A 232,308-nucleotide genomic window follows, 5' to 3' on the forward strand; every position below is an offset into this window, starting at 1 on the left:
TCAGGACAATTCCTGAGCATTACCTTAAGAAACACATTTGTACTTCTGAGGAATGTTCAAGCTCCCTTTATACAGATCCAGCTGTTGGGAAATACAGTTTAAGCGTTCAGACAGAATCCTTGTGGTTTTTTAACCCGTGTGAATGGAGGTGTTGAAGACTGAAGTAAAAAAATGGACATGGCCTGGGCAACCCGCTCTAGGTGGCCCTGCTTGAGCAGGGGGATCGGACTAGATGACCTCCCGAGGTCCCTTCCAACCTCAACCCTTCTGTGATCCTGTGATCTGTGATCCACTTGTCTACCTATGCTGTGAATTCCTTGATTGGAGGCTGCATCTTACTACTACTTTTGTTAATATTATGTAGTCTCAGTCCCGACTGAGGCTTCTCACTCTTAAGATAATAAGGATACTAGCCTAATGTACTGTTTTGCATACCAAAGAATAAAGCTTACTGTGAGTTTTTTATAGGATGTAAAACTTTTATATATTGGAAGTGTCATTAGAACGTACTGAATCAAAATTATTTTTTAAAACAAGTTAAATGAGAAGTGGTTCAGAGGGGAGGGTGCTACTTCTAACCTCTATATTCTGTTGATTACATCAACTTCAGTTTTATCACTGTTCCCTGTTTTGTTTCTTTTGCACGTTAAAGCATTGTTCATACCCAGCCCTTTATGAAATGAACACCCTGATGCTGCATCAGGCTTTTCTTGCAAACAAAGTGACTTTCATACAAGCTCTCTTTCAACTTCAAAAGTAAAACATTTTTGTAGTTATTAATGGTCTATTCTTGTGACTATCCATGGGTGAAGGGCATTTGCCTCACTCACATCTTTAATAGCAAATAATTAATGAGGTGTTCGAAATTAACAACAATTAACAATGCCTGGGAACAACAGCAGAAGGTGTTTGATCCTCTCTAGATGAAGTTGAGAGAATTTGTTTCTCAGGCAAGGGCTTGTGCCTGCAAGGAGGGAGACATGGAGGGGGATTTCTAATGCGATCCTCCTTCTTCTGCATTACCTTGTTGAAAGTCATTGAAGTGACTTGTCAAGTTGAAAAGAGAACAAAAAGGCCTTTGTCTCTGTAATACAGGTACATCAATTCTAACTTCCACAGGGACTTTGAACCTTAAGTTCAGAGCCTTCAAGAAAAATCAGAACTTTGTAAGTGGGATCATAATTCAGAACGGTGTGGCTTTGAAAGCCCAGATTTTCTGCAGTAACTAAGTCATTTCTGTAGTAAACACAACATTCTGGTCTTTCATATGCAATTATTCCTGGTGACATCATGGTTGTAGAATGTTTGCACATGTTCATAAAGGATAGATATGCTCATGGAAGATGTTGAGCCACAGCTCAGGGAATACAGCAAGAATATTCTGGGACTATTCACTGCATGCTTGATTCGTCCTTTTGGTCTTTCCCAGGCAGAGACAAAATACTGGGCAAAACAGACCTTTGATCTAATGTAGTACAGACAGTCCTTTTCCTCTTACGTTATATGCAAATAAATCACACTAATAAACGTGCAAAATAGTCATAAAAATGTGCAAGATAGTCATAAGCACACATAGGAAGAAGAACAGGACTGTTCCCCTCTAAGTGATATATTTTCCATGTTCCACAGAAACGAAAAGCTGATGAAGAAATTAAGTTCTGCTTTTCCCTAGCTGCCCATGCTCCACTCAGTGCAGCATACAGGAGAAAAGGAACTTTAAGATAAGCAGTCAAGTCCCCTCTCCAACTCCTCAGCATGATCTTGCAGAAAGATCTACGATAATTGACCTGAAGAACATAGCTGTGTCTGTTTACTCTCTCTTAATTTGAACAAGCAGGTGTGGAAACAGGTAGAGCTGACCTTGTCCCATATTGGAGAGCAATGGAAGTATGGAAATTTTTTTCAGGAACCTGCCCAAAACAAGCAAAGTTTCTTCAGCCTTCTACCTTGGAATCCTTTACTTTTAGCTTGTGGGATGTAGTTTAAAGTGTTGCCCAATGCCCAAGAAAGATTTACAGCACACAGCAAGAAAACAGGTTGAGGAAAAATACTTTCTCCTGAATAAATGTAAGAAAGGCAATAACATTCTAATCTCGATTTAAATATGAAATTGGGAGTGTCTAATTTTTAAGAATGAAATTATACAGTAGAACTGAATGACAATGGTACATCACACTCCTCCCCTCTCCTTGGCCCAGGTGAACAGAAAATATTTGGATAAATAATGTTCTAGATGTAAAACATCAATTTTCTCCTAGCATGAGTTCAGTTAATGATCCCAGTTTACAAAAGAATTTTCTGTGTATTGTCCCTGAATTTCCACATCCTCAGAACACGATCTTACAATTGGCATTTCTATACATAGGGAGTTTTAGAAAATAAAAGAGAAATAATATCTCTTTTTGCAAATGTTTAAGGTTAGAGGTTTAAGACACTGACTCCAGAAGTAATTTTTCTGTTATCCTTCTGTTCAGTATCATGCAAAGACTAGAGTTGAAAATCTGCTAATTCTATATGCAAGAAATTTAATAGAATGCCCCTCTGTGTGGATCTCATGATCAGTAGAAGACAACGTGTGTCCATATCACTTCTAAGTATTATTCTCACAACTTTGTATTTCAATCAGGCACTACCAGGTAATACAATTTGTTACCTATATTACTCAGATTTGTGATGGGAAAAGCTTAAAGAACTGTAACAATGCAAATACTGTGGCATGATAAAAAAAAAATGCATAGAATGCATATCCTGAAATACATTAAATGATATTTTAAAAAAATGAGTTAGTTTGACTTAAGAAAAGAGTAGCACAAAACAAGCAAAGTGCAGTGGATGTTACTCCATCCTTTTTCTCCAGAGCCACATAATGGGAAAAACACAAAATCAAGAAGACTGTAACAATATAAAATTCAGAGAACAGGTCTGCAACCATAGAGTCCCAGGAGCCTTGTCTGTAATGAATAAGATGGGGAAAGATTGGAGAATGTTTACAGAGATAAACCAGATGCAAGAAACTTCAGAGGCTTCCATGTAAGGTTAAGCCTCCACTTTTCAGGTCAACTGCTGTGGACAAATTTGTCATTCAGTGCGTTGTGACTAAGTGATGGGAGCTCTATTTCATTTATATCTACAAGCAAGGATCAAACACCGTACGCCCAAACTGATAGCAGACAGTTTCATCTGAGCGAACCAGGTAGAGAAGGAATGCACTTCAACTGTTTTTAACATCCCATTGGCTTTATCTGTACTTTTAGGCATGACAGCATGCATGGTATTTATGGCTTAAAAGAATTTCCGTCTGTAAGTTTATCGCCTTGTAAAAATCAGTGAGAAAATGACTTAAATATACCAAACCCAGCTTACAACAGGGCAGATAGATTTCATTCTCACTTTGTACACCAGAAAACCTATTAGCACGTTGCTATTTAAAGGTTTAATTATTAGAGCTCCACTGTGTTTCAGAACAGCCATACTGCTTCAGCTCAGCAGGTCCAACTAGTGTTTTAGTCTGCCTCCAAGGTCATAAGCAGATGACCGAGGAAGAATAAGAAGAGGGCAAACATACTTCCTGCTCATATGTTCTAGCCTCCTCCTATTTGCAGCTTGGGGACATTCTGAAGCAGAGGTGGTTCTTACACATTTACTAACCATCAATGAATGTCTCTCCCATGAACCTCTTCACCCCCTTTTTTAGCCACTGTAAACTGTAAGTATCTACAGGATGCTCTGGCAACAATTTCAAAAGATCTGATATCCACGCTATAAGGGACCCCCCCATTCTTCGGTTTCTACTACAGCATACTATTAGTAATCTATTATCCTACTAATCTTGTCATAGTTTTCTTAGTTGTTTCATACAAAGCCCAAGTGTGCAGTCCTCCTTCAAGCAGCATTTTCACTGACTCCAAGTACTGCAGGTTTGGGAGCTCAGTTTTAACCCTGAATATGTCACTAAACCAGCGTACTTCTCAGAGCTTTTTTGTGCATAAGACCAAGTATATGAAGCTGTTAGTGAAAGCTATATATTATTGGGCTGAACGGTCAGAAACAGCTGGTACTATAGGCTTAGCTTTGTCATCAACTGATGACCCTTTACTCAAAGCTAGGTGCATTGCTAGGTTTTAAATAGAACACCAAAAAACATGTGATAGATCTAGATATACAGCAGAAAAGACCATCTATAAGGAGAGTACATTTATTTAGACATACAAATACTGTGATACTCTGGAAGTAAATGCAAAGATTATGAATATAGACCTTAAATTTACAGAATCTCTTCCTCCTGTCCACGGGCATCCAAAGCATCTATTTCCAGAGCAACCATCCACAGCAACCTCTGCCAGAACCACTAGAGAGAATTATACTTCAGTATACCATATGGCCTTAAAACCTTAGTGATGGGCAGACCTCGGGCATAGATTCTTCACAGGAAACGTTCCAGCACTACTTGCACAGTGAGATCATACAGGTAGCAGGGTGTTCTCTAAGTGTCAAAATTACCCATAAATTACAAGATAAGTTAAAAATTATTTGGACATTAAACTTGCAAAAGAATAGAAAACAAAATACCTTCCCATCCTAGATGTCCTAGTTGTAAAGAGTGGAAATGAGGGAAATCAGCAAGTCATTGCAAAAATACAAATGATAGCACAGTATTAGGCACAGTCACAATGATGAATTTATAAACCATTATTAATTACTTCATAAAGTCACTAACAGAAGGACACGTCAAATAATAATAAAATAATAGGTCTAGGAGTCTGCTTTTTAAGATTATTAAAGTTAGTATCCTAAGCCTACATTAAGTGCCTAAGTGGTCTTATTTTCAGATCCCCATTTTGGATACTAAAAAAGACACAGCTTGCCATAAGCTTTTATTTTAAGAACAATCACATTCTCAGATATGTATTTGGCAAGTGGAGTAGATGATGACTATACATCTTCTACCTTCTTCAAAAGGTTCAGCAACCTTTTAACCCTCCAGTTGGATATTAATCAGGTCTAGCTAAGGAAGAAGGACACTAACACAGCTTGGGTCTCCATCCTGTAGGTTGCATGACTTACTGCAGGTCTAAACATCTGGCAGGGAAAACAAAATTTAAACCAAGCAAAAAAGAAAACCTGCTAGGAACTAGATTGAAACATGACCAAAAAATCAAAAGCACTAGGGGTGCTACTTAGGATTCTGATGCATATGACATCAATCTGCTCTTCTCCGTACAGCTCCTCAGGGCTGGCATTCCAGCTTCTTTGGCTTCTATTAAAGACGTTTTTTTTTTTTTTTCCTGAGCTAATCAACATGTATTTCTCTCAAACAATTTAATTAAATTTTACAAGGGGAATGCAGTCATCTGAGTACTGAAAAAATCTTGCTCTGTTAACTCCAGATATTTTCTTACTTAGGAGGAGTGTATGCCATTAAATCCAGCAACATGTCAATAAGTTCTCGTGAATATATTGGTTTAGTTTTTGCATTATGTCAGCATTTCATTCACTGGAACATCTAGAGTTGGTAGTAAAGAAAATAATGCAGTATTCTTAATTTGAGTTCACAATTTGTAATTTAGGGATTCTGTACATTTTCCACAACTCAATGGATACCTAAATTTCCCTTTAAACATTCTACATTCAATTCTGAATCTGGGGTTCTGCCTACTTTATGTCCACTGCTCCCAGATGATGCACTCTGACCTTGTTTCCAGCATCCCACGTATTACAAAGAATTCCTCGGCCAAGAGGACAGTATAGTACTATCAAGTTCAATGTACAAGTGTCCCATTTACAGCAATAACTCGCAGATCCTTGTTAACTAGGCTGATGAATTTGTACCTAGGCTGTTTGTATTTATACAGCCTTCATTCATTCACCAATTCAGATGACAAGAGGACTCTCCATAATTGTACTTTAAACACAAGAGCTTCACCATCCTATTTCAGCTCCACCAATACCTTGGCAAAGCTGCATGCCCTGAAATCACATCACCTTAGCTGCTTCACCATTAGTGGCCTGGGCAGATTTACAAGGGAGAAAGAAAGCACTTAGAAGGGCTTTAGCTCACTCTTTAGCACACCATGCAGTGGTATCGTCTTCCTTTTTCCCATTTTAATTGGAACTGCATTCCAATCAAGAGACATCCTTTCCTTTCTAGGAAATTGAACAAGTAAATGAAAAGTAAATGAACAAGTAAATTCAAAATGTGTTAATTCACTTTCTTCATTAACTAGTTAGCAAAATGTTATCCAAGTTTTGGTTATTGCCTTATGGCCCACTGATAGCTACATAGGATCCCCAGTTAAGTGTACTCTTACACAAGTTCCTCCAGGTAAAATACGCTATAGAAAGCAGGTAAATATAATGTGATATACTGGGTACCATACTGGAAATGGTACATAGCCATCTGTTAGTGAACTGTTCTTCCATCTGATAGTATTGATGATGTCATTCACAATGAAAAAGAAATGAGAGGATTGTTAACAAAGTCATAAAATGAAATGATAGTCCCCTAATGTGAAGCAGAATCTAATTGCACCCATTCCCTGATTGTCCCCGCCCTGCAGCTGTTTGCTTACCTTGACTTGCAGATGTTTCAGATGGTCTTGTCTCCTCCAAGGCCTCTCCTATTCCTCCCCACTCTGCATCACCCCTTTTCATTCCAGCCTCTTATTTTAAGGATACTGAAACTGTTGCACACTCTTTGCAGAAGAGAATGTGTTGTCAAAGCTCAAAGCTGATACACAGCACAAAAACTAGTTTGCATGAGCCAAACTTTGGGATAGAAGTACTACCTCACACTGAAGTCTTACACCTACTTGACAAGAGGGATCGTGTAACACCAGGGCTTGAGGACCGAGGCATCCTCATTGCTACCTTCTTTCTCCTCATCAAGCCCAGTGCTGTCACAGATCAGAAAATTTATTCAGGGATGCACAGGACAGAAGCCCCAAATATATACACTTGTGTAAACATGGACAGAGTCAGTCAACGTTTCATGCGTAACTCCACATGAATGTCAGAAAGTTCAATCAGAAGGGTAGAACAGGACTCTTCTGCTTTTTCCCCACAGAGATATATTATCTGATGAAAGGTTTAAATTAAATCTCATCTTTGGCATAATATTTAAACCACCAATGATATGTCTCTGGGTTTCCTACTATAAATGTTTTTCTTTTTACTGTTAGTTGGAAGATTCTGAACGAAAAAGAGGAGTGACAAGGGGGAAAAGGGAGGGATTTTTTATATTTATGAGGAAAACGTACAGTAGCTTGCAAATTACAATTACTATTCCCCAAAGGCACATTGGTCAAAAAGGAAGGCAAACCACCACCTTGCATTGATTTAAGCCCTTTGGTATATCATCTTCCCAGCTGTTCCATTCAACAGGAAAGTTCTCAGTAATAGCTCGCTTTCTGAATGTAATCTTGTATTATAAATATTGTCTGAACCCTTCCAAAAGGAACACGTTTTACTTTCATATCAGAATGGAACTGGACAGATTTGTAAAATGTACAGTTTCTGCATAGTAACTTCAAGTTCTATTAAGCAAAGATGAAAACAATCACCAGCTCAATGGGTCTGACAGTTTTATCCACAAATTTAAGTTCAAAAAGCATGTAAATCCAAAGTCAAAATTGCTATTGAAATTTTGTTACTGAAAAGGTCAACCCAAAATGATCAAACCAAAAATCAATAGTAATATGAACCAGATACATAAAATTAGATTGATGGCCAAATTTTGAGCTAGACTTGGTCTCCAATTCATATTGATATCATCATAGTTTATCCAAATTTACACTGGAATCTGTTGAAAAAATAGAGCTGTAATGTGGTAAGGCACTTAAATACCATGTACTTTTTTATAGTCCTCTGCTTCTTGATCAGGAAATACTGTATCCATTATTAAAGATTTGAGTAAACACTAGACTTAAGATATCCTAGCAGTGCAATCAGACGCACACCATGTTCTCACGCTAAGGCCGTTCTTACCATTACTACTGATTTCTTTCTGTGTTAAGCAAGAGATTGTAACAGCAAAATATACCTGTGCTCTAAAATATATTGTGGACACACCACAAGATTAATACTTAAACTCCTAGTCATGATTCCTATACCGGATCTCAAAAGATTTTCACAAGTTAGTAGCATCCTATTTACAGTGGACTAAACACTAGACAGGGGCTTGCATTCTGAGCAAGTCTGAGCAGAGTTAATTGACTTAACTCTTTAAAAAGGGTTGAAAAAAAGGGATCTGCATGCCATGACCCTCATAGCATCTATGTTGGTGGTGCTAAAGAATTCTGACTTATCTTGAATATTCTAAACAACACAGAGGATGTTCTCAAGGGAGGGAGAATGAAGTACATTCATTCTCCATGACTAAGAAACTGATTAGACAACAAACAGAAATGAGACAGCATCCTTGCACCTATCAGTAAGAAATCAACAACTCAATGTTACCTACCTGCCTCCCATTACCTACAAGTAAAGCCACATACTGCAACTGCAATGTAGTCTTCCTTCCAAATTACTTCCATTGCATCCTGCATTATGCAATGTGATTTGGTATATATCACAGAAAAGCAGGTGAGTAGAGGATCAGTCTACACTGGAAAAGATAGCTGGAAGAAATGGCATTTTCCAATCCTCTCTTTTTTAAAGGGAAAAAGGAGGGAAAGAGACAAGTTAGGTGTCTCTCTTCAGTGTAATTTAAAATACTTTCTTATCACTAATATCAATTATAAATGTTTATTCTAATTTATGACCACCTGCTTGACATCAACAGAACTGACACACCCCTCCAATTACTTTTCTTATATGATGGCATATTTATTTCACTCTGATGAGATGAGGCTTTTCTAATTTCCTGTATAACCACCCCCAGCTCTCTGTATATCTCCCATTAAATTGTGAACAGGCTTCACACATATTTTTAGATGTTTGAAAACGGCAGGAAGAGCTTTTTGATGTTTCAGAACATGTTCAGTCCCAGTGTCTCAATATTGTTTGCTTGCTAACTCCTCAAGCTTATGTCATCCATATGAATGGACTTCAGGCTTTTGAGAAAGTTTACCATATCATTAACATCTGCCTAAACTGCTGCAGTCAGAGGTCTTTCCTTCTAATGTCAATGCCACTTTGAAAATAAAGTTGCAGGATTCCTCCATGTCTTAGAACATATTTAGAAGTCAATGTCTTATTTTCTATGATTAGTCTGTAACAATGTCACGTGTGAAATTTAAATTAATGAGCGCTTCACTTATTGAAATGACTTCAGCACTTTCGCTACTTTCATTGATTTCTATTTACTTTGGCAACCACAAATATGAAGAACATATTTCTAGGTGTGACTAAACAGACTAATAATATGCTAGTATAGATGCACATAGTGATCAAACGTTACACTTAACTCTAAGCTTATTTTGAAAATTAACATAATAGGAGAAATATATTATTTATAAAGCACTGTTCGTTTCCTGCATTTCAGACAGTGTCACCTTTAAGTTATTTTCTTCCCACTTTTTCCACACTAATGATTGGCGTACACTACTGAAACACAGCAGTAAATATGGTATCAACATTACCCCTCCGTAGAATCAATGTAAATTTGAACTAATATATTTGTCATCCAGTAAATACCATCTCAGCAGCAGATAGTGCTGTATCTAACCTTCAGGGTATTTTAGCCTCCTGATAGAGGCCAACTTGAAGGAAGAAGCCGTATTTGATTCATAAGAGGTAGAGACACATGTGAAAATCTTTCCTTCCCCTCTGCCCTTCCTCACACATCACACAGTCATTTATTTGTTAAAAAGCTTAAAACACTTGCATTTCTTGCTAGTATCTAACAGAGTGCTAATTAGTGGAAAAAGCTAAAGGGATACATGCTCAGAAGAGAAAGCCAAGGCCATGATTCTCTGCCTATAGGTTGGTTTGGATTTTTTGTAATGAAAAAAAATAGAGAAGAAAAGATAAGTGGAAAAGAGAAAACAAGTCTCCCCAAAGGCTACTCAGTGTGGCTCAGAGACAGTGTTGTGCCTGCTGGAACTCTGCACACCCTCTACGACACAGGGTTACCCTTGCCCTTCTCAAAAACATGTGTTTTTGTATAGCACAGCCAAATCCACAGCTATTAAAGCTACATTCTCATGTCAAACAAACAAAAAAAAGTAACAAAGGATGGAATCTAGCCTTCAAACAACAGAATAATCACCAAAGCAAATCCCCACTCTGTGAAATGGATGTTATATGCAAACATAGATTAAAAAAAAAAGGAAGGAAAGTTTAACACAGTAAAAGAATATGGAGGGGTTGAACTTTTTTACTTTTTTTTTTTTTTTAAAAAGCCAGATTCTGCAAGCCCTTAAATTTCCCCAAGCAGCTGTAGCTACACAGATCCTTGCAAAATCAGTTATTCAGTCTCTCAAAACATTTGCCTACCAATACAGAAACTCAGATAATGACTGGTGTGGCTGTGACCATAAACTTGAAGCCGCTTGCTCCTGTAGAATTGCGTGTGCAAATCCTGCAGCCATCACTGGAAGATGAAGAGTGCAGCATCACGTATAGTCTAGAAACTTCAACATGGCAGTCTGTTGATGCAGGAGATTTATGAATTCTTTTATATATGGAAGATTGGGCTAGCATGTTGCTACTTGCTCCATTTTAAGTTTGAAGATTAATGGATCTCTCTTCTTTCATTTCCATTTTGCAGCAAAACCTGTTGCCCCTGGACAAATGCCCCTGGGGACGCTTGACCACTAAATGTGATAATTGTGGAAATAGAAAGGTCTCAACCTTCATAATTTCTGTATCTCAGCTTCTCTTTTGTACTTCATTAATTTCTATCAATTTAGTAGACCAAGGCCTTCATTTTTGTAAAGGACCAAATCTGAAATATTTTCTATTTGAATTCCCAAGTGACATTCCTTCCCTCAGACCCTACCTGTGATCCAAATCCCTCGGTTATTCTTAGGTAGAGTGCTGCAGCATGTTACCAGTGTATGAGGGGCTTTAACACAGTTAGTAAGTTACTTTTTAAAATGGTATATTTAAGAGCAAAAAGGCCATTTATTACTTCAGAAAAGATTGTCCATATAGCTATGACTGCACAGGAAGAATGATGTGTTCTTATCAGAATAGGTGACAGTACTTTTTTTGTGTAGAAAAGGCTTCTTAGAGCCTGTGACAGAGACAAAATTAGAATTTTTCTAGCAAGTATCCTATACATGCACATCTGCAAGTGTTCCTGCTTCCTTCTCTGCAACCTCTACTATACGTGACTGTTTCTGCTGAAATTAGAAAAGCATGTGAATCAATTTTGGCTTCATGGTTGCACCTTAGTCTGACTAAGCAATTACAGATGAACAGCAGAAGACTCACAGAGCCTTTTATTTATTCAAAGATCCCCAAAGACCCAAGTAAAATGTGAAACCTTTCTTGACGTTTGGATCCAGATTGGAATTTATTTCTTGGTTTTCACTCATTTATGAAAACATTCTGAGGCTCTACAGAAATTCTCAATTAATATGCCTACACAGTAGCCTTTTTAATTTAGGGGAGAGAAGAATATGTCTGAGCCTATTAAGAGGGGCAAGAGGCTTGTGCACTGAAGCCGGTCATTAAAGCTGAGATTTCAGAAGGGTATAGAAAAAGACAGTTTTGTGAAGGATGACACAAGCTCTTTAATGAGCTTGTAAAGAATTCTGGAATCACTATTTGTGGACAGTGTGACCAAAACAAAGGTTGGATTCAGGTCTGATTTTTAATTAATTTCAACTATAAAGGTAACACTATTTTTCTGTCATTGATCTTCTAGGTCAATATTAGAAAAACAGTTAAAAGAACTTGAAAAAAAACAAGTAAAATCAACCGTGTGGTTTAATGGAAGAATGCTTTCACTCCGAGTGATACACTCTCACGTGAACAGGCCACGTCATCAGAAATATGTGGCACGACAAGACTAGAGGCAGTTTCTGCAAATAGCAGAATGCTCAATGGTGTAACTACCAGCATAGCTTTGGGGCAAGCACTCATTTTCAAGCAATGAGAAAGTGATTTCTTTGGTTGTTTCATATGTGGGGATGTGGAGAACAGAATTGCTGTACAGAAAACAGGCAAACTGGCTGTAATGTCATTTTACAGGCATACAAGGCCAAAATCAGTCCTCAGTTACAGAAGTCTGAAGTAACTAAAACTATAAAAGACACTATTGCTTTCTGGGTCTTGCACTGCTTTACAAAAGTCTGACAAAAGCTGCCAGAAGAGCTGTACACTTTAATGAGAAGAGTGAGACAGAACTTCCCGAATTTGATTCTCCTGTTATGTTTGATAATGAAGCCAAGTATGTTGTCCAATATACAATGCTGTCACCTTCATCCCTACTGCTCTCTCCAGTGCTCAACGTTGAGTTTTATGACAAGATTACAGTGAGACTATTGCATATTGAGAAGAATATCTAGGAGCACAAGGGCTTTTCTGATGAATTACGGAGAAACTCGTCTAACTCACGCTGAAAGAAAAGAAATAAAGCAAGAACTGATGCAGGGGCAAAATTAAGCCTATAACTGTTGTGCAGGAGTGCTCTACAGGCAGTGCTACAGCTGTACTGGTAGGAACCAGTAGTTCTTGGAAAAGAGCTCTGTTGTGAGGAGTTGTGTGAGCTAACCTGGCACAGTGAAAACACGGCTAAAAAAGAAGCCAAGGCTCTTTAGGGTCTGAGAACATCTTACTGCTGGTTTTAATGAGCTGTCCTGTGAATTCAATCCATCAGCATCTCAGTGACCCAAGAACAGTCTTCACTAGGTCCTTTCTGTGCTTTCTGACCCTGTCATAGTCATAACACTAAACACATAAGAGTTTTGAGAGCACTAAGACAGAGAGCATTGAAGTATAGACACTTGGCATTTTCCACCTTACGCCATCAAACATAAGAAGCTGCAATTCATAGAGAGTAGATACTGCAACTGCTCAAAGTTTAAAGGACAGTTTGGTACTAAAATGGTATTACTCCACCATTATTTTTACCTCTTTCACTGTGCTATTTACTTGAAAATATATACATTGATTGCTGTCATTAAATAATTGTTTTGCCCCACACAATGCAGTGTTTTGCATATTTGCTGATGTTTCCCCAAAAGCACTGGGGGAATGAATCATTACTGAAACAATTTACTTTCAGTTAGTGCATGAATGCCTTCCCATGATGCTTTGATGCTTTGTTTGTCCTCCTATAAAAATTATTTATGACCCAAGTGTGATCTTTTAAATCAGAATACTTATTCAGAAATCAAAGCTCCAGCACGTTAATGCAAGTAGAAGCCCTGACTAATTTTTCAAAGCCATGTTGAATATTCAAAAGCTAGAACTGAAGGAAAGGAGTTAACATTAATTAATATTTGAAGCAGTAAAATAAAAGCAACAGTGAAGCTAATTTTGCAGGACAATTAATCATGAGTCTTGCTAATTACACATGGGATTTTGCAAATGATTTTTTTCTCAGGTAGCAGAGTAAAAATGATAATCCACTACCCATCAAAATCATTGGCTCCTCACCAATGTCCCCAGCAAGAGCAATTAGTGGGAACAGCAGAGCCCTAGTAATTGCATGTCAAGAGAGGAGAATGTTAGCATTTTAATTGCTCCAAATAAAGACCACTTGCTCATACATACACCTGACTGTCCAAAACTAGTCTGCAAGCTGGAGCAAGTATGTAACCATGTCCAGGTGTCCATACAAAAATAACTCTGTGGGAGAAACACTCTCTAAGCAACACATGCAGTTTCTGGAAGAAAATATCAATATGCACTTATATTCTGAACTGCAGTGTCATCTCTTGACTATAAGAACTGGGGAAAAAATATATCACCCACTTGGGAAAAATGTGCATATTCTTTATATTTGCCAAATATTTATTGCTGACATTTTTTGAAGAACTTTAACTATCTTCAGGGTGCCAAGGGCTTCAAATTTACTGAATTTTAGGATCACCAATAAAATGTTTTTAACAAGACATCTCAAGAGGGCATAAAATAAAAAATTACCATATTCATGAGAGCAAGCCTGTAAGATTGGAATGCTATAAACTGGATGTCTATAATTTGCTTGTGGCTTTCTTAATTAAAAAAAGAAAACACAAACAACTAGTAATTAGAGACTCCAGTTCCATTTTTGCACTTTATCCCAATCACTGACATGCTACCATTACCTTTTTGTTTAATATACCTACACATGGATGCACACAATTGCAAATAATCAATAATATTTAAGTATGTGTCCAAGATCTAAATGATGATGGATATATTTAAGTATTGCTTTCCGGGAAATTATTACTTTACTGGTCATGTAGTAACTTTAAAAATGTATAGGTTAAAATAAATTCCTGCTTTTTCCCTATTTCTCTTTAAGGTGTTTGCCATTTACTCTCATTTTTAAACCAAATGACTGAATTGCCTTCCAAGTACCACTAGCTCCTATTGTCTTTTGCTCTCTCCTTCCTATTTCTACATATACCATATTGAGGTGCTAAACCGTTTACTTTCTGCTGTTAGCTTTGTTAAGCATTAAACCAAGAGTAGTAGCCTTAACTTGTCTAAATATATTCTTTGCATGTTCAAAATCACTGTACACTGTTTATTACACCATGACTGCTTGAAAGAAAAAAAGCAGGTCATGCAGAGTGCTGCTTCCTTTCCTGAATTACCAGCAGATCACAGGTGTTTATCAGACTCCCGGAGGTGATTCAGGTAATAAACACCAGGATGGCAGTTTAAATGGTTAGAAGCTTTTCCATCAAATACAGTCCTTGCAGTCCTATCATTTTGCATATATTGCTCACAAATGGCAAATTATTTATGCAGCCTCCTTAAGTGGTTCCTTATGGTTTTTACTTTATTTTTCCAAAGCAGGAACCTTTTGAAGATGTGTGTTCTCATGACAAGGCAAACTATCATTCCATCTGTAAGTCTGACTCATTTCTTAAAGCTCACTAGATATATAATGACAGTGACCTTGTTTTGCCCTTCTGTTTAGCTCAAATGTCTTTTCTAAGAAAGCATAGTGTCATAGCAGAAGTTAACCATTCTGTGCTTGTACAAGGAGACGAAGAATAAACTGTATGCAGTAGAAACTGGCTTTTAAATAGGAAAAGCATTTTCAAATATTTTCTTGTGAAAATAAAATGACAATAGGCATTGACTAATGATTGCTATTTCTAACGCAGGTTTTAGAAGGATTTGCTGTAAATTATAATAGGGTGAGTTTTTGGAAACAAAATGTTTAAATGGAGTTTATTTTTGTCTAAGCTGAGCAACTTCAGATATGAACTTATGTAAGTTTATGCTACTACAGATAGTTACTGACTGAGACATACCTCTAGCAATTGCCCATTACCTGTTAATAACTGGAATTTGTTTCATGGTGCTGAATCACCAAGAGCATATTTAATGTCAGGGTTGTCACATGAACCAAACTGCAGATCACCTGCTTCTTCCTTTCTTGACAAACAGCTCTGCAATAATCACTTAGAAATTCCTTATATGCAAAGTAGATTTCAGGAAAGGATTTATAGTTGTTCAACCTAATTTAGCACTAGGCAAGAAAGAGAAAAAGCCTGAACAATATGAAATTTCTAAGAATCATCAGATCATAATTACGGCACCAGTGGTATAATTTCTGTGGATCTCTTAAAATTTTATCAGTTATGTCCTCATCTTGTGAGATAACACTGATTTCCACAAAAGTGATACGGAATTGAAGGTCTTAGGAAACACTCAGAATCTCCAAGACTAGTTTCTGGTATTTGACAGATAACCTCAAGCCATAGGCTAGAGATTATGGCTGCATCATACGTACAGGGTAAGTAACAGAGTATCACCAGTTTGATCATGGTGGGTAAGAGTAAAGAGAAAACAAGTATTACCTTTTCTACTTTTTTACAGTATGAAAATTAGCCACACAGAAAATAAGCAACTTGTCCAAGAACACACAGTAAATCCATAGCAGAACCAAAACCTGAATCGAAGTCTACCAAGTACTAAAATCCTACTAACCTCACAACTCACCCTTCCTTTGTGATTGAATCTCACAAACAAATGTACGATTTTATAATCAGTACTTTTTACAGGTTAATGAAAACTTATTCAGAAGATAATATTAGATATAATGAGGAATGTCAAGTATTGTGCTATCCAGTATGAAACTCAGATTGAACTCCACTCCTTTCCTGTTGTCTACTAGAGGCCTAGGATGTAAGTTCTCTAGCACTGTCTATATTTTCGTGCCATTTCAGACTGTCACTGCAGTAAATCTGATCTTACCTGACAGGCTGTGAAAAACTTTATAGGACCCTCACTAATGTATGTGAACAAAACGGAGGATGGCAGAAAATGCCACCTGGCAGACAAGAAAGATTTTCTGTGACTTCAGTTTCAGAATTCCAGACACTTCAGAGGACAATAATTTTCAGAAAAAGGGAGAGTGATTTTACACGCCAGCTCTGTTTTAAAGGAAGAGAAACAATTTCAAAATGAACTCATATCACAGGCATGTCCCATGTGCATTAAATGAAGAGGATTCCAAAAGACTGGCCTGCCCAGGGAACTTGTCTTTTTCTAATTATTTTGAAAGAAAACCAAGAATTCATTTCACTTCAATAAGTCATGACCTAATCAAAGCCAATGAAGGAATAAGCTAAGAGGTGAAATATTTTTTTAGACCAAAAAAGTGGGTTGGATTGTTGAAATGAAAAATAAAGAAATAAAAACTCCGCAAGTCAAAAATTCAACCCTCATGTAATCTCATGACTTCAAGATACTGATATCACAAAATCTTACTACAAGTTTCGCTCTATTGCATCGACCTTTCATGTTTGATAAAAACATAATATCCCAAAATACCTTAAGCAAAGCAACTTAATCAACTGGTACTGCATATAGGATGCAAATTGCAGATGGGTTAAGTAATATACATACAGTGCAGCTGCTTTTTATCTGGCAAACAGGTGCTAGATTTTGAATTTGCTGGCTAGCCACAACTTTAATGACTTTTCAATGAAAGGTGAAATGGGGACCTGGGGAGCCTTCTATTCATGCTTGTCTAGCTATTTTGGTTTTGTTTGCTAGAAAGTTTCAAAAGAACATAATATATGAGTATATCACGATACCCTTCCTCAGAATATCTCACTCCGAGTAGAAAACTGGCAGCTAATAAGCGAGAAACTAAAGTGCTTAGATACTGGAGAAAAACAGCAGGTGATGTGGCAGAAGAAGTTTTAAACACTTCAGACTGAAGCATCGACATATAAAGTGCTGCACATCAGAGAAGGTACTTTAAATTTCTAGCTAAGAGTCTGGCCCCACGTATTCAAATACGTAAGAAGATAGCTAAGCATCAAAGACATGAGGTTCTCTCTCTCGGGTTTGGAGGAATAACAATGTAGTGTAGTTCCTGCATCTGCCCACAGGTTTCTCTGGTTCTTCTAATAGCCCTACCCCATAAACTCTCCAGCATGTGATGGAGCCATATTTTTTAAACACTTCAGGGTGGGAGGTTTTGACGGCTTTTTGCCTGCAGAACAGAATGGTTACACAGACCCATAGTGATTACTGCATGGAGCACTAACACTTCCTCCCTCCCTACAAGCAAGATAACTGGATACGCTGTTATGCTACAAACTGTGGGTTTTTTTAATATTTTGACCCACAAAACATACATGTGAAATCTGGGGCACAGTTAAAGATAAATTAATATAAACTAGAGATTAATATTTGGTTTGAATGCCCAAAACTGAGGCACAATCTAAAACAAGACACTCAGTAAATTCAGAGCTTAACTATGACCTTCCTTTTCAGGGGACGCAGGGTGTAGAAGTGAGTCCTATCAAAACCAATGGCCAGAAAGGACTATCAGAGTAGTAATCTAAACTGAATTAAACACCTGAACAGATATTACAGAGCAGGATCATTAGCTAAATGATTAGACAAAGCTCTTGGGCATCCCACTTATCCTCTCAGTTATAAAGAATGGTAAAAATATTGCTCTACTGAGCACAAAGCAGGGAGACAACATTGTGTTTTGGAACAGGAGAAAAGCTCTGACTGGAAAAGAAACTTGCCTAAGGTTAATTGTCCAGTTTCAGGTACTTTACAGTCCCTCTCCAATATATCACTGCACACTTGCACAAAATGCCATCACATAAGCACAGTAATCCTGCCTACTCATTAATTATGCCATCAGTCACCTATCCTAAACACGCTGTATCTGAAAAGAAACTGCAAGACGCATTTTCTTTTCCTCTTTACCTTGGCCCTGTGTCTGTTTTAAGCTTCCATCCACATTCCTCCTCTCCTACAGTCTTTGACCTATTTAGTCTGTTATTTGGCATTCTTGCAAAAACAGAAATCTAAAAAATGTACAGTGAGGGAGAGAGAAGGGAGACAGGGAAATAACCCCAACTCCCGGAATCAACAGGATGTTGATATAAGAGATCCAGAAGTTCCTTCCCACCAGACAGATCAATGAACAATTATCTATAAACCATAGGGCTAGGCAGCAGGGTTCAACACTGCTCAGAATTATTTACTTCTCCTGCAATTTTAAAAACTATTCTCCTTGCCCTTCAGTGTGAAATATATGTACGGAGGGGCTCTGGAAGCTGAAAATTCATTAGATGAACTAGGAACGAGCTAATAAAGCAAGCTCCCTGTAACACTAATAAGTTGGGGGGAAAAAAATGTTCTCCTATAGACAGAGCACCTGCATATGACTGTCATCAATCTGCTATTCATCGCAGCAAATATTGGTAGAGAAAGGATCAGCCAGAAGTCCCTTTTCATTAGGGGATAAATACCGCTTGTCTTTTGCAGGAATACAGGGCAACTGTGTGAAGAGTTCTCAAAGTCTGTATCCCTACTGCAAGACGCCCACTCACGCAGTCTGGATGATGCTGATTTCAACCCCAGCACCTATCCCAGAAAATTTTGAGGCCTAATGGTTCCACTGTGTCCTCATGCTCTGCGAAGCACTAACTCCAGTCTCCAGTGCTATTTCAAAGGCACTACAGCTGAGATAACACAGATGGCCATATTAAGATAGAGGCTACTATAAGTTGCTTGCATTGTACCAGCAGCAGCTATCTTCTGAGTTGCCATCTGGGCCAGGGATGAGGCAATGACCTTCTTCCTATTTAGCCACCAACACATGGGTTCATGCTTTCAATAATCTGCCCCACAGCCATGATTGCTAAGATCCCCTATACCCCAGATGTCCTGGCAGAGATACAGGCAGAGCTAGGATTGGCACCAGATGATAGTTAAATAGGAAAAGGAGGCCTACAACAGTGAAGCCAAAGACTGGGGGTAGGGAGGATGATAGCTGTAAGCTGCTGCAGGGAAGGAAGATGGCATACGACCCTCTTGAGCAATGAATTCAAGGATATGGAGCCCATCTGAGAGAAGCCTGCTTCCTTTGCCCCCAGCTGCCCCCTGCACACACAAGAGCAAGTACAAGTCAAGAATGAGGGAGGGTGTTTCTGGACATCTCTGCCTAAGCAAAGAGAAGGGAGATGGACTCATCCCTAGAGGAGACTACACCATGTAGTCTTTGGGCACCATTCATGCAAAGAGGGAAAAAGAAAGAATTGATGTTTGCTCTTACAGAGACAACTTGACATGAGTACCCTCATGCTTGCTGTATAGGCATGAAGCTCTCTTCCCTGAATGGCCTACAAACACTGAACTCCTAATGCAAGCAATGAAGCAGCACAGGCAAATGCCATCTGCCAGACATGCACCTCCTGGCAGGCCCTGCACCCTTCCAGTGCTGAACTTGGAAAACAATGAGAGTCTTACATGGTGTTTTCTCAATGGAATTACATCAAGTGAAGGTTGAGACTAGCACAGACCTGGAAATTTCCCACTATCCATTTAGTAGAGAATGAGGGTGCAAAAGACAGGCTTGTGACTGCTCTGGAGAGGACTCAGAAGGACTTGCAGCAAGCACTGAACACAGCTTCTCTAGAGATTGGACACCGGGGCAGATTGCTACATCAGCAAGTGTCTGTGTCCCCTAAGAACACTTGTCCATGATGTCCACATAAACAGCAGGATAATGAGCAGCTCCAGGTACTCCCATGGATCTGACTTGTGGTCCTAGTCACCAGCTACAAAGGAAGGCTCCCAGCATGGCTGCATTTGTTCCTGCACCTCCTCCTGGCATTGGAAGGCAAAACATGCCCAGAGGTGCTGTGCAATCTAGCCAGCTGGGAGGCTGGAGGGGGTAGGCACACCCCAGCTGAAGTAATTGGCTTGGCATTGGTGGGATAAGGGTGAGACAGGATCAAGTTAGCAGGAAGGCTGGCAAGTACAGCCTGCGGGAAGCTAAAATATATGTTTTCAAAAAGTGTATTTTGGGCACAGCTTATCCAATTCATGGGCAGACAGCCCGTAGTCTGGACCCAAGGTCTGAACTTCAAGAGCTGAGAGTCTCAGGCTCCTTTATTTTTGTTTATATCATATTTAAAGACACAGTTAGTTGGTTCTACAGGGGCACTGTCAACTTCCTACTTAGTCGTCTGTACCCAGCTAGAATATGGCCTCTTTTTGTGCTCCTCATCTTTGTCAGGGTGAAGTAGCCAAGGCTTTTTTGACGAGACTCGGAGGAATTCCAGATGGCCTCAGCAAGAGACCTCTCTTCTGGCTTCTTGTAAAAAAGCTCTGACTCATCTTTTTGATTAATCATAAATAGCTTGTATGGAAATACTTGGTGGAAGTTGACCTAACTGGATCTAACTAATCACACAGAAAGGCTGGGCCCCATGTATGAATTCTTTCTGGTATTTTTTCTTCTGTTCGTCAGGCAGTCCCTGGGTGTTGTCTAAACTGTGTACTAATTTTCAGAGTGTTCCCTTTGCCAACAGCCTCTTTCTCAGCAAGAGATTTTCTGATATTTGACAAGTTTTTACACTTGAAAATATTTTTTAAAGAATTGTATCAATAGCAAGTGTCTTCTTTCTTGACTCTATTCTCATTGTAAAATTCTTAGCTTTGCAGTCTTCTCTTGCTCTTTTCCCACACTGAACTGCTGTGTTGCAACCTGGGAGGTGTTCAGTATAGTTACCTTCCCAAGAATGACACTTGTTTCTGCTCTGGAGCTACTGTCAATTCATCATACAAAAACGTGAAACTAGCCTCCACATCTGGAAATTAGCAGCCCCCTTCTCACCTAGAGAACAAAATAATCCCTCTAACAGGCTGCAGTGATGCAAGGCAGATTGGAGTGACACAACAGAGTTCAAAGGCATCAACCTCCAACACCTGTGCCATCCACACAGTGTGTTGGAAAGCATTCAGCCTGAGCCTGGTGCCAGTGCCAGTTGCCGAAGTATGGCACCTGCTCTGAATGTCTCTGCCAGGATGCTTGACCAGGAGCCAATACCTCTTTCCAAAAGAGGTGTTAACTCATGGGTTCACAGCCTAAACACCTCCCAGAAACAGAGACTAGATGGAGAAGAACATGATTTATAAAGTAGATCTACCAAGTGGACCATCTCTCTTAAATCCTGTTTTGCTTGTCTACGTAAAGTAGAAAGTCTCTGCCAAACTGCTATGGTCTGTGTGCAAAACTCTGTTAGAAAGAGAGAGAATTTAGTCTTCATCTGTGTAAAGGTGACTGGAGATAATGGAGCAGGTTGTAATAAATTTCTTTCTTTAATTAATGCCTCTGAATCTCAGAAAGGGGAAGTCTACTCTGTAATTAGATATGTGTTAAGCTTTACATCAGTCAGGCTCTCCAATGTAAAGCAGCGTATCTCATCCTAGTCTCAGAAAGAACAGGGTTTGTTTTGTATGAATATACCTGCATCTAATGAACATCATTTATTACTGAGCCTGTGATGCAGTCCCAACCATACTCCCTAACACATAACTTTTCTCAAAGCATCAAAAGCTAAACTAGTGTTGTGGCTGTTCTAAAGCCATTCATAGCACCAAAACAGATCGACAGTGCAATATTTTAACCCTGTGAATGCATGGCTGTCCAGTTTGCCTCAGAATGATTAAACAGGAGATTTGTCCGAGTTGCATCTTGAATTAGTGGAAGGGATGAAGATGGAAGTACATGTACTCAAGAAAAAAGGCCATCATGTTCTCTGTAGACACTGATCAACAGGAACATAGCCCAGCTGAGCAAATGCTTCAACACGTCCACAGAGCTTCCTCCATCTTGCTAGAACATTTCTTCTACTGCTTCTTCACTAGTGTCCTTACAACAGGTTTGCTCTTTCCACCACTAACATAAGACCATCATTCTCCTAACTGAAGTCAGTCCCTTTTGAGAGAGTTCATATTCAATCCCCTAAGCTCAAAACATCTCTGTAATAAACCACGGACAAGGAAACCTGAATTTAACCCAGACCAACTCTGCCTTCTAACACAGACCTTCACATGTCTACTCTCAGAATTTCTTTTCTAACAGTGCAGTAGCACAGTGCATTTTTTCCCCGTAACATCCATGGTGCCACTAAGGACATCATCAGATTAGATGACAAGCACGGAACCTATTCTAGCCCCCTTGTTTTGGGCTTTTGAAGGTAATTTTTAAACTGCAGTAATAGGCCAGTCTGATTCTTAACAAAAATCATTAAATGCTGAGAATATGGCCTACTGCACTGAGCAAATAAGGCCTAACTCCACCTTTTGGTAATAAATTGCATATGTAAGTGCTAAGTATAATTTGTATTAATAATTTATTATTATTATTTATGTTATTTAATAACAGCATAAGCATGGCCAGGAAAGGAGGCAGCATGTCCCACCACTTTCTTAAGTGAACAAGTTCCTTCCTCTGCATAAGTATTCCGGCCCAGAGGTGTTTTATGTCAGATGAACTGTCCAGCCCACCTCTACTTTTTGCAAGGGAAGGAAGCTTCCAGCTAAAGGAAAGGACAGTCTTAAATATGAGATACACAATGGTGGAGACCATAATGGCATCTAAAAGCATTTCCAGTAACATCGAAAAATCTTTATTGCTTTCTGTATGCTTGTTAATTACATTAATCATGATGAACTTTAATATTATTATCTACTAATAATCTTATATTGATACCAAGGTAGATGCAATATATACTACTATAGGAACTCCACGCTCGTCTGCATGAAGGACAAATGGAGTGCAATTTTTCATTATAGTTTCTGTTGTATTTTCTTCCTGCACCCTGGGTAAAGTCAATCATGTATTGCCATGAAAAGAAATCCATAACTCATACTGTTTTGAGGTCAGCATTTCCTATTTTGGGAATGGAAAGGTTCACTTAAGTATAGACATAGAGGTTGTTATATAGCCCTGGTAAACGGATAGCATTGTCAGAGATCTACATACTTAAACCAAAAAAGCATTATGAATGTTAATATTAAATGCATAGAAGGAATTTGAATATGAAGATTAATTTATCATCCATTGCCAAACAACAGTTTATATTGGAGTGTTGGAGAAGAAAGTTAACTCATGAAATGGCCAGTGCCAATAAAAATGCTTAATACTGCTTTATATAAAAAGTACTTGTATTTGTCATCACCAGAGAAGATTGACTGAAAGCTACCCAAAACTAGAATGTCAAGGAAATCTTTTGGGGAAAAAAGCACTGCAGAAGAGAAATGGCATTGACAGGGATGGAAAAAAGGACTCCTATAATGCCTTAATAAAGAGATAAGGCAAATGCTGTGATAAGGAACTTTAAAAAAACAAACAACAAAAAAACTGGCTGCATTGGGTTTTTTTGCCACTGGATATCTGTCTGAGTTTGATATAGGACATACCTAAACTAAAGACCAAAGAAATTACTTCTGTATTAGAAAGCCAATGTGCAGGTAGATGCCAAACAACCAATTTCGCTCCATAACTAATATGTTGTGCTGTGGACAGCTATGACCCAGCTCTGAAAACATGTCCCCCTTTCACATTGTCCTAGACAGCTAGGCAGCCCCAGGCCTGCAAGAGAGTTTGAAGCTATTCCCATCATTGCCTCCTCACCTCCCCACCTGATTCTTGCTTCTTCACAACTTCTTACTCATACATCATAGCTGTCACAACTTCCTTCTGTAAAAGACCTTGAATAAACATCCACACTCTCTGCCTCTGCTCAGACAGCATGACACAAAGGCTCAGGAAACAGTACTGAGGGGATGCACTAGGACGTAGATGCTGAGCTATGCCCAGCAGGCAGTGATGGGAACCAGAGTGGACCAGAATGCCTGGCTGAGGCTGTGAGGCCCAAGACATCACCTCCGCCCTGCTTGCCCCCATCCTTCTGGTCTCAGCACAGCAGGAATAGATGAGATACTCATTACTTCCCTCACAAAAATGGGTGAGAGCACCTAGAGGAGTCAGTGCTCAGCATCCTAGACACAGAGGACACACGTGGCTTCCCTACTCTTTAAGGCACAGCCCAGGCAAATGGCACAGACCCAAGAATCCCAAGAGAACATTTCTCAGCAATATCCAGACCACAAAAGGTTTCTCTTCCTCCAGTGTGCAGTGTATGGTCAGGGGCAGAAAAACACAGCTCTTTTCCAGAAGACTGCAGCCCTGAAACAGTTGATATGATAAACAGGGGTGCAGGGGAAGACATGCAGCTGCTTTGACTATCAGGGTCACAGTAATGAAAGATTCAATCATGGAAAAGCATGTGGGCATCTTAGCACACACTAAGAGGTCTTCAGACAGTATTAAAACAGATTGTTGTGCTGACAGAGCTTTCTCAGACAGAACAGCACCCTCTTGCGGTTTCCCTTCCTTCATTCCCTCACTCTTCCCACACATAGACATTCTCAAGCCACTGATGGCTGTGGACACCTATCCACCAGTGATAGCCAGCTGGATGGCAGTCTTGCATACCACTGCAGATCTGCCCTTCTAAACATGCCTCTATGATACTTGCTAATTCCAAATCTTTATCAATGGAAAATTAATTCTTAAGAAAGACTGGAGAAAGAGCAAGACTTCTTTCTGATTCTGCAGAAATTTCTGATTTTTTTTTCTCATCCCAAAAAGGCAACTATCTGATTTATCAAGAGATTTCTATTAGTAAACCATACAAAGAGCTGTCGCACAGCCCTGCCTATAATTGGCAGCACTACTTCTCTTGTGAAAAAATCTTTTGCACTCTCTTATCCCTTTCTTTTCTCTTAAGTTTGGGGTACTGTCATATGGAAAAGCCTTTCATTTTTTTCAGTCCCATTATATCTCAAATGAAGCCCCAGGGAAGGGCATTTAGCAGTCTTACACCTGACTAAAGAGTGGAGAAAGGAAGTAAAAGCCAGTTGCCGGAACATGGAGGAGACATCTCAGCCAAGCCCCAGAGACTCATACTGAGGAGGAAGAAGCTAGAAGTTCAAATGGAACTCAGCCACATAAAATCCCTGACATAGAGAAAGCATCTATTGGAAATACCAGAATTAAAGGGTGGGAGAGATCTCTGAAACACTCATGTGAGTTCAGGCAATACCACACCCAGTCTGCCACGGCAGGCAACTGATCAACAGCAAGTTGGTAAAAGTGTCCCCTCCCATCAGAGATACTGGATCCCCAGAAGAACTAGTAAATCACAGAATAAATCATGACACAAGAATTCCTAACCTCAAATCTCCTAGATGGGAGGGTAGATGAAGCCCTCACAGGAGGGTTTTACCACCATAGGAATACCAGGAAACTGTCACTGTGGGTGCTGGAAGTGTGATTGCAAGTTATACTGACAAAACTCTACTTGTTATTGGTAAAAAAACCTACCCCATATAAGAAAAATAAACCATGCCAGTCAATAGTTTTGTAGATACACTAAAGATTTCTGCTACCACAGTTACATGATTTAGAGATCAAACCTATTCATACTGCTGAAGCCATTCAAAGAGAAGTCGCTTGCATAAAACACAACACCATAGCTAATGACAGGTTGGATATAATTAGTCATCTTTAGCCCTCCTGGGGGTAACTAATAGATTTAGCAGACATCCAACATGTAATGTAGAATTTCTTCCAGATTTCTCAAAACCAATTATTTTTTGGGCCAGCTTTTGCTAGGTTAGGAAAAACTTTCTGAAAAATAAGAAAAAAAAAAAATCATGGCAATTAAAAAATCTGCATACTTTTGACCAGCATTAGAAAAGAAATTTAATGCTGGTTATTTCTCCAGGGTAAGGATATTTATACGAGATCCTTAACAGGAGGAGTTGATCTCTCTAACTGGTCTTTTTTTCCTCCCTGAGACAAAGTGTTTAGTACTTTGTGTTGTAACCAAGAGCATAAATGTAGCAATACCAGAGCTCTGACTGGCTGCATTTCTGACAAACAAATCAAAATTAAAATGTAACAGCAGTACCAGGAAGGACAAGGTGCCAAAACTGGAAAGGAAAATTCCACTGAAGACAATGGAGCTGATTCTGACTTGACTTAATAGCAATGTCGATCAAGAGTAATTGACGCTGAATTCAGAAAAGTTACTCAAGGGGAGGGAAAGGGATGGAGAAGGAGAGGGAACAGCAGCTTTCAGAATTCCAGGCCATAAAAGATATCCAGAGCCAAAAAAGAATTCCTTACTGACTTTCTATTGCATTCACATTTGGGAAACAATTTCATTTCTTTCCATAAGACCTTTGCATTTCTGAAGCTTCTTAAAGACAAAATATTTGGTCGAGTGTGTTACATTTGCAGTAGTTAACAGAGCAGTCAGTAAGAAACAGTTGTTGCAATGAAGCATATCCACTGCAAAAAGGGCCACAATAAGGAGAGGAACAAAACTGATCTGCCATGTTCCTGTTCCAAAATGGAGGACACAGTGCTGAACAAAGTTCGGTTTGGGTTAATTTTAATTGACCTGTGGGAATTCATTATACAGACTGTAAGATCCAGCTCTGAGAATTTTGCTCTCCTTCTCTAGGCCTCCATCTCCTGAGAATCCTACCCTCAGTTTCAACCTCTTCGGCATTCTCACTGAGCATAGCTGTCTCTGTGGGTCATGGAAAGTTTATATACGATGCTGGCCAAAGACTACTGGCAACCTAAGACTTTCTGCTGAGTATTTCACACACACATTTGTAGAGCTCATCAAGCTTCAAGAGCTGTCCCTTGGCTATACTGCGCTCACGGCTCACAGTCCTGGCCTGCATTAGCACATCTAATGTATAAAATACTTCTTCCTGTCCCAAACCCTGCACTTCGGCAGAGAGGCTATCCATACTGTGTCTGCATTTCTCTGCCAGTGAATCATGAAGGGTACAGAAGGATATCTGTAATGACAGAATCTCAACCCTTTTGTAGTTGTGCTGCTGCTGCTTCTGTATGTCCGGTGCTCTGCCTACCTCTCAGCACCCCATATTTTTAACTTGTCCTCACTGCTATGCTGCTCTGACTACACAAAGGACTGGCAGCTTTTCACAGTTACCAAAATAGTGCCATTCTCATTAAGTATGCCTGTTACATAAATAGTTCTCTGATCTCCTTTGTGTCTGATGCTGCTGCCACAGTGTTTATAGTTCACACTTTGATGATGTTTTTCAGAATTCAAGCATTTCCACAGTATTAGAATGTCCAAACACAAACACCATCTCAATCTCATCTCTCATTTTTATTCAAGTTTTACTCAAAACTATTCAAAACCAATCATAAGCACTTCAGAAAGGACTGTCTCATCTAAGTGAGCAGCAGGTCATCTGCACGCTACCAGCAACTACCACAGGGGAAGTGAACCAAAATCACAGAACGCTCTGCTCAGCCCAAAATGTGAACTAGACCAGAACCAAATAACAGCTGACACGGCCAGCCAGAAATAAAATGAGAACAGAGTCACCGCCAGACCTTCATCTGTACAGTCTCTGAATACTAAAAAAATGTATGCATTTGGGTTCTAGTGAAGGATTTTTTAAATGTATCAACAGGGCTATGTTCTTTTTCAGTCATCTGTGTGACAGGATCACAAAAATGATGTAACATCAGAGATCGTTCTCTTTACTCCAGAAAAGTTATATAGCCTTCCTTAGAAAAAAAGGTGGGTGGCTAGCGAAGGAAGCTTGTGTTTGAAACTGAAGAAAGGAAAGAATGCAGCATTCTCAGTTCTTCCCTGTAAATTAATTTTATTGTACCTAAATCAAAATGTCAGCACGTAGTTTATTTTCAGTTACTTTTATATACTCTATATTATACAGCTGTGATTTCATGTTGCATTTCAAAAATACATTCCCAGAAAGTGTATTTCTCAATAGCAGAAAATGTCACAGTACTTCCACCTGAAGACACAGGCAACACCTATGGCCTAGTATCTTTCTGAACCATTCTAGTATACAAATTGCTGTACCAATGGTATAATTCTCCTGGATTTTGTCCATAACAGCAAGCAGCAATAGAAATTTCAGGAAAAGATCCAAAAAAGACTGAAATGCTTTTGGGGCAGACTAAGGAGAGTTCCTCCCTTCTCATCAGATAGATATGTCCTAGAATATGAAAATAAACTATTTATATAAGTGTTACTTTTTAAAACACCTCTTGCTTGTTGCATTGTTGCTGCTGTTCTTTTAGAAAGGTCTTGGAGGCCTTGATCTCTTGCGGCTATGAATTTCCACGAGTCAGCCATACATTATCATAAACAGGACCTCACACGTGCACATAGCATTTTGTGAAAGAAGTGATAGGTGTGAGATGCTATGAGATTTCATTGGCATTGTATTTTAAAAACCCGCATAACTTAATCTATTTCCTCAATAGTTACAAGTATATGAGGTCATTAAGCCTATATATCATACCATTAGAATAAGCAATCATATTAATTTTACATTTTTGCAGTATAAAACATGAAAACTGTATATACATGCAATTATAGGCATATGGAGGTAAGCTATTTACGTCTGAAATTTGGTAGCTTGTAGATGCACAGTATTTTTAGTATTGATCTACCAGAGAATGTCAGTCTATGTGACTGACTGACAGGTCACTAAATTTATATTTATACTACAGAATGTGGCAGGTTTGGGTAATTATGGTATCACATCAGATACCACTCTTTTTAAAAGTGCTATAACATATATTTTCATGGCAAGGTCATCAATTTGCATTTAGAGAGCTTCTAAGTTAGGCATTACTGAGGTTTTCCTTTTAACTGCCTGGGTGCTCTGGGACACTGCAGGTGCTTTACAACCCGATCTCACCCTTCCATGGAACTACCAAGCATTGCAGGGCACGATGATGTTCCACTGGCTCCAGAGGAATCAGTCAGAGAACAAAGGCAGATGCAATGGGGGAAGCACTAAAGGAGCTTACACAGTGCCTACTTTAAAACCTCCATTGAGGTAAAAGATTGTGACGTGAGGGCACAAAGGTATTGTGACATGAGGGCACATTGAAGTAAAAAATGGTGACATGAGGGCACAAAGGTATTTAAGCACTTGGCTGACTTTGTGTTTAAAGAATACATGTAAATAATACCTAGCTAACTGAGAAAATGGACCTTAACGATTCAGACAAATTCTGAAACAAGCACTGCCTGCAGATCAACATGCACCATTATATCTGAAAGCAGAAAAAAGCTCTCCATCCTAAACTCATTCCCTAATCCTGTAAAAATGTTTTTCTGTAACATCTCAGTACAAAATGGGCAGCATTTAAGTTCTGCAGCCAATTTCAAAGATTCTTGTTTTTACCTATGCCAAAGGTAACATTTCTAGAAGTCAAAAGTTGTGACGGAGATATAGCTAATGTAATGTTTATATTATGCAATGGCTAGATAAAGTTTATTAAAACTACCTTTCATGCTCCAAAAGAATGCCACTGCATTATGTAGCTACCTTAATGTTCATCCTGTTATATCTCTTGTTGCCATGGCAATATCCTCCTAGGTATTTGTAAGGTCACAAAAAGAGGAGCTAACCCTCTTACTCCCAGAATAACTAATGCAGCTCTGTTACTGGCTTGATGTAAATAGTCTCAGGTGACAGCAAACTGTACATATAGTCAATTACAACTGCTCAAAGGAAATGATTTGTTGTAAGAGCCACTGTTCAACCTCGGTGACATCAATGTTTCTATGGCAACAGTTGCCTCTTGCACTGCTTAGAATTGAGTATTGATCAAACTAGGGCTAGCACTATTTCAGAGACTTGCTACTTTTCTGTGTGGCAGTTTACAATAGGAACTCATAACATCACTGTATATTTCAAGCCCCAAGGAACCAATTTAGCAGACAGTTACAGTAGAATATTAGCAGAGGTCAATAATGGAAGTCTGATTATAGTCCTAGGACAATTATTCAATGCTTTTGTTGTCTGCCCTTTCAGCATTCCACCAGCTATTAAAATTTTCAAATAATAATATTCATCCCTGAAGAAACTGCTGAATTCATTCATCTTCTATTTTAAACTTTATTTTTCATTGTTATGTTATCTATCAATAAAATTATTCAGCTATATTAGCCAAGCTCTGACCTCTCAGAAGTAAATAACTATTGATCAAGAAGTGGAGCTCTGATGGCATACTACAGGGCTTCCATTAATGGTCTCATTGGTCCGGCAGATAAGGTGATTCTTGCAGGAGAGCAGACAGTGTAGAAGTAGCAAACAGCAGGAGCCATTCCTGGCAGTGAGCAGTAAGGCACACCACTGTTCTGCGTAGCGGCACGATGGGCTCCTCTCCCAGTTCTGTCAGCAGTGAAACAGAAAAGCCTCTGTAAAATGCGTGTGTTCTAGAAATGGCACCAAGAGCTGTTTTACACCTCTCGCACAATTCCTGCATCAGGGCATTCTCTCATTTCAGAGAGGTTGAGGAAAGTTTTCAGGTCAGCCTGCTTTCCTTTATGAAAACAGATAAGGCATGATTTTTTTGTGTGTTAATTGGCAAAAATGGCCAATCTCAGGATTAATTAAGAATTTGTGATTAAAATAGTGCTGAGAATGTCAAGGGAATGATGTTACTTTTAGAATGTTTCTTCTTCATTTCTTCTGAAGGGTTGCAGACTAAAGAGATTACTTGCTTGTTAATTTTAAAAACATCACATACAATAGCCTATGATTTGTCACTACTTTTGCTCCTACAGTAATTTTCCTTTATGCTTGAAATAAGGAAATGAAAGAAAACTCTTTGTGATGCTTACAGTAATAAAGAATTTACTGTATTTGATTTGTCTAACTGTATCAATTCATGGGTATTCGCAAAATTAGCCTGTTAACATGATGCACTTTAAAAAATATTTTCCTGTACTTCCCAGCTATTTGCAAAACGAGATATTTATGGGAAGCAAAGTTTGTCTCCTGTTCTACCTAATTTAGTAGGTCAACCCAGAGATTTTAGTTCAGGCCCTTCTCCATGTAAATTGCGCCTCAGATGCACATACATTTTCATTCAAATCAATAGGAGTCAGACATATCAAAGGAGGAAATTATCCCCTTATTGAGTCGTGTTCTCCCAAGTAGATTTATGTAACTCCTACACAGAGATAATGCAGTTAATTACATTCCTCTTCTAGTACATCAGTGGGAAAATAGGATCCAACCATCAGGGATATTAAGTATACAAATTCACCAGGAACTGAGAAAATCCCTTGCCTCACCTTCAAAAAGAGAGGGAGAAACTTCCAAGCTCAGCAAGACCTAAATGAAAAAGCTAGAGGGAATTAAGTGAAAATGAACAGATCATTTAGGAGAATAGTAAGATTCTCTGTCACCATTCTCATTTAACTTGTTTGTCATTGTTTCCCCAAAGAGGGTCAAAAAGATCAGGCTGTGATGTCACCAGGATACCTTGGCAGCTTCCTCATCTTTTTTTCATTAGGTTCCGGCTGTGCTGTTTTCCTGTCTATCTCAATGTCTAGCCAAGATTGGGGCCTGGATGAAACTGGTTGGCTGATATGCAATCCAGAGCAGGCAGATGTTATACTGGAACCGGCAAACTGAAAGGAGGTGGAACACATGTAACTACCTTGTCAGTGGAAGACCAGTTGTAGCAACCTAAAAGCTTTTAGGGAATCCTCTCTTTTTGCTTATCAAAGAGAAGAAAAAAGAAGTCATAAGTGCCTCTGAAGTCTAGTATTGATCAAGGATGATGGGAACTTTCCATTGCAGCTGCAGAAGTCATTCGGGTTCCTGTTTGATGGAAAACAGTCATATGAGTTGTATGAAAGTGTCTAAGGACACTCTAGAAAAAATGTGGTTAATAAAATGCAGAAATGGTTTGTTACTGAACATATTGCAGAAAGCGTAGTGCAATGACTGCCCCACTGTTTTCTAAAAAAGCAGTGTAAATCAAAACTTTGTGTTTGACTTGTAAAACAGGTAGCCCTCCTATAGTTTGGGATTTTTTTTTCTGTGTGTGAATGGGCTATGGCAGCTAAAAACTGCCTCAGTATTCAAGTACGTTGACCATTACATGGTGGAAACAAAGTGCACTAAGCAGAACCCAGCACAGTTTCCGTTATTTTCGTGGGCATTTGTGGGGTTTCGCTTTACACACCATTTTCTCCTGCAAATTTGAAGTGTGCAAGTTGTACCATTCACTACATGGTGTTGAAGTGGCCAAAATTACAATGACTCCATACTTTAAATAGAAAATGGGATAGGGTGGAAGAATCAAGGAAAAAAAATCACAAATTCTAACACTATTTTAGGGTTATTGCCAGCTGTTTCCTACTGGAACTAATGACTACATCTAGGCTAAGTTTTTAGGTTATTGTTCCATTTAGGCATAGTCCTTTTTGGCATCCTGAATTGGACCTTGAAATGATCAAGGAAGAAATTTACTTCAGTGAATGCAGGGACAGATTTTTAAAGCAGTTCTGTGTGGTTCTGATCAATAAGTACATGGTTTATGTTCTTGACTACAGCATCTTGATTTAGAGAGCTCTCTTGTAGCCTAAGACATAGTATTCCTGTATTGGGATGAGCTACAGTGAAACAACATGGAGACCATGAGCTCACCTATCTATCATTTCTCACCACAGTCTGCAGGTAAAAATATAACACCTCATACTTCTCATCTTTCTGTATATCACTGTGCAATCAGCAGTACTTTCTTCTCACCAAAAACTACTTGACAAAAATTGTAAAATGTGAAAAAGCAGTAAGTCTTTCATGTTGCAGAAATACAGTCCACATCAAGCCAGGCTTTAAGTGAGCCAATCATCCAACTGGAAGACACAAGCTGTCAGAAGTACTTTAGACAGACTGCTTTTCAATGTTTTTGAATTTCATTGTGAGCTGATATTACACAATAGCCATCAGTATTAGCATCAGAAACTAGCACCAGAGGTGCACCAAGAGATACCACTTCTGGAAAAATTAAACTACCCACATGCTAGCAGTTTTATATTCACTGTATTCAGTCCTGTTCACCAACTAGAAAGAAATGGTTATACACTGAGAATGAACTCTGAGTTCATATTAGAAAGAGAGAAACCCTAACAACGCACAGTAGTTACAGTTGAGGAAGAATACACTTTCCACTTGAACAGCCATGCAAGAACAGTCAATCCTCGACTGTTTTACTCTGCATTTCAAACCAGTGTAACAGAGATGGACTTTTACCCTTTCAGCCTGCGCAATACCAGTGCTATTCTTCTCACCTCTGAGTAGTTTAGAGAAACAGCAGTTAAAAGCCTGAGAAAGAAACAAGGATGTGAACGGCTCTTACACCTTTGCTTGATGAGATATCAGAAAGGCAACATCCTCAAAACCAATAAATCAGAACAGCCAACAGAATCAGAAGTTACCTTTGAAACACATTCCTAAACTTCAGCTTAACAAGGGAGCTTACATATGCAACTATCAAGAAATACGAAATGGGATCTTACATGCATAGTTGCCAATATCAAACTTGATATATAGCTATATCTTGACTGTCTACTGGAAGCTCAGCAGATGTTAATTCCCTTGCTATTAAATGCTTATCACAATAAAAGGGAGCAAAAGAAACTGTTGTACCAGACATTTATTTTTAAGCATTGTGCTTTAAAATGCTTGTGTATGAAAAATAAAAATTAGAAAACACATTTTGCCATTGCACATCAGGAAAAAGGAGAGAATCTTGTTGAAGCCTGCCCAGTAAGCACTCCAGAATAAGCCTTCTCATGGCAAAAGCAATATAAAATTTCTCCTTTGAAATAACACTACTACAGAATTATTTTAATGGGAAAAAAAAGCTCAGTTTCTCCACCTATAACAAGAAACAGTAATAAATTAAAGATGGAAAATCCTAGGGATATTCCATGTGTTTGATTTCAAACATATTGTGTTTGTTACAACAAGCCCCTCAGAAGTAAATGCTACAGCTAAGACCATGCAGGTTCAGTAACATTAGGAGCCCCTAAAGGATTGGCAATATGAAGACTTTGAGAAAATCTCAGAAAGGCAGTTAGAAAAATTCCCCTGATTAACTGATTTTTTTTTTTTCCTTAATATTGAACTGGGCAAGTGATTAAGTACTGTCAACTAGTTTTTTAGGGCTTCCACACAACTTGTTTCTTTTGATTAGGGGATTTGCTAGAAGTAAAATTAAAAACTGAACAAGCTTTCATGTGCTAAAACCCCACATTCCTGTGTTCCTCACTCTGGCTTTGCTAACATAGATTAACACCCAATCCACATATTTTAAGGTCAGAAGGGACCACTGTGATCATCTAGTCTGAAGTGCTGCAAAACACAGACCATAGAATTTCACCCAGCAATTCCAGTGTCTAGCCAAGTAATTTGTGGCTGAACTAGAGCATATCTTTCAAAAAGTTAGCCAGCAAGCTCTTAAGCATTTGTAGAACTTCATTCGCTTGAGTATGTTCATTTAGCTCACTTGAGTAGATGTAATTGTTTAGGCTTAAGAGTGTTCAGGGTCAAAACGCCAAGCAAACAAAACTCAGCTGCCAAAACCCCAAAGTTTTCCATTATTAGTGAGGGAAGGCATTGTTTTGATTCACAAAGCTCTGGGTCATTCTTGCAAGATATAAGTTTTCTTGAATTTGATAGGATCTGGAATATTTAGAGCTTAAAAAAATCTGTCTCAGCAATGGCAAAATCCTTTGGCTGACCTCACTGGCGAAGGCATACACACAGATCATAATTTCCACAGATTTTGGAAAGAGCAAACACTTGCCAGCTTCTAAAAAGTAATCCTGAAAGTGAAAAAAAAAAGGGGGGGGAAAAAATAATACTCAACACATCTTTTATCTTTCGATATACACATACAGCTTCCCCACAAACGAAGGGAAATCTCATCTACCTGTTTAAATGATCATCCAACCCATTTGCACAGGCTGAAACAACTTTATTTTATTCTGATTATTTAACTGTGTTCTCAAACTCCTATTGAAGAGGAAGGATCAAGCTACAAAATAGGTTACATTTCAGACAAACACTTCATAATTTGAGTACAGTCCCAAGTAGGTCTTTGGTATAGGCTCAGCTCTGAGTAATGGAGCTTAATTTCAATAAGTCAAGCCCTTGCTTTTGTAGAAGAGGTTTCATGATAAACATGTCATCTTTTCCTGAAAGGCAAATTAAGGCCAGCTTTTTATGGAAAGAATAGAAGCAAAAGAAGCACCAGTAGAATGACGAAGTACTGTAATAAGTCAAAACATATAGATAGGTTCTACCAGTGTGGAAAATCGCCTCCTTTTCTCCATTTCCAATGTTTGTTCTGGAAATCTAATTAAAATTGCAAGCCTGATTAAAGCTGTAAGCTTTCCAGATCAAAGCCTGTACTTGCTGTGATTGTGCTTGCATGACGTACTAGTAAATACTAGCACAAGTATTTTAATGTTGCTTGCTGTTATGTTATAGAACCAAGTCAGACAACAGCAAAAGTGAGGAGGGAGGTGATAAAACCCTCTGAAATAAGGTAATTTGAAATACCTGAGGGAGTAGAAAGCTAAGATGCTAAGAACAATAGAAAAGTGGGAAGGAGAAAAAGATGGGAAAAATGGGAATGGTGTTGAAGTAGATCAGACAAATGCTCAGTGGAGATTTTTAAAAAATCAAAAAAAATCCAAGCTTGAAGTCAAATACCAGAATGGTATTTCCTGACAGGGGTAATTTGCAATGTGTTGCATCACTGTGCCACAGTAGTAAGATGGATATTACATAGCTAAAGCTTTGAAGACAGTGCTTGGCTTGCCAATATAGAGCCTGCCTTCACCTTTCTTACTGAAGGAGGATGTTCTTATTTGCCTAGTGCAATGCATTATACCCATAAATTCCATCCACTCAGCAAGTCAAATTAATGCTAACCTACAAGATGCATTAGTTATGGGTTTAAATCAGTCACTTTTTAAGATATACTGCAACCTAGTTTCTATCCAGGTTTGCAATATATTCACCATTCAAAATACCCTGCAAACATTCTTCAAAATGCATTGTTTGTTGAGGTGTCTCACCTTTGCCAGCAATGTAAAGATGTAAAGAATACAAGGTCTAATTTGTGTTGCTCCACGATCACTACCAATGAAACTGCAGGCTGCCAAAGCATTCCAGCGCCATGGGAAAATGCACCCAGCTGAAACGCATTAGTTAGTCACATAATAGTAAAACCTACTACTTTCCATCATGAGTAGTTTGCACTGGGATTATGTGACAAAGTGAAATCTTTTCAGGTGACAGCAGAAAGAGAAAAGGTGATGAATTATGTGTGAATCTTTAATGGTGTATGGCAAAATTAAGGTCTACATGATGGTGATGTGCAAATTTTCTCCACTTATCAAACTGTCTTATTTTACATAATATTAAGCATTTGTGTGCATAATCAATTATGCTCTATAATGTGTATTTATCAGTTATCAAAAATAATTTCAAAGTTAACAAACTGAGTCCTGTAGTTGCAGAGCTACACCTACTACAATCATTTTAGACGACAAAGGGGTAGGAAAGACAAAAGGAAAAAAAAATAGTAGGGAAAATGCAGAATACAGAAGTTTCCCTAGAGGGAATGCAGGATGTAGATACATTTCTACAGCATGTGCCACTCCTTTGTCAATATTTACCCAGCAAGTGGAATGATAATGTGCAGTTATTGTTAAACTCAGTCTTCTAAAAGAATAGTTTCTGGCTCTTGATACAGTTGCTCTGTGTAAATTATGCCAGGGATTATGCTTGGATTGTGCCACTGGCACAGTTATTTCAGATCTACGTCTTGTTTCCAGATGGTTCATCTGTTTGTTTCTTTAATATATTCAAGATTCATTGTGTTTGCCACAAATTTACACATTTTTAATGTTGGTTAGTCAGATAAATCTGATCTTAGACAAAGGATAAAGAGCTAACATCTGTAGGTTTTCATGCTAATGCTAACTTAAAAATTTCCCTAAACAGTGAAAGCACAATAAAGTTTTTGAAATATTAGCCAAACATTAGAGGTTTTCTTGCTCATCAAATATTGTAGGAAGCAAAACAGATTGCTCAGTTTTACGAAATGATTTCTTTTAGTGCAGGAAGCCAAGACATGCATGAAGCTAGCCATAGCCCGTATTTTTCCTGCCAGGTTTCAGACTTTTGTTTCTACTCTTGAAACAAACAGTATTCATACAACAAGACAGATTCATATAGTCATCCCGTCTAAGCACTTCATGGCATTTATTACTGCTTTTCTGCAAAAACAGCTACTGTTTTCATGTACAGGGTAAAAGGTAATCAACAATAGGTCTCAATTCCAAGCTGTGTTTTCAAGCTTTCATACTGGAACTCCATAGTGTCACCGTATTTTCCCCTTGTATCTTGCATACATTTCTTATGAAACTGTTCACAAAGTACAGAAAGGGATCCATCATTTCCACAAGAAATGCATTTTTGCATTTTTGTTACATATTTTTAGGTACAGGAGATGTTAAAAGTGTCTACTAAAATAAGGATACCATTATACTGGCTACTGTCTACATACAGCTTGGATTCCCAAGGCTTATGGTCTAGTTAGGCAATTGAGGCAAATAATTACTATCCCCAACATATAGGTAAGAAGTGGGCATAGGAGGGTGCCTTGCCCAGGGCGAAAAAGACTGTGGGAGACATTCAAATGGAGTTTAAGTCTCCTGAGTTCCAGTACAATGCATCTTACTTTTTGCTAGATTATACTAGCAAAGGAATGGGAAAAGTGTGAAATGTTAAGAGCTTTCTCTCATAGACAGGAATATACTCAGTAAAAATGTAGAGCAAACAACATACTCTGAATGCCAAGTTTTGTGTTTCACAAAAAAATCCTGTTGTATTGCAGGAACTCAAGAAACAGATCTGCATGGCATAGCTGTTTGTAGAAAATACTGAGCCATAACCTCTGATTATCAAGTCCCCCAAGTTTTGTTAGCAGTGTGACATGATATTTATCCCCAAGTTGTAGCATTCCCACTCCTATTTCATTATTAACTAGCACTAAATGCTGATGAAGAAGCAAAACCAAGCTCAATGTCCTGGTCCACATGTCAGAGAAAGGATTATATTGCAGCACAAACCACAGGTTAATAGAGGTAATTTCAGAGACAACTCCTCACGCACTGCTGCATTTTCATATTCAGCTCCAATACGGCCTTGCATATCAAGGCAGTGTCTCCAAATTTTAGCAATCTTCATGTCTTCATGCAATATATATTACTTTATGGAACATATACTAGCTGTGGATTTCTACTCCTCAGCTGCCTTGTAGTTTTGACTTCCAACTACCAGCTCTCATAACATATTTCCCTCTCCAAGCCCTGTCACCTTCATAGGCCTCACATCTACTTGACTACCTCATTCTCCCTAGAGAAATGCTACTCAGCAAGCTATTCTGCCAGACATGTATTATCTCATAACTTTCCTAAACTCATTACTAACTAGTTAGTTGGTATCCAACAACCCAACCTCCTGTTTAAAAGCAACTGCCACTCCTCATCACCAGCTATGTACCTCAGCAGCAACCCCCAATGGGGAAAATGTAGACTTCTCCTTATTGCTTTTAGCAGAGTTTGAATGTACTTCCATGATTGGCAAGTCTGGTCAGGTGTGGGAGCAGTCAAAGAGGCTGGACGGTTGCTCAGCCATTATCCAAGAGTTTATATGCAAGTTGTAAAATTATTATAGTAAAAATTAGAAAACCTACTAGGAAAGGTTTCCTGTAGTAAACATTTTATGGAAGATAAGTCTTGCTCTTCTGGTTAGAAGCCACTAGTTTTAGAGGTATATTTTAATTGTTTGGGGAGGGGCTTGCTGGTTTTTGTGCTTATACGCAGAATAAGAGGATTTTGAAGTGGAGCTTCAGAATGACATAATTCTGAACTATTCTTTTCAGGTCAAGTGTTAAAGCCTACCCCTGACTGAAGAACAACTAGAAATCCATGCATAGTTCAAGATCTGCTATTAATCCAAAAGTATAAACAACTTCCTCCAGCTGGTTAAGTAGCGTATAAAGCCAGCTAGCTTTTCCTGCAATTCCTGTATTTTTCCAAGTTATTAAATTTCAACTCTTTTGTTGGAAACACTTTAGAAAATAAGAAGTAACTTAGCTTCTTGGAATCTCCATCTCTCAAGTCATACAAATAGTAGCAAATATTGGACAGGGTTGTCAAAATTTCTTTCATGCTCCTGTAAAACTCTTAGGTTTAATTTGCAGAACCATGTCTTTGATTTTTTAATGTGGAGTGGTTCTGGAATTTCATAATCCTGACAGGTTTGTCAGATACAATGAAGTCAACAGCCACAGCCCAGCTGCAGAGGAGTGAACAACTCTACAAACAAGCTCAATCAATGCTGTTCCTCAGTACTTTAGTACTAGAAACACTGTATTAAGCAAGGAGGCCATACACTTGGGGTTCTGTCATCTAAAAAGCTTCAATCACTCATACGAAAATAAAACGCCACACATTTGCAGAATATTTGTGGAATCTGTGCAAACATCAGTGAACATACCTTTTTTGCCCAACAGTATTTTCAGGTCTATTTCTGAGATAAAGAAATGAGGCAGAAAAATATCTTCAGCCATTTAAAACTGCTAAAAGTTCCTAGAGCTTATTTGTACATGCATATTATTAATCAGTGGCATCATTACGGGTTGCATGTAAAGTTACACTTGCAATTATATTGATAAAGTTTTGGGTCAGCGAATGGGAGGTTAAATCAAGTGCTTAGTAAAATAATTCAAGTCACAAAGAAAGTTTTGGACCCGAAACTCTGAACTTTGGACCCTGAAAATGAAGCTCTCCCATTCCTCTGTCCTAGGCCTCAACCCCAGGAATCTTTGCTCTGTACTTGACAGTCTTTTTTTCAAAGCTTAAAAAAAGAACAAGAACAATTTTTGCAGCCACAGAAGCATGTTCACTCTTCTCCAAACAGTACATTTGCAATTCATCAGTTAACATTCTGCATTAGATAATGAACCATTAACACCATTCACCTGCACTGTGATGAAAATGATACCTCCACTTGCCATTTGAATAAGGCAACAAAAGAAACAGAGCCCACGTATGGTTTTAAATATCTATCTATCAGCTCACAGTGGCATGTCACAGCAAGAAGGCTGAACAAATATGCAAAAAATTGTTGTTTAATGGGGAGAAATACAGTAAAATTGTTTATAGTGGGGCAGTAAGTTCTTACAGGCAAAGTAAATTACAAACAGATTTTTCAATGACAATTTAAGACTTCGTATTAGATTCTTATATACTATTCAAAAATCAATTTTGCATGGAATTTCTGTGAGCGTTCCATTATTAATAAAGCAGCAGTAGGCAGCCCTGGCTGGACTCTCACAAAAGCAACACCTGACGGGGAAGAATGCTGCCACACATAATCATTGCTTTAAAGGACTCAGCCCTGCATTCCCTGCACAGAGAATCTCTACCTGGGACTGGGCCCTTATGCCATCTGTAATCAAAAGAACGTCAAAGGCTGGGGAGGAGGTGAATTATTGGTACATCTCTGCAGGTCTTCACTTTACCTGACTCAAAGTAATTTAACTTCCATGGGCATTAAATTCATCCACAACCTTGTACAATTAAATTCAAATTTAAAATCTCAGAGAAGCCAATTAGAAAAATGTACAAGAATTTTTAAAAAAATGTTTACATAGATACAGAATGGGTCTAAACTATTTCCTATTGTTCATATCATGCAAAGACTGTCACTTTTTTTTACTGAACAAGTCACCTTTTTATCTAATTCACTCTGGCTGCTGCATCTTTCCATATCATTTATGTAGATGGCATGGTTTTGTTTTCATGAGTAACGATCAGAATTGGGATATCTTTATCCTAGTAATGTCATGTAATCCACATCTATCTTGAATTACAATTCCCACTATGCATCTCATCTTCAATTTCTAAATGCCTGAAAGTATTGCAGATCTCACTTTAATTTAGGACACACTGAAGCATATGTTTGACTTTAAGCACATGTTTAAGTGCTTGCACAAGCAGACCTGGAATGATGTTTTCACAATGAGGAGATGAAATGCAGAGCTAGATCCAAAATATCGAAGATTAAAGTGCTTTAGGAAAGTTAGCAGACAGGTGAGACTGCTGTTGCCTTCAAAACCAACACTGCTTAATTGCCCAAGGTTTATGTGACCTGAGGTTTTCTTACGTTTTAAATGAAGAGTTAAATGCTATTTCCTACATTCACTGACCCTTACGTTTACAATTTAGGAATGAAAATTTTCTGATAAAGTCCATCTGAATAAGAAATTCCACATACTAAAGAAAAATCTCATAGCCCAACATTATTATATAGTATATTAAATAAAAGAGAAGTCTGTGTACCTTGATTGGCTAACAGATGAAATCTGAATAGTGCCTAATACAACATAATTCATTGTTCAGAATTTATGAGACTCATCATCATTTAATTAACAATATAAATATTAAAAAACATTTTCTAATAAAATTTTATAATTGTAATAAGACATTCCACTATATGAATTATGGAGTATTAATTCACACCCAGTTGTGTTGAAACTGGGTATGAATGAATAGATCATAATTCACAACTTGTCATGTCCTAGTGCTGAAAATAAAAATGCAGGCAAAATAAAGTGGAATAATACCTTGCAGAGAAAAATTAGCTAAAATTCAAGTTATTAATATAATTTATTGTTCCAGCTCTTTATTAACCAGCTTCTCACATATTACATGATGCTTAATCTTGTAGTCCTTACACATGGAAAACGTTTGCTTCAGCAGACAGTGATGTGATGGTGATGACTTCAGAGATCTTGCCAGGAACACTAGTAGAGATGCTCAGATTTGCACCAGCCAAGAACTTGGCTGATTAGCTTAATGAGCAATTTTTTCGAGTGAAAGGACTCCAAAACAATGGATCTTAACAAGTAATTAGGCTGAGTGACATGTTTTCATAAATTCAAATCATAAATTGATTTGTCAAAACTACAATTTAACCAGAATGCTTCAAGGATCTTAGTTGAACAGACTAATATTTATGGTCAAAAAGGGAGCAAAAAGAACAGAAAACTCAAAACACCTTTACAGTTTCTAACTGGAAATTTTTGATTTTTCGTTTCAAACTGATGTTTATTTTTGATCTGTGAACACTTTTTAAAGTGTGCACATGTTAAATAAAATACTTTCATTTGTTCTGTGAGCCAGAATGTCAGTTATTTCCTAGCTCTGGTAAGAAAATGGAGGTTTTGGTCATACATATTTAAAACACTCAATATACAAGAAGTTTCCAGAGGTTCAACGTGTGTGAATTTTAGGGATGCTTGAATTTGAATCAAGGTCAATCTTGGAAATCAGCCATCCACTTCTGGAATGGCTGATATTAAGCTCCATCCAACTCAAGATAAAATACAGTGATCCAGCCGGTTTCACTAAAGTTCCTCTCAATGTGCATCCTTTGTCTATGTACAAGAAGGAATGTTGGACTACTGTAAATCCAACACAGAAATTAAGAGGAATTTGAGCTTTATTCTGGTGCTCGCTGAGTGCAACCAAAGTACAAAGATTCTATCTCTGTTCCACGTGGGCCACAAGAGATATCTTCTTTCAAATAACAGGGACAGTTTGCACAATGCTCATCATGTGACCCAAGCATTTGCACTGATGACAAATGACTGGTGGACTGCATTTTAGCCACATGAGGAGGGCATTTCCTGTCGCATTATAGAGAACTGTGTTAGGGCCCCTGGGAAAGAAATCAGATTGCAAGACTAATCCACTTTCTACACATCTGAAGAGTTCCAAGAAGGGCCACATAGAACGAGCAATGGGTCAAACATCATTTTCTGTTGGACCAGATCCAATCATGACCCATAGACTGTGACAAAAGATGCCACGAACCCAGTTTCCTTACGACATGCTTCTTACCACTGGAAAGCTTCATAGTGCCCTTCCTTTCCAGTGCACGCTAGTTCTTATGTCATTTCCCATTTCCCATTTCCCTCCTCCACTTCCCTCTGCAAAGTCTCTGAAATAACTGGCACTGCTAACATTTACAGACAACTGTGTGGCTACTATAACTGTAAATCTGTATCCCTCTCAACCCAAGAAAAGAACTTGATGCAAGCTAGAAAACTCAGAGGAATTGATTACATTAAATCAGCGATAACTCAGTTCTTGCTCAAACTTATCTGAGGTATGAGAAGAGAGAACAAGAGGACAGGATGCTATTTCTCAACATTGGCTTTTTGTATTATTGTATTATTATATCAGGGTGGCTGAACATCAAGGGTGAACTCTTGGCCCTTGCAAAATTAGTGGGAAATTTGCCATTGACTTCAATGGAGCCAGGATTTTACCCTGGGTGAGCACAGTTCCCATATGTGCTTCCATAATGAAAATTAGGAATCATTTGTCTGGTAGCATATGGAATCCATTTATGCATTATGAATAAGATTATTATTTTAAATGGAAGATAAATGTAAATTAACTACTATATTCATGCATGCCTTGCACATATCAACTATAGAACATGGGAATGAGCACCCATTACATTCTCTTCTTTTTATCTGTATTAGGTAAGAGTCTAAAAAGTTTGTTGGGAAAGAGACTTACAGGATGGGGAAAGGTAACCAGCAACTACCAAATTCTTTGCTAAGTTTTATAAAGATACAAGCCAAGTTGCCTGGGCTCTGGATTTCCTGCTGCCTGTCAGTTTAAATGGATCTTTAACATTGCTTAATGGCAGGTTTTCTGTTTGTGAATTACTTTTACTATTAAAAGAAATATATTTGAAGGAATAAGAATGGAGAAAAAGCCGAAAAAGGGAATCTCATCCCTCATGGCTCTGTACTGCCTGACCTTTCCCACCAGAAAAATTATTCTGCCTCTTTGGAAACATGGCTCAGTGCCATCCCCACTGCAGACATGGTTTCAAACTGCCTTGGAGTTGTGCCACGAGGAACCTCTGGCTTATTATACAGGACGGATGCCAGACAAACTGGCTGAGGTGTGGTTGGGTTTTATGGACTTCCAATTTGAAAGTTATGCTATACATAATGTGATTAGATCTGACTGGAATGTTATTCCTTATTTTCTTTTATTGAAGTTTAATTGTTTCCTTATTCCTCTGTCATCTCTGCATTTGACTAACACTTGTGTATCACTGGTAGGATGTAATACTCAGCCTGGCTTTATCTTTATACACCACTGCTCTGTGGACCCTTTTATGTTCGCTCAAAGAAAGAAAGAGATTTTTCAAAAAGCAAATTCCTTTTTAAGGCTCAGTCCTAAAGTTTTTGCAGAAATCCTGCCTGCAGCAAATGTTTTACCTGAAGGAGGATAACAAACATAAGCCATCAATCATACAAACAGACCTCATTCTCACTGAAAGGCATATGTAGTTTAGATGGCCATTCATTTTTTAGCCCCTAGTTGTGCATTCTGATCTGTACAAGCAGACTGCTGCACACATCCCACAGAGCTCCCTTTCCTCTGAATAGGTACAGCAACCACACAGATTGATCAAAATAAAAGATAAGGACCTTCATTCACGTGGTTTTTATGTTGGGATCAAAATTACTACCATTTAAAGATTTTATATTTGCCGTATTCCAATCTAGCAAATTAGTTTGGCTAAACAAGCCAGGAACATATTGTGAAAACAAAACATATAAGATTTACAGATATTCACAATTTCTAAGGTCAGGATGAGTGACTAATTATAATGTCTTTGCCTAACTCAACTGCCAATTTACCTCATGTGCTCTTCCTACTCGTAGTGATCAGTTGGACATGCCATCATATGGCATGGTTTGTCATAAGGTGCACCACATCCCTCTGCCTCTTGTAAGCTCACCTGCCATTAATATTTTATCTTCATATATGTTCTGTTCCATTCCACCTTAAGTTAATAGCTTGCAAGGATTATTGACAGGTGATGGCCAATGGAAAACGTTATGGTCTAGTACATACTGTCCACACTTCCAAAACCCTCAAATAATGAGAGAAGCCCACAGGCTTTGTGGTTACACAAGTAATCCTCAACTCTAAAGTTTATTCAAGTACATCTAAACTTGGAAGCTTTTTTCCCAAGGAAACTAGAGAATCTCGTAACGAGGATGTACATTTTTATGTAAGATTTTATGTAAAGATTTTATATTTGCCATATTCCAATCTAACAAATTAGTTTGGCTAAACAAGCTTCTGAGGTGAACGAATTACTTCTGTGCGGTTTGGTGCCATGAACATATTATGAAAACAAAATATATAAGATTTACAGATATTCACAATTTCTAAGGTTAGGATGAGTGACTAATTATAATGTCTTTCCCTAACTCAAGTGCCAATTTACCTGATGTGCTCTTCCCACTAGTAGTGATCAGTTGGACATGCCATCACATCTCCTAGTCCATTGCGTCTCATAGGCGTACATGTACTTCTTGATTATTTTTTGGTAGCGGTGGGAGCTAACCGGCTCAATAGCTGTAAATAAGGCAGACTTTCCCTAAATGGAGAAAAAGAAAGTTGATCAGATGCTATAGCACTAGTGGTTAGCGTTAATAAAAAAATCTCAAAGATGCAATTTTCTTTTATAAGAAGACAGTAACTTGAAAAAGCCAATATATGACTAAACAGCTTCATACAAATGCCACATTTACAGTGCCACTGGAACAGAAGTCATAGAATTAAATTGGGCTGTCCTTGACTGTGTTTCCTCAGGAGGCTAGTGCTGAGTTGGGGGCAGGGGGAGAGATGACACAATTTTAGTTGTATTCTTTCTTTTTTTTTTTTCAATTCAAAGATTTTTCTCTTCTATAGCACTATAGAGGCAAAAATATAGTTATTTTAAAGTCAAGTTGTATGCTTATGTCATAATTTAACCTACTTAGTTACATATCATATGGAAAAATCACTTTATTAGAGGTGTTTATATAAAAGATTGCAAAGCCTTGTTTCGAACACCCAGTGTCAGCACTAGCAAAACATGGGCTAATATGCAGTCCTTGCCATTGTTCAGTTCAATTCCTAATAATATTGTTCCTTGCCTATAATGTCCATGATTCTCATATCACTGCTTTTCTCTTTTCCCTGGTGCTCTGTGACCTTGCTTTACTATCCAACAAAGTAGGAGAGCCAGCAGGATGCCTTTATCAGCAACAGTCATTTCAAATGAATGTTAACATACCTATTTCCTGTCTGTCCTGCCCTCTTCCCCGCCTCCCTTTAGCTATGATTTATTAAAATGATTTTGATTGAGTGCACGTGGACCCTTGCCTTCTACTGGAGAGTATTGGATGGGTCCAGCTGTGTGTCGTGAACCTCATTCCTTCAGCAAATAAGAGAAATACTTTAGTCTTTCTTGAGGAACCAGTCATGGTTGGGAAGTAGAAACGTCTTTGCTGGGGCTATGAAGTTCCAAGTAGGCCTGGTATGCAGCACAGCGCCAACAGAAAAATTGCTACGAGGTCATGGATTTGTTAAAATAAATGTTGTTTTCTATCCAAACCTCAAGTGACATTATAACAAGGTTTTACTGTTCTTGCTGTCACTTTGCATTAAAAGTCTTAGACCAGTGAAGAAAGGCAGAGCTGAGGAGTAAAGGACAAGCAGGGAAGTGCAAAGACACTGTGTAAGTTCATTTTTGGTGGCAGAGAAAAAAGAATTTCAATGGCTGGACAAAGCAGGAGAAATGCAGATTGAACTGTAAACTATAAAGTTCTGTCTCAGCCTTGAATGCACTAATAGACCTTAATTGCCCTACCTGGGGCCTCCACACACCCCTGCCCATGGGCTCAGGAGCCTCATTTAAACTCAGGTCTGGGCACCCGCTCCTTGCCTGAGGTGCACTGTAGGTGTACTTTTTCCCAGGCCTACACCTGAATTGTCGTTTGACTTTCCCAGACTTTCAATTTGACTTGTTACTTTGCTTTTGCCGTGGTCTTCACTGGTCTATCAATAGGACCTGTTACCGTCACCACCCCGCTGCGCTTTCCCGGCTCAGGTGGTGTATGACTTTGCCCTGTCAGTGAAGTCATTGCCTGGCCTCTGTTCTGACCACCCGTGGCTTTCTCCTCCCTGAGGGAGCAGCTGGCCCTCGTTGCCATAGAGAAGGGGGAGTTCTCCTTGGGGAATGCATCCTGGAGGAGAACCAATAAAGGAGTGCTACACGTCCGCGAAGAGGAAGGAAAAGAACTGTTCTTCCCACTCCGTTTCACCTCCTCCAATCCCTGTTTAGAGACAGAAGGATCTTCCCTACAAGGATGTGAAATGTGTTCCATGAATTTCTGAAAGGAAGGCAAAGACAATTGTAGACTCTTGCAGTCTCCATATTGCTGGCAGTCATGCAAAAAAGTTGCTGGCAAACTGCATGGGAAAGCAAGCAGTAAATACATGCCAAGAAGTAAAAATAAAAATAATGATGGTTCAGACTTATTCAGTTTCCATAGTATCAGAAATTTTAGCCAACAAGACATCATTACTTATCTGATGTAGGATCTCCAGGAGCATATCAGCCTTTTTACCAAGCCTCTGTCAGATATTACCATAAAATAGTTACCTACATCAAAAAAAGAAGAAAAAAAAAAAACCCCAAAACACCACAAAAACCCCACACTGTCCTGGTTTTTGTTACTGCTGAGCAGTGCTCACACAGAGTCAAGGCCTTTTCTGCTTCTCACCCCACCCCACCAGCGAGCAGGCTGGGGGTGCACAAGAAGTTGGGAGGGGACACAGCTGGGACAGCTGACCCCAACTGACCAAAGGGATATTCCATACCATATGACATCACGCTCAGCATATAAAGTTGGGGGAAGAAGAAGGAAGGCAGGGATGTTCGGAGTGATGGCGTTTGTCTTCCCAAGTAATCGTTACGCATGACGGAGCCCTGCTTTCCTGGAGATGGCTGAACACCTGTCTGCTGATGGGAAGTAGCGAATGAATTCCTTGTTTTGCTTTGCTTGCGTGCACGGCTTTTGCTTTCCCTGTTAAACTGTCTTTGTCTCAACCCACATGTTTTCTCACTTTCACCCTTCTAATTCTCTCCCCCATCCTGCTGCGGGGTGGAGTGAGCGAGCGGCTGTGTGTGGTGCTTAGTTGCTGGCTGGGTCCTTTTTGGCGCCCAATGTGGGGCTTGAAGGGTTTGAGATAACGACAGATTTGATTGGAATGTGCTAGATTGAATTTATAGCTGTTATTGCTGTTTAGCTATTAATCGGCAGGCTTCTGTGCTTGCCATGGGGCTTGCTTGCCTTGCTGTGTATTACAGTCTAGAGCTCGTTAGAGGCTGCTTTTTGCTTTCGCTGCGTGCTGTGCTGCTGCACTGCTGATCGTCTTACCCTGCTGTGCCTGGGCGCATTTCGATCACAGCAGTGGCCACGCGCCTGGGCTGGCAGGTGGCCAGGGCACCGCTGCTGTTTCTGTGCTGCCGTACTGGACAGACTGGAGCTCTGGTGTGAACTCGAGTCGAAGGGACTGTGACCTGTGGATAAGTCCACACGGGAGCAGGACACCCCAAAGAGTCTATGGCTGTGGATAAGCCCATGCCAGAGCAGATACATCTCAAAGCGTCTGTGGCTGCGGTTATGTCTGTGCCGCAGCAGGTATACCTCTGAAGGAATTGTGGCCCAAGGATAAATCCACGCTGGAGAAGGTACACCTCGAAGCATCTGTGGCTGTGGATACGTCCGTGCTGCAGCAGGTACACCTTGAAGCATCAGTGGCTGTGCATGAGGTCATGCTGGAGCACCTCAAAGCATGTGGCCACGGATAAGCCCACCACAGAGCAGGTACACCCCTGGAGGGACGGCAGCCATGGGTATGGCCATGTTGGAGCAGGTGTACCTCTGAAGGGACTGTGGCTGTGGGTAAGGCCACGCTTCAGCAGGTGTATCTCTGAAGGCATTGTGGCCCATGGAGAAGGCCACGCTGGAACAGGTGCACCTCAAAGCGACTGTGGCTGTGGATAAGTCGGTGCCGCAGCAGGTATACCCCTGGAGAGACTGTGGCTCCACTTGGAGCAGGTACACCCCTAAGGGTCTGCAGTCTGTGGATAAGTCCAAGGCGGAGCAGGGGCAAGATGGGGAGTTCATTGCAATGTTAAAACCTATGGTCTGGTCCAAAGCGACCAGGGGTGGAGATTGTAATGGATATACCTTTAAATTGTTGTAACCCATGATTTGACTTGCATGTTATAGGAATTACTATAGCAGGAACCACCTGAACAAGTCTTACAAGAAGCAGTGCAAGTGCAGCAGTGACCCGACCTGAGCTGGCTTTGGTGCCCAATAACTCCACGCAACACACCACCTCTCCTGTCCTGAGTGACCACCATAACAAATGGAGCCCACAGTCGTGGACTAAATGAACTCAATGGACATTTTGTGGACATTTGTGGACATTTTACAGACATTTCACAGGGGTGGTCCATAGACTAAGGGAATGATATCTGCGTATTATATCAGAGGATGGTAAGGGGGGTGGTGGGTAAGGAGGATCTATTGGATACTGTGGTACTTGAGCATGAAGTAAGTTGTATGGAACAAGGGGGTGGAGAATGTGCTGGTTTTGGCTGGGATAGAGCTCATTTTCATCATGGTAGCTAGTATGGGGCTATGTTTTTGATTTGTGCGGAAAACAGTGTTGATAACACAGGGATGTTTTTGTTACTGCTGAGCAGTGCTCACACAGAGTCAAGGCCTTTTCTGCTTCTCACCCCACCCCACCAGCGAGCAGGCTGGGGGTGCACAAGAAGTTGGGAGGGGACACAGCTGGGACAGCTGACCCCAACTGACCAAAGGGATATTCCATACCATACGACGTCATGTTCAGCATATATAAAGCTGGGGGAAGAAGAAGGAAGGCGGGGATGTTCGGAGTGATGGCGTTTGTCTTCCCAAGTAACTGTTATGCGTGATGGAGCCCTGCTTTCCTGGAGATGGCTGAACACCTGTCTGCTGATGGGAAGTAGTGAATGAATTCCTTTTTTTGCTTTGCTTGCGTGCACAGCTTTTGCTTTACTTATTAAACTGTCTTTGCCTCAATTCACAAGTTTTCTCACTTTTCCAATTCTCTCCCCCATCCCACGAGGGGGGAGTGAGTGAGCATCTGTGTGGTGCTTAGTTGCTGGCTGGGGTTAAACCATGACACACACACACACCATGATTTGAGGTTCATTGCTCTCATAAAGGGAAGTGAATAGTCAGGAAGATGTTGGAAACTGAAGCTGTCATATTTTTAACTAAAATCTAAAGGACACCACATATAAACTGGGAAGGAGTCTTGAACCTGACGGTACTGATAGTTCTGCAGAACAGGCTGACCATAAGTGAGCATAGGGAGATCCTCATAGCTTATTATAGATGAGTAAAAATAAGGCCCAAAAGATGGAAGTGTTGAGAGAGTTCCACTTCTTTCAGCTCAAGCAAAGAGGCTTTACTTTTCTGGTAGAATAGAAACGGAAAAATATTCAGATCACCTCTTAAGACCAAAAAAAAAAAAAAAAAAAGGATATTGCTTGTGTCTTTTGGCACAGGTCAGGTCAGTAGAATTCCCTTCCCATAAGAATGGGAATGCACAACTGGAATGGCTGCACAACTACTCTGAAATAGTTTTTATAGCATCTGGGAGCTGTTCGGAGGCTTACTCGCCTGAGGGTTGATGCTTGGTCTGTGGATATCCACTGGCATGGAAATACTGGTCATGTCTCTCCTGGCCTGTCCTCATTCCAAACATCCTTCTATACATTCAAGTGACACTTTGTTCCATTCAATTTATTTTGTAAAAGCCAAAATCTTTGACCAGGATGTGGGAGGACTCTGTATTTTTATCCTTCTCAGATCTGAGCACACAACCCACAGGAAAGAGCAAGCTGAAATTATTTGTTTACTTCTTTTATTAAAAATAAAAAAGTTCACAGCTGTTGATCTGTCAGTCATTTTCCCTCTTAAATGTCAACATACATCTGAAGTTACTAAAAATGCAATATCCAAGTAAAATTCAAAATTTAAAAAAAAAAAAAAAGTGCATGGTTAACAGACAGTACTGATTTATTTCCAGCCTCCTTAAAGTAGCCTTTTTCCTCTCTCACCAGATTCTTTTCCTCTGTTGTTGTTCTCACTATCACCTGTCATTACAAACACAAACCCCGTTTTCTTTTTCACAGAAGCTACAGAAGCTTGGTTAAAAAGATATAGCTTCTAAAACCAGTACTTCCAAGATGTACACAGTCCCTGTATTAAGAGTCCATGTATCCAAAGCAAGGACTAATGTAAATGGCAGTGACAGGGAGACCCTTCTGCTCCTGGCTAGGGCCCGCTTTTCCTTCAAAGATAAATAATCCAAAATTTATTTGTCTCTTTGTGATTATTCTCATTGATATTTATTGCAAGAGAATGTTGTACTGAGTGCACACTGTTAGTTTAGCAATACAGCTTAGACTGTAAAATAGAAAACAAACAATTAAATAGCCAAGATGCTCATCTTTCAAACAAGTGCACTGGAAAGATGTTCTAGTACATTTTGTCCTTTGCAGCCAAATTAATTGGTGTTTTGAGATAATGAAGGTTCCTGGTAATTCCTGTGTAAATTCTTAGCATATTCTACAAAACATCTAAAATGTGTATCAACTATAAAGGTGTTGCACTGAGGTCTCCATTCATGTTCACACGCTGGGAATACAAACAGCTCTGCATACTTTTTTCTTAAAGACACTCACAGTAGATTTGTCACTCTGTTCAGTTTGTCTCAAACCAAGAAACCTTGTCCAAGCAGTTTCTCACAAGCTGAGGTCACTGTGAGCTTTAGGACTTACCACATAATATGTTGTGCTTTCAATTTACTGTATAGTGATTTTAGTGCTTAAATATCAGACTGTCTCAATACAGTTGTATGCATTCCCACTCTAATAATTAAAATCAATCAGCCATATATTGTTTTTTATATTTCTCCTAAAATGATTACAATTACATGCTACCAGTTCATTAACAGAACTCACAATAGCAAGAGATTAGGGGGAGAAATTGATACAACTAATGAAATAATGAAAATGAAATCATTCCCTCAAAGCACTGCATTTTTAGCAAAGTTTTGTTCTGTGGTGAAACAAAAATTACAGCTGTCAAAAATATGGCATCCTAACCCCTTAACAAATTTTTAAAATACCATCTGCAGGCAATGCAGTGCAGATAAACAGATGTCGCAGAAGTACAAAGCCCAAAGAAGAGAAAATGGTTTGACAGTTCTAAGGTTAATATGTCTGAAAAAAAGATAACATATGTTTCTCTGATGAAGAGAAAGAGAGACTGTGAAATGTAACAATTGCTAATGTTTATAAATAGCTATTGAATGACTAACACACAGTTAATACCTGCATTCATTATTGTTTTGAGTTTCCTTAAGAACAGTAAGTAGATCAATTAGAGAGGACTACAAGTTCAGCATCTTTCTGTGTAGCATTAGTTGTTTAGTTTAACTGGAGAAGGTCCCTACACTATCTTTAATCTGCTTGTGGGGTTTTTCTTCCTGTGTCCAAGAACTCCTCTCATTAAAGCAAACTCTTTTGAAATATGCAACACTGGCTAGCTTAGTCCCACTTACTAATGGTCCTGAATTGATTCTTAATTAGTTACAGTTTTGGTCAGAATCCCATTAAAATAGCTGAGTGCTCCAACAGGAGAGAAGGAACTGGCTGGTGTTCTGCTGTGAGCTGCTGAGACTGGGGGTGAGCTTGCACTCACAATGGCAGCTATGCAAAATGCAGTGAGATTCAAATCATGCTCTGTGTCCTGGTTTGAACACAAACCTTCGTATGGTAATTTATCCTCCATCTATAAAATATGATGAAGAAAGGCATCCAGATGCTGTTAGAAAAACTGCTTTCTTCCAAAACTCTTCTAGTCTCTTCTTAAGGAAAAGAAAGGATACTAATTCAGAAGAGTATGAAACCTTTTTAATAGATCACTGATTTTTTTTCTGTATAATTTTATTTACTATATATTTTCTAACCTTCTAGAAAGCCTCTGGGAAGTTAAAGATTACATTTTCATGTTTTTCTTCCAAATGACTGAGTATTTGCTATAAACTGAAGCATATTTTTGTTTATGAAGGGAGTCAGTGGTCATTGTACAGCTATTACTTTATGATTTCAGTTTAATTATAGAAAAGTGGGGTATCAAGAAAACAAGCTCTTCTAAAGCACTATCTGGAGCAAGTGTTCCTGTTGTTAGGGGACAGTGATGTCACATGAGCAGCTTTTGTATTCAGCAGTAATAATTCACTGCCTGCATGGGAGGATTGATCCCAGCTATGGTATCCCCAAAGGAGCCTCCACTAGGAATGGGCTCACATACTTTGATCTGCAGATTAACATGAGCAGGATCGCAAGCCTTTGTCTTTTGTAAACATCGTATGTCCCTAAATTTGTATCCAGCAAAAGGCTGAGTCTTGTGTTTATTTGGGTAATGAATTGCAGTAATTAATGCATGCATTGATTCCTCTACTGATTCTCCCCTAAAGGCCATTTCCATTTTTAATTTATAGAAAATGCATACAATTCCTTTAATCAGAGCGCAGTCTGGAATCTAAAATAAACACTCGCACAAAAAATATAGTAAATAGAGGTGAGACTACTGAGCAGAATTAAGGTAGGAATTTATGTAAACAGAAGTTGTATTCAACATTGTATTAAAAGACAGCTACATAGCAATCAGTATAAATATATGCATTTGGAATTTTCCGGGCAGATCCAACCCTATAATCACAGAAGCACAAATCCTACTATTTCATTGAACAGATTTCCACTTACTTCAGGGCTCAATTTGGTCCCTAACATATGAATGTATATTTATGTCACATATTTCTATTACAAGGATGTTTTGATGCTGTCTTTCTTTCAGTCTTTTATGGCTTTTGCATTAAAAAAAGACCCTACCATTCACTAAATATTTTTGAGGGGGGAAGATTCAAAGGAGCAACATGCTCTTCCTTTAAGAATTGTGAATATTTCTTATTTGCTAAGTGCCAAAACTGTACTCAGTGTTGTAAAAGATGCAAAATGCAAACAGCCTTTCCCTCACAGTCCTTCAGCCCAAAAACAGTTTCTAGCATTCCAAACATTACCCTGATCTTAAACTGGACCATTCACAAACAACATGGCTTCAGAACAAAGCAAAAATCGAGTGCAAACAAAATAATACAGTTTAGAAATAAAAACCCCAAAAAACCAAAACAAATTATATCAGAAATTTTTTTAATTCCTGCAGTACTTTCAGACACTAAGATTATCTTTTTCCTTACTTGGGAAACGCCTGCCTTGTATCATACAGTTCTTTGTATATATAAAATTTCCATATACATATTGAAATATGTGTAAAATATGCCTGGGGAAGTATGAAAATGCAGCATTATAAATACACAGCAAGGCAGATGATGTTATGCTGAGGAAGGCAATCTAATATTTTTCTGAAATGTACAGGTAATATAAATTAGAAAATACCCCACAATATATATGCAGCATAAAGGACGCAAAAAGAAAGACTGATTTGGAAGCACACACAAACTAAAGGAATACCTGATTAACCTTTCACTGACTCCTGGGCCACGTGATGCAAAGCTTGCCTTCCTCTTAGAGTGATGGCTTTAGAAGAAGATGTTAAATTTAACCTCTGGCGCAATGATAAATTGACAATAAAAAATTCAATGGCTTGGTAATTACCAATCACTTTGGACATCGGCAACATTTTTCAGTTCTGTCAGTGCTCATTGGCACAAAAGCTTCAGCTGAAATTCTCTCGATCTCCCTCTTTTTAACTTTGTTTTCATGATGCAGATTAAATCTGCCACCCTATTACTGATTCATTTTCCTAATTTTTCATGTCTGCACCATGCCCCAGCTGCACTAGGCTGATAATTGTGGAGCCCAGCCCTGATGATTAACATCAGAAGAATTAATTATGCCTGCCATTAAAATTCCAGGTTGCACATGGTGATCAAGAAAAATTAAGTTTCTCTAGGCCTCTAAATCATTTCACCTTTGAGGAGAATGATAGTGCCTCGACAGCTAAACTGCAGCCTGCGTTCCAGAAAAAGTCTAAACCACTCACCCTTTGTGTAATTCACTAAATGCCTTCCTAGTTATTCTCACAGGTTTATTCCACTTGCTAAAAGGATTTACTGCTCCCCAAATAAAGACAACTAAAGTATCTAGCTGATTGCTTGATTCCAGTATAAAACACCTTTTTTTCTTCCTTTCTGAAACTCTTTCTTTGAGGAGAATCTGTTATATTAATTTCCAGATTAAAGCATCATACAGAGAATGAAAGATCCAGGCACAGAAGTAGTTTCACAGAATTGGTAGATAATTTACTTTTGTCCCAGTTACAAACTGAAGGGAAATTATGATTTTAGTACTAGGTAAAGACAGTGATATTTCTCAGAAATAAATTGATAATGAAATACAAACAGATTCCTAAGATCTTTAGGCTAAGTAGTAATGAGTAAGGAAAAGCCTGTTGACTGACTTGTTTTGAAAATGATTTTTGCATGGGAAACTCAAAATGTATTCGGTCTAGCCTAAGGTATGACATTTACTAGAGCCATAAAGAGTAAGATGATATGCATTTATCATGTTCTTTTTCTACACTATGTTTCGTTTTTAAATTACCATAATCATGTATATTACTGGCTTAGCTTTAGAAGACTGTGATGAGGAGTTATATTTTGATGAACAGATGTAAATATCTTTATGTTAAATGGTAAATATCACTCACTACACTACAAAGAGTATGCATAAACTATGCATCGTATCTGCTTCCCTTGTTATGTTTAGGCAGTACCACCATAGCAAAACTATTTAAATGTGGATATTCTTGTTAGCTTTTATAGATGACAGATTTCTAGAATAAACTTAACAGAATCAGACCAAAGAGCAGCACAAGAGCAATTATCTTCCCCTATAAAATATGCTATAAAATGGGAGGACTCAGTGCATTTAGAGATTAACTTCTACGGGAAGTCATGTGCATGGCAAATAAGAGAAAGACCCTTCAATTTAAAACTTAAATCCTTGAGTTTAACGTGAACATCACTGCTATAGCTCAAGGATATTGTATTCTATATAAAATAGGCCATTTAGAACTTGTGAGGACTTTATTGCAGTCTCACGAATGACAACTAGCATAGTATTCGTGATTAAATGAACATTTATTGTATTTGTAACAGTATTCCAGGAATGCCATAAAATGAAGCATGAAGTCATCCATTTAAACATTTTTAAAACATGTCTTAACTGAAAGCATTGCAAGTATCTCCTTGCAAGACTTTCAGCTAAATCCAAAACCTTTTTCTTTCTCCCCTAGGACATAAGGAATAACTCAAAGGTACCAAGATTTTTGCCAAATCACAGATGTCTCCACAGAGAGTCAAGAAAACAGTCAAACACATTGTCAAAAGCCTATGAAATAAGGTGAGAGAAGCCTAAATATACTTACTGGTCTTGTCCATTTCCAACATCCGTGAAGAGAGAGCAAATGAAGTCCTAAAAGGGGAACATGGCAAGCAACACAATGAAATGGGATTAAAAAACTGGTATAAGATTATGTCAAACATTTTCTGAATTTGACCAGTATTCAAAACCATAAATTCCGTTTTTAGCAAGCATGGTTATCAGTCAATATAAATAGGTGATAAAAGGTGATAAAAGGTTAATCACAGATTTAATTTTAAAACTTAAAAAAACCCAAATCTAACAGTAACAGGATGAAAATTAACTGTACTGATTTTTTGAGACATTTAGAAATTACTGCAAATAGATTTACTATGTAAATACATAAATGCGGTATCAGAATCACAATCAGCACAGTATGAGCTCTGGGAGAAGATTATCTTCACTGACTCCAGTCTTGAGAATGCCTAAAAATAAAATAATTCATCTTGAAAGTAGCTTGAAAGGTTATTCTGGGATTAAGCTTTAGGTCAGGGAAGACAGGGATTAATATGTTCTAGTTCCCATAAAATAACCAACAGCTTTTGTCCAGTTTATTCTTACTACTGCACATATGACTCTTGCTCCTACATATGTGCACATAGCACTTTATCTACCACTCAGCTGAAATACAACAGATGTTAAAGAGTGTAAGAGTACAACAGCACTAGCATCATCTCAAGTCACAGAGTTAATAACCAGTCCAAATCCAGGCTTCCTCATTTATGGGAACTGGAATATAATATTTGACTAATTATTGTAGTGAACAGACAGGATGAACTTCAGTGAACTTCAATCAGGGTCTTACATAAACTATTTTGGTTGTAAGAGATTTCAGTTCTGAATCTCTAAAGTTTGGCTAATGCTAATTTCTACTCAAAACTTGACACATTAGCACAGGGAAAAGAAAAATACTGTATGCTGGGAAGGGAAAGGAAGGGAATACCAGTAAATCTGCTTGCAGAAAGAGTTTTACATAAATGCAGAAACATTTATGTTGTCATCTGAAATCAGAGAAAATTCTGTCAGAGCACTGTCAGGATGTGAATTCTTTCAGTCTACTGGAGAGCAGCTACAAGAAGTGACACTGCTTCTTGTCAAAAGCGAGATCCACAACCTGGCTTGCAAAACCTCTGTAATACTTTGATGGTTAGGATGATCAGCTCTAAATAACAGAAATAAGCCATACCCCATTTCCAGATAACTTAAGGCAAATTTAAATTGAGATTTAGTTTTCAAAGGTCAGTGGCTCTGTATGAAATGTATTAGATAAAGAGGTCTCTGCCATTTTAAGAGAGACAATTCCAATTTTTAGCTGCTCAGCCTTTTTTTTTCCCTAAAAAAAAAAATTATCCCATCCCTCTTAGGTACACGCCATCTACCATCAAAAAAAAACATTCTGCATTGTCATTGATGGTCATCTTCTGCCATCTTTTATCCTGATTTACTTTGCCTGTTCATTCCAATTGCATGATTGGTGAAATAAGTTACTACTGGACATCAGTAGAATTTGGCCTTTAATCTTTTGTTGGTAATTCCCAGCACCACAGCTGATTGAAAGCCTCCGTGTCTGCCACCCAAATTTTTGCTGATGTGGTTTTCTACAATATCACATTACAAACTTGTATTAGATATACAATATGTTCACCTTTGGCATGAAAATAATTCCAACAGCTATCATGTGTACAACATCTGCCTGAAGGACAATGAGGCCTTCAGCCTAATCTCTTGTGCACTTCCTTTTTGTGATCTTTTTGTCATGACTGCTATTCATTGGTTTGAGTATCCACTTGAATATTGTCTATTAACAGATTTTAATTTTATTTATTATATATTTGCATTAACACGACCATGAACTTGAACTCACTGTGACAGGTACTGTAAAGCACAGAGGGTCTTTACTCAAAGAGTTCACTTTGAGGAATACAAGTAAGCAATGAGATTGAATTTGTCAGCATGTTGTTATAAAGTTTTTGTAGCCATCACAAAAAAAAAAAAAGAAAGTTTTGAGGAGAATAATGTAAAAGCATTCCTTTCAAGCAGAATGATTCTCATTTTTTGTTATACACACATTGATAGAGCAAGAGATGCTTTTAGCGGTGATATTTCTTCTGTGATATATTCCTCCCTTCCATTTTATTTAGGTATTTCTTCATCTCCCAAATCTGTATCTATTTTACCCATGCTGTCAATGTGAGACTCATGTCATCTCCTAATCTTCAAAAACAGTTCTAACAATACATGAAGGTGTGAGAACACGTACAGCACAGTTAATTTTGAGTTTCTGCCTGGTGCATGAATTCCTGAATATTAGCCAAAGAGTTCCAGAGGAAAGCACACCTCCTGGTCCTCAACTTTGCCCGACAGCTTCACCTGTCAAACAGGCTGGAAGCAAACTGGTAATGCTAGACACTTCTGAATCAGTCATATATCCCAAGGCAGTTATTGTCCCTCTATCCCCACATACAAATCAGGTGTACTTCTCGTGCACTAAAATGAAGTAGATCGGCAGGTCTGATTTCAGCATTTTTCCTGTCAATTTGCCATACTTTCAGAGCTGTATCAACTCGCTAAAGATCAGAGACAACATTCCAGTGTTGTGTGAGAATCATGGAGGGAAAAAAAAGAGAAATAATACACTTTGAAGTGTAACAGGCTTACAATTATATAGAGATGTTGCACTGATGCAGCTAGACATGTCTGTCTTCTATATGAAATAAAAATCGCTTCATAAATACAGGCAAATAAGAGGAAAGTCCTTTTTCCTTAATTGTTGTTGAATGAGATATCAGTTCAAGAACCCTAGTCTTGCTCACATGAGTAACTACTGACTCCAAGAAGATAACTTGTGTTTCTAAGGACAAGTTGTATGAGCAAGATTTGTAGAATCAGCTTCCAAATTTGCAGAGTAACACAGTAAAAGCAATTACTAGTGAGGAATGTGAGAATCCAGGGAGCATTATACATTTTAAAGTCATAAGTGATAAAATGTTCCTGTACTGTAACACTGTTTTCTGTGTTGCTGGGCTGGGACACTGCAACAGGCTGTTTTGGTTCCTTCTCTCTGTACCCACTACCAGCAAAGGAACCACTGGCAAGCCCTCATGCTGTGATCTGCATGTTGCTTCGTCACAGACTGTAGCATCTCTGTCTTCAAGCCGATATGGGTGGTACTATGTCTGCTGTCTTCTCCACACGCCATTTCTTTCTGAGCAGCCATGCACTGGAATACTGCTCTGTAATGTACATATAATGCAGTGTATGCAGTTGTGTTTATTCTACTTAACACTATTGCATATTGTTTCTTTTTCTAATGAATTAAGTCATGACTTTTGAACAACACTCCATTGTTATTAAAGTTAGCAATATTGCTGTGGAGACACATTTACTATTAGAAAGTTAAAAAGAATAACTAATCTTTTATGCACACAAATTCTTGACTTATTTACCCTACTGATTTCAATGAAATGTACCAGTTTAAATAATTCCAGTCTTGTTTCCAGTTAACTCTTAAACAAAGAAAATAGGATGATTTATGCATACATCTTCAGTTCTGTGCTAATCAGATCTGGGTTTAATCTCCCTTGCTCTCTGTCACTGTAATTTGACTTGCACCATATCTGCCTAAAATATAATACAATGCATTCAGCATATATTTATCTATATGTAAATCCAGAAGCACATATACACTCAAATACATATCAACAAAGTTTTGCCACATGTTTATGGGGCATTTCCTATTAAAAACTCCCTGAGGATACTCAGGTTTCAGGTCCTTTCCCAATTATGCTGCCGCAGGCCAGGGAGTTTGCCTGTCTAATGTAAGTCACCAGAAGACACTTCTTCCACACCAGTCTTGTGGTGTGGAAACTGGCCCACGCAGTTTATGGTGCAGCAGCCTGTTACCATTTGACTACCATGGGCTGGTCACTACAGGAATGTTCTAGCTCTACGGCTCTCATCCTACACGTTCCAGCTGTTAAACTACCAGATATATGTAGGCTTTCATATTACATGTCTCTTCCCAACTCTGTGTTCATAGAAGAGGATCTAAATTTGGAACACACATTTTCTTTCATCACTCAAATCCATATTTATAACCTATTCAAATTCAACCCTTTCTCAAGGATTTCTCTGTCCTGAAACAAAAAGAAGTTTAAGCCTTCCTGCTGACAGGTCATTGTCTGTTTCCACCATCTTTCACCTGGCACGTCCAGGAGAACTCCTAATTGACTCAGATGTTAACCAGGGCTAGCTAATACCGCTCCAATGTTTGCTAAAGTCCAAGCAGACGGTTAATTCCTTGGAAGGCAGATGCCCATTTCTGCAAGGCAGGGCAATGTTCACATCCCAGAATAAAGGTTTTACCACACAGAGTTAATCTTATGTTCCAGATACACATATAACTTGCTAATCACATTTTGTACAATAATATTCAGGTTCATGAAATTGCATATAATTGGTCAGAGGCTGGGTCTTGGTGCTCTAGGTTTAACAGCTATAAATTATATTTAAGAATATGATTTTTCTTCCAGTAATAAGTTTTACTAATTTACTGTCACCACCTTCATAGGGGGCTCATTCAAGGTATAAAAAGTAAAATGGTGTTTATTTAGGTCAGCCCATTTTGTTGGCAAGATCTGGTGGGATGATTCACACAAAGATTTGGCAAAATATTCCCATGACAGTTTCAGTTTCAGCTCTTCAGGAAAGACTTTGGAAATAGCAAAATATAATGAATTAATTTTTTTTAGAAATAATCAGAATAAGGATAACTGAATTGGCAAAAAATTCACAATCATTTTTACAGAACTATACTTACAATATTACATTTTGCAATTAATGATATTGCTTAGGCAAAAAAAAACCCCAAAGCACACATGAGAAATAGTGATTAATAACGTTCTAGTTTGCTACACTTTCATTTGAGGAGGGCCTGCTAGCTTGGTCAATATTTCATCCCTGGTGATTTCCCTTTTCACATGCTACTAATCCATGCTCCAGGTTTGGAGAACAGGCCACTGGTTTTAAACAGTCTCTAATTCCTTCCATTTTACAGTGCCAGCTATGTTTCATTTTAAAATATCTTAATATTGAAAAATTAGTAACCATCCTCCGTATGCTGTAAAATAACAAAGCTAGCAAACTGATGGAAATTTAATATTTTCTGTTTTAAAACAGTAATTTACAAAAATCTGACATTCACTGTCAATGCATTTTTCTGCTGTAAAGAAATCTGCATGACTTCTGTACTAATATACCCTTATCTGACCTTCCAGAAAATACAAGGACAATAATTTTTTCCTAAATGATACTTTTTCATATTCTTTGCAGTGACAGTAATTGTTAAAAACATCATTTGGAATGAAAATAAATCTAGAAACTTACAAAATATCCTCACATTTTCTGCCGTGACTAGGCTCAATTTCTCAAGGGATTGATGGAGAAAAAAGACACCTTTCTCATGGCAGTTTACCCTCCTTATCCTACACTCAACCAGTAGCAGTCAAAGGTCAGGGGACAAATGAGAGCTACTCAGCTAAGTGAGTCTCTGCAAGAGACAAAGATAAATTGATATGGATGTGGGAAACTGGAATGAATGAAGAATTAAAAAGATGTTCCCACTGGTCTGGCACCTGTAACAGAAGACAGAAAACCACATACCCTACTATCTATGTCAAAACTGTTTACATTTCATCTAAGACTGGCTGGGAAAAATAGTGTGACATCTTTTCAAAATCACAGTCAAGCATTTAGGTGTTTACACAGGTTTTACTAAGACACGTAAATTCCAGATTGTAGGATATATTGAAAGATAGGTCATATAATTGAAGTATCACTCTCACACCAGGTTCTCTGTTGAAGAACTAGATCTTTATATGCAGACATGCTTTAGCAACCTTTCTGCATGCAAACTCACCTGAGGACCAAAGTTGGAAATCTCAGATAGTCAATCTTTTTATGAAATTCGCAGCACGTCATGATTTTAATAAGGTCAAAAATTCTACAACTTCTTTGAAACTCAAAAAAGTTTGCCTGAGAGACAAAACCTTGCAGATTCAACAGTGTTCGAGTTTTGATTCTGCTTTGATTTAATTCAGATAGCTTTGCTCTTCATCAGCTGATATCTTACTGGAGCAAATCTTTATACTCCTTTTTAAGAATTGCCTCTTTCTGTGAGGGGATTTGGCTTCAGTAATATGGGGAAGACTCCAAATGATAAATAACTTGAATATTGAACAAATGGCAACATTTCATTCATGCAGAGCAGGAAAATTTAGCCCCCGTGGGTTATGTTACTGGGAACTCCTTAAATCAAAATGTGGAAACTCAATATTAAGGTACATAAACTATAGGCTTTATTGATCATGTCCTTGTGACTGGGCATTCCTACCACGCTAGAGGCATAATTCTGCATGGGGCTGATTTCCTTCAACTCTGACTTAAGGGTGCTCAGCTTCTAAAAAATCGTAAAATCCTGTTTCTGCACACACGTATCTCAGAATAGAACGTGGAGGAATTTTGAAGGGTATTCTTTTTCTTCAGCTTTTCTGAAATCTTGGTCACGCATCTAAGAATCCTAAAGGAAATTAATGGATATGCTTTCCAGTGAAGGAGGTTGCCTATTTGGCATAAACTACAGTAACAGTATGAAATGCCTTCTGATAAGAGGCCAATGTAATTTTGTTTTCTGATCTAGTGCAACGCTAGTAATCCATTCTTACATATTTGCATAAGTTTGCTTTATATCAATTTGAGTGAGTATTTACCTGTCATATATGGTGTGATACTGAGCAGATGCAGAAAAGGACAGCCAGCAGAGGGTGAAGGAAGATGCCAAGTGCTCATATTTACAATTGAGCTTTATTTTCATGAGAAGCTTCCCCAGCACAGACATAGTGCAAGGTGCAAGTGGAGAACATCAGAGCTCTCTATCGGGCAACACCCTCCCTGGCCCATTCCTGTAAATTCTCCTCAGTGGCATGTTTTATTGCCCCGGAGACACCACATGATGGCTATTTATTTAATTGCTTGGAAAGCCCAACCAAAGAAGGGTGTCTCAAGTTTGGCATGTTAGTTTCCTGCTTGTGGATTTACAATTTAGCACTGTTTGGGTTTTCAGAGTCTCCTTGTTAAAAGTGCAAGGGGCCCATTTCACCAGATGAAGTACAACTGCTTTGTCTGCCTCCAAACAGCTGAAATCCCCCAAAAGGCACAGAGCAGAAGTGCAGTCTGCTTGAAAACTGGTGTGTGCTGCCCCTCCAACCACTGATTAATATTCGACATATTCTCCAAACAGAACTCTATATCAAGCTCAGTGTTTTCTCTGTCCTGTCCTTTCCTTCCCTCCTCCCGCCTAATTTTGTAGACAGACAGCCATAATACGCAATAGAAGCATAACTCTTTAAACTGAAAATGTCATCACTTAAGAATACAAGAGAGTGGTATGTGTCATGTATGTCTGCAAAATGCAGTTGCTGTCTGTTACAGTCTGTAGCAACTTTTAAATCTGTCATCGCGGCATGAATTTCATATTAAGCTCCTTCCCAGTGCTTTAGCCAGGAAGTAAAGGGGGGAACATACTGTATCATTTATGGGCATGCTGGTGCTGGGTCAACCATGACATCACTCTCCACTCCGCTGAGCTGTAATGAGGTGAAAAGGCAGCTTTAGAACAACATAGCACTTTATTTATTAGGAAAATTTAAGTGTGCGTGTATTTCAATTTATGATAAAACTGAAAACAAAGGTTATGGACTATAGCTCTCCTACAGCACAAAGTAAAGGGGGGAGGGAAGGCATTTTGTAGATGGTGAAAGATTTAATGCACATAAAGCACGGAAGATTGAAAGTTCTGGGCATGCTAAAATCCTGTACTGACAGCCCAACCAATTAGAGATGGTACACAGTGCATTTTGCTGCAGTCAAATTGTACTATATACTTTGATCAGAGGGTGTCACTGAAGCAAGAGTCTAGTTGAGACTAGCTAAAATCTTCAAATTAGAAAGGACATAGGCTTATAAATTGAGCACAGAAGAAAAAAATTTGGTGGGATTTGGAGGCTATAAGAGCCCTTGATTGCAGAAGGTTCCCTAGAAACCTGCAATGCTTTTTTAATAACATTGAGAAGCTGGGCAGTTCATAGCATCTGTCCAAATTAACGCTTAAATAGAAGACGGACGTTTGTACTTTACAGTAAGGTTGTTTTTTGCTCCTGGTTGGCGATGGGACAAAAGAGGTACAAAACCAGTAGAAAACCACAATACAGAACAGGTCTGATCAGACTTGCAATTAACTGCTCTAGTTCCTTTTTTCTCAACTACTTGTTCTAGTGTTCTGTTTTATTTTTAAGGTTGGCATAATTATTTTTCATGCTTAAGTGAAAAAGTAAGGAACACATTATTTTTACTGCAGGCATGGTACCAGCAGTTGGCTTTTTCTGGAAAACACTGCAAAAGCATCACTGATGCTTACTTCCCTATTTTGAATCTTGCCTTGCTTCTAAAAAGGGCGTCCCACTGCCAGCTGATCACTAGCCTGGTAATCCTGTCTTCCTTGGCACGCACAGGAAACCCCACACCCACAGTGTTCAAAAAATACTTTTAAAACACTACATGCAAGCTGGAGCTTTTCCGTTTGTAAGATCTGAACACAGTAAGTACCAGGTCTATGACATAAATTTCTAGGCACTACTGTTGTACAAATAATAAATAATAATCTACATAAATACACTGCTACATATAATTAAATAAAGAATTATATCTAGGTTTAACTAAGAAATGTAAAGAGCGATATTGAGATTTTTTTCCTATTACAAGATGTTACTTTAACAGCTCTGGTCCCAAGAAACAGATAGCCTGAAATTGGTCTGTAGCCAGAATATCTAGGGTTCTAACCTTCCTAAATCTCACAAACCTCTAATACCTAGCAAATGTCTGAACAGTATTTGGCAGAAAATACTCCATGAAAAACCCATCTGGAAGGGTCAGTGTCAACCCCTGAAAAGGGGGTATTCTTTTTTTCAAATTAGTGGTAAGCCAATGTCTCAGCATGGTGCTAACATATAACGTACTGCTGGAGTTGTAATTTTTCAGATGAAATGTAAAACTACATTCCTCGGTGTTTACAGAGGTTTAAGAAGCCATTATATGTTTCTCAAAGCAACTGTATTGTTACTGGCTAAACTCTCACATGGGGGAATTAATTCTGTGTAGTATATTTATCCCAATAAGGGAAAATGTTTTCTTTTTTTTTTTTTTTATTTCATACATGTATCAGGCAAATATCTTAGACATTTTTAAGATCATGTTTCAAAAGCTAATATCAACCTTCCAGGAAAAAAGGGACAAAGTAGAACAGATGATTTTGTATATGTTCTTATTTCTGCCAAAAATATCCACTAGACAGCACCAAATATTTCATAAGTTGCAAGGGCTACATTTCCAATTACGCTCTGCAATGTATATATAAAAGAAAGAGCTGAGTAAATGGGGCAACTCATGCAGTAGGCAACTCCTCAGTCCAAATGCAAGCAAAACCTAGACATCTTTCACTCTTTCTTTGTTCTTTTCTTGATTTTTTGGGGTAAGTTTACCCTCCTATATTGTCTTTTTCTGTTTTCTCCCCATTCTAATCAGGTTTGATCTATGTACGGATTTCCTTGCTTAGGAAGAAAGGTCTTAAGAAATGCCATGAATATAACGTCTCTTATTCCACCACTCATTCTTAAAATATCTTTGTCTGCCTTCTCAGTGCACATTTGAAAAACAGTTCTGGAAAACTATCCAAGGAACCTATCAGTTAAAATATTTGTATTTAAATTTGACTTGTAAAACATTCTCTCTACTTCCCCTCACATGTGTTACTTGTTTCAAGTACAGCATGAACCAACAGTAAACATTATTTTCCATCTCTAGTTGTGATGGAAAGCACCTGGAAGACAAAAGATGACGAAGAGAATTAAAACCAAGATTATACAGCATGAACCAAATTCATTCTTCATATGTTTCCTCAAATGCTGTCCTAAATTGAATTACACTGTGAGTGAGTCTGGCTCTCTATCTGCATTTCTTATTAAATTGCTCACTGCTAGCATCTGCCTTTTCATTATACCTTGTGGCCTTTTCTTTCCCATTAATAACCTCACCATATGCCCCAAGTTCAGTACTTCCTCCACTGAATTTATTTTGTCATCTACAGATTCTTTAAACTGTTTCCTTTTCCAGTATGTGAAACATCTTAGTAGAAGACAAGAAGCATAGCCTCTAAATTATCCACTACTCTTTTCAACAGGTAGCCCTCTGTACTTTTCTATATTTAGTAGTCCTCTTTCTGTCACCCCCAGTCACACTGAATAGCATGGTACTCCCTATGAATCTACAGTCTTCAGAAAGAAATAGAGAAAAAAGCAAAAAACATCATCATGTCACTGTATGAATCCAGAATGAGATACTCTTGAGTACTGAATACAGCTTTGGTTTCTCTAGCTCAAAAAGTTGTAGCAGAATTTGAAAATAGAAAGAAAAGGGCAGCAAAGACAATTGGGACTTGGACTGACTTCTACACAGAAATGATTAAACAGAGCAGGACTCTTTAGCCTAAAGCCCTGCCTCTGAGAAGACATGATCCTAACTATAAAAATCAGAATTTGCATGAAGAAGCTGAAAGGTCTTTTTTAATACAGGAATTAGTATCAAATGAAAATAGTTCAATCAATGCACAGTTATACTAACAAAATTAGACACAAGATGCTGGGAATGCTGAAGATTCAACATGAATTTTAAAAGCTGCTAGATATTTTCATGAAAGAAAAATCCACCCAGGACTATTAAACACAAAGCTATCACCTTTGCTTCATGAAATCCTAGAGCCATACATCAATGAAGACTAGAAGAACAGAGAGGGGATTATCACTATATGTTTGACCTAATCTCACGCCCTTCCATAGGCAGCTATTAGTGGCCACTGTTGGAGGAAGAAATCTAGCTAGCCTAAGGCTAGCTAGGCTGATAGAGGAAATCCAGTAACGTTAGCAGCAAAATTTTAAAATCTCGTCATCTGACACAGCTTACTGCCTGTGCAACGAGAGTTAGTAAGAAAGAATGTGTACTCCTTCCCCAGCTGCTCCAGTTCATGGTTTCAGTTAAAACACTAAACTGAGCTCTGGAACACAATACAGATCTTGGTCAACTTTCTCCTGTGACAGCAGTGACATTCAATTAGTGCAGAAGCAGCAGACAGCTACTCAGCAGTGCCTTACACTGCTGTAGTAAGATTCACAAATGCTCTTCTGCTAATGTCTGTATCATCTGCACGTTATACTGCACAGCAGTTTGGCTCTAAAGTATGATGTTTGTCTCACTTTCAGCCTGCTCGCTAGCTGACACCACAGATCTTCTATAAATACTTCACCTACATTTTTCTGCATTCAGAAATCAGAGGGTTCTTTTCCATTTCAATTCTCTAATATTTCTCACAGTGCCTTATAACCTGTACAGAAAAAGCTGAATGGGAAGAAACAATGAAACACAATGCAGGAAGATGCCAAATCAGTCAGAAACCCCCACCCTGTCCACACACAATCAGCGCCAGCTGTAGTCCAATTAAACTTAATCTAGTCACATGCTCATGTGTTCCTCAGAAATTAGAGGAAATCAATTCAAATGTTAATGAGAAAACCCATAATTTATTATCTGCTGAGGAATGCATGTTACATTAATTTTAACTGTAAACAATTATTTTTATTGCAAGATTAATTACATCACCTTACACAACTTCCTTTTTTCATATTTTTTGAAGGAATTAGTTTTCTGCTACTGGTTTGTTGATCTGTCACAGTATTTCAAGCCTGGAAAAGTATAATTAATTTAGGAATACTACAAATGTGGTTTTCTATTCTTTCAAAGGAAAGTGGGACAAATGCCTGGGGCAAAATACAGAAAGATCTGGCTGAAGCTCTTGGCCTAAACAAAAGTACAAGAGCTGGAAAATAGTGCATTCCTTATTGGGAGTCTGGAGCTAAAAAAGTAAAGGTAGGAAAAGAGAGAAAGTCCAGGTAAAAGCAAAAGTAAATTTTCATGGGTATTGGCCAAAAAAGAATGAAAAATAGAATTCTGAGGTAACCCAAAATGTCATTCAGCTAGCCCAGTAGTTTGCTTTAGTTTCAGTTGATCCCTTTTTATGTGATGCTTTCTCTTCCTCTGTACATCAAATTTAAAAAAAAAAAACAAAACAACTTCATTACACAGTCAGGAAGTTGCAAAGTATTTTATCAATAAAACACAAGGAAGCAGTGGAAAAGGAGAAGCATTTCAGGAAAGCCTATCTTGTTTGCTGACCAGAAGTCTTACTGTTTTTCTATAAAGTACATGTACAGAATGAAACATCTGCATTATAGCTGAAGTTTATTGCAGTGATACAGAGGCAGAAAACAACAAAAATAATCCAAACAGCATTTATTTTTTCAGTTCCCAGACTTTTTTTTTTGTTTGAAAAGTCTGTTCTAATCTTAGAAAATGTCAGTGATAAAATGCTTTATCTTAAGCAGCCTATTATTCTTTTTGTGTGTTTGATTTTTAACACCAGTAAGAATTCAGACACCCTTACCAAAACAAAAATTAAAACCAGAAATGCATTTAAAGAGTTAATTTAATGGCTGGACAAGCAAGAAAGACCATCCAATGTAGTAGATTAATTTCACATTAATTGCTAGGAGTTTCCTCAATACAACTAAATCTGGGCCTCAGGTTTTTGGGATGACTGTGGGGCTCAGGTTTTGGGGCTACAGCTCAATAGGAAATTTTTCTTGACAGGTATTTTAGCGCTACCATTGGTCATGTTACTTTATGGGAAACACAACAAATGTGGCTCTTTTCCTCCTTGCAAATCCTTTGCAAAATTGATTTGCACTTTCACTAATTTATTAACTACTCATAATGTATTCAAAGAAGACTGTAAACATATCTGACTTTATGTATCATGTAAAAAAATTTTATACCTCTTTTTATTCTTGTCTAGTAAATGCAATCATGTTTCTATTTATAATAAATGGTTAGCACACTTTTTAGCTGAGAAAAAAGGTGTAACATTGCAAATAACAAAACTCAAAGAATAACAGCTAACACTGTTCTGCACAAATAGCCTTGTTCACATGCATATAGTGAGGAAGATAAGACCATATTCAACCTACAAAATTCAGTGCAAACAGAATACAGTACAGTAAATATTCACCAAAAGCATCTGAAGACGAGTTTCAGGAGGTTGGGCAGAATGAACTGTTTGTCCTCAAACTGTGTTTTTGGTATTAAATCAGATCAGTACATTATAGAGAAACAGGGGACCAGTTTACATCTGCTGGCCCATTTCATACCTGAGGATAATAGCTTAGCGAAAAATGCCTGAATTTCTTAGTCTTTCCTTCACTGTCTTTACCTTTCTAATAAACACGGAAACTGTACTGCACACAACGCTCACTCTTCTCCTCCATCTTTAAAAAAAAGCATCCTTTAAAAAATCTGTCACAGAGGATTACCATTAGCTATCGTGAAGTCTTGTTCATAACGCAAAGTTAAAAGGAAATGAAGGGCCAGGGAACTTCAAACATTATCTGTGTTTGAATGTTGCTGGACCCCATACTTCAGCAGACCGAATGGTTCAGCAGTCACCAGAATTACGCTTTGCCTGCTCTAATACACCTTTGGTTTTCTGAGCTAAGCTGAATGTGACAATGTCATTTGTTGCATTTGTTAAAGGAACTCAGTGCATTGTAGTTCCAGGTTCATCACTAATACTGGTTAAATTGTAAACCTCTCTACAAAGTAATAAAGTAAATGGAGCATAGTAGCATATATCACACGTATGTTAGGAACTAGTGCTGCCATGAAGCTCTGATCAAGCAATACAATCTTCATTCAGTCTTCATGCTTCAAACCCATACATTTTGAACTCCTTCGCAATAAAACTAGAGAATGTGATGAAGCTACTCTGGACGCCTTTGTACTTCACATACTGATGACATAAAATGACCAAAGGAATTTTTCCTTGGCACAGGGTATTATGTTGCCATAGTGCGTGTGTACCAACACCCCTTCTTCTCGGTTTGCTTGAGCACAATCTGCAGTTCATTCTCACTGGCAGAAGCTTTGACATCTGTCTTTACCAACACTTCTCACCAAGTAAAAACAGTGCTGACAGTTTCCAGGAGAAAAATGCAGGATTTTCCAGAGAGATATTTAGTGGGACAATAATAATCACTAGAGTTGTAAGAGTGTCTTTAAAGACAACCTAAGGAGAAGATGGAACCACAGCTCTAATCCTGTTAAGCAAAGAGCCCTAATTTAAAGTCATTAAATTGTATATTTCAAAATTTTATAGTTCAAAGTCAGAAAGAATTATTAGATGCTTCCAGCTAGCCATCTGTTAATCAGAAAACATTAAGTTTCATTCAGATGGCCCACATCGATTCCCAAAATTTCTAGTTAAACCAAAATACTTGGCCCCATTGGGGTATTAAATTACTTGCTGAGGCTGAAGGTAGAGGAGCACAAATAAGAGTCCAATAGGCAAAACTTCAACACAGGCAGGAAACTGATGAGGTGAGATATGCCCAAGTGATCTCAGCAAATGAACTCTAGCCTCCATGATTGAGGGCCTTCTCCATCTGGGTTGCAGGTGTATTCCCTCCCAGACAGCAGTCAGTCTAACACAAGCACATGAGCAAGACAAGTCAGCCGCATCTAAGAGGTTTCTCTGTACAACTGAGAACACTGACTCACATTATCTCGTGTCCCGTGTCTAGTTATGGTCAGCCTCTCCTCCTTTAGAGGAAGCTGCAAACAAACAAAACCCTTGGATCTATATACTTAATTGGATGTCTGGGGAAATTTCTTCTTGACTGGCTGAAACTCTGAAGCTTGATTACTCTTTATAACAATTGTCTTAAGGCAGAGCTGGCTGTGTCACAAAACAATGCAAAAGCATTTCAGAGAGAGCAATGCAAGCATTTCAGTTCTTGCTACAACCCACAAAAGAAAGGAGGAACTCAGATTTACAAACTCCAAGGACAGAAAAGATAACTGGAAACGTCCAGCAATCCACTTTCACTGCCATCCCCATATTCCTGTCCCTATAAACACACAGGTATTAGAATTTCTCATTGAAGCTGGATTACAGCTCTTTTTTAAAAAAGAAAAAAAAAGATCTAATCTTCCTTCCTTAAAAATCTAAGTAATGGTGAGTCCTCCACCTCACCTGGCAAGCCGTTCCTGCATCTAATTACTCTCACAGCTTCCAGACATTTGATCTTGTTATGCTTTGTCAGCAGGACAGAAAAGCCCTGTTACCACATTTTTTTTTCCATGGAAGGGTATCTGTGTGCTTTTTGACCTTATCTTTAAGAAGTTGTGTAAGTAGAACTCCTTGCTTCTTTCTTGGAAGAATAAGGCTTGTTTTCTAGCACCTGCATAATTTTCATGGCTTGCATTTGAACTCTCTTACTTCTACATCTACCTCTTGAAGGGTATTCTCCAGAAAACAACACAATCTTATTAGTGATCTTGCCAATATTTTGTACTTTACTTCTATAGATACTTTTCTTCTCATACAGCCAAGGAACCCTTTGCCTCTTTTAGCTACAGCATTGGCAGCTCATATTGAACTGAATATTCATAAGGTACTACATTCTTCTAAGACAGAATTACTGCTTACATTCTTAACTTCTACATATAGCATATCTTGCTATATTATAGCAAGTATCTATAGTATAGTATCTATAGTGATACTAACATGCATTTGGAAATAACATGATAATTGGTCTGTGACCGTGTCGCTAGGTCACTGTGATCCATTTAACAATTGTGCTTTTTCTTTATTGTTACTAACTCACTAATGTTTGTCTCATCTACAGACTTTAGCAACTAATGCTTTTCAGCACTGTCTAGTTTTTTTGATAAAAATATTAGTATCAAAACAAGCCTAGATCCCTGGGGAGCTCCACTGGAAATAAATTTACCAAATTAATCTCTCCCTATACACAAATACATTTTGATATCTATCATTAGCTTATTTTTAATCCTTTTAATAAGTGTTCTGTTAACACAAGTTTTTTTTTAATCAAAATGGTGAAAGATGAAAGATATGTGCAGACAACTGCAAATAATAGTCAGCTTAGCACTTATAAACTGGACATAGATATATGCTACTTGCCTGTTCCATTTGAGAAGCAAACTAGGTTAGCTAAAGCAAAAGTGGATTAACTAGGACATTCAAAGCACAATTGCAATGGGCCATACTTGTGCAGAATCACTTAACGCAACACACTTGATGTGTATTTCAACTCAGATTGCTGCTGCACTTTACCAACTGCATACAGCTGTACTGAAGACATTCCACATAAGTGCAAGATTCTGCATGGCTTAGATGGCACCGATGATGGAAACATCATGTAGAACTACATGGGATGCTTGTACAAGCTACCAAAGAACCTCCCTGCTAATGATCTGCAGCCTCCAACTTTTCAGAATCTTGTTCTTCAGCCAAAGTTCAGTGAACTGGCATGACTTTTTGTGTACAATGCTGTGCTTTCTAAATATTGCACACACCAATTTTCACAGTAAACTGATAGATGCCTAATAAAAATGTGTTCTTTTTGGAAGCTTTATTAATTGCACAGGATGTGTCTGGTAGATTTAGTCTTGTTCCTGGTCTACATATATCTCAATTGCAAAACTTCTGTCAAAAGCTCAACTGCCGAATTTTTATATACTTATTGGATGGCATTCAAATACAAAAGTTGCCTGTAAACCTAAAAACTAGTAGCTGATTATACCCAGAGACTTAATTGCTGTCTTTCCCTTGAAAGACTTCCTAGTTTGGAATCTCACCTTTTGGGTAATCACGTGAACAGAAAGCCTGAATCTTTGAGGGTCATTCACTGCTTATCAGAAGCCATGATGAATATTTGAGTAGCTGTACAGCCTTAGATGTGACAGTTACCTGTGTACTGCCGTAGTTTCATCACAGATAATGTTGTAAGCATTCCCAATACAAACTCAAACATTATCCTATGAGCAGGGTGATATCAGACTGTCTGTGAGTATAAACCTTTGTGCAGATTAATTCCTGCTGCATATCAGCTGATGAACATATAGATGAGTTTCCTCTGTGTAAAACAAACTCTTTCTGACTAATCAACCTTTGCATCTTGACACTTCAGTGGTATGGTATATACATCCTTTCAGCTCTGCCATCAGAATGTAATAAATCTTCCTGCTAGTGTCATAATACTCTTCTCAATATTTATAGTTACAAAAATTTAACTCTTGACTGCATGTTAAAAAATGTAGAAAGGATTGATTGTTAAAGTAAAAATCAATCTGAGGGTTTTGATGATTTAACAAGCCACAAAAGCATATAAATGTATCACAAAAACTTTGATTGATTTATAACTTTGTAATCTATCCCTCCTCATCTATTATCCTGTAAGTACTATTTTAGCAATCATTAATAGCAAGACGAGATAGAACACTGACATCTTCCTGACACAATATGACCATAACTGGAATCTTCTAATATACAAATGCTTTTACTTGACTATTAATGGTGCCCTTCACTAAAGATGGACTGGTATTGCCAGCCGTATTGAACGACTGAAGTTTGCTATCAATCCTGGAAGTGTCTGCTCCGGATGCTTGTACCTACCGGAACAATAGTGGAGTGCCAGCCAGACTACTGTATTACTGTCCTCACCGGTACTTTCATTTATCTCTGTAGAAAGACAATCATTTAAAATTAAATCCATAGTAGTAAGGGAGAGGTGGGTATTTTTCAAGATCTTAGAATCAGAATCTGAGTCTGATGTCCATGAAAAAATGTTTTCATTTTCCCACAAGCTTACAATTCTCCCATGTGCATGAGACTTCAAGATTATGGGCACAACCTAGGACCAGCAGTGATGTCAAATAAAGATCAAGAGCTTACTACAACTCTTTGTACTGTCACTATGATAGCACATTTTCTAAGGTTTTAAATTGTCTCTAAAGAATTTCATACAGGATGAAAGAGCACAAAGTCTCCACCGAAAATGAATACCAAGCAAGATTGCCATTAACTTAATTTTAAACAAATTATAAGAAAAAAGAACTCTTTGTCCCTTGTACACTAAAAAGGCAGTATAGTTCTATAGATTATATACACCATGGATGTCAGTAGTTTAAGCACAATAGTAAACAGCTTGGGCCACTATACATTTAGTTTCTTCCTCCCCTTGGCAAATTTTTGGTAGGTGACACCTGTTTTCGAGCTTTTAAAATTCTTTATAGAAACAGGTGTTGTGAAAGCCAGTCTAGACAGCAGGCTCTCCCAGGGTGATTCGTGGCCCTGCCAGACAGAATCCCCCTTAGTTTTCTCACATCTCTTACTGCTGTACATTTTCACCCTATAAATGGATGCATTTTATTGCTGAAGTGCCTACCCTGGGCCAGTTTCTTATCTTCTTTATACTACTGTAAATCTAGCACAATTCCTTTAATGATAGCGGGGTCATTTTGCATTTATGCTTGTGTAAATCAAATCAAACTCTGTAATTTCTGTCTGCATTTTTAACACTAAATATTCCCATTAACTTCAGTCTTGTTTTTAGCTGTGTAAGAAATCCATAACAATGGCAATAGCCTGTAACATGTTTAAGATATTTAGAAATACATGGCATTATATAATGTGGTCTATTTCATACGCATTTATTGTTTTTATATAAGTAATTCCTAAAGAAATTCCTGCTGTACCCTGTTGAGATCCCAGCTGTGGATAATTCTATGTCAAATGACAAGCTCCAAAATTTCTCCAACAGGGTTTTGCCTACAGGAGCAGGATTGTGAATTGGATCTTCATGCAGGTAGGTGTCTAGGCCAACTCTTTGGTGACAATGAGCCATTCCAGGTTCTAATCTTTTGTTAAACTGTTGTCTTACATGTTCATATATGGACTTAGGGCACACCTGGCACACTGCAACACATTTAAAACATAATATTTAAATACTAGTAAGTGTTTATATTAATCCCAATCATGAGACAGTCTTTCTGCATCAGTGATTCACCTTAAACCCTGCATGCAGTCACTTTCCATGTGCATATCATATCCTTCACTCACAGAAGAAAAAAAAAGATTGCTGGGAACTCTAAAATACTTGTTTTTCCCCTTGGTTCCAGTGGGCCAAGGAATTCTTATAGGGAAATGAATACTAGAAATGGCTGATGGGAACAAACAGTAGCCCCGTTGCATGTATACTCATTTTCTAGCTTCAGGCTAGATTATAATTTTTAAGATCCTCCTTCATGTCCCTAATAATATGAGAGAAGTTGGAAATGTCACTGCAGAAAACTAGTATGCAGCTCATCGGTGCATTGAAACAGGCAGTAGAGCTTCCATAGATCCCAGGGGTTAATGGAAAGAGTGTCAGAAAATAAATCAAATGGGAATTTGGGACCAGAAAGAACAAATAGATGCATGAGACCTCCTTGAATATTTGCAAGAAGCTCATACACCTTCCAGTGTGAATACATGACAGCAAAGGATTGGTCGAGAAAACAGCAAATACATATAAAATTACATAAGTACTTTGCCCTGCAAAGGAAGAGGGCATGGTCAACATGCCTCAAAGGTTGCCTTCTTTAAATCCAGCATCTCCATATACCTCTTGTTCTCAGGTCCTCTTTATTCAGGCCCAGTCAAGGAATATTTCTGGATTTGGCCCAATCTTACTATTTATTTTTTTATTTCAGAGAAATAAAAATCAGACAAGCAAAATAGCATAAGGCACATAGTCATGCTGAGCACCGATTTCAAATAAAGTGTCATGTTCATACTCACATGTTAGCATATATTGTCCACTGGGTGAATCTGTAGTACAATATAAAGAATCTGTAAGAAAACTCTGGGTCTGTAACGTTTTCACCAATGAGCACTTCACAGATTTCACTTTAGCCCTTTAGCAATCATACCAGCAGCTGAAAATTGCACACTTGAATATTTATGTAAGATCTTACTAAGCTGTTTCTATAGATGTGTTTTCCTTCTGTCATGGTTTAACCCAGCAGGCAGCTAAACACCACACAGATGTTCACTCACTCCCTGCCCCCAGTGGGGGATAGGGGAGAGAATTGGGGAGTGTGGGGGAAAGTAAGATTTGTGGGTTGAAATAAAGGCAGTTTAATAGGACAGAAAAGGAAGGGAAAATAATAATAATAATGATAAAAGAATATACAAAATAAGTGATGCACAATGCAATTGCTCACCACCCGCTGACCAATGCCCAGCCAGTTCCCGAGCAGTGGCCCCCTGGCCAGCTTTCCCCTAGTTTATAGACTCAGCTTGACGTCATATAGCATGGAATATCCCTTTGGCCAGTTTGGGTCAGCTGTCCTGGCTGTGCCCCCTCCCAGCTTCTTATCAGTCGGTAGAACATGAGAAGCTAAAAAGTCCTTGACTTAGTGTAAGTACTACTTAGCAACAACTAAAACATTAGTGTGTTATCAACTCTCATACTAAATCCAAAACACAGCACTATACCAGCTACCAGGAAGAAAATTAACTCTATCCCAGCCGAAACCAGGACACCTTCCATTGTGCTTTCTCCCAGAGAGCACAACGAAATAGACACTTTTAAGAGTACTTTTTAAACATTGATTTGTTTAAACATTAAACTGTCACAAGCCTAAAATAAAATTTTATTAAATTACCACTATATTGAAGACTGTGGCCCATATCTGAAGACAACTAAGTATATTAGTAGCATTACTGCATGATTAGTCTTAGCAAATTTACAAGACTGTCTTAAGCATCTGCAGGAGCATTTCACCATTCACAAGTGCACATTAATTAGTTAATAGCTCATATTATATATTAATATCTAGGCAAGGATTCCTTAAAAATTTTTCAAACACTTCTCTTACTCATGTGAGTAGCCTCATTAACATCTATAAAGCTACTCCTATGAGCAAAATACAGTTCACGTTTCCAGGATCAAAGGTTTGGGCATCCTTGGAAACTTTTGAACGAAATTGGCCTTAGAAAGAATCAGTAAGCTGCTAGTATGTTCACAGTTCTTTACTCCTGCAAGTGCTCGCAGAATCAGGGGCCTTTATTCATAACAGTAGGACACACTTCCATTTCATTCTTAGTCCAGGTGTTCTTTGGATTTTGAAATTTCTTAGAAAATATTACTTTGGTGAATATTATCATATTATATATATCATATTATATATAGTGGGTGAACTGTACTAATATTTTAGTACTCCATTGCCACTCCACAATAAATGATTTTGGTTAAAATCCCATTTGCCTAATGTTATAAAGTTGGAGATATATACATACAGATAGATACATAGTCCATTCTTGACAGATTTTTCTGTTTTTCTTTCTCTCTTTTGGATGGCTATTAAGTGGCCACCAAGAATCATTTTGGAGGGAAAGAGTTCACTGTTTCCAAACGGGCTATTTTATGTGCAGCAGATTCTGCCATCCTTAAACAAGCAGTATATAAACATTCTTATTTAGCTGACGGAGACACTGTATAGATTGGAGAATCTTTAATTAGCGCAAGGACAGCACATTCCACTCCTTTGTTTATGATACTCACAAGGAAATATTTGTAAAATTTAAATTTACTAAAAATATTTTACACATAGTTAAAATAAATAAAAGCAGTGCTCTCTTACTGTAGTCATTACAGACCTGATCTTGTAATCATGCAAGTGCCAGAAATTCTTTCCTTCTGACTTCAAATCTTTCCAGAAACTGCCTCTATGTGAGCACGCTTTCTGGATCTTCCACTAATTATGGACCTGATCTGCAAATACCAACTCACCAAAGACTTGTTATAACAACTTATCACCACTTATGAGTCATCCTACAATAATTTACAAGGTTGGATTGCGATTTTATAGACATAATTACAGCAATGAGTACAGTAATGTACTCTTCAATGTTATTTCCCATCACGCTGCAAAACTCTTTATTCTTTAACACCACACTACAACAGACAGGACTAGTAAGAATAGTATCAACAGACAACTACAAGTACTTAGAAATACAAGCCAAAATATTTTGTGTATTTACATATAAAATTCTCCCCTCTTCTGGCCACGAAAATTGCCCCTTTTGTGTGAATGTTGGGCCAGGAGCTATGCAGGAGTGAAGCACTGCATTCTAAGCGTCATACTGTCAGGGTTTGTGCGTGCGTATAGCTATCTGCAGGCCCAGATACCACATAGCCAAAGGTCACAAAGGAAGTCTGTAATAGAATTCCCTCGGCTTACTATAAATACAAGCATACCAAAGATATTTTCTCTTTTCAGCTGAATTTCAAATCATGTTCAGGAGTTCTTTTTGTTCCAAAGACTCTAAGGTAACTCATTCAGAGCCATCTCAAGTATGGCCACACTGCATTTTATTACGTACTCATTTCCTCAACAGTCTGGACCCAGAAAATATAAGAAAAACACCTCAAGCTCTAAGTGGAAGGCTGTTAACCGTTACACTCCTCTAAAACAGTGGAACTCTCAACGACAAATGATTGTTTGCCTACAGAACATGGATCTTTCTCAGCTCATCCAAATGCATGGAGCGAACTCCCACAAAGAATAAGGATGACTGCAAAGCTCATACCATTCCATTCCCAGTGCAAGGCACATTTCTTTGACATTGCTGTCCCTAAAATAAGCCTATACCAACTTGTGAATTTTAAAATAAAAACTTGAGTCTCTAGCAAACCAAGACATTCCATTGCACATGCTTCTTCCCTGGGGAGAGGATGAGAGAATGACCAACATGTGACTGATATTAATCGCATTCCTTCATGAGCTGCTGAGCCCAGAACTACGAAGACAAACATCATTTAAGAGCCTAAATATAATGGAATCTTGGAACTAAACCTATGTCTCCTGAGAAACCCAAACGGAGAGCTTTAATAACAAGACAGAGTCTTAATATGAAAATGTATAAAGGCAGAAAACACTCACCTGTGTGATGTAATTGCAATTCACCAAACAAAATACATTTTAGATATTTTTATACATGGAAAACAGCAGTCTGCATTTCCTCCTAATATTAGCAGAATGTAAATGGGCATTTCCTGGCTTCATATTAAGAACCATCTCTCCAGAACCATTTGTTCTGATCACAAGAACTTGTTTAGACCTGTACACAGGAAGATTTATGCCTAACAACAGTAAAGACGTAGATCTAACTTATTAGTCTGGAGCAATTTATTTTTCCTTGATCTGCACATTCTTTATGCACAGTCATGTTTAAGGAATCCACCCAGTGAATCCTTCCTTGAATATAATACCCAGAAGAGAACAGGCCACTCCAGAAATAAGAAAAGGTACTTTACTCTATTCAGAATCACTCTCAAACTGACAAAACCTAGCAAGCAGTCAAAATATCAATTCTTCCTTAAACTAACGACTACCCATACTCTCTCTGTTTTGTTATGAAAGTCTGACATACTGAGGTCTCTTAAATCTAACAATTGCTGTCCCTGGATTTATGCTACATCCAAGTAAAATTAAATCTCGTATTTAAAATAAAATATATTGAAGTATTACAGTATGATTTTTATTAGTAGCAGTGCTACTGGCCTCCAGAAAACACTTTCTCCCTTTTATTTCCATGTCGTTGCACATTTTTCCAATGTTCTCCATTTAATCGCCCTATCTTTTAGCATAGTCTCCCTATGAAGACACACCACACTTTGTGGTATGTGTACCTGACAAGACATATGCTTATAATAATATTCACTGCAAGGGTGATATATGTTAAAATGCATTACAAGAATTCTTCTTTTTTAAAACGCAAATATATAGAAGAGAAATATCACCTAAAAAAGTCAATTGTATGGCATCTAAGCAGAGGGTGTAATTCTTTGACCAACTCCAAACAAACTGAATTTGTGGATCTGGGTGAAGTTGCCGCCTATTGCCATTAAAATTAATCTTACAATTGAAATGATAAGTGATACTTGCTTCAGGCCATTCTTGCCATACTAAGAAGTTAAGAGTAAGGTTAATGGTATCAGGGACAACAGGAATCATGGCATCAGAAACACGTTTGTTACAGTGGCAATAATAAACAAAGTAAAATTAAGAATAGCAGTGGACCAGATTCAAACTTCTAGTTCCAAATGTCACTGAACTTTAAACACCAGTGAAGTCCACATTTAAATTCTGTGGATAAGCCTCCTCTCTGGCCAAGCCAAAATCCCAAGGATAAACACCAGTGAATCTTAACTGAATGTGACTCCAGATACAGTGGAGAGCAAGAAATGTGTGGCTTGCTACCATGCAACATATTTAAATACAAATTAAAACAAGCAATAGACCAACAAATGCCAACAATAATTCTAAGAATAATACTAAGGACATGCTTATGGTAAGGTACCCATCCAGTTTATAAATGAAAAAGGGTGCTTTAATTGTATGTCTCAGTTTTTCTGGGGAAAAAAAAAGAAAAAAAGAAAAAAAAAGGCAAACAAAGCTGAAACTAACTTTATTAAGTGGAATTTCTAGGCTAAGAAAGAATCACAAGCAGCTGGGAAAAATAAACACAAGAACCAGCAAAAGGCAGCCTTAATATATGTTTAGGAGAAGGGAGGAAAGAAGGAGTTCTACCATTTTGTCATTTTCTGTTTTGAATTATTTAACAAATGCCAGGATAACTGCAAAGAAATCAGCTGGATGCAATTATATAATGACACCATGCCAACCTCAGTAATGCTAGAGCTCTAAAATAAGCTGAGAGTTCCCTCTCAGCCTAAACAGTGTTATTACACGCTGTTAAAAGATTATTTTCAAGCAAACTTGATTACTTAGCATTGATGTTACCTGACCATTGAAAGGTCCAAAAGGTATTTCTATCTATTCATATCTTCTGATCATTATAGTAAGGCTTTTAGACTTCTTTCATTTTGTTGTTTCTACATACTTTGAATTTTTGTCAAGTTGCTATTTCACTATTGTCAGGTCTTCATTTCAATGTCTTTGGAGCAATATCTGGATTTTTATATGAACAGAGCAGATTTTTATCTGTGGCCTATTCAGAATATATTAATGAGATTTTATGTCACTTATGAGACATAATTCAGATTATGGAAGTTGACATAAAGCTGCCACTATTAACTCAGCATGTATGTGTGCCATTACAGCGTGCAAGAACAGCTAACAGAACAACTGTTCCAGATAAACGGTTAAAATAACTTATTGACATTCAGAAAATTCCCTTTATCCCATATTTCTTATGCAACTAATAAAATATGTAAATATACAGGTATATTTGTACAACATCTGCTATCTAAGAAGACACACTTAAGCAAAGATTCTAATAGATTTTAGCAGAAGTACTCATGTTCGTAGTGCATAGAAGATGAGGCTATGTTTAGGTATATGAAAGACACAATGAAAGAGAAAGACAACTTAGGATAGAGGAGGTCCCGGACGACTAGAGGCTTGCCAATGTGATGCCCATCTACAAGAAGGGCCGGAAGGAGGATCTGGGGAACTACAGGCCTGTCAGTCTGACCTTGGTACCGGGGAAGATCATGGAGCGGTTCATCTTGAGGGCGCTCACAAGGCATGTCCAGGACAACCAGGGGATCAGGCCCAGCCAGCACGGGTTCATGAAAGGCAGGTCCTGCTTGACCAACCCGGTCTCCTTCTATGACCAGGTGACCCCCCTAGTGGATGAGGGAAAGGCTGTGGATGTGGTCTACCTGGACTTCAGTAAAGCCTTTGACACTGTCTCCCACAGCATTCTCCTAGAGAAGCTGGCGGCTCACGGCCTAGACAGGAGCACTCTTCGCTGGGTAAAAAACTGGCTGGACGGCCGAGCCCAGAGAGTTGTGGTGAACGGAGTTAAATCCAGTTGGCAGCCGGTCACGAGCGGTGTTCCCCAGGGCTCAGTTTTGGGGCCAATCTTGTTCAATATCTTTATCAATATCTGGATGAGGTGATTGAGTGCAGATCAGTAAGTTTGCAGATGACACCAAGCTGGGTGGGAGTGTTGATCTGCTTGAGGGTAGGAATGCTCTGCAGAGGGACCTGGACAGGCTGGATCGATGGGCCAAGGCCAACTGTATGAGGTTCAACAAGGCCAAGTGCCAGGTCCTGCACTTCTGTTACAACAACCCCATGCAATGCTACAGGCTTGGGGAAGAGTGGTTTAGTCTGGAGAAGAGGAGGCTCAGGGGAGACCTTATCGCGCTCTACAACTACCTGGAAGGAGGTTGTAGTGAGGTGGGTGTTGGTCTCTTCTCCCAAGTAACTAGCGATAGGATGAGAGGAAATGGCCTCAAGTTGCGCCATGGGAGGTTTAGATTGAATATTAGGAAAAATTTCTTTACTGAAAGAGTGGTGAAGCATTAGAACAGGCTGCCCACGGAAGTGGTTGAGTCACCATCCCCAGAAGTATTTAAAAGACGTGTAGATGTGGCGCTGAGGGACATGGTTTAGTGGGCATGGTGGTGTTGGGTTGACGGTTGGACTGGATGATCTTAGAGGTCTTTTCCAACCTTAATGATTCTATGACTCTATGACATTATGCATATAGTCAATAGTACTATAATTGTTCTTTAATGGAGATTTTCCAAATATTGTATTGCTTTTAACAGAATAAAACTAAAATATATCACATATGGAAATTTGCTTTTGACTTCAGTGGAAGCAGAAATGGGGCTGATACATGAGATACAGACAACGTTTCTGAAGATTGTTCATTCCCAAGAGGAGTTTTTTTGCTTGCAAGAATGCTGTGTATTACCGCCACCTCAGCTAATGAAAGAAAGACTACAATTTTTTCAACTTTGACAGAGAAACAAGCATATTAATGGATAAGCTTATAATTGCCTTGTTTCAGACTGGTTTTGATACTACATAGAATGTGCATTCAGTGAAGAACTGATTACAGAAAATGCCCAAAATTCTCAAGGAATAATCAGCTACCAGCTATAAAACAAAGAAAAGAAAGTACTTTTTTTATGGAGTTAAACTGTAGAACTCAAAAGTATACATGAATCCAACATTAATTTGATAAATTAATGGCAGATAGTTGCACTGATGGCTAATAAACAGTGCTGTACAACATTACTAAAGGGGTTCAGGTTTATTAGTTTGGACTTCACATCAGCACACTAAGGAGAAGGCAGACAGCAAAAAGAAGGACTCAGCAGAAGGCCAGAAGATAGATAAGGGAGATGCTAGGATACAGAAAGAGAACTCAAGTGAGTTGGCAATAAGGAATCAGCAAAAGTCTTGTGGCAGAAGGTGTTAAAACAATGACTCACACTCATGAGAATGCAGAATTTTTTAAAAGCTGCCCCTTCACTTAATTTTTTACACAAAGATAGCAGTTGAAGCATGGAACAATGAGAAGACAGAAAGTAAGGCTCTTTGAGAGCAGATATTGAATGTCAAGCTCAATGAAAGTTAGATTGACTTTTGTGCGGTATGTTAATTCTTTTATTGCCCCTTTACTTCGTATTTGCACTCACCCCTTACCCTGTTTCATTATAAAAGCAGTTGAGAGTGAGGGACAATTGTGGATTAATGTACCTTTAACATATAAAGAAACACGGTCAAAACATAGTAAACTCTAAATTACAGAGCACATATTTATTAATATGTCTCTCATTCATTCTAAAAATCAAAAAGAGTTTCTCTGGAGATCTTTTAATCTAGTCAGTCATTACTTCATTTAGTGGTGTGACTTATCTGAGCGTGTTCAGGGCCAAATAACCCAATTAAATCTGTAGCTCTCTAAATTGCCACTAGACAAAGACCTTTAAGGAAGTGACTGGCTCTTTTGCAGTGTTCTGGGAAGCAGCTGATGGATGATACTGTATCATGGTGCCAATGTTCAAATTACAATTTGCCTCTGTGGAAGTGAAAAATTTTGTAAAAGTTCCCTCTCATTATGTCAGGTTATGCTATCTAAATATATAATTCCTGTGAAATAGTACAAAAATAATGTATCATAATTTCATCATAATTTTGCTTGTTGTTAACATAAATAATAAATAGGCAGTCAGGGTTTTTTTTCTTCTGAAGAGATAAGCACACTGTAACTCAGAATGCAGAGGAATAAGTCACTTAACATTTCTCAAAGAAATTATTGAAAGCACATACCCAAGCCTATGGAAATGTGAGAAAACCAACTATTTAAGGTCTTCACCTTCATTCCTTCAGATATGTGTGAAGGGAGGCATGAGCCTGACCTGTGAAATAAGTAATGAGATGAAATCTGCACATCTCAAAACCAACCAAACAAAACCCCAACCATATGGTGAGAAAATGTATCTCCTCATGCACCTACAGTTATCAATTATTCTTCACTGTCCAGCTTTCTCTATCCCTTACTGTGGGCTCAAGAGTCCATTCTTCCTCTAGGGAATATTTGCTGGCTTGGGGTGAAGTCCTGCTGGACTTCCACTCAGAAATCGGGATGTGAAACAATAGAAGGGACTCTAGTGTCCAGAACTGGGAGCTGAGCCAGTATGAGGAGCTCTTGCAACCAGCAGCTACAGCTCATATTCACAACTTATCCTTGGTTTTTAATTACTATTAAAAATATCATCCTATTTCTTTCCCTCCTTGCAAAGGTGTAAAATAATTGCTACACTTGAAAACCCATGAGCTTCCTTTTTCATACCTTTCCCTAGGTATCTGAGGGACAAACGGAGTTGCAGACAACACACTCCCTGGCATGCCCAGTGGTTAGGCCTGGGCCAACTGATATAATAAAATGAATGTAAGTGTGCACATTTCTTCTGCTGCTATTGGTATCAATCAAGGAGGGTGGGGGGAGGCAAGAGGCAAATGCTGGAGAGTTCATCACACAGCCATGCTGCAGACCACAACCTTCAGCCATCTTGTTTCACAGAGATAAGGCAGTTAGGATCCCTCTGTTAGGCTGGCTAGCACCTCTTTCTCCCACCAGCTGACACCTGCCTGGAGTCTGGGTTTATAAAAAGGCGTTGGACATGCAAAACCTACTGTGGACCTTATAATACAACACGCTTTGTGGGTAACAAAGCATTGCTACTACCTCTTTTGTAGCAGCCCAACCTTTCTACTCAAAAATGTAAAGAAAAAAATATAGAAAGAATGACCTCACTTTAAATGCACGGTCTAATTAGCTGGTACCTGAGCATAAGATTTAGACATTAACACAAAACTCTGACTCAGTGGATCCTTACAGCTGTGTGAAGGACTGACATTTTCAGGTGTGAAAAGCACCAGGGAAATTTGATTACAATTTTAATTAATACTAGCAACTAATATCATGATAAAACCACATCTATTTATACAACAAAACATCCATTCAGACAAAGAAATTCCCACTGGTAACCTTTTCCCAACTATGTGTCAGCCGTTCATTTTCATTTTGCTGATGTTTCTCTTCTCTCTTTGGTTAACACATTCCTGGTTATGCACTTTATCTCATTTTCCAAGAAGGCCTCTATTTATGAAGAGTCACAGCCATTTTCTTCTGGATGGAAATGCTGCCCTCAAGCTGCCATTGTAACCTGAAACAAGGATGCTTCATTGCTTCAGAAAAGACCCCAGGGACTCTTATTCATACACGTATTTATCTTCTTCATGATGTACACACAGATTTCCATTGTAAAGAAAAGCTGTGTGATTCCAAAAGGCTGTGCCTTTCATGAAATGAAGGTTTGTTCAGGATTAAGATTAAACTGCAGCATTTTGGGGAAGACAGAAGGAATCTTACCAGAAAAGCACTTCAGCTACCATAAGGAACTGGACAGAGTCAGATCACGGTTTTTGCTGTATTCCTTCCTCCTCATTTCATTTCCTTTCAGGTGTCTGTTCCCTTCCAGTCCCCCACCTCTGTCCTCTAAAATCTGTTGGTTTTCAGCTTCATTCTTGACCCTCAGCTATAATCCTATTATTTTCCTGCACACTACCCAGAACGTTCATCTACATCCACATTTTTAATAGCATTGTTAATGATTTGAGGGGAGTAAATCACAGTCAAGATAATGGCTGCAAAAAATTAATAGACATGATTTTTATGATATAATATACTAGTATACTAATCGTCCGAACAGTTAATTGAAAAGCACTAAATATTTTATTATTCATTTGGTATTCCTTCTCCTTTTACTATTCATGCTTCTGTTTATTTTTCTTTCTTTAGAACTTTTTAACCTACAGTTCCATCCTAATTTATATTAAAAAATTGCACCCTACTGGCATCTAGTTATAGCACTTTAAAAAAACATTTAAGAAACTGAGAAATTTTTTGGACACTGCTGCAGATGAGATGGGGAACACAGATTCCATTTCAGTATCTAGAAAGCTTGCTGTGGAAGCAAATCCTATTTTTTCAATAATTTTTTAAAAATCAGACTTAAACTATTGTCACTCTGAGGCATGCAGACTCATCATGACAATCAAGCTTAGACTCTTAAAGGGACAGAACACTTGCCAGTCCAGCAACATCTCGAGGTCTCTATTTGTCTCCAACACTGTCCCACAGCTCAGAGGACAATTAAAAAAAAAAACACAATGGGATCTATCATAAGTCAAGGTTTTTTTCCAAAAAGCTCATCATAATTAAAGGTTGCGTTCTGTGTAAATTTATGAAAATGAGCTTTTTTTTTTTTTCTGGCAGAGGGTTTTGGGGTTTGTTAGAGATTTTGCCTTTAATGTTAGCACTTCTCTTACAGTATTCGAAAAATGCAGAGCATATCCTTTACACAGCCAATGGCTAGCAGCATAATACACCAGAAATGATTAATTGTGTTGTTTGGTATTTGTAAACGCACCCAAGGGCTTCCTTAAATAACAGACTTGCTTCTTTCATAAATAAATGCATTGACTGAAACAAAATCAGTGTTAATTCTGTTTAGGTTTTGCAGGGGGAGGGGTTGTTTTTAAATTCTGAGTGAGCTTAGCACTTACGAAAATATTGCATATACAATTTAGAAGACAATATTAAGCAACATTGTCTATAATACCACAACCCTGTGATATCCATGCTGTTACAGTCTTCCTGCAAGGGCAGTCCCACTAAGCTCCGTGATGATCCTGTGATGGTTCATATAGTTACACACTTACATAGCTACATAAAACTGATTCTAACTTAGCAAACCAGACACTCAAAGTTTAGTAGAAAGCTCCAGATAGTTTGTGATGAAGCTTTTAATGAGATGACTGCATGCAGTATTTTTCCACAGATCCCCGCCTCATTCGGCAAATGAATACTTATGCAGTCTTTTCTCTATATGCTCCGCAGAACATGTGGCCCCAAATACAGAATTTGTCAGTTCTATGTGGGCCTCTCTCTAGAGTTCCTCAACAGAATATAAATGCTTTTTTCTTAAAAAGCAAGAACAAAGCCAAAATCTATGAAATGAGGCAGTATTATTATTTTGTGTGGTACTATTTTCTCATTTTCCTGAAAGGAGAATAAAGAAGTAGGAAATAGCTAGCAGTTACCAAAAACATCATTGGTAATTTTGGATGCTTGTAAAATGCTGCTAACACCTGACTCTCGGATCACCATCCACTTTATAACTTTTCACACTCAAAACACAATTCCCTTTGACATTCTTTGCAAGTGCTGAAATCTCAGACCTATATGTCTCTATTGTCTCTATAAATGTCACTCCTTCAAGGAGGACTATGTCAACCAGTGCCTGAGCACATAATGAGGCTCTCCATATTGCGAGGATCTGTCCCGAGGACATGAGCTGCAGGTTTACATGGGCTAGCCTTCTGTAAACCTGCAGACTTATTCTGATATATGTTCAATATATTGCAAGTAACTGCAAATAATACGAAGGATTTTATTTTCACTCTGACATTCTAAAAGATTTATCTCAAGTGTACATATGAAAACAATAAAAACATTATTGTTCTTCATTTGCACGTGGGTGCGTGCTTTGGCATTTTTAATACCTTTCCCCAAGTACACATACAGCCACACTTAAGACAGATCTCTGGTAAAAAACTGAGCCCTGAATTTTCAGATGTGCAGAGCACCTGCAATTCCTGTTGACATCAGCCGGAGCTGCGAGGCTCTCGGCACTTCTGAAACTCTGGTCTTACTTTATAGGTCACCACAGGCATACTCATTCTTTAATGAGCAGCTAGCATTTTGATACACTTTAATGTGATAAAGGCGCAGATGAGGGAAGCAGAAAAAAGGTGGAGAGAGTTAAACTATTCAGAAAACCTATTAATTCTGCTGTTGCCATATGCCTAATCAACCCTGTGTTTGACATTGCTCAGCTTAGCTGACACATTTCAAGGGTAGGTATACACTGCACATAAAGTGTATCCATAACCACCTCTTCCTCTCACATAAAACACCTTGTTTACCTGTGTGGAAGCGCAGCTTCTTATAGAACAAGTCCATATGTGCGACTCTTGTGCTCAGTGTAAGGATAACAAAGGCTAGAAGCCACTGAAAAAGCAGCTCTCCTGGGTAGCTGTGGGAACTATACATGACCTGCAGCTACAGAGACAACTGCACACCTGGAAACAGATAACTAGCTGGTTCCAACACCGTAGGCCTGGCTCTCTACACTGGAAGAAGCTGATGACCAGTAGATTACAAAGGAAGAGGATTCCTACCCTCTCTGGGAAGATTTCTCCGTGCTCAGCTGTATTACTGTGCTCATTTTCCAACCCATCAGTTAAATCCTTCTTTTTTGATATGCATCTTGGGATATTTTATGACCTTGTGACCCTACAAAATGACCTTCCATTTGCCCAAAGCTATTGTGTATATTCAACACTACCTTAGCCAGCCAATCCTCACCTTTCATTGTCAATACCTTCATTTGTATTCAATTGTATTCACTTGAGTCTCACATAACAAAAAATGTTAAATTACATTGTCTTATAATATTATTTTACTAATATTTAGTAATGAAAGGCAATCAGTTCCATTTCAGACTGTATTGTATATTCTATGTGAAAAGGACGGTCTTCTGCTTTTCTGAGGAAAAGAGCCTGTCTCATTATTATTATAGCACAGGTCATGCACTTCTCTGAGGCTGTTGTAGTAGTGTTTCACAAACAAGGCAAGAAATAAAAATCTCAGAAGTTCCTCCAGAAATAGTATCAAAAGTGTCACACAAGACTACTTCGAAGGTGAAATTCACTCTAGTTCTAAAGACAAAACAATTTTATGGTATTCTTGAATATTTTGGCATTTTAGGAAAGACTTAAAAAGACTGGGTGCTACATTTATTATCTTATGGAAGAGCAGGCCAAGAGATGACTTAACAATTCCATTGTGGTGAAACAGAACAAAGCAAATATTAACAGAAGGGGCAGAATATTTGCTTTTGTGCACTGAGTTTTGAAAGCACTTGTATAGTGAACCTATTTTTGTTGATTTGTATCTGGATAATGCAAAATTATATTTGATAGGTTCAATTTTGAACCTACATTATAACTTAAGAAAATCATGTCAAGTTGTGCTGATGATGTCAGCTAATTGGTTTTATTAGTTACAACTGCTGAATGGAATTCTTCAAGGGGAAGAGCTTCCATTCCTTCTCAAGAATGAACCTCCTAGACACAGTCCTTTCTTCCAAGTCCACACAGACAGCAATCTGATAGACATAATGCAAGCCTTGGACCTAACTAGTCGATGTTATGATTTGAATGTCATTTTCCAATGACTATATTCTCACCATGTTCTTCTGGTATTAAGACTAAGCTCTTACCCATTTACCCTGGGTAGAAGGGCTGCTTTGCATCCTTTGAAGCCACAGAGCTCTCATGACAACAACTCCACCAGCCCAAGAACTGAAAGCCCGTAGGGTAAGACTAATAGGTCTCACAGGGCTATCATACAGGTGTGTCTCCTGTCTCTAGATCTGGAATGGGCCAGAGTGCGATACTGGCACTTTAAGCTTTCCTACCTATAGGTCTGCAAGCTGGAATAATTTCAGAATCACAGCTCAGATTTCTCTTTCAAACAGCGATCCATTTAGATTTTTTTCTGGCTTCTGTGTATCTAACAATGTTTTTATTTTTGTCGTGTTCTGAGGATGAGTATGTGTTCCAGCATATACAAAAAGACAGCAGACTTGCTTGGTTTAGGAAAATTACCATTGCTACAGATAAAGTCTTACGTATGATAACTATTTAAAAGAACAGAAGGCTCCCATTCAACTATGTTCTGAAAAGATACCATGCATGCACAATTAGGCTGCTCAAACTGCTTCACCAAGGAGTTCAAAACAAAGACTGCCTGAAATAAAAGGGCTGTGAGGGTTGCCACCGCCTTTCAGAGCTTCTAATGCAACACCACCCCTCTCTTGTCAGATATCCACAGGTGACTCTCGAGAAGAATCCAAAATACAAGAAACTTCATATTTTGATTCATGATTGCCCTGAAGAAGAACAGTATCATATGCTGAGATGACTAAAAGTCATGGAGATTTGATAAATAATTTATGTATCACTGTCTTGATTCTATATGATTAAGGGCATGTCAACGTAATGTTATAATGCATAATGATAGTTAGGTTAATGCTATACAACAGTTTTTGCTTGGCTTTTCAGATGCGAATTATACTTTCCTCAGATTTACAGCTTATAAATGAAGTTTTCTTTCCAAACATGCCTTTTTTCCCTCCAAATAGATGTTTTGCTGATATGTATCACTCTCCGTCATCATTGTTTTTGCACAACACTTACACTTTGTGAAATAAATGCAAATATGACAATGAAAATTAAGGAGCACAATGGTAAATAAAAATCATTAAGTAGAGCCTTTTCAGTATAAAATGACTCTTATTTTAACCTCACCAAGAATCTTAACACTCAGCTAATGAAAACTCAAAAATAGTTTCTTAAGTTAGGTAAACAGGCACACAAGCTAAAGAATTCCCTCAAGTCACATAAGGAGGCAATAACAGAAATAAGAGTAATGCCCATAGATACTGACTATTGTGATTCTTAGCTTTAACTATGAAGACTGATGTCCTTGATATTAGTGCAAATATCAAAAAGACTAACAACTGTAAGAAGAATTACTCTATGACAAAGGACTAGTGCTGTCAAAGTAATGATATTACAGCAGTGTATCAACAGAAGAACAGCCATACCAAAATCTATCTAATCCCCTATCTTATCTTCTGTTATGGCCAATAAGGATGCTTTGGAAGGATTATATATCATATATTGGTATTTCTCCAGAATAGTCTTTCACCTCCTAGCAATCTGTACTTTGGGGACTTTCTGAGTCAAAGCAGTACATTTGTATTTACTATTTTTCTCTCAGAAATTTGTTTAATAGTTTTTTGAATCATAATGAATTTTTGCATGTTCAATACTAAACCTAAACATTGAGGTCAGGAATTCCACTGCTTACTTTCTTTTGTGTGAAAAAGGATCCCTTCTGTTTGTTTCAAATTGAACACCCACTAGTTTCCTTTAGATTCCTGTTCATATTAGAATAATACTATTTTCATTCTAATTAGTATATAAGTTCCTGGTACTTTGGAACATATTAGCACAAGGGTAGGTGGTATGTTTGTTTGTAGTGAAGAATCTATTTTGGCTTTTACAAAAATTTAATGCTTCAAATAGATTTGGTGGGTAGAGCTGAACGGGCTCAGGACACTGTTTTTTCATAGTTTTAGCCATGAATTCTTACCCTGAAATCAAAACCTTTTTTATTCTAGGAAATCTCTGCATTTACCAGAGCTGAGAGCTTTTTGCCAAACTTAAAGCTTAACACTGAACACTTAAAGCTCTTTTCAGTGGCTTCAGAGTGAATGTCCCATGATAACTTTCTACCTCAGACTGACTTAGGAGGAAAAAAAAAAAGAAAACACAACAAAAATAATTCAAAGTTCTTTCAAAACATGAAGTTGTTTACATTCTTCTTCCAGTATTGAAAGCTGTTACACTGGAGTAATGGTTTCAGATTTGAGAATTGAGTCATCTAAATCACAAAGGCTTTATAGAAGTGGGACCAGAAGGATCCTACATCTCCAGAACAGAGAATAAAACATTGCATTCCTTTGCTGTAATACACAATTCATTAACAAAATGCTTTTCTCCCCCCAAGTTATGGCAGGGTCTCTGAGAAAATAGTAACCTCTAATGGTTACTTCTAGTTTCTCAATTAACTTAAGCTTCAGAGGTCTGTGCTGCAGAGTCACCATCCTACCAGCAATATTTCTGGAGACAGTCTATGCAATGGAATTTCCATTTTTATCACTGTGCTTTTTAAAAGCTTTCTGGCTAATTAAGTACCTGCAAAGCATGTGTGTCATTGTAGAATTAAATATTTTTCCAGTATCCATTTACACAATCAGATAGTGGTTTTTTCATAGACTCTCCACCTTAACACAATTGTACATGGTATTTTAGAAATAAATCAGAGTGCATGTCTATATTACAGTTTAAAAGTAGGTCTGCAACTCACATAGGTATAGCTGAGCTTGCTTTGAACTATCTAATAAGACTACTTATAGCCCCACAGCAACACAGCAGCCACAGCAACACGGGAGCTCCTACAGGCAAGCTACCACATATTTACTTATGGCCTAGGAAGGTTTTGTAACCCAGATTGAACTTTTTTCCCATGTAACTACACAAAGATTGTCTTCCAAGGAATGCTACAGGGATTAAAACTGAATCAACCCTATGGTACTACAGATAATCAGATTAGGAAATAAATGAAATATCTTCAGGCATTTTGGGAAAATGACAATAGACCCCGTCGCTGAGAACGTAACAATCTCTAGAAGCTATCAGTTTGTTTTTAAATAAAATATTTAATAAAAAGTAATGTTTGAGGGAAAAAGAAGCTGTTTGCTAGAGACAAGTAATGGTTTTAGATTAGGTTTTCCTTTTCAATCTTCACTTTTAACAGTGTGGCATTTGCCCCAAAGACAGTACTCTAGTTTGTGTTATTATCCCTGGGAACTACATGTCCCAGACAGCAGTTGTTTAATGAAAAAGTTTTTATAATATATTCATGATAGTTAATGTGAACAAATATTATGTCCCAATAAAATATATCCTTATCATTGCCACACAAGTCATTCATCACTCCACTATAAGGGAGTTTCTCAGTAAGTCACTCCAACAACATCAGTAGAAAATAAATATGTATATATATACATACACAAACAAGAAGTTTGGATTTTTTTAAAGCCTTATCACTGAATGTGGTTTATAATGTAACTTGCTGCTAAATTAAAGTCTACTCCCTCAAGGACTCTTATGTCTCTCTCAAAATGTTTTTAAAGCATTTTATTCTCCAGTAGATCACTACAACGCCATGTAAATAAAACTGATTAATAAGAATTCAGTGAGGAGAGAGAGACATTTACCATAAAACCAGGAATGCTTTGAGCTCTGTAGAGATTCCTTTCTGCCACACACAGCTCTGCTGGAAACATTCCACCAGTCCCACAATGCACATGTTTTCAATTACAAACTACAGATTTTATCAGGGTTTAAGTTAATTATTTTATACCTCTGAGATGAAAGCAATTCATGTTTTAAAACAAATGTACATATCTTCCTATTTTAAAGCAAAAATATTTGTACTTCCCAAGAATGGGCTGTGAACACTTTGGAATGATTTTTTACTTTTAACATCATTGCGATAGGGAATCTATTCCTCTCTGGTGGTTTACCTCTCCTGAATTATCAAGCCTTCACAGCATAATGAGATCAAAATTACATCTCGTGGCAGTCTATTATGCTCTTGTTATTTACAGGCTTTTTAGAAAAAAACAGTCCGTGCACTACCTTTTGTAAAAATGATCCAGTATGCATTTTCTACCCACTGCTGTTTTCAATGTCCAAACTGTATCAAAGTAAAACAACCCAAAGGAAATGAAGCAGTTTCTGTCAACATCCCCAGTGCCATATGAAGTATACATCCAGTATAATACTTGAGATTTATATGTTAATAATATCGGCTTATATTTAATAAGTAAATCATATATATTGTTTTATAAAATGAAAAGAATCATCAGTTATCACAGATAAATCTCTAAAATATGTTACTAAACTTTATGCCAAAACCAAAATTATAACAGTGCAGAAATGTTGTATTTTCAAAATTCAGTATTAATACATATAACACCCTGTCCAACAAATCAATATTATTTGGTCTCTCTTCTCTGAGAGGAGAGTACAACACCATGACATCATACTGTTTAAAACTAGTAAAAAAATTTGTCCAGCATTGTTTTTAAAAACTGCACAAACGCCAGAAAAGATGAATAAGAATTAATAAAGACTCCACTTCCATTGCCGAAAGCTTATTTTCTTTAAGGGCATTTGGAAAAGAAAATCTTCATGTTTTTGAAGCAGAAGATACTAGAGGTCTGTAAGATGGGAAAAAACCCCAGAGACTGGAGTTCTATTTTCCTCTCTTGTGATGGAATTGCCACACAGCTGCAGGCAAGTCCACACTGCACACTACCACCTATCAGTTTATCAGTCTTTGAAAGAGAAGGGATAATGGTTGCTGATCTGATTTAGTAAAGCACTGTGAGATTTACATAAAAAAAATGTTATGTATGACTGTAAAACAGACAGTAAATATCCTAAAGCAAAGGAATGACTCATCAGCAATGAGATAATTTGTGGCAAACACTCATGACTTTAGCTAATTTGTTGCAGAAAAGAATAAAACCATAACAAATATTATCTGGCCAAAATAAAACTGAACACAAAGGGCATCCTGGCAATAATTTCTGCCCTTCTAGTTTCATGCTAATTGTCATGTAAATTAGGAGAGTTAAAATTACACCAGCGGGGAAAGTAAAAGGTTTCTTTTGTTTCTTGAGTGACCCTCAGAAAAGTGTTCCCCACCTGATTAACGAACATTGTGTTTGTTTTGTGGACAATAAAATGTAAAAAGTTTTCCTTTTCCTGTCAGCAAATGATGAATACATGTGGAACAGATTATTTAATACCACTAGACCACCAGGGAAGAAGATTTAGGTGAGCAGCAGCAGAGCTGTACCATTTATTTTTATTACCATGCATTAAAAATTACGTTTACAGATAATTGTTTTTCTCCCTCCAATAAACCAAGATAAAAAAAATCAAGGAGAATATTTAATAATACCAGACCACCAAGGAGGAATTTTAAAACTTGATTTTTTTTATTGACAAATTAGATTCTCTTTTTCTTTCTTTCTTTTCTTCTAAATTTCCAATTATTTTTAACTGCAATTTGTGGAGAGAAAATTCGAAAATAGAATGACAAAATGAGTTTTCATCTGGGGGAGTTTCACACAGATTAAGTTGTCCCTTTATAAGGGTAATTAGCTAATCAAATAGTCCCTCAACACCAGCAGTTTTATAACACCTGTGCAGCTGCCCACATGTTATATAATGTTTTGCAGATGTAAGTCCTCAAAGGTCTGATCATACAGTCCTGTTTCCTAGTATTCTTTGTCATTCCTGCTCCTGCTGAAGTCTGATACAACTGCTATCTGTTTCTATGGGAGTGTCACTGGGTATAAAGTTGTTGAACTTACTTCACTTTCCTGCCAGGAAAATTGCATTTTATATAAACCTCTATTTTAGATTTCCAATTCCAATTTGAAACTGAAGGATTGTGAGAAAGGTCATTCACTTCTGTGATGCTCCTGATGCTAGGAAACCCCCAAAATACTGGAAACATAAGTAGTCAGTTTGCTTATGTGAGAACTCCAGATGATTTATCTATAAAAGGAATTTGGGGCCAAATTCTCAAGTCAATGCTCATTAGCTAAACAAAGCTGATATGGGCATCAAAGTCAGTAGTGATTTTGCCTAAGTAAAAACAGCAAGCCCGTCAGGATCTGATAAGCATCTGAATGCCTCAGATTTACAAAAGGAAAAAGAAATTAAGCCACTGAATGTTTAGCTGTTTGTCTATTACAGTATGAAAGGAACCAGATGTTAGAAGAGGAGTCTATGCTATTATGTAGTGCTGGTCAGGTTCACACTATTTTCTATTTGAAGAAAACAAACAATTCTGCATGCACAGCAGGGCCATAAAAACATGCAGTGACACATGAATGTGCAGTGAACTTTTTCAAATGCGCACTGACTTTTTGAAATATAAATGTTGGCTATTCAGCAACCACCTACAGCTCCTACGGCCACTGCTTGGATCTGTGTTTGATAGTTCACAAAGTGGCTATAGAGGGTTTTTTCTTATATACAACTTTAGAAAGAAATATATATGCCTGGAAGTCAACATTTGCTACATACATTTTCAGTTCTATTGTGATTGTTTTATCATCAATATACACACCAACCAACTGTTAGCTTAAATGAGAACTACACACTCTCTTGGAAGGGCTTACAAACTTTCCTATGTTGCTCACACATGACCAGAAGACTCAAGCAACAAAGTAGGAACAGCGTGCAGTGACATACTGCTTACCTTGTTTGTGTCTAACAAGACAAGAGACCTGGTCTGAACTGCTTCTGCCTTCACAGCCAACTGCTCCTGCCATTGCTGCTCAGGAGAGTATATGGCATGGTGTTCATCACTGCCTGTTCCTCTCAGTACCAGCAGATGTTCCCAGAAGGAGAAGAAAGCCCTGCTCTAATGAGTACAGTTCATTTATCAATCCTTACACCATTTTTTCCCAGACCTGGTTCTGGTCTTAACCTCCCACACACATGAAACTCTTCAGACCTTGCCTTCTTCCTCTTTCCCTTCTTTCCCCTTCCAGGAGACTCAACAGATTGGATAGCAGCTTCTGCTTGGAAGGAAAAAAAGGGTCCCAGAAAGGCTGAAAGGGACAAACAGAACCATATACCTGCCCAATCACCAACCACAGAATCAACAAAAGTGCATGCCCTGAAACCTATTGAGTATTTCCAATCCCTTTTCCCTAATTAACTCCTTCAGAGCACTCGTTGCTCTTACATGACTAAGCTCTCCCCCAAAGCTCACCTTCACACTGTGGAGGTGATTTCCTATGATTTCTCAAATTGAATGCTCTGATTTCTCAGACCCCAAATTCTCCAGAGCTCTACTGACTCCATAAGTCTTCACCCCCACCTACAACCTTCTACAATTCTCCCCCTGAAGCCCTACTGACCAATGTCTGCTTTCAGATACCCAGCAACTGAACTTCCCTTCCCCTAACATCCTTAGCCTCCTTAAATCCCAGCCTTCGTTCTGTTCCTCCCCCAGAAGTCTGTACCACAGTAAAATTGAATTTTGCCTACATTGTTGGTACCACTGAGGAGTCAATCCAAAGCTCACTGAAATCACTTGAAACTCTCCCAGAAAGTTTAGGGGGTTTATTGTTTTTATTAGGCCTTTAGCTTTGATTCTAACCTTCTTATACTGGGGAAAAGTCAGTAAGTTTGTGCTTTTTTTCTATGCTGTTTTCAAAACCTAGAAGAGGAAAGGGAATATGTTGGCAAAATATCTAAATTTAAAAAAGATTAATAAATTTTGATAAGATTCACATATTTAATTTGCAGGCACATCAGAATATTAAATCTAAAATTGTATGCTTTTTCTCATTTTTTTCAGCTATAGCTAAGAGGACAAAGCAGTAAAAATACGCATGTTCACAAGCCATTCAGTATTACTTTATGTGTTTGTCAATAAATATGTTTAGTAACTAAGTAATGCAGTTAAGTAACAAACAACAGGAGAGAGAAAATATTTTTTGAATGAGGTTTGAAATGACAGGGGGAGTGAATGAAGTAAGAGGAATGGGACTTACATATGCATATCAATCACAGAAAAGGCTTAGTTATGAACATGAACAAGGAGGAAAATACCAATTTCTCTTCCCTCTCTGGATATTATTTCATCACAAGCAGCATTCAAAAATTATTCAAGGTCTCTAACAGCAGCAACAAACTGATTTTTAAAGGGACACCATAAATGCTCTTGCAAAATCAGGTTCAGCTACTACAGCCACTGGAAGTTGTTGTCACCTGCAAAGTTAAAAATTAAAAATCAGCCGAATCAAAAGGCTGAGCTCCTCCCAAACAACTACAAATCCTAGGGCACAGAGTCACGAGGCTTTCTGGCTCTTCAGGTGTTGTAAGGGTTCAGTTTCAGATTCCTCACAGAGCAGCAGTCTCCTTTTCCTTGCTGCTCACAGCAAGTACAAGAAGCAAACAAAAGAAATGCAAATCTTTCTGGCCACAAAATAAGCTAAAACCAGGAGAGGCAAATAGCATATCAGTTGCCCAGAGCAACATCTAGCTGATGAATGAAATAACGATGATGGACAACAAACTCATCCCTATTCCCAAGGCAAATTCTCATTCACTAAGTAAGTTAGTAAAATCATCAATATCATTATTACATTTACCTTACACAGCAGCTGCACTGTCCCTGCTGTTATATTTTATTTCGATTACTTCAGTAACCAGTAGTTATTCAGAAGCGTAGGCACAAATATCAAGGGAGAAAAAGCAAGGTGAGACATGGTAGATGGGCTTACAAGATAATTTTATCCAGCATTTGTACAAAGTGGATAGTGAAAATGTTTACTATGATGTTGACTCTACTTCCTTTGCCCCTTGTCTTGAAATGCAGTGTCTTTCTTGGCACAGGAATGGTGTTGCTAGTACTTTAGTTTTGCCTGTTGAGTGACTGAACATAAGAATAAGTTCTGGCACTGGAAATAATTTGTTTCTGAATTTGTAATGCTAATGAATAGACATTTATATAATATTCATGATGCCTTGCACTTAGCACTTAAAATTCCTTAAGATTCAAAAGCACTTTACAAACAAACATAAAAATCATATGTAAGGGTCACTCACATCATTCTCCTTAGAATATCTGCTTCCTGTGTCATACCACAGAAGACATTTTGAACAAGTCAAAAATAACATGAGTGAAGTATTATTGTTTGAACTGAATTTGGACATAAGACCTCCAGATGAACTCATCTTTCCTTACAGAAAGTGTTGTACGTGGTCAAAGCCCTGCGTTAAATACTCCCCAGAAAAACAACACATACAGAGTCAGAGCACTTCAATATAGACTTGCTCCTGAGCACAGTAGTTCAATACCAATAGTACCAATATAGTATAGTACCAATAGAATAGTACCAATGACTGACAACTTGCTTCACAACTTGCTTCAGTATTATCCCATTTTCATCCTTTGGCAATATTTGTACCATGACAGACTTAATTAGTGCACAAGCACAAGACCTCTTTTCATAATTTTGAACTTAGTTGGATATAGGTAGATGAAATTCAAGGCAACTTCTAATTGCATGAATAAGCAAAATCTCTCTGCCAGTTTTGGACTATATTCCAGATGAAATTAAAAGTATTTCTTTTCCTGTTAAGGCAAAAAAGTATAGCTTAAATCCCAATTGCCAATGTTTTCTTTACCTGCTACTGTGTTCCATGCAGTTTGGAAGCATCTATTGCATTGCTTTCTCTGGGAAGATATTAAGTTTTATCCGTAATTTCTGTAATGCAGTATATGTAAAGGAGTTTGATTTATGCATGCTGCATGAAGAACTCTAGCCAGTCCAACGATTTGTTTTCACTGACATACAAAGGAAACCATATTTGGTAAATTCAGCCTCTTTCCCTTGTTTTGCTGTTTTAACTTTATAATTGTCAGGAACAGCTGTTGCTGTTGCCAATCACCTTCCTAAAAACTAACAGGCCTCCAACGGACAAAACTCCTATTCTCCTGCTAAATTTGTTTTTAATTATATTACAAGTAAGGAAAAAAAAAAACCCAGCTGTTAACACTGACTCAGAGAGGCCAAAAGGAGATGTAGAGCAGATATTAGGAAAAACTTTAAAAAATTCTTATAGTTCATCATGCTTTAGTAACAGATATTTCTGGCTTTGAATGAATTCTGAAATATTCTGAGATGACAAATTAAACAATAGCCTCTGACTACCACTTTCAGATTTTAATGCCTCAAAGTCTGCTTCAAAACCACAGTGTATTAACTCTGTGTTTGCAGCTAAAGACTAAGTTATTTGTCATAATAACTTTACAACTTTGTGTTTCACCTTGTCTTGCCTTGATTGCTGAAGGTAATAGGGCCCTGCTTTATTATGCCCATAAATTGAGTCAATTGACTTATCCTTATATCCTGTTTCCTGAACTTAATGAGAGATTCTGCATCATTAGGAAAACACATCATCCTACAACAGGATCAAAAGCAAAGGAAGCCTGATAATAAGTCATTTGGATTTCAGAGAATGTTCACAGGCAAACTTTCAGTGTTTTGACCTGAGCTAGGACAAACAACTGGCTTTGAAAGTAAGTTTGCTGATTCCTGTGCTTACTTTGCAGATGGCCCAGAAAACACAGCCAAAACTGAACTTTTTCTGAATGTAAGGTGCATTCAGCTGAGTATAAACTCTGTGAAAGAGTTTGTATGAAACGATAAAAAAGTTCAGAAGTCCAAACAATCAAAAGAAGAAATCAAAACAACAAATTAAAGGAGCTGCTTCCAATAAAGTCATAGAATTTTTTTTCAACTTTAATGTATTTTCACTACCAACACAAAATGTCTATTATGTATTACATTACCATCACGATATTTGAATGTAAAGGCTCCCATTTTATAATCAAAATAGGAGAACAAATCTCTTAAATCCTAGCAGATTGAGTTCATTGGGCATCTGGGCACATGAATAGAGCACTGGTACCACACCTGAGTAAAAGGATTCACTGGCACAGAGCAGGTCACAGGAGAATGCAGTCCCCCTGCTTGATTGATCGATCACTGATGTGTCACATGGCATGTGCCACTGTTTTGCCCATGTCAGTACCCACAGTACATTCTGCATTCCTAGCACCTTTACAGGTTTTCTGTGGTTTAAATACAAAACACTACCATCCTTATCATCTTGCTCCTGCTCAGAAAATATAAGAAAATAAAAACTGCATTAGTTTTGCAACTGATGCTCAGATGTTCTCAATGCATAGGAGTGCATAGGAAGTTGCTCAAAAGAACTTTCAGTTGTTGATTTTCCACCTGTTGCCATAAAGATGGTTTTATTCACACACAGATAAAGTCAAAACTTAAAATGGGAGTAAGACCTAGAAAGAGAGAAGACTGTGTTTAATAGACAATGTTTTCGTCAAAGCTGAAAAGCAAACAGTGGAAGTATTACAGATAAAGCTGTTTTCATGCCCTTTTCCAGTTTTTTCTGAATAGGAAATTTATGAAATTTCTAATGCAGACATTAAACTAACCAAACTGCAGTCTTAATGCTTCAATATGATTTGAATATGTAGTCCCTTGAATCCCTGGTCTTGGGAGTTCACACATTACTAACAGGTATTTTTCATTCACTGTTATCTTTAAAGGATAAGGATACATACGTACAAAATCATGTACAACTTACATACCTTAATTAAAATTATAAATTATCTATAAATTTAAGGTTCTGACACACCCACTGAACTAGAGAGCTTGAAGTTAATAATAGATGCGATTTTTTCAAAGCAGTAAGGACTGACTGCAACATACTGTATGGTACACCATACCTGACAATCCAGTAATACTTATGCCTGTTAATGATAAATTTTCAATCTTAATTCTGTCTTTGCGTTTGTGGATATATACTAACCCATTATGACAACCTACGTGATGATTTCTTTTAGAAAAGATTATTTCTATTTTGATTTAATTCAGTTATGAAAGAAACAATCCCACAGTAGAAAAATAATAATAAAAATGCTATGTATATTGTCTTGAATTAATCTAAAATCATGAGTAGGAAGGTTTTCCTGCAGGATGGAGTTTTATTGTCAAATGGAAGTTCCAAGAGAATACTTCTGAGACCCAGGGTTCCATAATATTTTTCCACTGCAAAGCACATACAAAAGAATTTTGTAGACATGTTATCAATATGTGGTAGCAATAGAGAATGCACAGTTGGATGCGTCATGGAGCGGTGCAGGAGACTCCAGTCTGCAGACTAATGACTTCTCTTCAGTATGCATATTATTGACAGAGTAGACCACAATGGTCAATTGTGTCAAGGTCTACCTAGTCTCTCTTTAGTGTACAGATTCTTTACACTAAAGCTCATAAAACCTCCTGTAGAGTTGTTACAGTCTCTCAGTAATGACTTTGTTTCAGATCAGCCACTGTCTTGCAAAGTTACCATGTTCCGGTCATCCAAACATATTTAGCATCTATTTAGGTGTTCTGTAACCTCTCTCAAATGTGACAATCCCTATTCTCTAAGAATTACGCATTAAAAATTATACTCTGCAAGTATATTTTTGCTGTTGTTCTTTTAGGCACTACATAAGAGAGACAGAAGTTACAAGACACTGTAAGTGCTCTCTTGGCCACAAATACCTTCAGTAAACGATTACATCTGAGGGAGATGTTGTTCCTAGTTAAATAAAGATTAATAAATATATTAATTGTATGTCCAAATGTTGCATAGTCTTGTTATTTGACCGGTTTAATGGTGCTGTGGTTAAGGTTAATGACAATTTTACATCATGCAGCACATCCGTCACGCAGATGGCTTCATTTCACTATACAGTTTTATAATAGCAAAGAATATGTCCCCTTCTAGGAACGGCCTCAGATCCTGAGTGAATCCATGCAGATCATTTAGATACAAAAGGTGAATTCTTTTTTTTTAAGTCTAAAATTAAATAAATACAAATGCCAACAAGCAGATAAGAGTTAATCTTTCTTTGGAGAGACGAAGAGCTTCATATGTATTGGCTGCATCAATTAAACACTGAAATTAATACTGAGAAAAATAGCTGTAAAACTCTACTGCAGTAATTTACACACAACAAAATCTGAAAGTTAGGCTCAGAAATTTACTCATGACCCTTACAAAACCGTTGTGCAGAAGTACTTTCTGCTGAACTGCAGAAACAAACTTTTACCTAGAACTCCAAAGACCTTTCTGGAATGTCACACATGCCCCATTGCTCTTGTGATTAATCCCACTAACTGCAGGACAGGGGAACCTCAGCTCCAGCCTGTTATTGTTTCCAGGATCCATTAACAGGATGCAAACCCTGGTATCCTCTGGAAAAATGGAGAGCATTGGCTTTCCCTAGAGGTGGTTAGTGCACCTCCTCTGTGCTTATGTATTTGTATGTGGATTGAACACAAGCCAGTTATTTCTGCAATCATCATACCAGGAACCTTCAAGGAAAATAAATGTGCTCCCTGTTTGTCATGACAGAATACTATGTAAGTTGTGTAAGCCAATTTCACCTGCCTTCATGAACCCCACTCTTTGTTTATGAGACAGAAGGAAATTGCATGTGCAAGGAAAAAAGGGGTTTAAGTCTATGAATTGTGAACATGAGTGGTGTGCAAAACGTTCATAAATCAGGCCTTTCTTTATCAGAAATGCCAAACAAACTGTATTATCTTTACACTTGTTTCTTTTCTTGGAAATACTTTACGGATGTTTAAAGGGTGTGGAAAGGAAGAAACTCTTTCACTAGAACATTAACATTGGCAGGCATTCAAATTGCTATGTAAACTTACTGTGACCAATTCTAAAAGTCTCTTAGCTAATATTATGTAGTATTTTATATAATACCTCCCAAAGGATTCAGAGGAGAAATTTTGAAGTAGAAAAACTAAATGACAAGTCTGATTTTTGTACTGAACTCTGAAATAATAAAGTCTGGGATAATTCCTCCTCAAATAGATCTGTGTCATCAAATCCATATCCAGCTTTTGTGGAATTCTTTTTCATGCACTAACATATTTCTAAGTCCTCCCCCATTGCCTGACACTTTCTTTGGCTTTATAAATGGCTATGGACGAGGTTGCTGGTGAAGATGTAACTTTTTCAGACTACTATGGTCAGGCCTAGAGACAGCTTGAATATTGGAACTGAGCTCCAATCCATAGGGAGCCAAAACACAGAGTAACTGGGTAAAGTGTTGACAGTGTTACTAGCCAGACCAACTGTTATAGTTTCATTAGATAAAGTTTTTTCAGGGTTTGTCACTTCACTGCTAGGTATAGTATGTAATAATACTTGCCATGATAAACCTCATGAATAGTGAATATTTGCATAATGATAAATACTACTAGCTAAATCAGCAAAGACCACTCAGCTGAGGAGAACTTCCAATTCTGTTTGATAAATGCATAAGATTCTTTCTCTTTTTCTAGAAGCAGGAACCATTTCCCCCTCTACTATTTGCAAATAACATCCTCTTCACTCTTCCTATATTGTATATATAAAAGCATGTAATTTTTGACTATTTCCTAGAATATAAAGGTTGCTATAAGTGTCACAGTTCACAGAGGTATTTGGAAAATCCACTACTTGTAGTACTCCTTTCAGAAAAACTAGTCCTTATTCACAGTCAGATCCAGAACTTTCAGCAAAGCCAATCTAATTGTTTTGGTTTTATAAATTACTTCTAGCCATTTGCACAGCTTTGTTTTCACCTTTTTCCAACCTAAATGATGCCAAATAACAAGTCCAGAGTTTCTAGTCACACAGTACAAAGCTTTCACATTAATTACAAGGTACACAAATGTTGCTTTGGCTTGACTTAGGTTTTTTTCTTAGCCAAAGAGACATATTTAAATCTCTGCAATATACCCTGGATACCTTCCTTTGGCTTGATGGCTTACAGGAAATAGCTTTTAAATACCAAGAGTGCACTATAGTTGTCCAAGCTTCAAACACGGATATGAGATTTGTAACAGTTTTTATCATCTTCTAACATGTGCCAAAGAGGAACATATTGAATAGCTTGAAGCGTTGGAAAAGGAGAGACAACGTGAATCAGTGCCTGCATTAGGTTCTGAAGCTATGTGTGAGTACTGGCTTTGAAGAACGGTCACTTACTGAAGATTTATATCTTGTTTAAATAAATATTCAAAACAACTGTACAAAGGACTTCTCTCTCATCGCCTTAAACTGCATCCTTTTAGCTACACAGAGGTGTATCTTTCTGTGTGAATTTCCTGTGCTCCGTTCAGTATCCTTCTTCTTATGGAAAGACTTCACGTATCTATAGCAGCAGTGTGAATAAAACAGATTTCCACTCACCAGGAAACGGACAGAAAGGGAGCTGGCTCAGGAGGTCACTAGAAGTCCATTCCCAATGCTCTGTTACTATTTCACCTCTCATTAGAGGAGGGAACTAACACTCTGAAATACTGAAATATTGACAGAATATTGGTTGCAGACATTTTATTGCTTCAGTGGATAGAATAAAGTCTCACCATCATCATTATCATGAATACTGCAGTAGTATTAAGTTCGACCAGCACACCTTTTATCTCCCCTAACTGAACCTACAAAAGAATATTACCTCGTTTTTCAAACTGTTGAGAGCATTTGAGAAAAGCAAGTTACCTGCTCTTTAAAATTCTTACCAATTGTGTGAGGTTACCTCTTTCCATAAATTTTTCATGCATGTCCAATTTCTGTGGTTTACTGAAACTTCAGATTGTGAAAAGAATAAAGCACCATTTGTCAGCAGAAGAGGTGATGGAAATGCCTATCTATGGCCAGAATAAAGTACCACCTACTACTCCATGCAGCAAGGATAACTACTAGGAGATTATCAGTGGTATTAATTTCAGAGAGTAGGGTGTTGAAACCAACTAACCGGAAAAGAATGGTAGTTTCTTTTTTTCCTTTTTTTTTTTAAAGAAAGCCTACCTTTTTAAATAATCCAATCAGAAACTTTAATTGCAGTCTTGATTTTGGTAGCTGACTTGTCCATGGGATGCTCAAGTTTGCCATACTTGGCAAGTGGCATAAGAAAAGTAAGAGCAAGCAAAATACAAGAAAAAGATAGGAATAAAGAATAGCATCTGTACCAGAAAGGAGTTCAAGGAATAGAAAATAGGGGAAATTAAAAATCAAAACTTTCTAAATAGTGATTTCCTAAGTGGGCTTTAAGATGTTCCTCAATAATGGTTTTACCTCTCCCTCCACAGGCCAGACATAGTGAGATAACATTTTTTTAAAATGTTGCTAGACGATATTCTTAGTTGTAAGATATTTTAAATGAAATTCTATTATCTTAAATATCATTTTGCAGTATTTCACATTGCTTTTACTTTTAGCACATAGACTGATAAAACTTATAAATAACAGAAGTGTATTTTTTCGAGGTAAATATTCGTTTAATTGGTATATAGCAGGTTATCCCTGAAAACTTAGTCACCTTCTCTGATTCATGTGAGTCTTTCTAGAAACTCATAGGAGAAAGACATTTTAATAAGAGGACAAAACATATCAGGTATCAAAAAAGGAGAGATGCAATGTCTTTTTTTTTTAGTTTTTTAAATTTACAGTGTTCCTTTAAAAAACTTCCTGCTCACTGAAGAACACAGGTAGCCAAAGTCTTAGGATTTTTCTGTGAAAACTGTGCAAGTATTTATTTAAAAAAATTATCATTTTTAATCATTATATAAAGTTAAAAAAAACCCACCTGTTTTGTGGTAGGAAAATTAAAAAAGAGTCCAGAGAACACCATTGAGCAGACCATCAGCAGAAACCAATTGCCTGCGATGGCAAGCCTTACAGAGAATCCATACCGCAGATAAACAGACAACCAGCTAGGAAGCAACTTCTGGCAGCAAGCCAGCTGGATTTCTGATGCTTGTCCACCAGGGAGCCAGCTAGATGGACAACAGGCCGGTCACAGTAACCACACTTCAAAAGCCAAGAAGATGAGGAACGAGGCAGTTTGTGGAAATGGCATTTGAGGAGCTAAATAGAAGAAGGGAAGAAAGCCAGTTAGCAAGACACTTGGAAGCTTAGGCGAGCCAGGAGCAAGCCACTCTGTGATCCATACAAGCAGCCAGAGAAAGAGCTGGCTGCCCATCAAGTGATGAACAGGGATACTGAGGAGCTTGAGAGCTTGCCAGGTCAAGAGCGTAGAGAGCCTAGAAAAGAGGTCACACAGCTGTTGACAAGCTGGTTGATTGGTACAAAACCTGGCAAGAAAATAAAAGCTCACCTCCCTGCCCATTTTCTGTTGATAGCTGTGACAGAATGAACATTCCTGTGGAACACTTTTGTTCCATCAAACAGGCATCGTTCTATTGGAAAAAATTCTGCAAGCTCTATTGAAGGAACATTCTGTCTTTCTTCTAAAAATACCTATTGGTCATAAAAGATGTTACCCTTCTGGATAACTAACCAGTCTGTAGGACTACTTCAGCTGCTTTCTTCCCAATAATGGAAGAAATGCCTCAGCCAAAATTGAGGCATTGACACAAAAAATGAAGTTCTGGATTTCAGCTCTATTGAACCTAAAAACTGAGGGACTTTTAAGTAACATATATGAGAGCAGATAACAAAATGATGCATTACTACGTGAAAAATAGCCAAGAACAAATGGGAAAGAGCCAAAATATAGGAGTTCACTACAAATATGTAAGTCTCTACTGCTTGTATTTTCTCATTTCTACAATATTACCTGTAAAGAGGCCTAGATTGCATTTTGTTGCAGAGTAGTGAAGATTGAGTTAAAATAAAAAGCTGTTTTCTGCCAACTCTTCACTTCAGCAAAAACAATAGGAACATTTTCTGGCTGAAGTCCAAGGTTTTCATGCTTTCCTGAACCAAACAAGTACACAATGTTAGCAAGGGTGAGAAAACTATTATTATTATTATTTTGCTAGAAACAGCTTTTTAAGTTGCAGAGAGTAGCTCAGTTAGGTAGTAATACTTCTAATACCATATAGGTTTCATTGAACTCAGCATCACAACATGTGATAGGTGAGAAACGAGTCTGGTGAATAAAGACAGCATTATTAAAGATTGCTGAACAGATCGACTGTTACAAAGACACTCTTGTATTCTTAAGGTAGATATATTTTCCATGCCCTTAGCCAAAAAAATCAGTGGCATTGGGGAGGTGAAAGAAAGAAATATGCTTGGCAAGAGAGGGTGAGCTGTGTTCCAAGCTTGTATTTTTTATTCTCATTCTGACAATCACACTTACTTAAGCTGAAATATTGGACCATAGCGCAGATTTTAAAATATGATTTTTGAAACTTGAACTCTTGACTCATATTTACATGAGAATTATGACATTCTATCCCTTAATGCTAAGGCTTGCCCATTACACTAATACTATACTTGTGTTGTTCAGCTGACCAATCCCAGCACAGAAAGTCCCACCACACAATGTAAAATGAGTGATAAATTACTTATCTCTCAGCACAATTATAAGCCATAGCAACAAATAACAGATCTCAGGCTATCCAGTTCCTTATTTTCATGAAGCTATATCAACCTTATATTTCTCAATATGAATTTGTTTTACAGTTCATCAATTTAATTCGTGTTTTGTCCATCAGTCACCGAGCTCAAATTCTCTTCTTTTTCTTTTTTTTTTTTTTTTTTGTCAGCTTCTTGCAGCCTTGAGCCAAAACTTTTAAACTTTCTATCCGCAGCAACCATTCTAGCCTGGATTACATCCAGCCTTTTACTAACATCTGTCAAGTTAATATTTGTGGTTGCAATGGAGTGGAATAGAAAATAAAGATGGATGGCAATGGATTAACCCTAACACTTCTTTATTACACTGTAGCCATTTTATATGTCTCTCCTGCACTGAGTCTTACTAAAGTTTCCATACATTATCTTCCCCTACCTTCGTTATCACCTAGTAACAGGAGATAAAAATAATTATTTTCATTTAATGAGGCAAGTATTAGATCAACATTATCAGTGACACAACTAAGATTCTTAAGTCTGAAATGCAACCTTCTGCCTATTCCACATAATTGTGCATGATCTGTTTCAAATGCGTTGAAGCTCATAAAAATACTTAACAGGAAAATATTTTTGTCTGCGAAGAGTAAGAATAAAATCTATATATAAAGATTTTATTTTCAAGATTCCAAAAAGTAGTACTGATAATTTTCACTTCTACTATGAATTCCACCCAAAAATCTCACTTCCTTTTATAAAAATTAATTAACCCCTATGAGGCAATTCTTATAGACAGGAACTAAGGAAGATGATACTAAACAACCCACACAAGCTAAGCAGAGGACAGATCTCCTGACATTTTGCTTGTTTGCCAAACTCAAAGCAAGGAAAGAAGAGTGTAGTTCTTTGATGTGCTAATGAAAACTATTTATTGCAACAGCCTGGTTTTTATTATTATTTTAATGTCTATGTCTGTAGAGTTCCAAGTGCAGCTTTTCTTCAGGCAAACTCAGTGGTCACTGAATTCAGTATGTGTTTGTATGCAGCCCTTTTACTTAATAAGAAAGAAATCCTTCTTCGAGTGCATGGTGTAAATAACTGGGTTTTTTACCTGACGGAGTCATAAATGTGGAATATTTGAAAACTTGAAAATTCATTAGCTCCTATTAATTTGCAGTAGAGTCTCTAAGCTTTACTTTTCACAAAAGCTTTGTACGAGGAGAGCATTTGCTAAACTTGCGCAGGTATGGCACGTAAGATGGATATGACAATGAATTACAGCTGAGCTGTTTACTGACAGTGGAAAAAAATGAGCTTGGAATTAAGTTTTTTTATTGATTATATTCCATTCTGCACATAAAAGTAGGAAGTTAGATAACAACCCTGATCACAGAGTATTACAGATGATAAAAACGTCCCAAGAGGATTATTAAAAAGTACTTTGGTATTTAAAATTGTTGGGTTTCTTCCAAGCTTGGTAAGACACTCTGCCTATTACTTTCATGAAGCAATTACAGAAATACAGCTTGGCCTAATGTTCTGAATCAATATATGTGAAAGATAGAAATTTTAAAAGTGCTTGAAGTTGTTTTCTTATGTAAGTGCCTAGGGGACACGAAGAACTTGATTAGTCAATATGTATGCTAGATTTTCATCTGGAACCAGCTTTTAGGAAGGAAAATTCCTCCTTGAATTTGTTCTTATTTTGTGATTACTGTGTTTGAAACACAAGCTACAATAGTGTCCAAAATCTGCCAACATACAGTGACAAAAGAAGACACTAAAGATTGTCTAATTATCATTTGAAAAAATATGATATTAACCAAATACTACTAAGCCAATAAGGAAGAAAAAGAACACAAAAGAACAAGAAAAAGCTGAATTGTTTTAATTTAATTAATTCTGATTGATAGAAAGATAAAGCAGTCCTGCATCTCTAGGTTAAAAGCCACTGAAGTAGTTAATAAATTCTGTTCTGATTTGGGCCACATGCTACCTCCCTCATTTCTTGCCAGGAAGTAAAAGTCATGGATTTAAAAGACTTTGTAAATTAAATGTAGATACTAGTGATGTCATTGACTATTTTTTTAAGCATTTGTCCTTATGATAAATATATTAAATGGAGAGCTGGTTTTTCCAGAGAGGGTCAAGCTGATCTTGTTGATGTATTTTTGAAAGTACCACATAGACAGGCACATCAGTAGAATTTGCAAGATTAGTAGGAATCTACAAGTAGAACTCTCCAAGTAGGACAAGAGATCCAAAGCCTATGTACTAGGGAAAGACTGGGCCACATCAATTTTCTGATGCTTCTTGTCAGTCTATCTTCACAGAAAACAAAGTAGAATGCTCCCCACAACCCAGGAAGTCATGAACACATAAAAGCAGTTTGTCGTCTCTCAACTTACCCACAACACTTCAGACAAGTGCCTCCCCATTCCACTGATGGCCCTTTGCAAGAGTAAAAAGTGAAAAATTTCAGTTACTGGCTATGCCAGCTAACCACCATCGCCTGTGCAACTCTTACTGCCATCAGTATTTAATGAAGCTGTTCTTTGACTGAGTTTTAGGAAGAACAAACATGAGAGAGCAAAGTTCCTGAAGAAAACAATGCAGAAGAAATGGCAACACATTAAAAAAAAAAATCATTGCTTATTTTGTGAGATGGAAGCATTCTTCCCCTATCAGCATGTGAATGTACAGATAGACTGTGTATGCACACATACGCTTGGGGAAACAGTATCACGGCTCCCAAATCTGTACCTTCTGACAAGTTTAAAAGATTCTATTTTAAGTTGCAGAAATCAAAGCTCTTCAGCAGTCTGTTCTACCTAAGCCTTTGTGAGTTCTGTGCGAGGCTATGTTAAGGAAGGGAGCAAGGAAAATAACAATTACTAACGCAACAGCAGTGAGATTGGGAGAAACTCAAGTTGTGGGCCATAAAGAAACCTATGTAGTCTCCGCACTTCTCAGAAACTTTACTAGATTGATTTTACCACATATACTAAGGGATCTATCTTTGTATATTGTTTCAGAGCAGAACTGATAATTGTGTCCCTCACCAGTTACATAAAGACCACTGTTATAACACTAAGTAGCTTTTTAGGGTCTTAGATTAAAGGAAGTAAGTTGCTCCTTCAAAGTTCTGACACGGGACTAAAAAAGAAAACAACTTTTTCTTGCATCAATTTCATCATTTGTTTTGACATCTTCTGTACTGATTTGAAGGTTAACAGATTCATTCATAGCTAGTTATGAGTTCAGTTTGATTACTGAACTATTCATTGTAATATGTTTGCCTATTATTATTTTAATAACATCCATTAAAAAGTGTGTTAAACTAGATTTTTCTTACAAGTTTTCAATCAAACGTAAAAGAAAAGATATCTGAGAAGGACTTGCAATAGTTGTAAAATAATAAATTTTTCCTGGCAGATATCTCAAAATAATGAAACTGTTGCATCTATTTTTGTACTTGTATAAATTGATGCTTTCTACATTTTAATTTAATTTAAAAGGTTTTCAGATTATTTCATGTGCCATAGCTAAACTGGCTTTTTTTTTCTGAAAGCCTAAGGTAGTACTCTCAGAATCGGAGAGATTTAGTCACATCTAACCATCACAACTAGAATATTTCTGCCTCTACCACCTCTCAACAGTGTGGTACCAGTTCTACAGTGATCTCCTGTCCTCAGAAGTATGACTCACTCCAGTGAAATGATAGATCTTCATAACTGTAAAGCAAGACAAGTTATTAAAGGGGACATCTTACTGGCCTTCATATCAATGAGTCAGCTAATATCTAGCAGCACCTAACTCCCTACACGTTCCTCCTTCAAACTGCGGACTTGTTATTCTTTCAGTTTTTCACCGTTTAGAATAAGAATATTTCAGCTGCCTACTATAATCTATTTCATTTGCTATAATAGATGTATATGGTAACTATCACTGGTCGTGCTTTGGTTGTAAATCGATGAAATTATTCCAAACTTTGGAAAGCCAGCTCTTCATCATTCTCTGCAAAGCATTTTTCTTTTTTACAAAGTTGGGTTATTGCCAGGAAGTCTATCCTCCCTGCAGCATCTGGCCTCCAGGTTCTCTAAACCAAGAACCAGCCAGGCAGAATTAAAATAAGGTGGCTGATATTTATGAAGTCCTCTGCATGTAAGTATAACTTCTTCAGTACATCTCTGCCAGCTTCCAAATATGACATAAAAGAGAACACAGAAAAGTTGGAAATATTTTTCTTCACTGTATTTTTTTTAACCAGAATGGGTGTGGCTGGCTGTCTTCAAGCAGTTCAAACACAGCAGACAGAAGTTTAACCATAGTCATGAGCCAGACCAAGGGTATACATGGTTTTAGGCTGGCATTATTCATAGTTGAAAGTAATGGAGATTGCGCTGTAAATATTTATCTTGCTAAAAATGCTTCCTGAAGGTTTTAGCACCAAATCCTCAACTAAGGGAGACTGCTATCGCAGTGATGAAATTCTACCGAGGTGTAATTTCTAGGTCTGTTGTCTGTAATTCCTCTGTTGACTTTCCTATTGCTACTAGGCAGTGTCATGCCAGTAAAAAAAAAAAAGCAGGCACAAGATGAAAAATTAAAGTCCATGAATATGCGGAACACATCCTTCCATGCCCCACTATTCTGCCAAAACACCTGGTGAAGCAACACCACCATTATTCATCAAAGTTACACCCCATTTTTGGCAGTGAGGGCTTTTATTGTATTTAGTTATTTTAATTGAATAATTTTAACTTTAAGAGGTACTTAACTTCACACACAGACTGACTGAAGTTGGAAGGGACCTCTGGAGATCATGTCCAAACCCCTTGCTCAAGCAGAGTCACTACAGCAGGTTGCCCAGGACCATGTCCAGATGGCTTTTAAGTATCTCCAAGGAGGGAGACTCCACAACCTCCCTGGGAAACCTGTGCCAGTGCTCAGTCAAGCACCCACACATCCAAACAAAACCTCCTATCTTGTGGGCTCCTGTTTGTGCCCATTGATTCTTGTCCTGTCACTGGACACCACTGAAAAGAGCCTGGCTCCATCTTTACACCTTTCCTTCAGATGTTTATGGACACTGTTGAAATCCCCCCAAGCCTTCTTTTCTCTAGGCTAAACAGTCCCTGCTCTCTCAGTCTTTCCTCCAGTCCTGTAATCATCTTAGTGGTCCTTTGCTGGACTCTCTCCAGTATGTCCATGTCTCTCTTGTACTGGGGAGCCCAGAACTGGACAAAGTACTCCACGTGTGGCCTCACCAGTGCTGAGTAGAGGGGAAGGATCATCTCCCTTGACCTGTTGGTAACACACCTCCTAATGCAGCCCAGATACCCTTAGCCTTCTTTGCTGCAAGGGCACATTGCTGGCTCATGTTCAACTCGGTGTCCACCAGGATCCCCAGGTCCTTTTCTGCAAAGCTGTTTTCCGCCAGTACTGGTGCATAGGATTATTCCTACCCAGGTACAGGACTTTGCACTTCCCTATCTTGAACTTCATGAGGTTCCTGTTAGCCCATTTCTCCAGCCTGTTGAGGTCCCTCTGGATGGCAGCTCAACCCTCTGCTGTATCAGCCACTCCTCCCAGTTTGGTGTCATCAGCAAACTTGCTGACGGTACACTCTGCCTCATAATCCAAACGATTACTGGTGACATTCAACAGTATGAGGCCCACTATTGACCCCTGGGATACACTGCTAGTTATTGGCCTCCAGCTAGATTTCGTACTGCTGATCAACATCCTCTGAGCTCAGCCTTAAGTTCCTATTTACATATGAACTAGTTCCTGTTACTAAAGACAAGATCTAAATAACATTGGAGGTAGGCAGGATCGTTCTTCTGCAGAATCATGCAAAAAAGGGCAAGAGTCATAAATCACTGAAAAATAAAATTTACTAAACCCTCTGAGTAGTGCACAAGTTTGTGTATTAGTGTTATGAGATATGATGACGAAGGTATAAAAGACAATGATGCATCACCAGTGATGCATTTTTAGTCTGAGAAAGTGATTTGTCTTTCTTGCATGAATTTTAAAATTTGCTACAGATCATTTCACTAAAATGCAAATAGCACTTTGGGAATAAATCTAATAGACACTTTTTTGCAACCATAAACACTGGTTAAAATCTATTTTCAGTTACACACAAGTAACCTGAGGGGCTTTTGAATTTCAAACTAACACTTAAGAAGCATATTATTAGGAGTCACAAATTCTTAAAGTGTCTTATTAAAATGAAATTACAATTATTTACTATTAAAATGAAAAATATTCATATTATTAAATTTTTATATATATATATTAAAATTAAAGTTATCTCAATTTTAGTTGCTTAAATACTTCCCAAAATGGTATTTCTATCTTGTCAGTAGAACAGGATTTTCACATTCATTGAGATTCTACCTCCACAAATGACATCTGGTAATCAGTTCTTCAGTACTGAAAGAATGAGTTAGCATGCAGTGGTAATGTAACACGTAAACTGCTTCATTCTGCAGCGTAACTGAACTCAAACTGACCCAGTGGTGCTGAAATGAAAATTTACAGCTTCCAATCAGAGTGGGATTAGCGCACACTGTGTGCTAAGCTCTGTTGCTGAGTTTACAGTTAGGAACTGAAGCATTCACAGTTTCAAGATTTACCTTTGGATTGAGTTGAATTTCACATATAACTCACATGCCAATAAATATTTACGGAAAGTTTAGTTAATTAGCTGCCTGGTCACAAGAAAGCAAATGGCAATCATTATGAGCAGCCAAAACACCAGAAAATAATATGGTGATAAACAATTAAACCATGCATGCCCTTCCCACAGTGGAAAATGTGCCAGGATCTCTGCACTTATTCACTTAAAATTACTACAGAAGGAAATACAATTTGCAATAGGCTCTGCTTCAAGCAATAAAGAAAAGAAACATTTCACAGCTTAAGTGTACATCTACAGCACTAAGATCAGGAGGCTATACAAAAAGCATTAGTGAAATTTCTCTTTTCACTGCTTGTGATGGAGAGGAAAGGAATTACTTCTGTTGCATCATAACACTTAATGATTTTTTAGTGAAGCAGAAATGGCAAATTCATTTTTGAAGATGCAAGTAACATTCTGTCTCCTCAGTGTTGTGGATTACTGTCTAACTAGTGATGGTCATTTTGTATAGGGCTTTCCCTACTATATTAATGTAACTATTTTTTGCAGATGTATTGTTCTGTAAATCTTTTACACACAAACACATGGACACACACCTGAAAAAGATTTGAGACTGCAATCATTATCTTTCAGGTCAAGGAATACAGGCCTGAACGTAGGAAAGAAGACTTTTACTGTCCCTTGTAGAGGCACGTTCTTCTGTCTTTAAGCCAGACATTAGAGGATAATATGACACCAACATATATGTTAATATTCTCCTCCTGACTTGAACAGAACTTATCCTTAACTTCTGACCTTCCTAAGAGTCCAAAATCATGTCAAAAACAAAAACGAGTCCAAAATCATTTGTCACCATGGTTGCTTTCAAGTATCTTCGCACTACTGGCAACTTCATTCATAAAACTGAGAGCATTCATTCACGTTCCATGTTAATAGACAGTTACATATGAAACTGATGGTATTAGATATTACTAGTAATACTAATAAGGTTTTTTTTTGGTTGATACATATTAAAAAAAAAGCAATTATCAGTGACTCAAGAATATAAAATCAAAATCACATGGTACTGTCAATCATTAGTTTTGATGCCACATGAAATTTTACTTCTTCTCAGTTACATAAAGAGCAATAACATGTTCTTATGATTGTGATTCTTTCTTAAAACTCCATCCTTAAAGAGAATACCACTTTCCACAATTGTTATATCCTCTCTTCCATATAAGTAGTATTTCATTAATCCGAGCAGTATAATTTAAATGAAATGCTTTCCCATAAAAATCTTGCCAAATGGAATTCCATTTTCCTCATTTCCTGTATCTTTGACAAAGAAAACTGTAGTCATTTCTAAAGCCTCTTATTTGATATCCTTAGCACAAAACCACTGAAGGTGTAAGACACACTCGGTTTCAAGCACTGCTGGATAAATTGCTGCTACACAATTATCAACACAAGTAAGTTTATGTTTGTCTATGACATTCATTGCTTTCCTTGCTATCCCTAAAAGCTCATGGGTGTCTATACCATATCCTCTTTAATATGAGGAAGGTATGTTTATTTTTTCATATTATGTTATTTTAAGAGAGATTTCCTTTCAGGTACTTTGCTCATTCATTCAAATCTCATAAAAAGTGTTGGAAAACACACCGCGCATTTAAATACTTTAATGGAGGCAGTATTTTGAGGAGAGTGAGTGGGTGGGACCAGAATCTATATACATAAAGGAGGTTTGTTACCAATTTTGTCATAGATTTGTTTTTGTTTGAGCAAGTAATTTACTACTCAGTGCTAAGTACTGCAACATCTATAAACAGATAAAACAACGAATTATGAAGTAAGCCTTGAACCCTCATGTGTATTCAAATATTCAGCAGCAGACACAATGGAAATATTCAGGCATGTGGAAACCATACAAGGTGCTTAAAGATTATCATATGAAATATAAAATCTGCAAATTATTCATATTCTGTTACTACTGTCTTTCTATAAAATTTACTGTAGGTCAGCCACAGGTCATCAAAGTCAATGAGGAATCACCAGGGGAAATGGTCTATGGTCAAACTAGATAATCATAACCATTTCTTTTAACCTTAAAACTCTATGAATCCATTTTAAAGCTGTTATAAATCTGAAGAGTTACATTATGACTCATGACTAATAAACACAAACACATCCATTTAATTCTCTTTTAATACATTGTAAGTTGTTACGTACTAAAGAAACCCAAAATGAATACTCACTGAAATAAACAGAGCTACAAATACAAAATTTAGATATTTTATCATGTTTTCAAAGCACTTTCTTCCCATATGAAATGTATTCCGCATAGCAAAACTCAGCAATCTTAAACTGTATGTGCATCATTTTCCTCTGTTCTCAAAGCTTTTTGCTTTACTTTTACGTCGTGATCGTTTTACAGAGTGGAATGAACAGGGTTCAATTACTGATTCCTATGGGAAGTGGCTTCTATTCAACTGTGAACAACTCTGCTGAGCCTGATTTCTGGTGTGTCTTTCTGCCTTTTCTTTTTTAACCAATTATTTATGCACAGCATTTTCATAGTGGGCCCTTACCAGACCTGTACAAATACTTTAACATGGATGCCTTGAATTCTCGTTGTTGCAAGTTTAATCAACACCTTGTCATGTGGAATCAAATTAATTTTAAAAGGACCTAAATAAACACCATTTAATTGTTCATATTATCAGACAAGCAACTCTGCTCATCTAATAAGAAGTGTATATCTGTGTTCCTACCCTCTTCATTGGGTTAATGGTGATTCAATATATTTAGGGCTGGAAGGTACTTCTCTAAGCTTGAACATTTGAATGAAAAATGGGCAATTCAGCTACATCTCCCTCGGCAAAACAATCCATTTAATCAGTGTTATAGTTTGTATCTAGACAGTAGGTTTTAATCGGAGTATCTATCTACTAATTCTAAATAGGAGGAAGTAGCAGGAGTAGAGAAGGGAGTGAGATTCATTGTATTATTGCTGAGTCAGTTTATTTCCTGTAACTATCCATCATAGCAGGAGAAGCAGCAGGCAGATGCACATTTACTTCAGAGGAGATTACTTTTTTCCCTGGGGATTCTAGTGTTGGATCTAGACAACATCTGTTCCACCACTCAAAAAAAGGTTTAGTATCTCCTTTTGTTTCTCTCTGTATAAATGTGCAACTATTTTAGTCTATCATGTGGCTATATCCTCTAAAAGATGTTATGGATTGGCGCTGAAATTATGGGTTTCAGTGACAGGTGGAATAAAAGTCGCATGACTTACACAGGCAGTTAGGATAAATGAATATGATGGTATCTCCTTGTCTTGTACAAATATAGAGTAGGCTTGTGAATAAGGGCTTTCAGGACTGGTGTTTTCTTTTGAAAGTCTTTCTACTATATCCACCATCTCTGACCCACCATTGGATCAGAGTGTGCTATGCAGTGACACGGTTACGAGCAAACATACAGCTGCACACATATACATTCATGCATCACATTATTATACAATTCTCTGATATTGTAACAAACAATGTAAGAAAACCTAAAAGCAACAATTTTAAAGTGACTTGCTCCATCCAGACAACTTTAGATCTAAAGCTTAGTTTCATTCAGTAATCACCCCATGCAAGTGCTTGTCTCTTCCCATTACATCTGAAGAGAGAGTCTAAGTACCATACTTTTACAAAAGTGCCTGAAGTGAGACACTATGAATCCTGTCCAAACAGAACAAAAAGGCTAAGATTTGGCCTTCTGGCCATTAACTAAAGAAATGCAAATCTATTACTTAATAAAACATTTCTAGGACAATAAACTTCTGTCAATAAGTGGAAGAATTCAGCTGAATTTAATGGAAGATGCTTCCTAAAGCTTTGTATTCTAAGATTTTTTAAAGTAAAGTTTCTTAAAATACATTCCTGACATCACATATTTCATACTTTTTTTTCTGTTGCATGTTGCAGCGAAACGGATTCTGTAAATTCAGAATAGTACTTTGATCTGCAACATGTAAAATTCAACAAATAAACAGGATGAACAAAAAAGTCCAAGAGAATAAAAGGCGATAGTTTTGTGTGGTTTTCCTCTTTGTTTTCATACTGCCATTTTGTCCCAGAGATATCAAATAATTTAACTTAATTTAAAAATGCTGAAACTATATTTTGAAGTCATCCTTTCAAACAGATTCTATTCATTGCAGAACACTCCTGTAAATACTCCTCTATAGCTTTTCTTCAGTGTCAGGACCATTGTTACCAGAAGTCCTCATCTGTATATGATCTCACAGGAGCAACATACGCAGTCTATGCTCGCACATGAATGATTGGATTAGGGACACTTAGGGCCTTGTTCTCCAAACTTTCACTGATTGAGCAGCTAAGTCAATGAAGAACATTACAAGGGCAAGAGTTTGCTGGATCAGATTATAGAATTAGCCAAGACTAAAGAGAACTGCACAGACAATATAGGCCAAAAATCATGGTTATTTAGAAATGCTTGGAAAATTCCAACTGAAAATTGATTTGGTATATTTTTACTTCTAAGAAAAATAACTAAGCATAGTAAGAAGATATGGAAATGGCAACTAATAGTGGGTCACTTTACCTTTAGTAATAATAATGCCCAATGTACACATACCCTACTTCAGCAAAATATGAAAGCTTATTTGAAGTCAATGGAACTACTCAAATTGCAATTTTAAGCACATCTTTATGAATGCTGTTAAAGAAACACAAATGTTTAAGATCATACGATTATAGATTAAATCAATGACAATAATGTTATATATGTAGGCATGTTTGCATGTATACACACATACGTATGTATGTAAACACACCCCTATATTTATATATATGTATGCATACACAAACTTTTAATTATACGACATAAAAGCACTTGGCAGATAATATTTAGAACCATGATGTCTCTAAGTGTTATTCCCATTGTGAATATGTTGATTTTTGAGTATCATTGGAAAATACTCAATAGGAATGCTTGCTATTTTCAGAGCAGATCATAAGAATAGCCACGGCAGGTCAAAACAAAGGTAGCCTGGTATCCTGTTTCCAGCAAAAGCCAATAGTAAGTGCCTAGCGAAGAGTATTAAAACAGAGCAATTATACAGCATTACTTTCCCTGAACATTCTTCCAGCTCCTAGCAATTTGTGGGAGAGACTTCCTGAACTAGAGGTAATATCTGTCTTCAGTAGCCCTTTCTTCCACATATTTATCTAATTGCTGTCTAAACCAAGGTAAAATTTAGCCTCCACAATGTCCAAAAATTTTCACAGCCAAATTAAACTTTTTGAAAATGCATTGCCTTTGTTTTAAGCCTGTCACCTTGTACCTTAATTTCATGCCCCTTCATTTTTGCATTAGAAGAAACAGTCAACCCCTATTCCTCTTCTCTCTGCCTCTCAAGATTTTACAGGCATCTATCATATTTCCCTTCATTACCTGTTTTCCTAGCTGAAGAACCCTAATCTATAGAGTTTTTTCTTTTATTGTCATTGTTGTCTTATTTTACTTTTCTGGTTCTACTGTGTGAATTTTAGCTGAAGGGGTCAGAAGTGCAAACAAGTATTGAAGATATAACTGCGTGATGGTTTTAACAATGGTTGATTCCTATTCCTTTCCTAATAATTCCTAATATTTTATTAAATTTTACCATTCCCCAGCGCTCAACAGATGTCCTCACAGAGCTAGCTATCATGACTCTAGTATGATGGAGTTATCTCTCTCTTGAATGATAATAATCAATTCAGAGACCATCCCTGCATATATAAAACTGGAAACATTTTTTCCCATGTTAGTTGCTTTACATTTATCAGCATTTAATTTCATCTGTGCCATCATTTAACCCCAGCCGGCAACTAAGCACCACACAGATGCTCGCTCACTCCCCCCCCGGTGGGATGGAGGAGAGAATTCGAAGAGTAAAAGTGAGAAAACTTGTGGCTTGAGATAAAGACAGTTTAATAAGTAAAGCAAAAGCTGCTCACGCAAGCAAAGCAAAACAAGGAATTCATTCACTGCTTCCCATCAGCAGACAGGTGTTCAGCCATCTCCAGGAAAGCAGGGCTCCATCACATGTAACGGTTTCTTGGGAAGACAAAACACCATCACTCTGAATGTCCCCCCCTTCCTTCTTTATATATGCTGAGCATGACGTCATATGGTATGGAATATCCCTTTGGTCAGTTGGGGTCAGCTGCCCCAGCTGTGTCCCCTCCCAACTTCTTGTGCATCCCCAGCCTGCTCGCTGGTGGGATGGGATGAGAAGCAGAAAAGGCCTTGACTCTGTGTGAGCACTGCTCAGCAATTACTAACCTGAGTTATCAACACTGTTTTCAGCACAAATCCAAAACATAGCCCCATACTAGCTACTATGAAGAAAAATAACTCTATCCCAGCCAAAACCAGCACAATCTGCCAGTCTTTCAATATCATGTTACCTTTTACTAACAGATTTCATTTTTAGTAACATGAATAGCAAACTTCTAGTTATACACAGCACCACAGATAGATAAGCAGGGGCAATACATGAAGAATTTTCCTGTTCTTAGAGAGATCAGGCATATGAAAATGGATAATCAAGTCTAAGTTAGATACCGGTATCAAGATTTGAGTATGCCAATTCTGCAATCTCAGATTATTCTCAAAAACACTTGATTGTACTTCTCAAGACCAAGCCCTTTATTGCTTATTGATTTTTGACAGCCAAGGAAACTGCTTCAGTCAGTGCCTGCTTTAGCTGATCAGCCTAATGTAACATAAGCCTTTGTAAAACTTAATTGATTTATATTAGCAAAAACAGGTCCTGATACAGACAGGGTTCCCAAATTCTCTTTTCCTCACGAACACATAACACAATTCAGTATTAAAACAATTCACAATGTTAAATACTCATAGCTGGTTTCTAACTAAATTATCAAAATGTTTAATCAGTCTCTGAGGATCTGTTACATGGTCCACATCTCACCTGAGATCAGACAAGTATTTTTTAATAAATGGATATGGATATAATAAGGTTCTGGACTTACTTCCACAGAATTTATTTTAAATTTTCTAGAGAATATAACCTCAAATGGGGTAAAAAAATCCTGATACTAACTTGTTTCTGGTTGCTGGGTTGTTTTTTGGTTTTGGTTTTTCTTTTTTTTTTTTCCCAGAAAAAAGGGAAATATTGAAAATTTTAAGGCAATATTCAAGAACAGCACATTTCAGATTCACAGTTATATATCTGATACAAACACACGCATCATAAATCTGACCTTATAAGCACAATGGGAAAAGCATCAGATGAAACTTCAGTAGCATTTTCCTTGTTTTCTTAGATCTCCTAAAGAAAGATAAATTACTTTTGCATAACAGTATTTAAATCAAAGCCCATTATTGTCAGATTTCCCCCAGCAAAAAGCTGCTGAGCCTATTGTTTTCAACATCCTATGACTATTTTCTTTTTCCCGTAAAATTAAAATGTTCAGGAAGTGGTCTCAGTGCTTCAGTAAGTGGTTTCTTTCTCCTACAAATCAGTGTTGAAACAATGTTTCAGCAATGCTAGGAAAGCATTTGGCTGATGATGATACGGTGATTTGAATGAGACTTAAAACTGAAGTTGCTACTGATCTGAAGCACTTAAAAATCAAAGAAACTATTGATTCCAAAGGCTTTGTATCAGGTTCCAAAATAATTCCAACTTTCATAACACTTTAGTGTCCATACTGCAACATAAATAACATATTGTTCTGTATATTTCTGTTTTTAGGTCTGCTCAAAAATGTGTCTCTATGCATTTATTATTGGTTTTTGCTGGTCACTAGGTGTACCTATGAACTGCTCTGCACTACTCTATCAATCTAAAGACTTCAAAGGTGAACACATATGTAAACTGTTCTCTGCTTAAGTTTTCTTTATACTGTCCAGCACTATTTAAATGGATATAAAAATAAAATGAGAATCTGACTTACTGTGTTGGTGCCCAAAGGTGCTTCTTTTTTCCCAAACACATATTCTTGGCAGTCCAAGAACAGTTAATTAAGGGTTCTGATTCTCGGTTATTATTTTTCTCACAAAAGCAATAGAAATGTAAGATAAATACTACCTCTTCACGTAACACCAAATTTATAATTTATGTTACGGAAAAAAAGGAGTAGTTTACTTTTTAGTAAATGTTGTACTGTAACCATTAAAAAAGAAAGCAGGCAGGGAGGAAGACTGCTAGAGCACTGGTGTTAGAAACATGCCATTAGGGCTAATGAATGCATTTTGCAACTATATGCTATTGGCTTTCCCTTTAAAAAAAAAATCAATACAGCAATCCAGGTGAATATTTTCTAACATAACTACCTTTGGACATTGTATTTTTCATTTTCTAAAGGTTAAGTCAGTGTGTAAAAAGCCACATTCATAACATAATGTGGTTTTCTTTTTTCTTTGCTTCCTGAAAGGAATAAGCATGCAGAGCATTTATAGAAAAGGTACCACTTAAGTCACAATACAAAAGGACTTTTACTGTACTTTGACAATAGCATTATAAGTGAACAGGAGGAAAAAGTGAACCTTGCCACTTGATGACGTCAAATGTCCAATAATTGTATGTTTAATCACTTAAGTTTGCTTTGATATCATCAGAACCAGATGATACGGTCAAAGGGGAAATAATTAGCATCTTAACTGATAAGGGTACAACGCTAGGACAGTAGAAAGCTATGAAATTGGATTGGATTCAAGATGAGAATTGTTTTACTATGGAAGTGTAGTGATCTCTAGAGACTACTCTTCAATTGAAAATGATTTTCCTGTTTATAAATATACATCACTTGAGGTTGGGTTGTTGGGTTTTTTTTGTTCAAAGTTATTATCTTTTGAAAATTATCTTGGCTCCCAGGAGTTATTGGACTTATTTAAGATGACAGCTTTCTCTTTAAATTGAAATTCAAACCTATTTGCAATTATGTAGTTTTATTCCCTTTCTGACTTCAACAATTAAAAATAGAAACATAGGCATTTCATTGAGATGATTTAGAATTTTAATCCTACAGTACCAAGGCATAAGTTTGCTAGGAAAACAAATCTTATTATGGGAAACTTGAGTGTTAACTGCCAGGAAATAACCAATTTTACATCACAGCTGTTGACAGTTTGCTTTAAAAATACAGCAAAAGAAAAACCATTATTACTTATCTGTAAAGATGTTCTATGCCCTTTCATTAAAAATAGTGCAGTAATCACTGAAAAAAAAATTCTTGGATACTATTGGACAGATTCTGAGCCTAGTTACAGAGTATGGACTGTATAGGCATACACTTAAATATAACATAATAGTCATATCCTTTTAGTCTTGCTCAAATAAAAGCAAGAATAAAAGTTATGCAGTCATTTGCTCCCAACATTTCTACCATTTCCCCAAAAATATTCCGTCTTAGCAATTATCAATCCAATTAACTACAGGTGCATAAGCTTGTAGACAGAATAAATGAAAGACGGTTCTGAGATTTAGATAGAATGAAGAAATGGGGCTTCAGGTCTTAAGAAAAGCATATACATATAAATACATTTGATGCACATATACCTCGTGCCTGACAAAAATGTTCTGTTATTTATTGTAATAAGGTGTTGAAGTAGTATAACCTGGAATCACAATGTGTATCAGAGACAGGGCTGATCCAAGTCATCTGTATACTCAGCGAACTTAGAAGTCTACCCTCCTTCAAACTCCCAGGAGGAGAACAACACAAGCCTTAAAAGCAGACAGAATTTTTAGTGTCTTATAAAGAGCTGAAAGGATCCTGTTTTCACAAATATTCAAAACCCTGATAAAAAAGAGTGCACGTGCTGCATTCAGAGAATTAATTGCATATTATTAACGCTTCATAGAACACCTACTGGAGAAATGCCCAATGGAAATATTGCTTTTGATTTTTAGCTGTTAATATTTTTTCCACAAGACTCTATTTTCTTCATATTCACACACCTAATAACTGCAGTGAATCAAATTCAACACCAATTTACATCCTGCACTAATCTACTGAATTGAATGGCCCAGTTCCAGACCTGTTATAACTGAATGTGGCCAGCAGAGTTTCATATATTTCCATCAGGACTGGATTCAACCATTAGTCTATAAACAGCTCCTGCAAGACACATTCATGTAACATTTTGTCACTATAAATAGCCAGATAAAAATAACTGTTTGACCCAAGTGTCCTTTGTGGATTAAGTTTTGGATAGAAACATTTCCTCCCATTCTGTTTGTGATTGCTTGAAATAAATAGGTTTTTATAGTTTGTGTATGCATGCAGAAAACCAATTAAACAGAAGCCAAATAGAAATAAAATCTACAGGCTGTTCCAAACCACCACCAACATCGATTTCATCAACAATGAACAGTTCTCATGAGAGAGTCTACAGGTAGCAGCCAAGTTGATAAAACTTGGTACACAAGGCACAGATCCAGCTGACTGTTATTCACTGAAAAATATCATCCTTCAAGAGCCAAACAAGACTTTGAACTTGCAAGTTCTCCATAAACCTAACTAAAGCAAAAGCCACTGTAATACCTAGAAGCGTCCTGATAAGCAGAGAGAACGAGAATTTCAAGTGGGAACGAGAGAGAACAATGAGGACTGAAAGAAAAGAACTTCAGATAAATTGTTTCACAGGATCCCTATCTGACTGCACAGTCTGGAGCTGCTCTGTGCTGGAATTTTTATAGAAGACTTTTTAGACTCCACTGCTTCATTTGCTGCAGAAGACAGAATGGTGCAGGTGTATTCTTATGTGGAGTTACAGTAAAAATTCATGTGCAGTGCAACTTCAGTACTTAGGAGTCCAGCCACTATAATTGTTACTATCCTTCATTTTAGTGAGTCAGACTGCATGTGACAGAATTCAATCTGATATTTCCAAAAATATCTTCAGGACCTCACAAGTCTCCACAAAACAGATTCTCTACTTAATATGCTTGCAGTCAGCCACGAAAAAAATAACCACTTTAATGATGCCTGGGTTATTGTTTCAGAAAGCTGTCCTGTAATGTTTGGCATCTCTCACTTCAGATCTTTTTATCTTCTTTGCCACAACCAGAAATATTTGTTACATTATGTGGGCTAAGCTATGTAATTAAAAGAAGTAAAAGTTAGTAGAAGCAGAATGGATGATTTTTTGAAACCTGCCCTAAAGAATTAGATGCTATCACTGGCTTACAGAGTTCTTATACACTGGGAAAGTCATTCAAAGCAGATTTTTTGTAAGTGATCACCAAATGTGTGTTCTTCATGCATGACAGGAGTAATTGAAATCAATGGAAATGGTGCTTTTAATGTGTTACTATATTACTCGTGCTATTATATAACACAGTGCTATTATAATACCAGATACTCAGAAAAAACAAGCCAGTACTGTTAAGCTGTGCACCTAGAATTAGTAGATTCTTTTGATTCTTGTTTCCACATGCCTCAGTTTTGCACCTGTAAAATTGAGATAATGGCACTTTATCTCCCAAAAGTTTGGTTAAAATAAATTAATTATTATGAAGAACACCAGTGTGATAGCAAAGAGCGCTGTGTAAAGCTCAGGAGGGAACTGATGTTCATATAAAAAATTCTAGTAATGTGCTGCAAATAAGTGTGCCTACTGAACAACAAGAAGAAATTAAAATTGCTTATTAGCTAAGTGTAAATGAACTGTAACTTAGAGTAGGCTGTTAAAAGGGCAATAAAAGGTCCAGGAGCTGGCATGATAGTACAAAACCACCCTGTGAAGATAAAAGGACACACCTCAGGAATGTAAGGATCACAGACTGCAGCCTTTCTGCTTTTCTTTTCAAAGGCAGCCACTTAAAAGTCAAGTGAAAACTGAAAGAAGTATACACATGCAAAGTTTTCATATTTCCAAACAAGCAAACACCACATACAAGACCACTTTCAGTGGAGGGACTTTTTAGAGATGCAACTTCCAGCTGTGCCTTTTTCAAGTTAGTCTCTTTTCCCTATTTTCTACATGTGTATTTTTATAAAATATTGGCTACTGACCAAGTCTGACACTTGGATAAGATTTCTATTTATTCTTGAAAACTTGCCAGAAAAACTGAAGCCAGGGGAAAATTTACTTCAGAACTGAATACAGCCTGCAGGATTTGGTGTTAGACAACTAAAGATTTTCTCATGCATAACTCCAATAGTTTTAAGTACCCTTTGCATCAACTTGCTAAAAAAATAACTAACTTCTATAGAACCTCTTATGTGACAGTGAAGTCGCAATTTTAGATGGGAGAATATAGAATCTTGTACTATATCTAGTACAAAAAAGGGAAATCTTGTCTCCCCTTTCCCCCTTGACCTTGCACATTTCCCTGCTTCCTTCCCTCAGCTCTTGCATCTGGCTGCATGATCCTGCCTCCGCCTTCCTATCAGCTCTGGTGCTTACTTACTTGATGCCTCAGGAAGGCCATCTAACTCTCACTACCAGCAACACCCAATTCCTCACCAAAAACTATCCTTAGTTACAAAGAGACATGGAATGAGCATTTCAACTGCCACAAAGTTAGCAGTAGAAAAGCACATTGAAGCAGGGAAGGAAGAAGCTGGGGCACAGGAGAAGAACATCTCTCTTTTGACAGTGGTGCACTGGTATGTCAGGTCTTGCTCCACCTCACTTTGTTTCACTGGTATTAGCAGCAGGGTAGGCTGATAATATCAGTCTCCCCTGCTGTCAGGCATGTGGTCACCTCTTACCATTTTGTCTGCACAGGTGAAATTTAATAATATGTATGTATGCAAATTTAATTATTTTATGATTAAATGTATTAATAATTCAGATCAAAACTAAAAGAAGCTTAAAACTAAGCTCCAAGAGAAATAAAACATTATGGAGCAGGAGCAGGGTTTGGCTTCTGCTTTTTGTGTTTGGTTGTTTTTTTTTTTCCCCCAGGAAAGTCCATGGCAAAACTCCTGTTTCTTGGAAAGGGTTATGGCTTTGTTCGTACCAGCAACTGTGTAACAGTCTTTACTAATAAGCAGATGAAAGTCCTCCCAGAACTTTAGGATAATCCATTTCCTGTTCACCTGCAGCAGAGGACCCAATAAGAAAGCGGGGGGTGATGACAAGTGCTTTAACATCAGTATTAACCCTGTTGCTCAGCTCATCAGAAAGTGTTCTCTCTAAGACATCATAGCAATGGGTATTTTGCTTTTTTTTGTATCTGATTTTCTAGAAATCATTCTATTTTGTATTAACATTGCATCCAACATCCATTAGCCTACACATCTTTCAGAAACTACCATAATTGTTTATATTATATTTGTACATATATATTTATATATAAAAAGGTAATATTATATTTTATACATATATTTTTATATATTATATACACAATCCTAATTCATCAAATACTTACGACTATTTCTAAAATCTAGACACTCATTTAGGACAAGAAATAATGAGCTGCATTGCTTACAAAGGCTCCTACAATACAACAGACAACAGTTTCATTAAATCTTGCCTCCAGTGTCTAAACAATCTGCAGACAAGTCTAGTCATTTCATAGCTCTTGATTTTGGAGCTATAAGCAGAGCTTTGCAGTCGTGCAGAGCCATATGGTTTTTTTAGCCAAATACAGTGTGAAAATGGATGTCGCAAAACATTACTAAATGAATCAGCAAATTCCTGTATTCCAGTAACAGAGCTAGAATGGCAAAACGGGCAGCATAAATACAAAAATGTGTTGCTGTCTATATGATCAGTGGGAGAAAGCACAGAAAAATAATTTAGCTTAATATAACTCTTTTGAAAACGATAGGAAATTGCACATTGCAAATTAATACTGGCCTTAAATTCCTAGGGTTTTCTCCTCACTGCTAAAAAGAACTGCTGCCATTGTTTGGGTGGGGGCTGCTTTGGGTAATTAATATATGTTAACTATATTAAAAATATATATAATGTAGGTAAAGTGCTCCATTTTTTTTTAATCAAGAAAACTAGGTACAGACAGCAAAAAAATTCTGACATCACTTAATTTACCTGGTGCCTTGATTGCCTCATGTGTCTCTCAGGGTCTTTCACACCTTTTCTCAGCAGCAGATAAGAGACAAAACATGTATGATGTTCAATGAACAAATCAGATGTGTTTCAGTTGCTAAAGTTCCTGACTACATGAGTCAACACAAAATGGAAAACAAATGCCAAATGGCATAGAGAATCATACAAGGAAAACGCCATCTGCACCTGAAGCAGCTAGTACATTCACCACACTACATAACTCAAATACTACTGGGAAAAAAAAACATTAGAAATGATTGTGTCACAAACAGAAGTAAGCACAAGGGACTGAATGGAACTGGATCATCATTGTATCGAGGGGATATCGTATCGAGAATATTCTTCAGTTATGTTTTCCTATCTTTCAATATCTTTCACTTCCCAGGGAAGTGGTGGAGTCACCATCCCTGGAAGTATTTAAAAGACGTGTGGATGTGGCGCTTAGGGACATGGTTTAGTGGGCATGGTGGTGTTGGGTTGATGCTCGTTGGGTTGGACTCAATGCTTAGAGGTCTTTTCCCACCTTAATGATTCTAAGATTCTACGATTCTATAATATGCTAGTTACTCAATGTGACACACTGTAAAGCCATAGGGCATGATGGCTACAACAGCAACTAATCATTTTGAAAGTCTATTCACAAATTTTAAGAGGAAGAGCTCTGTGTCAGTGCTAATGTTTGCATAATAGCATGTAGCATAAGAACATAGTGCTGTGGAACCCTGACTCTAATTAAGCAAAATACCAAACAGAAAGTAATTGAAATCTTTTAACCTGGCTAAAAATATTTTCTTTTAAAATGTACTCTTCACTTCATGGTCCAGATTATAAACTATATAAATACCAAGAAAGAAAACTGCCTTAGAAAGGTAACTGTGATAAACTAGAGAACATGGACACTGGACTAAATGCACTGTAGAGCAAAGATGAAAAGAACTATAAATAACAGATACTTATGGATAGATGAGAGTCACATTGTTAAGTTTGCCAGTTTCAGAACCACACAAGAGTATTTTTTTTTCAGAATTTTAAATTCTATATAATAAGAGATTCAGATAATTTAAATACTCTTGAACACCAATTTGCTATTGCATTGTTTGTGATACTGATTTAAATCAAATTCTCTCTATATCACAGCAATAGGAGGTAGTAGGATAGGTGATTCTGATTCTAAAACTTTTTCTTTTCTGCTTGGGAGCTTTTAACCAACAGTGGTTCATTCTTAGTATTTATTGCATGTATGATTGTTCTCTTTTTTGTCAGCTTTTTATTGTTTTATCAAATATTCCTCAACCACAAGAATTTTTAGGGCTACTGCTACTAAAATTATGAACTTCTCTAGAAGAAAAGGCTTTTCTTAAAACATCTTGTGTTGGAAATAAAACTAAATGATCTTTTATGATGAATAAAACAAGACTAAAAAGGTATAGCCTCAAAATATGAGGAGGCAAAACACTAAAAGAAGACACAAAAATTGTATTCTCCCTTGACAATAATATATATTGAAAAAGTAGTCACTAACAGTTGTCAATGGTAACTTACTGGATCAATTCTGCTAACTATTGTTAACTTCCTTTACCTGAAAATCTAATTCATTAAAACTGCTGTATTTTTTGAAATCTGTAACTATCATTTACTAAAATATTATAGATTCCATGACTATCTCATACTATTTGCGCATAAATAACTGTATTTCTAAAATAAAAGGTTGGGTTTTTCTTCAGAAGTCCCAGAGTCACATTATATTCACATACCTAACAACAAGGCTATTAACAGCAAATAGGATATACTGAAGACACGTTGATTCTATATTGATCTTTGACAATTTTTAAAACATCACAACTTTAATCAATGGGTAAAATATTATTTTAAAAGTTTTATGTTCAAGTATAAATTCAGAATTTATACTGAATAAGAATTCCTTGCAACTATATGTGTCTTCCAGATTAAGAACTCACAGTATTTTAACTAAATTTCACTAGAGCCCTTTAAGGCAAAGTATCATTACTTCAGCCTTCACTGATGACATGGAAATTATGTACAGATCAATGGGGCACCTAAAATAATTCATACATACAAACTCACTCTTCCAGTTGGAGTCTTTTGGCTGGACCGGAGTTGATTCAACTCAACGTAGGCCCATTCACTTCAAAAGAAGGGCAGTGATTAACACTACCAAAGGGTTTGGCCATCCCCTACATTCTACAACAATGACATTGATGCATTCATTAAAATATGAGAGCAGGATAAATCTCCCATTTAGGCATCAAATTTGGCTGGCTATTCTGTGGGACATCCTAATTATCCATGCTTGTGATTTTAATAACAATTTGTTTAGAAGTGAATGTGATCTGACACATCCATTTTGAACACAGATGAAAGCTGAGCTGGATACAGAGCTACTGCAAAAGTACTGCAAAATACAGTATCTCATTTTTTTTGAGCTAGTTTTCTGATTCTATTTTTACTCACTGTGATTTACCACCAGTATCCTCTGGGTGATAGTTAAGGAAACAGATGCTGGGAATCTCTGTCCCTTCAGTTCCTGAGAGGAGAGCTCTGACTCACATTTGTGCCTAGTCTCTCCTTTGTACTCACACATGCAAAGGGTGGTTGTGTGAAACTTAAATTACTGCTTGATTTCCAGTTTCTCATTGCCAGTTTCCTCAAAGTTTCCACTTACGTATTTTACAGTTTTACCAGTTTCATTTGAGCAGCATTTTATTACACATTTCCCCTTCCAAAACCTGAACTGCGTGTTCCCAGGATAAAGTTAAATTCTTTTATTTTGAAGTGCTCTATTTATTTGGGATTTTCCAATGAAACTGGATAGAAAAAATGTACAAATCTGGGACAAAGTTGAAATTAATTTTCAACAGATGTTTTAGTCTGAATTTTTCCTCTACCACTTTGAACAAATGCATATATAGAACATATATAGAACTATTGAACAGAAATAAATACAGCTCATGCCTGTTTATAAAGCTATCATGGAACTTTCCATTGTCTGTGTGCAGATATGAAAAGGCTTGCTGGCTTTCATTGGTAGACTGCGGTACTTAATACGGTGCAGGAAGAACACTTCTAGATTGAAGGTACGGGCAAGACAGCAGCAGTGTTCCTCCCTGGGCAAGAAAAGGTACATATCATTATGACCTAAAATGCAAGTGTTATTATTTTGAAAATGTTGCCCAAAACACAGCCTTATAGCAATGAAGGAGTTAAATTACACGCTTGATTTCATTCATAGAAGATTTCTATTTGACTAGAATTAAAAGCATGGTACAGTTCAGAGAAGAGGTCTAGTGTCATTTAGCAATGAGTTGCCCTGGCAGAGTTTCTAGGAGAAATAGTCACAATATAATTAATCTGGCGGAACAGCTGGATACACAGACTGCAATTAATTTTGCTCTGAATATTAACAGTTCCACAGCAGTTGAAAAGAAATGATATCAGTCAATAGATTTTTGAATTAAGTGGGTTGTGGGCAATAAAGCAAATTATTGTTGATATTGTAAAACTTGTTTAAATCAACCGAATGATTACAGTAAATCCACGTACTTAATAAAACTGTACTAGTACTCATTTATACAGGAAAAAAAAAGGAGATTCACATTTCAGCTTCTCACTAAAGAGGCAAGAAAAGTTTTAAATAAACCATCAGACTACCTCACTCATTACACCGAACAAATGTGGACTGTTTACTGTTTCGTTGTTCAGTATGTAAATAGCCTATTAGAACAGTGCATAACTAATATCCATACATCAGAAACCCGTTTCTTGGTTATCCAGAGATATAGGCAGTATGTCTTTAACAGTTTCTTTCAGGGAATATTTCTCCAATAAGAGCTGGACTTCTAAGCAGATGGTCACTGCACAAGGAACAGTTGAACAGTGGCACCCAGAGGTGAAAAGTGTACTGCTGCTGAAGAGTTATTCCATTTGTTGTAATCTATTTCTCATCTTTTCCTTCTGTCATTCCCATCTTTTCTTTTCCAAGTAACAAATGCCAGAAAAAAAAGGCTGCAATTTGGAAGAACATACTCTAGAGTTTAAAAAAGAAAGCCCCTGCTTTGTAACAACTATTATAGTTGGGAACACATTTTAGAAACACATTTTTCCTACATATTTTCTCTAACAAAGAACAGGATAAAAATAACCATGGAAAAGAGAATATTTTCAGATGCATCTCCTCAGATGGAATTTTGAAGCCACAAAGCCTTGTATTCTCCCTAAATTCACCAGCTGAATTTATTGTGCAGGATTATAACAGGAGTTTGAAGATCCAAACACAAAGTTGGTGGATTTTAGGAAAAAGGCTTGGGTTCATAGTACAAATAGAATTATAGTTGACACAAACTGTCCGTACTATCTCAGATGCCTTGACTTCAGACGTTTGGTAAGACCTATTGTATCATTGTCCTAAAAGCACCAGGCTGAGAGCACCACACCTCTGTGATAATCTCCCTAGGCTCCTTGGCAAATATCTATTTTTATATATGCATAAATGCATATATGCATCATATGCATGCCAGTTATTCATTTCACAAAAAGTTTAATCAAATTCAAAGAAATGGTGTGACTACCCAGCATCAGTCTCAGGAAGGCCCAATAAAATGAGTCCCATTGATTTTTAATTAAAAAGGCCATACTTTTGCAACTTGCAATGAGTGCCTGCATCTTTCAGTTAGAGTGGGACTCTATCTGGGCTGAGCTGCACATCCACACTCTCTAAAGATCCTCCAAAAAACCTTCCACTTAAGGGACCATAATAGGAAGGGCTTTTGGCAAGCATCTGCTCAACAGAGAAGAGAAAAAGAAACAGGTGTTTGTTTTGCTTGCATTTTAAAGATAAACTTTATTTCTGTGGGTTAAATGGATTGGGTGAGATGTCCAGAATGTTTCTAATGATTTTCGCTAGTAGCAAGTCCTTTGGTCTGCTCTGCTCTTAACACTGGTTGTTATTAGTATTGCTATTATTATCATCATCACTATTATAACTATCATTACTTATTATCATGTAAGGAGCAGTGGTAATGTGGTGGGCAAAAAGTGAAGCTCACCTTTCTATATCTGCATCTCCAGCCCAGGCATGAGGAAGGCATTTCCATAAACTCCGGACAGAGGCAAATGTTCCTAAACTTGTCTCTATATCCAGTGTTCAGAATTGCACTAAAACTACTATCCATACAACAAACATCAGTTGAGGTCAATGTCCAACAGTTTATAGGGTAGGACATTTCTCCACATCTGCCCTTCAACCAGGATTTTAAACAAATATATGAACGCAAATAAGGAAAGGCATTATGGCTACATTCAAATTGATATCCTCCCCCCTCCCCCCCGCCATCCCATCTTTATTTTCCTTTCTCTTTATTAATATCGCGACTATTTGCAGAAAAAATTTGTCGCAAAGGTTGCAAGGCAGTGACACGTTGCAAGGATCTAACATGTCTAACATGCTGCCATTGAACTGAGAGTGCAGGGCACAGCTCTGCTGTCCAGAATTGAAGAGGCAGCAATACCGTTCTCAGAACAGTGATCCCATAATGATCGCTAGCACATGATCACATTATAAGAATTGTACCGAGTAACGCTAAGCTTATTGCATATTTTATCTCGCGTGAGTACTGCACAGCACTCACACCGGCGGGTACAGCCGCTGCCGCAGCACCCCGCCAGCCGGCAGCCTCCCCCCGCCCAGAGGGGCGGGGGCGGGCGGCGGGCGGGTCGCGGCGCCCCCTTGCGGCCCTGGAGCGCGGCCGTGGCGCGGAGGGCAGGGCCCCGCCGCCGGTGCGCGGCCCCGGCCGCGCGCGGGTGCGGGCAGCGCTGAGAAACGGCGTTCTCCCGCCGGTGACAGCTGTAAAGCTAGCAGGCACCGCCGGGCAGCTCAGCTTCCACGTACAGCTCGCTGCTTGCGAGAAGGCCTAAATAAAGGCACCGTTCGAATTCCTAAAGAACATTAGCAGCAGAACAGCTCAACTCTTTTAAATGCTTCATGCAGAATGTCTGATACTTATTATTATGTGTTATTACATTTATTTTTGCCTCAGATGTCCAGAAAGTATTTTGATGGTCCTAATTACGATCATGTTTGGCTGTTTCTTGTGTTCAATTTACGCTCTTCTTGTACATACAGGCAGGCATCTGGCTACATTGTTTTTGAATTTTAGGTTCTAGTTCCCAGAAAATGTCACCTTAAAAGTGATCGATTCCTTTTGAAACAAAAGTTACTTAAATGCATGGCTGGAAATATAAAACTTAACAACAATGTTTAGACCACCGTTCCTCTTCCAGAATTGCACTGTAAAGAAGGAGGTGTAAAAATAAATAATATTTATTGCCAGCCAATAAATAAAGGCAACACCTTTTAATTTCATAAAAATACATTGAAAGAGGAGAAACATTTTGTCGAGGGGCAGAATAGAAAATCAGTACATATTTCCTTCTAGAAAAGTAGAGAATTTCTGTGTTCTATAAAAGCACAGGTATGCTATATGGGTGGAAGAAAAAACAAAACAAAACAAAAAGAGCAAAAGAAATCAAAATATCAGTCCTATCGCTACCGATGAAAGACACTTGGAGAAAAGCTGAAACAGAAACGAATATTCTTGTTTCAAGGTAAGTAGAGTACAAGAGATGGGGAGGCAAATTCACCCTTCCTCCATTTAATCTTTTAATTTATAGACATCCCTTTAAAATGGACTGCTTTTTAAAAATCTCTCAAAGGAAAAGACATTGCCTTAACCCCTCATGCCTTACCGGCAGCACCAGGCTGATGAGGCATCCTTAGTCATTCCGCCCCCTGGCCCTCACACTGTTAACTAAAGAGATCTTCTCATATTTAATTGCACATGTTATGCCTCACAGCCCAAACACACATTTTTCTATCTTGCAAGCACTGCAGCTTATTCTGCTTGGCTGTGACGATACAAGCAGGAAACAGATATATAGCTTTGAATTGGGGGGTTAAACACCAAGAATTACTCCTGTGAATTTTCCGTTATAATCGTATCTGCTGCTTACGTGCATAGCTAGAAATAAAATGTTCTGAGTATCTCTTACATACACCCCAAATGCCTTATCCAGAGAGCTAGTGAGTAGCCCAAACTTCTGCTGTTGCCAATGAAAGATGGGAAGCATTAACTGTCTGCGTATATCACCGATATTAATATGTGGTATAGATTTTCAGCATTTCTGGCAAACTAAACTGCCAAACAATCTAATCGATGGTCTATTTATCTAGCCTAATTTCCCACTGCTCCAGGGGCATATAGAGGAGCTTTCCATGAAGTACAATTCTAGAATAAGCTATCTAGCTTGACACAGCAGTTGGCAAATTTTCCCCAAAGTATGACGGATTATATCCCCATTTAAAACATTGAATATAACGTGACTGTGAATGTCATTATTCCTACTGTTGGCTAATATCTTGTTTAAAGCTTGGTACAGGAAGACATTTAGTTTTCCATTAGAAACTAAATACTCTTCTGAGAAAACTGTTGATGGAACTCTGCAAGAGGACTAGCCCAGATAAAATATCACACACTGCATATTTAGGACACAGACCTGAACTGGCTGTGTCCTGCACATGCAAGGAGATCATTTCCATTTCTAACTTCAGTGGCTATAGGATTAAAAGGTTACAGAACACTTGAACAAGGTTATTTGACATAATTAAACTATGCCAACACCATATAAGCAAATTAAATGGTATGACTGGACATACATGAGTTTTACAGTAAATAAGGCAATTTTACAGGTTTTGTTACTATTTAGAAAAACATTCTAAGCAAAGATCATTACATAAAGCCTAAAATTTGAATTTGAATCTACATTGGTAGATCCTCAGCGTATGCATTATGTAAATGTATATAAGTGCATTTATTTAGTAAAATCAAATGATAGTAGTCTGCTGACCATCTGATTTTAACTAACCAATACACTTATCAAAATGACAGTATTATTTTCATAGCTGCCTGAATGTAAAAATAAGTTCCTTTTGATATATAATGTTTATATTAATCCTTTTAAACATTTGCTGCCTTTCACCCCATAGGTGATCCCTGCAAAATGTGTCGAGTGATTTATTAAGGTCTGACCCAGCAAAAGTGCAGAGAAGGCTCACATCCCACTGGCTTCAGGAGCAATTAAGGGCTTCTCCTTGCACCTTCCAGGATCAAGCCCTGAGGATTTGGCAATCCTTCTGAACAGTTTTGTTCAGATTTTTGTATGCTAACTTTCTTTATCATGCTTTCATTTTGCACTGAGGTCAAATAACAGCTGTATCCAAAACCCTCTTACTGAGCAAAATTTTCAGTTAAGTCAATATGAGTTTGAGCGAGAAAGGAATGCAGGCATGAGTAAAAAGTTTGTCACAGCTAGCTGTTACATGGCAAAATTACTTAAGAGTTTCATAATACAAATATTTCACATTCTAGACCTGAAAAAATTACAGCTATCATAGATAATAGTTAATAAATAAAATATAGCAAAAATATTTCCACTATAATGAGTAGTTTGTCGACCTAAAACTAATATTCACCGATCCTATCTGTATTTCTTTCACAAGAATTTCACTCTACTACAAAACAACATGTAAATCAATGGAGAATATTGGAAAATGTAAATCTATAGGAGTTCTTTTACTACTAAAAAGAAAACCCATTCTAATTTTTCTTGTTTGCTGTTTGCCCTCATACTCCACAATTTTCTCTTGTTTCTTTGATATTTTAAAACATGGGTTTAGGCAGTCTGTTAAGTAACAGTGCTGATGAAAATCCTCAAGGCATTTGAAAGGATCCAAAGGATTTATCTGCATCCGATTGAACTGACTGAGTAAGTAATATAATAATTCTTTTGGAAAAATATATACTGCTTTTTAGAACACAATGTAAGACCACTCAGTATTATAACAGGTAGTCTAATTTGAACACTAGTAAAAAGACAGCACAGCATTCTTAAATTCCAGAAAAAAAGTGTTGTTCTTTCAGTTGTGTCTTTGCTAACAATTTGGAAGCATCCATTGTATTACTACTGCAGTGTTATTGAGCTAGTTTTATTAAGGCAAATTTATAGCAATGTTAGAAATTAATACCACTCTTATTTCCTCCACTGTCTGGCTTTATTGAATGCCATGGGGCATATTAATCAGTAAAGCCAAGTAGTGCATGAAATAAAAGTATAAATTAACCTGTAACATGAATGTAAAAAGGGGCTTAATAAAATAGAAATAAATAACACTTTAATGATAATCAACCCCGCCTGGCTTAACCAAGCACATAGTGTAAAAATGCTAAATACAAAAAAAAGTATTCAAATAAAGTTTAAATCATGATGCAAACAACATAATTTACAAAGTAATACTTAATTCACTGTATTGTTTAAACACACATAAGATTGTGCAAAAAACTACCTTTCTGTCCTGACACTTCTTCATGTAAAATTCCTGTCAACTTTGGGAGGAGGCCCAAGGCACAATGACTATGAATTTCGCATTCTAAGAGCCTATGCATTTAGATGTAACCAAAAAAGAAGTCTTTGCATAGTATATTTTGCATACATCCAAAATGTATCTCCAAATATCAGCTAAAACCAGAACAGTCTCTTCAAGCCTGTTTCACACAGGTGAACTGCACACAATGCGTACAGTGATTTATTAAGGGCTTGACCTCGCAAGTGTGTGAAGTCATTTTAACCTGTCCTTAAATTTATGTTGTGGTATTTCTAAAGACAGTGTATTCTGTAGTACAATAGAAGGGGTTTTTTGGGGGGAAGTCTCTTCTCTCCAAGGTCCAAAAAAACTCTGTCCAAAGAATTACTCCCAGTACACAAATTGATATATACAAGTCTTTGCAAAATCAAAGATAATTTTGTACTTGTAAAACAATAGACAGCTCAGCTTTTCTCCACAGTTACTGTACTTCCAGAGCACAAACATTTGGCCACATTGTCATACATAATAACCACATATATGAAAATACATGTATTTGCAAAAACAGGAAAAAAAAAAGGTCAAAATCTGTAAGAATCATAAATCAACAATGTGTATGCTCCCTCTGCTGGCTCTGCTGCAGAAGTTAACCATGAAACACACCTGCTGTAATTGCTCTCCTACTAACAACACTGACATAAATACGTAGCAACCTCGCTAGAAACACCAAGTAACAAGAGGAAAGGTAAGATGAGAAATTCTGCATGAGTGACTGCACACATAACAATATAAACATGATACTCAAGCAAAGGTTTTACAAATACAAATGTATAATATATTAGAAATACATTGGAGTTCATTGCATCACAGTTGTGGTATCATTATGGAGACATACTAATATCAGATGTAGCCAACATTTAAAAGATACTGTGAGCTATGCTTGAGACACTGTTTGGGTGGAGCTGTAATGTTGCAACCAGTATTAATTTAAATTTTTCACATTTGCAAGTTGTATAAAACAGGGTTGCAGGCTGGTTACATTCAAGTATATCCAGAGTCCAGTAGCAATGGTTAAGGATCTTATTCTGCAGAAAATGTAATGGCACTGAACAGGAGGCAAGTTTAACATTTAGTCCAAGTAAGGTCCCCATACTCTTAGGTGATGTTTACTAGGAATTCTGTCAGCTAATGAGTTGAACCATCTGTAGCTGTTCCCTGACAGATGTGGCCAACTCCCGTGCTGGGCCACTACATCTTCTGACACAGAGATCTGTGGAGGACTCCAGTGACAGCGTTCCGAGGGAAGGGCAGAAAATGCCGACACCAGGTACTCAAATGTGGTAGCTCTTTGTAAATAATAAAGCAGCTTTTTTTTGCCAAAGGGCTTTCCAAACACATTCCTTTTGACTTCAAAACTATTGCAAATCTTGCTTCCCCTTCATCAGCCATGGTATCAAATTCAGGCCCAACACAACATCAGTGGATGTAAAGGAATTACATGACAACTCAATTTAGGCAGGTTTTTTTCTTTTTTTTTTAAATCAAGATTTATGCTTAAAATCTGGATTCTTCTAAGTTCACTGAGCTTAATCTATTATACAGATTTTTAAATGCATAAATTTCAGAGAGTTTTATGAGATGCACATGGGTATCCAGTTCAGAATACACTAAGTGTATATTATCTCAGTGCTATTATAACAAGACATGTTCTACAACAGTAAATAAAACAAACTGTTAAATTTATATCTTATCCAGTAAACATGTGAAAAATAAACTTTAAAATACCTTTAAAAATGGGTTTTAACAGAATATTTTTGTATCATTTCTGTCTTGTGCATGAAGTATTCATTTTGGACAAGAAATACATTTGGAGTATAAGACCATGATAGCTAAAGGACTGCCAATCCAAATGGATATTTCAACATAATAAATATTGGTCACTGCATTTAGATTATTGAACTCCACATTATTTTGTTTGGAAGTCAAATACCTTGGCAATTTAACCTCAGTGCTGACAGCATTATAGTCATTAGTCCGAATAAGCAACTTCTTTTTTAATGACAGTAATGGAGTTCCCATAAAATAAAATAAAATAAAATAAAATAAAATAAAATAAAATAAGATAGCATAAATATGGTGTTTTAGTTACATACCGATACAATGTTTATGGACAGTTGTTTAATTTAAAGCACCAAAAAGGGAAAACTGAAGCTGGAGAATGCCACGTGTTGGTCTCGAATTCCAAGTGTGCACCTAAATTTCTGTGACTGTCGCGACTGGGCAACACATGATAAGTTCTTTGAAAAACTAAAACCTTGTTGAATCAACAGTTATGTAAATGTCCAGAGACTACCAATTTGCAGAATATCCCAAATCATTTAAATAATAAATCAGGAAAGAGTGTGAAAGACACATTATAAAATCCACAGTTAAAAGAAATCAGTTAAGTTTCATACTTGCATTTTAATGTTTTAAGATATATAGGTTTTTTCATTTAAACATTCCCTATAATATTAAATTAAAGCAACTGTGTTGTAACAGCACACAGAAAAAACAGAAAGTGCATATCTGTCACAAACACATTGTCTATGGAAAGTGGACCAAAAGGAAAGGTATGATGAAAATATGACAGTATATTTCAAGTAGTTACATGCAATGAAACAGACATGCACCATGGGCCCCTGAAATTCTTTCACACCTATTAGAATACAATTTATTTTAATAACAGAAGACTATTTCTTGCATAGGTTAGTATTTCAAGCATCTTTTTTAAATAAATTGTTTGTGTGTCTAAATCTGTTGATTAAATCATTCCATTTTGTATCATTTCCATGATACAAAAATCATTCCATTTTCTTTATTCCGCTGGATTGGAAACATCCCTGTATTTTTACAGCAGTGTAGCCCATATGCATTAGACTGGAAGTAAGACTGTGACAGCTCTGCTTACTGCCTGCAGCTGTCACTAACACTAGATCTATCTTCACAAATATTATTACAAGTGTGTTCATCTGAGGTGTCCTTATTCACAATAGCTGACCTTCATGGCTATGTCTGACATTTAAAAAGAAAAGTTCTGCTTTACAACCTTCAGTGTGCCTTCAGTTATAAATTACTTGTAGAGTATTAGTAATAATAATTGATTTTAGCAGTAAGTAATAGAGTTATAAACAGCTCCTACTATTTAATGAAAGAAATGCTTCATCTTCTGGTTTTATTTATTAGTATTCAAGAGCCTTCCACAACCTCACTGAGATCAGTTATTGCTTAATTAAACTAGAAAAGATGGTCTGTCAATGACTCTTTGTTCAAAAAAACATAAAAAATATTAATTATTTTTTACATTTCTTTACAAATGTTCTTAAGGTTTGCTTATTTTTCTGTTCTGTTGTGAGCTTATTTGAATACAGATAATGCATGTGAATAATTAATTGTTTGAATTTTCCTTACATGTTAATAAAATACAGGATTCTCATCTTAGTATGGTGCATCAGTTACAAGTAAATATAATCAATGAAGAGTTTTACTCTGTGTTGGCCACACCAGAGCTCCCCTTGGTGTTCACAACTGAATCAATTGCAGAAACTGTCTAAGCATCTTTTTTGCTGCTCACAAGTAAACTCTACTGCATTTTTTAAGAAATTCAGTTTTCTAGCAAAGTAAAAGAGCACCTACAGGTTCATAACGCATAAGAACTAATGTTCACACATGAGAAGCTAAAGACTAAAAGACTTCACTGGCAAATGGCCTGATGAATGATGCAATTACATCAATAATGGCAGGAAGGTTTCAAATAAACAATACCCCGTTAAAATCCGACTGGAAAATGAGAGCAGCTACTGATTTTATTTTGCCTTTTTTGTCACCAAGTAGTGATAACTGACAAATAAAACTTAATGTCACTTTATTGTGATGCAAATAAAAATATACTGTACACTTACATAAATGTCAAGCTTGAGATACTGTCTATCATCTCTCACCACTAGCTGGCACCATAGCTTTAAAAATGTAGTGATGTGTCTCGTTTATCTCTTACTAATTAACAAGCCAGCTACATAATTTTCAACAGAAAACAATTATTCAAAGCAAACAAGAAATATTTGGGGCTATAAACTAAAGTGAGTCTGAAAGCAATATTCTCAATGATGACCGGTAAGATACACCCTGCAAAGGGAAATGGATAATAGCTAACAGACTCGGGGCTTGTTTTTATTAGATGAAAATAAACAGTACTGTGGACAGATGGGAGAGTCTGATATTTTTGCTACTGGCTGGGAGATCATAGAGGTCAATATCTTGGATTATGAAGAGGATGAACCCCAATAAACTGCCTCCCTTATTGGGCTTTTTATCCCAAATAAACTCAGAGGCTACTTCAGGTTCATTCCCAAAGAAGCAGTTTTATTGCATGGGCTAATAAATTTCACAGAATCTGTCTCCTTCACTGGCTTCCCTCTTCTCATTAGAGCCTGCTGCTTTCATTGTCTGCTGGCTGGATGCAGACGCCCTAAGAGGCAGTGACTTGGTTTCCACTCTGACAGCAGTGGTTCTGACATTGCAATAGACTTCACTGCCATGTTCTGCTCTGATCCTTTCAGACTAGTCACTATGGGCTGACCAGACACCCACACATCCAGACACACACAAAGTTCAAAGCAGGGGTGTTACAAGCTAGTCATCTACTGCTCAGCCTCAGAAGAGACCAAACAAAAATTCAGGCAATTGTTGCCAACTGTCTAAGGATTTACAGGTTGGGCAAAGAAACCCATAAATGTTCACATAATACCAAAAACAGAGCACTGTTAATGTACAAATACATCATATTTGTGGCCAATCTGTCAGCTGTGGTCTGAATAGACACTGAAATATTTCTATAACGTAAGAAAATCCTCTCTAAAAAGAAATTAAAGCGCTCTCCTATTGTAGGGCAGGTTCTCTGCAGCTGTCCAACCAAAGTCACTCTGAAACCTGGGACATACAGACAAGATTTCTGTATCAGTAAGGCAGTCACCTCAAGAGAACCCTGCCATTCTGGTCTTGGCACCATTAAACAGTATAGCTCATAAAGTTACACATATTCTTTTTTACAATCTTCCATAGGACCAGAGAGAAGATAATGTACACTTTGAACAACAGTGCTATACATGTTACAAATTCTGCAGTTGATTCACTAAAATATCTAGCTGATAGCTCTCTCCCTACAAAAAAAAAAAAAAAAAACACCACAGAATAACATATACTGACAGCTATGTAGGAAAAAAAACATTCTAATTCTTACTCTGAAAAAGGTCACCTCCTGTATAATTTTATAGTGACATTTTTGTCCTACCTAACAGGGAAATGGTGAACCTCATCTACATCTTCACTACTATCTAGACTGGTTAGAGTCTGCCATTTGCATACTACAGTACCACTGCCAGGCTAGTCTTCAGCCCGCTTTAAGTACTTCCCTTTCACTCAACTGAACAGCAGAACAAAAAGCAGCTTACACACACCAGTACTGAGGAGATTATGCATACAGACTGCACCTATGCTTCCAGGATAACCACTGAAGTCATGAAAGTGCTGTTGTCTAAAATGGCACAACCAGTTGTAACTAACGGATCGATTTGGAAGACTATGCATGGAAGGACTTGGGTTAATGAACACAGTTATAATATATATTCAAACTGGTATGGCACAAATTCTTACCTTCCCAAAGCAAAAGAAAAACAAAAAAACCCAAAAGACTGGAAAGTAATGAAAGGAATTCACCTAGATCAAATTATTTTGATGTTTTAAATCTCTTGGAGTAGCTTCATATTTGCTAGTGAATTTTATCCTTCACTGATACAGATATTTTGTGTTTTGTAAAGCCTTATTTCAATCCCATATTGGCCAGTATGCATACAAACATTTCTTTGCTAATTTTATCTTGGAACAGAAAAGAACAATTAAGAGAGGTTATTTGTTTCTTTCCTACTTAAAAAAATGCCATCTAAGGAACACAGATTAGGATCACATTTGTTCTTTCATAAGAGGAAACTTTACACGCAACATTTCTTCATTGTATCTGGACTTCTCAGATTTCTGCCGCTGGCACGTTACACTTGCAAAGTTCACTCTGTAGCCAAAGGTTTTGAGTCTTTGTTTCGTGCAACAAAAACTGTCAATAAACAACAAATGAGTTGCCCCTAGTGTTTTAACAAAGCAATGGGAGCTGACACCTTTTTGCTGTATATGCTCCACAGGATAAACACGCTGCCAACATCAACTAATCGTAATGTTAAGAACATGGTGGGTTTGCCTTGTTCCAAAGTTATTTTGAGGTCATTCTGGTAGTCCTGCAAATAGTCAACAGGGCAGCCTCTTGTAACTGAGTCAATTCCACAGAATTCAGGACAGACGGCAATGTGAGACCAAGGATCATAAACTGGAGAAAACCTAGTGAATGCAGCAGAGAAGCTTGTAACGGCTGTGGTATAATAAAGAAGTGTTAGAGTTAATCCACTGCTATCTGTCTTTATTTTGCTAACCCACTCAAGTGGACACCACAGCATTGAGACTACATTAATCAAAATTTGGAATGACCTGCTTTTCATTGCAAACTGCAGTTATCTTTCTTTACTGATTGGCCTTGACCTGTCAGCTGCATTTGGTACTGCTGACCCTGGGGGTTCTTTTGAAGAGCCTGGAGTACTATGAAAGGTTGTCTGACTCTGTTCTTGCTTGGTTTAATTCATATTCTACTCAAACATACCATTTTATTTCCAGTAGAAATTGCTCATTTAATTGCATTGTAAGTTTTATGGGGTATGCCCCAGGCTGCGTTCTTTATGCCAAGCTTCTCAGTATTTATATGTAGAATGGTGGAAAAGAAAAAAAAAGTCACTCACAAAGCTAGACCAGGCTTCATAATACCAGTAATTTTCACTGCTTTAAATTGTATACAAAGCTGTTTTGGGAATAAAACAAATCTATATGTCACCATCTGATGTTTATTTGACAAATGCATTGTTTTTAACTTAATACTTTCAAGACAGGTTCATCCTCTTTTTAGGAATTTAGCGACCCTTTCTTCAATGCTAGTATATACTAAGTCTAGTAAGAGACCTATATTACAACTTCGCATCTAACCAACCCCAAAGTTGGTTGGATGAAAGCCTTAGTATTACAAACCCAAACAGCTCATACTCAAGAAACGAATATTCTTTCAGATAATACTATTGTAGTGGCACCAAAAGTATTTAATGTCTTTGTCTGCAAAAGGGATTCAGATTTGATTCAGATCCTGATTCTTCCCAAAGAAATAAAGAAATGGTGAAGTATAGCATTAATCTACCTTACTTGTGGTGTTTGCCAAAACATACAGGATTTTAAATCTGACACTGCTTAATCTATATAATTGTTAATCTATGTATGAGGAGATGGTTTCAAATATTATGACACACATAAACCACTACCTTTATTAGTAAAAGACAAATTGTACTCTTACAACTAGCATTTAAGTTTGCCAGTCCACTTGGACGCTGTCAAAATTAAGAGAAACGTTACATGATTTAGGAATGTAGTATCACAAGAAACACACCAGGTAAACTTTAATTTTTGTTCATATCTTGAATGAATAGATTATTTCAACAAATAGGACTGAATTTATGGCTCAAAATATTTTACTTTGCAATAGAACTGATACATTAAATCAATATAATTGTTATTATGAAACTGAAAAATTTAGATCCATCATTCATGAATAGTCTGGGTCCTGGTTATCCAATCAGTTTTGTAAAGATCGACTCCTTCTTTACCAAGGACCAACTGCAGTGGAATGCTGTGTAAGGATTAGAAATCTGTGTACAATTATAGAAGTCCCAGATTCAGACCTCAGAGCAAAATACTACTGTGGCATTGCAAGTAAAATGTATTTATTATAATCATTACTTATTAATATTTAATTAAATTTACTTTATGCTACATCAGTCATCTTATTTTAAAATAAAAAGTAGAGACTGAAGAAAAATACAAATTATAAATATAAAAATAAAATTATCATTAACTTAAAAATTTTTACAACATATTTTTTAAAATAGACAATAGTAATAAAAACGGAAGATACAATCAAAAATTGACAATAAAGGGAAGCCTCAAAAAGAGCAAGGCTGCAGTTCACTCATGGGTAAAAACAAAGTAAAAGACAATGTCTATCGAGAGATCAGAAAGCAACCTGGAAACAAAACACCTCCAGATTGTGGAAAAATGCAGCTTGGAATCTGAATTTTGAGCTAGGAGATATCATTAGTAAAATGGATGTAAGCTTTGGCGGAAATCTTTTAGCATATTACATAAATATATTTGAGCAAACTCTATATGGACTCAAGTGTTTATTCTGTTGTTGCATGCTCTAATTTGATACTAATTCCAGCTGAATTAATACCAATTACCTTATGTATAAATACAATCACAGAAAAGTCCAGAGTCTGAAATTCACCAAGCATTTATATGGAAAGGAAACTAAGGGGCTTATTTCTTTCCGTAATCTCCATCAATGAAGTTCATCAAGCCCCTTCTTTCTTACATAATTTTTTCCCGCTATATATAATTTTTAAGAACATCAGAAAATTAAAAAAACCCCAAACCATTAAGGTATTGTTTCTGATTAGCTAAGAGCTAATGACTTTTTTACCTTGCTGTGCCCCACCTTGACTTTTTTTTCCTGAACAAAGTCTGTCTGTTGAGCAGTAATTGCTAGGGCAGTATTGCCAAAGTAATAAAACAAACTGCATTAATACTTTAACATTCAGCTTAAGTGCAATGGTAGCACACATATTACAAAAAAGGAAAAACATACACCAGTTTTTTTCAAATGAAAAAACCATTGCTTTCTACTTTTGATGAATGTCACAAATTACTGATAACAACATGTGGCACCAGAATAGAAATGAGCCAACAGCTGCAGAGATTTAAGTAATTTGCACACTGCCTGTTGTCTGGTACCTCCCCTGCTGGAAGTTACCATCTTCAGAAAATAGTAAGGAGACGGGAACATGGGCCTACACTTCAGCTGCTTCAATTCACAATCCAACATGTTAAATCATGGGATGTAGGAAAACATCCTCAATTACCATAACTGAAGTCATAACCAATCTGCCAGTAGTAAAAAAAAAAAAAAAAGTATTCAAATTCAGCATTATGAGAGCAGCATTTTGCCAGACTTTATTAGAAACACACAGATTTTTTTCCCCGGGAAGTAACAATAAGCAATTCTGTATTATTTGAATTTTTCAAAATACCCATAATTCTGTATGTATTTATAGCCCAGTTCCTCCCAGAATGGTTAAAGCACGGCTGATCGTCACAACAGAGATAGAACTCGAGTCTACTCCTCTTCCCAAATCATCCTACCTAGACTGTGACCTTAAAAGACTGAATTCTTATTTAAAAGTAACAAGGTGGCAGTCCTACAGTGTTATGTAGCAAATTTCCTATGCAGTCCTCAGCAGAAACAGGAACACTCACAGAGCTCTAGGAAGAGCAGCAGCGTCCGGGAGAGTCTCAGGAAGGCCTGAGACAGTTTTGGCAAGGTTTGAGGAGAATTTCTGCACTGGTGGTATTCATACAGGGGTAAATAATATGGGTTCTGGCATACTAATATCATTTATGTAAGGCAGACAAGGAAGGAACATGGCCCCTGCTATGAGGAACTGAAGGTTTGAGGGACAGTTATCAAGCTAAGATAATATCTAGCAGCGTGTAGTAGGGACATGTGCATTCCAAAAGAAACTGTATTTAATACCAAAATATTCCCTTCTCCTCATTACTCTTCACAGAGAAGTAATTCAGCAGCAGCTGTTTTGGTCCAGTAATTAGCTTTCGTTAGAGTAAAGCAGCTTGCTCCTGCAGACATATAGAAGTCATGCTAGAACGGACTAAAGTTTATGTTCTATTCTTACTGGAATACCACTAAAGTAAAACCCTAATAATGGGGTGAAACATGTACAGACATTTTTCAGCTTACATACTGCCAATTCCCTCAGCATCCTAAGACCGAAATGCCTGTAAACCACTTGGAAACATACATGCTTGTGTTTTAGTGTAAATGGGATCTCAGGTACAGATTTCACAAAAAAAAGACTTGGGTTCAAAAGATGAACTGTAGACAGATTTTAAAATCAGTATTGACAGATTTAATCCAAAGGTCAAAACAGGAAAATCCACCTCTAGTCATTGAAGCGAACAAAACAGAAAAAGGAAGAGCTTTAGGCTGGTGGCTGATGTTTCAGCAGTGCTGCAGTCATGTATAATTTAATACTCCATGACTGGCTAATAATACTCTTCTCTGTGTTCCTATCACAAGTTTTGCAATAATGCTCAAGATTTGTAGTTGCCAGCCGCCAGTTTGGAATATTGCCTCGCTGCTCCAGGCCTAACATAGTAGTCCTAGTTTTCCACTGGGATGTGCTATATAATTGCATCAGTCTGCTTTCTGAAACTCTTGGGAGGGTGTTAAGCTAAAAAAATAGGCAAGACAGAGGCTTTGTTTGGGCACAGAACTACAGAACAGAAGAAAAAATAACTAATTCAGTTAATCCCATAGCTAACTTCATGAGAGGGAGGGAATAAAACCAACAGGTGTACTGGAGGGTTAACACACGTCCATATGAGGACATAAAAAGCAGTTAATTCTTGCTTAGTTAAAATGGCAACTTTAAATTACAGAAATAGCCAGCTGCGTGTTTTTTATATTTACATGTTACAAGCATCCTTCTTGATTTTTAAATAAAATATTGTATACTCATGGACACAAAAATATAAGAAACTATTTTTATCATTGGAAATTCTGTGGTACAACTACAGCTAGTATTCAAAATGGTACAGCCCTCTTGGTTGACTAAACTTAGAAAGAAACTCCAAAGTCACAGAGTCGCAGATGATACTTCTTCAAGTTGGTCCCACTGAAGCGAAGCAATCAGACCCACTTATCTGCATGTTTTGAGTAACAAGTCTCTGAAATGACACCCAGAAAGAATATGAAAATGGATAATACCTGCAAATTACTTAGGCCTGTTTAGATTGTCGGCCTCATCCTCAGCCAACATAAAGTGCAAGGAACGTACATCAGACAAGAATCTGATTTCATAACTCTAAAGCCTTTATCCAGATTTTTTGTACACTTTGGGGACATTGTTAGACAGTTCATTAAAACCCTTACACACCACAAAATCAAACTACGTCTTAACTATATCTGGTACAAGATATTGTAACCAAGCCCTCTGACATCTGGATAATGTAGATTGATGAAATACATGTTAAATGCAGATGATACAACTACAACAGTGTTATGGTTGCAAACATTAAAAAGGTACTAGTTTTTATATTACATTTGACCAAGAGTGATAGGTTTCAGCGGAAACTCCACAAAAAATACTTGTCTGTCATTTTTCCAAAAGCAAAATAGCAACATTTTAAATCTGGATTGTTCCCATTTACACAACGTAGCTTGTTTGAAAGTTACAGCCTTAAACATTAATACATTTTTATGAATTAGATAGTTGACCTTATGTTAGATTTCTCTTGCATAATCTATCTGCTTATATTACCATCCTCTTATTAACACATAGAAAATGATTAATTGTATGGCCAATGAATTCAAACCACGTGTGTCCTGAAGGCAGAAATGTCATCACGTTATATATTGCCATAAATATTTCCACTACTCAGCATTTTCCAACTGTGTTTACTGCACATGACCTACAATATTTGGTAAACAAGCATGTGTAGCCATTTCTGTGGCAAATATTCTAGCATTACAAGGCATTTTTTTAAATCACAACACAATTTTCCATGGAATACATCAGTTCATACACTTGAGGTCTCTGAATGTACAAATGACTAGCTACCAGCTGCAGTTTCCTCACCTTTGGCTATATTCTCCCAGCAGTTTCAATATATTTCTCTTAATTAAGTGATTTAATCTGCCACAATGAGTAGATTGGTTCTTGACAATCTCTAGAGTTTTATTCTACTTGCCCAGCATCTCCACTGAACTCCTGGTATTGGTCAGTACAATAATTTTAAATGTAGTGAGAATGAATTACAAGATACTTAGCAGAAACTATTATAATACTTATGACATTGGTTTAAATTACAACCACACATATTTTAGGACATAATATTTTGTATTTAGCAATATCTACTTCTAACTTAACACAAAATTTCTATATTAGGAAAGAAAAAAGAAAACTTGTATGGAATTCATTATGAAAACTTGATCATTTTTTTAAAACAGATATGCCTTAATGTTCCAAATGCAAACATTAGCACATGTGGTATTACACTCTGAAATTTAAATTTATTTTGGCAGCTTTTGAAAGATGTAACCTTTTCACGTATGTTTCATGCTATATATAAAGAACTGTACATATGTCCTTGCATCACAGTAATCTAAAAATCTCAAATACATGTTATTAAATGAATAAAATGTTTCTCAGTAGCAACAGACCAGAAAATAATTATGTAAAAAATCAATTCAATGTATTTTGAAGTATCTGACTTGCCAGGGGGGTGTAATACTTAAAAGTGGAGTACAATTTACAAACAGATTAAAACATAGCATGCCATCAAAAAGCATGATCCTAGCAGCTTAAGCATAGCTGGGAGAGTAAGTACAGGAAAGGAATCATCTATGTAGCTGTGTTTTTAAAAAAATCTTCTCTGTGTCAGTCCTTGGTAAAGTAGTTGTTAGGGTAGCTACAGTGTATACCATGTAAACAGTTAAAATTATGTTTGATATAAATCACAGTCTGAAGAATGTGTGCAAATTCAATTTAGAAAAAAAAGTGACAGGTTTTCATGTTTAGCAGTCAGAAGAGGCATTTTGAGTCACACAAATCCAGTGCCAGATGTAAAGCTAACTATTGGCTGAACACTGACCATGTGTTTGAGCCGTGCAGATATGAAAACCCCTCCCAGAGCCAGATCTGCATTGCAGGCAAGGAAAGAACAAGATTTATTTCCCCTGCCCTACTCTGTTGCACAGATACATAGGCAAGCAGGAAATCCACCTGCAGTTCCTTGCGTTAATAAAATGTACCAAATGATACTTACTATTTAGCTAGTTGTACAATCACTGCTAACGAGTGTTTTCTAAATTTTAGTAACAAAGAATGAACACTAAGATCAAGTATAATCATATACTGCTTTTTACAGTTTTGATTTCAAGAACAACAGATATTACCTGCTACATCCTCCATTTTTCTTCTTTCTTCTCCATATCAAGTTTTTTTCTTCCTGTGTAGACAACATGAACCCCAATTAAAAATTATTCTAGAAATCTTGTATTTCTTACCTTTTTCCCAGTTGTGATGATTTTATGACACAAATTTTAGCACTTCTGACTCCTCATGCACTGGCATCTCAAACACAATATATTAAATTTCATTTTACCTGGAGTTTTCAACTGTAAGTGGCTATCACATTCTTTTTTCCCCTAGCAATACAGATACTCCTTTCTATTTGATCATTTAAAGAAAATGTATGTTTGCTAACAAAGAAAATCTAGCATGAACAAAGCATATTGCTTTTAAGAAAGCCCTAAATTTACCTTAGAGCCTTGTGTAAATCAAGCAGCATGGAATGTCAGGCATACAACACTTTATCTCAAGTAAGCTCCTTAAATACGATTGTTGACACTTTAACATGACACCTTTACATTTTGTCTAGGGCATAATTTTGCTAGTAACAGAATTCTTCCTATCCTAAGATCTGGAAAATAAATGTGAAATTTTTGTGCACAAAGTTACAGAGCCAACTATGTTATAATGGCATCTCAGCAAGCTATCTTCCTTCACTGCTAGAGGTATTATTGTTTGGTTAGTCCTAATATCATCCCCAATGCACACTTCTTCCTTCATTTTTTGTCAGAAGGGTTCAAGCAAAAAAAATTTTAAGAAGAAAAGTCAGATAAAACATAGAGAGAGCAGGTTATGGAATAAAACAGAGTCTAACATGTTCAGAATTAATTAGCATCCAAAGAAGAGCAGAACAAATGGGAAAAAATATTTAGGAAACTATTCATTTTTATAGCAATCCAAAATGCAGGATTATTTTCCATATACACATCTGGTACAAATATAAAATATTCTAAAGAATAAGTATTTTATATAGAGATACAATTTGTAGAAAGAATTAATCCCGTGTCCCTGAATGAAACCAAAATATACAAAGGGAAAGCAGTTTAAAAGTCTTTTTAATTGAGTTAGTTGCTAATTGTTTGATCTCTCTCATTTCCTGGATCACAGGTCTGAGATGTAGCTCTTGAGGAGTATAAGTCATGCAAAATTGATCTAAGGTCTCTGACAGATGGAGTCTAACGGAGATAGTTGCAAGAGTTTGGTGTTATTTCCCCAAATGTTTGCTGGAGATTACTAAACGTGTACTAGGCTGGTGGACAAGTATGTGTGTTTTTGCTTCAAACCAGCTCATAGACTGACATATTACTTCAAACGCACCTTTATCAATTATTAAAGTTAATATAGGAGACTGTAAATTGAAGCAGCTGACGTATCTACATACATTCAGTGACTTCCACGGGAAAAAAACAGGCAGAAAGGGGAAATACTATCTCAAACCACTGCAACTAAGTCCTCGAGAGACTGCCAGAGTTCTGGGGCAGAAGACACTTGAATTGACACAATCTGAAGTGGAACAGATCTTTAGGATTTGTTGTTTCTGGAGTGTGTGTGTATACAAATGTATATATGTATACATATATGTGTATCTATATATAAAGAGTATTAACAATTTCTGAAATAAAGCAAATACTGTAGCATAATCATACTACTAATTCTGATATCAAGAATCAGGTTATTGATTCTACACATTTTTTAATTAATGAAGTAAAAGGTTTTCATGCACCCTGCAGTGCATACAAGTACAAGAAGAATTGGCAAAATGTTACCAGACTTTACACTAATATATTACCCTGTCTTCATTCAGCAAAGCTCAGCAATTTAAATCAAATTCAGAGATGAAAACAATTGTTTCTAAATGAAAATGATAGCAGAAGCTGCAGTTGCTTGCACAATAGTCAAGTGCCTGCAGTAACACTTGCCCATGTTTAAATATACCATATTTCTACAACGCAGAAAAAAGAACTGAATGTTAAACAATCTTTTGTGCTGAAGCTCTCATGAACGTTTTACTATACAGCACTCATGCCTTCTTACCAAAATTGTAGTTTGTGTCCTTTTCAAAGTATGAAACTTAAACAATCTAAGAGGCTTTGGAAAATGTATTTGGTTCAGTTAATTGGCTCCATTAACATTACTATTCTGGAGACTAGAATTCAAGATCAATTTCATATTCCCATCCTAATCTCTGTGTGACACTAAAAAAAAATAAACTTTGGACAATTTCACCAACAATATTTACATATCCAAAGATTCACTTCACAAACAAATGCCATGTAAGAATCAAGCAATAAAAACCTCCAACAAAACCCACAACAAAAAAGGACAACAAAGAGAAACTGACATTTCAGCCACAGAAACACACAAAAGTTAAAAGCCTTTCCCACTTTTTTTTGAACCAGGTACAAACTACTGTTCCCTTGGCTTAAAAAGAGGAGAGCACATGTTTGGAAACACTGCTAAGGAAAAAAGAAAAGCATGTTAGCCATCTGCATAGATCACCAATACTGCATCTGCTACATAATATGAAACCACATCTGACTATGACACTGCATCAGCCAGAATAGATACAGGTGTATTAAATGCTACATTTTCTCTTAAGGAAATGTGTGATCCAAAATGCGAAGCAATATTCTACCAGATAACAACCAACCTGAAAACACTTTACTAGCAGAAAATTGTTTGTCTGAAATCAAAATTATAATTTTTCATCTAAGACCTCAAACTTGTGGATAATTTTCATCAGCAACTGTGAATCTTCGTGTAATGTGCTTGTCTTTTATGTCAGTGCAGTAAGCACAATATTATAAAATTATTACATTCTGTACAATTGATTACACATAGGGGAGGACAATCATGAACTGAAACTATAGAATTAAAATGTGATCTGCCTATCTGGCTGTGCAACCAAATGAGACCGCAAGACAATCAGCCTCCATGAGTGACACTTAACTGTGAAATGAATGACAATCAAACTAATAAAGGCATGGTATTCTTCACATTCGGGGAGGCAGCTCCTGTGTAAACTACAAGAACCTTTGAAACTAAGAGACATATTTAGCCAGTACTGTTGTCTCATAGTATTCTCACCCTGCGGGTAACGGGGGCAAGAGAACAAGCAATGTAAATGACACATATATGAAGAATTTTAGTTGAAGTAAAAAATTTAATTGTCTGGTTTACTTGGTTGGGAGAAGGAAGATGAGAAATTGTTGGTTTTGGCCTCAATGCAAAGAATATCTGGAGGCTGCTGAGACTTCCAGTGAGTTTTACTTCCCAGGAAGTCAACTACCTTCTCATGGAGATCAAAATGTAGGAATATAAAAACTTCTTTCAACTTATGTACATAACAGTAGCAAGAACATTTCTAAATCTATTGGGAATTTCTCTACATATTAAGAAAATTCTCTTTAGTTAGAGAAATCAAACGGGTTTTGACACTTTTGCATAAATGAAAGATGCTAATCTGAAACTCAAAGATTATCTTTTCCATATTTTTTGTAGGAACTGCAAGGTAAAGATATAAAGAAATGAAATTAGCAGCTAATACTGAACTTCAGTGATTTATAATCCTTTCAGTCATGCATTTCATATGAGGGGTACTCACTTACAAACCTTTCTGTAAAGCCACATCAACTGATTTGCTCCTTTATATAGCATAAAGATATTTTTAAAGGGGGTAAGTGCCAACACCTCCTGCCTAGGTTAAGTCATCATACTGAAATAGCTACTGGTACTGTGAGAGGATAGAGATAACCAAGACACAAGAAACTTTAAGGGTAGGTCTTTATAATGCTGTTTTTCCAGATAAGGAAAAATTTGTTATGTATGTGCTTAACTATGCTTTATTCTATACAAAATCCTTGCAGAAGACCCTTTCTTTTAAACTCTCTATGCTAGTTCATGATGACAAACACCATTAAAAGATACAGGCAATGCCTCTGCTTAAGAAGCTATGGAGAAGTTTTTAAAACATATTGCTTGAATGTATTTTGATATTCAACCAGAAATACGCTAACCTACGCTCACTTTCAAAGAGTGAGTGCTAAACAGTCTCCGGAGATCAAAACTTTTCATTGCCTCTTTGCAGCGTCTCCAGGATAAAAACAATACGTGGAGACAAATAACTTCTTTTAGAAGGTCCTGGGCGCCTCAGGCATACCCTGACACTCCTGCAGAAGTCCTCTGTAAGTACCACATCCTTTCCTTTCCTTTCCTACAAAGTATTTTAACCCGTCTGATTATGTCTCCCTCAAGGCCGGTATTTCGATGGCTCCCCTTTCACACAGCAGCCCCCAGGGGCCTCAGGCAGACGAGACACCGACCTGCGAGCCGCGGGCTGCGCTGAGGACTCTGGGCCCGCGCTCGGCAGAAGGCGGGGGCGAGCAGCCGTGGCGGGGGCAGGCCGCAAGGCCGGCGGGACGCCTTACGTAGAGAGGAGAGGCGGTGCCCGCCTGTGCGCACCAGTCACGGCTGCGCGCCGGCGCCGCCACCCCCACAGCGGGCGGCGGTTAGTGCGCTGGGCCGGCTGCCGGCGTGGGACCGACGAGGGCGGGAAGGCGCTTAACTGAAGGCTGGCACGGTTATATCTTATCTTCTGTCACCTCTCCTACCCTATCCCCACCTTCCCTCTCCGGCTGCCCTCGCTCCCCTCCTTTTCCACCCTCTCGGCGGGGAAGGGGCCGCTGCGCCTGCGGCCCAGGGCGGGGGGAGGGGCGGCGGGCGCTGAGAAGAAAGCGGTAACGGCCGCCGCGCGCGCGCGCGCGCTCGCGGCTGCCAGCCCAGTCTTCCCCTCCCCCTCCCGCGCTGTCGCGCGGTGCCTGGAGCCCGCCTTCCCATCACGTGACACCCCCCCGCCCTCCCCCTCCTCTTCCTCTCGGCTCCATATTGATACTGAAGGAGGCGAGTCTGGTCACAAAATGGAGGTAACTGCCCGCCGCGTGGAGGGAGCGGGACTTGCTAGGCTAAGCTGAGGCAAGGGTGGAAGGGGAGGTGTAAGCGGCCTCCTCCCCCCGCGGCAGTAGAGCTGCTTTAACTCTCCGCCAGAGCCCCCGGGCGGGAAGGGGGAGCGCTGGGTTGGAGGGCACGTCGTGGTGCCCCTCGCGGTTCCCACTACTGCCCCGGAGCGGCTGCCGTCTCCTTGTAGCGTTTCTGCTGCGCTCCAGACTCGTTTTTGCCTGCGACATGGTGCATTAGCCCGCAATGGCGGCCGCTGGCAGGAAGAGGGAGGATGCGGGAGCGACTGCGCTTCCGCCGTGCGGCCCCTCGGGCACAGCGACTGCGGCCGCCATTTCACTGCGCTCCAGAGCATAGGCGGGTGGGTGGGGGAGGCCTGGCCCTCGGCTTGGCACAGGACTGTGGGTAGCAGAGTCCTCCTCAACTATCCTGGGGGACACCGAAAAGCTTAGGTGCGTATTCGGGCGACAGTGGGGAGAAGCGAGTTCCACACAAGCGTGTGTCATTGTTCTGTCCTGCCTGTGTGGCCCCCCATGTAAGCTACCCGGAGTAGTGCGCTAGGGATTTCTTTTCCTACTCGTTTTCCTGGGAAGAGACTTTTAAAGCATTAAGGTCGTTTAGTGCCGTGCTCTGCTTCTCGCTGAGGAATACTGGTCCCTTGCAGCACCTCCCTAATATCCCTCACCCCCTTCCCGAGGGGAGTTAGCACGTGTAGCGAGCTTTTGCTGCGCGGGGAGGTGCGGGAAGGCATAGTGCAAAGCTCTCTCGGATAGTTTCCCATTTCCCTTTCTCCACTCCCCCAAGCACACGTGCACAAGAGCCACGACATTCGGTGGCATCCCGCCATGATCCTGGTGGGCAACACGAAGAAGCAGTCCTGCACAAACCTTGGTTCAAATTTTCTTCAACTTGAATGAAGTCGAGATCGAATGCACATGTGGGGCAATCGTCCACAGCCTACCTGGAGGGAAATACTGTCATGATATCCCTCCTTGCTTTTCTTTCCTCTCTCCTCAAAACCTAAGTTTTTTTGCTCAAATATTTCAAGTAAAGTATGGTGAGCAAAAATGGTGCAGGTCTGTGGGTTTTTCTTTTGTGTTTTTTTTTTATCTTGACCTCCTTCATTGCAGGCTGAAACCTTAGAGAATTGAGAACAGAGAAGCCAACAGGTCACGCTAGTTTCTGTTGCTACATTAAAAGCAGAGAAGAAACTGGATCCCTTAGCAAAACAGCTAAAAATAACTTTTCCATGTAAGCAATTGTTTTAGCTGCTTCAGGGCTGTTGAATAGTTTGACAACTGGGAGGGATGATGAGTTCAAAGCACTTGAACATGCTTCAGTAAAGCTTGGAAACCCATCACATAAGTTATTAAGCTAATATCTTCTTGTTTTTTTCCCAGCAGACGTTCCTTTTGGCATTGGGAATAAACTGCCAACACACTTAGAGCTGAAAATCTATTGTTTTGCTGCTTTAACTCTTAGGTTTGGCACGATACACTGTATGCACATTAGGTCCAACTTTAGCTATTTACAAAAAAGACCAATACATCTCCATAGTATTCTCTGAATGGACAGGTAAACTTCCATCTTTGGAATGTCTGTTTCGCCTCTATTATCTTACTTCTTGTCTCTGTAAGAGTTACAGTAGCATTATAAGTTCCTTTGAGTAATGAAACATCTCTTAGTGACTTTCTGCTCATTATAACTAACAGACTTGTTCTGAGACTACTTTCAGTTCTGTAGTTAAGTTGCAGTATACAACTGTTTCAATGCTAGTTTAACTCAGCTGATAAAAATGTTCTGAATATTTTTATTTAGAGTTGAATATAATATTTTGTTGATGTTAAGTATTAAAAAAGCTAATATTGACAGCTTTTTTTATCAACTTTCTATGAGGCAAAGTAGGAATAGGGCTGAACAGGGCTGTGTTCCACTTCAGCTGGTGGTATGCATCAGCAAGGAGACAACTCTCCTTAGACCATCACGGCCTTAGAGGCCATCATGGCAGAGACCATGCCCAAGAGCTTTATGTTCGCCAGCCTGGAGCCTCACTGGGGAAAGCAGCAGGTGACAAAATCAGAGAGGGATTGCATACTTTTCATTACTTAAAAACATATTTGAATAGGCTTATCCCTTTCCTGCCTAACAATTCCCAAAGTTTTATTTTGCCATACAGCTACTTTTTTAAAAGCCCCTGAATTGTTAACGTTCTTTTTCATACCTCCCCTGTATGACTTAAGGAATTGAACAGCTCAGTTGGTCCTAATACCTCCTAAGTCAAACTGATGTTTGAGTTAAAGGATTTCAAGAGCAGGTTTAATATTGTGTAGAGAGGAACTGAAGATAATACAAACACTTTGATGTTACTTCATAAAACCTTTAAAATTGTTAACGCATTAAATCGTGGTACTCATGATTTCACAGCTGAGTTTAATTTGAAGCTGGATTTTAACATGGAATTATATTAATTAATAATTTTCTCTGAATAACAGTACATATTGGTCATTAGTAGAGACCTGCCTGCTTTTCCTATGCACTATTTGCAGGAATAAAACTTAAACAAACAAACAAAAAACCCTGCACCCAAAACCACAACCCAAACAAACAAAAACCCCACCAAAATATACACCTAATCTTGTAAATATAAAATTACTTTAGTGCAGCACAAATGTAGTTTTACAGAAGCATCTTATTTAGTTGAAAGTATTCTATTTTGGCTACTGTAATAAAGTTTCAAGAAACGTCCAAAGTAGTGATGAACTGTAGCCTAGTAAGACAAATCAGGTAATTTAATGATCTCATGAAATTTGAAATCATAAAGGCTAAAGGGAACATGATTTTTTTGAACACTTAGATATGGATTCATTCACTGAGTTTTTTGTCTGAGTGCTTAGATGTGGATTCATTCACTGAGTTTATCTTGTGAAATACTTGATTTTTGTAATGATATGTACATAACTCTTAACATTTGTGAAAAGTTGGGCATGTAAATAGAGAGTACAGGGTAGTAATCAAATACATCACTTGGAAACAAAAGTAATGCAGATAGCTAGTGCTACAGATTGCTGAGGGTCAAGTGTTAAAATTTTTGATGTTGCAAGAGTAGAATCAGTAAAGGATTCTTGCACTGGTGTTAGTGGAAAATGTTTTTCAGCACAGAAAATATTTAACACATCCTCTAGTGTTCCAGTTTTGTAGGCTGCTGGATCACTGATTACAATAGGTTACACATAAGATAATTCTAATAAGCAGTATTTGCAAAATGTTAAATATTTTTTGATTTAAAATCTAGCGAAGTAGAATGTGATTTATGTAGTGGGTTTGGGTATCAAAGATGGAATTTGCTTGCCCTGTACCAGTTGTATTCGTGATAGTTATGTAAGACAGTAATCGACATAGGTTGTTTTCTACAGATTTTAGCTCTAGGTTGTACCTAGTTATTCCAACAGTTGTAAAAAGACCTTTACTAGGATAGCAAATGTTCCCTCTGCAGCTCTTCTTAATCGTGAACAAAGTAGTTTGAGGATTTTAACTCTACCCTTTTAAATACTTACTTTTTTTTCTACTTTCACCCCTCTCCTGTTTCCTCCTGTAAAGCCACACCCATGCGTTGCAGCCAGAGAAGGCCCTGCTTCACAGGAATTGGGGTAAGTACTGACTTATCCAACCTGTTTTCTAGGTTTCCTAGATCTAAAAGAAAGGCTGAGTTAGAGTACCCTTCCAAAATGGCTGCTCTTAAGGAAGAGAGAGATGTGGAAGACTACAAGAGGAAAGGAAGACGATCCTCACAGGTGAGAGGACTGCTTTTTTTTTTAATAAAAAAGTAACTTTAAGGGGTAAAGATTAAAAAAAAAAAACTTAACCATTTTTATCTGATGTATTAATTCATAGCTTTTTTCCTACCTTCTTCATCCCCATATTAGCGGAGTAACTTTAAATTGCACTATATTACAATTTTAAGGGGTGGGGTGTTAAGCATAGTGGGGAAATTTTGCTTTTCTAGTTTTCTGTTGTAACAAAACTGGTTAAATGTATGTTTGTGATTAAAGCAAGGTGTAATTATTTTTTTAAGAAATTCATGCATCCTCAGAGTATCAGCAGGAACTTGATTCCTTCCTATCTTCAAAATCCTGTTTTTAGTGGGAATGAAGACAGGTTCTTTTTTTTTTTTTTAAAAAATGAAAATGGTTGCCTAATAGTCACTGCAAATGAAAGCGAGGCTGTACTAAGTAAAAATAACTGTTTTCTTTTGCTTCTAGCAGAAATACCGTAGACTGAATAAGGTGCGTAGTATAGAGAAGATGTTGGGGCTGTTCTGGGAGGATGGGAGCTAGTTACTTTGGGGCAGGGTGTGGAAATGGGAGGGGGGAGTAAAGTCTTGATACCCTTCAGAAAATAAACTCAATTCTAAGATCAGCAAAGAGGGTATTAAATATGCTTATGTAGCTTATAACTGAGACATTTTCTGACTGTTTATTTTTATTTGTTTGCTTTCTAACGTTATTTTTCCAGGGTGCCTGAATATTTTAGGTAGTTCAACTTTTTCTGGAATGATACACTACTGCAATGTGGGAGGGCCTGTATACTTGAATTAAGATCAGAGCTTGTCCGAGTTGCATGTATCTAGTAGTCTATGGTTATTTTGTATTGAAGTACGGTGTGTAAAGTCCTTCTGGAAGGAATGTTGCAACTGTCTCACTGCTCTTGGACTTTGGATAGAATGTAACTCGGGTCGCTCAGCTGCCTACTTAAAAAGCTTTTGTAGTTCACAAAAGTAGCTTGGCCAGGAATGTACTTAAAAGCTATTAAGTTTCTAAACAAAATGTTTCACAGAGAAAGTTGATGAGGCCCCCTTGTCTGTAAGCTTTCTCGTTTCAGAAGGCAGTGTAGGGTTGGGCTGCCTGGGGGACAGAGCAGTCTCATCATACAGGTTTAGCTGCCAATAAGCATAGGTGTGCCAGGCGTTTTGTGGACACTTGCTGGTGTTCATAGAGGTACAATGCATGGGAGGACTCCACCTGAAAACAGTGCCTTTAGAGAGAAATACTGCAACTCCAAAAGGCTGATTTTTCAAAACCCCTGCCATATGAAAGTTAAGTTTATAGCAAACTCATAACAAAGGCAGTGTGTATCTGCAGCAGCGTTGTCAAAAGGTCTTGGGATTTCTGCAAAGATCAGATTTTTACAGGAATCCCGGGGGGGGTGCTAGTTGCCATTTTTTCTTCCTCTCTTACGAGTGAGGTACAGTTAGACTGCGCTGAGTGTTTGAGGTTTTAGGTAGGACGTAGGAACCAACAGTTCGAATTTGGATTGCGAGAAAGGGTGAGCAGCGGGAACCAGATGCTCCCCCGCACTGCCGGCCGCTCCCTGCCCTCCTCCTGGGCCGCCCTTGCCGGCCCGACCGCCGCACTCCCCCCCCCTCCGCCTCCCTGCGAGCTGGGGCGGGCGCGGCGGGACACTCCCATGGCGCCAGTGCGGCGCTGGGACGTGGCCGGCGGGGCGGGTGCTGCTGCGCGCGCGCGCGTTCCCGCGTCCCTGTGGCCCCGCCCCTCCGGCTCCATATTGAGAGTGGAGGAGGCGAGATCGCTCACAAAATGGAGGCGGTCGGTGCTGCGTGGAGCTTTGGCTTGAGGGAGGAAGTCACTAGTCAAGGCTGGAAAGAAAGTTCCACGCCTCCTCAGAGCCCATTAATATGTTTGGGAAGTCCCTTAAACTGCTCAGGGGGAGAAACGAAGCTGCTTGCGAGCTTGCCAGCTGCAGGCAGGCTGGGCATTCTTACTGCTACTTCCCCCTGCCCTCCCCAGCCCCGTGACAGAAGGAGCGCTGCAAAATGGCGTGCTGGCCAGCAATATTGGCTGAGTGGGAGGGAGCCTGCTGATCTAGTTGAAGCAGTGTGGTAGTTACACTAGGGAGGAAGGGAGAGATGTGTTGTGCAAGGTTGGCTGCCCAGGAGAGACTGCTGTTATAACTAGCTTGCAGCAAAAGGACTGAGAAACAACATCTTATGTGATAGAGGACAGCACTCTGAAAACCCTAGAGATGCTTATTCCCAGTGAGAACAAAATGCCTGAAAAAAACCCAATTAATTCCCTAAGAAAATATGGCCTTTTATTTCTGTGGAGAGTTCCTGTAACGTAGGTGTGTCCTGAGGATAATTTCTCTCCAATAGAAGAGAAAAGCTGTAACAACAATTGTTTTTCCTCCCATATGAGAATGGCAGTTTATGTGCACATAATAAAAATAAAAATAAGTGAAGTCCTTTCGGGACTTTTCCTTTCAGGAGTGACCTGAAGAGTTCTGTGGTTATTCTTTTAAGGTAAAAGCAGTCTGAGTTGCTAACTGAAAACCCCGTAGCCTTGAGGGGTGTCAGAGAACTGTTAAAAGTCTGTCCAGTTTTTTCTTATATAGTTTTTTGGATCTGGAGAAGTCTAAACTCTACAGTTTAACATAATAGATTTTCTTTAATATGCTTAGGAGAGTTTGAAACGCTTAATGTTCCCAGCTTTAACATAACGCAGCTAAAAATTAAGTAGTGTCAGTAGATTAAAAAAAAAATGCAATTAGCAACAGAAAATAACCTGAAGAGTTCTGTGGTTATTCTTTTAAGGTAAAAGCAGTCTGAGTTGCTAACTGAAAACCCCGTAGCCTTGAGGGGTGTCAGAGAACTGTTAAAAGTCTGTCCAGTTTTTTCTTATATAGTTTTTTGGATTTGGAGAAGTCTAAACTCTACAGTTTAACATAATAGATTTTCTTTAATATGCTTAGGAGAGTTTGAAACGCTTAATGTTCCCAGCTTTAACATAACGCAGCTAAAAATTAAGTAGTGTCAGTAGATTAAAAAAAAAAAAGCAATTAGCAACAGAAAATAATATTTCACTTAACCTAAAGCAGTTTCTATATATAATAGGTGTGTAACCCTGTAAGATTATAAGTTTGTGTATAGTTAGAAGGGAGATTTTTTTTTTTTATTACACTTTCGTAGTCCAGACCACTTGGAAGACAGTAGAAAAGAAGCTTTACTTTGTAGTCACAGGACCATTGACTGTCAATCATTTATATAATGTTCCTGTTGTAACAAAGTTAGTGCCTTAAATAGAAAGCTGTTACCGAGAATGCTGGGGCTCTGTCTCACTAAGTTTAGCAGGTGTAAGAGCAGGGATCTACTTCCCAGCCAGCTTTTCATAATCTGAGGCATTGTTTCCTGGGTATAGCCTGAACGTTGTAAACCAATGGTTTCCTAAAGCAGTATATCATTCAGAAATTCTCTTTTGCCGTGTATTGCTTCACAATATTCATTGCTCTTTAGGGTGGTTGTGTTGCACTCAAAGGGATGTACGCTTTTCTAACCAACCCTAGCACCACCACCCCCGTTATTTAAACTGTGGTAGAGGTTAAGGCACTTCACCTTCAGGTTTGAAACAAGACATGTACATGTAGAAGTCTGTGGCTGGTTTTATGTAGTTCAGCTTTCAGGCTAATGCTGCATCTAGCTAGTCTAGGTTAACCCACTGCAGCAGAAACAGTGAAGCCTGTTACGCATTTGTGCTGCAGAATTGAAGTCATATGCAGCATAGCTAGCCAGCACCTTGTTGTGGAGTGTTTCACATGCACGAAAGTACCAGCTTGCTAAATACGATTTTAATCTGGTTGCTTTTTGTAAAACTACTCTGTCTTGGGGATGGGAGAAAGTTGTAAAATAATTTTGCATAAACTCCTGTCAAATGTACAGGGATATTCCCTGCCTAACTAAAAAAAACATGCAATGCTGAAAGAGAGCAGAAACACTAATGCACTTGTAAGCCCACTTTAATTGTGCTATAGAAAACTGGGCTCTGAAAATGAGCACATTTTAGAATGTGGCTGGTCCTACGTAGGTGATATTGTCAAGAGCTTCAATTAAGTTCATTTTACGATGTTTGTTAAGGTACCAGTCTTATTCCAATTGTTGTACCCACTACTGGTCATTGATTAGTCATTATTCAAGACTTCTTTATCTGTAAGACATAAGTCCATATTCATTCACATTTAAGAGGTATTTCCCATAACACTGAAAACCACATACGTATTTCTACTTTCTTGCCTGCATGCACTCAACTTACAAAATTATCCGAGTACAAAATTTACAATTTTAAGGAATTAAGAATTGATAAATTTCTTCAAATGCATAAAAATAACCTTTCAAAACAGATGTCCCAAAAGACTAGACACTCAGTTTGGACAATAACCTTTTTTTCTTGTACCCTGTGTTCTTAAATTTTTTAGAGTTCCTCATGATTATGCGTCATAAAGTGTTAGAACTTCCCTCTATCTAGCAGTGCTTCATTGCTAATCCCTACAGAGCAATATGCAACTCGAACATAAAATGAATGTACTTCCGGGGGGGGTGGGGAGCAACCAAATTATTTAGCGTATTGAAATCTCTTTTTGCATTTGAGCATTCTTAAGTTGTTAGTTAGTTAGTGTTTTAATTAAAATCACACCTCATTAAGTGTTTACTATGCTGCTGTCTAAACCCATTAGAAGTCATTGTTTTTATGTAAATGTATTCCACCTATTTGTAGTTATAATGTGCACAGATAATTGTTAGTAATTCTGTGAAATTTCAACTCTGTGGTTTGTATTCAAAATATGTTTTTGATTTTTGATTTTGTAGGGCCATGAGCCAAAGGAGCCGGAGCAGTTGAGAAAGCTGTTCATTGGAGGTCTGAGCTTTGAAACAACAGACGATAGCTTGAGAGAGCACTTTGAAAAATGGGGCACGCTCACGGACTGTGTGGTAAAGTGTCAAATATTAGTTTGTGCTTTTGAAATATAGGTATTTAATCTAGTACAGAAATGCAGAATACCCTCTATGTTTTTGCAGGTGATGAGAGACCCACAAACAAAACGTTCCAGAGGCTTCGGCTTTGTGACTTACTCTTGTGTGGAGGAGGTCGATGCTGCCATGAGTGCTCGACCGCATAAGGTTGACGGGCGCGTGGTTGAACCAAAGAGAGCAGTTTCGAGGGAGGTAAGTTAGTGTTTCAGTTAACTTTATTTCCTAATCTTTACCTAATAATTTAAAACACTGAATGTCACTTTTTGCATTGTAGGATTCTGTAAAGCCTGGGGCCCATCTCACAGTAAAGAAAATATTTGTTGGTGGAATTAAAGAAGATACAGAAGAATATAATTTAAGGGAGTACTTTGAAAAATATGGCAAGATTGAAACCATAGAAGTCATGGAAGACAGGCAAAGCGGAAAGAAAAGAGGCTTCGCTTTTGTAACTTTTGATGATCATGATACAGTTGATAAAATTGTTGGTATGTGACTCTTTAGTGAGAAATTACTTACGGAATAGAAGTGTAACATGAGATTTCAGAACAGCAGTGTGTGGAATGTAAGATGTTGGCATAATCAACTGCTTGCCTATTGTAAGAAATGGGGTAGATTTAATGTTCCTTTTAAAAGTGTGGTTATGCCTTACAGTAACTTTCTATGAGAGTTTTACAGCATATTGCTTTCAATGATTTGATTTTCTAACTCTTTCCTATTTCACAATTTTCTCTAGTTCAGAAATATCATACTATAAATGGACATAACTGTGAAGTGAAAAAAGCACTCTCAAAACAAGAGATGCAGACTGCTAGCTCTCAGAGAGGTGAGCTTGGAGTTGTGCATGGTTATTTGATGTCACTGGTTTTCAACTGATGTAATTTAAGTAAAATATTTTGTAGGTCGTGGGGGTGGCTCAGGCAACTTCATGGGTCGTGGAAACTTCGGAGGCGGTGGAGGGAACTTTGGCCGAGGAGGAAACTTTGGTGGAAGAGGTAGATGTCTGGAATGTTTATATAGAATGAGATTTCTGTTTTTTTTTATTTCCTGTGTCAGTTGGCTTAAACACTTAACACGTGTTCAGGAAAACATTCTCATCTGTTTTGTGTTCCAGGAGGCTATGGGGGTGGTGGTGGCGGTGGTGGGAGCAGAGGAAGCTTTGGGGGTGGTGACGGATACAATGGATTTGGTGATGGTAAGTGTATCGTTCACTTCCCTCCTCCCCTCCCCCCCCAACATTATAACCAGCTGTAAGTCTTGCCTTCACCTTGGAAACCAAGTCTACTTTGGTGATAAAGTTTTCTACATTGTAGAGCTGTGAAGAGTTAAAGGTTTTTTGTTTTCCCCACAAAACGATGAGTGGAAAAAAAATACTCCCCTGTATTTACCCTTTAAATTACCTCATGTCATGAGGTCATGCAGCAGCTGTTTATGATTATTGAGAATTAAATGAAGATTCTGGTATCAGTTGAGATGACTAAAACTGAATAAACAGTGACCAGCTAACATACCAGAAATCTTTTCAATCAACTGCAAGACTTTTCATAGCTCAATAGTGTCTTTTTCATGATGAAGTTTGAATGAGTATCCAAAATGCATCTGAAGAGAACTGTGGAAATTACCAAATGGCTGTGAAAGTAGCATTTTTGTGTGTGGGGGAAAGATGAGGGAAGTAGCATGTAGTTACTTACGTCCTTATTCTATAAGCAGATACATGTAGTGATGTTGAGTTCTTTGGAACTATTTCCCAGTTGGAACTACTACATCAAAATGTCAGAGACCAGATCAGCATCTGGAATACTAAGTCTTTCAGATATGCTTTATGTGATTAGAAAAAAAGAATGTTCAGAAGCTTTGACACACATGTAAATAAAGCTGTACGTCTAGATAAAAACTGTAAACCAGAATTCTTTTGAGGGCTTTGCCTACTGAGTCATTTCAGTTCAGGGGAATAAAGAGGATGATACACAGTATTGACAAAGCCGTTTGTGTAAAGAGGCAGTTATTACATGTAATGGGGGGTGGTGGTGGTAGCAGCAAGCTTATGTCTTTTTGTGAGCCAGAATGAACTTCTAAGTATCATGCTTCAAGGGTATACATAAACTAATGGGTTTGTTTTTTGTTTGGACTAAGTAGTTCAGGTAAATTATGCAACCACAATGAATATAATACAGGGAAAACATTGTGGGACGTTTTTATTGTGTGTTTTTGTTGGTTTTTTGTTAAATGGACCTTTTCTTACCAATATTTAGCTTTGGTGTGTTTAGTTTGACTCTTGTTTTGTTCAAAGGTGGCAACTACGGAGGTGGTCCTGGCTATGGCAGCAGAGGAGGTTATGGTGGTGGTGGAGGACCAGGATATGGAAACCCAGGTGGTGGATATGGAGGTGGAGGAGGAGGATATGATGGCTACAATGAAGGAGGAAATTTTGGTGGTGGTAAGATGCCAGCTTTAATTAGACATCTATTTTTTTTTAGGCAGGTCTGAGTTGTACAGTGCCTGAAGTATGATACTGGATAAAATGAGTTGTACAATTAGGTCTTAATGCAGAATGCTATGTTACATAAGGAAAGTTCTTTTCCCTCTGGATCAGCTTTATACACTATACAACATTGTTTTGCCTGGAACTTATTTTTCAAAAAGGAGCAGCTGTAAGTCTGTGTGTGGAGGTAGAATAGGAGAATTTTTAAACTTCTGACCATTTGAGGTATGCTGTTGCTGTCAGATGGCAGTTGACATCATGTAGATCACGTCCTCCTTGGTGAGGACTGTACATCTAAGTTTCTGTAAGCTTTTTTATTGTTTGCCTGTGAAATGAGCTGCTCCAGTTATTTTTATAACAGCAGTTCTTTTGCCAATTACACATTCTAAATAGACTAACTGGAAGTCACATAATTATAATACTGTTTTACAGCCTTAACTAGTATAAACCCTTGATGAGTATATTTACAATCTATGTTAATATCTAACCAAAATACAAGTAGCCATGTCCTGTTGAATGATCAGTTTAGCTGTGTTCTACATTGTCAGTATTAATTTCCCTGCAGGGATTTCTGAACGTTAAGGTTCGTTTTTAAATCTGGGGTAGCTTCTATGGAGGCCTTTAATGATAGACAGGATGTTTCTGGTAAGGGTATCTCTCAAATACAAAAACAGCTTAGGTGCTTTACTAGGATTGTTGGAGAAAGAACAGTAAGAACTTGCAAGGACTAGTGCAAGTTTGGGGAGTTAAACTGCAAAATCTGCTGCATACTTCATTATATCCTCTGATGTGTATATGCAGCATGCCCGTTACAGTTCTCTCACTTTTTAGAGCAAATAAATTGTATGTAGTTTACATTATTGTCATACATACAAAGCTGTGGGTAGTGGAAGAATGACGGTGAAACTCATGTGCTCTTCTGAGTTTGGAGGCCTTGAATTTGGCCTGTTTTGTTAACTTCAAATTGCCTACTCAAACCTGTATGAATTTTCTTACGTAGCATGATGTGTCTCATCTTCAACGAAATAACAGTTTTTAATCTTCAAAATGCTAAGGGTCTTCTGTCATTTGTGCATTGTGAGTAGAGGTAGCATGCAAAGTGCTTGCAATTCTATTTTAAATTGTTTTAAACAATTACAATTTACATTTACATTGGATGTCATAATTAGGCAAGCTTCATGTCCTAAGTGTTGAACAAAAGTGGCTTTATAAATTTGCATTTGTTTCAGGTAATTATGGTGGAAGTGGAAACTACAATGATTTTGGCAATTACAGCGGACAACAGCAGTCCAACTATGGTCCCATGAAAGGTGGTGGCAGCTTTGGTGGCAGAAGTTCAGGCAGTCCCTATGGTGGTAAATATAGTTTCGTACAGAAAATATTTTTTTGGTTTAAAATTTGTTGTTATTCTTGTATTTCAATATACACCCTATTTTTTGTAGGTGGTTATGGATCTGGAAGTGGAAGTGGGGGCTATGGTGGTAGAAGATTCTAAAAATGCTACCAGAAAAAGGGTAGGTGTAATGCATATTTATAATGATGATTAATAATGTACAACTGTTCACTGAGAGTAATAATTTTCTTATCCTGTATTCAACAGGCTACAGTTCTTAGCAGGAGAGAGAGCGAGGAGTTGTCAGGAAAGCTGCAGGTTACTTTGAGACAGTCGTCCCAAATGCATTAGAGGAACTGTAAAATCTGCCACAGGAGGAACGATGATCCATAGTCAGAAAAGTTACTGCAGCTTAAACAGGAAACCCTTCTTGTTCAGGACTGTCATAGCCACAGTTTGCAAAAAGTGCAGCTATTGATTAATGCAATGTAGTGTCGATTAGATGTACATTCCTGAGGTCTTTATCTGTTGTAGCTTTGTCTTTCTTTTTTCTTTTTATTTTCCCATTACATCAGGTATATTGCCCTGTAAATTGTGGTAGTGGTACCAGGAATAAACAAATTAAGGAATTTTTAACTTTTCAATATTTGTGTAGTTCAGTTTTTCCACATTTAGTACAGAGAACTCTATACCAGAAATAAAATGTAGTTTAGGGTGTTTCCTTGTTAGTTAATAGAGAGGATTAATGCATTTCTCAATTACTATTTTGTATTAATTTAAAGTTAACAATAGAAACACCTATTGATTTGCAGTCTTAAGGGGTCTAGTCTCAGTGTATATATGTAACTGTCATTGACATGAGTTACATAGGCATACAGAGGGAAAACATCTGTATGTTGCATTATAGTTTGTTTAGATGTATAACTAGGATTGAGTTACTCAAATTAGTGTTTGTGAATTATAGAACTAAGCTTTACCTTAATGAAAATTTCAAATTACTTTTTGGTTTGTGCATATTTTTTTAATTTGTAGTTCTGTATTAGTACTAGCGCTTCAAGAAAATAAGGCATGATAAATATTTTAACAAGACCAACTTTAGACACATTAAAGCTGTCTCCCGTCTCATTTGAGATGTATAAGGGATAACTGCAGTTGCTTAAGTCTTGGGTGAAGAGAAAAAGAAACTTGCTTTTTACCTTTATATTTATTGTAATTCCCGAGAAGTTAAGGTGGGGGGAATCAAGTGCCTGTTTCCTTGGGATATACAATGATTCTGTTTCAATAAAACTATACTTTGGGGAGGGTGGCTTGGAATTTTCATCCCCTTCCTTTGTCCCTGTTTCCCTCTCCCTCACACCAGACTGCGCTGTTTCAATTAAATGAGGCGTCATAGTGAGAGTAATAGGTATGTTCCTCAATAACTTAATGGCTATATACTTTCTTGCATGCACCCTAGGCAATTTTCTGGACACATTCTTCTGACTGGGAGCCAAGGGTAGCACAGGTGTAATCACTGACAGTCCCAGGTAATGCGTTCCAAAAGCCCGTTCACGATGGGCTCTAGTATAGTTTTCAAGCTTTTTCCCTTGTGAATGTCTATGCTCAGCTAAGAGCTCGAAGAGAAAACAAAACATCATCTAGTTGTATTTTACTGACTAGAAACACTTCCCACAATGTAGAATGGTACAGTCTTGAGTTTCCACAGGTAGAATGATAGCGTGTTACAATTTGATTTGATGCACTGGAGTAGCAAATCTTATCAGCACATATGGCTAGAAATTGTACTTAATTCTCACTTCTGACCTCCAAATTAAGGCACTGCAGTCTGTCCTTTTCTCAGCTGATGTGAATTCTCTCTCGACTATTGCCAGGACAGTGCTTTCTGTCAATTCAGACTCAGAAGAGTAGGGACCCAGTCAATAGAAGACATACTCAGACACTTGACAATATGGTATTGGAATTACTCACACCTGTTTCACTTCTGGGTCAATGTGCAGTATAAGGTAAATGCCATTCCAGTGTAGGAATGAATCTGCAAAGATGTATGAAATGGCTCAAGGCATAATCAGTCATATTAATAATGAATTATAATTTTAAGAAGTAGTAGAAAAATGAGTGTGTTGTTTGAAAAAAAAAATTAAACAATGTTATTTAAACACTGTTATTGGAGTGTATTTAGACTGCAGTACACTAAAAGAAGGAACCGGTGTCAAGATGGTAGCCTCCAAACTGGATTTCAAAGTCTGCTTATTCTTTTCTGTGGAGTTTTAAAATATCTCTAAAGTTAAAGCAAGAATTGGTGATTTAGTGAACGCTTCTGTTGTTGTACATATTAATTTGGGCTTGGGGGGGGGGCTGTATTTCAATAAAGGCTTTTTTTAAACAACCCATTTGGAGTTTGAAAACATTGAAAACTAAACCACAACTCACTAGGGAGTGAGCCACCTAACTATCGAATTGCTTTGTACGTTACTACGCCTAGAAGATGTGTAGACTTGTACCTGGGGCCTGCATCTGATTGCAGGGACAACTGGAGGATGGGGTTGATGTCCCTTCTGACAATTGATCTGGTATTTCTAAATTTTTTTTAGAATGTATTGACAGTGTTCTTTTTAACAGGGCCTCTTGTAGCTGTACTGTGACAACAATGTTAACTTTGAAAAATAGTGTCATAATAAACTTTATGAACAAGATCTGTATGCAACCTTTTAAGAGATGGATGTAAGTGACCGCTTTGTAGGTGGGTGGGGTAGCTTAGCTGTTGTTTGTGATGTGGAAAAGTGTAAGGACAGTCATTAACCAGCTTTAAAGAACCTAGGATGTACTTCTTTGATCCATACTTTGCTAAGGAGACTCATAAGACAGGACTTCAGCAGCCTATTGAGTATGGAGAAGTCAGCATAATTAAAGAATGACAAGGCAGCAGGAGCAACAGCTTCAACTTCCAGAAAAGTGAAGGCATAAGATACTGTGCTGATAGTGAGCAGCTTTCCAAAGGCTAGTTAAATCTGCTTATCACAGCTGAAATATCGAAGAAAGTCTAGCAAGAGTTCTTCACCTTTTGGAACCTCCTTGAGTGATAGCTACTTGAGTTGACTCAAAATCAATAGGTCTAGCATTTAGACCTGAAAGGAAGGGCAATGAGCATAGGTAAGGTTTGCCTTTAAAATTTTTCATGAATTAAAAAGAGTAGTGGGAGGTTTTTAAACAAGGTAAGAGTAATTTCTTTGATTTTCAGGTTGAATGAGAAGCTGCTGCTTGACAAAATGGGGAATGTCTTGCACATCCTCTTCAATTGAAGGTTTCTGACTGGGTAAGATTTGTAGTGTATAGTAAAACACTTGTTTAACCCTTATTTCCTTCTAGGCTTTCCTTTGCCAGCCCTTTAATATCAAGGAAAGCCTTAAGTATTCCGAAAGAGCAAGTATTCCGGCACATGTCATCCAGTGTTTCCTGTTCTGGATGAGAGTTGCTTGCTGGCATAATTGCTATTCAAGAATCTTCTGTTCCTGGCAGGTACAAAATCGCTGTGTGTCTGAGATAAACGAGAGAAATGATAAATGTTTTGAAATATGTGCTCCAGTTGCTGTGGGGAGTGTACTGTGGGGGTTTTGAGAAATTGTTCGTTACCTTGTAACAGAAAGAGACGCCTTACAGAAACCCAGAGGGGTGAAGACCCTGAAGCGGTTCATCACAATTCTCAGTAGTGTGTGATACGCTGCAGCTGCAGTAGTTCTGTAAAGGCACTTTGCATTGGTTAGAGCAGTGATTTCCCTCCTAATACATTCATCTTGGCTTACCAGGTGGGTTTGTATTTATCAGTACAAATCAAAAAGAGTTCCCTTTCAGATTTTTGGTGCTTTCAGGCAGGGTAGTTTAGTGGAAGCTAATACTGTCAGGTGACGCCCAGCTGAAAGCACAACTGCATTTATACAGATGAATGGCAATAAAAGAACTTTCCATGGAATCTGCTTTTATTGCACATTGGTTCTTAACTCTTGGAACACATACTTCCTTTTCTGCATCTTCAATTGTTGCAGGTCTGGGATATTTTTAACTCCTTTTATATAGTAGTCTAGTACCTACTTAAACTTGCCAATACATTTTTGAGTCTGTGCGTTATTTTTGTGAAGTCAGTTTCTATTTTAGTGTTGGTTATGCTTCAGTTACTCAGAAAACAAAGTTGAATGGAACCCGCGCATTTCAGTTGAACCCGGGGCTTAGGCATGTTCACAGACTGATTCAAGTAGTTAAACTTGTTACCTGCTGTCTGTAAACATCCAGAAAGCAAACTCTTGCCATTGTAATGTACCATTAAAAGTTAACTTGGAAGTTGCAACGGTAACATTGAGATTTTCATATAATCAGGAGGTACTTAATGGAAATCTCACAATGACTGTGTATATTTTTAAAAAACGCCAACAAACGTTTTTGGTTAGTCAAGGTTGAGCCAAAATTTAGAACTGCGGCAGTAAGGTCACGGTCTCTCCGTAGTGTAGTATGCTAGACAGCTTGTTGCTGAGGTGACGAGCTTGCTTGCTTACACCTAGAGGTGGAAAACCTTTGCTTTTCCTCAGCTAGGCAGAGTTGCTCTTGTGAGCTCGCCTAGGCATCTGTGTGGAGCACGGGTAACGGGGAAAAGCATTAGTGTGCCTTACGACTACTCGGTTGAGGGCAGATGCTTTTGTACTTGGAGGGAGGGGGAATGTTACAATTTTTTAACAGTAAAATCTTGAAAATGTTTTAATGACAGTAAGTTTTAACAAAAACCCTTTCTAGTTCGCATCTCATTACTAGGCCTGAGTATAGAGCAAAGCTCTGCCTTTCCTTAACATTAGAGGATTCTACATTGCTGCAGGCTTGTTCTGTGCTCTGGAGGGGTCTTTTTGCACCACGTATGGAACTAGATATTCACTGTTAGAATTATTTTCACACTTGGATCTATAACACTCTCGTTAGACTACTTCGCTTAGTTTCAATTATTCGTACCCCAATTTGTTCAGAAGTAAACCTTGTCAAAGCTAAACACATCCTTAAGGAGTACTTCATCAAGTGTATCTTTGTCCAAGAGGCACTTCCAAGAGTTAAGAATATTGTTTCATGGCTAGGCTTTTCGATAGTTGGCTGCTATTGAAAATAGCAGCTGTGAATGGAGATGGAGATGTGAAGATGTAAAGTTAACGAAGCATTGGTCCCTAAGCTGTAGTTCTACAGAAGTTTGTTTGATACCTAAACCTGTGTGTTAATCTAAAAGCAAATGGTACTTCCAGGCAGTAAAAACGTATTTCCCCAAAAGGGGCCCAGGTTGCTGCAGATGTGATAAGTGTTGTGTTATTATAGAACACTGAAATTAAGCACAGCATCTTAACTTTGATATCTTTTAAATATTTAAGGCAGGAAGGGGAATGCTCCTAGTCTTTCAAGCATTGATTGTGTGATGTACTGACTTGCTGTCTTTGGTCCCTGTGTTTAAGACATTAACATGTTTTCATATAGTCTACACTGCGGTGAAATACTCACGTACCAGTCTGTGGTCTCTGACAAGTGTTTGTATCTTAAATTGTGTGGAGCATGAAAGATCTCGAGTATATCACTGAAGTTCAGATATCTGATGGATGATTCTTTTTCTGCTGTGGGTGCTACAGGTTGACATCTCTATCTAAGATTAGCTTTTTCCTGAACTAAAGTAATCCAAGTATCTCCGTAGAAGAAAAATGGCCTTCATGTAGAAGATAATATCGCAAGATTGGAAACAGAATAATATGTTATAACTGGCAAAGACTTCAAGAGCAATGGTGCTAGTGTGCTGAAATCTTAGAACTTGTGGTTAAACAAGTTTAAAAATAGCATGGAAATTTAAAATTTCAGTATAGTCCATAATGGATTGAAATTTGTTAAAATATTTCAATTTTGTATCAGAATAAAGTGTATGTTGTCAAATGACTTACAATCTAAAATGCGTTGCCATCACCTTTTTTTTAATGCTGTGAGGAACACAAAGCGGTCTTAAATCATTGCAACACATTTTGTTACAGGATCATCTTTCCAACTTGGGACAGCAAGTCAGAAAACCTTGGTTCAGCCCAGCTCCTCAGCTTTACTTTTGGTCTCCAAAAGTGGAGACTTGTCAGTGTATGAGGTCAGCATTGTGTGATGCATTAGACTTGGCGATGTCACTAGTCACTCTCAGGTTTGGGAACATACTCTGTACCTCAGCAATAATAATAAAATGAAGGATGTAGTTTGCAAATCCGATGTCTTCGCATATACCAAAATAATCTAATGTGGAATATTTTTTTCCTTAATGGTGCATTGGGTGTTTCGATGCGAGTACAACGTTCACTGTGTTCATGATATGAAAAATGCTGGTTTAAACTGAAGGCGAGTTGTCATGGTCCGAGTTACTTCAGACTGATTCTTCGCCTGGTGGAATTCAAACAAGGCTTCTGTATCAGCTGCAGGTTTTTTGTTGTTGCTCTTTTCATCCTGGTAATGGAAGAAGTATCCCTGTATTAGGTTTTAGACGTGGGGGGGGCATAAATACAATGGCCCCTGCAAAGGCTGTAAGGATGTTGTTTGCCTTCGGCTTTCGCATTAGTGCTAAAATAAGGAACAAATTGAAGTGGAGGGCAGGGGTTTACCGAGGTCTCTGTTTCATAGCCAATTTGTCATTGAAGTATTTATATTACAGCTAGAGAGAACATTTTCTCAGGCATTTGATAGCCTGGTTAATGGCGGGGGGAACCCAGGAGCTCTTCCTCTTTAGAGTCTCTGTGCTTTGCCATCAGACCTACCTGTGTATTAGAGCCACTGTGTAGCAGTGTTGAAAGACTGTCCAGGGCCATAGCTCGGTGTGCTTCCTCCTTAATGCTTATGCTCTAAAATTGCCATCCTTAAATATGGATTAGATCCTCTTGCTTTAAATGGCAGTGGTGTCGCACATTCCCCTGGTGTTCACCAAACTTGGCGATTGTTAGAGGTGTTTTCCTTCCTAGGCAGTGCTGGTGGCAAAGTCAATAGAGGCACATTGGAACAACAGCAGCAAGAAAAATATCCCTGACTGCTGCGGTATCTTTGATTTAGTTTAGCTGGTGCTTGGCTGCCCTGTCTAGAGCAAATAAACCTGCTTCGTCCATCAAATCCAGCCTCTAGGTTTTCAACCGTCGGTATTGACCATTTGCTCCAAAAAGAGGCGTGCTCTTACATTCAGCATATGTCAAGGACTGCGGGAGGGACTGATGGGCGGTTGACAAGGAAGAAGGTCAGTATAAACAAGGTAAGCAGCCTCGAAGTGTAAGTTGGGTCACCTGGATTTACGTTTCCCAAGGTCTTCTGCGAAAACACAAATGTTACTACTTGATGTAAAGGGCAAGTTCCTAGCGCTTCCGGGGATGTTGGAAATCTGAGGCTACAGGTTTTTTCATGACTTCGCTGTATCTGCTGCCTCAGAAGCAGATGTTTTGTGGGGCGGGACCTCACCTGAAAGTTTGCAGCAAGTGACACAGCATGAGAAGTTGTGTGAAACTTAATTTCCTCTTAAGGTAGGCAGGGCTGGAACATCTGACAGTCCCAGGTTTAGGTACAAAGACTTTCTTTGGGTACGGGCACTTGGCCATTACACCTGCCTTTTAAAGAGGATGTAGTCAATAGGATCATGGTTCCCGGCATTACGCTGCCCTGGAGCAAAACTACCTTCTTGGTGAAGCTGTTGTTACTGCTCTGCTTTCCTCCCCCTGCTCTTCCCTGGTTAGCTGAGGCTGTGCTGGAGGTGAAGTGTGAGAGAGCGAGTGTGTGTGTTCGCACCAGGGACTAGAGGCGCCTCTGCTATTCAGAATCGGTAAATGAGTTAACAGGAAGATGAATGACAAGATGACAAAGATTGGAAATAAAAAATTATTTGGGGTAATAAAAACAAAGCTGATTGCAAGGAGTTACACCGATACCACTGTGACCAGCTGGACAATAAAATAGCATCTGAAATTCTGTGCATAAGGGAAAAACAACACTGGTACCTACGTAATCGTAGGCCCCAAACTAGTTAGTGCTCTTCGGGTGAGAGGGCTTGGGGTCACTGGAGAGTTGTATGAAAGCAGCAAAGGGCACAGAACAGTTGAAAACAGGAGACCTTCCACAGCATCCTGTGACAGAATGATATTCATCGCAACCGTAGTGTTACGTACTTCCTTTTTGTGCCTTTTTTTTTTTTTGAGGACACTCAGAAGGTCCATAAAGAGGGAGATAGTGTGGAATTGGGATTATGATAATCTAAAATTGTTCCTTTGGCTTTCATGGCCAGCCAGGAGAGGATATGCTTTCTGCTGGATATGCAACTCCTGCACAGTTGAAAAGCTTGGGAAATAAAAAATCTCAAGACTGAATTCACCAACAGCTGTATCATTTTATTTAGCATTACTCTTTGTGAATAATGAGCTAACGGAAGGCTGGTTTCCTAATCTGATGTCCCTCTTTAAATCCTTTTTCCTGCAACATTATTAAACAATCTTTGTGGGTCCTACTCTACCCTTCTTCAGTATCTCCTGTTCCTTCTTTTAAAAAAAAAGGTACTAAAGGTCTTGCAAAAGAACTTGGTGTTTATTATACTAAATGAAGTTATGCATAATATTGTAATAAACAAAATATTCCTAAAATGTTATAGAGCATCAGTGGCAGAAAAAACATTTCAGATTAAGTGTGCCTTTTAGAAGTTTCTTACAGAAGATAAAGGAAGATGATATGGTTTTTTTAATGTTCAGATCAATACGTGCATTTCAAATTATGCATTTTCTGTATTCAAAAAATCCACAATGATCAAGTACAATGAGCCCATTTGCAGAGTAAAACAATGAGTCCATTTAAAGAGTAAACAAACCAATGCTATTTATTTGCCCAATTTTTATTCTCTTATCAATCATAATTTAAATTCCACAATGCTTTTCAATTAATTGAGCACAGGTCCCAAACAGCGCAGTTGGTTGGCAGTTAGCATGCCTTTTTCCGTAAGCTCCAAAGTAACAGCAGTGACAAATGACGCTCGCTGAGCAGCAGAGACAGATAGTGTATTTCTAGAACAATTACTCAAAAGTATACAGAATTTTTAGTTGGAAAAATGCATAATGCTGACAATGTCTTAATTAAGAGATTTTAAATGCCTTTGGAGGAAAGATCTCATGAATTTAGGTAGTGTTCAAAGAGCAAAACAAAAATTATGTAAACTTAGCATAGACTTGAAATGTAACTTTGTGTTACACAATCCTTCCCAACGGCAGTTAAAATTATGCTGAAAGAAGCATTAGTAATGCTGACAATGCTGTGCGGTACGTCTCTGGTTATTAAGCATATTTGTTACATGAAGACTTAACCTTGGAAAACTAGTGAGGATTTCCCTTCTTCAGGGAAATAAATGTGTATGGAGTTAAAAAAAAAGTTTAATGAACTGATAAATCAAAATCAAACACTAAGTATCAACTTTTATACTAAATGAAAATCATATATTAAATATAAAGCAAGTATAAATGTGTAAGAAAAACAGGAAACAAACACTATTGCATATTTATAAAAAAAAGTATCAGAAGCCATACTGTTTGTCTTGCAAGAAATTATATTTAGAAGGCTAAAATCATTTATATATATATATATCTCAAATCTATGCATATAACAAGAGATAGGAACAGTATATAAATATGGTATCTTTAAATATTTACATGTCTATGGAAACTAGTCAAAGTGGTGCTATAAGAGGGAAATGTCTGTTATAAAAGTGAGATTACAAATTTTGCATAATCCATCTGCATTACACTATTAGTTTTAAACTTGCATCTTCCATAAACTAATTCTTAAGGTTATCGTTGCATAGAATTACTTGAAAAATATTACCTAATTCTGCATTCCACCTCACGGTAAAAACTATCAGGATAATGATATAAAAATAACAACTCGGAGAACAGTAGCCAGCTGTGCTGCCCTTCAAAGTTTAGTCTCTGACTTCTTGCTTTTAGGAACAAGAAAGACATTGCCGTCTCTAGTTTGCTGCAGTGAATATTCACTAGGAGAGTAAGACTTTCCATCTTCATCACGTAGCATGCTGAAGACCTCAAGGTACAAGGTGGTTAGTTGCTTTTTCATTTGACGAAGGCTTTTGTCATGCTCTCCTTTTTCCTTAAGCAATTTCTCTCTCTCATCTTTTAGGTTACTCAAGTCTTGCTCCAGTTCCACTATATTTTCCAGTTTTCTCTTACGGCAATTTTGAGCAGCCACTTTGTTCTTGCCTCTCCTGCGTATATCTCGAATAAGCGCAAGCTGGGCTTCATTGAACTGCTCCTTAGACATCATTTCATTGAAGTCATCAACGGGGAGATTGATGATTTTTTCAACAGGAAAAGGGATCTGCAGAGCTTTTGCTCTTTGCTCATCTCTTGTGAGATGAGCTTCAAGATGGCCTGAAGGTTTATCTTTTGTGAACGGAGCTTTGGGGTGGCCTGGGCCGGCAGGGGGTTCTTTCTTTGGTGTGTTTGTACACTGCAAACTAGGTGTTTGAGTGCTTGGCCCCACGGAAGAAAACACTTGATCCTGGAACTGCAAAGAGTACACGCTAGCATTGCTCTGCGGCACACTTCCAGGAGCACTATCCACGTCTTCCATTTCAGAATCGCTACAACCAAAAGTCTTATCTCCATAGGCAGATGATTCAACAGAGTGTTCGGGCGATGCTACGCTAGAACTTGCATTCAATGAAATACCCGAGTCGGAATCATTACATTCCGGTACGGTTCCTGAGTGGTTGCCATTAAAAGCTTTACACAGTGAGAAATCAGAAAGATCAATAGGTTCACTTAGAATTTCCGTGAGTGATTGACTGATAGCATTTGTCGTTGCTGTGTCACCGTTCGCCTTTGTATCAATAAAGGTGGTGTAGAAATCCTCACAGAAATCGGAGTTTGAAGGGGACGTGTCATTTAAAGAGTTCACACTCAGCTGGCTGGTGTCTTCTGCTGGCAAAATGCTGGAAAAGGGGCCCTCAATACTATCCAGGAAGTCTGGACTGCAGTTAACATCTTTTCTCATGACGGGTAATGAGCTGTAGTAATTATAGCTGTTGTGCATCTCTGTTGGCTTGGTGTCGGGGCTTGTGATTGTGCTTACCTCAGCCAGGTTATCATTTTCAATGTTAAGACACTACATGGGAAATGCAAGAGAGAAGTTGAGCAACACGTCTCAATTGAGAAAACCTTCTATAACGCACTAACATTTAATATTTTAGCAATCAACATGCACATAAAATGGGTATTACCACAGTGCTGTAACCTAGACGACTACAACACACTTTTACTATGGAGAGGCAATCTAGGAAGAAGACTAGACACCTAAGCAAGAGTATGAAGCAACTTGTTCTGGACAAAGCTATTTAGATTAAGAGAGCAGAGCCTCTCAAACTCATGGCACGATGCTGAAGAGACCCTTTCCAGTGCTCTATGGAAGCCACTCGGAGCCCTCCTCTTCTGGCAAATTGCTAGTGGGGACCCTGGAGCTGCCAGGTCTGAACTTCTCACAAGCACCACTGCTAGGAAAGGCATGAGTACAGTGAATGTAAAATTACTGAATGAGACTTAATGAGCATTACTAGCAAACAATTACTTAGCACTCTTAATTTCCTGTTAGGCGATAGATTTTTCCTCAAAAAACAAGATTCTTTTAGAATTTACTGGGTGACGCAGCTGTTCAGTGCAGAGAAATGTAATTCTCGGTGAAGTAGAAAGAGTACTACCACAACGCCTTGCGAACATTAACTCACCCCACACACTTTTAGTTAAGCTAACATCAGCGTGAGCGTCGACGACTATTACACTGATGGGCTTTCATTGGCTACAAGACCAACGTTCTTTCCAACGGGGTGGCAGTTTCTTAACTGAAGCTGAAATAAGTGTGCCTGCTGTCCCCAAAGAATTAGGCAATTACCAAAATGATTCTGTTTCTCTTAAGAAGGGACCACACACTGATTATTTAACCAGAGATCGTTCAAGGCTTAAGCTAAGGTTTTAAATGCGAAGGCTCTTTTTTTTCTCTTCTTCAAACATAATTCATAAAAGGTGATGCCCTCAATTTAATTATCTCACTTCTTTCAGAAGATTATTCAATTACTATTCAGAATTACTGCAACAGATAATTTTGGTTTGGTTTCTTAATGTATTTCAGCACCACTGCTGCCTCTTCACAGACAATTGCTCTTGTTTCTTATGTGGGGCTTTTAAGCCTAGCACAGCAGTAAAGATTAGGAAACTAGGAAAATTTTGAAAAATATAAAAAGACAAAGGGAAAAAAAGTAGAGTGGCAGGAAAAAAGCAGTTCCTGGAAACTTTTTTTTTTTTTTCAAATATGATCTGGATTTACAGGCATTACACTGAGCATTCACCTCTTCTGTTAACAGCATAAAGTACAGCAGCATCACGCTGAAGCATGATGACATTCTATAGTAACTTATTTGAAAATAAGTTTATTCAATTTTATAGCCAAGTCTAAGGAAAATATAAATAGAAACATAAGGATAGGAGAAAAAAGTCCCTAGATGTCCTCTGTAATGCACAATTTAGAAATACAGCAAAGTGATTTTTTTTGTTCCTTTGAAATATTCTATTCATGTACGTTACATAATTAGTTCTTACTGAACATATATAAAGAGTAGTTATATAACTATACCTGACTCTTCTATGTATCTAAATATATGTTCTATTACCATCTTTACAAAACCTTTTCCTTAGATAAAAGTTGAATGCAAAAGTAACCATAAATGATTCACACAATCAGACACTGAAAAAAAAACCATTTACAATAATGCAATAATGCTTGTGGAAACAATTCCTGTTGTAGATCCATAATTCAGAAGTGTCCACTTTTTAAGCAGCTGAAATTTCAATCATGATCATGCTGTAACCAGTTGCGTACAGAGGCAAACAATGATTTGCTAAACATGAGGAAGTTCTGACTGGGAAGATAGACTGTGCTTTATTAAGGCCTTCTGATAAACAACTAGTTTCCTTCCTCCTACATGTTTTTCAAGATACTATTTTTAAAAAATTAAAGCTTATATTGAGTTATAGACATCCTACAGGTATAGAATCCAACACGATAGTCATAATCATCATCTGTTAAGATGCTATTGTACTGCATTCTCCAAAATACCATTCTCTTCCAAAATATCATGCTATTTTTTCAGGTGCCTATCACACTAAACCCTTACCTGTAACTCTGGAAGGGACAGTAATTCTTCCCAGACTTGCTCTATGTTCTGCATATTCTCCGCATCAGTAAGTGGAACTAGAACAGGTGACTCAGGTGGCTGAGTTTGATCACAGGAAATGAAGACTGGGTTGCTATCAATCTGAGCAGGAACCAGCGACTGAAATGCAGCTGAAGAAGCCTGGAGTGTTTAAAAAAAAAAAAATTAAAAAACCCAAACAAGACAACAATAACCACATTAAAAAAAAAAAAAACACTCAAAAAACCAACTTTGAATTTTCCAAAACAAAAATCTGGGTTTTGGTGTTCTACCACTTCTGCAGAACAAACAGACAGGTATTTCTTAACAAAGGCAATTTTTGTAAACTATAGGATAATATAAAAATATTGCCATGAAAGGTGTTTTCGTATTAAGGAAAGAAATAGGGAGGAAAAAAAAAAATCTAGAAACTGGCTGGCAAGGCCTTATCCTTACACATCAAACAGTCTGTATCAACACATGGAAATAAAGCAACTCAAATGCACTAACTCCAGAGAGCTGCACGAAGCCGTCTGTAACAAACAGACCAAGTCCACCACCGTTATTTGCAGTAACGACAATGGCTGCCATCAGCTGGCGTTACGCACCGAATCCTGGCTGCAGGATTCAGTAAGCAGAAGGAACACAAGAGTACCACTCCACCTCTCCGGGCACAGCCCTAGTTCAAGCCTACTACACTGCTTTATTCCAGCTGGAGTCAGCTAGAGGACAAAACTCAAATCATATCACAAATTAATATTACGCTGCAGACAAATCTTAGTAAGAGAAGACATGAGACTGATCCCCTAGAAGACCACTTGTGAAAGCGCTGCGTTGAGCCTTTTTACCTCATTGTCGTCTATAAATGGGAATGCTTCTGCCAAGAGCTGCATGCAGTCATCAAAGGACAAGGCCTCTGCTTCTGGTTTTGAAGTCTGTGCGGTCTAAATAGGAAAGTTATGAAAAAAAATGTTGCTGCGTCTTTGAATAACTGAAGAATCTTCCATTACAGCAACGAATGCAAATTAATTTTAGGTAACCACTAACATTATGTCTTCCTGTGAATGGAAAAAGGTTTAAACACACTCACAAACTCGGATTAGAGTTTACCTGTGAAAAACCAATTGGTGGCTCAGTATTTTCTGACTGAATGCGCTGAGCTGGCTGAACAGGAACAAATTCACCCGTCTCTTCGTCTAACTCCAGCTGAGCCAGCAAGGCTTTCTCCTGCTCTTTCTGGAGCTGCTCTTGTCTTTCCTTTTCAAGTTTCTTCTGTTTCTCGAGTTCATACTCCTTCTGTCGTTGACTAAAATCAAAAACTTCACGCCTTGCCCCAAGGTCTATATCTTGCCTCCAAAGGATGTCAATCAAGTTCATGTCCTGTAATAGAAATGCCTTTTTTAAGCAAGCGTCCTCCCCAGCAGTTTAGAACAATGGCAAAGCTTTTAATTTCTGTATTAAACAGGTAGACTCATGTAACTGAGGCTTATTCTCTTAATCCTACAAAATTATCTAAATAAAATATGGCTCTGTGTGACCTTTCTGAAGTGTGTGAACTGATGGTTTGGTTGCTGTGGCCTGCACACAGGCTCATAGAAATGAAGCAATTTTTACAATTGGTAAGGTAATACATGAACTAGCCAGAGGATAAATATATTCTTCTTTCCTAAGTTAGCTCATAGAAAATGTAAAGCTATAGAACGAATTATGTCACATTAAGAAAGTAATTTTTAGGAGAAAAGATCAGAAATTGAAAAGTTTGCCCATGTGAATTTTTTTCAGATGATCTATAAAACTGTAAAAGCTGACTAAAAACATGACGGCGACTGTCTGAAGTAACTATAATAGCCATACTGCAAAATGTATTTTAAAATATTTCTGTTCCATCCTGGTATTAAGTATTAATCTTAAAGATCAGCAGAACAGGGCTTCAGAGTCGGAGGACAACCTGGTTTCATAGTCACCAAGTGACACAACATCACTGTAGCACTAAACACAATTAAGACTATTCCTAAAAAAATTGTAATTTAAAACTTAGTCTAAGTTATGTTCTAAGTGCAGTTGCTTCAGAGCAGCTGAGTATAAACTAGAGATCAATAGGTCTCAAATTTTGTTAGTTAGTTGGCCTCTGGCTCAACACAAAGTCAATCATTATCAGACAGCTAACAATGACCTAAATTTCTTGGAAATCATCTACCCCTTGTGCCTGTAGTGTTTCAGAAGACAAGTTAAACTCTGCTATTTAGGGAAATCCAACTGGTTAATATTATTGGATTCGGCTACAATTTCTTTTAATTTATTGCATAAAGGGTTTTTTGGGGGGGGAAGGGATTAATGGATTGTTTTGGTTTGGTTTTTTTACTGTTCAAATATTCAGTATTTTTCAGGGCTGAAGTTTGGACTATTTTCTGCTGTGAAGAATACCTAACACTCAAAAATCATCAATTTGGATGTCAGCTGATACAGAATTTTAATACTTGGTAGCCACATTTGTCAGATGGGTAAATGGCAACAATTTCTAGCTGGTGCCTGGGAGCTTTGATTTTATGGCATGTTTCATTATTCTTAAAATTACCCTTTAGCAGCAGCACACAAAAATAATGTTCATTCAATAGGCATTCTCATCAGACTAGCACACTACAAATAATATACCGAACACTACGTTTCATTTAAACAGAACTTTACTGATTTAGTTAGCAGTTCTACACCCAAGATACATTTATTTTGCTATCATATCAAATGAAAACATTCTCTTATCTCTAAAGACTATTTTCAAATAGAGAAGCAAAGTAACCTGAACGCTAAGTCATGTTGCCATTCAAAACGATCACTTCTGTACAACAGTTACTGCAAAAAGCTTTAAGGCAAGTCCACATTTGAACAAACCAATTCAGTATTCTCATTTCTTCATTAAAAATGCTATACCATTAACACCCATATTTATACATTGCATGAACTACTTCTACCACTTACTAAAAAAATTACTTTTCTCTAAAATCAGGCAGTTACATAAAACATGTGTGTAACACAACGCAGGCATTCCCAAATCTAAGACATATTTAATACACCTTGCTGGGAGAGACCAAACTCAGCTTTAATGTCCAGCAATGAAGAAGCTGAAATAATTACAGTGGCTGCCCAAGACAATGTTTCGTCTCTCCAGATTGGCAGGGTAAAACGAACTAATTAAGTTCTGCAGTAATTGGAGATATTGCAATATGGTATAGCTTCATTAAGGGCCAGTAGTTTACCAGCTGCTCACTGTCTCCTTCTGCAGCAGATTTGAAACCGTTTCCTAGTCTCAGAGCATTTGCAATATGTTCTGGATAAAACTGCAGGATCTGGATTTTAGGGCTCACTTCTGAATTAATCATTTACAAGGCACCATTAAAAATGTGACTCAAAAGACTTTTTTTGGGTGTATAATGCACGAGGCTGTGAATTAACAGAGCTGTTTTCCTCCCCGAGTTGCAACAGACTACAGCACAAAAATAGCAGAACTGGTGCTCAGTTTCAGTTTAAATCACGAAAAACAAAAGTGATCAAAAAAAAAGAGGTACAGAAGGCATAACATGTTTTCCTTAAGAAGAAAAACCACGTAGCCTTAGTGCAAAAATGTAAGGCACAGCTATTAAATCTTTCAGCCATACGACTAGCTATATTTGTTACCAGAATAAGTAGCTTTGGGTGCTGCCTCATTTGTGGGATGAGAGATCTCCAAAGATGCCAGCTGGCCAAAAAAAAAAGCTGTGGCTGTACACCACCTCTGTGTGCGTGCAGCAATCAATTCAGCAAGCAGGATTATTTTTTTAATGGATATGCTTGCATGGTTTTCAGGATTTTCATGATCTTGGGCTGCTGTTTGAGAAATATGACAGCACTGATTGGCTCCTGTCACCATTTTTCAAGGGACCATATTTAGCCCGGTCTCTTATCTCTGGCAAAGGGCTGAGCTTTGCTAAACAGTGTTGTGCTTTACCCTGGAGAGAGATGCTTGTCAGGAGCACCTTTTTAAATTTTATTTAGCTGTTGTGTTTGTGGCACTTAAAACCAAGAGGGTGGGTTTTTTTTTTAATTATCACCATATAATTGGAAAAGATACCTCCAATTTTCAATTTGAAAAGTTCTATACAAATAGAATAGCAATAATAGCCTTAACTTCGAATAACAATTCAAGTAATTACTCTTCACATGAATGGGCTGCATGGAGGAAGTGTTCTTCTGTTCAATATGCTAATATGTAATATCATCAAAGAGCACACTGATTTAAATATTAACCTGCCATTTAACACTTATCTATAATTTCAGCCAATGCTTTTAGAAATACTGCCCTTTTCAAGAAAAAAAAAAACCCAAACATTCTGGGCATTAGTCCAAAGCCCCAGGTCAAAGTTAGTGGAGTCAACATTGACCAGTGATTCACTAAGGAGTAAATTACAACCCCCAGCATGAGGGGATGGCAGAGAACTTAAAAAAAGCTGTCTAAAGCAAGTATTTTGCAATTTTGTTCCTTCAGCCTCCCTCTCTAAATTATTTCTCTGCCTTGTTGAACACTAGCGTACACATACATAGAGATATCCACAGACACAGGCAAGCACTCGATTTTAGGTTTATCACTGAAGCATTTTTCCCCTTCCACTGTGAAAGCATCAAAAAATAACTGTGTATTTGATGCCTGGAGTGTTTGACTAAAGCTATTAAAAGGTATTTTACTTCTTGCCTGTGCAACAGCTACCCTCTAATTTTCAGATCCCTCAACATGATGTGCTGGCCTCAGAAGATTCATTTGGAGGGACAAGCGAGCACATTCGCATCCAAACTGGAGCACATGCAGCGAGAGTCCTGTGAAAGATTCATCTGACCCAGGGCTGGCTGCTGCCCTCGGAGCCACGCTAACCACTTCCCGTGACGTCAGACGTATTTACTGTAAAGGTGCCAGCAGTCCCTCATGTGACGGAGTCCACAAGTGCCCGTTTGTTCTTTCCCCCGTTGTGCAATTTTCTGAATTGCATCAGAGGAAACGATGGTTTTGGCAGAGCCAAGAGGCGGCGCAGGAAGAGCCAGGCCTCCCTGCAGGAGGAAGGACCTGCGCCCGGGAGGGATGGCAGCCGCGATGCTTCCCCCCAGGCTAGAGCTCAGCTCTTCCCACTGAACACCAACGCCTATTTTGAGGGGAAATGCATTACGGTATTTAATGAGTGTATTACCATTGCCCAACATTTCTAACTTCTGGAAAAGTAATGTGTTTTTAATATTTCTCCCAAGCAGACAAACAGTGATTTGATTTTATTTATATTTTCCTCACAGTTTTGTAGACGGAGAAAGAACTTCTCTCAGAGAAGAAGATGCTTTGCTTTCCCATGATCCATGTAAGCAGGAGATGCCTTGTACTCATGGTTTGAGTTTTTTTGTTCATTTACTGATATGCTCTTCCAACTACATTGATAGCTTAGTTTGGACATATAAAAGCACTTTTAATAAGATAAACATAAATGTTAAACAATTCACATTAAGCCACCATCTGGCCCCCCAATGGAAATTTTCATGTTTTAGATTTACATATCAGCATTTGCCATCTGGGCAGAGTCTGTTATACATTTTATGAGAAAATCTCTGACTACATTGTAAAGTTTGAAATTAACTCTTATTGCTCCTAAGCAAACATGTTTGCAATAGGGTAAACAAAAGCAAGAAACCCTACTTTCATGTTATTTTCATAGACTGACTTTTGTGCTTTAAACAAATTGCTAATCTTTTGTTTCACCCTGTTTGGTTTATCTAACTGGTTTTGGTTTTGTTTGGAATACAAACCATTTACAGGTAGCATTGGTAAAGTGGAAACATCCAGTGGCCCAAGCGCCAGCAGAGAAACAATCTCAGAAAGCACTCTCAGACAGTGCTTTCAACCCATTATTAGCTATATTCCCTTAATACAGAGCACATCTGTGGGTTTTGCACATTTACTTCTTAAAGTCATGCCTTTTGCAACATAAATTGGAATAGCATGAGCAGTACCTCTCACCACACAAGGATTTGTTTTTCTTTCCCATGATCCATTAGCACCTAACTCCAAGAAGAGAGAAGGTTTCACATGCCAGCATGATAAATGAAAAAGCAACAGAATCAATAGATATTGCATCCAGCTAGGGAGCTCTGACAGGAACCCTACAAGCAGCAGGAAAACACTCCTATAGCTTATTCACAGAAAGAGAACTCGCAAAGTATCCCCCAATTCCTATTTGCTTTCCAGAAAGTGAAGGCTGTATTCAAAAAAACATGCGGGAAGTGAGGATCAAGGACTTGAGATACTCTAAGGCAAGAATGAAAGGGAGGGGATCACATAGTAAAGCAAGTGCAAGAGAAGGAGTTGGAAGCATCTGACCACTTCAGAAAAGCACAAGCTGTGGAAGCAACAGCTGAATGTCTTCCCCTCATCATCCTCAGGAGGAACTGATTTTGTTCAAGCAGGTTTTAAGAATGATTTATAAATGATTCAGTGTTTTCAGATTATTTACAAAAATCACCAAAACTAGTGGCTTGTTTTCTAAATCTTTTTCAAGGTAAATTACAACTCATAATTACAGAAAAAAATCCTGGACACATAAGCCTTATGCTTCAGAGAAAGCACAGAAGCAGATAAAGTTAGTCCAACACCATAACTTTTTAAAAACAATTGAGTTTTGAAAGCTGATCCATAATTTCCAATCCCTTACAAACTGGAAAGTGAAGAACAAAAGTTAATTCAAGAATTTGGAAGGGACAGTGAGGACACAAAAAATTTGAACGAGCAAGGGCCCTTATGAGAAGAAAGGGGAAAAGGGAATGGCAGAAGCTATTTACGCTGGAGGGCAGAGGGGTACAATAGCAATTTTAGATGTCTGGATTTAGGATTTGGAAACGTGACAGAACAGACAGCTGTCAAACAAAGTCACATGACAGCAACCTGTGATTTGTGAATGCACAAGGTCAAATCCCTGACTGCCCTGTGGAGCTGCCTGCTGTCCCACATTCTTCACCAAGACCTTCCAGGCAATCTAGGAGGAAACAGGGTGCTTGGGTGGGTGGGACCGGGTGTCTTTTTTTCTATCTTTCATACCTGTGCCACTTACTACTGGTGTGACTGGACTTACCCTAAACTAGTATGTCTTGACACTAAACCATTTGCTCTTCCTGGCCCACAAGAGTCTTCGGATGACCAGTATCTTGGTCTGCAAACTCTTTTTAAGCCCTGGAAGGCTAACTTACCTGAAAGGACTCTAAAAGGGTTGGAAAGCCATAGCTTTAAAGAACTGATGTTATAAGATAATTTCCACTCCATGTCTACATAAATAAGCCTGTTGAAAAATGCTGACCGTGTGTCTTGGGACATTCTTCTGCCCCAACAGAGACATATGAAATAAGCTCAGTCCCTGGAATCTAAGTGTTTGTAGACAAATTTCATTGTCTTACTGAAGAAAGAAACCTCTAGAATATTTTGCCAGGCCAGGAACAGAAGACGTCTTGATATTTCATTAGCTAAAAGTGTTTAGCCTCTGTTTTCTCCTAACATACATCTCATCTTTCAGACTGTACCTCCCACTGCATTCCAGCAGGCTCTCCTAGTAAATGCCAAATTGTCAGGATCTACTTTTATAAATTACATTAGTTGAAAAACTCTTTGGCTGGATTGTCCAGAGTTCTTAAAGTTTCACTACAAGCCTTGTCTGGGCATTATTCGGACAAAGATAGGGAGAGGCTCTGGCTGGCTGGAAGGACAATCTTCCCCTGCAAGTGCAATTCTGGACACTACCCACCCACTCTCCCAACCCTCACTCCAGAAATAACTCCTCTGAGAGGTGAATGATTTATGTATTTCACCTGAAGCATCATCTTCCAGGAATGGTATCAACAAAGGCTACGACTAAGATCTGTACAGCTCCGAACATGATGGTTTTCCCATATGATGCATCCTATGGCAAGCAAGCTTTCCAAACTGCCAGGGAAAACATATACCTCATTCTCCAGTAATAGTGAAAAGACAGGTTTCTTTAAGCCTAAAGAATGTAAAATGAGCAAGAATGTAACTGCAATGAAGAATAGCTGTTGTAGGCTGTTTATGGTCATTAATGTACTAACTTCATTCCAATTCCCAAAGCTGCAAAATCCTGATACTAACAGTAGAGCAAGACCACAGCAGGTAAAGAAAAACACCCCCCATCAGAAAGACAGCAAAGAGAAGGAAAAGGAGGGACATAAACAGCAGTTTACTTTTTCACTTTGACAATAGTTTTCTCTTTTTCTGCAAAATCAATCAATTCTCGCCTCCATGCCACTCCTAAAAATACTGAACATGCGCGAGAGCCTCACAGCACTCCCTTCTAGCCTGGGGCACAGCAGCAGGAGCGACATTCTCATCTCTGGCTCATTAATCTCTGCAGTCAGGAATACATACATATATCCTTTTCCCAGCACATTCGGTCTGCCTTGAGGTGACCATTTCTGGTACAACAGATCAGGGGATTCTTGCTCAGTGCTGCAGATCTTTTTGCAGAAGATTGTTTGGTGCTCTATTTCAGACACTCCAGAAGTAGCTGTGTTTTTCTAAATTGTTTAATCAATACATATTTTAGAACATAGCTTTAAAATAGTAGAGTTTAATATAGAGTATATGGTTTCCAGGGGCTGAATGGTCCCAAGACTGATCCTGCCTCAACATCTTTAAAAAAAAAAAAGTCAGAGGAGAAAAAAAAAGCTGAAACCCACTGTCTGTTTGCATGGCTTACAGAAAGCAAAGTTTTAAATCTGACATTGGTACTTACTTTCTTTGTACAATACCCCATTTTTCAAAAGTCACTCTCTAGTATTCATGGCCAAATATGTCATGCACTGTATCTCCTCCAAATTCCCCTATTTCTGCCTTAGCCTAAAGGAAAAGACGAGTGAGGTCTAATGTTGTAAGCTGATGACAATGAACGTTTCTTAAATAAGTTTATCTATGCCCATATTTACAAGTGCTACTTCTGGCTGCAAAGTAAAAGCCAAAAATGGTCATGGGTGTCATCCAGCTTCTTCAGATTTAGTCCTAAATCTCTTGACATCCCAGAGTGCTTTCTGGAACATCAGTATCTAAAGCGATGAATCTTACATGTTTTCAGAGCTTTGCTGTTTCGGTTAGATGGGTTCCATTCTTCCCTTTTAGGTCTTAATTACATTGTGTTAATCTAAATTTCACTTTTCCACAGCATATTTGGCTGGTATAAAACTGTTGTGGTCCCTTCTACTCAAATTCTGAATCCCTCTCTCCACTTAACAGAGCCATTTACTTGCTACTTTTTTACTCTATCTTGCATCAGCAGCATTACAAAATGATTAAGTCAATAAGCACAGAAAGTTAATATGTATTCAAGTTACAATCTATTACACAAGTTGCATAATGAAATTGGGAGGCTGGCAAAAATATGGGATTGTTTTATAAAAGAGTGGGTTAGTCTGTCTATTTGTTTTCACATGCTTCATACATCAATAAAACTCGGCTGTGTTGCCCCAGCAAGTAAACTCAGTGATTCTGTTGTGGCTGACTTTCTAGCTGTTGTCTAATCACCATGTACTGCATCTCTTAACTCCATTTTGAAAGGTATTCAAATAGCAGCCATCTCAGACAGAAGGCTACTTCATTTCAGGAAAAGCTGGTCTTAATGGCTTTTTTTGTGTTTGTTTTTTTTTTTTCCTCCCAAGTTAAAACTGTGTCATAAGAAAACTGGCATTTATTGAATTTTGTCACTTATACAACAAAAAAATCCTTACCCTACATGTAAACAAATATAAAAAATATACAGCATCTGAAAATACTGCTGATCTTTTAACCATAGGAACACAAAAGCCTTTGTGTCCCAATTCATTTTATATATTGAAACTACAGTACTTGAAAAACAATTACCTGTTAAATGATTATCTTCAAGCTATCCTGCTGTACCCAGCCACGCATGTACTGTGTGTGGACACTGCCACAGGCTACTCATTAGTTTATCTACAAGAGGATTTTTTTATAATAACGGCTCAGTCATCTGGGAAACACAATCCAGACAAATTATAGCATGCTCTTATGTCCAATGAAAGAAATCAGGAAGCAAGAAAAGATGAACATAGGAACAGAGACAGGAACCTAACAAAACTGCAAATAACGTATTTATTAGGTTGTATTAACTTTGGGTTATAACCTATTAGCCACTATTTTGATTTGATCAGGATTACACGCTTTTTGAAAAAGCGTGTTTCAAACCAAACATGAAAACATTGTGTTTGTTTGTGGCTTGAAATATTCTCCACAATTATTTAAAATCTTCCTTGAACTACATGTTTTCACTGTGCTGGGATCTTACTGTAAAGTCAGTAGCTGTCATTTTGCTGATGGCTGGGTAAGTTATAGGGACAGTCACCAGATGGGTCCTTACAGCTGCACCACAGCCTGGATGTGGAAACTGTGTGCTCTAGTATTACAAGAAGCATGTCTCACCAAGTTTCACTTCACTGAGCTCACAAGCAACTTATTTTGTTGCTTGTGGGCCAAACTACAATGGCAAGCAACTGGGATATCTGTGTGGGCTAGAAAGCAATGAGGTTCACTAACTGTACTGCAAGCACACATCCATCAGCCCTCCTTCAGTAACAGACACCTACTCCTTAAGGCTGCATCGAGGAAATTCTTCCACGCTTCCAAGCTGAGCTGACAAAGAAAGGGTAAGGATGCTTTCAAACCCAGAGAACTCGCCACACAAACACCTCATCAGCCTAGAAGACAAAGACTAAAAGCTTAAGAATATGGTTACATTGCACGGCATACAGTTTGCTCCAGAGGTGGTCAGCTGTGACGTGTTCTGTATACGTCAGCCCACACCTGGCAGAATATGTAGTTGCCTACCTCCCACTGCAGTCTGTGGAGCACAGGTGTTAAATACCTTTGTGAATCAGAGTCTTGCAATTAATGTGCACTTTTCACATACATAATTTATATAGATAATGCTGGGAATTTAGTTTTGAATAAATAAGCAGGATCGATTTTTTTTTTTGAGTGTTCAAACACACTTGGAAAGGTTATTTAGTTTCTACAAAGGAAAAGAAAAAAAAATAGAAAAAAGGTCAAAAATACATTGTTATTCAACTGCTCACCGCTGGACAATACAAGGTCGTAACAGATTTGAGGAAGGGAGACCCAGTGTGGCAAATTTTTGCTGGGGTGACACTATCTTTCCAAACAAGTAATTAATGGTTAAATAGTTTGACACTGCGCACAGCCTTCCTTAGTGACATACTACAGAAAAACTTCAGTAAATAACAGTACCATTCAACTGTGCACTGGTGACCAAAAATGCTCTCCCTAAATTTACATGAAACATCATAGAAATCGTTATTTAATTTGCATGAAAGGTGTTTGTATAGCTTTTCCCCTTCCTCCAGCCACACCAAGATACATGATGAGAGTTGTTTTTCCATAGAATGAGGCCAGGATAGATTTTACTCATTTTCTTAAGCACTTGTAATTCACATATTTCTCAGCAAAAAGCAATCCTCTAAAAGTCATCAACCCCCACAAAGCTCTTCCACTTGAGGGTCCTGCAAAGTTAAACAACTCAACCAGAAAGCTCAAGAAAGCTCAAGGCGGCCAATATGTCAGGTTCCACATGCCAATTTAATTTTTGTACACAATGACAGCTTTTTCTTAAAAAAGGTAAACCCACTGAGGAACTGAACAACACTGCATACAAAAGCAAAGCTTTGTTTCTGTATGGTACAATCCAGCCCTCACTTTTTTAAAGTCCTGTGTGGTACTCAATTCATAAATTTTGAAAGCAAAAGGAGCTAGTTCATCTTCCAAGGCATGAACCAGAGTAGGTAAACACTTTTATACCTCTTACCAAATTATATAAAAGCAGTAATTCTTGATACCCTCAAAAGAACACCAAAACCCCCAAAACTCAACCATCGGTAACTGTATCCTTTCACCCAAATCAAGAGCCTCCACTGCCCACCACTGTCTTTGAGGCTTCCATGTCTGACCCTTTGGAGTACACAGGAGGCTCACCGGCTCACAGCCTGTACAGCTGGTTATCACAGGGCTCCTCTTTCAGCCTTTTGGTTAAAGGGTAGATGTACCTAAGAAATCAAGGTAGAGGCCAATCCCTCACACACTCCACCAGCACCTATGACGGCCAAAACAAGACTGTTGGCTACAAATAATAAGAATGTCAATATACCTCTTCCATCCATAAGCAGCAAACATACTCCAGGCTTGTTAAGATGGCTAACAAACATTAAATATTGGGAGGGAGGCTATCCAGTTTGCAAGTATATTACAGTACAGTATATTTAGCAGACTGTTTCTAAAATCAGCATTTACAGCTGATTTTTCTAGTAGAAGACATTACAGAAGCTTTGATTGTTTTCCAGAGGTAATTAGAATCAATTTGTTGAGCAAAAAGGGTAAGAAGATCACTTGTAAAATAAGAAAATACAGAATGCAAAGAAAATGTCAGGTTTGGATCTTAAATGGTTTTCTTCCTTTGACCAACTCACTTTACTTCCTTATGCCTCAGTAAATACTTGGAAAAAATCAGATTATAGCAAATTATCAGTACAAATTGCAAGATTCTAGAATTTCTCTATAGCATAGTTAATTCAGACAATGAGAGACAGATCTTCTTAGGGTAAATCACTACTCTCAGAGTCAGCTATGAACTGTTAATTCTGTCATTACGACTTGCATTTTATAAGACCTTGTTCACCATCTCTGCCGCATACACGCACAATTTATCAAAAACTCTCACCCCAAGCTTCATTTTGAATTTAAAATAATTCTATGGCTCTGACCTTAGTAACAGAGTTTTTCAGAATAATTTAAAGCACTCCATTAACAGTTTCATTATTTAAGTGGCTTCCATTCTTCATTTTGCCAGCAAAAAAACTTTGAGAGATGAGAGATGTCTAGAGATGTTCGCACTGGTTATCAGCTAAGGATTCCCGAGAGTGGTACGTGCAGACTAGATTCCTGAAGTGGCAGATTATAAAGATCACAAATCAAGCTGGAAAACGTTCCACAGAACTACAACATTCCACTGAGTCACAACAACTTATACTAGTTGAAAAACTGACCTGATACTGGTAAAGATAAGCATTAATGTAACAAGCTTGGGTGGAACACTCCCAGTGACTTGTCTCGGATGACCTCTGCCACTAAAGTCTCCGTGTTCTCCTTCCAGCCATGAAGCGTCTTAAAAATTGTTGCCCATCTAAGCTGAGCTGCACCAACCTTCAGAGCCGCCCACCCACCCCTGCCACCCTCTTTTGCCCATTGTTTTATTACCCAGCTGGCTGCAGAACATGTCATCTGGTCACATAACTGCACGCAATCTAACTGGAAATACCCTGGTTTAGGACAAAAATCAGGCTTCTTGCCCAACAAGCACATAACGTAAACAAACAGTTCCTGAAGACCGAAAGAAGAAATGACCGAGTGTCCAGGCCCAGGTGGCACAAGGCGCAAATGCCAGCTGCAGAGCGGACAGAAGGACTCCCATCTTACATGGGAGCAGGCAGCATTCAGAGTGGCAGACCTGCATCGACCACGTGCTGCCTGGGAATTCTGAATTAGATTCTTCCAACTGCCCAAGCAGCACAGGAATTGCTCCATTCTAATTATAGCAATAAGTAGAGAAGTACTAATTTTACCATAAGGGTTCAAACAAACAAAACCCCCCAGATCTTTCTATCACAGCTCTTTATGGCTAAACAGCCTTGATGATCTGAGCAGGAAGCAAATCAAAGTCACAGCAGCTTTTCAGATAACTCAGCTGCAGAAAAGTCACTGCTCCAACATTTAGTGGGCATTAATTTCAAACACAGCAAATCGGCACACCCTTAATCATAAAACAAACCTCTTCTTAAAGGCAGGCTATCAACCAAGCTCCTTCTGAGCCAATTTCTGAAGTATGCAAACTTTGTTTTGCAAGCAGTCTCCAGGAGTGAATTTTTTCATACTTACAAGAGACAGCATGTAAAACCAATACAGCAATAAAACTTTGAAACTGCAAGACAGAGGTGGGGGCAAGGAGGGAAAAGTTGGTATCTTTACATTTCATAGCCATACAGAAGATACTTCCTTAAAAGGTTTGAAAGAGATGGTTTCAAACTGGTCTTACATAACTTGTTGCTGCAACATCAAACTTAAAGGAACTTTCTTTTCCTTTCTCTTCTCTTTTTTAATTGCATTGCTTATAATAATACCGCAGAAGTTGGACTAAAGGTCTTAAGACTCTGCAAGACAAGTACAAGGTTGGGGGGTCTCAACTCCCTCAGTACTGCAATAGCATCAACAACAAAGACATACTTCTTGAAATGGTTTAGTTAAACTGTATAGATAGGAAACATTAATATTCATTTACAGCATCTTCAAAATAACTTTGCTAAAAATAAACACTATTTTATATTCCTTCTTCCCAGTATAAAAACTGCAGCTAATCAGGCTAAAATCAGAAATCTAAACTGACATAACGAAAACTTCAACCAGACCTGTAGTATATGAATTGCACCCACATAAGTATTATTTCTAAGCTATACCCATTCTACTAGAGCCTTGCCAATTAGTAGTTGTGCTAGGGATTACTAATATACCACAGAGCAGCGGTTATACTCTGCTGGTAAAACAATGCTAACTTAACCAAGTTATTAACACTCTCATTAACTCCTATTGGCTTTCCATCACCTCCATGCTCAACATACTAAAACACTTGAATTAATCCTTTTAAAGTGAATATTAAGTAGAAATTAAGAGCTAAGCACAAAGCCCATGTATCAACATGTAACTTTAGAAAATCAATGTAGCATTTAAAGAAAACTGAGCAAATATTTTACCAAGAATTCAAAATGGTTAAAGACAGAAAACAGAAGATGCTTCATCAGATGAAGACAAATCCTCTTCCGCAAAGCAGTCAAATAATTAAACATTTTTATCTTTACTTGATGTTGTTACAGACTGCTTGGTTATGCAAATTAATATTTAATTTAAATGTACGGCTCTGAAAGACTTTGCTTCTATTTGAAACAGGCATTGTTGAGCTATGTATGTCAAGGTAAAACTAAGCTAATATTAAAACAAGATACTCTGCTGGGGAATGTATTTTTTTATTTACTTATTTTAAAAGGTGGTAAAGAAAAATTAAGAAATACATATCTAAAAATCACTGAAAGAAATTCTGAGACAGAGCTGTCCTTGTCCTTGCTTCAGTACTGTGCTGCACAAAGTACTAACACTGTTCTTACACTTTATAAAACTTAAGCGTTATACGATCAATTAACTTCTTGCTACTGCCAATTAATATGCAACTGACACTAGCTTTGCTTTTCCTGTACAGAAAGCAGTTACCGGGTAGGAAAGATGAAAGTACACAATGCCTATCTTTACTTGAAATGTATTTGCCAGTATCTTTCAGATAAGCCTTCCATGGTTTAATGCAGTTTTATACACCACAGATAGCGTTGCTGGCTTCACTTTTGCTGGCTGGTTTAATTGTTTACCTTAATAAAACAAATACGCCATAAAAGTATTACTGTTGAGCAATCCTGAGCAGGATTTCAGTTCACTGTATATCAGTCATCTTTGACTAACATGAATTCAAAGTCATGACTTCCAACTCCTCCCACCTGACTTTTCATTGGCCTACGAAGAAACATTTGCATAGGTAGCAGATGAAATGTTTCCAAAACCAGTTAAACTAGATTATTACCGAAAAAGAACTAATCTGGCCAACGCATTGTATTCTTTTCCCTTCACCTAAAGCTGTACTCTGTGGCACAAAGTCCAACACACGATCAGAAAACCGAACAGACTTCAAACCCTTTCAAGTTCTCTAGGAATGTGCTATATTAAAATTATAGGTTACTTAGGGCTGGAATGAGATGGAGGCCAAACACTTTAACCAGGTGATTAACCTGGAGACTTTGGAGGACTTTTTGCTGGCTGCAATTCAAGCACAGCAGCAGGGGATTAATATTTAATTCATGCAGACAGGTTACTGCCTGGACTTGTACTGCACTACACTCAGCCAACACAATCATTGCAAATACATCACACTTTCACAAATTGGCCTAATTTTAGTGAATGGTTTAGTCATTTTAAAGCTTATCTTTCTAATTTCAAAGGGGAAAAAAAGAAAAGAAGCAGTGTTCTAGATACGAAAATCAAACAAATTCCTTCTTTCCAATGAAGCACACATCCAGTGTTACAGGCATGGGCACAGTTGGTGTCATTTACTGTCACCATCTGAACTTTATATATTCTCTCCTTCTCCCCTAAGCTCACCCTTTTCTGAGCCTACAATTGACACTTTTTCACTCTCCTTTAAAAGTCTAATGCATTCAAAAAAATTTCAGTGACAAATTCTGACAGCTTTTGCTGTTTTGGAGTTTGTTGGTTCTATTGAAGGGCCAAATATAACAAAATTTTACGATTACAAAGGGAAAATTATATTAAAAAAAAGTATGAATAGATTTTACTGAGAAAGTGAATGACAAATACTTCACTTAGCTCCTTCCACTTGTAGTGTTCCTCAACATCATCTCACAAAGCCCAGCATATTCCACAAAAGTACCCGCGATTTCTTTAACAAAATAAATATGTTCAATATGCTATTGCTACATTCATTTCAGTCAGGATCACAAAAGTAGCAATATCTATCAAACAGATATTTTTCTGCTTTGCAAATTTAAGATATAGAACTTGAGGAAAAGAAGCCAAAAGAAATCAAAAGGGTATTCAGGTGCAACAACACATATAATAATCTGACACATTTTTAATATCCTTGTCCTTCAGGATTATACATAACCCACTGAATTCTTATTCAGGACAAGTATTATACCATCTTTATATATTTTTTCAATTAAAAAAAAGAAGAAGAAAAAAGTAAGGGACAGAGGGCCAAAATGTATTCTTGCCCATGAACATTAGCGGGAAGCGTACACAAACCTTCCTAACCACCCACACAGTGCTATAAAAATGTCTCAAGTTCTTTAAAGCACACGAGATCATCCAGCTGCCCTCTGCTTACACTGAATGTTCTTTTTTGTTCCAGTTTGGTCTCTTTCAGATATTTCCCAACAAACTTTCAAAGCCAAACTCTTCGCTAACTTTGAGTCCTAACCACAAACTTCTTCAAATCAGATTTTCAGAAGCAATTAACTTCTTGCACTTCCATCAATTTCCAATATAATTGCAAATTCTTAGCACATTTTAAAGACAAACTACAGAACAATGTTCATGTGAGGGACACTTACTACAATAATATCTAATTAGCTGTTCTCCTGAAGGGATTGACACAGTCAGCTCCTATTAGTCTACATTCATTTCAGCTAAAATATTACATTGCATTACATCTACTGCTGGCTTAACTGAAAGATATTCTTTTTTGAGTTTTGAAGGAAAGCAAGCTCTACCAGTGCAGCTTTATATCAAGGTGAGCACAGAAGAACTGAAAGAGTCAGAATAAATGCATTTTTACTTAAGACAGAGCTTGTGATACTCTCTCATCTACTTCCTCCAAACTTGTCCATCATTTTAGAAGACAACATCATATTCAGAAACATGGATGTTTTCTTATCTTGAAATTTATCTACATACATAGATAGATAAACAGGTATTTCTACAGATAGCTTGATCCGATATTCCTATTCAACAGGGTTATTAAACCTCATTATCAAGAAACAAAACAAACAACAAAAAAAAAACAAACCCCAAAACCCAAAGACTTGTTGCCAGGCCTGAGCAGTGCACTTGTTTGTCTTTGCCTGCAGAATCCACCTCATGTGGAAATGATAGGCCATTAGGGAATAAAAAATAAACCCATTCACTTGACAATTTAATGCAGCATGTAATAAAAAAAAGTATGTGTAATTCCTCGTTAAAGCCCTTTATACTGAAAAGATCACACTAATCGAGCTGGAGACTTTTCAGGGCAGTTCTCTAGGTAGAAAAACTCTAACAGATACACTTATATAGACACTCAGTTATTTGCTTACTTCGTTTTGCCAGTTGTCACAGTTGGTCTTGCTTCAACTCTAAGTGAAACCCACAGCTTCATTCTTTGTGTTGGAAAGTGAATTCTTTTTGCTCTCTTGTCATGAGGCTCCAAATTTAATAATGATGAGTTTGTTGAGCTGTTTTACAAGGTTATAAGCCCCCATTTCAATAACTTCAAACTTACTGAAGAGGAGAGCAGCTACTAAGACAATACCATGCTTTCGCATGTGATTTGAAACATCTTGACACTTGTTCCATTGCATTCTTTTTTCTTAGATGTTTTGACGACTGTGTTGCTCGTGTGTAATAGGCAACATCCCATTTCACCTCTGCATGCAGAGGTGCACCCTATTCCCAGGCAGAGAGGTACAACAAAGGAATACTTTTTTCAAGAATATTGCAGGCAACAGCACTGCTAACTCCCACAGAAGTATGTAGCAGAAAGTGGCGATTTTACATGCTGGTTAAGGAGCTAGATCAATCCCAGCCCTTCACATTCACCTTTACTGCTATGACAATTGCTACTAGGCACATAAAAGAGTAAGAGCTTGTACTGTATTTGCACAAGTGCACACCCTTCCCATCCGCTGGCTTGCAAAATCTGAGGGGCTAAATGAAGACCGTGTTCCCCGTCTCTCATTTTGAGTGAACATTTTATGAGAAAGGGTACTTGAATTTTCCATTTAATAAATACCTTTAAAACTGTATGTCAAAGATGGTAATCATTTACTATCTAAAAAATGCAGTGCCTTTTCAGGCGAGGTCTGCAAGAGAAGAAACCAGCAGCTGTTGAGCTCAGATAGGAAAATTGCAACAGGTGGCTTGGTAGAAAGGCTTTGACAACACAGGCAAACAAGTAACAAAAGCTAGGTTTGTTGGCAGAGAAGTCATGGTGGATTGGGCAAGAAGGTACAAAAGCAGGTATACAGGGATCAGTCTGTCAAGATTCTCTCAGAAATGAGAACAAAAATGCCATAGCTGGATACTATAGGCAAAAAGAAATTCACAGGGTGTTTACGTAGCACAGGCCAAGAGCCTGATTTTTGTTGCAGTACTTTCCAAGAAACCGAGGAGGCAAGGTGGAGATCGCGGCCAGGCAGAGATATGAGTGGACTAAGACAGAAAAGCAACAGCATTCAATGAACAGAAAAAGGTATATCCAACACTGCTAAAGTGATGTTACCTGTAGGAAGCACCCACTTTCTAAAGGATGGACGGACAATATTAAAAGAAACTCTATTGCGTAGCATATATTGTACCGACATACACTGAAAGAGCCTCAAAACTCTCGAGTCCTAAATTTGTAGTATTAAAAGAATTAAAACAGCTCCAGATTAAGTTTCAAGTATTACTTCTTTAAACCTAATACTTAGTTGATAACGGTATGTTTCCATTTAAAAGCCCAAGAAATGCACGTAAGGATTATATAAATTTAAAATGGAGTTCGATTATGTGTTCAGTTATTTGCCCCGCTCTTGTGCGACTAGTTTGCAATACAAAAGTACTGAACTTCCCCAGGCTTTTAGAGAAGAGGTTTCATAGCACAAGAGCACACAACACAAATACATCCAAATACCGCTAAGCCTCCAAGAGATTGCCTCGGAGGAGACCACCGAGACTTAATCTCCTCCTGTGCCAAAACCCCAGGGAAGCGCTCCGGCTCAAAACCCCCGAGAGGCGTTTCCAGCAGGTGGAGGTGCGAGGGCAGCACCCCAGCCACAGCCCCTCTCCCGCGGCCCAGGCCGAGGCCAGGGTCACCCCGCTCCAGGCTCCTCAGGCTGCCTGTGAGAGGCTGACCCGAACCCAAAGCCGCCCCAGGGAAGTGCATGATTGTGCAACAGCTCCCGCCGGCCCGCCTCGGGCCGCACGCCGGCGGGGACAGGGCCCCGGCGGGGCAACCGCGACGGGCAGCCGCGCTGCGACGGAAGGAAACCTGCGGTAACTCACCCGAGAAAGGAGCGAGAGGCGCACGGACACGCCGGGGGCAGCGACACGAGGCTGCGCCTGGCGCGGGCAGCCCCTCCTGCGGCGGGCGCCTCCCCAGCCGCTCCCTCAGGAGCCAGCTCCGGCCCTCTCGCTCTCGCCCTCCCCGGCTCCTCCGAGCTCCTGCTCCTGCCCCCGCCCGAGGCTGCCCGCAGCGGGCAGCTGCCTCAGAGGCGGCTCCTGGGGGCCCTGACTGACCTTCCGCGACCGGCGCGGGCGGGAAGAGGCGGTAAGAGACGAGACCCGACCCGACCCGGCCCGGCCCGGCCCCCCCGGCCCGGCCCGGCCCCCCCCGGCGGCGCGGGGAGGGGCGGGGCGGGGCGGTGCTGCAGGGGCCTCCGCGGCCCCGCCCCGCCCCCACCGTGACTCAGCGCGTTCGCAGGGGCGGGGCGGCGCCACGTGCTTCGCCGGCCTCGTGACCGCCCGCCCCGCCCCTCGCCCGGACACCCGACCGGGCCGGGCCGGGCCGCGCCCCGCGGGGGGCGGCAGGGGGTGCCGGCGCCCCCGCCCGTGCCCGCCGGTCGCGCTCTCACCTGGGCGGCGGGGGGCAGCTCGATCTCCATCGCGCGGGGCCGGGGGGCGCGGGGAGGCCGGTACGGCGCGGTGACGGCTGGCCCGGCACCGCCTGCCCGCTCGCTTCGGCGCTGTTTGGGGACGGAGGCGGCCCGGGCCGGGCCGGGCCAGCGGCCGCCCCCGCGCTCCGCCCCGCCGCCGTCCCGCAGCCACTCAGCGGCTGCGGGAGCCCGCGGAGGCGGCTCCTTTCCCGGCAGCGGCGGCGGCGGCGGCGGCCGTGCCGGGAACCTCGCCCGCCCCCGGCGCTTCCGCGGCCCCGCCGCCCGAGACCCTCTGCCCCGGCGCCTCCTCCCTGAGGGGCCGCCGCTGCCGGCCCGCCCCGCGGGGCCAGCCCTCGCCCTGACCCCGGCAACGGCCAGCCGCATCGTCGTCCGGCCGCACCGGGCGGGCGCGGGTGTTCCCCGCACACCCCCCCGCCACCGGGGGCGGCTCGGTGTGTTCTTATAGTGCCTTAGCGCAGCTGCGAATGTGTCTGTGTATTTCGTATTCACACAGCACTTCTCATCTCGGGGTAGTCAGAGTGAGATCAGCACTGCAGCAGGAGAGAGGGCAGTGACGGCCAAACGCGGCGGAGAGTACCGCTGGATCACACCGCTGGATCACACCGCTGGATCACACCGGGGGCTGATGCAGGGGAACAGAGAGGCGAGGCGACGACGCTGTAGCCCCACGCAGACCTGCCCGTGTGCCCACTGCCTTCTGCCAAGCAGAAGGATGCCAAACGAGTGACCAAACTGGCAAACCAGCCAAAACAGAGATAAGGGGATTTGGGGTTCGATACCCACAAATTGTTTGGAATGTATACATTCAGATGAGGTCCCTCACAGCGCAGTAACGTCACCGGTCCTGATGACGTCTGTGTCAACCCTTTGACTTCTCCAGCTATTTAATATGCATTCAACAACATACCGTGTTCCTCAGGCGTAACAGCGAGCACGTGCCACAGCACACCCAAAAGCAGGAGGGAATGCTTTAGAGCGGCTGGGCCACGGGCCTGGATCCCTACCCCTACGCCATAGTTACCAAATTATTGGAGTGTCTTACCTTAAATCACTTGTCATTATTTGGTAAATGACTTTAGTCAGAGTGCCAGCTGAATTCCACTTGGAAATACAAGTAGCAGTCAAATAGTTAATCAATTCAGTGCACTAAATATGGCTCTGAAAAGGGTATGACCGCTGCCATTGTGTTTGTAGCCTGGCTGAAAGTATATGACAATATATACCTTTCAGGTGATCCTTTGGTCACCCTTTGGGCCCATTTTTGAGGCTACTTTCAATGATCTAATATAACCAAATAGCATGGAATTAGGACACTTACCAGCCATAATAGAAGATCTAACTATTCCTTTGCAAGTGCTTATTTAGTTTCCGTGGCTTGCAGCCACAGTGCTGCTATAGTCCTGCTCAGACTGGTGCACTATGTCTGCCTTGGGTGTTCACAACCGTTGAGCTGTGTTAGCGCACCTTGCAATTTAAACAGGGCTAATGTGAAGATCTCGTTTTCACGTTTGCCCTACAAGGTACAAGACTGTGACTTTATAAATTAAAAAATAGCACAAGTGTATAAATTCGATAAATCTGTAATAATTTAAAAAATTCTTTGCTCAAATTCTTGCCTCAACCATCATGTTGCAGGTGGGTGTTTAGCCAAAGATACTGCTTGCTGTAATTATATGAAATTGATATATCCCTTTGAAGGAAGAAGAACCTTTAATCTAAGTAGATTTATTATATGCATGTTTGATAACTGTACTAGATAGAGTGGAAGTGCTTGCCCTAAAATGAAAGTGTAAAACACATCCATAGAGCCACTAAACAGATTATGGAGGTCTAAGCAGAACATGTGCTGCATCACTGAATGAGCTAGGTATGTTGAAGGAGCTCATATAGAATCATAGAATCATAGAATCATACAGGTTGGAAAAGACCTCTAAGATCATCGTGTCCAACCGTCAACCCAACACACCATGCCCACTACACCATGTCCCTAAGGGCCTCATCTACACGTCTTTTAAATACGTCCAGGGATGGTGACTCCACCACTTCCCTGGGCAGCCTGTTCCAAGGCCTGACCACTCTTTCAGTAAAGAAATGATGCTATGGCTTTGATTCCTTGGAGAGAGAATGTATGGCAACAATAAATCGTTTGTAATGGAGAACCAGCAGCAAAACTTTAAGTATATTCCTGTGTATTATTTTTATAGTACCACTTTATTCTGTGGTCTAAAAGTGAACCCAACGGAATCCAACTGAAAGGACTCTGTTGGAGGCTCTGGAGAAACAGAAGTGACCTGTCACAAGTTAAAAAACCTTTGAGTACAGCTGCTACCAGCTCCTTGCAAATGATGCTTTTATTAAGTACCAGCTTTTGACTTTTTCAGTATTATAAAAGAAATAGCAAGCAGACCACGTTAGCACAAACTGACTAATACACAATGTCAGTTTGTGAAAAATTGCCCTGAAGCTATAAAGGTGTCTTTTCTACATGCTTTATTTAATAGAAAGCAAAATAAAAGCAAACGTGAATCTTAGGCGTTGGCATAGATTGTATCATAGTGTAGAAATAGTATGCAAAGCTAAGCAGCTTGCTTGGAGCCTGGGGTGAAAAAAAAAAGGCAAGAACACTTTCTGGCCAGGCCAGATAAAAAAGCATTGACTATATATTTCATTTGTGTTCCTTGCTTAATTTCTTTTCTCCTTTCCTTATCTTCATACCTTGAGCTCAGGCAGACCAGCGCTTCATTTCTGATGAGAAGGCAGCCATCCAAAAATCAGCTTAATGAAAACGCTGTATCTCACTGCACTGTTCCCACCGTACGCCACTGATGAACGAGGTGTATGGCATTACGAGCTTTCTGAAACAGAGTATGAGCAATACTTTTGCAATATTGTTATTTTCACTTGATTAGACAACCTGAAATACCTGGAAACATAGGCTTGTTTGTTAGTTGCCCTTTATAGCTTTTTGTATAGTAAGGTTTTGAAGAAAATGTTTTCAATTAATATTGCATCTTTCTAATCCTGGAGTTTATTTGGGATATAGTAACATCTCCATACGGTATTCACAGAGGAATTTAGGCCCAGATGTAATGCTTTGGTCTCCACTTGTAAATATGAACTTTTGGCCAAGCACAGAAAAATCCAAATGCTTTTCCATTTGCTGTATTCCTGTTAGTATACGTTCATTTACCTTGTAAAACTTACATACCTAGTCTATATGTATTGACACCCATTATTGCAACATTACAGCTTATATGCAAATGAAATAGATATAATTTCCAGGAAATTTGAAGTAGTTGAAGTAGTATATTCAAGAACAACCCACAGTGGTACTTTACTGAAGAGTAACAAAGAGTATAGAGAACTTTTTATGACATATAATTTTAAATTTTGTTAGCCATTCTCATTATTCCTATTCTTGCGTTACACTTTTTGTCAATCTTAATATTTAGAAAAACGTTTATTTTATTATCAGAATTTATTCTAAAATATTTTCATGCTTTTTTTAAAACGATAGGAAAATGGAAAGATCTGGCCATATTTTCAGATAACGGACTATTAACATTTGATGAAGTTCTTTCTAATGTATCTGCATAACATTTTATTTTATATTAGAATAATTATGAAGATAGAAACTTCATAGTGCCACCTACTGCTGAAAAGACACATTTTAGAAACCTTGCTAGTTTGGGTACCTTCAATAACAGGGCAATGGAAGAAAATACCTGTTGGAATAAAATCTTTCAAACCTCTGAAAAATGTTGGAGACAAGTCTTGACTTGCCAAATGAATTTCAGTCACACTGAATTTCTGAACTTTGAACCAGTGACTATTTTGACTGAGACTGTAATGAGAAGTGACTCTCAGGATCTGGGATTTTGACTAGAAGCTTTTTCGATGTTACATTTTTAATAAGAACTTTCATTTTAAAATTAGTCCCTGTGATGTCACTAGAAAAACATCGATGAAAAGATTCAGTGAAACAAAATTTATTTTTCACTTCGTGAGAAGGAGACATCCTCTATTTTACAGAGAGCTCTGCACGAGATGTAAACCAAGGACCCTGGAATCAGCATCACATGTGGCACAAGCTCTGTTCCCTTCTTACATCGCAAAGTCATAAGATGGACCATGGACCCCCGCTTGGTTGTTGGCATAAGATGGTATGTCCTCAGCCACGATGGTTGGAATTCATCTTCCCTAACCCTTACCATCTAAAAGTTACATGAGGTTAACGTTCAGGCTAAAGTACAGTAGCTGGTTCCTTCTTCACTGTCTCTAGTACTAGTTAAATAGTAACCATATGCCTACAACCTTTTCCCACGTCCCAGACGTTAAGTATTGGTTATGATCTCATTCCCAGGAACGACGGAAATACAAGAAGTGGTAGGACTTTGTACATGATTATGAACAAGTAGAATATAGACCTTTATTTTTCCTGAGGAAAGTTCAACTTTAAATTTGGCTCCTAGGAATCAAAAATGGTTCTGCTGTACTTGTCTCATCCTGTAAAATAAACGGACATTGAAATGCTTTGAATGCGTGATTGTCAGAGTTTCTGTCTCGTTATGGCTTGATGACTTAAACTTAAAAATTGATTTCTTTTCAAGTTGAAAAATTCTTGAGAACAATGCATTTAAAACAGATAAAAGAGCTTGTAAGGATGATTTAGCCACTTCGTGGCAGTATTTTAGAAGCCTTTGGAGGCACTTTGCATGACCCCCCTTTTCATTCACAGAGAAGGATGCTGTCCTGACAGTATCACTCTGTGGTCCTTCATTTTGCAACAGCAGCCTGATCTACTCAACAGGTAACAATTTTCAGAAGAGCTTTTTGTAATGTACAGATGCTTATGTACAGGCAATTCTGGGTGAACATTTTACCAACATTACACATTAAGAATTCACCTCCTATTAAGTTAGCTTGATAAAAAAACAAGATAAAGGACATTGTTGAGCTTATTGTGTCTTTCAGGGAGTGAAAATTCATGCTGACTTTTTGGTCAATTAAACCTTTTTTTTTAATTTACTGAACTGGTTTTGGCTGGGGTAGAGTTAATTTTCTTCATAATAGCTTGTATGGTGCTATGTTTTGGATTTGTGATGAAAACAGTGTTGATAACACAGGGATGTTTTAGCTATTGCTGAGCAGTGCTCGCACAGTGTCAAGGCCTTCTCTGTTTCTCAGGCTGCCGTGCCAGCGAGTGGACAAGGAGCTGGGAGGGGGGACACAGCTGGGACAGCTGACCCCACTGACCAGAGGGATATTCCACACCATATGGCTTTGTGCTCAGCAATAAAAGCTGGGGAAGAAGGAGGAAGAGGGGGGACGTTCGGAGTTACGGCATTTCTCTTCCCAAGTAACCATTAGGTGTAATGGAGCCCTGCTTCCCTGGAGATGGCCGAACACCTGCCTGCCGATGGGAAGCAGTGGTTTAATGAATTCCTTGTTTTGCTTTGCTTGCGTGCGCAGCTTTTGCTTTACCTACTAAACAGTCTTTATCTCAACCCACAAGTTTTCTCACTTTCACCCTCCGATTATCTCCCCCATCCCACTGGGGGAAAGCCAGCACGTGGCTGCGTGGGGCTGAGCTGCCCACTGGGGTTAAACCACGACAGCCCTTTTTGGTGCCCAACGTGGGGTTCAGAGGGTAACGACAGATTTGATTGGAGTTTGCTAGACTAAATTTATAGCTGTTATTGCTGTTTAGCTATTAATTGGCAGGCTTCTGTGCTTGCCATGGGGCTTGCTTGCCGTGTTGTACGTTAGTCTAGTGCTTGTTAGCGGCTCTTTTTTTTTTTTGCTGTTTGCTGTAGGGCTTATCATCTTACCCTGCTGTGCCTGGGAGCATTTTGATAACCGCAGTGGCCGTGCGCCTGGGCTGGCTGATGGCCAGGGCATCGCTGCTGTTCTGTGCTGCTCTACTGGACAGGCTGGAGCTCCGGTGTCAACTTGAGTCAAAGGGACTTGACCTGTGGATAAGTCAGTGCAGGAGCAGGGCACCCCAAAGTGTCTGTGGCGGTGGATATGTCCACACCACAGCAGGTATACAATCTCCTGAAGGGACTGTGGCCCAAGGATAAGTCCACACTGGCTGTGGGTAAGTCCAGGCCACATCAGGTATACCCCTGAAGAGACTGTGGCCCACGAGTAAGTCCACGCTGGAGCAGATCCACCCCTAAGGGACTGGGGTCTGCAGATAAGTTCACGCTGGAGCAGAGGCAAGGGGAGGAGTACACTGCAGTGTCCAAAGGGACCAGGGGTGGAGATTGTAATGGATATACCTTTAAATTGTTGTAACCCATGATTTGAGTTGCAAGTTATAGGAATTACTATCACAGGAACCACTACTAGTAGAAGATGAGCCTTACAAGAAGCAGTGCAAATGCAGCAGTGACCCGACCTGAGCTGGCTTTGGTGCCAAATAACTCCACGCAACACACCACCTCTCCTGTCCTGAGTGACCACCATAACAGATAGAACCCAAGTCATGGACTAATGAACTCAATGGACATTTCATGGACATTTTATGGACATTTACAGGGGTGGTCCACAGACTAAGGGAATGATATTTGTGTATATATCAAAGGATGGAAAGGGAGAAAGTGGCTAATGAGGATCTACTGGATAGTGTGGGACCTGAGCATGACGTAAATGGTATGGAATAAGGTGTGGAGATGGTACTGGTTTTGGCTGGGATAGAGTTAATTTTTTTCATAGTAGCTTGTATGGTGCTATGTTTGTGATGAAAACAGTGTTGATAACACAGGGATGTTTGTGCGTCAGAGGACGCCTGCAGCGTGACGGAGGGGGAAGGATGAGCACTCTCACCATTGGCTAGGTAATTATTTTGCTCATAGGTGCTCTGAAAGGAGCAGGGGAAATCCTTCACAACACTCAAGTTCTGTGTTGGTTGCCTACCCCAAATTCCCGTTTTCCTGCAAGGGCCTTGCCAAAGACCTCTGGTGCCTACTCCTCTTCCTGGGTCAGTTATAATCCTCTTGGTCGTTCCCTCTTGTTTCACTCACTATGGACTATGGACTTCTAGTGTTAATGTGTGTCAACCTAAATAATTAAAAGCAATGCACGCTGTATCCCAGAAAACTAGAAAGGTTGAAAATGTGCTTCTTCCTTCTCAAAGAAAGGCGCAAACTCCAATCACAGTCAGCAGGAAAATGAATAAGCTATTTGGTGATACCATGTACAACAAAATAGCATCATAAAAATGAAATTATTTAAAGTAATATTCAAATCACGCAGTCATCGTTGATTTAGTTTCCAATTATACAGAGGTAATTGTATTAACGAACTGCCTCATTCAGTTTGGTGGGAAAACAATTGAAAGTTTTAATGTCCTGGCATCTGCAGATAATAAATGATGTGATCTGTGCTCCTAACTCAACTAGAACCCTAATTCTTGTTTTACCCAGGGCATACTACAATATCGCTATGTCTGATGAAAGATACTTCTATGACCTTCTGGAGCCAAGACAATTCGGGAATAATTCTAGAATAGAAGAACTGTTCTAGAATTAAATATTGAAATAAGCTAAATTAGATGAAGGAACTTATTCCAGAATTAACAACCCCCTATATATAGCAATTTAAAATCCAAATTAAAGTCAGTGAATAGAAATGTTTGCAACCTGCATTGCCCTGAATATACTGGGAATAGTTTTAAAAGACTTAGTTTTGTGACTTCAGCTGCTGAAGCCATTCTAACTATAAATAAACATATTACAAAGAGTCTAAAGTGCATCATGTGCTTTGGAGTCAGAACCTCATGTCTGATATGCTGTTGAACTCCCCACCATCCTCTAAGTGTTGGAATACATTCATGCCATAGGTGAGCTGACCTGCCTGCCTATCTTTCCCTTTAAATTCTCAAGCGTTCCCAGGAGCTCAGAGAGCCTCGACATTTCTCAAATGCATAATACAATTGTTCACGGATTTTTTGTTGCCCCTTCTACCCCCACAAAAATCCAGAAATTGTGAAAGCGAGAATAATACTGAGGTCTCTTTGACTTTAATTTTCTGATGCAAGAGATATAACACAAACATTGGGTAGAATATCTGTCCTATCAACGTATTTTAGCATATGAGCAGTATCTACAGAAATAAAATTAGTAACTCAAATAGTGTTTAATCTATGATACATCCATAAGCTCTTCTGCGAAAGACCTTATCCTCTAACGCATCATTCTGTACGTCCTCTGCTATAACAAAAGCGTTTGCTAAACAGGGGAAACCCCAAGTTATTTCCTGTTCTGATTTTCAAAGAGAAAGGGAGAAGCCGGTTGCTTTATTGCCACTTTTTTTCCTTGTCTTTTCTCTTTTTTTTGAGATTTTCCTCCTGGTAGCCACATGATGTGGAAAAATAATACGTTGTTTACTCCTTCAGCCTTTTGTCATGCCCCATATATTCTGCTAACTCAGCAAGCAGTCCTTACTTACCATGTTTAAAATATAAGCAACCTGCTGACTCTATTCACACTGTTCTGCAAGAGCTGCTTTCGGAGCAGACGCACGCACAGGATGCTCTGCTTCTCGTCCGCGGGGCTGTCACGCAGGCGGCCCGTTAGCTATCAGCAACCGCCAGTGCCGAGCCTGTCCTGCTGGACCTGGTGGGATGCTAACTTCCACATGTGCTCAGGGTTGTGAAGATGGGCATAGACGGGAGGGCAGACGCCACTGCTGCGTAGGAACGCTCGTGCCGCCTCACTGCTAGCTAGGCAGCAGGGGTAATAACTTGAACAAGTTGCACAGACTGGCTTCCAGTGTCGACGTGTCCTCTATGCCTCAGTATGAAGGCAGCAGTCAGAAACCTTGGAGTCACGATGTTTCTGTTGGTATTTTGCCTGGTTCTTCTTTTTTTCCTTTCTAGCTTAACTTGCATCTCTTTCTCCTCTCCTAAGTATGTCATTATGTACATGATGTTCCCACCCATTAGCCTCACTCCTAATCTCATCTCCGTTAGTGTGCTATAGGGAGAGGGTAACACATAGGCTAGGGATGAACAAAGACTGTGTTTGAATAGGAAGCAACATCAAGCAATCGGTGTGATCCTCAGCACTATACCAGACCGTGTGCCTACTTTTTATTTAAATACGTGGTAAAAACAGGGAGGTTTGTCTCTGGAAGTGAGTTTCTGAGGAAACAAAAACTAAGCTTGATTCTCAGAATATAAATGCAACCCTCATTTTTATGCACTCTTTTGGGATCTGCTACTAGAGTAATTTGGCGGCTGCTCGGCAGCAGCAGCTAACAGAGCAGTGTTGGGATCTCTGGCAGCCCATGACCTGCTGACCCTTTTTTTTTCACTTTGTATTTCTAAGTACTATGTTGCAGAAGAAGTTGTCCATTATAGGTTCCCCTTAATCACCCTTAAAGGTTTGGACAAGTTAAACATATACATGTATTTCCAAATAAACTTGGCCTCCAGCCATTGATTGTTATTCTGGCTTTTTTTCAGAACTCTTTCTCATTTATCTTTTGTCTTTTTGACAGTGCTGTGGATAGAACTGAATATTTTAAGCCAAAAGCATAAAGAAAATGACTTAACCTGATGTGGACTCCAAAATGACATTGCTCTTTTGCCTTGCCATATCCTGTGCAAACTCGCCTCTAGTTGCCAGGGGAGAAGAAGGAGAGTCATTCACTTTTCCAATTCATGCTATTCGGGCTATTTCTTTCACTGAAAAATTACTTGGATTATTTGCACACTATTTATCAATTTGCCTTATTCTAGCTCAAAACTATTACTTTTTGAGTGCATCACTCCTTTACACCCCATCTATAATTCTCTCTTCATTGGTATTTGCAGCTTTTTGCGATGTACAATTGTAAATGTCAGCAGCATGCTGAAGTTTACTTTATTTTCCTGATGAAAATATTTTTAAAAATCAGCCCTCACACCCATATCTATCATCCCCCAAACATCTCCTCACAGGTCAATATATTGTACGTCTTTGCAACACTGTATTGAGGTTCCCAGTGTATACTGGGGTTTCCAGTGTACTGTAAGCCATGTTTGAGAGGGAGAAGCCTACGTGGGAGCCGGAGCAGCAGCCTGGTAGCCGGCAGAAGGAGGCAGCTGGGCTGTAAGCAGCCCGAGAGCTTCCCGGGGAAATAGCTTGCTGCTGGCAGGGTGTCATTAGTAGCAGCAGGAGGACATAAGGAGGCAGGAGACGCAACAAAACTGCATATGTGACTGGCAGAAGACCGGTGTCAAGTGGTCCCAACAAGGCCCACCCCACACGATCGTAACCCTCATTTGAGATTTAGCTGCAGGGCTGATAACGTTGCCACCGTTAAGAGTTAATTGTGCTTAAGGGAGTTGCCCTATTGTTCCCAGAAAGCCATAAAGCAGTCGCATTACTTCTGCAGACCCTGCACGCTAAACGAGGGGTTGCAGCCTGGTGACTAGAGCCTGCAAAGCCTCCTGCCTCCAGCACCCGCAGCGCTGGCACTGCGCTGGGGGAGCCCCGGCGGGAGGGAGCGTCCTCGCCTGCCGTCAGGGGACAGGTGCTCCACAACAAACCTACCGCTTCCCTAGCAAAGCCAGCTTGAATTTATTTTTCAGGCAGGATTTTTACGGAATATGATTTGAAACCTTAAAAAAATCTACTACATTACATCTGCTGCCTTCTCTCCAGCCATTCCTTTTATGAATCTGTCCTAATAGATCACTCAAGTTTGCATGGCCAGATTGTTTTTCATAAGACCACAGTGTTTGTTGCTTGCGGCCCTAGAACCTTCCAGATGTTGAGCGATCGCTGTGCAATGTTTCTAGTATTACTCACTAGGAACAGAAATTATGCTTAAGAGAGACTGATGCCAAGTACTGCTCTTCTTTTCTTCTGAAAATTGGTGAGATGTTTGGTTAATAAATGCTCCTTGGTTTCCCACATCTATTGTGATGATAATTTATGCTAGAATTACAATAAGTGTATCACGTGCATTCCAGAAACTACAGCAGAATGCAGCTAACATCCCTTGACCCCCACAGCAAATGTAAATGACTTCCTGTATTCACTTATAGTTTCTGAATCAAACCATTTTCAATCAAGCTATCTGTTTGCAAGGTCACAAAGGCTGTTTTTATTAGCGTGCGGCGTGTGTTACAGTAGCTTGCAGACTGTTTGCAAGTGCAACAAGAGAGCTGGAGGTATGTTGCTTGATGAAAACAAGTCCACTGAACACGTATGGTTTGCTTAGATGAGCTGACAATGCCAAGCAGAAAAAGCAGGCCTGGAGTAGCCCACGTGCTATAATTTGTGGCGTTCAGGAGCTCTGCAAGTCTTTTTAGGTTATTGTGCAAACTTAACAAGAATGAGAACTTTTCAGAATACAAGATTTTCACTGCAGTTCATGCATGCAATTTTTTCTCTGCTAATGCAGACAGTAAGTTGGCTATATTAGTTGGCTAGCTTTTCAACAAACCAAGTTCCTGGGACTCTGCCTGACTTCCTTGGAAAATTTGAAGCTGTTTTTAAGGAGGTTCTGTGAGAAAATGCAGCACAGCGAATTTCACTAACTTTGGCCGGCTTATAAGGGAAAGGCTTGCAGTTACCCTCAGGCATGAACTTGATTACATAAAGAGTAAGAAATACAAAATAAATCATAGGCTTTAATTCAAATTACATTATTTGATGTAATAAGAACTTCCATACCAGATCAAATCTAAATTAGTTGTCTGCCAATAGTAATTCCCAGATGTCTCCGAGGAAATTGCCCTATTCTTCAACCTCCTTTCCCCCTCCACAAGTATAATGGATAATTATATAACAACCTGACCATAGGGGAAGTTATTTTCTAACCTCAGGCTGCTGGCTGATTTATGCCCTGAACTGTGAACATTTATATCCATTATGAATTTTTATCAGGTCCAATCTAATTCCCCACATAAATGTATGAATATGTATGTATAACCTTTTACTGAATCCTGCTACGCACTTGGCCTCAATGATACCATTTGCCAGCATGTTTTGCAGGCATATTACTTTTGCCAGTTTTAAATACATTGCCTTTTACTTTCACTATTACAAACAGTGTTTACTTGGGAAATGTATCAGTGGTGGCAATAACCCCCAATATCCTTTTTCCCCCGTCGCTCCCTGCCCTGGACAGCTCCGAAGCCTGCAGCCCCAGCTGAGCCTGGGTGCCCATGCTGGACCAGCAGGTAGCAATCTCTGGCCTGCTGACTTTTCCTGCGCCACCCCCCCATAGACCAGACCTCGCCTTTCACGTTATGGGTTGATGACAGGCAGAGGGATGATGCTTGCAGTAAATGAAAAGGTTCAAGTGTCTCTAGGACTACTATCATTCTGCTGCACCATGACTTCCTGAATTTGCAAGTGTCATTACAATTTGATGTCAAGAGAAGGGTTTATTTTAGGGGGGAAGAAGTTGTTTTGGAGTATGGGAAAGAAATTAATTTTGATTTGTGTTGGGTTGGGACAAAGAGGTGCTTTTGTGAAATACTGGGGAGGGAGGGCTAATCTTGGGGTGGGCTATTACAGGTACATTTTATTGTGGGAGGAGGATAGATTATCTTTGATTACGGGGAAATTGGTTGTACCTGGTAAAAGAAGGTTGGATTCGGAATGATTCTGAATAGAAAAGAACTATTTTACCTAAAGAAGGAATTTCACTGTACGTCTATGTGGACTGACTACTGACATAAAAAAGTGGTCGGGTTTTGAAGATGGGACAGACTGTAAGGAAGACCATGCAGAAGAAGCAAGAAAAGACAATGTTTTCCTTTCTCCTCTCAAACCTGGACGTTAATGGTGGTATCTGCATTCATAGAAATTCGAAAGGCAGGCAGTTCCCAGGGTTGCCAAAGGGAAGAGGCACCCTTGCAAATCAAACCTTGAATAAGTACTTGTAATGAAAAGAAGGCCATGAGACCGACTTCAATAGTCCATATATGAAAAATCTTGAGTTTGTGAATCCTCAAAACACACTCTCAGTAAGGAAATATTACCGGGCTGAAAAAGTTCATTTACAGAGAATGGGGATATATGCAAAGCCAACAGAGACGTTCGGAGTGGTTTCAACAGACGGCAGAAGTCAAGAGGCAGTAACTGCACACAGAGAACTTTGGTGATCAGGGTCAGTACAGGGCATCTGTGGACTTAGCCACAGTTTCAATTTTGGTGTAAATTCTTTAGTTTGAGAGTGCTGAGACGTGCTCTCTTGTTGGTTCACTTAATTATATAATGAACAGCTGTGAAGTTTTTATTTGGATTAAAATTTCCCTGGAACGCAAGGTAATTTAGATCTGAGCTTTTGGCTCCAGTCCCTTCCCAGCTTGTACTCAATATAAATTACTGCCCTAGAACCATGACATGTTCAATTTATCCTCCATTTTAAATGGCTGAAAAGTGCATGCATAATTCTGTGCATACCACACTTTCTGTAATCTACTGTGACAAATAGACCAAATGATGGAAACGGCTAGGTAAGACACTTTATTTTAGTCACGAACCCACACCCAGCCTTAGTTTAAATACCAGGCAAAAATGACATTTGAATTATTTGATTTGAATCAATGCCAAATTCAATCTTATGCAAACTCAGAAAGAGAGAGGGGAAAAAAGTCTTGGAATAAACCCAGTGATTTATGTGTGGGAACATAAGGCAATAACAAGCAGCAATCGATTCAATTGTAACGACAGGAGTGGACCACCATGAAAAATCTGACAACTTTCCATTGGAGCTACTGTGACTGAGGGACTGGGAACAGGGCAATATTTTTACACATGGATAACGACTACAAGAAAAGTAGACTCGGGGACCAGCATTCCCAGTTCCACCTCCTATCAAAAACGCTGGTATGCCATGCTCCACTCACACTGCTGTGAGGTTCTCCATTGCCCAGTAAAAGGAGGATGACAAATATTCCCACTACGGAGAGAAAAAAAGAAAGTAGTTATATCACACCTGTCTGAGAGAAATATATATATTTTCATGATCTAAGTCCAAATAGCTATGTTAAATTAAGAGCTGTATCCGGAAATGATGAACCTTGGTGTTGAGTTTTGATCTTCTAGGTCAGTCTGATTTGCGCATTAGTGCCATGAGTTCAGGTGCAGGGAGGCAATGTCGCCTGAACATCCCCCGGGGAGAAAGCAGGACTGCCTACAATTTTGTCCGTTACACTTCCCGCGGGGATAATGTTTTCCAGGATTATTTTATACTCTAAAGTATTACTATTTTTCTTAGGACTTTCTTCACTACGTAGCAAGCCTTTCTAATAAGGCTATGTTTGCATAACCAAAGGCTAGGAGTTCAGTTCAGCAAGGCAGCCAAGACAACTTTTTAGCTACACCTACTAATTCCAACATTCGACTCAACGCAAGAAAAGGGACTGGGGGGTAGTTGCCTAGAAAGTTCGTTACTGCACTTCTCTTTGGCCACTTGTGCCCAGAGAGACTCTGAATGAGCTTTCTCTGAAGTTACGCTCAGAAAGGTCTGACTCTTTAAGCAATTTTGTCCTCAGCCAGAGACCTATCCTCTAATTTGATGTCTCTCGGTGGAATTTTTTTTTCTCTGAACTGTCATGCCAAACAGTTGTCTGCTTTGTTGTTTTTTTCATAGAAAGGCACCTGTTCAATTTTAGATACTGTTCAGCCTGTTCCACTTCAGTGGTCTGCACTACTCCTCCGAGAGCCCTGAGCTTTTCACATATTTCAGGCTGCCAGCTCTCTTATGTGCTTTTCCCCAGCAGCCAATTTTGCTCTGAAGCTCTTACGACTGAGCCAACTTCCATTCCTTCATAAAGGGATACCCTCTTGTTATTGCAATTGAGGAGTTCCATAAGAGGCTTTTAATGTCTCCGGAGTGTTGTTATGTACGATAAAATCTTGAATTAAGCTTTACCTAACACTTGTTCATGCAATATTCATTTAGTGGCAAATTGCATTTGTTTCTGCTGTTGACAAATACTTTTAGGTTTATTTCTAATACTGCAAGTACATGATCAGATTAATATATGACTGAATAAAATGTTATATGCTCTGTTTGAGTAGCAGGAGCAGCTCGAAGCCTGAATTCACCACAATGTACACTGCCATCTTGTGTTCTGAAGTTATAGATAATATAAAAACGCACACTATACATACAGCTTCTCACAAAACAGGAGTTGGCTACATGAGTGGAATATGCAAGGTTATCAAAAGATGTTTACTGGCATTTTCTTTTCTTTCTGGTAAAATGTAAAATATTCCTTAAAATAGCAAGTCTCACTGGTAACTCTGAATTCATCTGTTCTAAGGATCCATTCTGTTTAATTAGTGATTTGTGGGTAACCCAGTAAAAAACAAGACTACAGAGAAAATTCTGCCACAGCCAAGCCATTCTCTTTTTCCAGCAAGAAGGTCCCATATGGACTCCAAGGAATAGCTCTGTTGCAAGGCAGGTTCTGAGCTGGTGTAGAGTTGCCAGAGGAGTTGTAAGCCGAATGCTTCTCTTCTGCAAAACAGAACATAACTAGATCATCCCTGAGGCTCTTCCAGTATGCACTATAGTACTGGTCACTTGGTTGAAAGAGGACCTAAAGTGACATTTACTTACAAAAGGAAGAAAGCGAATCTAAGATCTCTGCCCCATGGTGTTTATTCAAAACTGGGTTCAAAACACAAAACCAATGACACATCTTGGTGGATGAAATAAGTACTGCATGCTCTTCCTCTAAAAGTGATCATTCTTTCATAATGTGCTAATCAAAGAAGTCTTTTTGTACATGCATACTTCCAATTGCTTTCACTGTATAACAGTATTTAGCTCTGCCTTTTTGTTATGTTATTATTAATTCCAGCTTCTTCCTATAGTTGTTTACTATTGCAAATGTGTAGGAGCACTCTTAAACACAGCTTTGAACAATGGCTCTATAAAACCCAAAGGATTTATTCCATGCAGCTGCTGTTGCCTGAAACAAGCATAAGCATGAAAGGGAAAGGGTGCCAAAAATCAAATACTAAGCTTAGAGACACCTGAGGCAGGCAGGAAAGAGTAAAAGCATATCAAGGTAACAGATGCCAAGGCAGAAGGGCAGAATGGCAGAGAACATTAGCAGGGGAGAGAAGCACGCTCGGACTTCCTTGCTCAGAAGTTCCCCTCAGGTTAACTGCTTTCCATGCCAGCAACCTTTCATTCCACCTGTTTGGCATTTCTTAGCCTATTTGCACATACTTTTCTATGATGTGAACTTACAGTATCATTTGCCACCTCTGAAATGCAAATGCTTATGGCACCCATTGTTGACTGGTGCAGGCGCTGTCTCCCAAGGTTACTTTTTATGGCTTACACGCATAATATATGACGGCACAGAATTTAAACAACCTCCCTCTCTTGTGAAATGAGCAGTTGGAATGATTCGAAAGAGCTTTTGCTCCTGTAACGATACTCTGATAATACTTTACTGCTTTTTAAACTTGTCTTCAAAAGGCAACGTGTGTATTGCGGTCTGGTTGCATAACCTCCTGTTTCAATAAGAGGAGAACGTTAAAACTGTTTGCACAACACATTGCAGTCAGTGTTTAAGTAATGCAAAAAGCTTATTGAAAAGGACTTTGTCATTTCAAAATCTGGAATGTTTTGCTAAGATTGTAAATGCTGTTTTATTTGCTTCATCTGCCTGTAAGATTCCTGCCAGTTTTCTTAGTTTTCTAGCATAAAGTCATACTTTCTTAATTTATATTCTTTGCTCTGTTGCCATCCGAGAGATTTTCAGAAAGAAAAAGCTAATTGGCTGCATATGAGGAATAATAAAACAGTAATTCAAATTGTGCTAGAAATTATATCAAATAAAGCGGGAAACTGTTTTCTGTAATCTCTGTACTACGGTAATCTCTGACGGGGCTACATATACCTCCCCGGTGATTGAATAGCGCTGGCTGTAACAGGGAAAAGCAGAAGAGGGAAAACTACTGCAAAGAGAGCAGGTCTGGGAGGAGAACTGACGTCTGCTGTGTCCTCAGTTCCTGGAGACGTGGGTTGACAAAGCCTGTGACTGTGGTCAGTCTACGCCTCTTAAGCACCCCATGCTTCAGCTTTTGAGTGTCTGCCAACGGCTGCCATCCTGCATTAGACTGCATAATGTCCTAGCAATGGATGAAAGTTTGTTGTTTCCATTCCCAGTTTGTTTTCCATTAGCTAGTTCATTCTGGCATCCTGAGACCTTTACTGATGCTAGAAGATGCCTGTCCACCAGTCTGCCTATGCTGGTAACGACCTACTGTCTAAAAGTTAGTGCTGGGAGACAAAACTTTAGGGATAAGTCTAAGCATGTGAGTTGAACATGTCCGCTCTGGATGAGTAATGGTACAATGCAGTACCGTGTCTGGGCTGCTGGGTTAATCCTGAATGTGAACTCCGGAGAAAATACTAGCTCAAGTTTAAACCTTCACGTTCCCATCTAGGAGCACCCTCCGACCACCTGAAGTCACAGGCATTAGGCAGAACTGCAGCCACCGGGTGCAGCTGGCTCCAGCTAAACCTGCAATGCCCTTGGGAACAGCAATGAACTTTCAGAGAAAGAACAAGATGAGGGAATGGCAGGTAGAGTTCCATTGAACAAAACTTCAAAGCATTTATTTATACTTTCTCCTGTAATTAAGCCTAATATTCCTAAGCTTTTCCAGGGATACAAAGCCTACAGTTTCTGTTATTGCAGCCTTTCGCGCTCCTAGTAGACGTAAACCACCACTCATCCCTGGAGCACACGCTACACTTCCCAGAGGCCTGGCATGTATTTTACTACTCAAGGAGAGCTGTCTGAAGAAAAGGGAGATCCACCACAGAGCACAAAATAATCAGGCCCTGAATTTAAAGTTATCATGGGTTTTTGTTTTATGTTTTAACAAAGCTGCCTTTCCTTCAAAGTGTCCATCTGCAGGGCTATAAATGCTAGCAAGAAAGCCTCTGCTTAGGTTTATTTTCTGTTACCAAGAGCAGCTGGCCATCTGCTGGGTAAAAGGAAAGCTGTGCTTTGTTGCATTTGGAAGCAAAGGTCACAAATAGCACACCCCAGCCCTTTGCCAATGACACGTTTAGGCTGTGTCTGATCAGAAAATGTCTTGTTACCCCCCCGCCCAGCTTACCAGCCCTCCTTAGATCAGCACTCAGTATTGTGCAATTTTAAATGGCTTTCACATAGAGATGCTGCCTATGTGAGAGTCTTCCTGGCCCCAGATGTGGTAGGACATAGGAAAAGATGAGGCTTGCTTTTTGCCACCAGATTTCGGGGCACAGCTTCAGCCTCTGCGTTTTCCAGCACGTGAGGCGGGGATGTCTGTGCTGGCTGGGGACTCCAGGACCCGCTGCCTGCTCTGCCTGGCCAGCGCTGGGGCTGCCCGCAGGGGTTTGCAGGGCTGAGGACACTGCATCAACAGCTCGGCACAGAGGTGCTGATTCGCATCACCTTGTCACAGTTCAGCACTCCAGAAGTCTGGGAGATGCTTGCGCGCAGGGGCTGCCGACTCCGGAATCTTGCTCCAACGTTGAGTACATTTTAGAGACCTGGGGGCAGTGTACAAGGTAAGATGGAGTGAAAAATGAAGGGTGCACAGAGGAAAAAAAAAATGGGAAGCTTTTCTGTTAAATCCAGTCAAAACATAACTGACTGAAATCTCAAGTAAGATTGACAAAGCATAAGGATCAACTCAGCCAACAATGCTGTACAAGTCAAGTAAGAGCTATGGAAGCCAGGAACGCGTGGCAATTCTGGGATACGTGGTATCACCAGGAAAAGAAATCTGAGGCAAATGATTTTCCTTTTTTAATTTTTAAATGGTGTTTAGAAACTGGTTAGAAGCTACAATAAAACATAGTTAGACACTATAACAAAAGTGTTTAGAAAATACTTTGCTGATAAACAAATACACACTTCAGTTGACTCCAAAATAATTGCTGAAAAGCTTTCTGTGGAATGTGCTATGTCTCTGCGTTTCTGCTCCAAGAGCAGAGAACTCTCCACTGAGGATCCAAAAGCAGTGCTTTCTGCTCTGAGAGTTGGAGAGTTTGAATGATGTACTGAGCAGTAAATGAGGAATTTAAATATCTTATTGGAGGAATAAGACAGAAATGATCTTTAGCCATTTAAGGAAAAATTCAAACATAGAAGCAAAACTCAAATTAAGGACTCAAGAACAGGCATTTCAGCTCTTGTCGCTTTCCTGTATACCAGGAGTCTCACCCTCTCCATTCCATCTGAAATTTGGTATTTAAATAGGTGTAAGGCAGTTTTAATGCTCTTGACCCAAGCTGCTTTGTGCCAAGATGTCCAGGGTAAGTACTATTATTGTCACAGCAAGACAATCGTCCTGATAAATGTCTCAATTTTCTAACTCTCCCCCTGCTGAATTTATTACAACAAGGTTGTACTATTATCTTTAATTCTCCTCTTAAAACTAATCCATACATTGGCCAGGAGGGAGTGCTCTAGCAGGGGAGCCAACGCTATTATCCTAGAGTCTTGCTGTTCCAGCAAGCTTGGGAATGATTGCCCTGAGGTTTCTCACCAAGCTGCTTTCAGTTCAGAAGAGCATGAGGAATCGCTCAGTACTTCTTTTTATGCCTAGTCATTAGGTATATTTACAGTAGTACTTTCTCCCTCAAAGTTTGGCACTGCTTTCTTTGCCCCCACTTTCTGTTTTACAACTGTTCCTTTGCCCCTAAACTTCCAGCGCTGCAGTGCTGAGGAGCCGTGAACACAAGGACAGTTTGTTTTTTTACTTCTCAACACACAAAGAATGTTGTGTTAAAGAGGAAATAAATTCTGGTTTTCTCTCATTTGAAAATGCTTTCCTTCTTCAGCAATATCATTGCATGTAATGGAGCCGTAAGCTGGTCCCCTATCAAACAAAGCAAGCAGTAGAGATTAATTATCTCACAAATATTTTGGAGAATCAAGCAGTTCACCCATTTGTGCTGCTCCATTTCCCATGTTTTCAGCTGAAAGAGCAGGCTGCTGTCTAAATTGATGGCATCCTTTTCAGCTGAGACCAGCTTAATCTATTTTGTGTTCTTCAAAAAAGGAGCTGCCTTTGTTATCCCCTGTATGCACCACATTTCTCTCCTGAAACAAAGCACTGGTGAACAGCATTGGTTTGACAGTGCCCGAGACTGGAGCCCTCAGGTCTGGCAAGGCGGCAGCAGTGGGAGCTTTTAAGGTGTCCTGCTGGTGCAAATTCAGCAGGATGAGCTGAAGCTATGCTTTAATTTTATATACTTGATTAAACCTCTACAATACAATAACCAAATATGCAGATGAATTTAAATCACATCAGCATCGGGAAGGAAACAAAATTTTAAAAAGTTAAAATCAACAAATAACCAATAATTACAGAAGCGAAGGGGAGACAGTCTGCCAGGCTGCCTGCTAGTGACTCTCACGATTCAGTCTGCTCTAGCAGTGCTTGCTTACTTATAGGTAATGATGCTTTTTAGCCGTTCTTTCCCATGACTGTCCACTCTACCCTTCTCCAGGAGGCTCCCGCTCTCATCACAAAGACAGTTTAGCTGCCTGTGGAGCAGCTGCTGAACTGCTCCAGTTTATAGCCTTGCATATTCAGATAAATTGCCGCTCATTCCTCTTAATATACTGTGCTGTAATTTGCAAAATCCTGAAAATCATCCCTTTTTACTAGCATCTCTGATGTTAAAACTGTGTTTTAAAAACTGCAACAGCTTTGCATCTGAGCAGAAATGTTGCTTTTACTTGTACAAATATTCTGTTCAGCTGCCTTTGACTCCCCAGCCTAAATTATAGTTGAATCAACATTTGTTTTGTTTCACAGAATGACAGCATTAGCTACATTTGTTCAAACTTCCTTGATTTTCTACTTGATCTCATTATTATTACTTCAGCCTGTCTCCTCCTCTGGTTTTTGTTTCTCAGATGGGGCAAAACTGAACAGCTTAGACCCAGGTCTGGGAAAAGGAGAATGAAAATGAGGTGTGGGAGCTGCATGCTTCTGCCCAAACTAAAATGCAAATGCCAATGTACTGGCATAATGGTAATTTAGCTGAATGTAAACGAGGGAATCACTCCCTTTCTGCTGTGGTTAGCCACGAGGGCAACACCACGTGGTGGTGTGGTTAAGTTCCCCGTTCACAGCTCTGTGCCTCCGGTTCCTCTCTCGGTGACTGCAATTCCCCCTTCCCATTACTCCATTCCTCGAGGAACAACAGAGGTACAAAAGAAACATGGATCAAGGACACAGAAGATCTTGTGTTCATGGCATTGGCAGTCTCCTGCTGAAGCCTTCTGTGGCGCAAGCACATAAAAAGCCATTGCTGGATGTTCAGTTTGCCTCCATTATCTTGCCATGTAATTGCTTAGGGTGCTCGATCCCCTCTTGGCACAGCACATGAAGAGACCATTAAATGCCTAATACCACCACCTGTTTCTGTCTACACTCTGCCTGACTCTTCTCTAATCTATTCTCATCATTGTTGCAGGTATTCTTGAATGTCTTTCTAAACTCAGGATCCTGAAGCGTGTCTCTAAAAATGAAGGTGAATTGTATTAGTCCCCTCTACCTACTTAGTACATACAGGGAAAGCACCTTTGATTTGTCAGAAGGCACCTCTGATTTGGCAATGCAGAGGGAAGCTGGGCCAAACAGAAGGAATAATATAGCATTGCAAGAAACTTTGGGGGAACAGACTAAGGGGGAAGTGAGCATCACCGAGGGCTAAACAAAGATACAGGTACAGTGGATCGGGAGAACGGTGCCTGTTTGCATAAGAGTGCACGTAGCTTAGTGCATAAACTGCAAATCTGCTGCAGGACATGAGGACACAGCTTAACCCACGCCCCCAGCAGACCTTAATGGCAGGGATAGTATTCACTCGTAGCGGTGTGTTGAAAGACTATGGATCTGAATTAGAAAAGGATATGGGTGCCTGCATATATCAGAACAAATGCAGAGGCTTCAGAGTAGTTGTATTCTGTCTACCATTTTCACAAAGCACCTATCATGCACTGGGAAATTCAGATGTTTAATAAAATTCTCTCTTATTAGTTATGATGCAGTAGGCACAGTATCTACTATTCCATACTGTTTGCTTCTGTAGTTTTACTGTTCGCTTCTGTAATTCTAAACAATGAAGACTTGTTGCTTAGAAGTTAGGTAACTAGCAGGTGTTGTGTTTGCAGGTGTGTAGAATTGTAACTAGTCTCAATTGTGTATCCTGGAAGCATTCTTAGGCTCTAGTGAAGAATAACCTTGGAAACTATAAACAAACGTGGTCCAAGCATGGCTCAGGGACAAACTGCGACCCTATAAGGTAAAGAGGAAATAAGTTCATGAAGAGTTCACTACCCTGACGACCACCAGAGACCACCCGAGACCCCCAAGAAGACCCTAAAGGCTTTAGTGCGCATGTGTTTAAGATGATGTAGTATTATAATTAGTTCTCGGAAATGTAATGAACATGTAAAAGAGAAATTTAAAATATGTATGAGAAGCATGGATATAAACAGAAAGGTGACTAGACCAGGTGTGCTTCATTTGTGGCAAGTCCACCGAGCACCCAGGCCTGAATAAAACAATATCTCTCCTGAGCGTGTGGAATTGGTTACTTGCACGCCGGGCACGAATCCGCTTTTCGGACAACAGTTATAAAATCTTAACTTTCCATTAGTAGCTACCTTTACAGAACAATTGTACTACTGTGTGGGAGATAATTATGAAGTAATAGAAGATCATATGAGGATAATGTAAGTATTATTGAAACGGTGTTAACAGTTTTAATCTAAGCTATAGATGTTTCTGCTTTGACATCTATTTCCCTTCAGATCATGGAAAAACCTATCGTTTTAAGCAAAGGAAAAAAATAATCAATTATTTCATGTGAAAAGTGACCAAAACAATGGCATTATGTGAAGGGAATTCTGAAAGTAGAATCAAACACTTTACAGTCAAATACAACTCACATTTAAAGAGTGTTTTGTTCATTTTAAAGAGTCACATGATTATTCGTCAGCTTCCATTTGGGAATAGTTTTTGCATGGTCTATTCAAACACTCCGCCTGTCCCAAATACGGTGTTTACGCAATTACATTGCTTAATTGTGTGCCTGATGTTGCGTACCTTGGTATTCCCTAGAGCATACTCAGGTAATTGTCTTAAAATGTAATAGACACTAGAAGAAATTGTTCCTTCTCATTAAACTCCAAGGAAGGATTTGCAATAGCTGATTTGTTTGTAAAGCTGCCTTGCTATCTGATCTAGGAAAGGGTTTTTTTGAGTTACCCACAACAGTTAAGTGTTACTCTAACTAAAATATGTCAAACATTTCTGCTAAGGTAGCTGATAAATGTCCATTTTCCAGCAGTAAAGAATTCTGTAATAAGATTCAGCCAGGAACTGCACAAATACAGTACGCTTTTCATCAGCACCTTTTTCATATTTTAATTAAGCAAGTAAAAATCCAACAGACTTAAACTGCATTCAAGCACAATCAGCCCCCTCCATACCCTTGTATTTCTCCTCCTCCTGAGATGCTATTTCTCACCCAGAAGTTGTAGAGCTCTTGTCATACCTATAATCTTCTCAAAAGGATACACAGGGATTGAGTTTCTAATTAAAACCCAAGCAACATTCTCTTCCAGAATACAGTTTATATGTTATATACCCTTAGGAGTAAAACAGTGGTTATTAGAACCAATAATATGTCTAGGGACATAAGCAAGAGAAATACAGAATTAAGCAAATGCCATTATTAGGTCATTTCTTCTTCCTCCTCTAAATTCTGAGAAATTGTGGCAGATTGGGAGAATTTTAGTGCATCAAACTACATACTTAGAATGGATTATTTAACAAAATGCTATAATACAATCTAGCTTCCAGCATCTCCCCAGAGGATCGGATGTACATAGAGATCCTAGCAGTATCCTGAGTTGATCTCACACTCCATACACATTAGAGCACAGGGGAACAGAAGAGTGCCAGGATATAGGATTATCAGGACAAATTGTTGAATGTGATTAGTGTTTACTACATCCAGCTTCTCCTGCCTCAGGGCCCTATGGAACACTTCTCTAATGTCTGCTGGCAGTCAAAGCAATATATTTTGGGAAAATATAGAAGGGCATCTTTCCTTTCCAAACTATCCAAATGAGGAGAGTATCATAATTATATGAATTAAATGTCTCAAAAGGAACGACCAACTCTATTCAGGAGAAATTCATAAACTGGGCTGAGAAAGGCAATGCTCCTTCTCAAAAGGGGATTTTCAGAGTTGCAACGCTTCCTGCCGGACTCTTCCACAGGAGGGGACAAAGCTGGAATGAAAAATGGAGGTTCTGAAAGTAAATAAAGAGAACTGAGAACAGTTATGAGATGAAGTCACCAAGATAAAATGCAGGTGTACAGGAGTTGCAACAGCCAAGGAAGTGTAGAGAGGGCAAATAGTTTCCACAGAAGCTCCCTTGTCATGCTGGACAGTTATACTTCACTTTAATTGACAGCTCTCTCAAAAAAGGGGAAGGAGAGAAAGTCTTGGGGCAGTAAAAAGAGTCTGCAAACCACACTTGAGCTCCTTTGGGATACGCACCTTGAAAACTAACTGTCTGTAAATGTCAAGTTATGCTTACTTTCACCGACAAAGCCGTGGGAAGCCATATGTGGTAACTATGTTTGGTTTTCCTGAATTGCCTCAATAAATAAATATGAAAGCTTTTTCTCTTGACAGGCTTTTGACATACCTTGCGGAAGAGCTGAAACCGGGCAGGGCTATACATCTCTACGCAGAGTTTTCTAGGAACCTTGCCTTTCTTCCCTTCAGTTATTTGGATGCGGCAGGACTGTTGTTACAGTACAACGAAGAAGGTGAAATGAGTTCATTGGGAATCTGCAAAGCATGTACGTTGATAAACATATCTGCCACTATTGCTACCAGCGATGGAGTTTAACTGGTTTTACTACCAGAAGTAAACAGAATAAACAAATAGAAATGTGTCTTATTCAGTTTGCAAAGGCCAACCTTGAATTGATTGATGCACAAACTCATCTGTGCATACAGCTAACAATTTAGCAAGTATTTTTCTTTCATGCAAAATGTGATATACAGAAAAGTCAGATCTGGAGTTATTACTAGTACACAGATATTAGTAATATATTACTAATAACTCTTCCTGGGGGCACCAGTGGAAGGCTTAGTGCAGTCACAGCAGTTTCACAGAGAAGTCGATATGCGTTTTTTAATTCTGAACAAGGATTTAGCACTTGCTTCTCAGTGATCAGCTCTTGTTCAGATACAGACTTATTTCTAAACTCTAGCATTTCTAAGCTGTTCAGATCATCTTGTTGACTGAAAGCTGAAATAGCTGGTTATCTGTAATGCTTTCTCTCTTTACGAGGAGAGAGTTGATCACCGTGTACAAAAACATCTGTATTTTTTGTATGTTTAAAGAGAGACCATGCTGCCCACTAGCCTTTTCCATATAAAAAAGGTCAGCTTCTAGTTGGAGATCCCTAGATAGGAGGTTTCATTCATGGCCCATGCTCTGCAGGCTTTTATCACCTTTTTCCCAGTTTCAGCTCCTCCTGTCCTTGTGTAATCTTTCCAAATCCAGGCTGATCCTTGCCAATGGCTTGAGGTCCTGCAGGCTTTTCCCTAGCTGTAAGCTCCAAGACCTGGGCCTTTCTTGTTCTGTGGCACTGAGGCCTGCAAGCTGAGCCTCATATTGCCATAAGCTGGTAGTCGATGGGTGGATGCGGTGCCTTTCCCCCAGGGTCTCTGCTGACTCAATAAAAACGGCACAAAGCCTAAGCAGGTCTTAGACAATTCGGTTCCTTTCAGGAAAACTTCTTGGCCCATTCAGATATCAACAAAACTCCTCCCAGAGCATGAATTACTTGGTGTTGAATGACATGTTCATGAATGGGTGTAATCTTTCTTCTTCTTTTTTTTCCTCTGGTGAAAAAATGACTAATCCAGAGGTGATCTCAAGCACTTATGCCCTTTTACCCCTTTTATTGCCTCATCAGCTTCTTCTGAGCCCATGATTCAGCTGTGGATGTCCCACACCCATCCTGTACTTAGGGCGGCCAAAACTCCACTTCTTCTGTAGGTGGTGGCTTTTTGTACAGGGGTACAGAACAAAAGGTGTTATAATATATTAGTGTCAATCACATCTGAATAATAGTTGAACTGGAGAAAGCAAGAACATCTAAACCACACCTTATTCAAGTAGGCGTTTCCTTCTGTTTTAATTTTGCAAGTAGTGTCACGAAATGAAGACTCCTGAAAAAGTTAGTTTCTAATTTCCCATCTTTCTAGAAAGCAAAGGATTCTTTAGGTTCATTTTCTTATTGGCTATCATTATGATAACGTTCTTCTGTTGCCCTCAGAATCAGTGAGGTGAATTAAGAATTATCTCATAACTCAAAGCTGTGCTACTTTAAAAACAAAAAATAAAAATAAATTACTGCTACTTAGTAAAGGAACAGCACAGGCGTGTACTATGACACTGGCAATTCCTGTTAGTTTCAGCTGGGGCCAGGAACTTTCACAGGTTTCAATAATTGAAATTTTTCAAAATTCTTTTTACAGTTTAAGTTGAATATAGTACTCTATGTTCTCTTCTAGGTGTGTGTACAGTTGCTGTTTCAGCAACTTTTAAGTTGCTGGAGCTTCTAGGGCTGGATGTGTATCCCATCAATTACTTTTCCACATCTGATATGTACATCTCAAGGGCTCCCGTGCTACATTAGGCGATTTTCAACAATCTGTTGAAGAACTTCATTCAAAGCAAGAAAATTTATCAGAGTCTTTTCTTTTCACAGCCTGTGTATGGATTGCACAAGAGTGTAGCCTTTCTCCTTAGCAGCTTGTTCCCCCTGTGCTCTCCCACGGGACCACTGCGTAATAGAGCTCTGAGACACCTTGTTATGAAGACTTCTCTGAAAGTTTAATACTTTATGTTGTATTACACTGTAAATTCTCTTCAAAACTGTTTCTTGAAAACATCAATGTGCAGAATTCTGGAAATGCAGGTCTTGGATGACATGAGGAGCGTCATGTTGAGCTGGCATCTCACTCACGCTTGCAGATGCACTCAGGTATGTGGGAAGGACAGCTCATGGAACGGCCAATGCTGCCGCTTTCGCTCAGCAACAATTAGCGTACCTCAAACTACCACATTGTAGATCTGCTGGTATTTTTTTTGAAATCAGTTCTCTGCAAAAAAGTAATCATATTACTTTCAAAATTGTTGTGTTTCCTAAGTTTTTTTTCAGCACTTCTACTTATTAGATAGACTTTATATGAATCAATTAGACATATTTTTTTAAAATATGCCAGTGGTTCACTTCAAGCAAGTGACGAGAAACAGCAACCTCACGATCCACCAGTACATTATGTTACTGCTGCTTTTTATGAAGATTGCCGTCCTTCCAAGGGAGCTGAGGATCGCATGCAGAGCACTGGCAGAAACTCAGCATTCCTACTGTAAGCAAAGACCCCCCTTGCACAAAAACGAGGTGTCGCTTAGCTATACCTTTGCTCTGCGTAAGACAAGGGCTCTCACTGGTTTCCAAACCATATCACCATGCCTCTACCAGCCCCAGCTGAATCTCCAGCCACACACACACTTGAAAATTAATTGGGAACTTTTTGGAGAATTAAGTTCTGAGGTGGTGACAAATACCGCTTATCAGATACTAGTTGAATTCAATTTTTTACTGGGAACCTCTATGATTAGGATCAAATAAATGAGCAATGGGCTCATTATTGTTCCTTACAAGTGACTGTCATACAAAGAAACATTCTAGGAAAATCTGAAGCCTACTACAATGAATCTAGTATCTCTTCGCCAGTGTTCAACAATGTGGAAAGATTTAAGTAACTGTGACTTAAAGTCCCCCCAGCTATATCCAGAACTTCAGTAAACAATGTGAATGGAAACTCAGCGGAGAGACCCGTGTTTGTTCCCTACAGACTGCCTCCACAGCAGCAGACAGTTAAATGTGGATATGCATGAGTTAATCCAGAAAGTAGTATACAAATTATTCACAGGGGGGAGATTTAACTCCATAACCAAACTATCAAACTGCCGGAACAGCTGTTTATGTTGCAGTAATACCAGGAACCTAACCTAAAGCTGAGACCCCATTGCAACTAGTGCAATTCCTGCCCCGGGAAAACTACAGACTATTTTCTAGTCAAAGTACACAAAGGGCATAAAATCAATTAACAACGGTCGGAATAAAAGCAAAACAAATAGTAATAATACCTGGGTGGCTTTTATGTACTGCTTTTCATCAGTAAGTCTTATAGGGGTTGATCCTATATTGTCACACAGTCCTTAGTATATTTATCTTCAAATCAGTCTCTCTAGGGAGATACTGTTATCCCCAGTTTATATATGGGGAGCTATGACTCAAAGAGGCACAAATATTGCATGTGAAGTAGGGAACTGAACCTCTCACTGTTAAAGTCTCACTGCTTGTGCACTACATACTGCTCCCTGGAGAACTTTCGGCTAGATGCTGCTCCCTGGAGAACTTTCTGCTAGTTGCTTAGCTAATGGAAAGATATCATCTTGAAGTATCATGGGAGA

The 232,308-nt window shown here is 38.5% G+C and overlaps 2 protein-coding genes and 3 long non-coding RNA genes across 32 annotated transcripts; 3 read left to right on the top strand and 2 right to left on the bottom strand.

Moving 5' to 3' along the window:
• Positions 1-45,708: 45,708 nt before the first annotated feature.
• On the bottom strand, positions 45,709-156,703 carry LOC142083625 (uncharacterized). Its single transcript, XR_012674123.1, has 4 exons — positions 156,619-156,703; positions 152,341-152,393; positions 56,840-56,886; positions 45,709-45,861 (listed from the first exon to the last, which is right to left on the bottom strand). It is a non-coding gene; the product is annotated as an uncharacterized LOC142083625 (long non-coding RNA).
• A 30-nt stretch (positions 156,704-156,733) lies between these two features.
• On the top strand, positions 156,734-192,662 carry HNRNPA3 (heterogeneous nuclear ribonucleoprotein A3). 25 transcript variants are annotated; one of them, XR_012674108.1, is made up of 16 exons: positions 158,757-158,824; positions 160,929-161,040; positions 161,509-161,532; positions 165,903-166,025; positions 166,113-166,259; positions 166,342-166,552; positions 166,801-166,890; positions 166,967-167,059; positions 167,179-167,259; positions 168,355-168,501; positions 169,776-169,901; positions 169,989-170,060; positions 170,147-173,029; positions 173,118-173,682; positions 175,915-176,340; positions 176,875-179,302. XR_012674108.1 is itself a non-coding variant. In XM_075153315.1 (14 exons), exons 2-13 carry the CDS (start codon positions 158,817-158,819, stop codon positions 170,039-170,041), a joined length of 1,215 nt encoding a protein of 404 aa, XP_075009416.1. In that variant the 5' UTR covers positions 156,796-156,875; positions 158,732-158,816; the 3' UTR covers positions 170,042-170,060; positions 170,147-172,572. The 25 variants fall into 25 exon arrangements, 13 of the variants coding, with proteins under 13 accessions (XP_075009428.1, XP_075009422.1, XP_075009425.1 ...); XR_012674109.1 differs by having other exon boundaries at positions 173,118-173,192; XR_012674113.1 differs by lacking the exon at positions 170,147-173,029 and having other exon boundaries at positions 158,756-158,824; positions 173,118-173,192; positions 175,525-176,340.
• Positions 178,731-203,851, bottom strand: NFE2L2 (NFE2 like bZIP transcription factor 2). 2 transcript variants are annotated; one of them, XM_075153313.1, is made up of 5 exons: positions 203,688-203,851; positions 184,239-184,508; positions 183,977-184,072; positions 183,111-183,290; positions 178,731-181,051 (listed from the first exon to the last, which is right to left on the bottom strand). In XM_075153313.1, the coding sequence occupies exons 1-5, from the start codon at positions 203,715-203,717 to the stop codon at positions 179,843-179,845; spliced, it is 1,785 nt and encodes a 594-aa protein (XP_075009414.1). In that variant the 5' UTR covers positions 203,718-203,851; the 3' UTR covers positions 178,731-179,842. The 2 variants fall into 2 exon arrangements, with proteins under 2 accessions (XP_075009414.1, XP_075009415.1); XM_075153314.1 differs by lacking the exon at positions 203,688-203,851 and adding an exon at positions 203,119-203,346.
• An 85-nt stretch (positions 203,852-203,936) lies between these two features.
• On the top strand, positions 203,937-210,446 carry LOC142083624 (uncharacterized). 3 transcript variants are annotated; one of them, XR_012674121.1, is made up of 5 exons: positions 203,937-205,364; positions 206,451-206,594; positions 207,762-207,892; positions 208,093-208,221; positions 209,546-210,446. It is a non-coding gene; the product is annotated as an uncharacterized LOC142083624 (long non-coding RNA). The 3 variants fall into 3 exon arrangements; XR_012674122.1 differs by having other exon boundaries at positions 203,937-205,249; positions 206,456-206,594; XR_012674120.1 differs by having other exon boundaries at positions 203,938-205,364; positions 206,456-206,594.
• A 14,504-nt stretch (positions 210,447-224,950) lies between these two features.
• On the top strand, positions 224,951-228,675 carry LOC142083923 (uncharacterized). The gene is made up of 3 exons (XR_012674185.1): positions 224,951-225,254; positions 226,389-226,461; positions 228,438-228,675. It is a non-coding gene; the product is annotated as an uncharacterized LOC142083923 (long non-coding RNA).
• Positions 228,676-232,308: the final 3,633 nt, after the last annotated feature.

Source organism: Calonectris borealis, chromosome 6 (genome assembly GCF_964195595.1).
Source record: "Calonectris borealis chromosome 6, bCalBor7.hap1.2, whole genome shotgun sequence".
Lineage (NCBI taxonomy): Eukaryota > Metazoa > Chordata > Aves > Procellariiformes > Procellariidae > Calonectris > Calonectris borealis.

What these genes read in the sequence shown, in the direction of transcription:
- HNRNPA3 (XM_075153315.1), top strand. An exon ending in AGGAAACTTTGGTGGAAGAG is followed by an intron (nt 167,060 to 167,178) that starts GTAGATGTCTGG and finishes TTTGTGTTCCAG; the next exon opens with GAGGCTATGGGGGTGGTGGT. An exon ending in TTCAGGCAGTCCCTATGGTG is followed by an intron (nt 169,902 to 169,988) that starts GTAAATATAGTT and finishes TATTTTTTGTAG; the next exon opens with GTGGTTATGGATCTGGAAGT.
- NFE2L2 (XM_075153313.1), bottom strand. Translation starts at nt 203,717, where the DNA reads ATGGAGATCGAGCTGCCCCCCGCCGCCCAG. An exon ending in AGCTGCCCCCCGCCGCCCAG is followed by an intron (nt 184,509 to 203,687) that starts GTGAGAGCGCGA and finishes TTTCTATTACAG; the next exon opens with GACATGAACTTGATTGACAT. An exon ending in CACCAATTGGTTTTTCACAG is followed by an intron (nt 184,073 to 184,238) that starts GTAAACTCTAAT and finishes TTTCCTATTTAG; the next exon opens with ACCGCACAGACTTCAAAACC.